Below are 218,639 nucleotides of genomic sequence, written 5' to 3' on the forward strand. Positions count from 1 at the left end.
TTAAAAATACAGGTATTTTGCTCCAATTTGGATTGTGACTAGGACTGCAGGGGAGGGAATGAAGAGTGTATTTTCCTTGTAACCTCCTTACAAATTATAGCTACAGAGAATCTTTTTTCAAGATAGCCTGTAGTCATTTTCCTAATTAACTGCTGCAGAAGACCAGTTATTCATATTACACTGAACCTCTGGTGTCTAAGCTCCTCATGCTTGAGGCATGGGCACCTTCCTATGCCTACATAATGTCACATTTGGAGAACAGCAACATGAAGAAAGTTGCAGCAAAGTATACTTGGGGGTGATAAGTAATCTAACTTCTCATTTTGGGCCATGCAGTGCCTTTCCCACGTATAAATAGTTAAAATTGTGCAGGCACATAAAGGCATTATGTAAATAATGTTACCTGGTTTTATTTATAAACAAAGTAACCACTTTCACTTCTATCACTTCACCTGTATCTCACTTATTGATGAAAACTAAATGCTAGTAGCAAACTGGTTATGCTTTGGGTAATGTTCTTTAAACATGAGGTAGCTGCTTGATTGAGGCGTAATCTGAGGACAACTGCTTTAATGTTATTCTCCCAGTTTGCCACGTGTATCTCACTGTTCACTATCAAAATTAACAAATGATTATACCATGTTAAGAGACCAGTGTCCTAGATGATGATGAAACCCCATGTGAGAAGGTACTAACACATTAAGTGACATGGCAATCTTATTTCTGCTCGGAACTCTTCAGGGACTCTTGAGAAAGTCTAATAACCCCTTTAGTAGTTAGCATTGCTTCAGAAAAGGGAAGATGTACAACAAAGTTGCATATAAAACTGCCAGCCATTGACATTTTTATGTACAGGGTAATTATTACAGAATTATTACAGTTAATTATTACAATTATTTTATTATAGATTTATGTATTACTACAGTTATTACAGAATTACCTTTTCCCTAAAGGTTGCTAGAAGCAATGGGAAAACCTTGTCCTTTACTATAAAGGAAAACAAAATGAGATCTGAAATGTGAAATGGAGAAGTTGGAGGGAAAATTGTGCAGATTCAGGGAGATGCATGATTCCTCTTTCTCCTCCTTTCGCATACATCTCGTTTTCAGCAAAAGTTTGCTAATCAGTGGCTCTGCTTTCACTTCTCTCTAATTTACTCTTCAAAAAAGGGTTGTTTTTTGGTTTTTTTTTTTGAAAGAACCCTAAATATATATCCACTGAGGAGGAGATATGCACCTGCAGTTTTGTTGTAGTGTATACAGCATTGGTACTGTAACTTGGTGAGGTTTGTTTTAGAAGGCTGACCTCTCCTCTTAAGCATGGTGGTTCTTAAAAGCAGTACCCCTGTCACCTTAGTTTTATTAGTTGCCTAGTGAAAATTAAATGTCCTGTGATTAATGCTCCACAAGGAAACGCCACCATCCGTGACCCGTCCAGTCAGCTTCACTTGTGAAGGCAGAAGCAAATTCCTGCAGGAGTTAGCAGTGACACGTATGGAAAACAGGACTTCTGAGGAGGCTTCAAAAATGGTTGCCGCGAGGAAGGAACATGGATGTGGTTTTGTGAGGCGCTTGCACACAACCAGCTCTGATGGATCAGAGTTGAGCGGTTTTGTCCTGCGTGTGGTACTCAAACATAAAACTTTTGTGGCCTTACAATTGTTAGTTGAATTAGTCTGTCTGCACTGTGAAATAATACAGGATGGTTTGTCCAAGAGTACTTGATTTCTGTACATAAGTAAAATTCTTGCCCTAAATATGCAGAAATAAATGAATGGGGATAAAATAACTGCATGCAGTCCAGCCTTATAAATAAGGGTCTGCAGTTTAAAGCTCTGCTCCAAATGATGACTTAAGCATGAGGTTTTGTTTAAATACATGAACTGCCCCACTGACTCCGCTTATGTTACTTTCATGCTTTCTGTGCATAGTTAAATCTTTCCACAGAGCAGAGACCTGGAGCAAAGCACAGATCTCCAAGAGCACAGCACAAATCTCCAAGATTTGGTGTAGTATTTTTCTTACATGCTTAAGCACAAATTTTGTGCCCTAGATTTCATGCAAGTTCCTGAGTACTGTCTGTTTACCTTCTTAAGACTTTTGTGATACCTAGCTAACAGAAAACATTCAGCAGGATGTTTTAAATAGGCTCTGCTCAGAAGCCCAGTGAAGTAGGCTGCAGCCAGATGCCCACCCAGATGCTCTCCCACTCCCCTCCTCAACAGCACAGTCTGAGAAAAGAGGATGAAAAAGCCCATGGATCAAAATAAAGATGGGGAGATCACTTAACAATTAACATCATGGGAAACAGACTTGATTTAGGGAATTAACTTACTGGAAATAAAAATAGATCTGGGTGTCGAGAAACAGTTAACACACCTTTCCTTCCCACCTCTTTATCCCAGGCTAAACTTCACTCCTTCATTCCCAATTTCTCTACCTCTTCCCTGCTCCCTGACCTCCAGTTACAGAAGTATGCCTCAGCATTTCCATATATTTAAGATTGGTGAGATTCTGAAATTCAGTTGGCAGTCATTTTTATTACACAAAATTGAAGAAAAAAATAAGCTTTGTTTGTAATATGCTGTTATGCAGTGTATTATATTGGCTATTTATTAGAATCAAATATTCTCATTTTCCATTACCTTCTAAACAGCAGCATTTTCTGAAGTTAATAATAGCTTTCTCAAAGCTCCCACTATTTGATAGCAATACATTTTTTACATTCTTAGCTGATGTAAACTGATACTGGTGAATGAAGACTTGGACATGAGCCTGCAATGCGTGCTTGCAGGCCAGATAGCCTGTTGTATCTGGGGCTGTGTAACAAGAACCGTGGCCAGGAGGTAGAGGGGGGTGATTCTCCCTGTCTGATGCACTCCATGACACCTCACCTGGAGTATGGTGTTCAGCTCTGGGGTCCCCACAGAGAAGACACAGTCCAGAGGAGGGCCTCTTATTTGGGAAGGCTGGATCACCTCTCCTGTGAAGAAAGGCTGAGAGAGTTGGACTTGTTCAGCCCGGAGAAGGCTCTAGGGAGACCTTATAGCAGTCTTCCAGTACCTTAAAGGGGCCTACATGGAAGCCGGAGAGGGACTTTTTAAAGGGCAGGTAGGGACAGGATAAGGGGGAATGGCTTTAAACTGAAAGAGGGTAGATTAGATATTGAGATTAGATATTAGGAAGAAATTCTTTATTGTGAGTGGTGGTAAGACACTGGCACAGGTTGCCCGGAGAAGCTGTTGCTGCCCCATCCCTGGCAATGTTCAAGGTCAGGTTGGATGTGGCTTTGAGCAACCTGGTCCAACCTCCATGGCAGGGGATTGGAACTAGATAAGCTTTCAGGTCCCTTCCAACCCAAACAATTCTGTGATTCCATTAGTATTTTCAATTGATGCACTTCACTGACATTTTGAAAGTCACTAACAAATAATGGAGTAGTCCATTTTCAACTGCATAATAATGATTAGCTACCAGGGAAAAAAAAAATTACCTGGAGGCAAAATATATTTCATAATAAAACAGTCACATATGTCACCTTAATGTATTTTATCTGCTGAAAAAAAAGTGAACAAACTTACACATCATTCGTTTTTCACTCCAAGTATGTATCATAATTTTAGCCTTGGGTGTGTCTTGTAAAACAACCTTTAAATTGTTGTCCCTGCTAGTGATCTTTAAGCATCGATAAAAGCAGGACACACTTGCTTTACTTCCACACCATCCATGTTGTCCTTCTTTTATTTTTACATTCTCAAGAGTAAAGTTTCATGAGTTTCTCTTTGATGCTGTGCTAAAGGTAGTTCATTTACATGTCAGCATCTACCATGAGCAAGTAAGAAATAGCATAAGCTGTAATAAACTGTTAGTAATTATCCATTCCAGTAATTTCAAACCCCATGAAACTTAGTGTTTTTAAATATCATACCTTTATTTATCTATAGAACATTTTCACAGGACTCATCATAATGCATACAGGAAATTGGCCAGTTAAAGTCTCTAAAGATCACTTACATTGTATTTTACCTCACAAAGATTTGCTCTGTGTTCTCTCCCATCAGTGTATTCCGCTCAGTTGGTACTTAGCCTATGGTAGATAGGTGGGATAAGACCATATTTAAATATCAAAAGATTATGTATACAATCTACTGTTTCTTTAGAATAGACCAGAGCTATTCAGGGAATATATATCAAACATAACTTTCTGTGCTTCAATATAAATTTTATAAGAAACAGAAAAGGTCTTTTTGTTTTTAATTTTTACCCTTTGCAATGGGTATTGATCTCAGAGGAGAACATAGTAGGAAGAAGTGCTACAACCTGAAATCAAAGGCAGCCCAGCTCTTGCCTCAGGAGGTAGCTATACTTGTCACACTTGCCCTCATGCATATTCTTTGTTCTAATTATAGTCTCAGTGAAGAGAGTATCTCCACAGTATTTCAGATTTTGTTTTTTTCTACTTCAGCTCTCCACTCCAGCTGCCATCCTGGCCCCAGCACTATCTGAAGTGAAGCAAGATCCACTTCTCCCTTGACTTTAATATGTAGCTCCCAAATCTGCCTTTCGTTGTCTCCTCAGCAGCCTGTAATGTATCACCAACACGACGCAGCAAAGCTCCTGTGAAGCGGTACTCCTCCTCCACTTGCAGCCTGCACAGGCTGAATGGAAATTTCCAAAGAGATGCTGACGGTCTGTCCCTAAAACTTTGGAAGCCCGTTAAGCAGAGGCAGGCGTTAGCCATGACTCCGTGCTCCCACCTGACCCGAGGCACTCGGTGAGCACCTGTACACATGGGTTCTATGCCCACTGCACATTCTGCACAGTGAGGGCTTCAGTTCGCATTACTCCTTGTGAGCCCAACCCCAAGTTTGCTGTCCCTGCTGCACCTGTAATAAATACACAACCGGGACTGTTCTAACAGAGCCTGACCGACCATCCGTAGCACATCTGCAAACTCTGAAGCTGTCAACCTAGCACTGCCATGAGACTGCGCAAAAGGACAGGTTCGTCCTGAGCTTTCTTTTCCTACCCTTCGTAAGAGGTCAGGGTTTCTCACGCGGAACTCCACCCTGACAGCACGGATTACCGAAGGCTCAATGCTCCGGTTCAATGTGCCCCTCACAGAACCTACACGAGGGAACCGGGGTCTGCCAAAGCCTGAGCTAGCCCGAAGCCGCCGCTCCCGCAGGCCAGCACCCCTTCCACAGCAACCGCTTAATAGCCGCCCTCACGCCCGACTCGCCCCCCCCCGCCTCAGGTCTCCCCACAGCCTCCGCCGGCGCCGCCGCCACCTCCGCACGCCCTCTACCGACTTCCGGTGGCGGGAGGCGCAATGCGGAAGGGACGGCGAGTCCGGAGCGGAAGTCAGTGCTCGCCGGCTCCCGCGGCAGGGAGCGGAGCGGGCTGCCGTCGGCGGCAGGTGGCGCGGCCGGTGAGGGAGGCGCTGGTACCGCTGCGGCTGAGAGGGGGTGAGGGGAGGCTGAGGAGCGGTGGGGTGGCGGACGTGCGGCGGCGCTTGTCAGTGTACGGCGGCGGCGGCCCGGCTGTCTGCGTTGCGGGGCTCGGGCCGCGGGGGCGCCGCTGGCGCCAGACAAGATGGAGGAGGCCGTGTTAGCGTCGTGGCGGGTGCTGGCGGCACCGGGCTGCTGCGGTCGGCGGTGCGCGCCGGCCCTGGGCGGCAGGTGGTAGTGGGGCGGGGGTCTGCTGGCCCGGTGCCGGCTGCGGCGCTGCCCCTCAGCAGGGCGGTGGGAGACTTGCGGCTGTGTGGTGGCCCCTTTCCTCCTGCCCAGCGAGGGAGGGGGATTTAGGGTGAAGAGCCGGCCCGGCGGTGCTACCTCCTCACGGCGGTGCTGCGTCTGCAAGGGGCTGTGCTGGAGGGCAGGGGGCAGCGTGTTTCGGACCGGCGGCGTAAAGTCCGCGGCCACCCTGGAGGTTACAGACTGAGCTGAAAGGAAGGGAGAGGGCAGAAACCCCTGCTCTGGCTTTTCAAGAAGAATCTTCTCTCGCTGTATGTTTCCTAAGCTTAAACCCTGAAAATTTGGTTACTCACGCGTTTGTTTATAGTTCCTTATTGCTTGTTTTTTTTTTTTTAATCGTTTTAAAGGAAGGTCTTATCTCTGGGGCTTACAGGCGGTTTCAGGAGCACAACACTGCAATGTTTCAGTCATCAGCCACTGCAGGGGAGGGTTTAAATCCAAACAAAAACCTGGTTTCATTTTTAAAAAGAAAGCCAAAATAGGTTAACGGTTTTGTATGATCTTAAAATGTCTTAACAGCTTTAGTGTCGAAGGTATACTGTCCTTTGCTACAAGGTCAGAATCAGTAAAATAGATATAAAAATTGAAGCCTCAGGCTTCTGGTCCTCTGCATTTGGCATTAGTTTATGATTAAGATATTTGCCGCTCTTACGTGTTTGTAGTGGCCAGCAAACATGATTTTCATTCTTTTTTCTTTTTTTTTTTTTTCCTAAGAAGAAATCCTGTTTAGTAAGTGTTGTGAAATAAGTTCTCATTGTCTCTGAAGCTTTTAAAATAAATCCTTGATTTTGAAAGATGTTTCTCTGGGTAATTGTGATTTCGAAACATTGATGTGTTGTCTTTAGATAGTCCCTATGTTTGTTTGAAATAAAGTAAGTCTTATGAGGTAGAAAGAGTGAGCAGGTTTTTTTTGTTTGTTTTTTTTTTTTTTTACAGTTGTAGTTGTTTGCTTATTTTTGTTAAACATACAAAATCTCTAGAAAAGGATGCAAGTCAGACCTGCTTTGCAGAAGGTATCTGGAAGTACAGGAAGGTTTCACTAACATCATCTTGTGTTGGACAGGACTGCCTCTGGTAAAGGCAAAATGGCTTTCAGTAAAGGATACCGCGTCTATCACAAGCTGGATCCACTTCCATTCAGTGTGATAGTGGAAGCCAGAAACAGAGAAGAATGTCTCATGTTTGAATCCGGAGCTGTGGCTGTCCTCTGTAAGTCGATATGTTTTGATAACTACCATGTAAGAAGTTGGCAGACGTGACATTGTGTAAGCTGTTTATTTATGGAATATAAAGAAGCAAGTATTCTATTTTCTTATTTGCTAATGAAGACGCTTCTGATTTAAATAAGAGGAAAAATAAAAAAGATGTTTTCATATCTCCATCTGTTACGAGAAAATTTTACACTTCTAATTTCATTTCATCATGCACGTCTATTTTCATGTATACTAAATTTTCTTCTAATTGCTTCCAACAGTATCTGCTTATTTCTTTGGTTCTGAGCAACCTTTTCTGTTTTAGTACCTGGTAACTCATTGAAAAGCTAATTCTCTGTGTTGTATTTCATAATAAAAAATTCTCTATTCTTAAATGGTATATCATCTTAATTTGTTGGGTTTTTTGTCTCATTTTGTCTCATGATTTTTGATGGGTTTTTAATTTTTAGTTTTATTTTGTCCCTGTATTTTTAACCTATCTGGAGACTCTGTATTGATTTGTCTTGTAATAAAATGAGTAATATTTGGAGCAAGGTGTCTTGCATTGCAAAATTATTTTTACATGTTTTCAGTTATAAATACATTAAATGTTTCCCTTGGATCCTTTTTGCCCCCTTCCTCCCCCCCCCCCTTTTTTTTTTTAGTCATAATTGAAGGACACTAAAATGGGAAGTGCAGAAGAGATCATGGAGCCTATAGATAGGATTTAAAAATGTAGTTTGATTTATATTCTTTAGAAAGTCTGAGCACCTGGTTGCACAGGGTTAATGAGCTTGGTTTTGACTCTTTTTATAGAAGGCTTTCATACTGTAGAAGTATTTCCTTTTTTTTTTCCTAAGGTCAGTAGCTTTTTGATTAATTCATTCTGGTGCCTGTTTGTGGTTTTCTGGCTTAGCTATTCTGAGCACCCAATCAGAAAATGAGATATTTGATTCACTGCATGGAGTCTGAGTGGACTCAAATCCCTACCTTTCAACAGGATGCTCTCTCTGGCTTTGAGACTGTAGAGTAGGCTGAATGGGGAGTGTGTTCTCTGACAAGACTCAGAGTTAGAAATGTAATTTCTAAAGAAAAGTGAGACTTGAGATATGTTTCCTTTCTTCAGCATTTGCAATTAACTCTCTTCTGTGTGAGTTTGCTCCTTGGCAGTGGCATGGTCTCTGGCACCTGGCTGTCCCTGTGTAGGGTACTTCATGTTGGGCCACAGAATCATCTGTACTGGACAGGCTAAACGAACAAGTGCTGTCTAGCATGCAGCTTAATCTGTATCTTTAATGTGTGATTAGAGCAAGCTGCCATTAACTGCTAGAGGCCTAGCAGTGGGGCATGCCAGCATGGTTGACATTATAGCTGCAATTCAGTGATGATCTGATTGAAAAACAATGAGTGCTTTCCTCCTGTTTTTTTAGATTATTTTCTTTTTCTGATACAGTTTCTTCTTTCTACGTATGTAAGTAATCTCATTGACTTTGCCATCAGTATTTAAAAGGCTACTTCAGGAGCAATGCATTAAAAACAATTCACTCCTGAAAGTTACACTCAGAAAAGACAGTAGGTCACTATTTCTGCTGTGATACACTGCAGGCACTTGATAAACTTCTCTGAAAATTAAAAAATGTATCAAAGTTCTTGCCCTCTTCTTTGCCTCATGTTGTTACCAAACAGAGTAAGTAGACCTGAAACAAAGTTTGAAAGCCTCTCTCCTCTTTGGTTCTGTACTTAGTAATAGCATGTTAGTCTGTAAAGAGTTCTCCTTGGTATTCTAATTAGTAGGTTACAATACAGTAAACATTCATAGTTAGCTAGAAGTAGGTCCCCTGAATATTGTTTTCAGTAAGCTTAACCAGTAAACTGCTAATTCCTGTCTGGTAAATGCGTGTATTTTCCCAATGCATACTTAGCTGTGGCATTTTGCTTTGATTCCCTCTTTTCACCTAAAGTCAGTAGATACTGAAACGTGATTTTTTTGTTAATGGTTGAAAGATCACAGTCATACCCTTGAACTGACAGCAGAAAAAAGCACTAGGGTCCCATAGCTCAGAATTATTTTTCCTCTTTTTTCTGCTTGCTGTTTGCTTCTCTTATTCTTTTTAAGACGCGGTTAAAGGACTGCAATTATAAGTGCTTGGGGAAGATTTGTAAAGTGCTCGTCCATCTCTGTAATCGTGCCACAGAAAACAATCAGAAGATTCCAGTCTGTAGTCTTAAAAAATTCTGGATATTGGTACAAATATAAGCTGAAGTTAATGCAAGTCTAACCCTAGGGGAAGATTTCCCAGATATTTGTAAAATCTGAGTGAATAGATAGAAAAATGGTCAGATCAAATATATATCAATTTAAATCCAGAATGACATCACTTTAAACTGTTAAAACCTCTTTTTTTTTGCTAATGCTTTGTAGACTACAAAAATTAACAATACTGATCTCAAACTGTTAGACATTTTTCAAAATATTTTCATGAAGATAAAAATATTTTCATGAAGATAAAATAAGGTGTTCAGCCTTATTACCCTATCAGAGTTCTTACCTTGTGTAATGTAGGCAGAACCTAGTGAAATATACTTTACTATTAAAAGTGATTCATGTGGCTCAGTTCTGAGCGCCATAGTGATCTGCATCTTCTGGAGTATCCATGTATAGAAATTTGGATTTGAAAGGGGCTAAAAGAAAGGAATGAAAGCTTACTGATCCTTTAAATGTCATCTTGGAGGAAGTACATATGTCGTTTTGCTGAGGGAAGGATGACGGTATTAACCTTCATCCCCTTTACATGCAATGAAGTATTGCAGGATGATTCAGAGGATTTAGTTAGGCCTCTGTATGAAATGCTATACAACTCAAATGTTGTGTGATTTTCAGCGCATGTTGTGCATGTACTGAAGCTGTTATTCAAGTTAACAGAATAAGATGGAAGAAAGGAAGAGGGTCAGAGGGATAGTTCACAGAGGTGGTTGTTGCATAATCACTCGGCCTTAATGTGGAAGCAGCCCAGCTCCTGCTAGAATTTTTCTATGTGCTGCTTGTAATGTGGATTAGCTAATGCTAGTGTGACCAAACCATCTGAGAAATACTTTGCTTGCTTGTATACATTTGATACCTCGTTTGTTGACTCAGTCCTAGTATTGGATTAGCCTAAGATACTGAAGTCTGAGAGGAACTTGCCAGCTTGTCTCTCAAGGCCTTTTGAGAGCACTTAGTTTTAAATGTCATCAGCTTTACTGCTGATTTGTATAGAATGTAGTGGGAGGATGGCATACATGTATTTTTTCTTATTTGACATACAAAATAGACAGTATATTTATTCTTTGAGATAGGACTCCTTAATGAGATACCTTACCTGTAAAGGTTTAGTTGACTGAGCAGGAGGTGATGTCTCTCCCTTTTCCTCTCTGGTGAGTCATAATGAAACAAGTGGGAAGCTGTCTTTACTCCTTTCGCATGCAATGAGTAAAGGATAATTCTGTCATCTGGGAAAATACTGAGCCCTGAGTGGAGAGAGCAGGAGCTTTGTGCACATCCTTTGACTTGAATCTTATGGTAACACTGAGAAGAGGGAAGGTGTGAACAAGAAGAGGCACTGTGCCCACCCTGAGCTTTCTGTAGATCTAGATAAATAGCTGTGATAAGAATCTGTGTGCAGCAGGCATCCTGGTATTTGTGTTCATTCTTAGCAGTGCTACTCCACTACCCATCCATGTTTTCTTTTTAAAAAGAAAATCCTTCCGCATTGCATTCTTGAAGGGGGGAAGCAGATATGCTAGTATCTATCTACAGGAGCAGATGGCATATAATAATTCTGCAGAACATTTTAAATTGATATGGTGCTTGATGAAACTTAGACACCTGAAGAAAAACATACTAACAGATACATTTGATGAGCACTTGCTTTATGTACATTATTAAGGAGATATATATATCTATATATACACACTATATTTTGTGTTCTTACAAACAGAGGGTTTTTTTCTTTGGTGTTTGCTGTCACCAGTAATAAGCTGTGACTGTCTGATTCTGCCCACACCCCTGATAATGTTTATACAGAGTTTTCAGTGGATCCACATCCACTTAACTAGGGAAGGAGAGTATTTCCAAATAATTCACTACATTCTGCTTTTTGTGATGGTATCCTATAACAGAAGCTTCATATAAATATTGTCCTGTTTTATATACATATATAAAGGTGCAATAACAAGAATTAAAATTCTTCAATCAATAATTTATCCTCTGGAAAGAGTGTCTCTATGTTAGACAAGAAAGATCGAATATGGGCTGAGGCAGAAGTAGTTTTTGAGTGTATTTTGATGTAGTACTGTATTAATCTGAAGCCAATTTGAAGGGACTACAGTGCAAAAGTAGACAGCAGTTTCACCTTCCTGTCTTTATTACTGTTTTTACTAAATGTCATCTTCTGGACTTTGCCTTCCTATTAAATAATATCTTAAAACACTTAAGCTGCAGGGAAGCAACAGCTATTGTGGGTGCCAGGGGCAGCTGTGCTGGTAAAGGAGGCTGTAATTGTCTTCCTGTCAGCAGGTGCTTTTCCTAGGATTCTGCTGGAATTCACTGTCCTTTCAAATCTACTGGAAAGACGTTCCACTCATTGCTTTCCAGGCATTTCCAACAAAATTGCAGTTTAACAGACCATGTATGCTAGCCTAGAACACAGTGAAACATACAAGAAGTACAGTAAGAATCTTTGTAGAAGGTTGGTGGAGGCAGTAACTCTTGCCTGGGAGGACTGTGACCTCTTTGAATGGCGTGATGGATCTGCAAGAATTTGATCCACAGTTCTGGAAATACTAGGAAGTTATGACAGAATCTGAAGCCTTTTTTCATATTAAAGTAGACTAGCTTTACAGAAAGAGTGAAGACTATTCTGTATGTTTACCACACCCCTTTGCATGATTTTAACATGGGATTTCACTGACAACAAATAATTCTTTTTATGGATGTTCCCTTTCCAATTCAGTAATTTTTCGTTTCTGTGGTAGCAGACGTGATTGTAAAACGCTTAGGTTTGCCCTACTTGACATCCAGTGAATGATGGGTCTTGCTAATTAAATGCCTGTTAAGATACTTAGTTTGCGTATTTTTGGAGTTTTCAGATGTAACTTAGGGAAAAATAAAGAAAACATTTCTACATTTAAGTAATTTGGTAGCATTTTTCATGCTAGCATATAGTTAAATTGAAAATGTTGTCATTTTGTATAGGCAAAAATTGCAGTAGTTGGCTTTCATGTGAAGTAAGTGTATTTTAATCAAAACATTCAATATTAGAAGAAAATCTTTGGAGATTATTTGTGCCATGAAGTTTTATTTTCAATGGAGAACATGTAATTGAGTCAGCCCAAATCAGATGGAAAGGAGTGCTTGTAGGCTGTTACATAGGTCAGCCTTGTTTTCACACTTTTATTTCTCAGTTTGGATTCTTCCCCCTTGTCAGTGGTGTTAGTTGAAACGACACATTTTGTGAAGTAAATTTACATAGTATTGAAGAATAGAGTTAAAGCAACCAAGCCTTTTATTTGCTCATGTTGCAATTTATTTTTTTTAACTTGCTGTTCCAAAAAATGGTGGTTTTGTTTGTTTTCTGGTGTATAGTAGTTAAATATAATTGCTAACATCTAGACATGTCTGGGGTTTTTTTCATTGCTGGGTAGAGATGATTTGTTATTTGGGGGTTCCTCCTTATAGTCTTAAGTATATGTGTTGATTATGGTAACATATGAATGTCTTTGTGAAGTGAGTAAGGGTGAAAAGTGAAAATGAGTTTCCAAAGGAACTGAACATAATTTCAGGAGTGTGTCTTTGTTCCCAGCTCAGTGTCCCCTGTTCTAGCTGGGAATTACAGCCACTAACTTCTAATGTCTTGTAACAGCTTGTGATCCCACCAAGAAGAGAACATAACTGTAGAAAGTCTAAATGATAACCTTTAATATGATCTTAACTTTGTAATATGGAATTAAGCAGAATACCCGTTGAACCAAGTTGTCCTGAAGACAAGATTTTCATGGGGGTTCCATTTGCGTAACAGTAAGAGGGCTGACATAATCACTTTAAAATCATTGAATCATTCATCTTTCTTAAATAAGTTAGTGATTGATAAGGGGTGATTATTGCAGATGCACACTTGTGATTTAACTTGGAGCACAAGAGATGTTAATGTTTAAAGATACTATGACCAATTAATTTTTAATGAATATTGACTTTAAAATATTTTATTCTTTCTCTCTTGACACTGCATATGAGGCCTGGTGGCCTTCTACAAGAATGTCTTACAACTGGACCTGAAAACTACATTAAAAGTTTTGTGATTTTTATTTTTTTTTAAATATGTGTATGCTAAATAGCAGTCACAAAATGACAAGAGTTCTCAGTTCTTGGAGAGGTAAGGAGGGCAGTCTGCAGAACTGCTACCTTGGACTTCCTGAGAGCAGACTTTGGCCTGTTTAGGAGGCTGGTTGAAGAGTCCCTTGGGAGGCAGTCCTGAAGGGCAAAGGAGTCCAGGAAAGCTGGACATTTTTCAAGGGGGAGATCTTAAAGATGCAGGAGCAGGCCATCCCCATGTGCAAAAAGGCAAGCTGGCAGGGAAGAAGGCTGGACTAGCTGAACGGAGAGCTTTGGCTGGAACTCAGGAAAAAAAGGAGAGTTTATGACCTTCAGAAGAAGGGGCAGGCAACTCAGGAGGAGTACAAGGATGTCATGACTTTATACAAGGAGAAAATTGGAAGAGCCAAAGCCCAACTAGAACTCGATCTGGCTAATGCTGTAAAAGACAATAAAAAATATTTCTATAAAGGTATCAGCAACAAAAGGAGGGTAGAGGAGAACCTCCATCCTTTATTGGATGTGGGAGTAAACAGTGGCAAAAGATGAGGGAAAGGCTGAGGTACTTAATGTTTTCTTTGCCTTAGTCTTTAATAGTAGGACCACTTGTTCTCCAGGTTCCCAGCCCCCTGAGCAGGAAGACAGGGATGGGAAGCAGAAGGAAGCCCCCATAATCCAAGGGGAAATACTCAGTGACCTGCTATACCAGTTAGACAGACACAAGTCTATGAGGCTGGATGTGATCCACCCAAGGTTACTAAGGGAGCTGGCAGAAGTGCTCACTGAGCCACTTTCCATCATTTATCAGCACTCCTGGCTAACTGAGGAGGTTCCAGTTGTTCCAGCAAATGTGATGCCCAGGGATGGGAGAACTACAGGCTTGTTAGTCTGACCTCAGTGCTGGGGAATGTTATGGAGCATATCATCCATGACAGCCAGGGGATCAGGCCTAGTCAGCATGGGTTAATGAAAAGCAGGTCCTGCTTGACTAACCTGATCTCCTTCTCAGACAAGGTGATCCACTTAGTGGATGAGGGAAAAGCTATGGATGTTTTCTACCTAGACTTTAGTATAGCGTTTGACACTGTTTCCCACAGCATTCTTCTGGAGAAACTGGCTGCTCATAGCTTGGACAGGCATACACTTCACTGGGTAAAAAACCAGCTGGATTGATGGGCAGTGGCCAGTGGTACGAGGTTCAACCAGGGCTCTGTGCTGGGTCCTGCACCTGGGTCACAGCAACCCCATGCAATGCTACAGGCTTTGGTAAGAGTGGCTGGAAAGCTGCTCGGTGGAAAAGGACATAGGGCTGGTGATTGACAGCTGCTTGAACACAAGCCAGCTTGTGTCTAGGCAGCCAAGAAGGCCAGCAGTAGCCTGGCCTGTATCAGAAATAGCATAGACAGAAGGGCTAGGGCAGTGATTGTCTGCCTGTATTCGGCACTGCTGAGGCTGCACGTTGAATCCTGTGTTCCGCTCTGAGCCCCTCATGGCAAGAAAGATGTGGAGGTCCTGGAGTGTGTCCAGAGAAGGGCAGTGAAGCTGGTGAAGGGTCTGGAGATTAAGTTTGATGAGGAGCTGCTGAGGGAACTGGGATTGTTTAGTCTGAGAGAAAGAGTCTTGGGGAGACCTTATAGTTCTCTACATCTACCTGAAAGGAGGTTGTAGTGAAATGGGTGTTGGTCTCTTCTCCCAGGTAACAATTGATAGGACAAGAGGTAACAGCCTCAAGTTATATCAGGGGAGGTTTACATTGGATATTAGGAAAAATGTGTTCACCAAAAGGGTTGTCAAACACTGGAACAGACTGCCCAGGGAAGTGGTTGAGTCACCATCCCTGGAGGTATTTAGAAGATATGTAGATGAGGTGCTTAGAGACATACAAAGCTATAGAAGAAATACTGCCTTGTAATGTTTTGTGTCCATCTTTATACACAGACATATGTATGCTAGCATTGTCTACTGTTTAGTGCTCCTTTACGGTATAATTTAAAATCTGTTAAGGCCAGTGTTATGGATGAAAGTCGTCATTCCAGTTGTTAATTTCTGTCTTTAGAAGTTGCATGTCTTAATTCGGTTTTAGTGAGTAACATCATTTTATATTTTTTTCAGACAACTTTAATTATGTTTGCTTACTTCCAGCTATTTAAAGATACAGTAAATAGAAAAGTCAGTTTCTCAAGGCGAAATAGGTCCATTAATTTTGCAGGACTTGGGTATTTTGATTTCTGAGTGTATATTTGTATTAGTTGCAGTTCTTTTCAAGACGTGGAGCTCATAAATCAAAGTCAAAAGGGTTCTCATGGCTGCAGACCAACCTGCCATTCTGGAAGAGGTGGTCTCGTTCATTAACAATGTTAGAGAGGAAATGCTTTCGGAAATGCTCTTGAAGATGCTCTCTCCTTCTGTTGGGATTACCTTAGCCTTCCTGTGGTTTAACTTCTAAGCTGCAGTTCACCCAGTTGGTAATTTCAGCTGTTCATAGAGGAAACTAAAAGCTGACTTTGCATTCACTGAATGTAAGATACTGTAGTGATGAGGTCCCTTCAGTGGTTCTTGCATATCCAGCTGTATCCAATGGCTTTGCATGCTGAATGAAGTGACAGAGCATAGATCTTCTTGAAACTTACTGCTTTGGTAAAGAAATGCTTTTGGTTGGTGCTTGGATACTTTGCTAAGAAAATAATAATTCACTAACCACAGTAAGTTTTTAAATTTCCATTTTTTTATGTTTGTTTTTTCAACCCTTTGCTGCTTTATTCGGAGTAGCCTTTTTTTGTTGATCTGAATTTACAAAGCCCATATTACTTCATTTACTTCAGGCATTTACTTATTAAGGGATTTACTTATAATGGGCGTTCTGTGCCATGGAAAAAGAGAATAAATCCATAGAAGACAGAAAAAACATTCTTCTGAAATGTCACTAAATGCTGGCAGGCATCTTTAAGAAAAATCCTGCAAAAGGTTTGAAACTAAACCTCAATCTTTCATTAATAATTTTAAATGAAAGAAGACTGTAACAGTACTCTGGTTACCAAAAGTTGAGTTTATAGGAATAGGCTGACATCATTAAATGCATGCTGGAAGAATGGATTCCAGGTTTTGAAGTTGGTTTTTCCAGCCTGATGGTGATCTGGTTAAGAAAAACATGGTTTGGTGATGCTAACAAAATCAGTGTCTGTAAACAATATGTTTAGAGTGCTGTGGATCTCAACACTTATTATGGGTGAGGACTTTAGAAATAATCATGCTGCTATAATTCTCTTATCTTTAGCATCTGGTTTAAGGGAATACAGTGTATCAGTGCAAATAGTTAAGCTTTTAAAATGCACTTAAAACATTGAATGAGCTTAGGTTTGGGGCTGAGGTTAGCTAGTTGTATTGGAGTTTCGTATCCACTTTAATAATGAAGCTGGTGGACAGTTGAACAGAAGGGATAGGCTTGTGCACAGGCAGAGCTATGCTAAGCTGAGGGAATACTCATTAGAAAAATTCACAGCAGCAGTTCTAAAGAAGATACAGCCAATGTGAAAGAGAGCACAATACAATGCCAGGGCAATAGGTATTTTGATTTATGCTTTTCTTTATGTGAAATTTTGAGTTTTTTATTGTCAAAGTGAAAATTAATTATCAGGTAATTTCTGAGGAGGGAGAGAGTGCTGATCCTCGGTGATTCAGAAATCTTGATCCCTGTGGATCCAGTGGCACAGCTGGAATTGTTGGTCTTTGCACTTAAATTGCAGTCTCCGTCATGAGCAAAAATCTCAGGACAGGTGGGATCCGTAGCATCTCCATCACCTGGCTGTACAGTCAAGCTCGTGGGTCTGTTTTTTCAAGTGCTGATTAAAGTTCTAAAGTGTACGCTAACTCCCAGGTGAATAATGGTAGATATACTTCAGTTTCTTCTAAAATATTACTTCCCCCCACCCCCCCCCAAAAAAGCCTATGGAAATTGTGTTTTCCTAATCTAAGACATGGCTTTTAAATACCATTATCTTGTGGGCCTATGAAAATTGTGTTTTCCTAATCTAAGACATGGCTTTTAAATACCGTTATCTTGTGGACCTACTAAAGATTTTATTTGCTTGGAATATATTTAGCACTAGTTAAAATGCGCTTGTGATAATCCTGTTTACTTATCTGGAAATAATACTGCCGCATCACAGTTTTATGCTTAGAGATCTATTCTTTTCATGGAGGGAAAAAAAAGCATTTTGCAATACTCTAATTTTAACTAATTAAGGGAGAGCATACCCATGGAACTCATTTGCCTGTGTTTTAGATGCTTTTTATATTAGTGATGATGATGTTAAAAATGCCAGTGTTCTCCTTTAATATCACTTGGAGTTTATGCAAGTCCTATTTTTGTTGCCTAAAAACATAGCATGATCATAATTTGTCATAAAATCAAATACTCATTTTCCATTATAAAATGTCATATGCTCATACATTTTGATTTCTTTCCAGAAGTTTCACATAAATGCTACTTTTGTAATCTCAGATTTTCAGTTTAGAGTGGACTCATTCTCCCTGTCTTAGTGTATGGTCTTCTGCATCATAAGATCTTACATTTTCTCTCCATAGCTTCTGCAGAAAAAGACACAATCAAGAATACCTATTCCAAAGTAATGGACGCATATGGTCTTTTGGGTGTATTAAGATTAAATCTTGGTGAGTAAAATGCGTAAAGCCTTATTTTTCATTTGGGAAAGAGAATTGTGCTGCTCCTGTAAAACTGCACAGCACAGGATGCTCGCAACAGGAACTGGGCTCTTTGTTGCTTTTTATTTTTTGTCTTCATCAAGTAACTTGCAACTTTGGAGCACTCCCAGATATGAGGGAGTGGACAAAAATAACTTCCGTTTTCACAATCCTTGTTGTTTGCAGCACAGTTTCTCCTGTTTGCATTTTCTTTTCTTCTGTAGAACTTGAAAATGAGTTCTTGATTCTTTTTGTACTTTTTTCAGGCAAACTGGGGGTCAGGATGTGTACATTTAAGCATTTGAATGCATTGAATATGTCACACTCCACCAAGATTTGTTCTGTTATATGTGCCTTTTCTTGTTTTAACAGGAGACACATTGTTACATTATCTGGTTCTAGTAACAGGATGCATGTCTGTGGGAAAGATTCAAGACTCGGAAGTTTTTCGAGTTACTTCCACCGAGTTTGTATCGTTACGGATTGATTCAACAGATGAGGATCGTATTTCAGAAGTGCGCAAAGTTTTGAACTCGGGCAACTTTTATTTTGCATGGTCTGCAACTGGGGTCAGTTTAGATCTTAGTCTCAATGCTCACCGCAGCATGCAGGAGCACACCACTGACAATAGGTTCTTCTGGTGAGTTCAAAGTGCATTTTATCAGCCACTGTGTAGAATATTTCATGCCTGTGCAGACTAATCTGTGGCAAGTTTTTAGTGTTCTCTTTATCAGCTCCTAAATGTACACCTTTGTCATGAAAATGTTGATGAGATAGAATAGCATTATTTTATCTCTAAGGACATAAATATACTATTAATGATATAACATTTCCATGGCTACTTGGAGTTTCTTAATTGGAAGACACTGTTTTACACTGCTTATGATATTATATTACTTTGATACGAACAGTTGTCATGATGTGTTTCCGCTTTGGTGTCTTAATTCTTCATTAAATGTGTCAATTTTTTAAAATCAGTAAGGTAATAGAGCTTTAAAGAAAATTTTCATCCTTTGAACATTCTGGATTCTAAAATGGTGCGGTGTTTATATATAGTTTTCAAGTAGGTTTCTAACAAACGAAAGGGCTTTTAAAGTGTTACTGTACACATAATTGTCCTATTGCTGTTTTTGTTTAAACAGAGTGGGTAGGCTATGCTACAGTGCACATTGTTTGGCTGCTGAATTCAGTGTCTATTTACAGAGTATTTTTTAATAAAGTATAGGTTTTCACACAGAGAATTCTTGGTAAAAGGAATTCTGCTGTTTCTGCCAATAAGCAGCTTAAATAATGCCAGTAATGCATACTGTTGTGTAAGAAATTCTGCTCCCGTATTTTCAGCTGTGGTTAAAAATGGTGTATGTGTCCATGAACCTTGAAAGGGTCCTGAAGGTTTGGCAGTGTGCTGTTAGAACAGGTGAAAAGCTACATCTTCCTGCCTCTCCTGTCCAATATACAGGATGCCAAACCAGCTCTGCCATATGTGCCAGTGCTACTCTACACTTTGCCATTGTTATGATCAGACTGCTCTATAAGACAAAATATATGTATTAAGACAGAAAATAAGCTCTTGTCTTCAGAAACACATCTACTTTTATGTAGGTTTACAGGAGTTACAGGAGCCTATCTGTAACCAGCTGTCTGTCTCTGCATCTGGAAAAAGACTGGGTTCTCCATTGATAAGTCAGTATTTGAAGGCTTGAGAAGTGATGGTGCCTGTTGACCCTGTCCAAATAAGCTTGTCTGATTTTGACCCCTGTCATAAGACTTCTGAAGTTACCTGACTCTTTTTTTCAGTAAGAATCAGTCCTCGCAGGAGGTAGATTGAATGCCACAGATTCCAAGAATAGGAATGTAAACATTAAAGTCAGTAACAGAAAGTATTCTGCTTATGCACTTGTAACCTTTCTTGGGCTTTTTCAATTCAAAAGTTCCAGTCCCAGGTTGCTTTCTCAGTTTCCTGTTGTAATACTTTTCTGTAGAGTGAATGCATACTTGGTTTACAGGATTTGAATCCTCATTCATAATTGAACTGAGGTGTTTTATAAGTTTGTTCTGTTTTTTGTACTGGAAGTTAGAATGAAAGGGCTAAAACTGAAGTGAATAGCTTCAACCTTTCAATCAAATATGTTGTTTTCTGGGTGGTTTCCAAAGAAGATCAAAAGCCAAGCCCCACTAGAGTGGAACTCTGTCTCTCAACAAACCCCAAACTTCAGGCTTATTTACGTACTACAGTGTTGATTGGTACTACTTAATGCACAGGTATATGCAAGTTGTGGATCTTTCTTTCATTTGAGTTGTAATTGGTATTAGTGAACAGTATATGTAATATATAATGTACCAATGACACAACACTTAACCCTGAAATTTGTATTTACAGAAATTTGAAAATCAGTTGGCTATCAGTGTATTCTGGGAAGTTTGTCTGGGCAAATAATGCCTTAGGGTAACTTGTAATAGTAATGATCAATGTATGTTGACAAAACTTTTTTTCTAGCTTAATTTTGTGATGATGTGAAATTGAATGGTGCTTTACCCATCACAAAACGTAACCTGTAAATGGAATTCTGGCTTGCTTTTTGCCAGAGTCTGTAATCTTTGACTTCTCAAAACGAGGCTGAGTGGAGAAGTATAAACAATTTTGGAGTGTTGTTTTTTGCTGGGTGAAGAGCAGAGGCTATAAGGGCTATTTTAAGGGCTGTTATTTTAATTAAAATTCATTGCTTCACCCCATATTCTTATTGTGTGAACATTTAAGCTGTTCTCTTGTGAAATTTGCTGTTTCAGGTATGCTTAAATATTTTTATTTTCTTATTTCTAGTAGTGGGTGTAAAATATAAGAAGTTAGTAGCTGGCTAAACAATTTGAGCTGTATTTTATTTCCTTCCAGTTATTTTTTTTTGTATTTTTCCTGATAGGAACCAGTCACTGCATTTACATCTGAAGCACTATGGTGTGAACTGTGATGACTGGTTGTTACGTCTCATGTGTGGAGGAGTGGAGATAAGGACAATTTATGCGGCTCACAAGCAGGCAAAGGCTTGTCTCATTTCACGACTGAGCTGTGAGCGGGCTGGCACCAGATTTAACGTTCGGGGAACAAATGATGATGGACACGTTGCTAACTTTGTTGAAACAGAGCAGGTATGTTACACTACAGTGCAAATTGCTTGGCTGATGAACTCAAGATAAGCATATCTGTGGATAGTTTTGTTGCCCTAAATCAATAGATCACAAGTCAAGTCTGTGATCAACAGATATTTGAATAGTTCCTTTGCTATTTAATATAATAGTTCCTTTGCTAAGATCATAATTTGATGATCTTGGTTTTCAGTGTAGCTTAGGGTAAGGGCATGCACGGGTCTGAATTTCAGTAGCTTAAGAAGCTGTTATCCATCAGCTGAACTGTTGCAGGTGGCTGTACTTCCTTTCAGCCTCCTGGGCTGTAGGTGAGCCTGTACTTCTTTGGGCCTGAGCTAGTAATAATGTAAAAAGCCTTAGAAACAAGCAAAAGAGATTTTTGGCAAATACATAGTACCCTGTGGTTCAGGAAAGATAAAAGCATTCCTAGGGTTACTTAACACAGCTCCTGTGAAAGGTAGTTCTTAAAGCCACTGTAATTCTGCTACATTGCATTGAATATCTTTGCCCTTATTATTCAAAAATGCAAGAAGCCATTAAATCATTCTTTCCTGGCCTTTCTTTGCTTACTTCTTATGGTAATCTAGTTGTGAAGATGTTCCTGCAACTCCATGCGAGTAGGTATCTTTGGTTGACTCACTGACACTTTGCTAAGTTTTGGTGACTTCAGTAGGATTTTATCCAGGAAAGGCTCTGCTTGTACACAGCCAATTTCAGTAGTTAGGACAGAGTGGTGTACAGTTCTCCAAGTTTTTTTGTTAGGCTAATGACATTGAATGACTGGCATGTCATTCCACTTAAACATACAGGAAACTTTAGTAGACCATTGTATTTTGGATTCTGATGCACAAAATCTGTGCAGGTGCTCTTAGTAGGCGGTACTGTTACTTTCTGTGCATTGGGTGTACATTATAACCGTTCCTACAGGAAGGTCTTAACAAGGTTTTTTAAAACAAGTTACTCTTAGCATTGAAATCATTCAGGCCGCAAGAACAAAAGCATGTTGTGTTTTCTTAGATGTTGTGAATCATGATTCTGCAGGGGTGTATGAGACTGCCAGAGCTTCTTTTATGAATTGTTCAGAGTGTAGAGAGAGAGTCTAGGGAACATGATTAATATTTTAGCTTATAGTGTGCAATATGTAATATGTAAATGTATTTTATTTACCCTATGTTTAGCTAAGGCTAATAAACCTATTAACACTAATGTTTGGTGTTCTTTTTTCCTCAACAGGTGATATTTTTGGATGACTCTGTGTCATCTTTCATACAGATTCGAGGATCTGTTCCATTATTTTGGGAGCAGCCAGGTCTGCAGGTAAGCAGAAGATAAGTTTAGTCTTACAGATAATTCTTATTAATGTCTTTTTAAACACCTTACATTTAGGCTCTTCTGCACAGTTACCTGTCAGGATGAGGTCATCCTTCAGGAGCAAGTTGGTGTTATTGTTTAATTCACCATGCTTGCTGCTTTCAAGTCTCTGAATGCTGTTTTGCATAAGATTTGAATGACCACTGGTTTTTAGATGTTTTCTCTTTGAAATTCTGAGTTTTTCTGTTTAAATTGCTATTTTAAAATAGGTTATTTAAGGACACCCAACGAGACTGTCCTCTGAATTGCTCATGAGACTATGTCTTCTCAGATAGGCAATATGGATCAAGTTTTTGTAATATAATTTCATCCCAGTTTTTAGGAAAATAAAGAAGAGGAATTTAAGAAAAGCGTAAAAAGAGAGTGCACACCATAGCGTGAAGAATAAATTTTGAAGATTTCATTTAGAAAGTGAAATGAATTTTTAGGCCATATTTAGGATCAAAATAGGTCTTTGAAGAACGATTCATCAAATGTGTAAAGACAAATAATTTAATGCAATCTTCATGTCATAGGTGGGATCCCATCGTGTCAGAATGTCAAGGGGTTTTGAGGCGAATGCACCAGCTTTTGACAGGTGAAAGAATGTCTTAAATTTTTGTTAATGCACTACAAACCTCTGACAAGTGATGCATCAGAGGGATGGGAGGCTCTGTCTATACAAATGTGTGCCTTTGAGTGTTGAAAACTTTGAAGGAAATTTAAAATAGTGAAATACTTTGTTAAATTAAAAAAACAAAAACCAAAGCCAACCAAAATCAAACCAAAATTATAGCATGCTTACATTGAATAATCTGTATTTGTCAGCTGCTGTATGAAAGTAAAATCTATATTTTGATTTTATTCCTGCCATGACACTTCAGCTTCATAGCCTTATGGTTCTAACTAAATGTATGTTGTTAAATTGGTGCTATTTATCCTAATTGAATAGCAGTCAGTGGCTAGTGCTATTGCTGAGTTTTATTGATTTGTTTGGACATGACATAATAAAGGGCTTGCGGCAGTATGAGAGTACCCAGTACATTTCTACAACATCTCAGCCAGTATTGCAGGTGCTTGTGTTAATTTTGTGCATGCCAGAAGATGAGTGTGGAATTTTTCTTCTGTTAACAGGCATTTCCAAACTCTTAAAAATTTATATGGCAAGCAAATAATTGTAAATTTACTTGGGGCAAAAGAAGGGGAGCACATGCTCAGCAAAGCTTTTCAGGTGAGTATGTCAGTTCTCTCACTGTGCATATCCTTGGAATTTGCCTGTTTGTGATGAAGCTTTTATATAGCCCTCAAAAAATGAAGCAGGTATGCTGTGCTCTACCGCTTGTGATTAAAATTGTATTATCATAAAAACAGTACTTAAGATACAGAAAGTGTTTGATTATGTTCAGATTAGTTACTTTACTGAATAATTCTATCAGCAACAAAGTGTTGAGGGATTTTAAGTTATTTTCATATTTCATGCTTAATAGTGACTTATTTTAAAAACAAATCCTTTTTGCACTATAAAATTGGTAAATAAATAAATGCTACTGTGATGTTTATTTTTAAAATATTTTTCTTGGAATTCCTCCTGGATATATTCTGTAATATTTAAAAAAATTAAAATTAATTTAGTCAATTTAAACATAAAAGCTGGTTCATGATTAAACAGGAATGTTTGTTCAGAAGATGTTAACTCTAAGTGGCCATTTTCATGAATTCCCACTAGTTAGGTTAAAAATAACTGTCACGTTGTACTGACAATTTGAGAAGTTCTGTCTGAAGCCAGAGAACACTAGCCATCTGTTATTTCCCTTTCCCTTTTTCCCTCTCCTTTTGTATTATAATGGTTGAATGTCTTAATGTGATTCACTTGTATCCTCCCTGTATCCAGCAATCCTGGTAGGAGACATTAGTGCTCCCAGATACATATCAATGCAGATCACAGCTTTGCCAACAAAGATTATGTGAGCACTTCAGGATTGTTCAGGGAATACTAAGTAAAGTTTTGCTCTAGCAACCCTTCACAGCAGCCTAAATAATAGGACTGTTTTTTTTAAGTAGCAGTTTACAGGGAGTTTACTCAGTCCCTGTTGCCGATAGGTGTGTCTGAAATGGTGACTGTTCATGAAAGGATTTCCACTGAAACAACTCATTGCAAATCTAAGCATTTTAACAGTAGAAGAGGCTGTAGACTGTCTTGGTGATCCCTAGTATAGTAATGAAAAAATTGACTTTGTGACATAAAAGAGAAACACACAGGGAAATATTCATCAGTTCTGAGTGATTTGTTGAACAATAGTGATAAAAAATATTTCATTTTACCTAAGAGAAAGCATGTAATAAAGAAGATAGCTAAGAAAACAGCTTTAAAAATATTTGTAGCCTCTTACTTAGCTTATACTGCTATGTGTTCAGATATTGGTGTATTTATATCGTTTTCCTCTCTTTTTACAATGTCAGAGCCATTTGAAAGCATCTGAACATTCAACTGATATCAAAATGGTGAACTTCGACTATCATCAAATGGTTAAAGGTGGAAAAGCAGAAAAACTGCACAGTGTGCTTAAACCTCAAGTCCAGAAATTCTTAGAGTGTGGATTTTTTTATTTTGATGGAAAGGAAGTTAAAAGGTTTGTGTGTGTGACTTCTGTAAATTTCTTCAAATTGAATGATGTTTCTGAGATTTTTTTCACCCATTGGCAAGAAGAGAAAAAATGTTACTTGTTACTATATTTTTATTGTATCCAAGATGGTGCTTATCAACTGAAATATGAGTCACTTACTAAAATTTTATGTCATTCTGAATACGCTCTAAAAATTTTAATGGAAAATATCTCTGAGACATTGAGGGGGCATGACTTAATTTCAGGCCATTCACATGGTAATTTTGGTAAAAATGGGCACTCATCCTTTTTCTTGAGTGCACCCATATGGGCTTTAAGAATGCGTGGTTTTCCATGTTCCTGTATAATGTTATTCGTATTTTCCTCAGTGATGGAGCATACCGTTTTCTGTTTGTTGTAAATGCGGATGTTCAGTGCAGTCTTTGTGTGCAGCTAGGTCCCCCATTTGAGAGGTTAAGTTCTCCACAAAATGTGAATGGAATGCATGTTTTCTGCCCTGTTCCATGCTTCCCGCTCCTGCTGTACTTGTTCTTCTGTCCCCATTTCCACACCCCTCTTCCTAGAGCAAAGGCAGTGCTTGTGTTCTTTCTTCTGCAACAGCAGGGAAGCAGGGTTAGAAATAGGCAACATTCCTGCACTTCTCCCTTCCACATCCTTCCTCCTTTTAATTAATGCCAGAGCAAACTCTGGAGTGAGGTTCTCCATGGGAAAGAGAATTGTTGAATGAGGGGATTGTGCTATGAGCAGTGGGGTTTTATCATTTCTAGTGCGTTAGGAGAAGAGGGTTCCACTTCCACTCTGTGCTCTAACCTGGCTGTGGGATTAAATCACCCTTGGGTGGGTTGTACTAGTCCTGAGTAAAATTAGATTTAGCGGGAGGGTGCTTAGGTTCCCTTTCCACCTCAAAATGTCACATGCTTTAAAAGTGGTGTGATATTTTGTGTGGGGGGAACACCATGGGTCTTGATGGAGATGCAGACAATGTTGTCACCCATCAAAAAGACTGACAACAGAATGAAAGCAAAATAGGCTGTGGCTTGTGATAGCTTGAAGAATTGTGTCTTTTATTAGGTACAGTGACAAATTTTGTAAGCTCATGAACCATCTACTTTGGAGGATATTAGGGATTTTCTTCTAACACAGGTAGCAAGTTGCTTCACATTTCATATCACATACGAAGATAGTAATGAAAAAAATAATCTTGGAGAAAGTTTTTCAAAACTTTTTACAGTTTATAGTTAGATTTACAAGTAAATGTGGTGAAGCCTTTCTGACTTAATTGAGCAGTGTGTAGTGGGAATGATAAAGGTAAGGAATGAATGTCTGTGACAGGAAGAGCCATCAGAATTTTGTACTTATTGCTTGGCAAGGAGAATGTGGATGTTGCCTGATATGATCCTTCTGAGAGCTTTGTAGCACAAGTTAATGGGCTTCTCAAAGAAAGGGGAGCAGATCAGCATGTATGAGGACCTCAAGCATCTGTTAAGCTAAGGGGAAGGGGCTTATTTTTCATACTTGTTTAGGGACGAAAGAGAAAGTAATGAGGGGTTGAAATTGGCTTTAGTTTTATCACAACTTCTTGTTACTTTTAGTTCAGTTAAACAAATCCAAAACTGTCCTGACTTTTAAATCTTTTTTCCCCTTTTTGTTTCCTTTTTGTTTTAACTAAAAGTTACTATATCCCTGAGATTCCTGGGAAGTGTGTTTGTTAGGATTGTTTGAAAAGAAAACTTAATCCTGCATAACACTTTAACGAAGCAAGCAGGGAGAATAGAGAAAAAGTGAAGAAGAAAGACTCATGTTATTTGCAGAAAATAAATCAGATTTTTATAGTGAACACTGCTGCAAAATTTACTGTTGTTATTGGAACTAATCCTCTATTGCTGATGCATTTATAAACATACTTGTGATGACAGTAACCGTGCCTTGACAATACCCTGATTTACTGTTCTGGTTCAGATCTTGATGTCCCTGTCTTTGTTGACGGTATGTGTGTTAAATGAGTTATTTCAGTTGTTTTCTTTCTCTGTCTCTCATTGTCCTTGGCACAGATCTCAAAGCGGTACTGTCAGAACAAACTGCTTGGACTGTCTGGATAGAACAAACAGCGTACAAGCTTTCTTTGGCTTGGAGGTAGGAAAAACAGTTCCAGATACACACACAACTCCTGCGGATGCTTCTGTAGCAATTAGGCTGTAAAAGTAGTGTTACCTTCCCTGTGAAAGATGAATTGGAATAGGTGGCAGTTTGATTTATAGCATGATAGTTTTCTTGTTCTCGTCAACCAGATCTTAGTAGTTACAGAAGCAGTAGTAGTGTAGTAGTTGTAATTAAGTGATAGTCATACAGCAGTATGAAAAATTTTAATTCTTTTTTAGGTGTCAGTTTCTTCTGTCTGTTAAGGTTCGGGCTTGCCATTTTAGAAGAGGTGGTAGTATTGTAGTCCTTCACAAAAACACTTGCATTCACAGCTACTCTATCAGATTAAGTTCTTTCAGGATACAGGATTACTGTTCTTAGCATCTGCCAGTGCTATGTGTTCATATTTTCACAGCACTGGGCTCTGAATTCTTCATGTTATGGTACCATGGTTGAGGCTTTGGCCACACTCGAGTAGTTTGAAATTAACCGTGGGATTCAGTTCTGCAGGGTTGTGCTTCAGCATATTGGCTTGTTGTTGGAACAAAGATTCTAGCCTGAAGGCTTATACAGTAGAGCTTGAACCTGATAGGAATGGATGGAGTAAAATAGTACTGATTGGTCTAAAAGAGCAGCTCTGAAAAACTTCTGACAGCTCCACTCATCTTAATAAACTAAGATTGGCTCCTAAAGGTAAAATCCTTAACGTGTTTAAAAATGAAAACTTATGGGTGCTGTAACATGAAACTAAGTAAAATGATTATTCTTTTGTTTTCTGAGTTTTATTTCATTAAAATGCTCTTGTTCTATCATCTCTAGGAGGAATTTCTATGAGAACAGCAAAATTCATTAGCTGTAGAACAAACATTTCTGGTTCTGGAATATGTAATGCTTTGCTGCTGTGTTTACAAAGTTAACAGTGATGCCAGTTCATTGGTGTTTTAATCAAACATAATGCTGAACTGTTGACTCTCATGCAAGTACTCTGGAAATTTTTCTCTTAACATTTGACATCAGTACATACTGTAGCGGTTACAGTACAGTTTGAGAGATCTGCTGCTTTTTTCTCCATTGTTTCAACTTTGCATGCATCATAGGGGGCCACACCTTTTAGTTACAAAAATTAAGGAAAATAATTCTTCTTACTTAGTTCACTGTGAAAAGAGTAGCAACATGCTTTGAAAATCTCACAGCATTGTATTGTGTTACGTAGTTTGTACCTCTGTCCATCTTCTGTTAATTTGCCATGGGAGAAACAAATGATTACCTAAAGTCTCGTATTTTGCTGATAATACAGTAGTTTTGTATGACATAAGAATGAACCTTTATACAGTTTTAATACATACAGTACTAATTAAGCAAACAGCTTTGCAGCGCTATTTTTTCCTTTCTCATCCTTTCTCATCCTTTTAAGAACTGGATTAAGTATTATCTTTTCTTTTTTTTTTTTAGACCAGGTGAGAGCTGAAATTATGATTTCAGCTAATATATGAGAGCTAAAAGTATAAAACTAATTAAGAAGAAGAAAACAGTAAATCCTCATGAGCTGCTTAATTTTAAAATTATTTAAATGAGATATTTGAATTCTTGCTTTTTTAACATGATCGATATTTAATATAACAAGTACTGAGCTCTGGATAACCACTTAAAATTACAGTATCAGGCACCTAATTTCTGAAGCTTATGTTTATTTATACTTAATTTCATTTGCAAGTTCCCTGTTGTAACTTCTGTTAATTTCTGACCAACCTTCAGAATTTTGCCTTTGTGTCATTATATATTCATCATTTTAGACTCCTCCTTGCTGTTGGACATCTCAAGGTTTTAAAGATTTCTAAAGCTCTTGAAAATAGCATTTTATTTAGTTTTAAATTTTTGTATTTATTTTTAGTATTGTGGTGGTAGCCACAAACATGAGAAATTTGCTTGAGTTTTTTTAAATAATCATGATTCCATAAACCAGGATTTCAAACAAGGTACAATGTCCCATTGTACATCCATGAGCATAGTGTGACATTTAAATAATGTATTTAAATGTAAAATAATCATAGAATCATGCATTTTCTGTGTACTGTATGTATACAATTTAAATGCATTTTATATAGACTGTGCATTGTGGAAAATTAATTCAAGTATATTGACTGGTAAGGATAAAGGGTTGCAGCGTGTTATGCATGAAAACAGAGTGAATGAGAAGCCATTCCTGTTACACTGATCACATGCTCTTTTGCTGCTGCAGAGGTAATAGAGGTCAGTGTGTTTGGTATTACACTTTTTTGGGAAAAACGTGAATTGCTCTAACTCTAAATTATGTAAGTAGAAAGACTTGGGAACCAAAAAGCGATTACCTTGTAACTACTGAATTTTTAAATTAAAATATTTACAAATCAACTACATAATTATTTTCCTACATTGCTGCCTATATTTAAAAGAAAATTAAATGCTGGAGGCTAAAGTTACATGTGTGGTGTACCCTTTCAAACATGACATGGTGTCAGTTTATTCAGAATGATACATATAAACCAAAGATATTTTTGTGCACACATGCTGAAAAAATGATGAATCTTTTAATAAATGCATTTAAACATTTTTCTTTTGCAAATGTTGTCTTCAACTGTTGCAGATGCTAACAAAACAACTGGAGGTGTTAGGATTAGCTGAGAAGCCTCAGTTGGTTACTCGCTTTCAGGAAGTTTTCCGATCCATGTGGTCTGTGAATGGTGATTCTGTCAGTAAAATTTATGCTGGAACTGGAGCCCTTGAAGGGAAAGCTAAGGTAAAGTACATTTAATAGAAACTTCAGCAGTATTAGTTATGGGTTCTTACAGATTTTGTAATTAATATAGCAATTATGAGGTTTTCTTTTTTTAAATGTGCCTTTGTTGTAATCCTAAAAAGCCCCAACCAACTAAACAACAGCAAAAGAATAACATAAGAGGTCGGTTATGTTGATAACCGGATCTTATTTCAGTACATCCTTTCTCAACCATGCCCATGCCTCCCAGATAACAGCGTTCTGCAGGAAAGGATGAGGCTCAAAGCTTTCATTTCTTTAGCTCATAGTTCAGTAAAATGTATATTCCAATCAGCTTTAGTTTCTTTGAATACTTTCATTTTTCTCTCTGTACCTCTGCCTTGTATTGTTTCAGTTTCTTTCACTGTGTCACTGTATTTGCTGGACATTGTTTTTCATACTTTTTAGTGTTTATTAATGGTGTTAAAATTACTCAGTTGCAGCCGGGTGTTTTTTGTTTGCATGCTCCTCCAGCTGTTTCTTTTTAGTTTTGCAATCAGTGAAAAAAAACCCCTAAATTCTGTTTGTGCGTTGCTTTCTAATGTTGTGATAACAATTCCATACTACATGACAGTGTAGTGCTCTGTTTCTCTTCAACTTATTTTGTCTTTTTTGATGCCTGAGTTGTTCACATTTTCTAATTATTTTATTTTTCTTCTAACAATGTTGCTTTTTTTGTTTCCATAAATCTCTCTCTTATTAGGTGATACATGTCAAGACAAACAAATGTTGAACCATAGTAATTATTGCCCTTAGTTCCTTCAAGAATTTCTTTTCATACTGTTCCTTTATTCAAGAATGGGCTGCTTCTTGTTCTGTATTGTATACTGTGTACTCATAGTTGACTGTTTTGTTTTTTCATCACTTGTTCATTCAAACCATATCCGAGTCCTTCTTTGCACATGTACAAGGCATTGCAGTAAGCTACACAAAAAGAAGTAAAATAGAATTGTTGTTTATTCTACCCTTAGTGGATGCATACAAGACTTTTTCATTTGGGAATTGCTTTTATTTTAGTGTGGAGTGGAATTTGATTAAAGGTGTTTAGTTTTATTTTCTTACAAAAATGTCACCCAGACCGTCAAGAAAACTACAGTGAGTATTCTGTGGGGTATCTCCCCTTCTCCTGACTTTCTCATTCAACTTTACTTGTTTCTTTTCCTAAATTAATAATTTTCTGCCATTCATTTGGCCATTTAAATTTTTTACGTTGTAAAATGCATTTACTGTATTTATGCCTCTATTTTAATGTCTGAAACACAGAGTGCATTTACTCTGCTGTCTTTGTAATAACACAGGATCCCTGCTCTGGTACAACTGTTAATGAGTACCACATCTTACAAATAAGACAACAGTGTCCCTGATGGAAGTCCGTCTATTCAAAGAGGATCTTTAATACTTGCAAAACCATACAATACTTGCCATTATTTCAGTAAAACCTGACCAGGTCACTACTGAGTATCTTCTTGAGTACTCTGATAATATATAACAAAAGGTAGTTTCTCTAAGTTGTTAGTTGTATTCTCATTTCTCAAATGAAAAGTTTGATGGTTGAAGTTCTTTTCTTGCTCTTCAGTCTGATTCTTTGAAGTCCAAGAGTACTTAGAAGTAAATAAACCCAGAAATTTAGGATAGGAGAAAAAAAAAATTAACCTTAAATGTGTTGATATGCATTTCTATACTGAAAAACGGTCCTTTTAAAAGTATTATAATACTTGTAACATCTAACTCCTTACCTACTCTTTTTTTTTTTTTTTGCTTTCTCTGGGTTCATTTCAATTAATTGCCTGATATGTGAATGGTGAGTGTGGTTTTTTTGATTGTGCCATAAGTTATACGTTGTCTGACAGAAAGGGAACAGCATCCTATTAAAATTCTATTGCAACAGTATGCTCCCTAACACCTCATCCACATTGTCTTCCAAAAATCACGGTGTAAATTCACTACTACTTACCCCTGACAAAAGAGTAGTTTCTTTCTTGTTGTCTAGTGCTGTTAATAGAACTAAACGATGGGTTCGTTTTGTAGTTTTCTTAAGCTTTTGTCTTTTTTTTTTAATGCATTTAAGAGACTTTCATGAACAATGCAAGCTGTAAACTTGAAGGTTTTTTTTTTAATACCATGCAGCATCCCTGATGGATTATGGTTTATGTTTCATATACGTGCAATAGCATGTGTTTAAATACACCTCACAGGCAAAATACACTTACATACATAAAACACAATAAGCCGTGTAATCAAGAATATGTCTTTGTGCCTGTTATTCTCAGTGCTGTGTACACAGGTTAGTGCTGCTGGTTTTTGAATCAAGTATGAGACTGCTTGACATGTAGATTACATTATCCTCCAGGTGTCTGACCCACAGGGAATATCTGTAGTAGTAGTACATCTGTTGGAAATTCTTGTTTAGCTTAGGTAGTTGGGCACTTCCTTTGGAGCACTCACTGTTCATGGCACTTGTGTGCAGTCTGTGCAACAACAGTGTCTTCATATATATGTAGCTGTACATTAGTGTATATGTTCCTTCTGGGATACTGCATGAGACTTGCATGATTTTTAAAAAGTGAAGGGGTCTTAATAAGTTGAAGGCAGCTCTTTTTTTTTTTTTTAACATGGATATTTCAGAATGTGAGTTCTGAACTAATATGTTCATACGTATATACATCCATACATATATATTCATGTATCATGACATTTAGACTCAAGTGCTTGCTCATCTGTCACTATTTGGGGAAAAGCCCAAAATCCCGTATCATGGTCTAAACATGGCACTATATCAATTTCATTTTTGAAGACCAAGGGTTTAGGGGGGAAAATGTTTTTCCCCTCCCTGCAGTGTTTTGTTTACTTCAAATAATTCAAACTGGAATAATCTGGTTGTTAGATATGCCTTGAAGGTATGACTGTGTGGTTTAGCACGTAGGTGGGGAAAGAAAAAGCACAACATGGTACAATAGGCTCAGAAGACTTTAACACTTAAAGAAGGAACTTGCCTTAGATTTTAAAATCATTAATGCAGTTTACAAATATGTTACTGAATATTGCCAATGTTATTGTGAGCAGTGTCCAATATAAAATATCTTATACGTGTTCCTCCCTAACAGGCTGGAAAGCTGAAGGATGGTGCTCGTTCTGTGACCAGAACGATTCAAAATAACTTTTTTGATAGCTCCAAGCAGGAGGCCATTGATGTTTTGTTATTGGGAAATACCCTAAATAGTGATTTAGCAGATAAAGCACGGGCTCTCTTAACCACCAGCAGTTTATGCGGTATGTGTCTTTCAGGATTTTAATCTGTCTGATAACTATTTGGTGTAAGAAAGCTATATGGAGTCTGTTTTCAAAGCAATATTGAGAAGTGTAAATGCTATTTTATGTTCTGATGGCTTATTAAAAAGATGAAAGTTACTTCTGCTTTACTAATATTACCAAACTAACATGTTGCAGTAATTTCTTTACTGTTTATATTTTGTTGATGTCTGGTGGTGTTGTGGGTAAATGTTTGTGGAGTGTATTTGTCAGAACTTTACTGTAGATGCACCATAAATATGTTCTGTTCAGTTCTTCGAATCCATATATAGCAAGTGTTAATCGTTACAGTTACGTGCTGAATTTGGGAAAGAAAATCCTGATTTATTAAAATATTAGGGGGGATTTATTGTTTGCTAAATGTCTTCCTTATTTTGATCTGTCATGTCAGTGAAGAAATTCTCACCATGGTATTAAACTAGGTAGAAAGCATTTTTTTTTTTTTTTCAAGCTTATCTTCATTGTAGTTTCTAAGATACTGAGGAACAAAAGGGGGTTTTGGGAATGAAAGAAAACTTAAGATAACAGGAGCTATCAGAAGAATCCCGATGAATGATTTTCCATCACAAAATGGGGCTTTTGTGTGAGAACAGTTGCACCATAAAAGCTTGTCAGTCTGTGTGTGAATTTCCACATCAAAATCAGAACGATTTCAATAAGAAAATCTGCTCAATCAGAGTAGCCATGTGGCACTTGGGACTCTGGTGTCAGGATGATGGGTCACCTCATCAGAACAGGGAGCTGAACCACAGCATCCTGCATCCTCAGAGGTGTAGTCTGCACAGTCCTCAGGACTACATTCATGTCCCATCCTTCTGCAGATCTAATGGGCAGGGAAATAGAGGGCCAGGTGTAGGGCTGTGTTTAAAATAACTCTTTTGGGATAGTAAAAAATAGAGGAGCTAGTTCTTGGGAAAAGAGGGAACTTAAATTTGAGCCGTCTTTTTAAGATCCCAGGTAAGAGTGTCCTAAATGGTGGGTTATTGCCAATTTTAGGGATTAATAACATTCTTATTTTTTCCTTTTTTTTTTTCTTCACTTTATTCTGGACATTTCTCAATTTAGAATGAGAAAAATGTGTCAAAGCTTCAGTGTAAATCGGTGGCACAAGAAAAAAATTCTTGCCCAATTTAACTCTTCAGATTGTGGGTATTTTTATATTTTCAAGATTCCTTTCCTCTCATTCCTTTACCACAAGGTTTTGTGTTATTGTAATTTTTCCTGTATCTGAATGTGCTAAATTAGCCTTACCTCAAAGTTAGTTGAAAGTCATTTGCATTTCTTCTCACTTTCTCTGTGAATGCAATTTATCTTTTCATTGTTTGCAGCTTCTGTCAGCTGAGGAACATTAATCCCTCTTCACTGAACATAATGTCTTTGCATTGCCTGCTGGGTGGTGAATTAACTAGAGAACTACTTTATAATATGTAAATCCATTATTAATAAAGCAAGCAAAGACAAGTTGTTGATACTGTTGTACAGCTTTTTAGATTTTGCAGCATAAAAGATGTGCTTTAACTGATGCAAATGGTTATGTGTAATAAATTGTATATTACAGCATGTTCTGTCACGTTACTGGAAAAATTTAAAAAACAATTACTTATTTGACTAATGTTTTTCTTGTTTCCTTCTTACTGCATCCGTAGTTTCAGAGCAATCATTACAATCAGGTATAGTAAACTAAGCTGTAAATATCTGAGCAGCTATTGTTCTTCTTGTGCCTATTTACGTAACATTTGGTTGTGGGCTCAATTTTCCTAGTAGTGTTTGGATCTGGCACTCTGTGCCCTCAAATCCCTTACTCTTAGAAAAGCTTTTTAATACAAAGAAAGTGAAAATGTATGAATATGCGGGATGAAAAATATTAGAAAAAAGAGGCAGCCAATTCTTTGAGGTTTATTTTTAAAAATGGTTTATTCTAGCTGTAGAGGAATTTGCCTTTTTATCTGATTTGGGAGCTCCTGTATTCTTGTTTTGTCTACATGTTTTGTTTAGGGTAAGAGCTAAAAATTCTTCAGTGCAATTTCTAACATCTTATTTGCCATTAAAAGGCTCTACCAGCTTGTGTTCTTGCATGAGACAGACTGGTTTTGTAGTATCTCCCAGCCAAGGATAGCATTGTACTGGAATGATCTGAAATAATATGCTGACACTTGTGTTCTGTGGAGCAAAAGTACCATCAAAACCATTGAGATAACAGTTATCTCTGCACGTAACACTAAATGAGAGTATAAGAGCATCTATTTAGGTAAAACTCTTGGTGAAGAGAAGGCCTGAAGTGGCAACTTTATAGTTAACTTCTGATTTTCTACTTTGAGAACGTACGGATGAGCCAGATAGAGGAAAATTACATGAAATATCTCTTCAGTTTAAGAAGCTGCTGAAAGCTCTTAGTTATTGTCATTGTAAGTTAGCAACATAAGCAACATAATGCATTCAGACGTAATTTTGGGGAGATACGATATATGCGTATTCCATATTTTTAAGGGAGAGCTGCAAGTACGTGTCAGCTGTGCAACACGTCATTGTCTCTTTGTTCTGAGAAATTATTATTTAAAATATTATATTCCTAATGCTCATATGTTCAGAGTTTACTTTATGTTAAGAAAATTTAAACATCCATGTCTGAGCTATTACCTTAATAGGGTTCAGTGTGCTGCCTCTTGGAAGTAGGTTCATTGAAACCAGATCAGATGCTTAGTTTATGGGTGGCAGGGAAGAAAAGTCTGTTCTTAATATGTGGGAAGATAAAGGGAGAGAAGGAGGAAAATAAACAAGGAAGCTCTTAATAATTGTTCAGACAAGTCTCCCATTTTAAGAGAATAGCAAAGTTTTGCTCAGTATCCACTGAACCTGTGTGCTTGGGTAGTAGCTGCTGGCCCTGGGTACTGAAGAGGATCCTTGGAAGAAACCATGAGGATTTGTCATTGGCTAGATTGTTCAAATACATCTCAAGTGTTTAAAGCTTCTCCCCCTCACATACCTCCCCTTAGAAAAGCACTTCAAACATAATCTGTAGTTTTGAGCTTTAAATGTTTTTTTTTTCCCTTTACAGCTTTGCTTTTTTTATTAGTGTTTTACTGTATCTACTTAACTCTTACTGGGTACTTAAATAATGAAATCTGAGCCACAGGTAATACGCACCTGAAATTAACTGATTCGCTGGCATTTTGTCAGTTTTAAAAACTGTTTGTTGGAATAAACAGTCACATTGTCATTTATGGTGTTACCATCTAGACTGTATCAGCCTAGCTTATAACTCACAAAGAGTCATACATGTCAATGTTTTTTTCAGTTCCTGATCTAACATTTCACTGTGAGTTTCATCTGGATACAAATTGCATATCTTGAAATATACCTACAGTAATTTGGATGATGTAGTAAAATTGCATAGAATATCCCACCAAGAATTTAAAATCAATATTCCCTTTGCAGAACTGATTTCCAAATGTCTGCCTTTCTAATATGAGCAGTAGAATTTTTTCTGCAAAATAACAGAAAATGTAATTGATTGGATTTTAAACATTGTAGAGTGAGATACAGTTTTGTTGAAAATATAAATAGCTAGGAATGTGTGGGAAAATAATGTATGTGGGAGGCTCAGGAGCTCTGAAGAACAGTGGGCTCACTCAGTATTTTGGAAAACATGAAAATTTTGTTTTTTTTTAATTCTGATTTGGAAAAAGAGTCATTCTACAATTTAGAAAGCTTGCTAGTTTAAAGGTATGAATTTCATGCTTGTAATAAGCATATTGTCAGTTTGCTTCTAAAGTCAGATACTATCTTGGAAAGACTTTTCACATTAGGAGTTCATGGTAATGTCACGGGTAGACAATTATTCTATTTTGCAGCTTTTCTTAAAAGCTGTTTGGTAGCAGATAGGAATTATTTGGAGTAACTGTTTAAAGTTAAGCTGAAAATTGCTAAATTTGCAAAAGAGAAAGAATTTGGAGAGAATAAAAGACCAAACTCTGCTTTTCAACTTGGTCAGAGTACTATGAAGGCTAATCTGTGCAGATCCTCACAGTGTCTGTGATGCTGTTTTGGTTCCTCAGGTTCAGGTAATCCTTTGGATGGTTTAGGTACTTGTGCATATTGTGGGTACATTTCTTGAACTGGTTTCTCTTCAGTGGTCAGCTTCTGTCCTTGATCCTTAGAGGTTTTTCTGGCATTTGGTGGACTTCCGGAGTGTCACCTACTGTGTGACAGGAGTAGACTCAGTATTTGGCTTTCCCCTGAAGTGTTTAAGTATTGTGAGATCCTTGCTGATTTGTTGACTTACCTGGGTTTTACCTGGGTTACAATAAGGAAAGCATGATCCCAAGTATGATTTGCTTCTAGTACGCCAAGGAGACACCAGTCGGTTCATTGGCTTTTATACGTGATTAGCTCATATATGGGTGTATGGTTTGTTCATAGATTCATAGAATGGTTTGGGTTGGAAGGGACCTTAATATCATCTAGTTCCATCCGCCCTGGAAGGGAGACATCTTCCACTAGACCAGCCTGAGCTCTGAAACATGCTAAGTGAGGAAGGCATGGGTCCCTCATGGAACCTTGTTCAGCAATGAAAGAGTTCACAAACAACAAATATATAATTTTCTTTTCTCATTTTCCGTTTGTTTCAAAACCATGAGAGCTGGAGAATCCCTGATTTTTATTTTAATTGGGTAGCCAAGATTCTGTAGCAAATTTAAAAGTGATAAGCTTAGAAGAATAACCAAAAAGACAACAACAGCTCGCTAATCATCCTGTGGTGGTGATTTGGGTGAAAATACTGTGCCCAGTAGCTGATCACTTTGCAAGACAGCACACAGTGAATGGAAGAATTCCATCTACTATTGTTTATATGATTCTCACAGGGTCTCATAACTGTGAGATTATTCAAAATAGGTAAATTAATATCACTTAGATAAAGTACAATGCAAACAACACTGTTTACACCTGATGCAATTTCTATTCCACTGAGATTAAAGAAAAAAATGAGCATAATTAAAAAATATTCAGATCTGTTTGTTTGCATTAGAAAATATAGCTGTATGACTGTATTATTCAGCTAATTCATGAAGGGACTTTTAAAATCTCTGTAACTCTAGTGTCTGACCATGGAATAATCTTATTTGTTTCTCACAATGCCCTTTACAGATGGGTCATTACACTCTCTCCCATCTGGCAGATAGAAACAAGGCACAGAGAAAGGCTGGTGTAACAGGGAAATGAGTTTAATTGTTTTGAATACTAGCCTACTTTCCTCACTAAAGCAGAATTCTAGGAATTCAACTAACCTAAAAAGAATTCAGATTTGTGGCTTGTATGATAAAATAACGTACCTTACCTATTTAAGTAAATGTAGTATATCAGTAATTTTTACACTTCTAGAAGTGAGCATATCTGTCAGTTGTTTTTTCAATGGAGATTGAATTTCACAAATGTACTCTGTGAAAATGAGGTAGATACCTGTGTTGGCATGTACGAAAAATAGTGGTTTCCATAGAGAATCATACTTAGGGTGAAAGAATGACAGATATTTATAAAACATAGAAATTATGTTTCGTTTATGTATCATTTTTATATATATATGTTACTTTGAACAAACTTTCAGTCAGTAGCCTACCCAGACAAGTAGTAGGTTTGCAAATGTACTTCCTCTTGTGAAAAGTTGCATTCATCTTTCTTTCACAATTTAACTTTCTGTATGTCTGTGCATGGATTTGTTGCCATTTTTTAAAGGGAAAGATCTCATTGCCAAGTTTCCTGGAGAAACATTCTATATAAAAATAATGTCTTTTCAAATGTTTTTGCAGCATCTGTAAAAGTGTTAAAGAGTATGTGTGAAAACTTTTATAAGTATGCAAAACCGAAAAAAATTAGAGTCTGTGTCGGGACATGGAATGTCAACGGGGGGAAGCAGTTTCGAAGTATTGCCTTTAGAAATCAGACCCTCACTGACTGGCTTCTAGATGCACCAAAGTTAGCTGGAATTCATGAATTCCAAGGTAAGATTTGTGTTCTGACAATTTTTTCTTGAAAATTCTGATTTTTGTAATTAGATCATAAACATTAAAACAGATATGTATATGTCTTGGTTCTTAATTATAAATTACAATTAGATTTTTTAATATTTAAATGCAGATCGCAAAAGCAAGCCTGTAGACATATTTGCCATTGGATTTGAAGAAATGGTGGAGTTAAATGCAGGAAACATTGTGAATGCCAGGTCGGTATACAATCTGTACAGTGCTGTTTAGTTGATAATCACATTTTTGAGTAAAATGTTATTTATTTTGTTGTTCTGTTTTGTAATGGTTTGGGTTAGTCTGGGTTAATTTTTGACTGTGTTCCAGTTCTCTCTGCCAGTTTCTGTGCCAGGATTGCAGACTTCATCTCAGCTTCCCTAGCAAAGCTGTGATCACTTAGATCATGTCTAATGTAATCTCAAGGATCCAAATAGTCACTACTTGGCCATATTTTGGATTAACCTTCAGCAGCCCCTTAACTTTTTCCTTCATTTAATACTTTGAAGGAATTTACCTCTGATACTTGTAGCATTCTGCGTTGTCTGTGCCTTCCTATTGCTTGGAACAGCAAGTCCTGTGAAATTCCTTCCAAGAGCATGTATTGTTGTTGTGCCTTTATATAGTGTATTGCATCAAATTTTGATCTGTATAAAGCAAGGCTTCCTTCTGCACTGTCAGGTTTTGTTGTCATTCCATGAATTACATGTATATCAATGAGTTTGGATTTCGCAAATCTAGTAGAGGGCATTATGAAAAAATATTTTTACCAGTGGTGAAGTCTTGATGTGTAGTCCTATTCCCTTTGTCTGTTGTTTTGTCTGCCCATTTTTCATGCTTTCTAGTGTTTAGCTATAACACGTTGGAAGAAGCATCTAAAGCCTGTAATACTGTCAGCCTTTGCACAGTCTTTTGTCTTGAGGAGTGGAAGTTTTGTCATCCCCTAATTTCACACTGTGTCTAGTTAACGCTGTCTCCAGGTCTGATATTTTTCATTTATTTCCGATACTAGCTTTGAAAACCATAGTCAGTTAGGTCTCTAAGGAAGTTTCTTCTTGATCAAAGACGTGGACATCTTGTTTTCCAATATTAACTTAGCTCTAGGCCAGAAAGTAGCTCCCTATAAAAATTCTTTGGTTTTGCTCCTCTAGTCTAGCCTCAGAAATAGAGGAAAGATAGCCCTGGCTCCTAACATTGTCTGTGGTGTTGAGAAAGTGAGGCAGCATTTTATGAGGCTGAATTTGAAATGATGATGTCATGACAGCTTGTGTCTCTGCTAGGAGGCATTTGAGCACCATTCACAACTTGGCTTTGCCTTGCTACCTCAGGGTTTAGTTTAGGTTGTTGTATGAAGGTTATCCAATTAGCTCAACAGTTTAGATACCTGCTCACTTGTTTTATTTTAAAATTGGCATTTTTCATCTCACTTCTAGCACAACCAATCAGAAGCTCTGGGCTGCTGAGCTGCAGAAGACTATATCAAGAGATTACAAGTATGTGCTGCTGGCTTCTGAGCAGTTGGTGGGCGTCTGCCTTTTTGTGTTCATCAGGCCCCAGCATGCGCCTTTTATCAGGTCAGTGAACACACAGCTGTGCGCAAGTTGGGTCACCTTCAGTTTGCTCTGGATTGCAAGCTAATGTACAAGTGTACTAAAAAGTGTATGAGTTGTTCCATCTTCTGGGAAACTAGTAGCTTAAATTCTTTTATCATGCTTAAATTATTTTATTCTTTTAGTTTTTAAATGCCTCATCAGTTGCCAAGAGAGCTTGAAAAGCTGAAGAGTTAAATTGTTACCTCCTCGGTAGCTGTTGGCATTGTGTTGAAAAAGCCCAGTGGCCTTACTGCTGAAAGAACAATGTGAAAATGTTCTCTTACCAGCATAATGTCTTACTCAGACATACTTAAAGCTGTTAACTTCTGTGCCATTGCATTTGAAGGTTTAATAGTTGTTTAACTCTTTCAGGGATGTTGCTGTTGACACTGTAAAGACTGGCATGGGAGGAGCCACTGGTAATAAAGGTGCAGTAGCAATTCGGATGTTGTTCCATACATCCAGTCTTTGCTTTGTCTGCAGTCATTTTGCTGCAGGGCAATCACAAGTTAAGGAGAGAAATGAAGACTTCGTAGAAATAGCTCGGAAGCTCAGTTTTCCAATGGTAAGCAACAGTGTTCAAATTCCATAGTGAATAATAAGTTAAACCCTTTGAGCTCCAGCAGTTTCATCCAAAAGCTCTATTTATTTTTTGCACCTCCTCAGATTCCTGTGGAAATCAAATTTCCTTGGGTTAGAGGCCTCAGAGATAACTACGTTCCCACAAGTTTTATTGAAATAGATGACTGCAGAAAAAATATACCTTTCCAGTGTAATGACCGATAGAGATGGTGATGCATGAATTCAGTGGCTAGCATTAGGCATCAAGGATTTAGCATAGGAGAAAGACCTGATAGATTCCTGACATGCAGTGTAACTTTTGTAGGCACTGGAGTTAATCAACTATGAGAAAAAAATACATGGAAAACAGCACTATTTTCAGTACACATTTCAGTATACTCATTTTAACTTCTTTTTCACTCATTTTTGTCAAGTTGGATTGTGCAGTTCTGCACCATATTCTCATAAAGGATTATCAAACACCAAGTAAAAGTAAATTGATGCTTTCATCAATGCAGCAAGATTCTTTCTTGAGACTTAAAGCTGTCTTAAATGTTGTAGTTAAACTGTCCTTTGTTACTTTTTATGGCACTGTGCAGGATTCTCAGATCTTATTTTATAGGTTTTTTTTTTAATTTCTGTATTTGTCCCCATGGTCATGTTTCAGTTTTTCTTGACAGTACTGTATTATTATGGTCCCCAGAAACAGTTTCCTAAATGCTGCCGTTTTAATCTGCCAGTTTATCTGCTTTGATTTATTTAAGAGCAATGCAGAAATCAAAACAAAGAAGTAAAATTTCTCACTTTAAGCCTTCAGCTTTGTCTGAACTAACAGAGCCCTTCTGTCTCTCCCTAGCCGTAAAATTATATGTAATTGAAAAGTCTTCAAATAATCTCAAGGTTCCAAACAGTCGATACTGTTTTGCCATTTGTCGGGATATTATGCCACAATATCCCAGGGTAGTATTTTGTTCTCCTTTGTAACCTATTTGTGACATATATATCAGTTGCCATCTCAGAGCAGACTTCTAAAACAGGAGTAGAAAGATGAAGAGTTTTGGAATCCAATTTACATGATTCATGTTTCTTTAGAAACTACATAAGGGATGTTGCTGCTTCTTTCATATTCTGTGTGTGTGAATACTGTACACTTGGCTATGTTGTTCTACCATATGAACAGTAAATACTATTGTGTGTTTCAGTTGTCCTCATCAGCTTGAAATGATGCATTATGTTTTAAAGTCAGAAATTGAATTTCTGAATCTCTTGGATGTTTTTAACTTCATTGCGTGCCTCTGTTTGACAGGGAAGGATGCTCTTTTCCCATGATTATATCTTTTGGTGTGGTGACTTTAATTATCGAATTGATATTCCAAATGAGGAGGTTAAGGACCTAATACGACAACAGAACTGGGACTCCCTTATTGCAGGAGACCAGCTTATGAATCAGAAAAATTCTGGACAGGTATCTTAAACATATTACTTAAAAATGCTTTATTTTTAGTTTTGGCTTTAGCAGTTTTCTGTGGTGCTTCTGTAAACCTATATCCTGAGTATGTTTTGCTTATCACTTTTTTCCAGGTAGTGGTATGGAAGGGTGCGACAGCAGCATTTAATAACTTAGTCATAGTAACTGACCTGAAGAGCCAGTGACGCCAAAAAAGGAAACGCTATCATCTATTACAACTTTATGTTGGAATTTACTACTTACATATATATATATTTTAAGCAGGTGCAACTGTTAAAATATATATCTATAGAAGTTATTTTGGTAATGTTACCAGTTGCTTTAAATTGCTGCAATAATAGGTCTAATGCTGCTACTGTGTCATTTTCTTGGACAAAGTCATAGTCCAAACTGTAGACCTTTCTACTTACTTTGTTACTACAAAAAACAGAGTAAAGTCTGAAGAAACCTTCAGATTTTTAATTTTTAGGGTTTCTTTCAGGTAGCTTCCATAGATCTTTCCAGCTTTATAACTGCTCTAAGTGTCCCCAAATCCTCTATACATCTCTTGTTTTGGTCACATTACCAAACAATCATGCTGTCTGCCCACTTGAATGTACATCTCAATTTATGTAGGAACTGGGCTTTAAAAAAAATAAATTGAAACTTATCAAGTGTTTTCCCTCCAGCACGTAGCAACTAACAGAATATTTGTAATTAATTAAATTTTGTGTGCAACTGTATGTCATTTCTTTCCAGCTTTATGTGGGAATGCTGTAGATGGTAAAATGACAGATAATCCCCTGTTGCCTCTGTTAGTTTTGTCTACTTGCCAACACTTTGATCATAAGTAGTGTTTTTTCTGAATTAGAGTTCTCTTCCATTTGTGCTGGTGTCTTGTGCACCAGAACAGGAGGGAAAACAGTTGAAAAGTTTCAGTTTATTTTTTTGAAAGCCCAGTTCCTACATAAAATGAGATATACATTCAAGTGGGCAGACAGCGTGATTGTGTGGTAATGTGACCAAAACGAGAGATGTATAGAGGATTTGGGGACACTTAGAGCAGTTATAAAGCTGGAAAGATCTATGGAAACTACCTGAATATGAAAAAGACTCAAAATAATCTCCTGACTGGGGAGAAAAAAGGGGGTAGTATTGCATTATTGGGTAATACTCCATTATTTGAAAGTGACTGACTGGGCAGCAGCAGGTATCAGTTGGCTATCCAGGGTAGCTCTGTGATTGCATGTGGTTGTTATCTGGTGTATCTGCTGTTCAGGAAAGGCATTTATATAGCTATTTTAAGTAGGTTAAGAAACAATTATCGGAGGCAGAGAAATTGTCTAAGAAGTTGTGGATCTTCTGACATTGATCTTCCGACACAGATTTTTAAATTGGCTGGATTTCAATTTATATTTCCAATAAGAAAAGCAGGCTAACCTGTCATCTGATGCAGACCTAAGTTCGTTTTCTATTTTTCAGATCTCTGATGTTAAATAAAACTCACTATAAAAGTTTAAACTTAAGACTGGAGCTGGTTAAGATAACTAAAGGGTATTAGATTAGTTCTAGTTTAGACACTTAAGGAGGGAACAAATCTCCTGGCCTTCTAGGGTCTTGTGTCAGCTGACTCTGTCTGTTTATGTTGCAAAGTACCTAATGGATTTTTTGATTCATTTCAGTTGACACTGTATCTCTAAATACCATACGTCCTCTTGGCAGATAATACCTCCTTTTATTCTGTTTTCTTATTCGCTTGAGAAAAAATGGTGATACCCCCTCTCTCTGTAATATTTCAGTTCATATCAAATATATTAAGGACTCTTTCTGTCTCCCACCCCGACCTCCTATTTATAGCTGTCTTGTGTCAATTTGGGGGAATGTTTAGCATGTTTAGATAGATACATGGAATATAAACCTTAATTCCCAACTTTTGCTGACACATGAGCAGCTAACCAGCTAATTAAAGTGCTGTGGACAGCATCTTTGTTCTGGGTGACCACAAGTTCTGAATGACGTTAGAGGAACTGTAGGTTGCTCATGAGCCTGGGTTTAAAGATATAAATGTTGGCATACTTCTGTTTGATGATGATCTATCTGGGTCAGGGTCACTATTTAGTCTTAGTGGCAAATGTAGGGTGTTTTCAGCAGATAAAATTTGGAGAAGGATTCATATTATCAAATTACTATTTTTTTTTATATGTTTACAGATTTTCACTGTTAGAAAAGAGAATTCTCATTAGTTTCAAGCAGTTTCCCATCTGTTTCTGTCTTCTGGCATGACGCATAACTGCCTTGTTTCTTACAGATTTTTAGGGGATTTTTGGAAGGCAAAATAAATTTTGCTCCCACATACAAATATGATCTGTTTTCTGATGACTATGACACCAGTGAAAAATGTCGCACACCAGCATGGACGGATCGTATTCTCTGGAGAAGAAGAAAATGGCCTTTTGACCGATCAGGTTTGAGTGCTTCCTTAAGTTGTTTAAAGTATTCTTTTCACTGGCTTATAGAATCCGATTAGTGACATTCACAGTGCTAGTGATTCTGAACTTCTGTCCCTGACTTTGTATGAAACAAAGCTGATAATAGCATCTACAGTAAACACAGTGATGCTGAACAAGAGGATCAAGAATCAGGTGCCAGTTACTGATATTTCAGTACTTCAAAAGTACTGGTTTTATCTGTAGAACACTTGGTTTTGGTTTACTTTCTTTTTTCTCTATTTACAAATAATTTATTTTTTAAAGCATGTTCTTGCAATCATGGTGGTTTTCCCCTTTTGTTTTCGTTAATACTGGCTGTAGCTGAAGACCTGGATCTTCTGAATGCTAGTTTTCACAGTGACAGTAACGTCCCTTATACATGGAATCCTGGTACTTTGTTGCACTACGGAAGAGCAGAGCTGAAAACATCTGATCATAGGTTTCAGTTTTATTTTATACATTACTTCCTAATAATTGAAAATTTGATACTCATATTGCGTACTTTGTTGTTCAGATACTCTGCTTACAGCTCTTTCTTGTATATTTCAAAGGCCTGTGGTTGCATTGATTGACATTGACATATTTGAAATTGAAGCAGAAGAGAGACAAAAGGTTTATAAGGAGGTGATTGCAATGCAAGGACCACCTGATGGTACTGTAATGGTCTCCATCAAAAGTTCTTCAGCAGAAGAAAACTATTTTGATGACAACTTAATTGATGAACTTCTTCAAAAATTTGCAGGCTATGGTGAAGTTATACTTATAAGGTTAGAAAGACTTTTTACGTTTCATCTTCATTTCTCTTCATTGTTCCCACCTATTTCTTGAATAAAGTTACTTTCATAGTGGGCATTTCAGTTACAATCTGCTCTGCTTAATTTTTAACATTTAGATTTCAACTTCCATGTCTTTACAGATAAAAGTAAGTTGTACATACCTGTATGTGTCTTAGTTTTCAGACTTAGTTTTTCCTGTTGCTCTTTATTTTTGAGATAGAGTATCCTACTGACTTTGTATTGTAAAATTAAGTTAGTAATTTTAAAAGACTAAACTGTTAATTGAACTGTAAGTGTTGTGGTATTTTGTTGGGGCTTGGGGGTTGTTTTGGTTAGAATTGGGTTTTGTGGGTTGGGTTTTTTTGGTTGATTGGGTGGGGGTTTTTTTTCAGAAGACTAGGAGCATAGTTCCAAGTCCGTATTGTGATGACACGTGGAACAACTAATACAAATATCTAACCTGTAAGCCACACAACTATTGTTGAATGTGTAACTGTAGTCATATAATTTTTAAGAGGACAGTGCTTTCACTCTGTGTTATTTACCTGGTTCTCTCTTTTGCTTGTTGTTGTAAGGATGCATTCAGTTAAAGCTTATTAACCAGTTATATTTTAACGAACTTAATAAATAATTCTTCTCTGTGAAATGAACCACTGAAAAACCTTTAAGAGGCTTAAAAAGTCAGTTGATAGGATAAAATATTTTAATTATTGTTTCCAATGGGCTTTGCAGGTTTGTAGAAGACAAGATGTGGGTAACATTTTTGGAAGGAAGCTCTGCTTTGAATGTTATGAATTTGAATGGTACTGAGGTAATGCAAAAATTACTAAACTTTCCTATAGGAAGAGAAAATCCAAATTTCTTAAGACTACTTGACTGGGGCCAGGGTTTTTAATTTGTCCATTTTTTTAAGAATAAAGTTTTTCATGTTCCATACTAGGCTGTTGCATCCAATTTTATTTTGCGGGGTTTTTTTATTTGGTTGGTTTACTTTTAGTAGTCACGTAGCTTTATTAATGTAGTGTATAAGCAAGTCTTGTTTTTCTTTTCAAAGAGTAGTGTTTCTGTTGGAATAAAGAAACCTGAAGTTTTCCTGTTAACTAAAAAGGAAAATTTTATGAGACAAGTTGTTAGTTTTTCTTTAGGGAAATATTAAATAGCTATAATTAACAGTTTAAACTGCGTAAATGTCCTTAATTACCAAAATGAAGTGAAAAGCATAATTACTTCCGTGATGTGTCAGTATTACTTTTTAGTGCCAGAAATTCTGATAACCTTACTTGTGACATTTTCAGTATTTTTTGTTTGTTTGTTTTTAAATCTAGAATGCTGAATTTTAACAGTTTCTGGTTTGTGCATACCTTTTTTGTCAATTCAGCTACTAGGAAGGATTATAAACATAAGTTTGAAAAATCCAGATTGGATCAGAACTTTGGAAGATGAAATGAATCTAGAGAAGATTAATATTGCGCTACCTTCATCAACAAGCTCCACTTTGCTTTGTGAAGATGCTGAGGTTACTGCTGACTATGATATGGAAGGTGTGTTGAAATAAAGCACTTATCATTTTGAAATGTTTACAGTCCTAAATAATGTGGTTAATTTAATGCATATATAAATACTTTAACAAGTTTATACCAGTCTTAAATAGATAAATTAGAAATCCTATTATTTCCAGTAATATCTTGACAACTTGTTGAGGAGTGTTAGTTTGCACTTGTATCTCAAGGTTTTACTAATTTGCTGACAGTCTTCATTCTTCTCAATTTATCCTGTGACCTACCCTCTCAGGGTCACTTCTTTCAGGCAACTTTTACTGTTGATGAAGACACCCTATAAGCAGGATATACAAAACTTCAGAGTGCAAAGCAATTATTTTTTTTGCCAATGTGCATAATACATTAATAGGACACTGAATATTTACCACCCCCAAGAAGACAACAGGTAAGCCTTTGACAGGCAGGCAGATATGAGTGGGGCAAGGAAACCTTCAATCTCTGTTGCTCTTGAAATGGGCTGATCTTTGGAATTGATGAGTTTCATTTCACTGGTTTTTATCAGTTTTGTTTTTTCACCGGAGGGTTTTTATATCTTTTCATGTCATACTTCTTTAGCATAATCCTCAAGTTGCTGAATATCGCTATTGCAGCAATAGTGCCTCTGCATTTTTGCCTTTCTTTACTTGCATGTTTCTTATCTATGGACTTTGTCACATCTTATTTTTTAATCTGTTAATTAATTTTTAGGAAAGATCTGATTCACTCTCTTCTCTACATTGAAAAATATTCCTCTTATATCGTTCGCAAATAAAACAGCTGTTTTTTGAACAGCAGCAAAGCCACACACGCACACCCCTTACCTGCTGACACTTCCTGTGTGTATTGCGTTTCCATATGTATTTTACAAGGTTGTTTTTTGTAACTACTTGAACAGATGTAGTTTCTAGATGTAGTCACTGTGTCTATATTGATTTATTCTGAGTAGTTCATTTGCTTTGAATTTCTATCCAAGCTCCTTAAGGGTAAACATCATGTTGCAAAAGTTTCAAGAAAACAGATGGCGGTTATGTATACTGAAAAGAGTAGACTAAAAGGGTTTTTTACAAAGGTGTTTCAGAAAGGGATATATGTTTTGGTAAGGGTACATGTATGGGAAACCTGCATGAAAAGTTGGAATTGGTGATAGTCTCAATGTCATAAGGTGCTTCATCTGTTTTCCAATGCAGGTAGAAAACAGGACTTTCACAGTTTAGACGCTTCTATGGTTGGTTGTTTTTATTAATAGTCCTCTGTGAAATGGCATGATTCCCTTCAAATGTGACATCTCGAATCCCACAAGACTCTTGGATCAAGAGCTATTATCTAATTGGCAGCCTGATTACTCTGTTACTGCTGAGCAGTGCAAAGTTGAAGATGGAACTTCTGTAGAACAGTGTTGTTCATGAACCTTGGAAGAGAGGATTACTATGGTCCTGTTGGACTGCGATGGGATAATTGTCTATTTTAGGCATTTTGAATATCAACATGAAAATATTCTAAATTGACAGTTTATTTTTCACAGGCAGGTCCATGTTGAACCTTTTTTTTTAAACATCATTCCACCTTTTCAAACAGAAGGTATTACAAATAGAAGATATCTTAAAATCCCCTGCCCAGCCTTCTGAAGTATAAGTGAAGCTTGCCATCTATTGCAAACCAGGGAAATAATTTTTGCAGAGATCTTCTTTGTAAAGCTGATTGTTTGGTTAAGCAATGTTATGGTTGCCACTCTATTATAATTACCAATAATATATTTCCATAATACATATTGTGCATTTGGAGTATTTTCAACCAGTTTGAATATATATGCATTCTTCATATATAATTTTACGATGCAAGAATCATGCTTTGGTTGCTGAGCTAATTCCTTGGAACTTGAAGGTTTTTTGTAGAAAATCTCATGCCTAGAATAAGTTTATAATTTCTCCACTTTTTAAAACAAAAACCTATTGTTTCCTTTATTTTACATGATTTTTCTTCTTTGTGGTGTTATTTAGGAGACATTGATGACTACAGTGCAGAAGTAGAAGAAATCCTTCCTCAGCATCTGCAGCCTACTTCAAGCTCTGGTCTTGGAACCTCCCCAAGCTCTTCGCCACGTTCCAGTCCCTGTCAGTCCCCTACGCTGTCAGATGGACCTGCCCTCCCAGTGAGACCGAGCAGAGCACCAGCAAAAACTCCTGGACCACCTGTTTCCCCACACAGTGTGTATTACATTGCTCAACTGCCTCTATTACTACTATACAATCTGGCAGCCCTCTGTCCCAGTGGTAGATTATTTTTATGGATTATGGATTATTTTTAATAGAGCTTTTAGATTAATATAAAAGGCTATTCTTATCATTATCTAGTGTTTTCTGCATAAGTGGCAATGGGCAAATCGCCTCATTCTTTGTCTTGGTTCTAATGAGCAGTAGAAGAGCTTTGTTTCCTGTGTCCATGGATCTGCACTGCTGCAAGCTACCTAACTTGCTCTAGCTCTTTAGCATTTCATCACGAAAGAGACAGCTCAAAAAGTTATGTGGTTAATAGGCTTTCTAATATGATTAGTTTTAAACCTCTGCTGAAAAATTCCTTTGTAGTGTGTCAGTATCATCTTAATTCGCTTCAGTCATACTCTTCAAATACAGCCCATTTCAGTTAATGCTCCTATCAGCCATAATATGTAAATTGTAATATGTAGGTTTGTAAATAGCCTGTGTAATATGAAAGCTACTATTTAAACACAACTTTATTTCAGTGACAAAGGTGATATTTAAAATTAAAGTGTTTGGAATGGCTTCTAGAGCAGTTTATTTCAATGTAATTTGGAGTACCTTCACAAAAACTGCTAAAATTCCTTCAGAATTCCCCTTGTAACAATTTTTTCTAGAGCACTTAGTTCAAAATTTGGAACTCTTTAATTTCTAAGAATGTTCAGGATTCTATGAAAAGCATGTACTGATTAAAGCATATGAGACAATAATCTTGGCTTAGGGAATCTGCTGCTTTTCTCCATTGGCTTATTCCTTTTGTTTTCCCTCTCTCAAAAACTTTGTTTCCAGGGCTGATGACTGACTGTCCTCTGCAAAAATAACTTGCTATTAGAACAGCTTTACTGTGATTAGAATGTACAAGTAATTAATGTTTGCATTGTTTTCTGTCATCTTGTTCAGCTGAATTTCAGGTTGGCACCCAGCAGAAAGAGTCTTCTCAGAGCCTGGAGCCTAAGCGTCCTCCTCCACCTCGCCCAGTTGCTCCTCCTGCGCGACCCGCTCCACCACAGAGGCCACCTCCACCATCAGGTAATGCAGTAATGTGCATCAGGTGGTCAGGAGTATTTTGTGTCAGGTTTGTGAGGTGACCTTTGAAGTCCACACCCAAACTATATATTACATTTTGGCTTGGGACTCAATGGAACATACCATTTTTTCACCAAAATGTTGAGTTGGTACATTTAATAGTAATAACTCTATGGGAAATAACAGCATTTTCCAGTACCATTTAAATACTGTTGTCTTTGCTTAGTGAATAAGTTTAAAAAAAATTATAAACTTTCACAATTTAAAAGTGCGGGCTTCCTACAGCAGTGTTTACTCAACATTTTTATTTCTATAGCATCTTCATTTTTAAAAGACAAATAGTCTTGTGCATTCATTGATTACATTCCTTTAATTTGGGCATCAGTATGTGTGCATTTTATCATGTCGAAGTTCTTAATGTAGAGTTCATCTGGATCATCTGAAAATGTAAACAATTGAGCACTAAGAGAAACTGGATGTTCAGAAGCATATGGGCAACATAATTAATAACTAACTGACCCTTGTCATTTTAACTTTCTCATTCTTTTTCTTCCCTCTTACTGTACTGATACTTTTCATTATTGCTGCATTCATTTCTTAAATACTGTAAGGCGGTAGGAGTCCTGCACCTGCTAGAAAAGAATATGGAGGTAATGATTTTAATTGTTTTCAAATATGACTATGTAGCAAAACTACTATGATGGTCTGTTATGCCAGTACTTAATATGATGATGTCCAAAGGTATAAAAATGGGTAATACTTGAATGTCAATGTAATCACTTTCTCAGGGTTTATATCCCCTTCTGAATTACATTTGACTTTTTAGTGAGATAGTATTTCTCCAGAAGTTGCTATATTATAGTCAGAGAGATTAAAATTGTCACAGGTATTTATTACTTGGTCCTGGTCAAAATACACCATGCTAACTTTTCTGTCGAAGCAGAAACCTGTGTTTATTTGTGAAAGGCCAGCTTTTTTCCTCACAGTCTACAACAAGGAGCATTGCAAAACTGATTGCGATTGTGGCTACTTGCAGTGGTTGGCCATTAATTAGTTGTTCAAGTTGAAACTACTGCTGATGGGTAGTTTATTTTTTGTTTCCAAGTCCGATATGTGCTCCTAAGTCCTTCCTAGAGACATGAAACATCCTCTGTGGTTCTTGGAACTAGCCTATACTTCAGAAACACAAATTTAGCAAAGGAATTTATTTGGTTACTTTGAAGTCATTTGAGAGCTACATGTCTGTACTCTTGTAATTCCTTCCCTCTTGATAATGCTGGTGATCTTATAAACCCTTCTGACTAGTTTTGGTTTTTCCCAGCTTGGTCTGGTTTTGCATGTAATACCAACTTACACATTCTCAGAAGTGCTTCTTCTGGAAACTAATCTTTGTCCTTCTTTGTCCACACGTCGTAACTGAGCTGTTCTGCTTGGACCTAAATCAGCTCATTAATACATGGGATAGAGTGAGAATAGTGAGTGGCTCTGAAATACTTTCTTAATGGCTCTTCAGATACTACCACTTAGTTGGTAGGAAAGAGGAGTTTTTGAGAAAATAATTCATAAGCTTTGAGCAGTCTCAGAAAATAAGCAAAACTATTTTACATAGTATTTAAATATCCACTAACTTAGTCTGATCTCTGGCAGAGATGTGCATGGCTCTTAGATGCACTTGAGTGGAGGAGATCATTATGCCAAAGGCATAATATCTCAAATTAGTTAAAATGCTTAAGTTTTAAAATATGGCCAATTTATACATAATGTGTTACCTATGTGAGATTTATTTCTTTATTCTGCTTCAGCCTTATATAGTTTTATCTGCACTGATACAATCCTGTTTGCCTGATTTGTTCCAGTTGTGCAAAAACTAGCTTTTTTTACCCTTTTTCCCCACATAGCTTCCCATAAAGAACTGTAACTTGCATAAAACTTGCTTTTTATGCAGTCTTTTAAAAGAGATTGTGATGACCTGAAGTTCATCCCACTTTTTCTGTCCTCCTGATTTTCCACTCATGATGTACATTTATAAGTCATAATGCTTTGCTGTTCTGCAGTACCCGAGCTCAGCTCAGAGCAAGTTAGCGCAGGACTGGAAGCAGCATAAATGTCATAGTGTGATACCACGCTTGGGGAAATGACATCTGTTTGTTTTACCTAGAAGGCTTCTAAAGCACTGTGAAAATGTCCCTGTGTACTGTATATCAAACTTTTAGACTTCTGTAGCACATGCAAAGCAACACTGATCATGTCTTTAAAATGTCATACATCTTAAATGTTACGGGTTTTTTTTTGCTCATGTGTTCTAACCTTTTTTTTCTGAGTGCTGCACTGCCTTCAATGCCCATAACATTTCTTCTGATGGCTCAGTATGCTTTGGAGACAGGAGCAGGATTTGGGCATCTAAGGTTTAGGGGGTTTTGTAGAGTTTGGTCATATTTTACATCAGAAGTAACTCAGAATTCAAGGGAACAAGTCTATATGCTTATTGCAGGGGGTTGCAAAGTGTAGACTTATTGCCTGCTAATGCCAAAGATGTCCACTGAGGATTTTATAAGCTCTCATTGTTCATAGTTAAAAAATAAAATGTTGCACTCTGTTTACGCAAGATTTTTTTTTTAATACATTACAGAGTAAATGTTTACAGAACATAAAAAATTATAAAGGCTGCTGGTTATCAATTACTTAAAGTTAAAAAGAATATTTCTTTTGTTGTGTTTTTTCCTATAATAATATTAGTCAGACTTTTCCTGATTAATGCAGGAAAGGCTTATAGTTGTCTCTTATCATTGGTTTAAACTGTTAAAATGGGGTGAAGATTGGGTTAAGACTGAGGGAATGCCTAGTATTTTCAGTATATGCAACAACATGGGTAAAATGCACTACATTTTCAATGGGATTATCCTCCAAATAAATAAACTTAGAAAAAAACAGTACTCAAGTTGACATTAAAAGAAATGCAAGTATGTTAAGCTATGAAAGTGCGTGCACCCAAACAGCAAGTACTTAGTAGTGTACACTGATAATTATAGTCACTCATTAAACTTAGTCTTCCAGGAACCATTCAACATCATTATTTTTCTCCTGTAGCTTTTTTTTTTTTTCAGAGCATTGTTCAGGTGCATTGGGTATGTCAGTCATTTTGAAAAAGCTCTTTCTTCCTTCTTTCTATTTTTTTAAATATGGAGAACTACCTTCTTTTCTTGGTGAAGAAGAAATGTTCAGTAATGGCGGAAACAAGTAGCCTTACACAGTAAATGCATTGTTCAAATATAGGCAAATAGCCGAGATTTCATATATAGAATCATAGAATAGTTAGGGTTGGAAAGGACCTTAAGATCATCTAGTTCCAACCCCCCTGCCATGGACAGGGACACCTCACGCTAAACCATATCACCCAAGGCCTCGTCCAACCTGGTCTTGAGCACTGCCAGGGATGGAGCATTCACAGCCTCCCTGGGCAACCCATTCCAGTGCCTCATCACCCTAACAGGAAAGAATTTCCTCCTTATATCCAGTCTAAACTTCCCCTGTTTAAGTTTTAACCCATTCCTCCTTGTCCTATCACTACAGTCCCTAATGAAGAGTCCCTCCCTAGCATCTCTATAGGCCCCCTTCAGATACTGGAAGGCTGCTATGAGGTCTCCACGCAGCCTTCTCTTCTCCAGGCTGAACAGCCCCAACTTCCTCAGCCTGCCTTCATATGGGAGGTGCTCCAGTCCCCTGATCATCCTCGTGGCCCTTCTCTGAACTTGTTCCAACAGTTCCATGTCCTTTTTCTGTTGAGGACACCAGAACTGCACACAATACTCCAGGTGAGGTCTCACAAGAGCAGAGTAGAGGGGCAGGATCACCTCCTTGGACCTGCTGGTCACGCTCCTTTTGATGCAGGCCAGGATACGGTTGGCTTTCTGGGCTGCAAGCGCACACTGAAGCCGGCTCATGTTCATTTTCTCATCAAGCAACACCCCAAGTTCTTCTCCGCAGGGCTGCTCTGAATCTCTTCTCTGCCCAACCTGTAGCTGTGCCTGGGATTGCTCCCACCCAGGTGTAGGACCTTGCACGTGGCATGGTTAAACTTCATGAGGATGGCATCAGCCCACCTCACAAGCGTGTCAAGGTCCCTCTGGATGGCATTCCTTCCCTCCAGCGTATCAACCGAACCATACAGCTTGGTGTCATCGGCAAACTTGCTGAGGGCGCACTCAATCCCACTGTCCATGTCAGCGACAAAGATGTTGAACAAGACCGGTTCCAGCACCGATCCCTGAGGGACACCGCTCGTTACTGGTCTCCAGCTGGACACTGAGCCATTGACGACAACTCTTTGTGTGTGGCCATCCAGCCAGTTCTTTATCCACCGAGTGGTCCATCCATCAAATTGATGTCTCTCCAATTTAAAGACAAGGATGTCGTGTGGGACAGTGTCAAACGCTTTGCACAAGTCCAGGTAGATGACATCAACTGCTCTACCCCTGTCCATCAGTTCTGTAGCCCCATCATAGAAGGCCACCAAATTGGTCAGGCAGGATTTCCCCTTAGTGAAGCCATGCTGGCTGTCACCAAGCACCTTGTTGATTTTCATGTGCCTTAGCATGCCTTCCAGGAGAATCTGCTCCAAGATTTTGCCAGGCACAGAGGTGAGACTGACTGGTCTGTAATTCCCCGGGTCATCCATTTTCCCCTTCTTGAAAATGGGGGTTATATTTCCCTTTTTCCAGTCATCGGGAACTTCTCCTGACTGCCAGGATTTCTCAAATATGATGGCCAGCGGCTTCGCAACTTCATTCTCCAGCTCCTTCAGGACCCAAGGATGGATTTCATCAGGACCCATGGACTTGTGCACGTTCAGATTTTTAAGATGTTCTCGAACCAGATCCTCTCCTACAATGGGCGCAAGGTCTTCATTCTCACAGTCCCTGCATCTGCCTTCCAAGACTTGGGTGGTTTGGTCAGAGCATTTGCCAGTGAAGACCGAGGCAAGGAATTCATTCAGAACCTCAGCCTTCTCCAAATCCTGTGTAGCCAGTTCTCCTGAGGGCTTCCTGAGGGGGCCTACATTCTCCCTAGTCTGGCTTTTATTTGCTATGTACCTGTAGAATCCCTTCCTGTTATCCTTAACATCCCTAGCCAAGTTTAATTCTAACTGGGCCTTAGCTTTCCTAACCTGGTCCCTAGCTTCCCGGACAGCATCCCTGTACTCTTCCCAGGCTGCCTGTCCTTGCTTGCACTTATTATAAGCCTCTTTTGTCAATCAAATTTTCCTCAGGAGCTCCTTATCCATCCAAGGAGGTCTCCTGGCCCTCCTGCTGCACTTCCTTCTAGTTGGGATGCAACACTCCTGAGCTTGTAGCAGGTGATCCTTGAATATCAACCAAGAGTCTTGGGCCCCTCTGCCCTCTAGGGCTGTATCCCATGGAACCTTCCGAAGCAGGTTCCTGAAGAGGCCAAAGTCTGCTCTTTTGAAGTCTAGGGCAGTGAGCTTGCTGCACGCTCTTCTCACTGTCCTGAGGATCTCAAATTCGAGCATCTTGTGATCGCTGCATCCAAGGCTGCCCTGGAGCGTCACATTTCCAATGAGCCCTTTCCTGTTATATAAGCACACACAGATATACACACGTACACTTGTGTACATATATGCACATTTTACTTTAAGAGAAGTTGGGGTTTCTTTATTTTCAATAAAGCTAATGTGTATATGTAACCTTTGCAAAGCATGGAGTTCTGTCTAAAGATGTCAAGGCAGGAGTTACAATTTGTTTCTATGTAAATCCAGTCACTTTCCTTAAATACTGTTTAAAGCAAGTATGTGATATCTTTACTTGCAAAATACTGTTTCAAACTGCAATAGAGATTTTAAGCCATATACAGACTAGAGTAACAGTTTAACATGCTACCCAAAAATGTGTTTCACGATCAGATACAGATTTTTTCACTGTCCTTAAGATTAAAATCCTCCTATAGTGCCAATTATGATAGCATTATCACAGCACCACAATTTTACTTTCTCACCATTAAAGAATACTATTAGCAAGTAAAATTTGAGGTATTTGACCTTTATGCCCTTTCTCTCCCATATAATGAATATTTTTAAAATTGCAAAACCTTTCAAAATCCTCATGCATGAAAGTCTTCCTATGTATGGTGTGCCAGCGTAGAGACATGTCTGTGGTCAAAGAGGTTCCCTACTGCCTTTTGCCTGAAAGGAGTTTACTTTATAAATCATCTTGCGTAAACCGAGATTTGCTTAACAAGAGCATCCTGAAAATACCTATTATAAGTATGGGTTGAGTTGAGCTTTGGAAGGGGAATGTGCAGATCCGTGAAATGAACAGGCTCATTCCTTGCTCTTGGAGAGGTTTTATTGTGCCCCTTTCCATTAATACTCTGAGATGAAGTTAGCTGTTCAGAGGGTTCAGTGGAGTTTCCTGTATTCTGTTGGGCTGCTCTCCACCTTCCTTTATTTTCCTCCAGGTAGCAGGTAGGCTTCTCATAGCTTATGGGTTACCACTTACTTTCGTCTCCTGGGGTTCCTCTGGGTTGCATGGGAGCTAGAACCTGAAAGCAATTATGTGTTCTCAGGCAGCATTCTCCTCATGTGCCCCCTCCTTGCAAATGCTCTCTGTTCATCCCTCCTCAGTGCTGCTTCTCTTGCAGAGAAGTTCACTATCAGAAACTTTTGCAATGTATATCTAATGTTAATTGGCAGAGCCTGAAACTCACCCGGAATATATAACATATGCTAGTATTTAACATCTTTGAACCAGATGTTCAGCAAAACCAGAGATCTGACATATCCGGAGATAATCACATACCAGCCTCATGCAGCCTTCACTCTTCCTACTCTGAGTGACACCTCCACCCATATCTGACAAAATTCACAGCACTCTTTCCAGATCATAGAGAGCTCCTGAGCAGATACCACACACTGGCACATGATGAGAAAGCATGAGGCTGTGTCATCGCTAAGGCAAAAGTTGTTTTTAAGGTAGGCTTCTTGAACACTGGCTCCCTTTCCTTCCTCTGTACTTGAGCCACTCCAGAGTTGCCAGATATTACTGGTACTTTTTCCTATGTGCATGCCTTAAGGATTTCTCCTTGCATACGGTCTAGTGTTATGTATGTCCTGCCATGTTTTTACCATACAATTTTAAGGATCCAGTATGTGCTTGATCATACTGCAAAAACAAAACAATTCAGCATGGTTATGCATGATTAAAAATCTTCTTTCAGTCTGAACTGTAACATCTACTGTCCACCATTTGACACAGCTTTCCTAACTGCAGAATGCTACTTGAACATAACTTCGTCATACAGTTCTGTAGGATACTTTTATATAGAGTGGGAAACATTTCTTCCATAATATTGCTTATACACATGTAGTCTTGGCAGAAACATACTACACAGTATTTCTTCTAAAATTCAGGAAGCAGACTTAATGTTACAGGTTATAACTGATGTACCTGTTTATTTTCACACGTCTGAATATAGGCATGTGCTCTGCTTTCACAGAGTTTCAAGACTGACGTTTAAGACCATTCTGAATTTATAAAAGTTTGTGGAGAGTGAATACTGAAGAAATGAAATTACCTTCCACTGTAATGTAAAATTGAAATAATAGCATGTTTCTAAACATGATTGTTGTTCATATCAGTCTGGTTTCCCCATGCTGCTACAAACAGTTATCTCCTACAAGTAACATAATTCAGCTAGGCATTTTTTTAATTGTGTAAAGCTGTCTTGTGGCAGTGTCTTTCTGGTTTTACTTTCTCAATCTACTGCTTTTCTTATGCAATATACAGCTTCTCTTCTTTCTCTGAAAAGGTCTTGGAGCTCCTCCCAGTCCTGGGGTAGCTAGGAGAGAAGTAGAAGGTAACATAACAATTTTTGTATTCTAGAAATGGATTTCTAATTTAATACTTGAGTAATATTATTGCCCTTGTGCTACTAAAGGTGGTTTCATGAAGATATTTATTGTGTAGGATCTTTCTTCTTTTATTTAACATGGTTTTCAGACAGCCTGGTTGCTTTCTGGTTTTCAGTGATGGTATGAATTGTTATAGAAGGCAGTCTTAATTTATGAGAAAATGAGGTGAAAATTTAGACTGAGCTGATCAAGAAGAATGCTTTCAAGGCTGGCTCTCAGATTAAGCTGTAGCTGACTGCTAGAGTACATACTGTACTTGTAACAAAATCAGGAGTCTAGGAAGCCTGATTTATATGTTCACATATTCTGGGGAAAGGAACTTCCATGTAAGTAATTTAGCCTATAATTTAACATTTTGTCTCTTCCTAAAGAGCATAGTGTAGGTATTCTGATTCTGATACCTAAACTATGTGACATACATCTATGAGAAGCACTTCTCTTGCATTATTCTAGTTAGAGTTTGTGTGTAGAGTGCTAAATAGGGTCCTGTTTAAGCTGTGCCAGCAGAGTCATGTTTTGGAGTTTCAGGAATGTATCCCTTTAGCAAGTACAGGTATAGCAATAAAGTCCTAATACGGTCACAGTCAAGATGTTCTCCTATATAATACAATTACTTTTGGCTATATTGCTGGTTCATTTTTCTAAATTGGCAGAATTGCTAATGCATAGACTAGTTCAGGTTGGAAAGGACTTCTGGTGGTTACCTACTCCAGTCTCCTGCTCAGAGTAGGATAAACTGGTGCCAGATTGCTCAGGGTACAAGTTGCTTTACTGAGAACTGTACCCAGAAACCTGTTCTAACCAGCTCTAAGAAAGCAGGGTTGTCTGAAAACTGGAAGCCGATTTCATAAATTAAGAATCTTACGTACCACAGAGTATTCCTTCCAGTTATTGTAACTGACATGGTGATTTTACCTTCCTGGGAAATAGGCAACAGAAACACAAGCCAGAACCTTAAACCTCTTTGCCTGTTAGAAACTGTGCACTTGTCTGAAGTAAAGGTAATTTTTTCATATCTTGCACTTCACAACTTGAGTGTTGCATACAAGGTCGTTATTAGCATCAGCATGTAAATGGTGAGGTTGGTGCTGTAATATATTTATCCCATATACAAAGAGAGGAGGTTCAGGAACTTTGGTATAGACCATGTAGGTAGCTGACCCAGGTATAATTACTGATGTACTCTTCTGATCGCATGATTTTTTGAATCAGCATGTTACATAAGTTCTTTTTGTTTTAAAGACTGCTGTCAGAATTTTGCCAGAATATACTGCAAAAGGAGACATCTTCTAGCACGATTGACAACACAGGGTACCTGTGCAAGTGGGCATCTTTAGCTTGAAACACATAGGAGGTGACTTAACTTAATTTGTGATTAGAAGAGTCAAATTACTTCACATGTGCAATGGGAGAAGAGTGTGCTAGAGTAACAGCTTAGCTGATGGAGAGACTTAAATATGTGACAACTTTCAAAAACATTAATAACATCTTTTTGCTTCCATCTCCATTAGTGATAATGTACCATTGTTGTTTAATACCCATTTCTCACTTATCTAACAAAGATAATCTATTTTTTTTCCATGCTTCAAAGCACAAAAAAGTCCTGGAACACAAAGAAAAGATAACTTAGGTAATACAGACACATGCTTTGTACTAATTATTATATAGAAATAAGTTGATTTTGAAATATGTTCTAAGTCGGCAATCTCTAATACCTGTTCCAGTTCGTAATCAGCCTCCACCTTCACCTGGAATTTCAAGCACAGGAGCTGCTGGATATGGTACAACCAGACCGGTAGGTATTCTGTCTTACAAAAATTTTCCCTCTAAGTTTCTACAGTTTATTATGCTGGCAGTGGGGTTTTGTAAGTCGTAACAGATGTAAGAAAACTGCAAAATTGACTAGTCATTTTACAGCTTATAGGAGTTAATTCCCTCAGCAATTCTTCTCTGCTAACTAAAAATGCCCTGGAATATATATATAATGGACGTGACTTTATTGTTCTGCACTCTATGCGGTCACATCATAGGCTTCCAAATAATACCACATTTTACGTCCACTTTCAAATAACAGTAAAGTGAAAAGTTATTCTTTGTATTATATGTTCCTGTTGTCTAAGTTGCTGATTTCGTGTGATATTTTATTGTCTGTGCTGAAATGTATATCCTGATGGCAGTTAATTGCTTGCAGGCAGTTAATGTATTATATAGGCTGTTAAGGTATTATATTGCTGATTAGTTGATGTGTAATGGAATTTTGTACCTTGTTTTAAAAATTATTTTTTATAAAGACCTTAATATAAAAAGTAGCAAAAGTTGCTCTTTCTTAATTAGGGGAGGAGAGACAGAAGCGAAGTTTAAGAGTTTAAGTTATTATAAGCCATGTTGTGATCGCTGCATCCAAGGCTGCCCTGGCGTGTCACATTTCCAATGAGCCCTTCCCTGTTGGTGAGCACGAGGTCAAGCATGGCACCTCTCCTTGTCGGTTCCTCTATTACTTGCAGAAGGAAGTTGTCTTCCACACAATGCCCTCTTCTTGCCTTTTTCCCCAGTGTTTTTTTGTGCGGTAGTTCAAGGATTTCAGGACCAGGGACAGTAGCCACGGGCACTGCATGGTCCTGAGTATTCTTTGGGCTTCCTTTCTGCTTCTTTTCTGTTCCTTTCTGATGTCTTTTTCTTTTTAAAATATATATATACATTTTAGTATTTAATCCTGTGATCCTTCTGCCTACTTTCAGAATGTTCAAAGAAATCACAGTATCACAGTATCACAGTATGTTAGAGATTGGAAGGGACCTCGAAAGATCATCTAGTCCAATCCCCCTGCCAGAGCAGGAACACCTAGATAATGTTACACAGGAATGCGTCCAGGCGGGTTTTGAATGTCTCCAGGGAAGGAGACTCCACAACCTCCCTGGGCAGCCTGTTCCAGTGTTCCGTCACCCTCACTGAGAAGAAGTTTCTTCTCAAGTTTAAGTGGAACCTCTTGTGTTCCAGTTTGTACCCATTACCCCTTGTCCTATCATTGTTTGCCACTGAGTAGAGCCTGGCTGCATCCTCGTGACACTCCCCCTTTATATATTTATAGACACTGATAAGGTCACCCCTCAGTCTCCTCTTCTCCAAACTATAGAGACCCAGCTCCCTCAGTCTTTCCTCATAAGGGAGATGTTCCACTCCCTTAATCATCTTAGTTGCCCTGCGCTGGACTCTCTCCAGCAGCTCCCTGTCCTTCTTGAACTGAGGGGCCCAGAACTGGACACAATACTCCAGATGCGGTCTCACCAGGGCAGAGTAGAGGGGAAGGAGGACCTCTCTCGACCTACTAACCACCCCCTTCTAATACACCCCAGGATGCCATTGGCCTTCTTAGCCACAAGGGCACAGTGTTGGCTCATGGTCATCCTGTTGTCCACTAGGACCCCCAGGTCCCTCTCCCCTACACTGCTTTCTAACAGGTCGTTCCCCAACCTATACTGGAACCTGGGGTTGTTCCTGCCCAGATGCAGGACTCTACACTTTCCCTTGTTATATTTCATCAAGTTACTCCCTGCCCAACTCTCCAGCCTATCCAGGTCTCGCTGGATGGCAGCACAGCCTTCTGGCGTATCAGCCACTCCTCCCAGCTTAGTGTCATCAGCAAACTTGCTGATAGTACACTCAATTCCCTCATCTAAATCATTGATGAATATATTAAATAATACCGGTCCCAGTACTGACCCTTGAGGCACTCCACTAGTCACAGGCCTCCAACTAGACTCAGCCCCATAGACTACAACTCTCTGGCTTCTCTCCTTCAGCCAGTTCGCAGTCCACCTCACTACCTGATCATCCAGTCCACACTTCCTCATTTTAGCCGTGAGGATGCTGTGGGAGACTGTGTCAAATGCTTTGCTGAGGTCAAGGTAGACCACATCCACCGCTCTGCCATCATCCATCCACTGTGTTATTTCCTCATAAAAGGCTAAGAGATTGGTCAAACATGATTTCCCCCTGGTGAAGCCATGTTGACTGCCCCTCATAACCTTCTTATCCTTGATATGCCTTAAGATGGTACCAAGGATAAGGTGTTCCATCACTTTCCCAGGGATGGAGGTGAGGCTGACCGGTCTGTAGTTACCCGGGTCCTCCTTCTTGCCCTTTTTGAAGACTGGAGTGACATTTGCTTTCCTCCAGTCCTCAGGCACCTCTCCCGTTTCCCAAGACTTGGTAAAGATGATGGAGAGTGGTCTAGCAATGACTTCCGCCAGTTCCCTCAGCACCCGTGGGTGCATCCCATCTGGACCCATGGATTTATGGATGTCCAGATTGCTCAACTGGTCTCTAACCCATTCCTCATCGACTAAGGCAAACCGCTCCATCGACCTGACTTCATCTAAGGTCTCAGGGGTACAGGGCTCTTCAGGACTGCCCGCAGCAGAGTAGACAGAGACAAAGAAGGCATTCAGTAACTCTGCCATCTCTTTATCTTCTGTCACCAGGGCACCCATCTCGTTCATCAGTGGGCCTACATTGCCTCTGGTGTTAGTTTTGTCTGCCATGTATTTAAAAAAGCTCTTTTTGCTGTCCTTGACCCTTCTTGCCAGGTTTAATTCTAAGGATGCCTTAGTCCTCCTAGCTGCCTTCCTACATCTTCTAGCAGCAGCCTTATATTCCTCCCAAGTGGCCAGCCCCTCCTTCCATGACCTGTAAACTCTCCTCTTCCACTTGAGCATACCCAGCAATTCCCTATTTAGCCACGCAGGTCTCTTGGCCCTCTTCCTTGACTTCCTACGTGTCGGGATGCTCCGATCTTGAGCACGGAAAAAGCAGTCCTTGAATGTCAACCAACTATCTTGGGCCCCTTTACCTTCAAGCAGCCCTGCCCATGGGATTTCCCCTAGCAATTGCTTGAAAAGGCCAAAGTTTGCCCTGCTAAAGTCCAGGGTTGCAATTCTACTTGGTATTCTACTAGTCCTGCCACACAAGATCCTGAACTCCACCATCTCGTGGTCGCTGCAACCAAGGCAGCCCTCAACCCTTACTGCTTCGACCAGATCCTCCTTGTTAGTGAGGATGAGATCCAGCAGCGCTCCTCTCCTGGTCGGCTCATCCACCATTTGCAGGAGGAAGTTATCATCCATACACTGGAGGAACCTCCTGGACTGTGGCTGGGTTGCCGAGTGGTCCTTCCAGCAAACATCAGGGAAGTTAAAATCCCCCACGACGACCACGGCCTGTGACTGTGAGGCCGCTCTTGTCAACAAATTGTCAACAAAAGGGAAGACAGGAATTTCAGAGGTTAGGTGGTTTAAAGCATTTAGAAAGTTGTTACATGGACTGAGGCAAGCATAATGAATCAGATGCTATACAGTGTCTTCGAAGAAGAGTACATACAGTAGTATAAGTAAGATCAAGGATGACACTTTTTTTAGTGGAGAAGTTTCATTGCTTGATTTTTAAATCATGTTTGTGTAGAGAGTTGTGCAGTAGGGTTTGCTGTGAGAAATATTTCTAGAACTTCCACTGTTGCTTGGATTTTGTTAGAATATATCAAGTACACAAAACTTGTGAGGAAACAAATCTTACAAACTATCTTTTCTCATGTTTTTGATTTTTTTTCCTGTATTCTAGCATTTTTATTAATGCTTTACATTCAGCTTTCAAGTGTGGTGTTTGTAATCCAGGTGGCTTCAGATGTAATCTGGAAGAGGTTCCTATTTCTCTTTAAATACTGATGTAGACTTTTTAATTCTGTTTTATGGGAGCAGTTCTGTTCCCAGCCTATTAGCTTCTATTCCAACAAGTTTGGGAAGACTCCGCCTTCAGATGAGGCAGAATGTATGTTTCATTAATGTTTGCTGGGAAAAAGAAGTAACTGCCTTGCAGTTTCAGAGGAAAGAACTAACCATGGTCTTTTATACTTATCTTGGACTTTCACTGCATAAAATTGACAAAGCTGCTCTTTACTAATAGCAGGCTGTAACGACAGCCTAAAAGGTAGATGGTGTCTGCAGTCTGCATTGACAGTGGGTTATCAATGTGTCCTTAGGCGATCTCCAAATAAAGTAGTTGCTGCTGTTGTTTTTATTGCTTACAACAATTCATAGACTTAGGTAAAACTAACTAATACTATCAAAATAATAAGTGTCTCTATTGTTGTATAATAAGAAGTGTCTCTGTATTGTTGCACAGGTAAATATTTATATAAAGTTGAAGACTGTTGTAAAAATCCTCTGCTTTGAATTAACCCTTATAGTGTTTTGAGAATACATTCTTTGCTTTTTTATGTGCTTAAAAAATTAATTCAGCAACTGTTATCAAAAAATCTGTTTTTCACAGAATTCTGATTGTCCTGAATCATTTAGCAGTAGATGAATACAGATTCAAAGTAGAACTAAAATACTTTCTTTTTACCAATTATTATGTCAGACTATTCCACCTCGAGCTGGAGTTATTAGTGCACCACAAAGCCATGCACGTCCCTCTGGGGGAAGACCAGCACCTGAAACTCAGACGAAACCAGCTGAACCACCAAGGGGTAAGTTTACCTTAGAAGTTAAATATGAAGGTCACTATTCAGTTAAGAGGTACTGTCTCTGGTTTGAATGCTTTGTTTGCAACAGATGTCTTCTTCCTTCACGATAAATTAAGATTCCCAAATATAGTGAGAAGTTTGACAGTTTCTGTTAATCATCCACAAGTATTGTAAGCCCTCATTAGATAACAGGCAGCAGTCAGGTGAGATCTAGACCCATAGATTTCATGCCATCACGAGAAACTTTGATCACATTGCTGTGTTTTGGTCTAAGCACACTAATGTGTCCTGTCATGTGTGTTGATTACTGAACCATTCTCTGCACTTGATCTGTGATCATTTATGTTTGTTATTATGTTTATGTTTGACTCTCAAAGTGAGTTCCAAAAATTTAATGTTTTTTTTTTTAAATTGTATTAATATCAAAATACACCTAATAATGACTTCCAAAATACTTTTAAATACAACTGAAGTACATTTAAGGATGACATGGCTTCTGGTTCTCTATTTTGTATCTATAGTAATAATTCTGAATAGTATGGTAATAATTTTCAGTGCTGAGCTTTTGATGACTTCTAATCTAGTTGCCATGAATACCTGCTGTTCTTGCAGCCCCTTCTGCAGTTCTGTCCGGTTCCCCTTCTGCTATTCTAAAGATTGCTATTACAATTCTTTACAATAAAAACCACTGCAAATATACCTGCAGGCTCACCGTCGCTTCCTGAACCACTAAAGCCTCAGGCTGCTGGACCTGCTCAGCCCACGACCACTCAGACACCTCCTGTGCTAAAAATGCAGGAGCCTCTGATACCTGTGTCATCACATCCACCTCAGACAAGTGCCCCACAAAGTCTGGAACCCCCACAACCACCTCCTCGGAGCCGATCATCTCAGAGTTTGCCTTCTGAATCTGTTCCTTCACAGCAGCAAGTATGTAAACAAACCCTTGTATATATGTTTTGTCATTATGTAAATTAACATAGCTTGCACGGAATGCCGTAGATTTGTGAGAAACTCCTAAAGCAAGCAAACAAACAAAAATAAAGGTCAAAAGATTGGATTCAAAGATCATCAGGCTCAAGTAGCATATTACTTAATTGCTTGTTGTCCATGAATAACTATAATCTTAAATACTGAACATCTAACTTAAGATTTCTTACAACTCATGGACATCTTGTTCTTAAAATTATGTTGTCATTTGACAGCTTTGTATGTGAAAAAATTCAGTATGAGAAATGTAATTTTATAATGACACATGCATGACAAATGACATAGTAACTAGCTAATACAGGTTTTTATTATAAAGTAAGCTTTATCGATTGCATGATGTGGTGCTTTATGTTGATAATTCACTGCAAGAAGATGATACTGATAGGTACTTAATAGAAATACATTTCTCCGCATTTCCCAGTGTCAGTTAAAATACAGAAACATATCAAAATAATATGAAAATTGAATACAGCAACATGAATATTCTGTGAGACCATTTAGAGTGTTATTTAAAAAAAATACAACAAAAGAAAACAAGAAACTACTGCTTAAAAATGCAGAAGTAGGTTTTCAGTGTTGTTTATATATACGTAAGGCTACGCTTCTTCACTAAAGACTAGCGCTGTTAGCTTTCACAGTGTCAGGTGCTAGGTCAGATAACATGCTACTCGAATAAAAGCACAGATTTATTGAAGCTGATTAATTTATGCCCACTTCTGACCATAAGTAGATTTGTGGCTTTGTTTTCAGGCGTTCAGGGGTTTGTTTTATTTATTTTAAAAAGCTGCTCAACTGTGGATATTTATAACTGCATAGGCTTGAACCAGTATTTTAGATTTTACTTGACATCTGAAGCCCACTTTCACTGAAGAAGTTAGCTAATGCCTATTTTGTACAGCCGAATTCATTTCTCAGTGAGTTGATTTTGAATTCTAGTTGAAAAATCTTTAAAATCTCTTCCTTTATACTGAACCTTTCTCTGCTGTTAACTTTTTTTCATTTTGGAAACCTAGGCTAAAAACCAGAGGATATTTTTTAATATACAGGTAGAATATTAGGACTTTCTGTAGTTTGTTGGAAAGTATGAAGTGTTGCCAGTAGAGAATATACGTGGATGCATACGGTATTTGAGACCATGACAATTTTGTGAATAGAAACAGATTGTATTGTGTCACTTTTGAAAGCCTCACACCTTCTAAATATAATTTTACCATTAATCATTTTGTGAAAGGGGTGCAAGCAGTTGTTTCAAAACTACTATGAAAATTAAATTTGTGTCTACACACAGCAATCAAAAGTAGGCTTAAGAACACTGTAAACGGGTGTTCGAGCTGTGTAATGCTGTAGCTATATTGTTAACAATATCCAAAGCAGATAGTTTAAGACTAGCGCAGGCAGCTGTAATTTTCTCCACAAAATTTGATTAATACCAGCTGTGCAATCACAAGGAAAGCCCACTTGTCTTTGGTGTGCGTTTTGGGTTTTTTTTCCTTCTCTTTTCCTTTTCTTTTTCTGATAGATTTTACTTATTGTAAATTAAGGAGATTTTGGGGTTTTATTCAATTAGAAGTATTACTTTTTTTAGCTTCAATTGAAAAACTATTACTATAGAAGAATGATTATACCAACACGGTTTCCAGAATGAGGGCTACAATGCTTTTCATGTTAATAGATGGTTAGAATTAGAAAATCAATAGTCAGAAAATAGCACAATCAGCTGCACAATTAATGTCTGTATGGGAATAATATCAGATTTGGCTTGATCTAGGTTTTTTTGATTCTTAATGATAGAGCTTGTAAGTCTTATAGTAGAATACAACAGAGATTTAAAATCTAGTATAGTGTGTAACACGTATTTTTGGTTTGAATTCATATCTCAAAAAAATGGCTTTGTGAAAACTTAAAGTATTTTTAACATGAGGTTGCTTTGTTACTTGGATTTTCTTCCTAATATTCTTTCCTTTAATGTCTGTTTCTCTTTCACAAGCAGGAGCAACCATCAGGGTAACAGGTATCTGACTATTTACCAATCTTGTATGTGGTCTCTCCATCTATTCAAGCAGAAAAGATGTATGAATCTTGTTTTCATACATCTGTGGTCTCATCCATGTAAAAAATCACCTGTCCACATTAATGAATTGACTATCATACCATAGTTTGCTTTTTCCTTTCATAATGCAATTCAAATTGATACTGTTAACTGTATTTATTAGTACCATAGCAAATATTTTGCTTCATCTTTTATGAAACAACTGGAACCTCAAGTATGTTGCTTAGCCACTGCCAAATCTCCTGGTCTCGGTCTGTTTGGAAAAAAATGAGTAGGTGTTGGAGTTAATGTTTCTCTTTAATATAAATAAATCCTGATGCAATTGCACTGCCAAAGTATTTTCAAAATAAAACCCATATTTTACGTATCTCAACGAATAGAGAGCTTACTATTATCCAAAGTAAAATATACTGTCTACTACAGTTTTAAAAGTATTTGGTTTCAGAATTATTCAGAATTCTGCAATTTTTTTACTTACAATAAAGAACAATTGGGATTCATAGTTTCTTTGGGATCTTGTACTTTTTGATCACATGGTTAATGAACACAGGATTTAACCAGCTGATGTCAAGCTGCATGTGATTTATATTGTTTCTACAGTTCAATTTTTCACACTTCCCCCCTCAGTTACTTGATGCCTTTGTTTTGACATTACTTTCTGAAATGCTTCCTATATACGTATGAAAATCCCAATATTGAACCACTGTATTTAGGGTTTGGTAACATTAGGCCTCATCTATTTTAGAAACTCTCATGCAGTAGTACCAAGGATGCACGTAACCAATGTTGTTGTTTCAAAAGAACCACCACCAGAGTAAATGCATTTTTGCCAGCATACTTCTTTTCTCTTGCCAGCCAATTCAAGCTGCAATTGCAATTTTTTAAAGGAAATTGCTATGCTGGATATACTGGGGAAAACATACAATATTGTTATTATTCCTGAGAGTCTCTAAAGCCTGTAGACTGATTTTGCATAGCTGCCTAGGCAGAGGATAGGTGGAGACATGCTTCAAACTGTTCACAATAAATGCAGTCAAAACAAGATGTTTAAAGATTGACGTTAGGCTATAATAATATTGTATTTTAGTGATAATTTTAGCTAGCATCCTAGTTCAACAAAATACCAGTTAACAGAATTTTTATGCTAAATATCCAAACTGTTTAGGTATATTAAGATGATGTGTTAAAATGACAAGTTTGTGAAATTTGACTTCTCAGAAGCTGTGTTAACTTAAGCTTAATTCTTTGCATTCATTAAATAAGGGGGAGCTCCAAACTCTGTTCTGTCAGTGTGATGACTTGAGCAAGATAGTGCAGGTAGTGTACCATTTTGGACAGTTGCTACAAGGTACTAAAGTTGCATTGTTGTTTGAATAAATTTATAAAAATGGGAATATTTTGTTTTAAAATATGAACAGTTTTGTGATGAAAACTGTCTTCTCCATTTGATATTATTCTAAACAATGATAACTTGCCATTTTAAAGTAATACAAACTGATGATTGTACCTTCACATTTCAAGAAGCGCTGGAGATGCCTACAGAGGCATATGTCTACACAGAAATGTTTGAAGTGCATACACTAATAACACTAATTTTTCCTTTCATTGTGATGCTTAAATATTGCTTGTAACATCAGTGTTATAAACTCACAAACAATGAAACCTAGAGCTTTTTATTTCATATTTGTGCTGGGTTATCACTTGTTTAGAATACAATATAATTTTCTAAGTTTCTTAAGCATTTTATTATACAATGTCCACTGCTGCTTTTGGCTAGGATTCTGACCTGCATGAAGTAGATTCAAACTGCATCAACCAACAACAGGGAAAAATGTGTTTAACAACTAGTAGGCTTTTCTTCAGAGAAGGAGTTAAGTGTTATTGTTCTCCAGAAAAGAAGCAATTATACTACAAGTGCATTGTGCAAGTTACAACCAGATTGTACTGAAGTTTCAGTTAAAGCCCAGGAGCTTCTTTTCTTCTCATAGAAGAGTGAGAAATGGGGAGTTAGTAATAATCTCAAGACAGCCAGCCACATGATTACTAAGCACCCTGTTTTTTTTCCAGATGAAAACAAATGGAGCATACGGCACTAAACTTGAAACGCAGTTAAACAGTGACCCTTTTGAAGATTTGTCGTTTAAGCTGCTTGTGTCAAAGATGCAGACATCTGTCCGAAAATCACCTGTTCCAACTTTGAACCAGAAGGAGTCGATACAGTTGCCTTCAGCAACACAAAGAAATGATGATATTTTGAATACTTTAAATTGCATGCCAGCAATGCCTCCTGTTCTGACCTTTAACACATCACAGGAACATAAGCGCAGCTCTCCAAATCCATTTATTACTGGACTGAACTGCACAAACCCATTCACTGAAAGAACTCCTAATGCTGGAAACCCATTTAGAACAGATACACAAGAGTCTGAAATAACTTCACATTTACTAGAAGGACGTGCCTCTTGCAATCCTTTCCCTTCTCTAAATCCTCTCAGTTGTAATACAGGCAAGCCTGTATTTTCTGTGGATGCATCTGAAAATACTTTTTGCTTGCCAGGTAAATCTGTCATGGTAAAAAATGTACAGCCAAAAGGATGGGTAACATTTGATGATGATGATAATTTCAATGTAAAGCTAAAGCCATCTAAAAGTGTCCCAGATATTAAGCAAATCAGCTCCAGGAAGTCAGATGGATCTCCAGATTTGCTGGGCACTGAACAAAATACTTTTCTTGGTTCAGACTTTAACTTTGACAATGACTGGAATAGAAGTTTGACTGATTGCTTCTATACAATGCCAGCAAGAAGACCACCGGCACCTCCCATACCATCAAGAGTAACCAGCAACAGATCCCCCACAGATCCTTTCACTTCCTTGGCACCTAAGGTGTCACCAACACAGGATTTTACAGAAAGATAGCTGTTCAAATATATAAGAGGTTATATTTGTTGCTACATTTATCCAGTAGAATAATTGGGCATTTGAGATTATTCTGTGTGCAATAATTATGTCAAATGCACTGAAACGTAACTCTGCTCGTAAACGGCCACTCTTGTTTGTGTATAAATTTTGAATATGTATATACGGTAGAGCACAAAAAATTGTCTGAAATGTATTAAAATCCCAATGTAATAGTGTTTGGATAGACAGAGAAAAGAGGGATGAGCTACTAATCTCATTAAAATATAGCAATCTTGAAAATGGTTTCTGCTTAGGGAGCCCTCCCATTTATGTTCCTCTTTGTGGAATTTCTAGGAAAGAGGCTCCTTGCTGGTAGCCTCCCCATTCCCTTTTTACTGTTTTGTTAATTGATATTTATAAATTGATATTTACCAAAGAGCTGCCAAAGTTTATTGAGATTTGAATGTTGACAACTATTGTTTAGAAGTTGTTTAATTTATAACAGAGGCTGTGGATATTTGTAAGGCATATATTTGAATGTGAGGCACAACAAAAATAGTTTAATTTCAAACAAATCTTTGCTTATTAATATATTCAGTATTTTAATTTTCTGTGTCAGTATATTTCAGCTATTAAATCTTACTGTGACATATACTCACTAGCATTACTTCAGAATAACTGTTCCATATCATCCACTTATTTTGAAGATGCTTCCCTTCCCCCCGCCAGATCAGAAACAACTGATACAAGTTTTCCCTTAACCTCTGGGAAGAAAATTCCCCTTGGGTTTTGAGAAACAAAGCGGTCTTCATCAGTTGCAGACAACATACTGGAGTTGGCTTGTCCCACTCTGCTCTTCTGCACATTAGAAGGGTCCTATAGAAAGCCCTGAGCAAAGGAATTAGCAGCCATGTTGTAACAGCAGAGGAGATGGTCTCTTGTGTGATGGAGTTCTCCACTCAGCATCCTCCCCATCCACAAGACTGACTGCTGTATTTGTAAAATTGTACTTTCAAAGAAAACAAGGAGAACAGTAGTTCTCTGAACAATATCATTCCATCACTTCTGCAGTTAAAACTGAATGAGTGACTTCCTCACTCAGTGACAGGGACCATTGTCAATGTGGTGCTGCTTTGAGGCTAGTGAAGGCTTAGTCACCATTCTACATGCTGTGCTATAAAAACATAACTCTTTGTGCTTTCATGATTTTCTAAAGCTCAAATGAGATTACATATAATATGGCATGTTGTTATCCAGAGGCAATTTAAAATAACCAGTTTCCTTAGCTCCATTTATGTGTGCTATAACAACCTTGCAGTTCTCCTTGCAGTTCATAGTGTCTTCGGACATTTACTTAGGACTATTACACAGCTGCCTACTTTTATCCAAAGCTGAACGTGTCGTGCTGTTGTCATCTCTTGGGGGACTGCAAATATATCCCTACACACCTTGGCTTAATTGCGAACAAGCTACTGGTTCTGCAAAACCAGGGACTGAAACACAACATACTAGCATTATATTTACAGTAGCAAAACGCACAGTGTAAGTACTTTTTTTTAAATGCTGTCAAGAGGTTATTTATAAAATAATCCACTCTTCCTTTAAACAGTGTACGGTTGGCCATAAGCTGCAGTTGGGTAAAGGATAGTGAGTTTTCTATTGCGCTTTGTATCTGTTCAGGCCATTAAACAGCACTTGTACATTTTACACAGCAGTGGTATTATACTCCTTGTGTGCTTCAGTGCGTGAATTTCCTTGTTTTAAACTGTTGCTATAAACATCTGTGTGATTGGTGTTTTGGTATAGTCTTACATTATTTCAAAACAATTTTGGGGGAAACTTTTGCTAGTGGATAAATATGTTCTTCGTTGAGTATTTAATTACAGTGATTGCAAACTACTGGCTAAACTGTACCTGGTATACAGCACCTCTACGGGATTACGGAGACTGACAGCGACATACTGCAAACATCACCAGACCTCTCCAGAAATATAGTGTGTGTGTATATATCTAGCTAACCACTGTAACGTGTATTAACGACAATAATTACTAGCAGGAGTTCTGAAGATAATGAGAATTAAAATTAGAGACGCTCCACACGTTTCCATGGGTTCTGTGTTCCCTGGGGTGAATCACTGCTGCACGCAGCAACCACGGCCGGCGCTGTTGCGCTGCAGCACAGCACCGACCCCCTATACCTGTCCCTGTGCGATGAACTTCCGCTCTGTCTCTGCCGGAGGCGGTCCTCGACCGCGCTCCCAGGTGGCGCTGGGACGGTGGCGCGGGCCCTTTAAGCTACTCTCGTGACGGCAGCGGGAGGGCCGGAAGCGGAAGAGCCGAGGGGCAGGCCTGGCGCACGGTGGGCGTTACGGTTGCTCCGGTGGGCGATTGGGCGGGTGCGTGGAGAGAGGGAGGAAGGAAGGGAGAGAGAGGGAGAGAAAAAAAGAAAAAAAGACAGAAAGAAAGGAAGAGAGGGAGGGGAAAGAGGGAGAACAGAAGGACGGGAAGGAGGGAGGCGGCTGGGGATCGCCGGGAGCGGCCTTTCCCACTACGCTGCCAGCCCGCCGCTGGTATCCAGGGACGCGGATCCGTTGCTGTGGTGGGCGTGGCTGTGACTGCTTCTAACGGTGCCCTCCTCCTCTGCCCTTGCAGGCGCAGAGCGGTTCAGTTCCGGCATGGTGCGGTTGCACGTGAAGCGCGGCGACGAGAGCCAGTTCCTGCTCCATGTGTCCGGTAGCGCTCGCCTCGCCGACCTGGCGCCCCTCGTCGCCCGCATCTACAATGGCAGGTTGAAGGTGCAGCGGCTCTGCTCAGGTACCGGCACGCAGGCCTCCGCCCACCGGCAGCCGATCTCCTTCCTCTCCCGACCCCCACCCCTCACACGCAGAGGTGGGGGCGCTGCTCTCGGCTGGGGCGCTGCTCGGTCTGCGGGTGTGGGTGCCCCGCTGGCTGCCGGGCAGGGGGCTGAAGGGCCACCTTGCGTGCGGCCTCGCAGAAGTTAAGTGCTTTGCGAAGTTAAGAAATGCCTATCAAATCCCAGTTTAGCGCAGATAAACCATCCTGCCCTGAATTTATGAGAATGCAAACAATCCACCAGAAACGCTAAGCCATGTGTAGATTGCCACCTTCTCCTAGCTTCGTGGTTTAGACCTAGCCAGCAGCTAAGTACCGTGCAGCTGCTCGCTCGCCTCCCTTTCACACTTACCCCCTCCAAAGGGGATGGGAAGGATAATCGAAAGAATGTAAATTCCACGGGTTGAGATAAGAACGGTCCAGTAACTAAGGTACAGTATAATAATGATAAGGGAAGAGAATGTAAAACTACAAGGGAAAAGGGGAAAAAAAAAAATCAACTCAAGTGATGCACAATACAATTGCTCACCACCTGCCAACCGATACCCTACCCAACCCAAGCAGCAATTTGGGCCTTCCGGGTAACTCCCCCCAATTTATATACTGGGCATGATGTGCTGTGGTATGGAATACCCCTTTGGCTAGTTTGGGTCAGGTGTCCTGTCTGCTTCCTCCTCATTTCCTGTGCCTCTCCTCACTGGCAGAGCATGAGAGACTGAAAGGTCCTCATGAACTGAGCATTACCTAGCAACAGCTAAAACCTCAGCGTGTTATCAGCACTGTTCTCAGACTAATTTCCAAAACACAGCACTGCACCAGCTACTACGAAGAAAATTAATGTTATCCCAGCTGAAACCGAGACACCTGTTTTAGTAGTCCTCATGGACAAACCTATAGGTAACCCACTCACATATTTTCTCAACTGAAAAGAAATTACTTTATAAGAATAAAATGTTTTTCCCATTTTGAAAAAATTTGCTTTCCCAAAAGTACTTAGAAAAAGCTGTCAGCTAAAGCTGATTAAGGAAATACCAAAGATAAAAAGTTTATGGCCAGCAAATATCACATGGGTTTGTATACCTGCACTGTCATTTGTTATGTTGTTTCATATATGCATGAATGTGAATGTAATTGCAGCATATATGTTTATGTATATGTATTTATATACCTTACTTTTATTCCATATACTTAGCTCTTTAAAAACTGAAGGCTAGGAGTAAGGTTTGCCTGCAAGTGCATAATGTGAAAAGCTTTTGTAACTGGTATGTCTCAATAACACAGATTTTTTTTAAATCTTGTTCTCTGAATGCTTTAAAGAGATGGAGGAGCTGGCGGAGCATGGTGTTTACTTACCTTATAATATGCAAGGACTGACAGATGAGCAAATTGAAGAACTGAAGTTAAAGGATGAGTGGGCAGAAAAGTGTGTACCGAGCGGTGGAAGTGTCTTTAAGAAGGATGAAATCGGGCGAAGAAATGGGCACGGTAAATCAAATGTAAATGTTTCTTTTCCTGTAGACACAGATAACCTATAACATAGTGAGGAACATAAAAACTGCAATTTGGGATCTTTCTCATTTACCTCACTGTCCTGGAAGAATTAAAAACTGAGTAGGTACTACTAAGTATAGATTTGATTTCAGGCCAGCATGTTAGCCAGCTCATGTTCATTTGCTAATTACAAAAATCATCCTATAAGTAAACTACGTTAAAGGCAGTTGTAGATTTGTTAAGTGGCAGCTATTTCAGGAGCCTGTTTCCACAATAGATTAGCTAAACTATCAGTTACTTACATAAGTCTTCTGTCTTGGGTTAGGACCTGGTGTAATGTTGATTTAAAAGCCTAAATAGTAGGGTATCTCTTTAGCACATACGCTGTCTAATTTTGTGACTAGTACTTGGAAGCAAACTTCAAAGAGTAAACAGTTATCAGAAGCAACTTTGACTGTTTAATTTATTAATTGTAAATGTAGAGGTTCTGAGATACATTGACAGGTTGTTTTTCTGATTTTGTGGTGTCTGTCCCTATATTCCAGACACCACAGCGGCCCTTGTCAGGTCAGCAGCCCTTTAGCTTACTCTGAATGTCTTATTTGGAGGGCAGTAGTTCTTCTATCGCAACACGCTGCCCAACCATATTTAATCCTTTGCTGAGCTTAAGAGTTTATTTTATAGCTAGACATTTTCCCTCTCAGAAATAGCTGAGTACCTTATACATAGGCATGCAGACAAAGCATGGTTGTTAGCGTTGTGCCTTACAGTGAAAGTTTGCATCAACTTTAGTGTAAGGACAGTAGCACTTTTACTTGTAGTTGTACTCTCTCATTTATTTGTTAGTGGAAGGACAATTTTATAATATTAACAAAGTTATAATATTGAACAGTGCATAAATGTGGACCAAACTAAATACCATCAAATGATGCATTTAAGTGTTCAGCTGTGAATGGGTATGATTTAACTGGACTTTTTTGTATTTGAGGAGAGGCTTTTAATAATTAAAATAGGTAACTATGATATGAAATGCACATTTGCAAAACTGCATTTTACATTAGGTTGAAATTTTAATTAGAAAAAATTGAAAAAAAGCCGAAAACTCCAAGCTGTAGTCCTCAGTTAAAGCATATTTGCCAGTACAGCCCACAATATTTGTAAGTACAGCATGGAAAAGAGTTTCTTGGTTTTGGTTGTGCAGAGTATGAGGTTATAGCTGTGGCTTTCTACTCGGTACTTTTGTCCCAAATGAAGTTCCAAATACCAGCCAGATTTCTTTGTGGAAAAGTAAGTTTGGCTCTCCCATGAGAAATAGTGTTTTAAATTAGTAAGAAATACAGTGATGAACTATCAAAGTATTAAGTAGACTGCAACTTAGTAGCATCTCTCTTGCTTTGAAATTTAACGATGGTTCATTTGCTTAGAGTAGAGCAAACCCGGACAGGCCATTTACTTGGTTTCTTTATACTAAGTGTGGTCTAGTAAATAACTGTCTCTTATTTTTAGCTCCAAATGAAAAAATGCAGCAAGTTATAAAGAAGACGATAGAGGAAGCCAAGGCATTAATCTCTAGGGTAAGTTTCCTGAAGTAACGTGGTATGTGGGACTTTCTTAATGGGTGCTATATAGTTGGGCAATTTAAGAAAAAACAGACTTTCTTCAGTGCAAGGGCTGATAATTTTTGAGTAATAATATGTAGTGATGTGAATAGTGTAATAAAATCTGACATTTCTGTTAATGATTTTCTTAATGGCTTTTGGCAAGCTGGTTCAACGAGTTAAGGAATCCTATATTAAACTCCAAGTGATTGCTGGCAGCCAAGACCACATTGGATGATTAAATTGCATTTAATTTTATCCACATGCTCTTAATTTGCTATTGATGCATTCTTTAGGCGAATGCTTGTCGTGTTTTCTGGTCAAAAATTAACTTCATTCTGTGATGTTCCTGGAATAAAATACCTTTTGCTTGTTAACATAGTCTTTTGAGTTTTTTATATAATTAATTGAAAAATGTATTCTAATCTCTTAGATTAGGCCTTGGTTTTGCAAGCACTTGGAATCCTGTTCAGTCCCAACGAGTTTGTGTATTTAAAGATAAGCATGAGGGTATGCCCTAATGGGACTGTGGTCTCGATTATTCAGCTTCACTTTACTAAATCTGTAGGTGCTTCGTATTGTGTCTCAGCTTTTGGAAGACTTTGAAACACAACTGAATAATATTTATTATCAGACTTCTTTTTTTGTTAAAATCTTCAGGTAATTTTCTCCTCTCTGCCCTTACAGTTCTGGGAGTTGATATGTGTAGAACTTTAAAACAGCTTTAAAGCAGTTATGCAAATAGATAATGTCACTGATTTTTTTAGTGTTGCCTGTGTACTTAAATTGGTCTTCTTGACTGTTTTGTTAGCAGTGTCAGGTCAGTCATTTAGAGTGAGCAGCTCAGCGTTTCAAAAGGCCTTGTGGAGGCAAGCAGAGGAGTGCCTGGCAGCACTTCCAGTGAGCTGAGTTGCAGCAGACCTTTTCTGAATTAAGGCAGGATTTCAGCCAAGTTGTTCTGAGTCTCAGCAAAAATACAAAACACACAAAATGAGAGATGTTTTAGATTAAGGCTTCTGGACTATAAGGATTTTCTCCAGATGGATTTTTTTTTTTTTTTCTGTTGCACTGCATCTCATCTCACTGGGGGGAAATGAATACGTAGTTTTACTGCTTGAGTCAAAAATATCTGCAGGTCTGGTCTCCAGTTTGCAAATCTACCTGAGTTTAAATTCCAACTATATACCATGTTGTCATTTACAGTAAAAAGTTGCAAAATTCCCACGCTGCATGTTGACTTACTCCTGAAACTATTACTTCTACCATTCACTGGTGAATGAAGCTGAGGATCATTGGAGAAGTGGTTTGCTAGGTTCATCACTTTTTAATAATGTAAAAGAAGTACTTGCCAGTTACCTAGTTTAAGAATGTCCACAAGGAGGCAATGTTCTCTTTCATAAAACTCGTTACTTAAAATATTGAAACTGTTAAATCCAGAAGTAAAACCTTTATTTCTTCTCTTCCAGCTGCATCTTGTTTTTCCCCTGTCTGTTGCAGAATGATCTCAAGTACTTGATCTTGCAGATCTCTGCATAAGCTGTGCAACATTCCAAGCTTTACTCTTCTGCTCACATGTGCTCTATTTTTATTCCTCAAGTTTTAGGCCCCCTTTGTAGCCCTCACTTGAATTCTAGTGTTTTGAATCATATTCATGAATGACAAGTACTTGAAACAAAGGACTCCCCATCCAGTTTCTGTGGTCAATATGCATACTTGTTTGAATGCCTGCATCCCACAGGCATTACTAAGTACTTCCTGCACAATTTAGTGAAGATCTCTTTTCTTTTTGGTTTTTTCTTCCCCCATCCCCGTCAGTGTAAACAAGCTGTATAGAGGGGGCAAAAGTGAAGTGATGTATTCAGAAGTCAATATTCAAAGGAGGAAATTAGCACTCCTACTGTCCTTGTGCAGCAGTTAGCTCTGATCAAATATCCCACTGTTGAACCTTTGAACTGACTACAAAGCAAAATCTTTCTGCATGTTTTCTTAAATTTAATTTTCTTTTATTTTTAAATTAAATTTTTTTAAATTACCAATGATCCTTGCCTGTATTTCAGAAACAAGTTCAGGCTAACGTGTGTGTTAATATGGAGATGGTGAAAGATGCATTGGACCAGCTCCGAGGGGCTGTGATGATTGTGTATCCAATGGGATTGCCTCCACATGATCCAATTAGGATGGAGTTGGAAGATAAAGAAGACTTGTCAGGAACTCATGTATGCAGTAATGTATTTGTATTATATGTAGTGACTGGTTTAAATATGCTGTTCTCCATTTTAATCAATGAAGGTTATTTACGCTTGCATGACAAATTTTGTTTTATATTTTTGTCTGATAACTTTATGTAAAAGCACAGCAATAGCTTAACTAGAAATAAGATGAATTAAGTTTATTTCAAATGTTACACACAAAGTTCAAGTAAGTCTAAGACTTATTTTAATTAACTTGTCATTTCTTTCTAATGGCAGTATTGAGGATTTATTGCCCAAAGTGCTTATGTTAAATCAAGATCTGTTGGAATATGAAGGATAATGCTGTAGATTAGTATGAGGAGAAGGATGTAGCAGAAGTATAGGGTAAAATTACAGTGGCCTTTCTGTTAGGAATTCCAAAAAGATTTTTCCAGAAAATTTTTATAGTTTTGAAAACAAAACAAACAAACAGCCCCCCCCCAAAAAAAACAAACGAAAAACCAAAAAACACACGAACACACAAAAAAAAGCAACACCCCAACACTTCACCTTGTTTATTTGTCACAGGCTGGACTTGAGGTTATAGAAGAATCGGAAGCACAATTATGGTGGGCAGGAAAGGAGTTGAATGAAACAAAGTTGCTCTCTGATTATATAGGCAAAAATGAGAAAACAACCATCATTGTCAAGATACAGAAAGTAAGTATCGCTGGGAGATTTCTTTACAGGTTACTCACCTTTGGCTGTCATTCTCTATAAAGAGAATTGTCCGTAGGTGTATAAAATGGATTGTTAGTTTCAACTTGAGTATCTTAAAACTGTACATCTATTTTAAGGCTTTAATTTACTATATTCCAAATTTTTCTTTAGTAGTTGCTTTGCCTGTCAGTTAAATACTGTAGTTGCTATTAATTGCTCCATAGCACAATTCTGAAGTACAGCAAAGAGGTATTTAAAAATAGATGGAATACAATGGAAATGTTTAAAAAAACCTCAGCTGGCTCTCAGTTATGTCAGTGCAGAACACTGAACAGATGTAGTCATTTGGTCTGCCCAGTTTTTCTAATTATACTTGTGATTTTTTTTCTTGCTACATTCCGGCCTTTAAAAAAGTTTAAATGCTTTGTGCATATGTGGTGTGGATAGGTCTTATCTCTGTTTCAGTCTGTCCTGTGTCTGAAAGACAGTGTCTGTAACTCAGTAATTTCCTGCCTGTGATGTCCTGAGTTTCTTGATGGCAGGTCCTCAAACTGTCTCAGGTGCCTTGGAAATGTGGACATGATCTTCCAAAGTGCTTAGCGAGAACTCACTGGGTGCTAGAAGGAAGAAAGTGCTGCTGCGCCTGTAGCGCCCAGTTGTGCTATTCAAGCTCCCAGCTGACCTTTTTTAAAAAGAAATTAGACTTCCCAGTTGTCGGATGTGGTGACATAGATGAGGACTTCTGCATTAATTATGAGCTGGTCTGAGTCATAGAATGGTTTGGGTTGGAAGGGACCTTAAGGCTCATCTAGTTCCAGCCCCCCTGCCATGGGCAGGGACAGCTTCCAGTAGATCATATTGCTCAAAGCCCCATTCAGCCTGGCCCTGAACACTTCCAGGGGTGGAGCAGCCGCGACTTCTGTGGGCAACCTGTGCCAGTGTCTCACCATCCTCATAGTAAAGAATTTCTTCCTAATATCTAATCTAAATCTACCCTTTGTCAGTTTAAAACCATTTCCTCTTGTCCTATGCCTACATGCCTTTGTAAAAATCCCTCTCCAGTTTCTTGTAGGCATCCTTTAGGTACTGGAAGGCTGCTGTAAGGTCTCCCCAGTGGCTTCCCTTCATCCTCTGGAATAATGACCAAAAAGGAGGCAAAGTTCTGCTGCTGCTCCTCTGTTTATATGCCTGATGCTTCAGAAAAAACTAGTCATTAGGTCTATACTGGTGTCTCATGCAGTGGTCATGTTCTTGCAATATCGAAATTAGTACCAAGCTACTGGGACTGTACATTGGTTTTTTGGACAAAATTATTTTATACCAACTGCGAAGTTGTTTTCATCACTGGTGAGAATACCATACTCGAAGAGTGTTTGGTGTTTCAGTTTATTTTCAGAGCTTTGTCAGAAGGTGCTCACTGTGTTTGTGTGTATGTATCTTTGTATACATAAAATCACATTCGGAAGGTGCTTTTGCAGATGTCGGATGTCTGGGAGAACTTACTCATAGCCAAGAATTATTCTGGAGCTGCATTTCACTTCCATGTTAGCGAGAGCTTCTCTGCCCAGAGAAGGCATTAATGTTTATGACAGATCTTACTATCTGCAGGTGTCTGTAATAGAATTCCTCAAAGATAAGTCAACTGATTTAAGTGTTTATCACTTAGAAGACCAGAATTGCTTTCTCTTTCCCATCAGGAACACTGAAAACAGTGTGACTTAAAGCCATTGAAGTGTAGGCTCCCAGGAAAGTTGTCTTACTGTTTAATTAGATGATTTTAGTACCTCTTTGGAGAATGCAGAGTAGCACGGGGGTTTCCTGTCTAACAAGGCATGGGTTGGAGAGCTAAATTAAACCACCTCAGACCCCTTTTTTTTTGTTCCAGAGAGGATTCATCATCTCAATTCAAACAGTTCTGTTTGCTGTTGTTGACAGTAGCTGTCATCAGCTATTTTCTGCTGTGCGTGTCATTTCTTCCATGAGGACACTTAGCTGGGAAAAAAAAAAATCTTTTATTTGTAGTAACAAATGAAATGTCTTTTACTTGTCATGTTTTGTAACTGCTTCCTTCCCTGCTTTAATAAGTCATATGCCATCTTGAATCTGTCTTAGCAGGGGAGCTAAAGAAGGATGAGCCCATCCTGAGCCATCTAGAATAACCTTAAACCAAAGAGATTTATTACTTCTTTTAGAGCGGAAGTTTAAGTCAAATAGACTCAATCTTGTTTGCAGGCTCCAATGATGTCCACAAAATGATTCAGATGCTGAGATGAAAAAATGATTCTAAATGATTCTCACTTGAATGCAGCAGAAGTTTCTCAACATTTCTTTTCCTGTCCTGAGGGACCTTACTAGATTTGAGAAATCCTTTTGTCTGAAGAAATGTCTTGCTGTCTTTCCATGGCAGTTTCTCTTTTGTATTGCAACTGCCATCATAAATAAAATTTACGATTTCCCTTTCAGAAAGGACAAGGAGCTCCAGGGCGTGAACCTCTGATTAGTCACGAAGAGCAAAAACAGATGATGCTGTACTACTACAGAAAGCAGGAGGAGCTGAAGGTAACAGTGTCTTTTTAGTGCATGGGAGCTGTGCTGTTGTGGGCGCTAACCACAGTTATGTTTGTTACTGCTGGTTCTGTTTACAGAAACTAGAAGAGGACGATGACGATTCATTTCTAAATGCAGAGTGGGCAGACAACCAGGCTTTGAAAAGGCAATTTCATGGTGTAAAAGACATCAAGTGGGGTCCGAGATGAAGCTCTGCAGAAACCTTTTTGCCTCTTCAAGCTGTTTGGTTGATACACTTGTTTGAAATTAGGAGTTATGTTGTGTGTGGTGGATTCTTCTGGCAAAAGCTGAAAGTGTCACTTCCGGCGCAGGTGCCTGTTTCACCTGTAGGTTTTCAATAGACATTTACATTTCTGTGTAACTGTAGCAGTCCTTGTCTCTGCAAAGAATGGAATCAATCCTGTTGAAGTTTGCTATTTTGTTAGAAACTTGGAATTCGAATACTGAAATGTTAAACTATTTCATAGATAGTATATCTAATAAATATGCAATAGAATGTTTGGCATCATTTTGAGTGGTCTTTATACTTTCTTCCTGATTCTTGTATTTCTTTTAGGTGGTGTGGTCTGTAGAAGATAACTTATAAGAAATCAGTTTACCAGGCTAGTCCAGGGAAAGCCAGTGACTTTATGTGCTTGTTTGCATTTCAGTAGCTAATTCCAAACTGTCTCTTTTAAATGAGTTGACCGTTTAACAATTGCTTAAAGAAAGTATTTTTATATAAACAGAAATAACACAAAAATCCTTGGAGAATGCTTCATTTTCATTTTTTCTGTTCAGTTTCCATTGACATTGGGAGCCAGCCGGTTGATCTCATTCAGTGTAACAAGCTGTTAGCCCTGGTGCTTCAGACAGAAGATTGACAGAAATTTGTTTATAAAAGTGTCATTTGCAAGTAGATTAAATACAATTGGATACAATAAAAGCCAAATTTAATAGGGCTTAATCTCTACTATTGAAGTACTTGTAAGATTATGACTGGATTAGAAGTGTTCAGTTTCTAACAAATCAGCATTTTAAAACTGAAAAATCATGAAATTTATTGGAGAGTGTTTCTGCGGTTTGCTTGATGTTTACTATCAAGGCCAGGCTGGATGGGGCTTTGAGCAACCTCTTTAGTGGAAGGTGTCCCTGCCCATGGCAGGGGCATTGGAACTGGATGAGCTTTAAGGTCCCTTCCAGCACAGACCATTCTATGATGATTCTGTGATCCTCTTACCACTTCTAAAATGTATCATCAGTCAGTTCTGGGTTCAAGACTAATGCTAGTAAACTTGAAGCAAATGTGCGTGGTTTTGAAGGGAGGGTTCTGATTTGGAATACCATATGACTAGTAGATAATGAAATCTGTAGAATTATCTATGTAGATAATTACTGTATAGAAACAAGTTGCTCAAGTTTTACATGTTTAGACTTCTGTGTCCTCAAATGAGATGGTTTTCTGTGAAGACAGATGCTCACCCTCATCAGGTCACTGAGCAGTGGAAAGCCAGGGCACCCTGAAAATTCTGAGTGTTTTAAAATGAGGTGAACTGATGTGGGCACTCATGGCCAACAACTAAAATTATGTGTTCCTTCACACCCCAGAGCAATTGTCCCCAGGGCAGAGGGGAGCTGAGAACATCCACCTTTTCTCTTCTGCAGCATGAAAAGGCAAACCAGCTAAGGATGTTGGTTTTGCAGTTTGCTATAGACTTCAGGATACCAAGTTACCCCTGCATGCATCTGCTTCTTTTCTACCTGAACCAAACCTAGATCATGTTCACAAACTACATCAGTCTTGAACAGGCAGTTGCTCACCAGCATGTTAAGTCAAAGTGCAACAAGATGGAAGTAAGTTCTGTGCTTGTTGACTGTTCCATAAAAACACCTGGCTGTGACTCTCCAGATTCACAAACCTCAGTACTTGCACCTTAAATCTTTCTGCTTGTTTGAGTCATTGTAAAATAGCAAAGTGTTCTGCTAGTTGGTTTTTGGTGAGGAAAAAAATACGATTTGAAGTATTAGTGTGGTTGAAGAAACACTGATTAAGTTGAACTAAAGCGTTTCTTGAACTCACAGCTGGAAGATTGAACAGAGAAAAGAGAATTAATGCTGTTCAGAACTATTAATGATGTTTTTAATTCAGCCACTGATCCTTTCAGAGAAGTTTGGTGTCTGACAGTCTTTCTTGAATATCAACTTTACAGTAACACTTTTTTTTTTTACAAAAAAACCCAACAAAAAACCAAAATCAAGATATGGATTTTTCTAAGTTGCAAGACTTGACATATTTTATATTTAAAATCTACTTGGAATTATTTCTATGTGGCAAGAAAACAGGGTGTGTTTTACCAGAACACTTTGTTCTAGCACTTCATCAGATGAAAGTCAGTGTCCTGTACAGCTCTTTGGAGATTCTGAACCACACCGATAGTTCCTCCCTGCAATCTCTTCCTATGTGTTTAACAAGCTGCTGAGGACCGCCAGCCCTGCCTGTGGGTTTTGTCCTGCCAACCTGGGAGGGAGATTTGCAGACGACAGACTGTCCACAAGCTACCTGAGGTGGAGATCTGCTCCAGGATCAGGGATTGCAACGTGACCTTTGCCAGCAGTGCTCAGTTACTGGCATTTTTGCACCTTGGAACAGTTTCTTAGCTGGAGTGCTTATGTGCCTGCTCCTTGTCATTTGAAAGTAGCTTTTTTTAGTTACTTTTCGTAACTGCATTGAGCTCAGTGGCCTTGGCAGGAAGCTTTCCAGATGTTTTGGATCAGTTATAATGACTGCTTGAAAATACCCAACTGCATCCTTCTCACAAATAGAGCTTTCATCTTAGATTAGTATTATTCTGAGGAGTTTGTTCTGTGGGATCCCAGTCCTGTAAATAACTGATGTCATCATTGGCTTTTGGCCATTTGATTTAATGTCCTCGACACCAGGAAAATATTCAACAGCAGAGGAGGCAAAATGAAAATAACATAAGCAGTGAAGTACCTGTACTCCCCAGATCTCCTTCGTTAAACCCCACTGCACATCCACGACTACAAGTCACTGGTTTTCCATGACAAAACACTAAAGCATTGCTAGCACCTTCCTCCCAGCAGAATTCTCTCTGAAACAGGCAAGTGTGTCAAAGGAACACAAGAGGTTTTATTGTCTTTCCAAGGCTTGTGAGAGTTACTGTTTCAGTGAGAGACTTCTAAATTACCACTATACAGGGGATTCTGAGGAGGGTATTTGAACGTGACCTTTGATTACGGTGCTTATAATATTGTCATTTCCTCTCTAAAAGTGATGGAAAAGCAGGCCTAGGAAATAATTCAGGCAGAAGGAGCTCCATTTTATTTTGCATACCTTTGACTGCTGTAGTTGGCCCTGTTTTCTTTTTCAGCTGAGAAAACTGCCCGTAGGATCAATGCTCTTCTGAGTTCTGACAGCATCTGTGGAGGCTGGATTCATTTACTATGGTTGAAATTGAATGAACTTACTGGAAAAAGATGAAAGAGTTCAGGAACAAAGCAAAGCCTGTAGATATTTAAACATCTAAAGAATCTGAGAATTATGAGATAGGAACACCACACATAGGTTTAAGAATTCTTGAAAGTGGTTTATCTTTCTTCTAAACTGTTTATTTCTGGAAGTTTGATAGTAGATGGGCCCTTCCAGAGGGAAAATCCATTTTCTATCAGAGGATACACACAGCAGAACATTGCTGAGATGTTTGTTCTGTGGCTGTATCACCGTTATGATTAATGGAGGTTTGTATTATGTGTTGTGAGAGTTGCTAATGCCATTACAGTCATTAATGTGCTGTTGAGGTTTCCTTGGACAGGAGTGTGAGAGGAAGCAAAGCATAGGCACTTGGCTGTGTGTAGTGGCTCAAGCACTGCTTCTCCCCAGGAGGTTGGCTATGCTTCCCTGGGGGTGTGGGGTGGGTGCTGCTCTGCCCTGGGACGCTGCTGCCACTTCAGGACTGTCCTGTGCCCATCAGTGGGTTCTTCTGACTTCACAAATGTATTGTTCTGTATTATTTCACTGCATGAGTGTCATGCGCAAAAGCCACTGGGAACTGGAATTTGGCTGTTGTACTGGAAAGTCTTAGAGCAGGGTGAGTCTAACATACACAGTGTGTTTTAAGATACTCCAGTGACATTTCCCTCTCTGTTCCCAGCTCCTCTGCCTGCAAACCATTGTGCCCTATTGTGGGTTTTATGAATGACATGAGGGCATGGCTGGCTGCATGCTGCAGGATGGGGTGTCTGTAGTGGGCTGCTGTTATGCAGAGGTGACCCTCACAGAGCAGTGAGTACCTTGTCCCCCACGCATTTTTCGAGGTGGGGGCCCAGTGAGCACAGGGAGCTGGAACTGCTGCTTTCAGCAGCGCTGACCCACTGGGATGTAGCTCTTGTTCCTGCTGAGCACTGACAACCGTGGGAGCCTGCAAAGGTATGGTATGTGTCTGGGGAGTTCTACACAGCTGGGCCAGCACTCACCCCACAGCTGGATGCCTGTGATCCTCTACTCTGCAACAGGGATTGCTAATGGACAGTCACTAATGCACAGCCACTAATGCACAGCCCCCCCACTGGAAGTGTATTTCTTGGGTGCCCTGTGCATTTGAAGGCACGTTTCCAGCATCTGATGCCTGCCAAGGATGTCACCAGAGTCGTTTGTAACATCAGGCTGGGATTTGCATCTTCCTCTACAAGAAGCTACAAGCCCTACCAGAAAGTGGCAAACAATGATAGGACAAGGGGTAATGGGTACAAACTGGAACACAAGAGGTTCCACTTAAACTTGAGAAGAAACTTCTTCTCAGTGAGGGTGACGGAACACTGGAACAGGCTGCCCAGGGAGGTTGTGGAGTCTCCTTCCCTGGAGACATTCAAAACCCGCCTGGACGCATTCCTGTGTAACATTATCTAGGTGTTCCTGCTCCGGCAGGGGGATTGGACTAGATGATCTTTCGAGGTCCCTTCCAATCTCTAACATACTGTGATACTGTGATACTGTGAAAGCAGAGGACACCCACCACCACTGACAGCAAGACCTCCCTGCCAGCAGGTGGTGTTGGAGTAAGATGCAACAAAGCGCATCCACCTGCCTGGCTGTCATCAGTGTGCACATCAGGAGTCACAAGGAGCATGAGCTCGCACCTTTCCTCTGGCTGTTCCTGTCCTCACCTGCCATCTCCCTGTACTGGCTGATGGGGTAGCAGTGGCCGAGGGCACCCATGGGCTGCACGCTTCATGTGTGCTGGGGGCACTTCCGTGCCTCACCCAGACCCACCCGCCCACCTGTGTCAATGGCTGTGTGTGTCCCCATCCTGTGCTCCGGTGAGTACGGGCTGTACAGTATCCGGTGAGTACAGGCTGTACAGTAGCTACAGTGGGGTTCTGTTGGGAATGAGGAAGTTTATAGCAAACATAGGAAATCTGGCACTTCCTCAAGGAAAAATAAATTGTAATTGTTGTTTACCCCAAGGGTTGTGTTTGTGAGAATAGTTCTCAGCAAAGGCTGAGTGATAACAGCCAAGTACTTATAATGCTGCAGTTAAGAATTGGCGTGTGGGGATTTTTTTGTCCTCATAATCAGCACCCAGCCACCACCCATGGTACAATGTGAAGGTCTGGGGGCACCGCTGCCAAAATGGTGAGATAGCCCCTCTGCTTTGCTTCTCACCCAAGCGGCAGCTCCTGCAGTTTAAGAATTCAACCTGTAGTAGTCCCCAGCGCTGTTGTGAGTTTTAAGCTCTCTTTCTTCTTGCCTCTCCTTCCCCCAGCAATGCCCTGCCCCCTCATTCAGAAAGGACCTCTTGCCTGATGAGGAATTTTTCTGGAAACCCTGTTTTAAGTTTATCCTGCAAATAGATCAGCAGAGTGGTGGAGCTGCGATGCAACCAAAGCCTGGAGAGCGGAGCTGTTGCAGTTCCAAAGGCGGGCTTCCAGGTGTGGTTAGAGCTGGTCACAGGCTCATAAAACATTTTGGGTTGGGAGGGCCCCTTGAGGGCTGCTGGTCCCGCCACACACTTGGAGCAGGGCCTGGTTTGGACCTAGATGTAGCCTCAGGAGCCTAATATTTCAAAAGAAAAACAACAGGCAGCTCCGTCGGGACTGGTCTTGCCAAGGTTTTTTATCTCCCAGCTGACTGACTATTGCATGAAGAAGGTGTGAGCTCTGGCTGATGCTTTCAAGCCCTTGTATCCCAGGAGAAGAGCATCTGCACAACATCATCATGTCTTCAGATCTTAAAAATACATGGTCTTGAAAACGCAATAGTCTGAAAAAAGAGCCTGAGCAGTGGTATCGGGCTGGGTCAGCACTCTCCCTGTGGCTGGCACTCTGGTGATCCTCTACAGCTGTAATTACTCTGTATTAGGGATTGTTAATGGACAGTCACTAATTCGCAGCCTCAGGCTGGATGTGTATTTCTCAGGGACCCTGTGCATCTGAAGGCACATTTCCAGCACCTGATGCCTGCCCAGGCTGTAACCAGGATGTCACCAGAGCCGTTTGTTAACATCAAGCTGGGATTTGTCTTTCTCCATGAGAAGCCTCAAGTCCTGCCATTTTCCACAGTGCTGGAAAAGGATTATTTTTTTACTACAGCACTGGGCCAACTACATGTTGGGGCTGTTTTCCTTCCGTAAGTAAGAGCATGAGAAAACAGATAGGTCCCTAATGCTGCAGGAAGACTTGGTTTGCCAGGGGTATCTCAGAGCTCCCAGATCATTGGTGACTCCTGTGGGGCAGTTGCCCAGGGGTCTGTTGAGGTAGCAGAGGAGGATCTCCACTTTCTCTTCATGTCTGGAAGTGACAGCAGCAGAGCAGGGAGCACCCTCAGCACCACTGGAACTGAGGGGTGAGGCGCACCAGCAGTTGGGTGTTTTGGGCACAGGCCCAGGCAATATGATGTGCTGGTGTAGCTGGTGCTGGGCTCTGCAGGCTGCATCATGGTGCGGCTGAGCCATGCTCCCTGCAGGGTTTTTGTGTTGCTTTCATGCTCCTGAGCTGGAATTCAGATTCCAAACCCACACCGCCTCTGAGGACAACAGTACTACAGCCTCAGTGGTGCTTTGCAGGGCTCGTCCCAAAGCTGACTGGAGTCAGTGAAGCAATTCCCATTGCTTCACACTGTCTGGGTGGGCTTTGGGAGCCCAAGAAAGCCTACCACAGACAGGGTCACGGGGAACATGAAATCCTGTGCCTTGGACCATGCCTGAGTACTCCATTCCTCAGTCATGCACCTTGCAGAAGAGGCCGTTTGTGGTCATTTAAACTTCAGCTTTCCAAGCGTGCAGATGAAGGCAGCGGGATGGTTTCCACACCTGGTTTCACTCCTGGCTCACACACATGCTTTCACTTTCCCGGGTTTTGCTTCCCCAGGTTGCTCCAGGCTCTGCCCTTGCCCCCAGCCCTACCTGCACCTTCCTTCCCCACCACCCTGGGCACCAACGTGCCACTGGGCAGATCACATGCACCTCCTCTGAAATCAGGAGGATGACGCTGGGGAATTTTGGCCATGGTGTCACACAAGTGTTAGGGCCACACCTCGGTGGCTGCTGATAAAAGCTGGGGGTTTTGGAAGCGTTTAGTTACTGCTTCCTGACTCCTGGTGGTAAACTCTGGGTTATTTTGAAAGCAGGACCGGGGAGTTAAAACAGCAACACCAGCACTGCACGTTGCCTTCCAGCAAGTTTAGGTGCTAATGCTTGGTCGTATCATCTTCAAGCACATCATTCCCCCCATGCTACGTGCATGGACCTAATAATTATGGGAAAACAACCTGCAAGCTCTCCTCTGCAATGGTTTCTTCTTAGGCTGCTTTTCGGGGCAGCTGCAGGGATTTTACTGCTGAAACTCCATCCTGCTGCCCTTCCATAGCATTGCTGCTGCCCTGTGGCACCTTCCTCTATCATATTTCTGCCCTTAGCCTGAAATGAAGTAAATACTGGCTATGGCATTTCTGCTGCTTGTTTTTTTCGGTTTACACATCCCACTAATAACCAGCCAAATCCAGCTGCTTCTTACCATTGCTCCTGTTCCTGTAAAGCAGATGTGCCATTGAAAGGAGCCTGGCTCACTGTACCCACTGTTTCTCTTTAACAGCCATGTGCTGTGTTTTCCCATAAACTCCTAATCTGTGGGGGTTGGGTCAGGTAAATACGATCCCCATCAGTTTTCTGGTTTCTGTGCTGGATGCTGTTTCTGCAGAGGTTGTCATTCCAGACAGACCAAAATAATTTAGTGTCTGATTCTTGGGGTTTTCCTTCCTTGTTTTCACTCTACCCTTCAGAGTGCTGTGAACACTTGGGAATGAAGTGAGACACTAATTGATGGCTTTCCCCAGTTACATTTGGCAATTCTATGCAGAAAGAAAAAGCAGCAACCCAGGTTCAGACTAAACACAACTCAGTCAAGGGAACAGTTCCTGAGTGAAGCTTGACCTCCTGGTCTGGAGCAAAAGCCACTTTTCCTGCGCTGCCAAGCCACTGCTGGTGCTGAGCTGTGAGGGCTTTGTCGCCATGTTTGAGGGTACATTTAAGCAGAAGTGCATTATGGAGCCTTCATTCTTTTCTCAAGACACGTTCCCAGAGGCTGTGAAATGCTCCATGTTGGGAAGCCAGCTCTGCTCCGGCATCCGCAGAAATCTTACTGCCCACTTGCAGCCTGTGGCAGCAGGCGGGGAGGAAAAATCAGGAGGGAATCAGGTCTGTGAAGTCACTTACAGGCACCTACCAAAGGTAACAGAGAAACGAGTTGTTCAGCACTTTAAGTCAAAGGATTTGGGTTTTTTTCCCTCCAGGATTGTAAAAGTAGATGAGAGAATGAGGGCTCGGGAAAAGCTGAGTATTTTGCAGTTTTGCCCCAAGGAAGGGACTAACATCCAAGTTGCAGACTGGCGTGTGCTGATCTGCTGCCACTTTGATTGCTTCATCACCAGGAATGAATGAACACCCCTGTTTTCTGCTTGGAACCCCAAAGTGGAGCTATCGGATGAAATACATGCATGGATGAAGAGAACAAAACAACAGGGAAAAGACTGGTGGGGCCCAGTGGGAGGACCAGAGGCAATGGGCACAAACCGAAACACAGGAAATTCCCTGTGAGTATCAGGAAATGCTTTTTCACTGTCAGGGTGACCGAGCACTGGCACATGTCGTACAGAGAGGTTGTGGAATCTCCATCCTTGGAGATACTCAGAAGCTGTTTGGACACGGTCCTGGACAACCTGCCTTAGGTAGTGGCCCTGTTTGACAGGGATGGTGGACAAAATGCCCTCCAGAGCTGCCTTCCGACCTCCCCCCTTCTGTGATACTGTGGCCACCCCGAGCACATGCTCATTTTACCTAGGCTTGTGCAAAGTGAAGTCTGGTAGATTGACTAAATCCCAGCTTCTGTTACGATGTCAGCTTCAGGATGAAACCCCCACAGAAGCATGCAGATACAGAATGAAGAAAGAAAATAACACAGATTTTAGTGAGTATAAACATTAACTGCTGAACAGATGACTTCCAAAGATAGATCAGTTGGCCTGTGGGCCCTGGGCTCTTCAGGAGGGAGTTTCACTGGGGTTCAGTGTTTTGGGGAGACAGCCAAAGCAGGGCCCTGTGCTGGGGTAGGGGCAGCCCCAGGAGCCCCCACCCTCAGCCTGGCTCACTATGTGTTGGAGCCCAGCCTGATCTCTGCAATCACTGACAGCCTCTTCTGAGGGCCAGCAGGAGGAAGAAGACAGTTTTTGAATCATATGGTCTGTCAGCAGGGGGAATCGTTGGGATGCAGATCAGTCCCCTTGCCTTGTGACTGGGAAATGGGTGGCACATGCCGCCATGAGTGAGGAGGAAGGAGCCAGCTCCTGACCAGAGCTGTCCCACACCTACTCGCAAGGGCAGCAAAAGGAAAACCTGCCTTCTTCCAGCCTCAGGACAAAGGCATGGAGCCTTTCCAGATCCAGACCTATTCATCAATACTGTGCAGTAGCAGAGGCTATGATGACCTTCCATCGGAACAGAGAAGAGTCCCAGCAGGCATGCAGCCAGAGTCCCGGGCTGTGCCGTGTGTTCCATGCAGTTCCCAGTGCCACAGGTGACCTTGGCTCTCTGTCCATCTCCTCAGCCGCTCTTCCTTCCGCTGATAGGATGCTAATTGCTGCTAAGATTTTTCCAGTTGAGCACAGGACTGTGCCTTAGTCATCCGAGCAAGCCCCTTCCTCCCTTTAAAGTTTTCCCATGCTTAATTTGACTTTGTATCAGGAGGAAATGACAAGTCATGTCACATTTTTCATTCCAAGTGTTTCATACTACTTCACTCTACCTAAAAGCACAGCGTCTGAGCGGGAAAGCACAATGAACTCATGAAGTATTAGCAATAGGAAGTGACATTTTTCCTCCTTTTGTTCAGTCAGTTCCCTGTGGACTGCAGCTAAAATATTGGAGACATTTTATTTAAAGACAGGAAGGTTGTGTTTTCAGCTTCAGTACATTTCTGGTTTAATTTTCTATCTGACTGAAACCAAACCTGGCTTGGCTGAACAGTTTCAAAGTGAAGATTATGATCTTATAAAAAACCACCTGAGGATAGAACCTTCAACCAAGTGCTGGCTCTAAACCATGCTTTAGTATCAGAAAAACTAACACAGCATTTCACTTAGGAAGTGATGTTCTTAGTATGTGTCAGCTCCAAGAGTCTTTTATGAAAACAGCCATTTTCAAGCTCGTGCTTCACAAATTTGCCAGCACAGGAAACAGCAGAATCACATCTTGGGCAGTATCTATCTCCTGATGTTTGAATGGTGCCTTTTTCTTAACAGGAGAGCACTGAACGTCTTGAATGCAGATGGATTTTTGCCCTTATGGCCATTCTTCAGAGGAGTTTTCTTCCTAGGGCTAGTCCTATCTGCTGGCCATGTGCTTTAAGAAAGGAGACTTGGAGAGTATTGTGAAATCTCTCTATGTCAAAGTGTGCCTGACTCCAGGTGCTGTTGTATTACAGTCAAGAACGCTGCTACAAAGGAAACTAATTCTCAAACCATGACAATTTTCACTGAAATACTGTGAACTTCTTTTTAGTTTCCACCCCAGAGAGCCTGAGAGGCTTCTTTCACATCTCTCTTCTAAGTAACTGCACCAACTGGGCTCAAGTGACCTGAACTTAAACCTCCTGTAACAATGCTCACTGTTAGCAGTGGAATGGGTCTTACTAGGGAAAGGCTGGGTTAAGGAAACAGCAGAAAAGCTTCAAGAACCTGCGTTTAATCTTACTTTGTCTCGTTCATGCTATTAATAATACTTGCATTTCTCATCAACAGAGCACGTTCTCATTTAATTTATGAGCTGCAGCACACTAACTAGTTACAAGTGCCATATCCTAAGGCAGAAGGCAGAAGGTGTTTCTCCATCTTATGCTGCTTAAATGTTTTTTCTCCTTTTTTAATATTCCTTAACCTGCATATGGCAGTTGATCCCAAATTACAGTGAAAAGTGATTCATAACATGACAAAACTGAAAGCCTGTAAAAGGGTTTCTCACAGAATGATTTATAGACAGTCAAGGGTTTGAAACTCTTTTATTGCATATATTTCTTCTTACTTTACAAATAATTATGTGATTGATACAAATGTTCCTTCACAGAAGGTACATTTCTTTTTTTAAAAAAAAAGGGCTAGGGCATCATCCAAAATAAGCCATTTATTGTTCATGAATATAAAACGTATCCATATTTCTAGGAGGTGTCATATCCAAACCACTGTTCATCCAGATTTCTTGTATGATCTGTTCCCTGCGCTCTATCCTTTCGGCCAGTTCTGCTGCCTCTGTTGAATTGTAACCTGAGTAAGAAGGTCTGTAAAGTTCCACTATCCCATCCTGGATGTCCGAATCAGAGGAACCCTCCTCCTCCTCTTCCTCTTCCTCATTTTCACTGTTACCGTGCACTCTAGTACTTTCTGGCATTAAGGGATCCTTCTTTCGGTGCAGTTTCTGGAAGTCTCTTGAGCACGACGTGCGGATCACCAAAGCACACAGCGTGAAGATTAATCCCACGCAAACACTGGACAAAAACAGGAGCGCGGCTCTTTCAAGGTGATCTGAAATCAGGAAGCCAGTGCTTAGACACTTTATAAATCCCTGACAAATCCCAGCTGCAAAAGAAGTCAGCTGTCATTTCCAAAGTGCCCCACATTACATAGCCATATTGGTGCAGTGTGCTTGGGAAGATGGGGAGTTGGAGGAGGCCTTTTCCAGCATGCACCGAAACCACCGTGCACTTGCCGTCTGAAGGCTGCCATCTCTGACACTTCAAATTACTGTGCAGAACAACCCAGCCTCTTAATAACGTTATAAATTAACATTACCCTATCTTGTTATTAGCAGCTTACTAACATTCTCAACCAGCTACCAGAAGCATACCCTCTTTTTTCCAGCCATCCTGCCAAAACAGGCCTTACCCTCATGAAGAAGGGGCAGGGGAAGAGAAACTCTGGGCTCCACAGAGCCACGGAAGCATCTCCAGACCAGGCTGAGTAGGGAGCATTTTTCTTCCTTGACATAGCCTGAGATCACTTCTCGGTATAGTAACAAGTGAGACAGATGTGGCAACGGCCTTTCTCAATGGGTTGTAAAACCCAGCCCTGGCTGCTCGGGGTGTTGCCCGGGGGGTCTCAAGGGTGGTGTGGTCTGGGGGTTTGGGAAGAGCTACCGAGGGCAGGCAGGTGACACAGCAGGGACAGTGTCTCGCTGTGCTGTCAGGCTGTGGCCACCCTTGGGGCTGCCCGGGGAGGCCCTTGCAAAGGCTGTGGGATGATGCTCGACAGCTGCCTGGTTCTTGGTGTTTTCTAGAAGAGCAGCGACTTTAGCTCCAGAATCGCTCTCAACAACAGCCTTTGCTCACTTCCACAGTCTGTGAGTTCTCCCGTGTTGCTGGAGATCTGGTAATTGCAAATTTATTTGCCTTAGTGTTGCTAAGTCACAAAACCTGCCACGTCCCACACCAGGGATGGCTGGGTGTGGGTTGGTTTGGTTTTATTTTTACTGTTCCTTGATGATCCTTTTATGTGTGCAAACCAACATTCCCAAAAATGGATGGCTCCAGCACTGCTCCCAGGTCAGGTTTTCAAAAATACTGAACAATCAACAGTCCCCATTGAAAATATTTATTAAAAAAAATCTTGGCTGCAGTCTCTTAAAGAGTTTGGATCCTTCAAGATGGAAAATATTCTATAAATATCAGTTATGCTGCAATTGTCCCATCCACAAGGCTGTGACTATACTGTAATAATATCATTACTATAAACATGGGATTACCAGTTGTGACCTTCTGAGATAATCCTCCTTTTCCCAAAATGCCATGATCTAATGAGCCAAACAATCTCAGCCTCAGTTTCCTACCTCTAATGTATGCAAATGTAGCCAAGTAGTTGCTAAAAATAATTCCATCTTTCTTTGGAAGTCTGGATTCCTTTGGATCAAGGTCGACACCTGTGACACAAGGAGGCAAAGCAAATTCAATCATATCACAGATGAGGAAGCTACTAAACTGATACTCACGCAATATTCACCCAGTAACTTTTAAACTAACAAGTCTACCTAAAATACAGGCAGGCCAGTGCTGTGCCATAGAAACCTTGCAGGACATTATAGCAAACAATAGTAGGTAAATAAAATACTTTAAATATTGAACTAAAGTATAAAAATCAAAGTATTGAAAATGCTGAATGAAGATGGCAAGTTTATTTAAAAGAATGTATTACCAAGGGAAACCCCTTCCCTATTCCCATTGAGGTTTCTGAAATTATTTTCCTTCTTTAAGCTTCAGCTCTCAAATGGATTTCCCAGCCCAATCACTGCAGTACACTCCCATTACTGATGACAGCGACTGTGCATCAGCCACATAATTCATTTAGTTGCGTTTAAGAAGAGCAGGTGTTGACATAACTCTTGAAAGACATCACCCTGAAACCACTGCAGTTTCACTCTTCCTTTTCCCAGTGTTCAACTAAAGTTGGAAGCAGCGCACTGGTTATGGGTAGGTCTGAACAGCCCACTCCTTTCGCAGCATTGCTATGACAGCAGGACCATGCTCCCGTGGGTCCCATCCTGCTCCCAGCCTGTCATGTTGCCCTCTGAAGGGAAGAGCAGCTGTTTGAGCAGGGTTTCTGTCACCTTGTCCCACCTCCCTCAGACCAAAACCAAAGGAAAGCAGCAAACCCTGTATTTTGATGGCACATACCATCATTCTGCTTGACGGAAGACCTGTTATTGGTGACCAGGGGGTTGAAAGCTGTCAGGATAAACTTAGGAACTAAAAAGACAAAAGACAAATTATGTACTGTTAGTTTTAAGAACCAGATCCCCAGTTAGTTACCCACCCCACTGCTAGCCTCGGGTTTATATTAATAAATTGGCTTTCTGATGGTGGTATTGAAGCGATTGGAGCAGGCAGCTGCATCTGGACACAAGTGCCAGCCCTGCCAGTGTGCAAGCCTGGCTCTGGCACTGCAGCCAGCCTGAGCTTCCTCAGTGGCCCAGAGATGCTCGCACCCAAACGCTGTGAGTGTTTGCAGAGGCAGTGTAGCCCCGGGCAGAGCTGTGCTGCTTATCCCCACCATAACTGCCCCAGGTGGGGCTGCTGCCACCGTCTGCTGCATTGCCTTGACTTCTGCTATGCTAGTTATGGCCTAGGTTATACTCCATACATCTAACCCTGATGGCTGGCAAGTGCCCAGGAGAGATGCTGTGACTGGTGACGCCCTCCTCCCTCCACCACCACCCAACAGATCTGGTGCATCAGGAGGCACGGCACTGGGATGCTGCACCATGGGAGGGTGGTAAAGCACAAGCTGCACACAGGGTTAGCACTGCCAGGGAGGAAAAGGAGGTGGGAAAGGCAATAAAGTATCTGGGAAGGAGATTGAAAGGAAAGCAGAAGGGCAAGGACAGGAGACAAAGGGAAGCACAACAAGCCTGAGGGGTGGGACACAAGGGTAGCAAGTCAACTGGGCTACAGTCAGATGCTAAACTGCATCTAGATACTGGTTTTACATGAGGATAATTCACTGCAATTCAAGGAGAAATGGATAAACTCTTGTGTGATGTCCTCTGCAAAGCCTCCGAGATGAATGGCCACCAAGGAGGAAGGTGCGCAGGATGGGAAGAGATGCACTGGGTGAGATGAGCTGCATTCTTCTCATTTCTTTAATTTTTTCCCCTGATAAGTTTTCATATTCTTCTTCAAATAATTGAAAGAGTTAAAAGCAGGTGCATCACGCAGGCATTGAGTGTTCACATATTCTGTGTCGAATGAATGGGCCCTTCAGATACCCAGATCTTGGCGCCTGTCCCCTGTACTATCTGAAGGCAGATTGATTGATTTTCAGACTTATGTGAAGGGAAGAAAAAGGAAGAAATTTCAGGTATAACACTCACCTTTATCCCACACAGAAACATTTACCAAGAAATAGTGTTAAGGAAAGTTAAATGGAAAACAGGAGACTGAGGTTTGCAGCTTAACATAGTTTTCATTTGAAAAACAACTAAAAATAGCACTTCTTTCTGAGCAGAACTTTTCTTTGTGTGTGGGCTCAAAGTCGTAGCTGTTTCTTTTCCTGATGAAGGGATTTTTTGGGATATTTTAGCTCCTGTTTGCAATAGAAGCCAACAGAGATAGGGGAAAATGAGCTCATTCCTATTTTGGCTTGTACATCATCGTAATTCTTAACTGTTTTCCAGCAGCAGGGTACTTCTGCTGGTGCAGGAGGCAGACAGTGAGCAGCCTGGTTTGTTTCCAGACTGCACTCTGGATCTGCAGGCCTGGCTGCTATGAACAATGTGTGTGTGTTATGAAGAATGTCCGGGAAGGACGCACCGTCCCCAGTGCCTTTGTGAGACCTGAAGCTCCTGTCGCATGGCCTGGTGCCCAGGCAGGGGCTCCTCCACCTGTGCTGATGTTCCTCCTGCTCCCCTCCCAGGGGAAGCTTCCCAGGGCTTTGCTTGCTACTGGGCAGAGTACTTTCCCCATGGGTGCCCATTGGGTTTGAACAGTTATTTAAGATGCCATTGAAATATCTGTTGTAAGGAGATGTTTAATTCAAAATGGCATGGACAAAATAAGCTCCTGGCTGCTTGCATTGTTAATTTTCATGGCTTAATTTCAGACACAAGGACTTTAACTATGATAGGCTGCATCAGGTCGCTGAACAGAGTAACTGGTACTAGCGTGAGGAATTTTTATCAAGATAATCACATCCATACTACAACTTGTGCCAGCACTACTTTGTAAAGTAGGGTAGGAGTCAGTCACCTACTGAAGCTGCCAAAGGCAGCCCACAGATGGACTTTGGCATCCAGGGAGCACAGATAAAACATGGTGCATCAGAAGCTGTGTCTCCTGAGAGAGGCTCCTGAAGTCCAGCCTCAGCAAGAGCCAGATTTCACTTTGTGCAGACACGAGATGATGCTGAGCAGGTCACTGGGGGCACTGAGACTGTGAGAAACCAGCACCTCCTGGCTCCTGAGGAGTTTTTACTGGCAGGAATTCACTGCAAATGTAAAACTGCAGCCGGACACACCAGCCCTAAATGGTCCCTGACCACTGAGGTGGGAGTATGGCTTTTTTTCCTCACATTCCTGATCGTAATGGAAATACTTCCAAATGTGGCACAGCCCTCAGAGAATATGGGCTGCTCTGTCACTACACGGGGAGGCCTATTTACCTTATCTTGGGAAGCATCAGGTTAGTGGGGATCTTATAGCGAGGGGAAAGAATGTAAAATGTCATTCTGAAATATGCCCAAACTCCTCCCATGTTCACTAGATGATCTGTAAAATAATTAGACCTGCAAATCATTGGCTAATGCTTCAGATTGCACAGCTCAGTGGGATTTGGCAGAAGAAGTCTTCAAAATGTGCCAGCAACACATAACATTGTTTATTACCCAGGTGTTCTTGCAAAATCACTTCACTAAACAACAGAATGCATAACCTCGCTGCAGACAAACTTACCCTGGTTTTCTAGTACACAGGTATGTAAGAAAGTGATCTATTACCATTACTCTTATTCTACTTAAAGAGAATTCCATTAACTCATTCATAAAGTTACTACAGTATGAAGGCAACTGCACAATAATATAAGGTATAAGTGCAAAGGCAGATCTCCAGCTCTCTTCAACAACATCAAGCTGAAATACTGTAATGCCTGTCACCTAACAACTAACTCACGGGGACACTTTTGGAAAAGAAAATCTCCCATGCCAGCAAGGAAGAAGCCAGGGATCATTTTCCTCTGATCTCCAGGTACACAGTGATCTGGTAATCAATCCTACGTTCCTGTTTCCAAAACCATGTCCCAGATAATCACTTCTCACTAGAGGTGCACCAAAAGGATTCTGGTATGTCCCCATGTCACTGTTGTGATGCCCTAAGACAAGAAAGGGCCATAAAGGAGCACAGCTGGCACCTTTCTGACCTGTGCATAGTATGCAGAGTGGTAACTTGGTGAAAAAGCCTTTACGCATCCTCTGTTTGAAGCAGAGGTGCATGAGAGACAATCACCTCTGACCCTCACACTTCCACCCCATAGCTAGCCAGAGGAAAGCAGAGCCTTAGAAAATCTGTTTGAGGCTTAAGAAATGTACAGCCATTCCTAAAAATGTGCAATACCAAAACAAGGCACTACAGGGAAGTTCTGAGACCCCTTTAATCACTTTTCTCTCACCTTTATTGATACTACACTTTGCTCTCCCATGGCCTCTGCTTTTGAGAAAAGGAAATGTGGGGAATTCTGCTTTCCCTTTATGTAAATACATTAGTCTATGGTAAAGGATATGGAAAACTGTTCTCTCTTGTGTGAGGAAGGAGCGGAAGTAAGCTTCAGTCCTGCAAGGAATGTATAACCTCAAACCTTTACTTTTCATGAGACTTTACCCATGAGAAAGGAAATCCCTCTGCAAGACTGAAGGCTGTAGGTGTGCTCATGTGAATCAGATTTCAGGACTGGCCTTGTACACAGTGCTTCAATTATGCTGGACTGCTTTACCTGCACTGATGGCAGGCAATGCCAGCTTAATTTTCCTAGCTCTGTTGTAGGTGAATCCTGTAGAACAGACTCTTATTTTGATAGTATTTCTCAAAATCTCAGACATGCCATATATTGTATTGTCAACTTCATTTTACAGGAAAAAAAACCCTTGTGATGCCCGAGTTTACATTAAGTGCAGCTCTGCCCACGGGACTGTTCACATAGAATCATGGAATAGTCATATTTTGGTTGTTCTGCTATGGCTTTGTCACAGACTTCCTATATTAAAAGGAAGGGGAGATTTAAGAAGCTCCAGTGTGAATGTGTGTGTGTCTCCATATGTGTGCACTATCTGGCACTGTTTTGCTTTGCAAGCAGAATGAGGGCTTTAGAATGATCATGCATTTGCTCTTACCACATGCATAGCTGACGTTAAGGTATTTTGTCACTCCAGGCAAGCACGGACTTCCAAAATCCTGGCTAGTGACAACGATTTTGCATCTCTGTTTCCCATAACACCTTTTTGATAAAACTTCCAGCGCCGTGTAAGACAAACAGTCTGAAAGAAAAATGCACACAATAAATACACAACACTGGCATTACCAAAAATGATGGCTGCTATGTGCACAACTAGAGACACAAATCTGCTATTGATTTCAGGACTATGTTTGCCTAAGCAGGATTTCAGAATTAAATATTAAGATTTGTCAATGCAAGGAAGTGAGCTGCAATGCAAATGTGAACTTGCAGCAAGCTAAGTACCTCATGCTGCCTTCCAGGTGCCTCCTAAGGTTGCAGTAAAATTCATATCAAGCTCCAAATGGGTGCCAAATGTAAGACCTCTATGTTCTCTTCACGATGACTTTGACAAAATAAGCACATCCCAATAGCTCTCCACCTATTCCATCTCAAGATGAGTGTGTAAATAAAGGGAGATGGAATGCTGTTTGCAGGTCTTTCTCTTGGTTCCCGGGTTACTGAGATGATTTGGCTGGATGCCTATTTTCAGTTCAAGTCAGGTGAGATCAATTTCTGTGTGTCACAGCAGCCAGGGCTACTGTGAAGGCTGGTGCATTAAAGGTAGCTTTTGATTTGTAATCCCTACCTGTTGCTGGTAGGAGTCCTTCTACTGTGGCGAAAAGGTCAAAGTGGGCTCAATATTTAACCAGGGAAGTATTTGGCTTTTTCCTCCCACACCAAATTCCAGGCTGTTCTAGTAAGGCTGCCACCACAAGCCAAGTTGGCATGCCTAAAGCAACCTCAATGGCCTCTACACTGCACTGCCTTCATGCCCTAATTACGGGAGGTAACCCACATCATTTTCAAAGCAGTTTAAACTACCCTTGACTTTGTGCAGATGAAGAAAGTCCAGACTGCTGAACCTCTCCCTGGGTACCGAAAAGTGTGAGCTGTGTGTAAAAACCTGCCTTGCTAACATCTGTACCCAGAACTGGTATTTTTTTATTCATTTCTTTATTATTTATTATGAAGACTGACACCTTCTACCACAATTTAGAAAAGAAGAAGACTCGATTAGCAGCATTTTGCACCAAAGCTGAAATTATGTGAATGGGAAAGTGTGTATCAGACAAACTTTAAAAGAATTGCTTTAAAAAAAAGAAAGAATGTCTCCAGATGTGATTAAGCTGCCAGTACCCCCATGTGCTAAACCACAAGCCACAAAGGAAAACCTTAGTTTTGGTTTCTAAATAGAAAATATGTAGGAATTACAAGTCTGGAGTAAGTAATATTTTGCTGAAGCTGTCTGCTTTCCAGTCAGCTTTACCTCATGCATTTTGTGACTTTCTATGGATGACAGGTATTTCTCACTCTAGTCTTCCAAGGCAAAGACATTCTAGAGGTCTGAAAACAGATTTCTCTGGGCATTTAAAGTCCTTCTTCCTATAGTAAAACTCAGACAAGAATGGCATCTTGTCATCTTTCAACTCCTGAAGCTTATCTGTGCCTGTTTTGAGGAAGAAGAAGCAATGCCTACAAACACTCCAAAGGTTCCCCAAATCAATCTTGTTTGAAAAGAAAGAGGAGGCTTGAGACTGGAGTTCCTGACAAAGAAGACTGACATTTAACCTGTGAAAATAGGGCAGATTTGTGATTTTTAAAGTTAATCATAGAATCATAGAATAGTTAGGGTTGGAAAGGACCTTAAGATCATCCAGTTCCAACCCCCCCTGCCATGGGCAGGGACACCTCGCACTAAACCATGTCATCCAAGGCTCTGTCCAACCTGGCCTTGAACACTGCCGGGGATGGAGCTGACACCAGCCCTAAGTAAGTCATATCACTTGAGGGGAGCCATTGGGAGATACTGGGCTGATTTGCTTGTTTGGCAAAGGGCTCACGGGTTACCTTTGGACATGGATTTCTGGGAGAGCAACTCTTCCTTTGTGTTTTCAGAGACCTGAAATCCTAATGCCTGTGTGTCCCTGGATGCTGCTGGGCAGCCAGGGAAAGCTGACCCAAAACACTGGATAGTTCTGATTAACTCAGCCATTCTAGTTTTCCTCCAGTTTAGTTTTTTAGATGAGTTGTGATATATTTGGGTGGACATTTTAGGCAGCCAAGTAGCTTATTTTGGGAAGTACAAAAACAACTCAGGAGTATCAGAAGGAATTATCAGATGATTCATAATTTAATGGATTTGGAGCACAACAGCAATCTGGCAAACTGAATTATGTTTTCTACAAATTTCCTGGGAGCTACTCACAGTGTCTTAAAAAACAGGAGGCTGGTTTTCCATAAATTCAGTGATACAGTGAGTACATGTTTCATTCTGCCTTGGGCAGACGTTTTCTCGTGTTTTCTGTGGACGTTAATGGTTCCTTATCATCTATTTTCATGTTGGATTTGGCTCTTCTACATGAGGAGCTGGTTGTCATGTGCCTGCAGGCTCTTGGCAGACCAGTTTCTGGAGAGCTTCCCAAGGCTTGCCTGGTGTCACAGGTGAGTAAATGCAAATCAAGGCAGGCTTACTTTTGCAGGACAGCACAGTTGCTAACTGGAAAGACCTATAATAAACACCCTCCCCCATTCAACAGCTTCCTGTGTTCTAACAAGATCTTGGTTTTTGGTGATTCAGTCAAAAAATGTTCAGTTTTTTTCTCTCTGGTTCACGTGTGTCCTTGCTATCTCCCCACCAGCTCTCCCTGCAGCTATGATGCCAGCTGAGCAATGATTTCAGCTCCAAGGAATTCTGTGTACTTGGTACCAAAGGCCACTTTCTCAACACCTGCAGGTTCATCTGTACAATCTCACATGAGCAGACATTACAGAAGCGTGTCTGCACCAAAGTCAGAGGAATCAGTGTGTGCTGAAGAGATGTTCAAGCTATTATCATCAGCCAAAAATGCTTGATTCTAATAGCAATCCATCTCCAGCAACGCAGAGCTCGTGCTAGGAACAACTTACCCTCCTTCTGGTCAAACACCTTACTGAAGTGTCTGAATGTGGACAGGATTCAGTCAGTGCTGCATTTTAAGTAAATGAGTGAATGGTCCCATTGAACAGTCCCAAAGATCACCAATCAGGAGATGAACATAAATATGCAATGTGCTTTCTTTCTGAATAAGTAACGTTTGAGCTACACATAGAATCATAGAGTATTTTGAGCTGAAAGGGACCATAAGGATCATCGAGTGCAACTCCCTGCTCCTCGCAGGACTGCCTAAAACTAAATAATTCATGTTTATGGAGCTTGCTAAATTGGTACCATACATTTAAAATAAACTGCCTCTTAAAAGGCAGTTTATTGTGTTCCCAATGTGCTAGAAGGCTGGTGGCATCCACCAGCAGTGGTGGAAGAGGCAGTGGTGTGTGGCTGGGAAAACACTCCATTCTTCCTGCCTTTCTCCCAGAGTTTCCAGTTACACACCAAGACTGTTGGTGGATCTTTTGAAACAGACACTTATATGGATAGCATGGAGATACGGGTGTCAAGAAGAGGTTCTTAATGCAGTAATAAACTATCAGATCTGACTGCAGCCATTTCACAGTTAGAGTAAAAAGCATTGTTTGTGGAGGAAAGGCTCTTTCAGCTCCCTAATTAGTTTTGTTTAGGAACGTTTTGGCATGCAAATGGCATGCTATAAATCATGCAAGCTTTAATGAGAAGCAATTTGTCTTCTGGTTTCTTAAAGCTTTTCTCAATTCAGACAGGAGGAGCTTTCCCTCCCTTTCTTTCCGCTCTGCCACACAAGACCTCCAGGTGATGGAGCAGCCAGAGCTGGCCTGAGCATCTTGTGCCAAGCTCTGGCTACAGCATCCTGTCTCACTCTCCAAACACTACTAATCGATATCTTCTCCCACATCACTATGCACAAGGCAAGCCTCAAGACATGGTGGGTAGGGAATGTGTCTCAAACATAGACCTGCATGACATAAAAAGTAATGTGCTCATGAAGGACCAGGGCACCCAAGAAAGAAACCCGTCCACAATTTGTCACTCCAGTACTGGAGCCCAGCTGCTTCTTGCTTTTCATTCCAAACTGCTGGCTTCACACTGCTTTATGCATTCTGGACTGTGTCTACCCGCAAAAGAATAAGGAGCTTGCTTTTAAAATCAACTGAAAGCAAAGATTTCACACTACCAAATTGGGATGGCTTGTGCTTTGTGGAGCCCAAATATCAGCTGTGGGGATAAGAATTGACAAAGGGAAACTATGGAGTTTGGAGCAAGCTAAGGGTGCAGACTCCTAAAGAAAGTTACCATAATAATATGGTAATTTATGCAAGAGCATGGCACACTGGGTCCTGACTATGCATCAGAAAAGGGCCATTTGAACCGCTGATTCTAGCAAAAACACACAATATGACCAGCAGCACTTACAAAAAGTGGGGCCAATACCTTTATATTCCAGGTCCAAATATTGCCAGTAAACACGGCAGTGTTATATGCTAAAAATACTGCTTACTGCCAGCACAGGCCATTCCTCACAAGTGAACAGAGCACCAGGGCTTTCTGTAAAGCTGCACCCTCTCTCTCCCTCTCACTTCAGTGCCTGTTGTGAGGCCCTTGTAAGCCTGCACAAGATTAGCCCATTGCTTGGCTTTATTTACAAACAACTCTGAGTTCAGAATCCAGTCTGTATTTTGCACCAAAAAAAACCCAACCCAAACTTGGTCCTTCCCTCCTATATATGCATGGAGTGGGGGAACCACCTGCCAGCATTAACACAAGGACAAGAGACAAGTGGAGCTCTGTGCTTGGTGGCAGCAGCAGGGATAAGACTCCCTCTGCTGAAATGCTTGCTGCTTTCTTGTGCACCATTTGGGCCTGCACGTACACAGGCAGGAGTTCCTTCCCTTGTTTTAGACTTGCATGCCCAAACAGTTAAAAAATCTAAGCTAGAAAGAACTATACACAACAAAACCCCTGAACTGCTGGCAAATGAAATATTAATGGATGAAGTGATGTGCGTCTGAGTGTGCTTCAAGCAACTCCAAACAGCTGCTCAGCCAAATGTCACCTTCCCTGTTCATCTATCTCAGCAGAAAGCTAACTGGACTCTAAGAATAGTGGCTTCTCTCTTCTTCCCTTCAAACAATCGCTTCTCATCCTGCCACAGCTGTGAACGCTTTTTTATTTTTGGGGAGCTTTGTCTTGATAAGATTTGCTTGATAAGATTTGGGGCCAAGGTGTGCAATGGCTCCTACCGGCACCTTTTGGGGCCCAAAACACCTATTAAGCTTCTCAGTTTGCTCAGGCTGACACAGACAAGGAACTTTTCACATGTCTGCACACAGACAGCTGACTTTAGGATTTTTGTGGTGGAGGCAAAATTGAACAATTGAGCACGATGATGCTCAGGAACAGAAGGGCAAACCCAGGTGCCGAAACAGTGATACTTGTAGTCTAGAAAAGACTTGGCCACCTCCTCTGTAGCAGCTCTGAGTTACAAGCTTTCTTCTTCGCCCAGCAGAGGACTGGGCTTAGTGTTTCTGTCAATTGACTAAGTGCTCCTTGAAGTGTCTGTACTTCAATATCCAGCATTTTAGATACATGATTTGTATTTTATGGCACCTAGAAGTCTATAGCTAACAGGAACCTAATAATTTCAGTGTGTAAGCATTTCCAGATCTGCCTATAGCTGCTTGTACCTTTACCTCATTTACATCTGCTCTCAAGACACTTAAACAGAGAATGGCTCACACAAGGAGAATAATACATCTCTTAGTAAAAGAAACCATATGCTTTTCAATTGCTGTTAGTGAATAAGGGAGGTAGGCCCTTTGAATTGTCCACAGTAATGATACACACACACAAAAAAAAAGGTATCACAGTATCACAAGATACTGTTATATATCAAAATTATGATGCCTTGTTGGGCTGGAATGAACCTACATGGTTTGGGTTTTTTAAATCTCTCTTTCTTGCCTTGCTAACATCTCTTCCTCTTAGCTGTATGTCATTTCACTGGAAATAGGGGATTAGGACAGAACCCAGCCCCAGCGTATGTTATGCAAGATGTGATGATACTGCCTGAATTCTCCACCTCCCCTCTCAACCTCCCAAAAGTTGGAACAGGTGAAAGAGAGGGCTGTGTTGGAAAGGACCCTATCTTCCAGAAATGAAGATAAGTAATTCAGGGCTTTGCTAGTCATTAGTGCTTGAGGGAATGCACATCTGACCAGCCAATGCACATCCAGGTGAAATTTCTGGGAAGGATATTTTTGCATTCTAGCTTGCAAGTTGCAGCTAGAGGAGACCCACTACCAAGCCTTTGTTCAAGTACTTTCATGTATTAACAAGAGTAATTTATGATTTGAGAAGTGTTTGTTGACCTGAATCTTCCTTATACTCCCTATGGTAACCTGTTCTGGCACAACTCTTTAACTTCTTTTGGCTAATACTTTTTCTCTTTCCTCATGCACATGTTAGTACAAATACAAAGGAGATAATGTTTACAAAAGGCAACCACTCACACAGGAACAAACTGCTACGGTCTCCTGTTTTGATGCTGGGCACAATAGATTCCTCTAAGCAGAACCATCTGTTACAAAACTGCACCCATAAAAGTGTTAGTTTTGTTGTGAAGCTTTTTATAATCTTATAAAACAAGGAAGTTACTTTCTGTAAATACTGTACAGTCTTAACAGTTCCAGTCATTTGAACAGCTGCTGAAGCAGGACACTGCTTGGAGTTTTCTATTTTTCTGCAATGATCCATTGATATTATAATGGAAATCATTCCCTGTGCTTCAATGAGCTCTGTTACTTGGGCTAGGAGCTTGCTTTGCAGAAGAAACTTTTCCTGAAGGCAAAATATCCTAAAAAATGCCTGGAGGCAAGATTTTACCCACTGTTCTTTGAAGCAGGCAACTCACTAGAATGAGTGGCCCTGATGACAAGCTGGAGAGCAAGACCAGAGACATGAAAATACCACATTTAAATTCAACTGTGAAAGTGATAAAAAAGCAGGGAAGTTTTCTAGTGATCTTGTGTGGAAATTTCACATTCTTTGACAAACCCTCCCTCTCCCAACTGCATTGAGCAAGAGGAGTTGTCCTAAGCACAGCCTTTTGTTTCTGGCTGTTTTTAACAAGCAAGAGACATTTTGAACTGAAAGGTGCAAGTTACACATATAATTAGGTGTAAGCCTTGGGACCGTCTTATCAGTTAAAGTACAGGTTAGAAATGTTCTTGTGCTCAGCAGCTCAGATCTTTACCCAGATTCAAATCTTCTCTTTATCTGAATCAGAACAGGGACTTGAATGTATGTTTCCTGCAACCAGATCATAGGACAACTTTACTGTAAAGGCTTTACCTAGCAGGGGTGACACCTCAGTGCCACTGCTCTTCTTTCTCTGTATTGAAAATGGCACCTACTTTACATTATTAAACTGCCTCAGAGAACTACTTCTAAGGGGAGGCAGTCATGCTAGATGTTGAGCTAAGGCTCAGGATCCTACAAGGCCACACAGGTATCATCAATACCAGAGGTGGATTTATATACTCTATTTCCAATATGGAGAAGAGCCTTTATACTAAAGAAATTTTACATTTTCCTGTCTTGCCGTTGAAGGAGGTCAAATGCGGTCACCAAGCTCTGGAGGCACAATTAACTGAATACTCAGTACTCCCAGCAAGACCATATCAATTATGGATTGTAGCAAAACCCCTGAGCTCAACAGAGACTTCCTATACTTTTCATTATGACCTACAGATGACTTCTCTTAGTACTAAAAACACCCCAATTTCTCTGTGATGCAGTGAAAGAAATGGAAATGCTCAAGCACTGCCATTAGGCTGAGATGCACAAACATGGATAGAAACAACAATGGATGTGTGTTGGAGAAGATTTAGGTTTTGGTGCAAACATATGCGAGTACATGGGCTCTGATTCAGGAATTAAGAGCAGCTTCAGTAAGCTTTCTAAATTGTCTCAAATCATGAAAATCACATTGACATTCATTGCTTTCCTGAGAGGAAGGTACCCAGGCATTTTAAAAGTCCAGTCACGCACCTGCTCACATCTGTATGTGCTTAAATAACCACATAACTAAGATTTAAGCTTGAGATGACAGATCTGGTGTCAACTGGATTTGGCTCCTATGTGCTAAGTCTTCTGTGATAACTGAATGTGTACTCCCAAGCCACATAGGTGCTATCCACCTTCTGCAGATCTATCTTGTGTTTGCCTCAGGTTTTATACTCTCTCCAATTACCACAGTTTTATGTTACTTTATGGAACACAAAACCAGCAACAGCCAGGGTGTTGCTCAAGCTCGTATGCAGGGGGACACAGCAGAGAGTTTTTTACTATTGCAAATTCTTTCTCTGTTTATACTGGGAAACTTTATCCAGTATGAAGGGTTTCCAGCATTCTGATCTGTGAACTCTAAGTGCTGACATTAGAGGCAAGTGAGTGATTTCCAGAGACGAATGAAGCCCAAGAAATAAGCATGACAGCAGCCTTTCATAGAATAGCTACGTATAAAAAGGACCTTAAGATCATCTAGTTTCAACCCCCCTGCCATGGGCAGGGACACCTCACACTAAACCATATAGCCCAAGGTTCTGTTCAACCTGGCCTTGAACACTGCCAGGGATGGAGCATTCACAACTTCCCTGGGCAACCCATTCCAGTGCCTCACCACCCTCACAATAAAGAACTTCTTCCTTATATCCAATCTAAACTTCCCCTGTTCAACTGAGCTATCTCTGCTCTGTCTTACATTATATATACACTAATACCACCATTACGAAAGATGTATGGGTCTGTCAGAAACCTGCTAAAATGCTTCCTCCACAGAACAGCAGCTAGGCAGAGCTAAAGTCTGTGTGAAGGACCATGCAATATAGCTAACGTGAAACATAGTTTTGGCAATTTTAAATGGATTCTTATCTAAGAGCAGATTAAGAACTTTCAGCCAATACAGTTTTAATAGTATCTGTATCACAGAATCCCAAGGGTTGGAAGGGACCTCAAAAGATCATCTAGTCCAACCCCCCTGCAAGAGCAGGGTAACCTAGAGTACATCACTCAGGAACTTGTCCAGGCGGGCCTTGAATATCTCCAATGTAGGAGACTCCACAACCCCCCGAGGCAACCTGTTCCAGTGCTCTGTCACTCTCACAATAAAGAAATTTTTCCTGATGTTCACATGGAACCTCCTGTGCTCCAGTTTACACCCATTGCCCCTTGTCCTGTCACTGGACATCACTGAAAAAAACCTAGCTCCATCATCCTGACACTCACCCTTTACATATTTGTAAACACTGATGAGGTCACCCCTCAGTCTCCTCTTCTCCAAGCTAAAGAGACCCAGCTCCCTCAGCCTCTGCTCATAAGGGAGATGCTCCACTCCCTTAATCATCTTTGTGGCTCTGCGTTGGACTCTTTCAAGCAATTCCCTGTCCTTCTTGAACTGAGGGGCCCAGAACTGGACACAATATTCCAGATGCGGCCTGACCAAGGCAGAGTAAAGGGGGAGGAGAACCTCTCTTGACCGACTAACCACACCCTTTCTAATGCACCCTAGGATGCCATTGGCCTTCTTGGCCACAAGGGCACAGTGGTGGCTCATGGTCATCCTCCTATCCACCAGGACCCTCAGGTCCCTTTCCCCTTCACTACTATAACTAAATATAACTAAATAGAAAGACTGGTTTGCAGACAAATGGCTTTTAAGACTACTGATCATTATAGATCTCTTCTTGATGTTCAGAGATGCTTCTTACAGATTTCACTTTTAACATGTTTTCTAGGACTAACATTCAGAAAGGGGCTGGCATCAGTAATATAAGCCCTTCCCTCTGTCGTATTGAGGGATTTAAACAGCATACATATCTTGTGCTGTTCTTCTTCATGGCATGAAAACGTACACCTCCAGTGTCAGCCACTGAACATATTCATACAAGCATCAAGCACCCTCACAACAACATACTACTATGAATTTAGATATTTAGTGGCAAAAAGTCATAAGTCGTTAATCATACACTACTGAGACTATACAGTGAAGTCAGTGACTGGTTACTGATGTAGACCAAACAACTACCTATGATGGTTTGGGTTCTTCTACCTATTCAAAAGGGAACAGTCTGTTCTTGGATGTGTTCACAGTCTGACCTAAGTAATATTAATATTATAGCAACGTTAATAGACTCTTGTTATATTAATTACTAATATAGTGGCATTGATATTAATATATAAAGGGATGCATCTCTACTAGTAATCAGCAGTGAGAGGGCATGTTTCTGGCACTGCAACACAGGGCTCCACTCTCGTAAGTCTGGTCCCTGTCTGGTCCGGGCCAACAGCATCCTCTCAGCAACTCCCCATCACAGCTGAGGAGCTAGCACAGGCCAAGGAGCAGCTCCAAGAAGCAGTTTGCATGCAGTCATCCTGCTTTGGAGGGTACAAGTTCAGCACTACATACATACGACATTGCTGCTGCTGCCAGAGAGAAGTCCCAGGCACATTTAATTTTCTAGTATATTGCCATAGTCTTAAGAGTCTGGACATACAATAGCATCTAAAGCAATAGACCCTGGTCTACGCACCCTATCCTTACAGTCTGCATTTAAGGCAAGGAAGAGCTGGCAGAAACAGAGGTCAGAGAAGAAGGTAAAGACAAGGTGTCATGACACTCAGGTTGCCTAATCATTGTCAGAAGCTGGAGGAAGAAGAGAGGCAAACAGCTGATATTTAGTGTACACAAACTCAGTTCAAGATAACCAACAGCACTAGAGTTTTTTAATTATACTAAGTACTGATTAACTACATGAAAGTTTATTAGTTTGCTATATTTCTTACTCTATGTTTCTCCCTCATACTGGGTAATTGGTTTGACTTTCAGAAATAATCTCTCATATTTCAATGATTGATGCTTTTAAATGCCATTGCTCTTGCACCTGAATTTTTCTCTCACCCTTCTCTCTGCACCTGCTTGGAGAAGGTCTATCAACAATGTAAAAACATACCAAAGGGGGGTACACGCTCCACTTCTGTTGAACAGATGTTCTCCTCATGTGCCCATCTGCCATAGGTGGCAGAGTAGATGATAAGGAACTTGGACTCTTGACAGTGGAGTTTCAGTTCCTGGTTTTCACATGCTGATTTGGTTTTGTATTCAGCTAAAATAGAAGCAAATAACAATATGGTAGCGTGAGGCAATTTACTTGGCTGGACTGTTAGCAGCAAATAGCAGCATGACAGAAAACAGCTTTTCTGCAAGTTTTGTTGTGAATGCTATGGCGGTACTATCACAACCAGAGACAAAGCCTATAGCAAAGCGAGTGTTTCCTCTGGCTGAATTGCTCCCATATGACTATCTAAAGCCTCCAGCTCCTCTTTGAATGGAATTAAAAAGTTAACTTTTGCCAATCTCTCCCAGTAGAACAGCCTCCCCCCCTTCCTGCCCAATGTCCTGGCTTGCTTTCCACCACTGCTCAGAAGAGGAAGCCTCATCCTTCCCTTTTGTCTCCCCCCAGGACAATGTTGCATTCTATGCCTACTTCAGATGCCCGCCTGAGTGCTGAGAGCCTCCAATCACTCATCAATCATGGGGATGGCCAGCATCACTCAGTGCCACTGCATACAGCACTGAGCAAGTGCTGAAGAATGGGAGGCACAAAGGCATGGGGACGGGCTAAGCATCCTGAGCCAGACGGTTCTCTCAGCTATATTTGCTTGACTCCACCAAGGTCAGTGGGTTTCCCTGGGTGTGACTATCCAGCACGGGCTCATTTTGCTGACAAAGCAATGTGAATCAGGAGCCTGAGAAAAATACACCCCCTCCCTTTCTCAGCTGGCACAGGCACACTGGCAGCACTCTCGGCACAGAGGTGGGAAGCCAGTGAGATCAACTTCCAGACAGCACTGCTTATCCGTCCTAGGGAACTGGTTAAAACTGGACATCTGGCCAAGGAGGTCTATTGCTGGTCTATCAGCTGCTCTGGTTGCAGCTTTTTACTGCTCAGTTCTTCCCTGGTCTAGGTATGGTGTCAAACATTTTAGTGCAGATAAGACCACCGAGAAGAATTTATTCTGCTCCGGTTTTTTGTCCTTCAAAATGTGAAAACAGGAAAAGGAGGCTCCTGAGCTGAGCAGGAGAAAAGGGAAACCTTATTGTTACTGAGTGGTATCCCTGTGAGTGGAGTGTGTGTGTTGGTGCTGGGGGAACTGGAGAGAGAAAACCCTCTTATCTATTCAGTAAAGAAAACATCATTGTTTCATTTATAATAGAACAGATAAAAACAATGGGTTAATGTTCTTGGTAATATTCCAGTTTCTTCCATTTGAGCTCATCAGCAGTCACCAGTATAGGTCTAAAAAAAGCAACTTTAAAAACCATTTGACCTGCTGCAGATTGTTACTTCTGCAGAAGCACCTGCCATACCGTACACCCATGAGGATCATGCCCAGAAAACCAGTCAGAGGCCCTGACCCAAAGGCTGACAGCCTAAAAGTGGGCTCTGTGTCTGTATGGCTGTGCTCTGTGGCTGCTGCAGAGGCTATGGAAGTACCAAGCAACAGAAACAAAACCACAAGTAGTATAAGGTAAGGGTAAGAATATAACAGAGACCTCTGCAGAAAGGTAATGATATTTCTAAATAGATGAAAAACTAAGAGATTCAGAGATTCAACTGCTTAAGTGACCACTTGAAGGCAAGAAGACTGAAAATAAAGTTATACTCGAATAATTTCCTGAGTAAGGATATTTCCCACAGCCAAACCTAACAATACTGGTATCTCACCTACAAATATAAATTTCCTGTCACATGAAATCATGTAATTTGCAGTGGAACTGGACTATTCCTCAAGTCTTAAGGCAGCACTTGGTGTTAAATACACTTTTGACTTACTTTTGTAAAACTCCAAATCACAAAGAATATTATGTATTCGATGTATCTCATTTCCAGTGGGAAAAGCAGCTAATAGAAGTAACAAACAGGATCCCAATCGACTTTTGATTAGTAAAAAGAGATTTCTAATAACACAGATACAACTATGAAATTAAAATCCACCTACTGTTAATAATGCAGTAATTTTAATATGAAAAAAAAATAAACCATTAAGATAATCCACCAGATCATTAAAATTTTACATTTCAGACTTCTTTTTCCCCTGATGATTGGCCCAATAAATCTTCCTGGGAGTTCCTGTGTCAGTGCTTTGCCAAAGGTAACATTTGCCTACTCCATTCCTGTATCTCTGCTCTGACTTCAATACTCCGCATAAATTGGTGGAATTGTTCCTATTCCACCTATGATAACTATCTTAATGCTTTGATTAAAGAAAATACCTTTTGTGCTTTCTCCTTTAGATGTGGGATGGTATTTCTGAGTTGGCTGGTAGAGCTACCCATAAATCATCATTCAACTATTTTCTTTGGGACCCATTTCAGCCACACTGGAGGTTAGCTGCCAAAAAAGCTGAGCCCCTGGGCTATTGTTCTTATATAGAATAGCAATAAAAAAAATAGTTTAAAAACACTGATAAATGAAACCTCATGATGATTGTCTTAATCTTTCTTACACTTCCCCCATGCTCACAAAGTGCATTCTCTTTGAGGCAGGATTTGTCCCTGTAAATATTAATATCAACTACCTGCACAGAATACAGGCTATTCTATAATGAAATTCTGTAATAAAGCTAGCCATACATTTGCAACCTCCAGCCATTATTCTATACATGGGAGGTCGTAACAGAGAATCTTTGATAGCTTTGGTCCTATCTCCTTCAGCATTTTTGCATATTTCTTATTATGGTATCTTCTTCATCATTTGGATCCTTCACCCAAGCATCTGTTTTTGTGTTTAGCTCTGTCTTTCTAATACAACATTATCATTGGAGCGCTGTAAAAATCATTTCCAAAATACGTTTTCTTTCTAGCCTGATGTCTGACATCTGACTCTGTCAAACTACGCTGCTCATTAAGCTGGCAACAAGCGCACTGAAGCTGCAAACACAATGGAGAGCTAAGGTGAAGTAGAAAAAAAACAATCTGCTATTAATCTAAGAGTCTCAAAACTTCACACAGATTTATGCAAAGCCTTGTGCAGTGGCATTTTAACCAAAACAAACGTCAAAACACACACAAAGACACATTTGCCTGATGTGGATTACTTACTAGGTTTGCATTTAAAGGAGACAAGGAGGAATTTAGTGGTCCCTGGACATAGATCAGGTCCAAAAACCCGACTATTGACAAGGAGTTGGCAGGATCTCAGGTTTTGGCATTCATCCAGTACTTTCTAGAACAATGGGCAAAAAGGATAGGCTTGAAAACAAGGTATGAAGCTACACAGCAATGAGAAAACTTAGTTGTACTTTGTTCTATAAAGGAAAGAAATCACTCCTTCACAACTTTTTCACTACTAACATGTAAGAAACATCTGTACCATTGGATTTAGGTCACAGCTCTACTGGACTTTGAGTCATGGCCAAGTTTCTGGGAACACAGTCATCACAGTGACGGTCAGGGCAACTCAGGATGTTACCAGTCTGCTGTTGTTTGTCACTTTTCCTCTGCCCCTGCCAGGTCAGTCAGATCTTGCCTTGTGCCACGACAGCCTCAGTGGTGTTTGGGACTCAGTGCAGAGCCCTGAGCAAGTGGGAAGATGCTCAGTCCCCAGCCTCTGATTTGCCTGAGGCACTCACTCCTGATAGCATTTATGGGAGTGCCCTGTCCAGGTAACTCAAAAAGATGCCTTTTTAATCATTCTGTCTCCATCTACTGAAGTTTACCTGATCACACTCATTCCGTAGTATCTTCACTTGAAAGAGTTCAAAGTTCTAACACTAACTAAGACGTAGTGTGCTTATTGACACTTAAGCACAACCCTTACATATAGCTATATTTAGGACCTCCTGTTTAAGGGGCACTCCTCTCTTGCAGTTACACACATTATCACATATTTACTTGATTTCCCACTTCAACAAATTTCAGAATTGGTTCAATCAGCTAGCACAGATGTGCCTCTCTATCCTAACCCTGCTCGTCTGTTTTCCTTTGGGCTTTTTTAATTTCTTAAATGCTGTTCTAAGGCCATATCTACCCCAGATAACTTTTTTTGCCCAACAATTTACCATGGCTCTTACTCTGCTGCCTCACTGGGAGTGGCAACACAGGAGGACAATAAAATGGTCAGCAGTGTTAAAAACAAAGGGTCACCTCTCCAAGTCCGTTAAAAGGACTGAGTATTCCTAGTGCTCACATTAGTGATACCACTTCATCAGTGGGTTTGGAACTGAAGCTATAGAAAATATGAAGACATCACCCAAGATGAGTCTGCATCCAGTTTTTAATACAGTCACAAGCCAAAGCGCCTAAAAAACCCCAGTTTGAATGTAGCAGTGTACTTACAAAGTTCTTATTCGCCTTCAAAACTCAGTTTAGAGAGAGCTCTCTATACACTCTTTTTGCATAGTCTGTGTCATTGTGCCCATGATTCTTGATGTTTAAAATCCCAGCAGGATGTGATAAGAAGGGTGTTGTCTCTGGGTCACCCCACTCTTAACACAAGCAGCTATAAGAACCGTTCTCTGATAGTTTTAGGTACTCCTGTAAAATCCATGGGAATTTTTGTTCATCGGAAGAGTTCTCAGTCATACCAGGAGGCCGAATCACAAATTCACCACTGTGATAGCACAAGCTGCATTCATGTTTCCAGGCTGAGAGAGTTGGCAGTGGCTGAATCTCTCCTGTCATCCCTGGAAGCCATCCCTCCCTAGCAGAAATGATACACACTGGCAGCACATTGCAGCAATCTTACAACCCTCTTGCCTTTTTGTTCCCATTAGTAAAAGAAGAGGACTCACATCCAACACTTTTTGAGCATTAAGTGCACTCTAAAGAGTTTAAAAGGAAAGGAAAAGTACAGCAGACTCAATCTTATCAGTTAATTCTTCTTTTACAGAGTTGCAAGTCCAAGAAATAACCCCTCCTTAATTGGGATGCTTCTGGCACAGGCCGGAGAAATTGAGTTACATCTTTAGCAAGTGGAAATATCTGTCCCCTACTGAGTCACCTTCTGTTTGCACCTGAGCTGAATCATGTCCTGTGCATCTGTTTGTATTTTCTCCTACTTAATGCAAACAGCAGTCACATTTTCTATCATGTTGCTGTGCACAAAAGCAAACAATGATACTCATAATGAGATAGCACTGGGCTGTTAATATCTTGAAACAGATCTAACTTTGCAGTGATTCTTCTAATAGGAGGTCACTGTAAAACATGCCTGTTATGCTTCCTCCTGGCTGCAGGGTAGCATCATGGCCAATTATGCAGACTGCAGATGCAGTTCCAAAGGGAAGGGGAGGAGGGATGAGATCACTGGTGCTCTTTTCTAAGAAATCAGTTTACAGGATGCATCCCTTCTCCTTGACAGAACAGGAGATGCATCCCTAAGACGCAGAGCATTTGTATCTCTCACGTTCGTGGCCTTGTCAAAATGCTTTCATGCCTTTGATCAGTGACAGTGCCTGAATGATCACGATAGTTTATACAGAAGTTATTCCATGCTGTGTTTATTATATTCAAGGGAAAAAACTGCCCATGGAGACCTCACAAAGGCACTCAAAAGCCTAAAATAATCATTGGCGTCACTTCACTGTAGTCAGTAAAATGACATCAAAGATGCATCTGGCCTACTGTTTTTGGTGGAGAGATGTACTTTCACATGGCCTGTAGGTCATGTCTGGAATGTCTTTAGAAGTTGCAGTACAGCATGGGCAAGCCACACATATAAAACTGCTCTAATGCTGTTGCTGCAGAGAGGATATTACTGCCAAACCACGCTGTATAACTCTTCAGCTCACTAGTGGTGGGAACAGACATTCCCTATTGTCAAGAAGCAATGTGTTGGCTGCAAGCACAAAAGTTGCAAGCTTCATCAAAGCTTCTGTAGAGCACTTAAAACAGCTTCACCAGCAGAACATGTTCAGATTCCTCTGACTACTCATTTTTGTAATGTTTTACTGAATATGGCTTAACACTGGATATTTTCAGTATGATGAAACAAGCTTTTGACAGCAATGTAAGTTAGACCTTCTAAGCCTTGTTACAAAAGTCTCCAAAGCAGAAAGTAATAATTTATGAAGTATAAATCATTTTAAGCTATACTTAAGTGGGCCCAGCAAACAAACCATAGGATATTACTGATCAAATAATGGATTCACAGAAATGCAGGTATCTGCAAAAGTGCTCAGGATATGCTGTTTAGCTGTATGGTGCCTTTTCAGCAAGTGAAAAGGCACGGAACAAGCCAAACACCAAGAATGCCATCTTATTCGTCAGTTTGTAACCCAGCTCCTTCCAATGTTTGTATCCTCTCCTGGCAATAAGGAGGGCCTGTGTGATGGATTAAGACTAGTCTGCTCAGTCATGACCAGCCCTTGATTAGAAGGGAATTGATTCTTTTAGGAAACTCTGAGGATGGGGTTTCCAAAGCAAGGCTCATCAAAATAGAAGGCAATCTACAAAGCTTTCACAATCCTATGGTAAAATCCTGCTGGCCAGACAAACCCTTTCAGTTGTAATACTTCTGATGGTAAACTGACATAGACACGATGTCATTTCATACAATATTGTGAACACCTGCCATTTTCACCCAGCATAGCTCACCGCAGGGACATTGTCAAAAGCATTCTGAGCATTAAGAACCTTTACAACATGCAATACCTGCAATGAAGTGGGTGCCACACAGTTTATGGGTTCTGTTATCCTGGTTTCAGTCTCCTGAGTACTACACATGTGGTAGTCTTGCCCGTAAAATGCTGACTGAACACTTATTGTTGAATGCCGAGGACAGTGCAGACTCAAATGTTCCCCATCGCAGGCATAGGCAGTATGATTTTGCAGAAGTTTGGTTAGGTAACCTAGAAAATATGTAGCTCTGTTACAACCAGTACAGGAAATGACAAGCTTGTTAGATAACAAGAAACCCACAATCAGTCTCTGGAAAGAGCACTGTAGTCAAGGCTATACATATGGCCCACTGCCACACCACATGGTTCTTCTGTGAATGGGTCAACCTTTACATGCTAGTAACACTCAGGTCTGGGAAACAAGAGGTGGCATGGCAGTGAGTCAGAGCCTTACCAGTACTCCAGCAGTGGCACTGTCGGAGATGTCATGACACAGACAATAAATGGGCTCAAGCCCCTGCCAGTTGTGATTGCTAACAATCCCAGGGCGTGTTTGCAGAAGTCAGACTATCACTTGGCTTTGTGGGCTAGACTCCTGCATTCCAGCTGGCTAAGGTATTCCTTAGACCTTGTCTTAAACTGATGCTGTGCACTTCTGCAACACTCCTAGGCAGTTGTGTTTCACACAAGTAGTGATAAAAGCGATCGATTCCCTCTGTATCACTAAATCAGATGCTAGGATAACAGAGGTAAGGTGGTTCGTAAGTGCTGGACACCACAGGCGCTGGACAGAAACCAAGAAGTAAGACACAGAATGATGTATTTGCTGGAGCGTTTGTTGATGTTACCAGGAGAGGGAGAGGTAGGATCTGTATGCAGCTGTACCATCCATTTGCATCTTCTAGTAAGTCCATGAGTAGCAGAACTAATGACAGCTGTTTTCCTGATTTGTATCTAATTTGTATTGTCTCTAGCCAAGATTTTTGTTACCAGCACAAATATTTATAAATTTAACCTTCTACTGCCCTTCTCTCTGTTCTGCAGAATACTTCAATGGGAACATGCAGGCTGCTGCCTTTGACCATTACAAATTGGCACTGTGATGGAAAACTATTGGGGGTAATTTAATTCAAAGAATTTCCTCACCTATACTTACGAAGCTTTGATATTGCTACCATTCTGTCATGCTTGATTGAAATCTGTCTTTAAGTAGAAATGTTTGTGCGTGAAGGGGAAGAAGAGGCGTGAGGGACAGGAGAGTGAAAGGATACAAAACACCCTTCTACAAATGAAGCAATATCCTTTCTCATCCATAAACACAAGGAAATCATAGTCAAATCCACTTTTTTTCCCCATGAGTTTTATGACAACTTAATATACTACTATCAAAGCAAATCTGTTTTGTAATTCCTCTGCTGTTAGCCAAACTTTTTATTAATGTGCATACAATAACCATATTTGAATAGTTTCCTTATACACATATTAAATTCTGTGTAATCCTCCTTAAAATCAGTCCCCTACTTCTAGAACACCAAGTGGATCCACACTCACATCAAAAACCCCAAAGTTCTCTAAATGAAACACATTAATAAGGAGAAAGCACTAAGAGCTTCCACAGATTGTTTGATACAAGATTTGGAGAAGTTTTAACACTGACACCATCATTACATACATAGCTTTTAAGAATTATAATTTTCCTATCTTTGCCTCCTTTCCAAGCATATGATTGGTCTAATTAAAGGCAAAAGCTAGTATCTTCTCCTCAGAAACCTTCCTTACCCCACTGTGGTGACAGCAAAATTATTACTGTTTAGTATAACAGAGAAAAAAAAACAAGTTGTATTTTCTTGTTGTGGTGGCTGAATCAGAACCAGAATGACAAGCTTTTTGTATCACTAAAACAAAAACTAGTTTTCTCAAAGAAAATACTGAAAAAGTTTGCTCATGCCATTTATTTTTCACATTTTTTTCCCTTCTTAAAACTTTCACCAAAGCTGAGCAATTTCAAAAAAGGTTTCTAAGTGGACATTTGAATATTCACATGAATGATATGAAAATAAAGTATTCCAGTTGTCTGGCATCATTTCAAGCTTCAGCTATGCAGGTGGAAGGGGAATTCAGCTCCTCTATCAGTTACTGGGTCTGCAGAAAGGGAAAACCTGCTCTGCTATTGTTGTTACTGTTCCTCATCTAGAGCTCAAGAGAGGACAGGAGTCAGCCAGATGCACCTTCTAGTGTATCAGAGATGAAGGTGAGTCCCTCAGCTCACTGAACTCAGTCTGAGCACTGGCACTAAAATCAGGTTATGGAGTGAATTTCATGCCCTGTATTTGCAGTCTAGATCTCAAGGCACCAGACCAGCAGGAATCCCTACCGCTTCTCATAGGTTAGATAATAATAGGAGAAGAAGACAAACCACCACCACCAAAAAAACCCCAAACCAAATCCATCCCCTAGATTGTCTGTGTAACTGAGATCACAAATAACAGAGCTTTCGTGCCAGAGCCACTCCTTTGTCAGCCTGCACCTCAAAGGTGCTGAGTGTTGTCAGGAAAATGGGCCGAATGCCCAATTGCACCCAAGTGACTTTGCTACAGGCCGATACTGTAAAGGGGCCTTCAGTGGCACTTACTGCCACTGTATGCCTTTGACATTGCCTTCACAGCATAAAGGGCCACAGTGTAAAAGAGTATTCAGCCCAACATGAGTTGAGGGCACTCAACACCTTGGAAGATTTAGCCCGATATTTGTAATCATTTCAATTCTTCAGGTTTTAAGTTACTTGGAGCCAAGAGTGCTGTATACAAAACAGCCCAGTATTCCCTAAAGAATATCAGCTATGTTGTGATTTGGATGAGTTCCCTGGCATCTTAACTGCTACTTTGATCCTGCAAATTCCTAATCCAGTATCTAAGCACCTTTCTTCAACAATTGCAACTATTCAATCCTTTAAAAAATGCCTTTATAAAAATTCTGTTCTGATTCTGTACAAGCGATTATGGTTCACTTGTAAAAATAGCATTGGGTGGACTGGTGAAAATAAGACATCATGCTCTCTGACCTTCTAAGCAGCATTTAAAGTTACTGCTATTATTAAAATCCCTGTGTATTTGCACACAATAAAGGATAAAAATAGTAATGGAAATCGTCTGAAACCTAATGTTCTCTGATAAGAAAGTGGTGACGTACTAGCGTCTAAACTGCTTGTCTCACATGGCAGGCCACATAAACCTGCATTTTTTATTACTGTACACACAGGCTACATAGACACAGGGGAGTGGTCAGCCCTTTGCGAAGAGTGGTGCTGAATGGGCCGCTCACAAAAGAATGCTGACAAAGAATTCCCACTCAAAAAGACACATTTTCCTCTTGCTCTTCTCTGAAAAACTCCAGGTTCTTTCCTCTCCTCATGTTGGCCTCCTTCACGTGCTGGGGTGCTGTCTGCCCTGGCTCAGCAAGCAAATAAAGTTTTCTTAGGAGTTACTGCCTCTCACCTTGGTCCCGGCGTGGTGCTTGCACAGGAGGGAGCAGTTTACAGTTGCTTTCCCTCCTTTCCTGGGCACTTGTAGTCACCCTAGTTGAAAGCTTCATCTTCTTCAGACCTTAAGTATCCCTATATTGTTTACCAGATTCTGTACAGAAACACACTTCCTCTGAGGCAGCAAATTCAGCTGAACAACAATGTAAGGTTAAGGGAAAAATACGTTCTTACCTGTACAATTAATAGCAGCCATGATTATCAGAAGAGAGGGCATTGTAACAGTTGAATGGGTCTGTCACTCTTTCTGAGGCATGCTTCCTTTTCTGCATTTCTCTCAATTAAATCAGGTCATCCAAAATAGACAGCAGGATTGTGTCACCATCCAAACCAGACAGCAGGATTGTGTCACTTTTAGGCACTGGCCCAGCACATTGCTTGGGCTACCCACACCTCAGGGCACTATTTGTTGCGCAGATTCTCTTAGGTTTTATTTGTTTAATTAATCAATATCTGTTAGGCTTGAATTCTGAAAAAATCGTTCCTTTTTTTGTTTGTTTGCTTGGGTATTCTTAAATATCTGAGAGCTAAAGGCTGTGCCAGGGCTACAGCACACCTCTAAATCCTGGTCTCCTGTGTGCTAGGGAAACAATTGCTAATTCATCTCTGGCCAGCACATGAGGAGTTTTCCTTCTCCTGGAAATTAGAGCATGGGGAAGGCTGCAGTACAATGATGGTTCACCCAAGCTTGGATGGAGTGAGGCCATGGCTGTGTGTACACCTGGACAGGGAAACCAGAAGACCTGTTAGTTATGGGGTTTCTTACCCTGAGCAAACAGAATCTTAAAAGGACCCTTATACAATTCCTTAGATGATTTAATGTTTTGAAACTAATGTTGGGGGGTTTTTTCTTTGTTTTCTGCATTGTTGGGTGATGGAGGGGGAGGTGGTGTTTAGCTATGGCAGTCGCTTTTTCAAGCATTATTCTGCAGTGAGGACTACAGATTTCCTCTTTCTTCAAAAATCATAAATGTCACTCTTCTTTAAAACAATATGAAATTTTATTTAAAAAAGAAGTCAGCTACTGTGAGAATTGCCTAAATTAGAAAAACTTGGCAATACTGCAGTGTCCCAGTAACATCTCTATGTCTCTGTGTGAAAGCCCCACTTGGAGCTTTCCCATTTATCCAAGACACCCATTCATAAGCAATGTATGGGGTGCTCTGCATACAAAATGATGTACAAGACGTTAGGGACTGGCTCAGAAGTTAAGCCTGAATCATACAGCAACAAACAGATCCCACTGATTTGAAGGCCAGAAGGTACCATCCCACCCAACTGTCTGCATAACCCAGACTACTCACTCATTGTAACTTTTTACTGAGACTCAAAACAGTAATGCAGAATCCAAGCGTAATCCTTTCTTCCAGAATTAGCCAAATTAGTCACAGCATCCACTGAGTTGACAAAGAAGTTTAAATAAAGAAACATAGCACCAGAAAAACACGCAAAACACTGAGGCTGAGCAGCTGAACAAAGCTTTAATCCTTACTGATCACTTCTTGTTGCAAAGGAGGACTGATAAACTGTAATAACAATGACAGGCAAAAGTAACTGGCCTAAGAGAGTAAAGGTTGTAAATAGAGAACTCTTTGTGTGAAACAGAGCTTTTAAAATGTTCTAGTTTTTATACTCAACGTTTGCTCCTGGTGCTATTGCTTTGAATAGCAACAATAATACAATGAACCTGTAGGCATGAAAATCCAGAAAGATATTTCTTTCTTTTAAAAATATTGAAGAACTGGGAACTTAGAAAGTATAAAAAAAAAATGACTACAAAAAGCCTGGAAGTGGTCAGCCAAGAGATGTGTTACATCTCTCACGTATGGCACAAGACCGTACAGGGTACTTAGATTTACTGCATTTTTTCCTTATGGTGGAGGACACTAACACAAGGCCTTTTTCAGTTGTCAGCATTAGAGTAAAAAAGAAATGTGTACATTCTGCCCAGCCTCACTGCTCTGGCATGAATGTCACCATACGGAAGCATCAAGGAGAACAGAATTGCAAGCTGTGAGTCTAATGCCTAGCACATATTAAATGCAATCTCAGTGTTGACTGATGTAATGTCTTTTTGGCAAGACAGCAGCTTTGCAATGTAATATTTTTAGAACCTGAAGCTGAGTAGCACACAGACTATGAGGATTCTCAGAATAGGGCCTTCATATACAGATTAAGTAATATTAGTTCCTGTGCATCGTTTAATCTAGTTTAATTAGCACAGCAATTTGCTGGCTCATTTTAAGGACATACAATTCCATTTTAGATCAAAATAGATTGAAATAGCACACATATTGCTGTGGGAGTCCCAGAAGGCTAATCCATTCGGTAAAACTACATCAGCTCCCATAGTTTCGTGAAGAATTGTGCCAACAGTCATTAAAAATACACAAGCAAGATTGGCAAGTTTGAAGGAAGAGATCTCATGTGGTGATAACAGAATTGTTTATAAACTCTACTACGAGCACCATTAGAAGCATCAATCTATTTACTGTTATTTGGGATCCAGCTGCAGTACTTCTCCAGCAATTTTTTCTCTGTTGGTTTGTGAAGGAAGCATTGAAGAGAAATTAAGCCCTAAGTTTCCTCCCTATCCCCTCTGCCATACCCCCCTCTGGTCTTCAGAGGTAGCTACGGCACAGACCACGCTGTTCAGGGTTTCTGCATAATCACTGCTTGGCTCCATGCGTAGATACGACAGTACCTATTTGGCTGCATCCACAGAAGCAACGATCTGCCTCTTGTAATTGTGTTTATTCTCTTACCTTGGCTGTCTGCAAGCTGTTTCTGTGGTAGCTCTTTTTGAGAATTAGTAATCCTGACACAGGACCCAGGGAAGACATTGTTTCTGAAATTCACACCACTATTTCTTGCCCCATCATTTTATTCTTTTTCATTCAAGCGCCTTGTAAGCATACTGAGTCATTCCAGCCAGACTTGGTCTCACAGTCTTTTAACAGTAAGAAATATCCTTAGGCAGAACCATTGCTTATTCTGCTCACTGTTCAGAAATGAGTGTAACAGCTTCACCCAGCAGATACACATGAAAATCCATACTTGCTTAACATATGCTTTCTTGCATAGTCACTAATATGACTTAATTTCCTTTTATTGCTTGAGGGGTTTTTTAGTGTGCTTTTTCCCATTATTCCTCTTGACACTCATACTCTTTACAAGTATCTACCATCCTACTAACATCATCCGTTTGCTTCGACTGCAGGAGATGGCATGAAAAGATGGTTTGCTATGCAAGGAAAAGAATTTTTGTATAATCACTGTGGTTTTTAGATTATCTAAACCTTTTCGATTTGGCGATAGGTGTTATCTCAGAAAAACTAGAGGTAATCTAGTTTCATTGATAAGCCAGTGACCATAAAACCACCCAACTTTCCAATTCCAAATATGTAGTTTGGTTTCAGAGCATCCAAGCTATTGCTTTTCTTAGAATCAGTCCTCGAGAGTTTTGAGTTGACCATTTTTGAAGGAGATGAAGCTTATGAGATCATGATCTCTGTCCATCTGGCATTTTCTTACTCAACTAATAATTCTTACTATCAGTGGCCAGTTTCAAACCTGAGGGGCACAGGGCTCAAAGAAATAAAGTTCCTACAATTTTCATGAAAGCTAAAGCCTGAGTTGACAGGTCAAAGTAAGAACTATCACTTCATACTCAATCTAATTGACTAATGCTGAAAGTCAACTGGCTACTGAAGAAACATTATTCTTATACCGGACAACTAATCAGCCTGCTGCTAATGAAGCAATTTGTTTTCACTGGCGTTAGTGACAGATGAAGTCTTCAACAACAAAATGTTTGAATTAAACATGACAATGCTTTTGGGATAGTATAGTAATCAAAGCAGGCATCATTGATGAAGACATCAGTTAGGTTTTCTAAGAACTGATTTATCAACATGTGTGCTTTCCTAAGGAAATTGTCTTAATTGTTCCCTCATAGCCATGCCTTCTGGATCATAGTGTGGATCACGACCATCTTATTGAATCCACTTCTCATTGTCTACTACATCCAAGCAAGATTTAATCGGAGCAATTAAGAAGGAGCTTGGTTGCACTTAAGCCAGAGGAAGGACCCAGGTAAAGAGCAGATAATTGAGCGTAAAAACACATTCAAACTCTAGTATGTGAATAAGGTCTATTCAGTGAGCTGCAGCATATGTAAGAAGCCAAGCCATGAGCTCTTCTTAGAAAAACAAAACCAATACATCAAGAACTAGAAATCCCCTGAAACTTTCTGGTTATACCAAATGGGCGTTGTTTCTCCAGGACCACAAAACCTCTTCATATCCATGCCACTTGGTTCGGACTTGCAGTTATGTGAATTGAATTTTGGCAGAGCAGGAAAATCCATGAGTCCTGCATTTGCAGACCAGATGCCTATTCTGTCTTTCACATCCTCCCACAGCTCTTCTCTGTTTCCTTCAGATCTACAGTTTCATATTTCTCTGTATTGTCTCCTAGAAGTGATGCTTATTTTCATTGTATCTCAATGGCTTTCTTCAGAAATCAGACAGATCCCCATGCACTTCCTTTCTCTCACTTTCTCTTTTTATTTCTTTCTTCTCCTCTTGTGCTAGGAAGAGGCAAACTATTACTAATCCCCAAGGATTCTGGTCTGTAGTGAACTCCATGCTATAGTCAGTTATACTTCTCTCATAAAGCCATGGGGACAAACACTTGTCCTGGGACTTAATATGGATCTATTACAGTAGAAAAGGAAGACTTTCTCCCTCGTATCCTAAGATGCTCACAAGAGGTACAACACTGTTAAGGGAGACTGCAAGGCTTTCTTTTGCCCTTGGCAAAAAATGCTGCTTTTGATTGGAGACAGAGTAGCCTCTTCTAGTGCCATTAACAAGAAGTAACAAGAGAAAGGCTCAGCGGGCAGAAACTGCTTCTGGAGACAGAATGTGTGAATCATTATGCCCAAGAGAAAGCAAAGTTACAATCTTCCCAAACACTGTGAGGAGAAGAAGCTCAGGCACTACAGGAAAATATTTCTTTGAAAACCTGGATTTATGAACTTGAATGCCTATGCAAACCTGAGAGGGTTCACTGCCATAAGATCTGCTCATTGCCAGCTCCTCAGAAAACAAAATACAGGTTTTGTTTTGCAAACAGAACTCTAACTAAAATTCTGCAATTTTTGTACACCCGTTTATATGTGACACTCAAAATATCAGATAGAGATCAGGGAATTTGCTTACTGAATCACTAAGTCCATCCTCTGGCAGCTCACAGACCTACACTGTTGTGATGTCTTATAGTACAGCAAGTCCAAGCCAGAAAAGCAAAAAATGCCCTCCTAGCCTGATGGGTTTCTTTACAACATTTCATTGTCTCCAACTCAGTTTTAGCCTGAAGAAATGAAAAGTCAAAAAGGCAAAATTATTCTGAAAAATTAATGCTTGTCTTCCCATCCAAGAACAAACACAATGAAGAAAAATAAACAGTACTTGTGGGTTGAGACCCTTATCCAAAGCCCAGTGAAGTCCTAGGGAATCTCTCCAGCGACCACAGGCTTTCAATCAGGTCTTATGAGTGATGTTTTAAAATTAATTCTAAATTAAGAGCCAAATATCACTGGTATTTAATTTGTTGCCAGAAGCCACACAATAGACCTTTGAAACAAAACTCCTAAAATGCATAGAAATTCAGATGAAATGACTCACCAATGCTGAACAAATAAGGCGCAACCTCGCCTCCTTCTGCTCTTCAGTTCCCTTTAAGACACTATTTTCTCTTTGTTTGGTAATATTGCAAAATATTTCCACTTTAATTGTAGATTATGGTTGGCAGATGACAGAATTCTGATAACTGGTGACTGGTCAGACAGTGCTTTCTCTGTCTGGGGACACTTCCATCAAAATCTGAGTATTTATTTGAAACAGGTCTGTAACCCTTTCTTTAATAAAGCTGAGACTGTCTGAAAGCTCTTTCTTACTAACAAGGGGATCAGCAGCAGATGGAATAGGAAGGCAGGCAGAAGCTAATCCCTGGCATTTATTTTGAATAAAAATAACATATGATGTGTCAGGTACCAGCAATTTGCACAGTGAGAGCAAAGAGAGTTCCTGCCCCAAAGGTGTAAGAATCTGAAAGACAGACTCAAACATGTTGGTCTCTAAGCAGTGGAGCTTAGGAAGGTAGATTTCCTACAGGGTTTTGTCTCATGTCTGAATTTCATAACATCTGTTGTTGTAGGAGCATCACACTATGCTTTAACTCACTTTGGGAGAGCTTTAGGAACAGTATCCTTTCTGGGGGATGCTAGTAGGGCCTAGCTGCTTATGCTCACAAAATGTGTAGGAACTTAACAGGACCAGAACTTTTACTTCTCTAACAAGGATGATTAAATCTCATTAGTGGATTTAAGAATATTAGGCAAAATCCACATCTAAAAGGGGATTTCATAAACTATGTGCCCTCAGAAAACAGAAAGAAGTGCAGAGACAGGCCTGAAACAAAATCTTGGATCTCAGCATCATGATCTAAACTGTCATTTCTGACACACACCTCTTTGCTCCACAGAACAAATCCCAGATCCAAACTCACTCCACTTTGAGAAACTTTAAACCAGACTTTGAGATTTAATTCACATACTACTAAAATGAAACATGTTTCTAAAATGAAATGGTTTTCTTTAAACAAAGCAACCAAAATTTTCATTTGAGTTCTACAAGGCAGTATCAAGATGATGCATCATTGACATCACTCCTTTTAACACCTCTTTAAATATCCTGGTCAAGCTCCACTTCCCACGGTGAGTCAACAGAACTGACTCAAGAAAATTATACAGGATTTTATCTGGCCAACACAAAACCAATAAAAAAAACCTCTGCATCACTGCGGTTGGTCATGATTGATCCTGCCACATTATTACAAACAAAGCATTTGCTTAAAGCATTTGTTTGCTTTCCTTTTGCCTGGGGGAATCTGGGATGGGTGAATGCCACAGAACTTAATGGAAACTTTTAATGCAGAAAGGCCACAGGATCAGATTATGTTTCTTGGGTGAACTGGTTTGCTTTTTTATTAGATCCATTTGTTTTCTGATGCTGGGTTAGAAGAGCAAGTCTATGGAGTTAAAGCAGTGTTTAGTTCTGTCTGAACTGTTCTGAGAAAAGAAAGAAAAGTTGACACCAGCAGACAAAGATTAAAAAGTTCTACCTAAGCAGCGACTGCTTTCTCTGTTCACATCCACAAAGTCGTTCTTCAGCCAGTTATGCAATCACACAGCTACTTCATTTTTGATCTTCGGTTACAGCCACGTTTCTTAAAAGCTGCCCAGAAAACCTGGCTGGGACTAAGGCAAAGAAAGGGAGATATTGACTGATGAAGTGAGCAAAGGAGGTCAGTTCAAGCAGAAAGCCTAAACTCCAAGTAGCATGGAGAAAAGGAGGAAGAAAGTGGCATAAAAAAAAAAAAAAAAGGTGATTGGGTGTTCTTCAGTGTTGCCAGAGAGAAGGAATTTGTTCCTCGATGGATAAGAGGTCAGTTCACTTTCACAGCAGATGGGGAAAAAGTGGGAGAAGGATCAGAGCTAGGACAGAGAGGGACGAGGGGAGAGCTGAGCACTTTTCCCATTGCTAGCAAGGAGGGCAGGGGGGTGAGACACAGGAGCAGTGACTCCTGCTGTTGGGAAGGTATACACTCCCCAGCAAATGCCACCATCCCCAGCAAAACCAACTTTCCCTCAGCAGCAGTGGAGCAGACAGATGAGCTTTCTATAGCACCAGCACAGGTATATAGGTATAGTATATATGTGTAGTATATAAATTAAGTATAGTATATAAGTTCGGTGGTTTTGCCAGCTCCTTATTTTGCCCATTTTGGGAACCAGCTCTTGAACACAGAGGAGCTGTGAGGAAACAGCTGTCATGTGGCCTGATTTGGCACAAAAAAGTGTCCCTCTTCACTTCTGACAGTCCCTTGGGAGCCCAGAGTATTTAGGATTTTAGCGCCCAGAGATGAGAGAATTAACAAAATTCACAGCAGGCTTCAGTCACCTGGACTGGGACCTGATCTGAAATGGGAAAGCTGCAAGTGATCACTGAGAAAAACAGTGTGAGGACAAGTGCTAAGTAGGGATGAAACTGTGGACATGAATAAATATTTTGGTGAAAAGTTATTTTAGATGTGTCTTGAAGAGTTGGCATCAGGGGAAGAAAACTTCCTAGCTACAGGGTCAACCAATATGCATGAAGATCTAAGGAAAGGACTGCGGATCAAATGTCTCTTTTCTTCCAAACCTTCACCTTTCAGTTTCAAATTTGGGAATAAAAGCTTGGATGCCACTTTTAAAAACGAATCACAGAGGACGGCAGATCTCAGAGCAAACCTCCACCTCCAATAACCAATGCAATTAATAAATATGCTCTTTGTTGCCACCAAACTGTTAAGACAATAATAGATTATGCAGCTCTTTAAGTATTATGCGTATCAACATTACTTTACTTCCAAGATCTCCTGTTATTTAAAGGAGAAACTAATTTTGCTTACTGCCCCTGAGTGCTTCTCATAGTTCAATTTAGAACTGGTGCTGGAGTCTTGTTTCTGAAATTTTTTCTCCCTAGAAAATACCAATTCCCACATCAAGTCATAAAATGTTATTGCACAGTGAAGAAATGTCTCCAAAAAAAAGGGGGGGGGGGGGGGGAAACGGGACCAAAAAGAAATTAAGAAATGCCATACCAACATTTTTTTAATCATAGTTAAAAGCCAGACTGAGAAACATATGAGAACAAGAATCTGCAGCTCTATATCCTGTAAGAGCAAGAGTAATAACAAAACCACAATAGCAACTGACCTGCAATAACCAAATTAAGAGATTCTACTCACAGCCAGAGCTGCCAACCTCTCTTTTATGAAAAGGGAGGATAAACACTGTACTGCTTCTGCGAAGTGATCCATAAAAAATTACCACAGTTTTATAAATGGGGAAATAAATACAAGTCAAACATTAAAAAAGAAAACAAAACAACAAAAAAAGAAAACCCCACACCAAACCCCAAACCTTCATTATCAATATATACTGTTCCCTGCTCCCCTTGCCAAAAACATGACACCCCAAGAGGGGTCACCTTTGTGTTGTTACAGGCAAGCAGCTAGGTCTTGTGATTAACAAATGGACTCTGAGAAGGTTAGAATAGCTAGCACAATTTAATATCCACCTGAAGAGAACAATAAAGATTACATGCGCCCTTGTTGCAATCTGACAGTCTGGGAAGTGATTATAGAAAGTTGTCAGAGTGGGGAGAGTGGGGGGAGAAGGAGAGAACAGAGCTTGGGCTGCTGAGGTAGAGATCTGATGCTGGAAACACAGAGAGCAGAAAAGACAATGACCCAAAAAAGTATGCACCTAATAATCTGAGCCTAAAATCTGTGAAAAGCAGAGAAAATTTAAGCAACTATCCTTCCAATTGTCTGTGCATTCCCAAATTCCCAGAACCTGATCAAATCATGCCAAACACATTCAAGGTGCAGATCTGTTTCATTTGCTATGGTACGGACTGCACGTGGAAACCTATAACCTGCCCCCTGGAAGCTTCACCCTCAGAAGGGCAGGGTTAGACCTGATCCCTTCCAGAAGACACAAAATGCAGGTGGTGGGTAAAGCAGGGGGAGCCAGCTCCCCGCTCCTCATCCATCAGGATAATCCCCGAGGAGCTGCTTGCACCTTGTAAACTGCTCGGTGCCGCCCCTTTAAACAGGGCAGATTTGTTTTCACGTAAATTCAACAGAGCTTATGAAAATCAAGTCGCTGTTCCTGCTAAGGAGGGGAGCAAATAAGGGAATTCAGCAACTCTAGAAGTTCAGCTTGAAGCTGCTCTTACAGAGCTTGTAATTCTCTAACAGGTATTAATCAGACTGGGAACGGAACTGCAGGGTGTCATCTTCTGACAGCCCTGGCCCACAGCACCTACTTCAGAAGTAGTCAAAAACTTCTCTGTGTAGTCTTTCCTGTTATTCTGGATTAGATCCCCATGTTAAAAGTAAAAAGAAAAAGGGAGCAGAATTTGTTCAGGCTGGAAACTTCCCAATCTGGCAATAATTTTGGAATTTGATTTTATTTTCTACATCTTATTGATGGAATTCTCTGCATGGCACTTTTAATACTGATCTCTGGGGTGAGACAAACATTTTGCCTTGGTCATTCTACCTATTTGGAAAGTTCAGAGCACAATGAATACTGAATACAGCTGCACTTCTGAAACATACCTTGGATAACCTTATCTAAATAACTTCGTTTGAAAAGTGAATAGACTTTTGTGAGAGGAACTTTCTTAGATAAACTAGAGGGATATTTTTTAACTCAGCGGCTGTTTGAAAGGGAAAATTTGAACTTTTTATTTTCTTGTGGAGAACTGCCATATGATTCCAAAACTAACACGTACAAGCCAGTAGTTAAGCCAAAAAGTCACCAAAGAATGAGACAGCAAACATTTAAAAGCCCTATGCATGTAAAAGGAATCTAGTAAGAGAAACTTAGTTTATTCAAGTATATAATCCTGGTCTTTATGTTTGGTGTTTGCTTGCTTGGAAATGTTCAGGCTTATAGACTCGGGACACAATAATAAAATCACAAACAGTATTTTCTTATGGCTGAGAAAAGGGTTTTCACAGAACCCCCACCAACAGTTTGAACTGTGTTAACATGAACTGTATGAATATGGGTAACAACACATTTGGACTATTATATGCTAACTTTGTTCCGGTGCACTCAACTGGCTTTTGGAAAGTTCTGCCCTGCTCGTTAAGGGTAACGTTTGCTTTCTGCCCTAGGGGCAACTCCTTAAGCTTGCAACTGCCAGGTATATGCTGTGCTTACTGTGAGATACAGAAAGGAGTGAAACCACTCTTATAAGCAACTTCCTAACAGCAGTGAGATGCCCTCGCACACAAGACAAGTCACAAAAGCTCAGATTTCTCAAACAGAAAATAAAACCTGCTTCTTTGTTCTAGTGAAAACAAGGACATTTTTCCAGTTTCGACAGCCACGTCATTTTGCACCGACACAGCACCCTTGCAGGGATCACCTCCTTGATTTCCAAATGACAGCTCCTGCCTCTGCTCACTTTGAAGTGACTCTCACCATCACAGCGCTACTAAGGCGAAACGCTCTCCCAGCGGAGAGAAGCGCAGCATTATTTGTTCGCTACCGGAGTTAAGGACTGCTCGCTCAGGGCTCGACTCCAAGTCTCCAGGAGAAAGTGGGAATCTTTCCAGGGACTTCCACGCCACGCACTTTTGGTCAGGCCCTGGCCTGTTCACGCACCGCTTTCCACCGCGCAGCTGACAAGAACCTGGCAGTCCAACTCTTCGAGTCCCTTCCCACCGGACCTCTCTGAAATACCTCACCCCCACTCTTCCTTCCTCCCCTCCTTCACACGGAGCCACGGCCGCGGCACATCTGAATCATGCGCCCGTGCTCCCATGGGTGCAGGCCCGTGTCCCGGCCCTGGGACAAGACGTGCCTGCAGCTCGCCGGTCAATACGCAGCTTTCCGAGCAGTGTCGGGCGGGGTCCGAGCGCAGGCGGCAGGCAGCCTCCCGCCGCGGACACTGTCGGCGCTAGTCCGGGGTACGAGGGGCTGCTGGGGGTGCCGTTCGAGGGTGCTGGGGGTGCCGTTCGAGGGTACGGGGTGCGCCTCACGCCGGGGGGTGCCGGGATACGAGGGCTCCCTTCCCGAGGTGATACGGGGGGTCGGCGGTGGGGACGCAGGTGCCCTCCTCCTGCCCACCCCGCCGCGCCCCTCCCGTCTCCCGCGCCGGCCACCGCGTCCCGGGTGACCGTTAGTCGGTCCCGGCCCTCCCGCTGCCCGCCCCGTACCTGAGAAGTCGGCGAGCGCCGCCACCTCGGCGCTGCACACGAGGATCACACAGGAGAGGAGGGGGAGGAGCCGCCCGGGCTCTACCTGTCTCCGTCGTGGGTGCTGCCCCGCATCCCCGTCCCTCATGGTGCGGCTGAGGGCAGCTCGGGGCGGGGGGGGCAGGCCCGCCGCCTCACATGATGGAGCCGGTCCCGGCTGGCGGGACCGCCACCGCCGGCCCGCAGGGCGCCCTCCGCCGAGGGGCAGCACCGGCGGCGGGGCGCGGGAGGAGGAGGAGGAGGGCGGAGCGGCCTTGCCCGAGGCCGCGGCTGGAAGGGGTCCCGGCCGGCGTGGGTCCGCGGGAGGCGCGTCGCCGCCGCAGGGGAGCCCGCGAGGGCGGTGGGGAAGGGGAAGGGAAGAGGCTTCTCGGCGGCGCCGTGCCTGGCACTGCCCTCAGCGCACATCGTGCGGGCCGGGCTGAGTCAGACCCGGCTGCACCTCTCCCGCCCTCCCCCGGCTCTCTCCACCCCTCTCCGGGCAGTTCGAGGTCCCGGCACCTCCCTCTTGGCGAAGGGGCACGATCTCGTCTTCACGCGCCGTGAGAAGGGCTTTATTTTTAACTTATTTCCCCCACCCTTATTCCTACTTGGCAATGGTTGAAGGACTGTCACCGACTTGTGACAGCATTTCCCTGCTTGCATTTTTTCCAAGCCAGGTGTAAGATTCTCCCCATCGCTCCCCGTCCCCGCAGCGCAACTCCTTCGCTGCTTTCCCTTCTTCAGTCCTCCTTGTCGCGTCTGCCGGACCCTGCCAGCTCTGCCGCTCCAGCCCGGCTCCTGTCCTTAGGCACTGGCTCACAGGTCTTCGGGAGAAACCCAACTGACAGCCATGCCTGGAAGGAGCTCTGGATGAGGGATTTCGGTGGGCAACAGCTGTGGTAAGAAATGGCACTGTCTCTTCCACGTTGCAAAAGAAACTTTCCCTTTCTGTGCTTCCTCTCCTCATGTTGTTCCCTGACAACGTCTTATCGCAGCCCTTAGCTTTAAGACTCATGTAGTTCATCATAGCTGAGTTTAAAGTGTGTAGGCTTGCTTAAAGCTTTGATTGCAAAGTGACAGAACATAGTGAAGTTACTTCACAGGAGTTCAGGTTGTTCCCTGAAATCTTTCGTAAGACTGAAAAGTAAACCACTGAGAAGTTCAAACAGATTGTCATTGCAACCTGCTTTACAGCCACCTTCAAATGCAGTTTGGAGCTCCTTTTAAGGTACTGGAGGAACTAAAGAGAATAAATCAGGACACTCATTTCCTAGTGCCTTTAAGAGCTGCCATCAGGACAGAGCGTAGAAGCAACACTGGAAATGGGGCATGAAAACATCTTCTGCCCCAGTGTTGTGCTTGGGTATAAAGAGGGTAGGCAAGAACATCTAGCTGTTTACACCCTGGCATGCATGTTCACACTGATCCTCCTCCTGAAAAAAAAAAAAAAACCAGAAGTAGGTGAGAGATGATGGAACCAAACTAATTCTGTTAAATCTCTTCCTGCTCCAACTGAAGCTGGATCACATCCACATTTGAATTTCCAAACTTTGGCACCTCTTTCTGGAGGTTACACTGAACTTTGGCCAGCTTGAATTTCATGTTTGAGTCTGAATCCACTTTTCTTTCCTCTCCCTCCTCACACACAGAACAACAACTGGATAACACAAACGTTATAGTCATGCTTCCTCAGTCTTGGGCAGATAAAAGTAAACCAGCTTTCACATGAACCTGCTTGAGGTCAGGGACATTCCATTAAGTTTTCCTGAACTCAGATAAATGGGATCAAAGATGCCGAAATAACACAATAAAATGGATTAGCTCAAGCAAGCATCTACGACTGCAAACACGGATGAGTAGAGCAAACAGTAACTTTGCCAGGTGTGTGAAGCTTTTCCTTCTGGCTGCTGACAAGGACAGTGTTTGCCCTGAACTGAATCGGTTACACCATGCCTTCTGGCTGTAGCACTGGAAGGAGACTTGTAGGAGTCTTCTGCCTACTTCTCCAATTTTTTCCCTTGATCTTGGCATACCTGGTCATTTAATCTGACACTTGCTGTCATAGGTCAGTTCCACTGAAAGTAGAAATGAATGCCAGGGGAATGTTACAAGTAGCACAGATTTTTTTACCCCTTATGGAGTAAAAGAAAGCATTTGGGGGACATGCATGTATCTTCTAGAAAGGTGTTTTGATGAGTACAGTGAACTCACTTGTCTACGCTAATTTCATACCTGCCATGTTCATAACTACGTATCTACGATGTCAGAGGGGCTTTGAGCAACCTGATCTAGTGGAGGGTGTCTCTGCCTATGGCAGGGTGCCTGGAACTATATGACCTTCAGGGTTCCTTCCAACCCAAGCCATTCTGTGATTCTATACCATAACTTCAAGTGAGTGCAGTCAGATGTATGACTTCAGGATGCCAGACCCTCATTCCCTATACAGTCAATGGAGAAATATCTCATATCCAGGCTACCTGCTATAGCTCTAACAGGATGTGTTCCACCTCCTCCTCTCTGTACTGCTCATTAATCCCTGGAAGATAGATGTCAATGATGGCGACTCAGTCTATATGTGACTATGAGTAGATAGTGCATCTGTGACAAGCACACATTCAATGCAAAAGAATGTATAAGATGTCAAAACCACTGAGAAATATCCTGTTCTCATGCTTGAAAGCCTTTGAATCAGAAAATTCTGCAGGGCTGTTTGCCTACTGAAGAACTTGTGAATCTTTTCTTTCCAATGAGATAACGTTGCTTTTTCTAGCCCTGTGGTGCTGCAAGAAAAAGACCATCCAGTGGTGCAGGAATGAACCTGGAATGCTTTTGGCACTGTGCACGTATAACCCAAAGGCAAAGCCAGTTTTCAAGTAGAATGACTGAACTGGGAGAGGTTGAAAATGTTGTCGGTAACCTCCAGAGAGGTGAAGCAGTGAGGGTTGAGTAACAACATGAGAGGCAGCTGAGTGCTCCTATGTGTAGGTAGCCTTTTAGGGAAACCTTCCTATGGAGGAGAACAACTTACGAATGCTGCAGCCAACAGATACTGAAGACATGCTTTTGTTAAAATGGCATTGACCGTTTTTTCTCTTTTTCTCTCATTTTTTCTTTTTTTCCTTTTTTTCCAGTGGGGATTACTTTGCTATTCAACATTAACCTAAACTCTGTAACAGTTCTGGCAATCCCTGTTATTCCTTGCTATTGATAGTGCTTAAATAGTAAACTTAGAGACAGTGGTGTAAAATACAAAGGTAGGAAGGGAGACAGTACTATTTATCCTGATACGCAGAATGTGTTTCTTTGCCATAGCCTTGAAAGCAGCTTCTATAAGCTGGCAATGTTCAGTAGCTGGAAGACAATATAACTAATCCAGACATGTTCAGCATGTAGAATTACAGAATCTCTCGGTCTTTCCTTATAAGCAACACAAGGAATGAGATTAATTTTTTTTTCCCCAAAGAAAGAATGAAAGCCTATAAATTAGAATCCAGGTAGATACCATGCCTCTTTAGAACTTGGGGAGAAAAATATTTATTCTCTCTTGAATCTGCAGAGAAAAATCATTTCACAGTGTCAAAAATGCAGGAACTGCGTTGTTGCATGGAAGCTTTGCAAGAGCAAAGACGTAATCTGAGTTCTTAATTTCCTTTTTCTCTGCATTATTCATTTTTCTCTGAACTTCAGCCAAACTGCAATTTGAAACTCATATCATGGCTTACTGTATGGGAATTCAAATGAAATTAATGCTATCAGTTAGTAAATAAACGAGCTGTGTGAAATAAAACAGTTGAGTTAGATGGCCTAACATTTTCAGTTTTAGTAAAAAAACCCCACAAGATCTATAGCAGAGTAACAAAAATTATCAGAAATATATAACTTGGAAATACTTATTCACACACACATATATATATACACACACACACATCACCCCATTATACCTGCTACTGCTGTTCTCCTCTTTTCACCCCAATAAATGTACTGGAAGTTGATATATGTCATTTTTGTTCTCTTCTCCCAGAATAAAGTTTGCAAGAAGTTCACTAATGTTCTCTTTGGCTTTGGGGAATAAAAAAAGGATAAAATCTAAGTACAAACCACCAGGCTTTTCCCACATTTTAAAATGCTTTATATTCCTGCATTCTGACATAGATGAAATCCACAAGACAGTTCAAACAAGTGAGCTGCTATCCTCTCTCTGTTTCTATGGAAATGGTGTCAGACCAGTTCAAACAAAGCACACGCTTTACAGCAATCACTATATGGTGATTATTTAAAATAACAGCACGTTTTTTCCCAACTCAACCTCTATTTCTATGGATACAAGAATGAAGATAGTGGTAAAGAAGCCTCTCTTGTGTTTTTTCAACTCTAAGTGTGTTTTGGATGTTTTGAGTTCTCACGGGGCACTACAGATTTTAAGTTCTAACAAGATCTTCAAGTGCGCAGTAATTTGAACTTGAGAGGACAAATTCTGCAAGCTGTAGTTAGGAAACATTCTCATGCATGTAAGCAGAAGTCTGAATGAATACAGAGTACAGTACTTCACCCAGAAGTAGGGCTAATATTAGAAGGAGGGCTAACATTTTCTATTTTGTGCCTTTTTTGACTCACTTCAGAGAGAATGTTAGCTATCAATTTATGTGTTCATATGCTGTTTCCCGCATAGTCAGTTCTAACGTCATAGAGACCCTGACCACAAAAAAAGAAATAAAATGTAACTAACATATGAAATTTGTAAAACCAATCTCCTCACATTTCTTTCCCTCTGAATGAAATCTCATTCCAGCTTCCTCACCACACACAGCAGAAAGGTCAGCACTACGCATCCTCCTGAATGCTGCCTGTCTTACTGGCACCTCTTCTGTATACGGATTATTTATTCTAGCAGTACACCTGGGCACTTGTATAGACATGAAGTGAGAGGCATGTCCCATTTTACAGAGATTACTGCTGGAAACAAGAGAAAAAAATGTAGAGGAAGAACAAATGCACCAAGAAAAAGGTTCTGGCTTTGTTATTTGTGCCCTCTTAAAACACATAAAGTCATCCCTGCTCACTTCCTGACATGAATCTTCAAAGATAGACTGGAAAAGATGATGTGTCTTGCCTCTCAGTTTAGGAAGGACATTAGGACAGAGCTGCTGGGTGGACCACAGTCTTGGAATTCAGCCTGTTTACTTGTGAAAGTGCCTTATTATGGGTTTATGAGCATGCCTTTTGGCTCATTGTTGTCACTTTCTCTTTTAATATGTATTTAAGCTAAGATTTTCCAAAATGACTAATGATTTTGTGTACTGGAAATTGAAGAGAGCAGCTTTTTAAAGCCACAGAATCGATGTCAAAGCACTCAGAAAGTGGTGGCTTTTCCAAAAGCCTTGGAAAATCAGGTCTCAAGGTCTCTGAAGTTAGGTATGCAATGCCATGCAAAACTGGAAGTGTTTCAGGTAAGAGTAGCCTGTATCAGTATCTAGTCAGTGACAGTTAATAGTTTTGAAATCCAGACCTCACACTAATTCAAACTGAGGACTCTGAAATTCAAAGCAAATTACAAAATTTGAAAATAATATTGCATTGTTTCTAAGTGCTTGCTCTTCCTCTCAGAACTGTAAGTGTTACATGGCAAATTCTGAAGAGATGCTCAATGACTATGTTAAACTAACTCAGGCTTGATGATGGTTGAAGATTTTTCTATGTATACAAGGTGGGAAGGATTTCAGTACACACGGAAGATACCCTTTTTCCACCTCTGGATGTAACTATCCATAGTGCCAAAGGTCCTGTTCTGTACATTGAACTAAAGGGTTTATTCAGTTTATCACAAGTAGATACCCATAGCTACTTTCAGCTTATACCTCCTCTAGCTCTTCCCAGCCTGATCACTACTTTCCTGCTCTTCTGTCCTCTTCCCTTTTACAATCTTTCCATCCATCTTCAGCATCTGGGCAAGCAGCCTGATTCCCGACTCATGCTGTGCTCTGGCTCAAAACCCTTGTGCTAATGCATGTTCATACTGCTGATGCTGCAGGCAAGTTAGGTCCTTTGATATTGATAGGGCTCTAGTGTAATGGTAGGGAAGATAAACTATCCGTAGCCAGGTTTTAAAATGTACTCCTTTAGCTACTCAGAGAAGGGCTTCTCCAGCTGAAATAATTAAGGGACTGGAGGGGGACGACAAAGAAGGATGGTTTTGTTTTTCAGCATCAAGAGCAAAAAAAGTTGTGGTTTTACTAAATTGCTGTAACTGTTTATGCCAAACCAGCACTGGCATTGCAGGGCAGTTTCATCAGGGTTATTGCCTCAGCACAGCCTCCCCTACTCTCAGCTCCCGAGTCCATGCACCATTCTTGTGCATCACCCAGATGCCTTGTTCTTAAACTTATGGAGTTCAGTGTTTCTGTCTCCAAATGTGTGAGCTGGCACTAGGCTGATCAGGGCAAGGATGGTGGGAGGATGGGCACAAGGCATCTCTGGACATGTCATGGCAAAGAAGTGATAACTGGGCTGTGGTGGCAATATTCCTGACTTGTGAAGCTGTGTTGAGGAAGCAGTCCTGACACTTACCCTGTCTCTTGGTAGCATCCATCCTCTCTGCCTCTGTGATCCCATGCTTCAGGTGTCAAAGGCTGGAAACCGTAAAGGTTTGATAAACAGCTGTATCTCACACAGGAACTTGAAATATTGAAAAAAACTGAAGGAAACTTTTCTGTGAAATAATTCTGTAAACCATGAAAGAAGAACACTGAGAACAGCAGTTTTAAAGATGTGGGTTTTGATGGAAGTTCAGTCCCTCTGAATACTTTGTATAATTATAATAAAATTAATTACCACCAAATGAAAAAAGTATTATAAGAAACAAGTGCATTTCCTGCATGCTCTGGAGCAAAATTCATGTGGAGTAGGGCGTCACAGGTCATGTGTGGCCACTAAGTGATACCACCAAATGAAAGCAATAGTAGTACAATGGTACTGTAACTGGCAGGAGCTCCACTAAACCAATCAGTGGTTTTAAAGGTCAAGTCTAGACTGGTCTGGTCTGGGATTAGCATGGCCTGCTGATAGACCTGTACCTGAACAGAGGTGTACAGCTATCCTTCCATAGGGATAGTTGCTTATCCGTAGCGTGAGGTTGCAGGCCAGGAGATCAGGCTGTTTGGAAAGGGTCACCAAAGCATGGCTGGGGAACAAGGTTGTTCTGTTGTATCAACAGACTTAAGCTTGAGGGCTGGCATATCAAGTATCATTGAGGTAGCCAAAGGCTAGAGATACGGGCTGGGTGAGTAGGATAAAAGTGTTTATGGCTGAAATCAAGAGACAGACCTTAATAAAGCTATTGGGTAAGAAGTGGCCTAATCTGCCAAAAGAGATTTTGTCTTCAGGATTGCATGAGTGAGGATCCTAGAGAGAGAAGAATGAGGTTCAAGTCAGAGATGTAAAGGCAAATTAGGCAGGACTGCAGGGCTGGGGATTGTTACTTCAGATACTGTTCAAGCCAGTAAAGACTTCAGAGGTCAGATTATGGCTGATGTAGGAAAGGGTCACTTAGCTCAATTAGTTTTATATCTGGAACTGTACACTGAACAAGGCAAGAGCTAAGGTTCATGCAAGGGACTGGGAATTGTTTTTCAGACCTGCAAATGCCGAAGGGCATTGTGTATCTTGGATATGATTATATGTTCACCTGGCAAGAATCACAGAAGTATATTTCAATCTACTGAAAACTGGGCAGCTCAGAAATTAATACTTGACTCATTCACTGCTTACATCTGTCAAACATGTAGGCACAACAGAGCACATAGACTTTGTCTGAGCTTGATGTCTCTTTTTTTGATTGGGTCTCCATGAATAAAGCTTGCCAAAAAACAGACTTGGGGGAGGAAAAGTTTCATAGATATAATAAAGAAAGGAAAGAACATAGGCATCAAAGTAAATTATGGCAAGAACATGGAAGTAATCTAACTTGAAGTGGAATGGTCTTCCTCACCATCCTCATTAAAGCCTATGACAGACAGCTACTCAGACAGCAAGGGGAGAGAATAATTGAATTTAAAGTTGAAATAAAAATAATTTTCACCAGAATTTTACAGTAATATTTTTATACCAGATATTCTATAAAATATGGTGTGATGATAGTGATCAGGCTTGAGAACCTAAGGTGGCCCTGCTTGAACAGGGAGGTCGGACTAGGTGTCCTCTAGTGGTCCCTTCCAACCTCAACCATTCTGTGATTTTGTGATACTGACAACTATGACTTTTACATGGAAGATATCAGTATGAGTGCTTTAAGCCTTTTAAAATCTGTGTAAAATCTTTTTTTTTTTTGCTTTTCATTTTCATTCCCTCAAAACCACAACAACTTCCTTTTGAGAATGTTATTTACTTTCTATATTATATGCCCCCCAATTTCTGGAATTGCAAATGTATTGGTATATCTGCTACCTTCAATTAATTTTTAAGAAAACTGTAAGATTGAAACAAAGGATTCCCATCATCCAGAACAAGCCATCAATAACGTCTTATGGAAGAAATGCACAGTCCATGCCTTTGCATAGAATTTACTATAATACGGTGAATTCCAAAATGAAGCTGCCATCAAAACAAGCAGAAAACTAATTGAAATCTACTGAGTTAAAATTTAAGTATTTCTGGAAATATCATGAATGGTTAGCACAGATTTAAATATGATGTAACTAGCAGCAATGAGATGCTTTTTAGCCTTGTTCTTGTAAGTTACTTTAAAAAAGCCCTTGTACATAGTATCTAACAATTTATATTTTCATGTTTCCCTTTCTCCCCAGTCTCAACTATTCCTTTTATTTTACCCTTTTGTGCCTTCCAACTTTACCTTCTTTTATTTTACTCCGCCATCTGTTCTCACAATATCACAGCATCTTCCATGAACATTAAAGCATGTATCTACCCTAAATCTTAGAATGACTGTTAATGTTGCCCTCTTCTGGATCACTTTTTTAAACAGGATTTTGTTAAAAAAAAAAAAAAAAAAGTATTAATGTTGCTTTATTTGTAAATAAGAAAAAGAGTCCATTTTAGGTAGACCTCTAACTTGATTTTAATTTTTTCTTAACTGACTTAATGTAACAATCTCCTTTATCTTCTACTACTGTTTCAGCTGTTGGTGTTTCATATCTAACAGTTTATTGGAACAAGACTTTTTCCATTCCTCCTTATCACTGTGCTTCTCCTGGAATAACTCTTGCTGAAAGCAAAATGTCTGGTTTCAATTTAAGTCTAGAGAACGGTATGCTTGTCCACCTTGAGCAATGTGTTTCACAGGCTGACAGGCAACCAGTACGCTTGTATAATGTCTCATTATTTGTTTGTAATTGTTAGTGTTTATTTAAGACATTTTAACAAGACAGATTTAAAAATGCGATGGAAACACAGCTTGTTAATTGGAAAGCAATTTGTGACTATTGCTTTTGCAAACGACAGTCATTGCCCTTTCCCTAGTATGTGAAGAAGGTCTCTCCGTGCTTCTTGGCACGCTGTTTTCCCCTTCCACACCGGAGTTTGGGTCTCCTTGCTTCAGGACTGCATACATCTGCAGTTCTGTGAAACTGTGATGCCAAGGGACACAAAAAACTGCTTGGCCTTGTGAGCATTCATGGATAGGAGACTACCACAAGGTGCTGGAGGTTCACCTTCCAAGCCCCCATACTCTACCCATCTTTCACCCCTCAGCAGTACCAGTAGGGACCGTGTGGCTGCACTTCAGATCAGGTGACGGATGCGTCCTGATAGAGAAGTGGAAAGAAACAACAGGTGTAACTATTTTTGACTCTTTTTATTGTCAGCTCGGGCACTGATTGCTCTGACAACCAAATACATCCCCGAGCATGCAGATAGGGTAGCTCATGCTTTTATGCACGCAGATGTACTATGTGCCTTTGCTTTTCACCCCAGGGGACTGAATGCCCCATAGAGGCCACCGAAGGGCCAAATGCCATGTACGACAGGGTCGGGTCCATCGGCAGACATCAGAGGCCAAGCGCCCACGGCCGCCTCACAAACCTACTGCCCCGCCAGTGGAGAGGAATTCCAAAGGGGAGCCTAGAAAGCAGCGCTACTAGGCAGCTGCCGCCCTAAGAGCCGCAAGGCCGCTGAGGCTGAGGCGGTAAATCTCATAGCGACAGATGGGCCCTGGGCCGGCAGGGGCTGGGAAGGCTGCCCTTGACACACTGCAGCCGGACTTCGGCTGCTGACCGCGGGACAAGCGTAGCTCTCCCTCCTCCGAGCCGGCGGCCAGAGGCAGCGGCAGGGCCACAGCCTGGGGAAGCGCTGAGGCGGCCGCTCCCACCGCCGCTTCCTGCCGGGGCGCGGCTCCGCAGCCACGGCCGCTTCCGGGGCGGCCCTCGCGGCGGGGTGGCTGTGCTATGGCGGTGAAGCGCAGTGGCGTGCGCGCGGCCGACCCGCCGGCGGCCAAGCGGGCCTGTCGCCAGGAGGAAGAGTTCAACGGCACCCGCTTCAAGGCGCTGCTGCGCGACCCCACCACCGCCGTGAAGGGTGAGGGGCTGGTGGGGGCGGCCGGCGGGCCGGGCGGTGCGATCGTGAGGTGAAGGCGTGCGCCGCCGGCGCAGCAGGGGCTGGAGCGGCTACCCGGGGAGCCCGGAGACTTATCCTGGCCCTAGAGCGACGTCGTGGGGACGACCACGATGATGGGGATGGCGATGATGGGGATGACGGCTGCTGTTGCTATACCCTGGGCACGTGTTGGTCCGGGGCAGTAGAGCCCTGGTGTCCGGGCCCTGAGGGTTGGCATGCAGCGTGCCACACGCTGGCTCCCCCAATGAAACTTTCCCATTGCAGGTTTGGAGACCTTCATCTCCGTGGCTAAGACGCTCCCATCTCCTGATATATATGATGTTGTGGAGGGATACATCAAAATTTCCATGGAGTGTGCTGAAATATTCAAACTTATGGATGGAGAAAGAAAGCCTGAAAGTGAAGTAAGTTGGCCATGGTCATAGTGGCAGGAGCATTGATCAAGTGGGAAATATCATTTTCAGTGCAGAGATGTCCTGGGTTTAATGATATGCATACCTGGTAAGTCTAGCCAAAATTAAGCTGCTATGGTTCTTCATGTCAAAAGACCATTTATGAAGTAAGGGGGTCAACAGAGCAGTCAAGCAAACAAAAGAAGAAAATAGTTCAGTGAAAGTAATTGTTTTTAGGTAACTAGACATCTCCCTGATACATCGGTATTTCTAGAAAGCTGCCAGTGGAGTTGGCCTAATTTTTCTCATCTGCGCTGGAGACAGTTTTCCTCATGAGAATATGATGAAGGAAGTAGAAAATTAACACTTTTCACTGTGAATACTGGTGCAGCATTATTAACTTAAATCTGCTTACAACATAAAATTGGATAGTGTTTTGTTTTGACCTCCACGTGTGGATCTTTGCTTTAGATTATCACTTTCATGTAATGAAGAAAGCATATAATGTTCAATGACATGCTCTCTTAAAGATCCTTTTAACTAATAGGGGCTAATAGTTGTAATGAGTACAGTTCCAGTGCTGTGTGCACTCTGGATTCACCTAGATGGAGTTACTTGCAAAACTGGAGGAGCTTGGATGGCTCTCTCAAACACATTTCATTGCTTCACTGTGAACTTACCAGCAGTTGTTTCTTAAAACATCAGTTCATTAGGCCTTGGCCTGTAGCTTGAGAAGAGCCTTCAAGATCCATTAGTGTGTGCTAAGATTTGCACTGCAGTCCATATTTGCGTCTCCAAAAGTGATACATTGTGCATATGCAGATAAATCATGCATATAGGTCTTGATTCGTGGTGAGGAGGGACCCTTTTTTACACTGAGTTTATTTGTCCAGGGTTGTACAGGCCTTCAGTCAGGAGGTTATCCCTCCCTACTGCTGCATTTCATGATGGTTTCCAGCTGGAAAAAAGGAGTCATCTGACCTTCTGTAGTTCTCTGGTCGTTTGTAGAGTATCTGTATAGGGGCTTCCTAGAAGATTCATACTCTTGGAACTAATCCTTTAGAAGAGGAAGCATTAATTTGGGAGAGAATTCAGAAGTTAACTTTGCCTTCATATGAAGAAGCTCTCCTCTTACGGTGGAGTTATTCTTGTTTTAATGGTGTTCGTTATGGTTTACTCAGCTAATGATTTCAGACTGTACCTGATATTGGCAGACATTAAGATATTTCTGTATCTTACAGATGCTGTTAATCTTTCAAGCTCTAGAAGCCATTTTACTGAGGACAGCCAGTGACCTCTCCCATTTTTCTGCTGTGGGAATGAACATAGTGAAAAAGTTAATTCATTCCTACATGAGATTGGTCTATGCTGCTCTGTATTCTGAAAATCACAGGTAAGTCTTCTCCATACTGTTGCAGAGAATCTCTGTCAGTTGATCATGAGGGGCTGTCTGGATCTTGTTGATTTACTGCTAATAATCCACCTTTATTTAATGATACTATTCCACATTTCATAAATAATTACATGGGGAAGTCTTTGCAAGGTAGAAGCTCTGATACAATACGCAATCTAATGCTATATAATACTTTTTCTGAGGCTGTATATTTTGGGATTTAGTTTATTACAAAGACCCATGCTGCATATGTAAACTGAAGAAAATCTCTTGTCATTCAGCTATAACCAAAAAAATGCAGCCTTACTTCAGCTTACACTGAGTGTATCCTTAACTTTTGCATCAGCTGTAGGCCAGGTGGACCTGCTTGTGGCAGTGGAGTGTATGTGTTTGCAGTATGGCGGCTCAGTCCAAGAAATAACGTTTGTAGAAATAGACTGTTCACAAAGAGGACTGAAGTTCTTTGTGAATAGTGGAATAATATTTGTGTTTGGCCTAAATCTGTACTGTGATTGTTATTAAAATGGTGGGATACATATTTCCCTATAGGTCCACATCAACTGCAGCAAGAGCTTTCCATCACCAGGAATACTTTCCAAATGGTTATCTTGGTTGCTTGTGTTGGGATTAACTCAGCACTGCTTTATGCCTGAAACTCCTGAAGGCTTGGGTGGATGTTGGAGGTGGAGCAGGATATTTTCTTTTACAGGAAAAATGTCTTTTTTGTTTTAATTTAAATGTCTTGATTTGATTGTTTTTATAACTGTCATCCTGGAAATAACCTTCACGTTTTCCTCTGCCTTTTGTTTTAGGATGAGCCGAGTGTGCCTTACCCTGTTGTCAGCAATGGTTGCTCAGGGGCCAGATTCAGCAAGGGATGTGTATAGCCATTTTGATTTCAATAACAAGTTTCTGCCTGGATTACTGAAAAAAAGATGTAAGAAGGTAAATTAAGCTGCTGTATGCCATTAAATGCTATGCCATGGCTGCATCAGGTGTTTTTTTTCTGCGAAGTATTTAAGTCAGTTGTTGCCGACTTCTCTTTGCTGTGTTTTTGTCTGCAAGACTTTTCCTCTTCTTTTGTATTCTGTGTCAGGCTGAAATGCTTCTTGATTGTTTCTCATTGGCAGCAGAACTGATCTGTGGGGCAAGAGCTTCCCATCTACTTACATAGGAAATCCCCAGGGGATGTTTCTGAGTATCTGCAATAGTGTGAGAGCTGGGCCATTTCCTTAAATACAGCAGGCTTCGTTTTCCACCCTGTGCTGATCTTTCTCATCTTGTCAGGATAACCTTGTTTCTATACTGCTTTGTAGAATTTGCCACAAAACTTTGAAATGCCTTGTTTGTTTCTAATAAGATGTGATGAAATGTAAGTGTATAGTTTCTATGGGCTAACCTTTTAATGGAGTAGTAGTCTAAAATGGAGTGAAAGTAATGGTAAACTTCTGAAAACTATTCAGTGATATGTTTGGGAAGAGCTCAGTTTTTTTTCCAATGCAAAGATTGCAGTTTGGTCCCACTGAAATAAATGGATGTTGGAGGTTCTGCAGTTGTTTTAGTGGAAGGAGGATTTTGGCTAGTACTAGTACAATCAGAGTAATTGCATTTGAAAATATAACCGTGAGTTTTAAACAATCTCCTGGAGGAAATCCTTAAAGAGGATGTGCAAATGAGTAGAAAAAGTCACTCCTCTTTTTCCAAAATGAACTTTAATTCTTGTTTCCTCTCCATTTGTTAAAAATAATCGGGGGTGGCTTGAACCAGTGTTTCAGAACAACAGTATTTACATTTCATTTCAAATATAAAAGTTTAATAAATCCAATATTATTTCAATGGTGATACATTGTTTCTAAAGATGACTTGAAGATGAATGTATGCATTTGTGTTAGGTTTGTGCCATCTGTGGTGATAAATGAAACTGTTTATATGTAGAGCAATCAAGTAGAATACAAAAACCCAAATGCACACCTTTTTCCTTGAAACCATGTTTTACAGTTTCAGGAATGTCAGATTCCATGCGCCTTGACCTTACTGCTGAAGTTGTCATTAGGAGTACATCCACTCCAAATTAAAATGCTTGGATATAGTCTTTTGAGCACAAGCTTATTAGATACACAAGTAACGTACAAGGAAAAGTTTCAAAAAATGGATTAAATATCTTGCTCTTGATCAGCTTTCAGTGAAATCATTATGTTAGAACTGCCTATCAGAGGTGAATTTTTAATACAAAAAATATCTGACCTAACTATTTTTTCTTTCAACCTTTTTATGACTTGCTTAGCCTAGTCAGTAACTTCTTTCAGCCATTTTTACATGCAACTTAATTTTGCAGAGTAAGTTTTAAAAAATTGTAAATCATGGAGGGACTCTTTAGGAGGGAATGTGGTGATAGACTCAATAGAATGGTTTGGGTTTGAAGGGACCGTAAGGATCATCTAGCCCCAAACCCCTGCCATGGGCTGGGACACCTTCCACTAGACCAGGTTGCTCAAAGCCCCATCCAACTTGTCCTTAAACACTGCCAGGGATGGGGCATCCACAGCCTTTCTGGGTAACCTATTGCAGTGTCTCACCACCCTCATAGTAAAGAATTTTTTCCTAATGTAATCTAAATCTCTCTGTGAGCTTAAAGCCATTCTGCCCTGTCCTGTCACTATATGAGGTCCCAGAATAAGGGGTAACTGTATAAACTGAAATAATATGAGTCTGTGTTCATATCCTATGATCCTTTTCCAGGCAAAGCTTTCACTACTTCTTCCATTGTGCCTGAATTTGTAGTTTTATAAGGAATTTATTTTTTTTTTAGCTGGTCTAAGTTGCGAGACCTAGGTAGCTCTATAGGCAGCTGTGATAGCTGAGATGTGTGTAAGGCGCCGTAGCTCAAGGATGGCAATGAACAGTAAAAGTCCCCAAGACTGGCACTGCCCCTGGAAGCCTGTATAGTAAGAAGGTGCAGCAGTATTACTGCCATTACTGTTACTGAGTGTTTTTGTGAATTGACCAGTGTACCAAGTGGTGCAGAAGTGAGGATGATCAGTGATGTTTGCACAGTTTGGCATGAAACTGCTGCTGTTTGTTGTTTGTTTTTTTTTTTCTTTTAATTTATGGCCTATCTCCTATATTGAAAATTTTAAAAGTATGTGAATTAGGACCCCTTCCTTTTTGATGTTAACTTTTAACAGACTGATCCGCTTCACACAGGAAATGTTTCAGATGCATATACTGTGAGTGTATTGCATATAAATGTATGTGTATTGCTATGTGCAACATGTTTGTAGAAGTTGTTTAATTTGCCTATTTATAGTACGTATAAGGATGATAAATTTTTGCAGTGTTAATTTTGCCGTTGTGTACATTCTGATTGCTAACAGTGCCTTTATCTTTTTTAGGGGAGAACTGATGTTCGTATGGCCTATATTCAGTTTGCTCTTTCCTTTTTAATTGCTGGTGACAATGCGATCTTGACACAGGTGCTAGAGTTAAAAGGTACTTCACAATTGCTTGTGTATTTCTTTTTTTTTTTTAAGGCAGAACTTTATACAGGTAATAATAAATACGAATTAATTCAAAATGTGAACAAGCTAAACAGTATTAGTAAGATACAAAATACATGTTTTTAATCTTACTATTTGAAAAACTTTAAACTTCTTCAGTATTTTAGTGAGTTCCTCTTCTGCTTGCGAATAATGTTTGCTATCTGCAAAAACTTTAAAAAGCCTTTGGTGACACAGATGTAAAATGGTAAATGTAATATAACTTTGAGGCCATAAAATTAGTAAGCAGAAAAAACTCCCTTCATGGCCTCCAGCCTTGCTCATAGCATAGTAACAGTGGATACATTAAAAGGTGGGTTTTTTTAAGTGTTAAAGACTGTGTGTACTTTAGTTTTCCTTTCTGTCCTCATGCAGGACAACTCTTATGTGCTCCATTAGACCGCTTTTTATCAATGAATTGGAAGACCAGTGTAATGTCCTTTGCATCCCTTATTAAGGAATTACAAGGGTGTGTAGTCAGGAGTATGTTACAGCCATATTTCGTAGAGAATATGCTCAAACTGAACTGAGAAAGAAGAGGATGCAGAAAGCTGAATCTTACATACACTTGGTTAATACTCAATCCCTTATGGGCTGAAGAGAGCGTAAAACTTCTGTTGACTTTAGTAATTTGAAATCTACCGCTGATGGTTCACAAGTTGTGAATTGTGACCCTTGGTAAGGTTGTGAAAGAATTCAGGAGGGATCTTGAAATACTCTTAAGAGAAAAGTAATTAGCTGGCATCAGTTCATTTCTTCTAAAGTGAGGGAATGAGAGCAGACCATAGTTACTTAATTCTGCTGTTTGCACTACCCTGGGGGCTGCTGATTTCATTTAATTGCTCACAGTTGTTCAGCTCTTTCAAAAACGGAAAATGGCAGTGCACACCTAGATGCAGTTAGCACAGCTGGCTTTCATTCCCCTCTAAGATACTGCAGGTCTCTATACCCTGAAGTTCTCTAACTTTGGGATGCACAAGTGAACCAAAAGATGATGTATGTGGTTGGAGATGTAACCTCTAAACATTTGAGAATCGCTTGGTGAAACAGTTGTGAGTCCTTCAATGGAATGGATAGGCATTTACTCAGATTTAACTACTCTGTAGCACACTGGGGCCCAAAGTACATTTGAAGTTGACAGATGCTGTCGCAATTAAGTGTTAATAACCAAGTTGGCATATTAGCTAGTTATGATGAGAATAGGTTTGGCAGCATTACTTGTTCATCACTGTAGTTGCAGACACATCATCCTTAACTCTGATTGCAGCCTTTTGGTTCATCCTTAAATATAACAGCAAGGTAAATAATATGACATTGAAGAGAAATGGGTATGAATTCCCTGAAGTATTTTAGGATGAAAATAGCTTTCACTTTTTCACTTTAACGTTTGAAATGTCTTCTTAGATTTCATACCAGATATTCTTCGCTCTGAAATAAAAGAGGACAGAGTTTCTACTATCAATCTTCTACTTTCTACGCTAAGAACTAAGGTATGATATACCCTTGAAATTGTATTATCTCTTGTTTTCCATTTTCTTAGCTGCTGGAAACAGTTTTGCAGTAATTTCTCATAAATTGCCCAGCTCTTTAAGATGCTGGCACTGTGCTGCTGCTGCTGCAAGTTTGTGTCCATTACTGATGGTTTGTTGGAGGTTGATATTATGGCTGTATTACTGTTTCAGGACTGAAGCCTATTTTGCTTTTCCAGTGCCATCTTTTAAGGGAAATAATTGCAATAGCTTGTACTTGGATGGTAATTTCAGCTCATCTTTAGTGTGTGGTGTCCAACAGAGTCTGATTGTTTCATGGGTTGCAATTGCATCAGTGCCAAGCCTGAAGGTCAAAAGAACTGGAATCCTTTTTGATTCTTCCAGCCGAAGTAAGATTTGTCCTTCAATTAATATGTCTCAGGAGATCAGCTAGTGAGTAGATTTGTTAGCTCAGATCTAAGAAATGATAAAACAATCTTCTTTCCAGGAGAAAAAGGATTTTGTATGGTTTTAGTATGGGGACTGTGACATGAAGAGGGTTTCTAGGAGCTGCCCGGTTGCAGTTGAAGAGTGTATTTTTCCACTGTGTTTTTCTTTTCATTTGAACTTCATTTGTAGCAGGTTCTACCATTTCTCCCAGCAGCTTTCCATGCTCCTAGCCTGTGGCTGTGCTGCTCTAAATAGATTCTGTGCTCTTTAGTCTGTCCTGTCCAGCATGTGCAGAAGTTGGTGTAGAGTCCTATGGCTTCAACCACATCAAGACGGGAGGAGGAGCATGTGAGAGAAGTGTTAAAAGGACAGGCAGAACCTTTGTCTGCTGTAATGAGTGAGCTATGTATGTAGTAGAAGAATGAAGTGTGTTGCTAGTTTGCCAATATTTTGTGATAACTTGCAAGAATTGTTTGTTTTTTTTTTTTGTTTTTCCCCATTGTTTTCAGGTGGTTCAAAATAAAACTATCACCAAAACACAGAAGGTGCGCTTTTTTACTGCAGAAGTGTTGATTCACATTGCTTCACTTTACCGGTGGAATGGGATTACTGATGTCAGCCCTGGGGATTTAAAGGTCTGGTAACTTAATTCTTTGTAATTTCTGGTCATTGTCCTGCCTTTTTTTGGTTTTCCCCCTTCTTGCAGCCCACAGTTAGAAATAGTTCCCTGTTATTCTAACCTTGATAAGCTCAAGAAGAGGGATCTGATGAGGCTAATTAAAAAGAACCACTGACTTTCTGCTGCTTCTCACTGCTTGCGTATGAGGGTTTGTTTCCCCACCCTGATTGCCAGAACTGCAGTGCAGATCTGTTAACCAGGGACCAAGGGGTCTTAGGTGTGAATACTGTACTCCATTTCCTGGGCACATTTGTATCTATAGGAGAGTATATCAGGAGCAATGGTCTTATCACATATCTTATTCCCATCCTGCACAGTGATCTGCTCCCAAGATGGTTGCCAGACTTTTCAGCTTACACTGTTTGAGAGGTTGTCAGGGTTTCTGAGGGTTGAGCTCTTCCTGATTCTGCTAGTCTGTGAAATCATACTCCTAAAGTCATAGAAGAGGGAAGGATCAGGGTTGCTGCTGGTGGGGGTGTGCTAATAGTGCAGATGTTTTGTCATCTTCTTATAAATAGTTTACAGTTTCACTTTATTTTTCTTAATCCTGTATCTCTTTCCTCCCCTTTACTGGGGGAATACCTAAGGCATGGGATAAGCACAGTGCAAAGCAGTAGACAGACTTGAATGTGTTTAATACAGAAACTGAAACGTCTGTTGTTAATGAGAACAAAAGCTAAACTCTTTTAGTGTTTCTTGAAAAGGAGCCTTATAAAATTTAGGGTGAAATTGTTGTAAGATTTTTTCTCTGCTATCAAAAATAGTATGCCTTTTTTACTCCTTTTTGATTTTTCTAGGTGACTCAAGGTTCTGACGAGGCGGGAAAGATGATGGTACGGGAGCTTGTTCATAATTTTTTGATGGACCTTTGCTGCTCTCTGAAACATGGCATAACTTTCTATGATCCAGGTCTTGGAACTTCTGGCAAGTAAGTCACTGGACAGCTGAGATTGTATGTGAACATTGTGCTAGAAACAAGATGGACCTCACTAGTTATCTTGTTTGCCTATCCAGGCCTTTGCAAGTAACTTTATTGAATTCTACTTCTATCTCTTTTCTGTGACAGACAAAAGAAATACATTGTTTTTTTTGTTGTTGTTTTTTTTTTTAAACTTCCTAAGGTGAAACTATTGTATCTCCTTGTACCTCAGTGTACTAGAGATTGGGCTGCCCTATTTTAGGGGCTTAGGATATGATTTAGCGTAAGGTGTCCCTGCCCACTGCAGGGGGGTTGGAACTAGATGATCTTAAGGTCCTTTCCAACCCTAACGATTCTATGATTCTCTCAGCCGTCTCCCTGTATAACTAGATACAAAGTCTCGTGAGGTGTGATTTTGGACCATAATTTTTTTTGATGTGACAGTAAAGCATCAAAGCTGCAGTGTTCACCAGATGGTGGTTAAAAAACTAGTCTAATTTACATCTTGCAGAATCAGATGTGTCTTATCCCAGATTTAAGTGAAATGCTGACGTGGATTTCAGTAGTACCAGAATTTGGCCTGCAATACCTAATCTGGAAGCATCTGTTTGCCCTACCATATCCATTTGATAACTAATTAAAATATGTGTGCACTAAGATTATGACTGATAGAGGAAATAATTGAGACTATGCTTCACGTTAGCTGTGCAAAGATGGGACTGATATCGAGTGGTGTGACAGCAGCTTGTTTCTTGCTTTGAGCAAAATTTTAATTGGTATTTATCAGGTGTTTATGAAATTCTCACTTTGTTTAGGGACATAGAGAAGAAACCTTTAAAAAAAAAGCCTGAAAAAACAGAGGAAAAACCTTCCAAGTTGAATATTGAATTTTAATTCTACATTTTTAGCTTTGTGAAGTTTGTTTAGAATATTTCTGTGGTTTTAATTCAAAGTAATTACTATTTGTCATGCAGGAAACCTGGTGGTAAATTCAGCTCTTATTTTCTGAGTATAAATGTAGAAATTTTGCCAGCAATGTGAGAGGTCTTGCCTTGAATTTACCTCAGCTACAGTTGGAGGAGTTGCAGGGTTATCACATGTAAAGTATCAGAATAAGGATTTGTTTTCTAAAGTACTTTTTTGTCTTCAACAGGGGAGGAAATGTGGTGCTTCTGCATTTCCTGCTTGGTTTAAAAACTGCAACAGAAGATGAACTGGTTGCGGATCTCATGGTGAATATTCTTAAAATATGCCCGGATTTATTGAATAGATACTTTAAGGAAACCCGATATTCTTTTGTTCCTAGACTGAAGTCTGCTTGGATGGACAATATGAAGTTACTCAGAAAGGTATGAGTATGAATGATTCACACCACCTCTTCACAGAAATAGCTGGTCCCAATACTGTTTTGTGTTTTTGTTATCCTTCCAAAACCTGAAGTAGTTTTTATTAAACAGTAGTGCAGAATTATACAAAATTGTAATAGGAAACATAGATAAAGTCAAACAATCCTGACCTACAGAAAAGTTACCAAGCCAAGGAACTTGGTAGTAGATTAGTAAGCTTGCCTTTGATTGCAGATAGATATTATAATGCCATTCTTACGTAAAATATGGTACAATTTAGTACAGAGCCTGGCCAGCCTGTGATGTGGCCATTTTAGGTATAAACTAACTCTGAATTCGTAAATTTAGCCAAGGTCTTCCTACTGACAAGGAACAAGATTTCACTGATTTCAGAGGAATTAATCTGAGGATCAGGAAGTCGATTTTTTTTGGTTATGTTTCAGAAGCAGCTGTTCTATATCAGAGGAAACTCGCATGTCTGAAGATGTCTTGGGTTCAATGAATGTAAAGGCACAGTGCTGCAGAGTTTATTAAAATCACTAGAAAGCAGACAGGCACAAGATTTCATAAATAATGATTTTAAAAACAAAACAGTCCAGCAGTGGGAAAGTTAGGTGGCTGAGGTTTAAGTGAGCTGCAGAAAGGACTTAATAGTTCTATGTAACACTGTCAATTACTGTACATATGTTAGGAAAGAAGCAGCAGGATGCTGTTAAATGTCAAAGATGGTAAATGGAGTGGGGGAAATGGCATCCTGTTTTCTGTGGGTGCTGAGGAAAATGAACCATGGCTCAGAGCCACAGCTGCTTTAACAAGTGTAGACATAACGTAAGTTGCACAGGCCAGGGGGCTGTATAAACATTTAACTAAACTGGGAAAGAAGGAATTGGTATAAGAAGCAGTGGGAAACATCACACTGATATATTTTTTGAAATGTAGCAGCACTGAAGCCCAGCTAGGAGAAACTTTTGTCCTTTCCGAGTGTTCCTCTTCCTCTTTGTTTAGCTTAAAATAGGCAAGTAGGATCTGTAGTCTGTTGAAAAGGGGTAGCCTTTAGCAGGGATGTAGGTCACATACAGCTGTTCCATTTATGAGCAGGAGTCTGGGGGATGCTCTGTAGCACTTCTGTGTAGAAGCTGGCATTTAGTGCTGTCATTACTATTGACAAGTCAAAACCCTTCTGTAAAATGCTTCCCAGAAGAAGCTGTTATCTCCAGGGCTATGTGGATGTTGATTAAATTGTTTTTATTTCAGATCTATGAGGCTCAACCAGAGATCTCCAGTTCTTTTAAGACTTCAGAGTTTATTCCTCTTCCCAGGTTGCTTTCTATGGTGATGGTAACAACAGTCCCTGCAGTGTGCAATAAAATAATGTTCACCCAAGGACTAAATGTAAGAGCAGTCTATAATAATTCAGTCTATAATATTTTTCTGTTTAATACTGATTGATTGGTGTCTGTTTCTATAAATATATTTCTGTTTAATACTGATTGATTGGTGTCTAATCATCCAAGAAGTTTCTTAAATTGGTTAATTACATATGTTTTATGTTTGTCCCAGCATAAATCTGGCTTGGGAAAGCACTGGAAAATGAGCTAAAGCCCATTGATACTGCTTCCAGGAGCCATCCACAAGTACCAATTCTGCCAGTGCTCACTAGGTGGTTTTAGCTTGGAATCTAAAAAACTACAGATTCTTTTCTGCAAGTTAAGATTCAGGAAATAATTAATTTGTTAACAAATTTTAACATATATATATATATAGTACAGATCATGTGCAAAGCATAAGAGGAAGCACTGAAAGGTTATTAATTCAACTTCTTTACTTTAGTTACCCAGCACAGTAGTGAAGCACAGCATACTGTCACTTGTATCAATGATTCTGAGAAGAGCCTTGAAGAATATTGAGTACTGTTTGAATGAGGAAATTTGGCAAAAGTCAGAAATCTACACACTCTCAGTGATGCAGGAATTTGTACAGCTGTACAGAGAAGCCATCAGCAAGGTACAAAGTAGAAAGAAAACTGCAGTCTAATATGAGTTGCTTTGCAGCAGATAACTAACTACTCCTCTGCACCTTCTGCCCAAATGGTTGTGGTCTGGCAGCCAGGAGATAGTTTCTTTGGCCAGGGGAGGGGAAGGCTGTGGGTTAAAGATGTTAATAACTGGTGTGGTAGTAGACTACATTTCCTAACACAGCTGGCTGACGGAAATGCAAATGGAAGTCTGCTGTGAGACAAATTTGTAACATTGACAGCTATTGTACTGCGAACAAATTCCAAAGCTGGCTGACAGCAAAATCTCCTGGCTGAAGTAAATTGTAGCCAGCAGAGCTCGCTTAGAAGTTACTAAACAAGATAGCATTTGAATTGAAAATACACCATGAGGATGAAGAACCAAACATAAATTTTTCACAGGAAACTTCTTCAATAAAATAATCTTTCTAGTACTCATGTTCTGCAGGAGTGAAAGTGATTTCGCGTCTATTTCTGATTGCATACAAGGTCTTGGTGAAGAGCAGCAAATCCTCATGTTGACTGGTTGTGAATATTTTTAATCACAGTAGCTTTGTCTCACACAGAGGAGCTGTCGCAATTTACTTCTTTTGCTTTTAGGTTTTACCAGACATGAATAATCTAGTGGCTGTCTGGCAGTCCTTTCTGAAGCAAGGGAAAGAGCACCACGGTGGCCAAGAGGACAAAAGGGAAGGTGATGCCCCCACTGTGAAGGCAGCAACTGAGACAGCAGAAGTTGCTGAACAGCATGGTAGGCAAAGCAGTTGGAGTTACTCCTTCTTACATGTATGTGAATGACAGTTGTGAAGTTCTTATTCCATATAAGGTTGTTATCTGCAGCAGAATGCAGATGTCACTTGTACACTTAATATTCATCTTTGCATTGTTCAGTTCTTTGGACAGTTTAATTCTGACCAGTGTCAGAATTGCCTGAGAACACAGTTTGACAGATAGGCTGCCATTGCTAATAGGAGGTTAAGCAGTTTGACTTTCTGATGTCACAGAATCACAGAAGGGTTGATGGTGGAAGGAACCTCTGAAGAGCACCGTCCAAACCTTCTGCCTAAACCTGGTTGCCCAGCAACGTGTCCAGACAGCTTTCGAGTATCTTCAAGGACAGATTCCACAACCTCTCTGTGCAACCTGTGCCAGTGCTTGTTTGCCCTTGCAGCAAAAAAGTGTTACCAGATGTTCAGAGTGAACCTCATGTGTTTCAGTTTGTGCCCATTGCCTGTGGTCCTGTCACTGGGCACCACTGAAGTGAGCCTGGCTGGGTCCTCATTGTACCCTCCCTTCAGGCGTTTACATACATTGATAAGATCCCCCTGAGCCTTCTCTTCTCCAGATGGAACAATCCCAGCTCTCCCTTCCCTTCCTTTTAGGAGAGGTGAGTGCCTTCATAATTTTTTGTGGCCCTTCACTGGGCTATCTTCAGCATGTCCATGTCTGTCTTGTACTGGGGAGCCCAGAACTGGATACAGCATTCCACATGTGACCTCATCAGCACTGAGGATCACCTCCCTCCACCTGCTGGCAATGCTTTGCCTAATGCAGCCCAGAGTACCATTCACCCTCGTTGCTACAAGGGTGCATTGCTGGCTCATGTTCAATCTGATGTCATCCAGGACCCCCGGGTCCTTTCCTGTCAAGCTGCTTTCTGGTTGGGTGGCTGCCAGCATGTACTGGCAAATGGGGTTGTTCCTTCTCAGATGCAGGGCTGTGTAATTCCCCATGTTGATTTTAACTCTCCTGTCTCAGACCTTCCTATTCTAGTAGTAGTATTTTACAGCCACACAATTCAACAGGCAGGGAAGCTGATACACCCAAAAAATAATTTTTTGAGGTGTTTTGTTTTTGAGGTTTTTTTTCAAGTAGTTACTGTGGCTGCACTAAGGTTTGTGTTGCTGTAGCACAGGAGTAGAAACATGCAAATGCTGGAAGAGAGAGAGTGGGCTGCAGTGAAGGCTTCAGTTTTCCTCTCAAAACCAGTGTACCTCCTGAAGGACTTGTTTTCATAGTCCCATTGCAGGGAACTGGAAGTTTTGGTGCTCTCTGTAGCTTGGCTAGCAGCCTGTAATGTTTTGCTTATAGACTGAAGAGAAATCTACAGCCAGTTTCATTTCCTTCACAGGGCATGTTCCACAGTGAGACTTCCTGGAGCAGACAGTTTTTCAGTGTATGTCCTTCTATGTGTAGCTTTGGGCAGCAAAAGAGTTGTCAACACTGACACTCCAGGGCTCTTCATTGGAGGACTGCCTGGTGAAACCAGTGGAGCAGCTAATCTCTAAAGTACTGTAGCTGTAGTTTCTCTGCATACTTGGGTGATAATACTGTACCATTTACTCTCAGCTCAGTTTTACAGCTTTATTTGCACTGAGGCCACAAGGTAGTTCTCTTTTTTTTAATGGGAGCTGAGACTCAGCAAACAAAGGCAAAGTTTATGCATGGCATCCATCCAGTTCTTCATAGTTCCCTGAAGGAGATCCAGGTAACAGGAAAAAAGTAGGTGTTAAAAAAGTTTTGGCTGCCCTTCATTTATTTTGCTTCCTTTCATTAGTGACTGGATAACAAGTAGCTTTTATGCATCCTCACGTTATAAACTAAAAGAATATTTAACTGCTGAGATAGCTTTTCCTAAGAAGTAAACAGCTGCCTTAACTGGAGTTGATGTTTCTCTCGTACTTGTTGCCATCCTCTTGCCAAGAGGTCACATTGACAAAGTATGATTTTGAAAGAGGGAAGGGAAAGAAAATAACCTTTAACTGAAGTAATAAATTACTAACAAATTAGTTTATTGTCTCCTGCACTTCTCCAGTCAAACCTACCTGGCATTAGGTAAGAATAGTGTCCCTGGCAACCAGCAGTGTGAACATATCCTTCCCTTCCCTTTTTTCCCTCTTGTTCAGCCTTAAAGAGCAGTGAGACTGACTGGATTCTTACAGTGAGTGTTAAAATGTTGAGATTGTCTTTAAAATCAGATTATAAATGACAACTGCCAACTTAAGCACTGAATAAGCTGATTTAGTTTTAAAATTATTCATGCAGAAAGCTAGGGAAGGAAACTGGGGATTCTCTGGTTGTTTTTTTTTTCCATTTCTTCTTGTTAGTGAGGAAGATAACTCATAATTTCATAGGAAGTCAACTGGAAATACATGAGTAATTCTTATGTAGGGTAATGTAGGTGCTACACTGCTTTTTTGGTATGAAGGAAGGAGAAACTAATTAGGTAAACACTTTGTTTAGGTTCAGATGACGCCGAGACACTGTTTCTGAAAGCTGCATTGCTTCAGGTCATATGCCTTTATCAGAAGGTTGTGCCCCACTTGGTAGCACGGAGCAACTTTGATTTTAGCAAGTTGCTAAAAGGTATGTGATGGGTATTTCTATTACCTTCATTGTTTTCTCTGGCTATTTACAAAGTCCACAGGAGAGAGGAATGTTTGCTTTTCTGTGTACATAGAGAAGGAACTGGTTTCTAGAAGTAACCAATTATAGTTTCTTCATTGTGTTGACATTTATTGCTGCTATTTCTGCAGTTCTCTGGCACTGTGCTCTCCTAAATTCCATAGCTGCTCTGCTACACTCAGTTGTTGTAAGTGGTAGGTTGCGCTACAATTTTCCTCTTTGTGTGTCATATTCTTGCAAATATTTGGTCTTTATGTGGTTTTGATTCTAGTGTTTCTGAGAAAGATGTATGTCCAACTCTTAATGAGATGTAGGTGTTTAATTCTCCTAGACTGATGTCAACAATCCCAGCATAAGAAAGCTATTTCCAAACTCTTATTTGCCACAATAATACAGATGTTTGGTTGTTGGTTTTTTTTAACAGGTCACAGAAGGTTTGGGGTGGGGGAGAAGCATGTACCAATTCACCAGTCTCCTCTGGAAGTCTTTTAACATTCAAGTATTTTTTCCATTTGCTGTGTTTTAAATTATTTTATCATGGTTTGATAGTTTATGGGAAGAAGAACGTTATTCTGTATGGTGTTACCTTCCATGGAAAATCTAAATGAGGAAGCACTTTAGCAAAATTGTTTTATTTTTGTTTCTGATGTAATGTCCACAGAGGGTATTCCTCTTCATGCACCAGAAGTAAACAGAGATGTTCTGTACCTTGATGTAGCAAGGATGATGAGCCACAAACTGTGGGCTGTGGGCAAGATCCTACAATGCTGCTTATGGTACAGTAAATACAGCTGTTTAAAATTGAGACTGGAGAAGACAGCAAGATGTTGTTTGGGCATCACTGCTGTCTGAGTGCCACCAGAGCCTGTACGCCACCCAACTAGAGCAACTATCTGTAGTTTAGGCACATCTGGGATGTGTAAGTATAGCAGTTATGTAAATGCCTCGATTAAAGTCTATCAGGGAAAAAGGGTCTTTAAACAACTCCCCTCCCTCTAAATCATCTGGTGTATGTGTATGGTTTTTCCTCCCTCTGTCAAAGCATATTTGATTGGTTTGTATGCTTGGTGACTTATCAAATCATTATTTCTTGCATTGTTCTGCTTTTCTCAAAATGGACAAAAAGCAGGACACCTTTTTATGAAGCACAAATCTCCTGGAGGGTATGTTTTGTGGCAGTATTAAATAATCAAGTTGAACAGGCTGGAAAATAAAGTGTCATTCTCAAACAAATGTAATGAAGTGAGCCTGGATATTAATTTTGATGAAAGAAGACATGGTAGAAAATGATGGTATAAATTAATCATGCAACTTTGTTCTCTCAGATGCCAGTTCGAGAGTTCTGTTGTTCCTTCCCCTCACCCTGATTAAAACATACACTCCAAAACCAGCATGTTTTCCACCTTGTAACAATATGTTTAAACAGCTGGTACAGTTTTATTTGGTTTTACTGTTAGCTAGACTTTATAGTGACTTTGAAAAATTTACTCTTCTCTCTAATGTGGACCACAAGATAGTACACACACTATGGAAAGCACACTGACAACAAAGCTTTATATAGCTGATCTCTGCATGTAACTGAACTGCAGCTAAAGTCTGGGCAAGTCAGTTTTTGGAGCACACTGTGAGGATCCCAGCACAGCTTTGTGACCTCTAAGGTGAATACTTCTGAGGTTATGCCATAGCAGTTGTTATGAGCATATGACATAAGTGATGAAGGGAGAGACACAAGGGTAAAGTTCCACTACCTGTAGCAAATATTCTAATACTATAAGCATTAAGATTTGTTATTGACATAAATTCTGTATTTTGGTTTCCAGTTTGTCCATCCTTTTTACATCCTGTAGGACACAGCTGGTAGATTTTGTATTCCATTGCACCAGTGATAGCTTGTGCAAGGGGCAGGTGTTACCACTCTGAGGGCTGGATTCCAGCCTTAGTTTGGCAGACAATCATAGTGTGTTTGGGGATCTCGTGTTGTGAAAATTTGTGGATTGCCAGCTTACCTCACAGTGATGGTTTGAAGCCCTAAATGACTAATGTTCCTAAGATCTCAGGAAGATATACCAAAATAAAGTTCATTGTACTAATTTCAAACCTTAGGTATCGTCACTGAAAAGGGCCTTCGAGAGGAGGTCCCTCCTGTGCTGCAGCACCATATACTGAAAGTGGCTTTGGAACTTCCTGCAAATAAATTTGCCTGGTTCAGAGTACAGGTAAGAGACTTCACAGCAGGTTTATGTTTCTTTGGCATGCTGTCCTCAAATCTTTACATCTGGCACTACCTGTTTGTAAACTAGTTGTAAACTAGTCCCAGGCTTTAGGAGGTGACCCTTTTGTAAAACCAGCAGGAATTATCGTCTTAGTACTAGTGAAGAATCCTTTCTGAGATTAAAAGTTTTTCTGCAAGGACAGAAATTTTTGCCTCCCTGATGAGGGCTGGACAAGGTTCCTTCAGCTCTTGTCTGGAGAGGAGCATGAGTGAGAATTTGCTGGTTTCCACTCATGTGGGAAGCCCGAAATTTCACTCCAAGGAAGTGAGCTGATGAGAGGAGCTGTCCCACCCTGGGATGGCTGGGTTTTGACATTTGTTAAGACTGTCTCTCCTCTCCATAATTACTGGAAACCTTCAGGGCCCCTCCTCTCTTCTTTCCTGCAGCCTTGTAAAAAAGAGCATGCTGTAGAGGGTCTGGTTTTTATATTTAGAGAAAGAAGTGGGCCTAGCTCTGGGGGGAAGCAGAAACCCCCATGGGTATTGTGACTGTGACCCTGCCTTTTAGGATATTTTCTGCCCCCTCCAGTTCACGATAAAGGAAAAGTGAGGAGTGATAAGAGCAAGCAAAGGAAAACCTGGAAATGGGCAAAGAAGCTACAGTATTGTCTTGTGGGTTTGCCCTTTGAGTACAGACAGGTTTTAACTGAAAAGAGAAAAGCCAAATCTGGCAATATTACAGAGGGTTATGGTTGTTATACATCAAATACAAGTCAGTGAGAAAAGCAGGAAAGATGGCAGAAGGATTTTCACTTGATGTTCAGGTAGTATTCAGCATCCCTGTGACTTGCATTGTTTTCCTTTTCTTTAGGGATCAGTCTTTTAAATTATTACATTTCTTGTTCAGACAGTACTTGTAGGAAATCTGAATTCCTGGAGATAACAGAAGTAGAAGAAGAATAGATGACTGGAGAGGAAGGTGGCTTTATCTTGGGCTCTTGTATTTTGGGCCCTTGTATGAGTTGATGTTTCTGTTACTCCTCTCTTCTCCCACTTTCCAAAAGCCGATTGTGCTGGTTTTTTCTGGCTCACTGAATGCAAAGTAGGGTAAATGATCCCATTCATTTCCAGCCTTGGTATATTTGGGCAGATCTATAAAATAATGTATTGCATACCTGCTTCAATGCAATGTAATCCTGTACAGTGTTGCTGTGCCAGGGAAATTTTAATTTATTTTTCTTTCAGGATGTCTCCGAGACAGAGAAAGTATCTGGTGAAAAATCAGTGTTCTATTTACTGATGAAAATGTTTGTTACAAGTAACCATTCTCATCTGAAAATTTCAACCAAAAAACTGATCGTCAAGGTAAGTGTTTGATCTGCAGTACCAGGATATTCACTATATCCCATTGGTCTGAAATTTCAGAGTTGTGCATTTTTTTTCTTAAAGCATATACCTTTACTGTGCATAGTTGTGTAGCCAACAGAGTCATATTTGGACGACTGTCCTTGGAATTTCCTGTCAAATAACTACCTGTTAAATAATAATTGTATGAAAGTAAATGCTGTCGACTGAATTTGCTGCAACAGTTGACAGAATAGTAAGGAAAATGTCTTTAATGTTTGCCCACCCCCCAGGCTGAATTAGTTGTGATACTGTAGTAAATCACTGCAGTTTGTGTCTGCAAAGGTCTTGACATGGATCAAGAAGAGATGATTTTTTTTTTTTTTTAATTTTTAGCTTCTAAGCCCTGAACAGGGCTCCTTCAGCAGTGTTCCATGCTAATAGTGCTATACAAGTTTGTATACAGCTTTATGCACTTAATTTCTGTGTTTAGCTTCAATAACAGGGTGCAGCTGTAATGTTCAAAGACACTGAAGTAAAGTTAGAGTTATTGAATTAGGTTTTAGTTGACCTTGATCCCTGCAAGGGGTTAAAGTCAGGCTAACTTTGTCTCACAGTAACTAATACTTCAATCAAAAGCTACCTGGTACAGTTTTCCTAGTGTGTTTAGATTCTTATGCTGAGCGGAGATGTGGGCTGCCTGACTCATTCTTGTTTCCTCTTTTAGATTCAGTCCATTTCATTTTCTCTGAAGAGAACACAGGAGCAGTGGAGTTAGGGCAGTTATGTCAGCAGAAAGGCTGTTAAGAATAGATGTTAATGAGTGTGTTTTGCTTATTTTTCAACACAGTGCCATATAAGTGGAAGGCATGTTTTTGGATTTCACATTCTGTTCCTGCCTGTTTTCATGAGAGCTGCCAGTGTATTTTTACTTTGAGACTGCCAAAAATAGTTAATTATTTAAAAATGAATCTTTTTTCTTTTTTGTTTCCCCTTTCTTTAAATGAATTATCCTGTCAGATTATTGTAAGCAGCAGTGTTATTTTTGTAGCTGCTGGTGGTTTACACAGAGTAAATATAGAGCAAATGAGCTGTGATAGCTTCCTTTTTGTGTGTGTGTATGTGTAGAAACAAAAGCATAGATTCATCCCACATAACTACAGTCATCTAGCATAGGTGCCAGAGTTAGGAAGCTGGTGAAGGTTTCTGCTCTTGTTGAGAGGGAGGGTCAAACAGTTCTACCGTCGTGCAGTTCAAATCTCCTGTCATCTGGGTTGTCCTTCAGACAGCTTCTCCTCCTTCTTTTCCTTCCTCCTCCTTTTTAATTTTACAGACAGAACACAGGGTCACCAAGTTCCTAATTTGGGCACCTGAGATAAGGGGCTGAATTTAGAGAGCATGGAAGTGGGCAAAAATTTCTAAATATGTTAATGACTGATACTTGAATGTGGTAAAATAGTGTCTTCCTCACCACCCACAGCATCTATGAGTATGCTTACGCTTTTCTCTGGACTTCACTGTTGTCATGACTCACTGTTCATGTATTTGACTGTTTACCCATCTGCTCAACTCTTCTAAGGGCAAATAGCCTGGTTTAGATTTAATTTAGCAATGGTTTTCCTTTATATTATATCAGAAGTTTTCAGAAGCCTCCCTACAGTCTCCTCTTAAGGGTATGTTCCCTTTTTTTAATTGCTGTAATGGCATAAAAATGTACAACCCTCTTAAAGCATTATAGCTTGCTCCCCTGATATTACAAGATTTACTAAGGTGAAGGGAATGGATGCTTTGTGTCCAGGCAGCTTTGACCTCAGTAGAGCTTTTTGCTGACTGACAACACAAGCACTTCATAGGATCACAGAAGGGTTTGGATTGGAAGGGGTCTTAAAGCTCATCTAATTCCAACCCTGCTGCCATGGGCAGGGACACCTTCCGATAGACAAGGTTGCTTCAAGCCCCATCCAACCTGGCCTTGAGCACTGCCAGGGATGGGGCAGCCACAGCTTCTCTGGACAGTGTGGTCTATGATTCTAAGACAGACTGGCTGTGGCTCTGTGATGTGGCTTCCCCTCTTCTGTGTCACTGCACCACAGGCCTTGAGGAGTGAAGCAGCAGAGGGGCTGCTGCAGTGAGCAGCATTACAGGTAGCACTATGGCTTCTAGGTCTGGTGCATATGGCCCCAGCATGTGCTTGATTCCTGTGTCTCAAGTGCTTATAGAAGTCTTGTATTCCAAATGCATGGAATGCACATTCATGTGAGATTGCCTTGTGCTCACTGCCTGATCCGGTGAATAGGTATTTGCAGCATACTTGAATGGAGTACACATGGGATCCATCCCATACACATGGTCAGTGTGAGGGCAAGAACCAAGTGGTGTTGTACTGAATTTGTGCCGCAGACAGCAGGTGAGAGGAAGAGAGGCTCTGAGAAGACAGGAGCAGAAGTTGCTCTCATCTGATTTTCCCAGTTGTGAAGAGAGTAAGCCATGTTTTGCCTCTTACTTTGGTCATTTGTAATGCCCTCTTGTCTCTGCCCCAGGACTGCTTCTTGGCGTGTTCCTACAGTGCCTGTGCATATCTGGCAGAGCTCTGGGTTTCATTTGTCACCTGTGAGAGAGTCATGCTTCAACTGTTGATTTTGCTGACAGGGCAGTAAGAAAACAGCCATAATGAAGATACTAGGCCTTGGTCCTTGTCACAGTGAGGCCAGTTGATACAGTCATTGGAGATTTTGTTTTAAAAAATGCATTTGTTTTTACCCTTTGTTATGCAGTTTCAGTGGTCCTAGTGAGTGGGAATAAGGCCTATTGCACTGAGGGGTGAGAAGAAAATGACAAATATTTTTCATCAACCTGTTCTTCTTTTCTTTTCAAGAAGAAAACATGCAGTTGCTATACTAAAAGGTCTGTGCTTTTGGGGGGTTTTGTGTTTTAGTAGTTTTGGTTTTTTTTATCCCGCCTTTGGCTTTCTGGACAGGTTTTACGTGACAGCGGAGTGTTTGAGTACACATGGAAGGAACTTTCAGTTTGGCTGGAACACTTGGATAATACAGAAGAAGACAAAAAGGAAGCAGTGATTCAGTTTTTGGAAAGGGTAACAACTGTTCAAATTAGCTGGATAAACAGTCCCAAGAATAGAAGTAATGGAAACTAATGATTTTGTTGCTATTGTTGAGAAACCTGTCAAAGATTGGTAAATGAATTCTGAGAAAAACAATGTTTGTAATTCTTTATACGGAGCTGACATCTTTCTTGTTTTGGGTGGGAGGACAGTGAAATGATTTGTAGAAAAATTAAATCCAGAAATACAATTTGTTATTGCAGCATTGTTGATAAAAGGGTAGAGTAGGTGCCTGGCAATAATCATCTGACCTGCCAAAATTACCAGACCTGCCAAAATTATCAGACATAAGTAAATTATAATCTTTTACAAGAAAACTTGACATTTCCTGTTTACTCTTAAGGATGTTGAATGCCCAGTGCTTCCTTTTCATTGCAGTTTCCTCAGGAACTCAGTATGTGGTAGCACTTTGGGTACAAAATTGCAGTGAACATTTCTCTATTCATTTGACCCAGTGTCCCATATACAGCAGCGGTAACCATAGGCAGATTCTTGTAGAGCTATATAGAAGCTGTCTTCCTAAAACTTTCCCAGCTTCCAACTGCTTTTAGCACATGGTCTTTCTTAGCAAGATGTGGTTCCTGTAGACCTAATAGCCTGTGTACTTACGTTTCTTTCTCAACCTTTATTAACAGATCCTGTTGAAACTGGTGACCAACCCCTATCCGTATACAGATAAAGCAGCAGACCTTGTTCAGGAAGCAAGTATGCTCCAAGTTAATATGCTCAAACAAGATTCTGATAATGTCAGCATCCCCATCTCTCACATTGATGGTATGTGTCAATTTTTTTAACAGCAGAAAATTCCAAGATTTTATGCTAAATTTTCTAGCCCTGATCTGCAAACTAAAGACTGATAACTGTAGAAATCCTGCTTAAGTAAGGACCTACAGGATTGATCCCTCCAGTTGTATTTAGTATCGGAAGCAGAAGTCTGAATTGCAAAGTTACCGTTTCACCTCCAGAAGTAATTGCTGATGCAGTTACACCATTTGAACAGTATTTTAAACCTCTTTGCAGACTCCTGGAGCAGCATTTTCTAACTAAAATGAAAGCAATTATAATTTTTTTCTCTGGGGCTGCTCGTATCTGTTCATCCAGGAGGAAAGGGCTGGGGTGCCCAGAGAGCTATTTTACTCCCAGCCACCCAGATAGACTTTTGCTGCTCCTGCTTTCTGGAGTCACAGCATTACTGCAGACAAATTCAAAATTGTGCAGATGTGGACACTTGGACAACTTACTATGAGCTAATTTACCATAGCTCTTCTGCTAAACAGTCAATGTGTAGAATTTTACAGTGCATAAATGTAAGATAATTGAGACACTTTAAGTACCAGATGGATCAGTTCCCTTGAGTTAACTGTGTTGCAGAGTTATAATGCCAGCCACAGAATAAATTGCATCTTCTTCTTATGTTAAAGATGCTTGACTCTGTAATGACCAAGATTTGGTTCCGTGGCCATGTAGAGCTGAGAAACTCTTCAAGGACTGCTCAGGATGTTCTTTTAATAGGAAAGAGGCTGCTTCCTTCATACTTTCCCCCCCTCATACACGTTTCCTGTCGCTGTTATGCTCTGATAGTCCTTACCTAATACAATCATGATAGCAGTAGGTGATGCACCTCTTCACTTCCTTACTTCTGTCAGCTGGACAGCAGTGTTGAAAGGCAAAAAGTAAAGTTAAGCACATAGTAAGAGACAGTGATTTTTACAATTGCATTTACCATTGCATTGCTAGACAAATGTGTCTCTTACCCTTTTTTCTGCTTTGGGAATTCAGAAGCTGCCTTGTATTCCTCTAGTGCTGGACTCTGCCTCTGTTGTTTTTTCGTTAGTCTGAATCTTCTGCTTACATTTTTTTTTCTTCACTTAATAGATGTTCTGGATATGGTGGATGTCCTTATTGAGGGCAGTGATGATTTAGATGAAGAAATTGGGTTCACTTTAAATGAAGACATGATTATCCAAACATTTCCATTCAGTGCTGTTGTCCCTGCTGCATTAGAAGCCAGGAATATATTGTTGCTTCAGACTGAAAATGGAACAGGTACAGACTTCTTTTTCTATGTATTGTCTATGATGGTGGAATGGAAGTGGAGTGTTTTTTGTTTTTTTTTTTTTCATTTTTACCCAGTGATTTCCTCAGGACATTTTATCTTCACTGCAAGCAGGAGGAGGTGCAAATAGATGGTGTTCCCTGCTCAAGAAAAGCATTAAAGCTTATGAGATGCTTCTGTCCTTTTTTTCCTGACCCTGGAGAAGCTCGCTTTTGGTTTCTTGAGTGAGGAAAATCAGTGGAAACGCAGGCATTCTATAAACTGTCATTTGACTCTAGGGAGTCCCTACTGTGGGAAAACAGACTTGCCCAGGTTAGAAAAAGGGAGCTCACCTTTCTCCCATGAGATGCAGGGAAGTGGAGGAGGGAAATGAGCCCCAGCTCTTGAGTGTAGTATAGAGGGAACTGAGGAGCAATGCAGGCACTGTTCCTGCATTGACAGTCTTGGCCTGGAAACAGCTGTGCTTTAATAACAGAGTATTTTAAGCACAGAGTATGGAGTTCACAAGAGAATGGTGGTTTCAATGGCTGTAGGCAGCTCTTCCACTGAGACCAGTCAGCAGGGGAGAGAGGACTGGATTGTTGAATGAAAGCATGCTTTTTTCCAAAGAAAATTTCATCTGAGATGGGGCTCCAGGGGTGAACGTTGAAGAGTTTTACCACCTCCTCGAGAAAAAGGATTCGTGGAGTGAGGAGTCACAGGGGCAGCAATTGGCCTCAGCAGGATTTGTCAACCCCACAGCACCTCCCTAAGTCCTCTGTATATTTGGCTGTTGTGTAGAACAACAGGGGTGGAACTGAAAGTCACAGTTCTGGAAGAATATTGTCCATATTTAACCAGTGTGTGCTAAACCTGGCTGTTCCCCCCCTCCCCCCAGTACAAATCGGTTCTCAGGTGGTGCTTGGCTGGGATCCTTATCCATCAAAATTCAGACAAGTTTAGCATAATACGGTGAAGGTGGAGTTAGTTTTATGCCTGTCTGGAAGGAAACAGGCCAACCTGAGGAATTTTGTTGAAGTGGGTTATTATTTACTTCAACAAGGAGTACTGTATGGGGAATTTTCCCAGATATCTCAAAGGGTCAGAAACGCTTGTCTAGTTTATCACGATCACCTTTTAATGCTATTCAGTACTTTTCTGAATGGTTCTATTTGGCCTGTTGCCCAGGCCTTAAGGAAGGAGGGTTGCCCTAGTGTCTGTGCTCATGCAGATTACTTCTGTCAACAGAAGTTTAATTTTTTATTTTGCTTTTCTAGGAGCACACATCATAGAGTATCTTGTTGCTGTTTTCACTGATCTCCTGCACTCTCAGAGAGAACCCCTTGCCCTCTGCTTGATGTTCCAGCTCTATGATAAAGATCTGCAGTCCCTGAAAGTTTCTAAGTATCCTCAGCTCTACCGATTTAACCAGTACTATAAACTCTGGATACCCCAGCAGTCTCAGGAACCTGTGGTATGGAGTACCTGAAGTAATCTGAATGCTTGAGCCAGTATTACCTCAGAGTGTATAAAGGCTACATTTCTATCAGAAAGCGCATTTACATTAAGCTAATTCTGTATTGATTCTTTATCACACCGAGACACAAATTTGCTCAAGGGCTTTTCTCTAACAATGCAAAAGGTCTTTGTTGTGGTTGGGAAGTGAAGCCAGGGCTTAAAGAATGTACCCAGTCACCCAGACTACAGCTCCTTGTCAGGCACAGTGTAGCATAATGTGTGATGCGGCCCAAGAAGCCAGTTTATGGTGGCTGGCGTTCACCCAGGTGTGGGTTGGAAATGTATCGACCAGCTGTACTAGGTGCTGTATTTATGTTAACCCAGCAATAACCATGTGCAGATTCCCCATGGGACACTTTTGCATAGCTCTGTGATAGCAGGACTGTACACATGTGCTCCTGAATCTTCAGTCTCAGTTTCAGCACTGGGACAGTTCAGAAACTTTTGATTAATTTTTATTTTTCTATTTTTTCCAATTTCAAACAGTTTAAAAAACCCAAAGGGGTATGCAAAGAACCCGCTGTGGCCCTGGATTCTGTATTTACAACTTTGCTAAGAGAAGCTTATGAAAGAGGAAGCAATACCTTACTGGAAGACGATATCCAAACAAAATTGAGAGACTTGGCTTCCCAGCTCCCACCTGAACAGCTTTTGTTAGGAGTAAAGCATGTGTTGCTATACCTGAAATCCACAGTGGAGAACTTTGGCAACGTAAGAGCAATATTGTGATGATACTGGGGTTCGTTTTATTTTAATGCAGAAAGTACAAATTTTACTTAGCTATTAAGACTTAAGGATCCAGTTCTGCAGCTTTTTTGTGTACTCAGCCCTCACTGAGGGTGTAGAGCACCAGACAAACTTGTATCTAATTTGTAAACAAATATCTGTCCTCTAATTGTTGAGGAGTTTTGGATTTGGTTTGCATGGGTTACCTTACTGATCTGTGCATAGTGCATATATACGCCATATTTAATCCAGTTCCTGGGCCTCCGTAAGAAGCCTTTCCAGAGGGTGAAATTAACTATTTTGTGTTACAGCAGAAGTCAAAGTATAGATGAAAGTCTATTAAATATTTATTTGACAACCTGAGACTTTTATTAGAATCATGTTTCTACAGGGGGAGTGATTCCTTCCCCACAGAAAGACTGTAATCTGGGAAGTTCTTAGTTGATTTCTGTCCATGTTGGATAATTATCCTTCTGTTCCCATCCTTCTCTTTTCTCAAGTTCTGAGGTGTCTGTATTTTCACAGCTTAGTAAAACTTTTGGTCCTCACCTTATTGACCTCTATGTGGACCTGCTGAACAGCTGCTTATGCCGGGGAAATCAGATAGAGTTAAATAATCAGCAGAAACGAGAAGAGCAACGGACTGAATCAGGTCTCTTTATGGATGAGGAATCTCTGATTACAGAGGAGTCTTCAAATGACAAGGTACCAAATCCCTTGATGCACAGGCCAGAATCTCACCTGTCAGTAAACTTTGATTTGATTTATTCTGTACAGAAATAGTCCTAAGTTTTGCTGAGCTATTAACTAAAGCAAATGATCTTAAACACAAGCAATTTTGAGCACAAATTAAGTTGCTATATTTTCACCAATCACCAAAACATGGAACTGACTAAACTTGATAGAGAACAGGGGATGTAACAGGAATCAGGCTTTGTGAGTGCTGTGACTGGATAACAGTCATGGGGATTTCTAGGATTTTAGTTAGGGTTAAAGTGTCTGCAAATGCTTGCTATATAATGTCTTGAATTGGATTTTACTGCTTTATAGAAGCATTACTACAGCTTTTGCCACATCTTTTGAAAGGCAGGGAGTGAAAAGAATATCATACACTGTGTATTTCACAGAGTTGCATTGAATGGAAACAGGTTGATGCAGAAATATGCTGTTAAGGTCTAGGAGGAGGACTTCAGAACTTTGAGCATGTGGTGCAGCAGTTACAACACTACTGTGTGTGGAGGTTTGACCAAGCTGCATCATCCGTAGACTTACCTCTGACCTGGAATACAGTCAGGATTGCTCCTGACAGAGATCACTCACCTTTGCAGAAGAATTCTATTCCCAAACCCCTGTGTAAGGCCTGGTTATGAAAATTACCTTGGAGTAGTGAATTTTGCCCCCTTTCATGTGTTCCGTGGATTTGATGGGATTAGAAGACAATTGTATTGACAAGCTCCAGAACATACAGTTTTCTACTGGAAATGTGCTTAGATATGTGGAGAATGTTCAATGGAGGCGTGACTCCCACATCATAAATGTTGAAAGAATGGTATTTCTGTGCTTGTAATTTGTTAGTATTTTTATCCTCTGACCAGTTGATAGACAATTTCATGTTCTGCAACTGTAATTAACAAGCTCTGGAAAATAGGCAGATGGATGATTTTTTAATTTATATTTTTCTCTGAACTACAATTATCCATTCAGTGATACTGTTACAACCATTTGTTACAGACACTAGAAGATGCACTCATGTTGATTTTCAGACATCCTACACTGGAGAGTTGGTTCCTGGCTTTAGAACAACGTTCTCTTCCTCAGTCTGGTTTAAACCCTGTTGCTGTGAAGCTCCTGTCAGCTCACCTCAATTCTGGTGTGCTCCAGCTGTTGAAAACAGGTGCCCCGATGCTGCAGAGCACGGATCACAAGCATGTGTTATCCAAGTATTTTGAAGCTGTCACAAAAAGTGTCCTGAAAGAGCTACAGGCAGAGGGGAAAGACAGAAGCCAGGTGTCTGCCAAGAAGTCTCACCAGTTGGAGGCTCTGGAGGAACTGCACATATACATGGCTGCAGCTCAGCTGAAGGAGATCACTTTAACCATGCTGCGACTTCCTGAGATGAGCTTGACTACTCGGGAATCTGAAAAATCCCCGAAAAAAGGGAAACAATTGAGCTTCTGTGGGCAGATTCTGGTGCAGCTCCTCACAGAGAGCTACCAAAGGCAGCCCCAACAAGGAGAACTACTGTTATCCACAGAGCACATTAAAGCTTTGGGAATATTGATGTCAGCATCAGCCAGCAAAGATCTGGAGAAAGTTTTTCTTCAGGCGCTCCATAGCGAGCCAGTCCTTGCACACGCAGTCAGTGTAGAGGTGCATGTTCACTGCCTTAACCAGAGGTCAGAAACTTCCCTTGCCATTGTGTGCATGCTGATAAAGCACTGTAGGACTCACCTGCTGCAGTTTGAGATGTGGTGTCTGAGCAGTGCCACTGTAAAGTACCTCAAGAAAAACATGGAAAGATTTCTTCCACTCATTGATGTGTATTTGCAATGCAGAGACCAGTATGATTTCAGTCGACCTTCTGCAGGTAAAGCCACAGCTGATCCCTGTTTGTGATTTGGGAGACCAAGGCCAGTGTAGGCTCTACTGGCCTCGAAGTCTTGGATCCTCTGCACAATAAGTAGAGGTGATAAAATTCATGTGTCTAACTTCTGATGGTTCTCTTATAGGTACCTCTGCAGCATAAAAGCTAAAGGAGTGTAGTGAAGGTTGGCTTTTAGACTGATGCAAACTACTTTTGTAGTTGCTTTGTCCAGTTTTCTCTTTTGAAGCACTTATTTAATACTTTGTGCATGTGAAAATCTGTCTTCATACTCATCTTGGTTTAGATGGGAGGTAGAAACTTTTTTTCTCAGGCATAGATAGAACACTGTCTGGTGAGTGGAATGCCATAGCCATATGGTTTTGTAGAATGTAAGCTTTCACTTTTACAAGTGTAAGAATCCAAAACTTTCTTCTAAAATAAATCCCCAAATATAGCTTCCTACAGTAATGCCTTCCCAAGCTGGCAGTCCAAAACTTTGCAAATCAGCAGCAGCATTAAATGAACAAGACTGTTAAATTTTCTAGCAGTGAAATGATGAGTTAGGATTCAACTCAACAGAACAGAGTCACTTCGATTTCATTTCTCTTATTGCATAGAAGTATAAATAGCAACAGAAACAAGCTGACTGTAGCTGTTGGTGGAGAAGGCTAGCTTTATCTAGGAGAAGTTAATGTAGGCAAAAGACCTTGTCAGCACACAGGGAAGTAGAAGATGGTTAAAGAGCTAAGCCTTTCTCTAGCACCTAATGCACACCAGTGATTTCATGCTTGAACACTAGAAGGGCAAACTGCTGCCTGGCTGATTTGATTTATAAGATCTCTCTCAGCTGTCTGTTGATGTGAGAGAAAATTTCATTTGAGGCCATGGTCAGAGAACTTGTAAAGTTTCATCCTTCCTGACATGCAAGGACATGGCTTCTTATCAGGAAGGTCTGCTGTTGTTGCCTATGTCCAGCTGTGTAGCAAGCGGTTGTCTAGTACGTAAGTTGAATACTTCCTAGTAGTGCTATGGAGTAGTAGAGAGTGCACTTTGCTGTAGCAGATTAAGAGCTATTGCAGTATCAATTCTGAGGAACTGAGTAATCTGGGCCTTGATTGGAAACACGATTTAGGGTTTTTGTAGTTTCAAGCCTGTTGATGCTTAACACACTTGGATGGTGGAACTTGTCCCCCTGTTCTCTCTCAACAGTTGTCTCGGCTGTTACACCTGTCTTGAGGAAAGCTCTGTGGAAGGAGCTCTGCACTGTACTTCAAGACACAGAAACATCACGTGAGACTACTGTGAAACTGCAAGTTCTGTCGAAATTGTTGCCGTCTTCAGGAAGCAAAGGGCTGAGAAGCCTTATTGACCAGCTTCCTGCTGCTCTTGAGAAAGCAGAAAATAATGAGAGGTAGGTAAATCCAGCTGCCCTGTTTCAAGACTCAGTTTGTCCCATAAAGCATTGTGATGGATATACATAAAGGCAAATACTGTGAGCAGTAACAGCATTCTCTCCTCAGAGAATCTGTCAGTTTACACTTAGGCAACAATGACGGTACATCTTTGACAATATATATATATTTCTAAAAATATATAGAAAGCATGTCACAACCTTAAAAAATAAGTATCTTTCTGCAGTTGGACAGTGGCAGATGCCATATCTAGAGTGCTTGAAAACTCTGAAGAGCTGCATTCCTGGAGGAGATGCCTGTTATCAGCCTGCATGAAAGGGTTAATTGTCATGTACAACAGCAGTAAAGATGAAAGCAAGCAAGAGATTGAGAGGCCCATGCTGCTGAGGCTGGAAGACTTATTGGTGAGACTTCTTTTTTAGCTTCAGTGGCAGAATGTGACTGCATACATGTGTTGTTGTGCTCTTGTATCTGTGATAAATATAGATTGAACTTTGTTTTCTATTTTATAAATTATGGCTTCTATGGGCTTTCAGTGGCTGTTGCAGAGTTAACTTAGCCCTATTAATCCTTGATAAGAAGCAGTTTTGAGTTGTTCTTGATGGCTTTCTACTAACAGTCCCCTTTGAAATTCAGAGTTTGGGGTATTCAGGTGTTAAAAATCAGAGGTTGCCAATGAATGTTTTTATTCAACCAAACAAAACCCTCCAAAGTGATAAAGGCACTTCTGACAAGATGCATCTCCCATGCCCTCTGAAGTCTATGACAGAAATCCAGTTGATCATAGACAGAAATCTGGCCTTTGATCATGAAGAACACTACTTGATCATTCCCTCTGTACTACTAATGTTTTTGTAGTTAAGTAAGGTAGGTGGATCTGTGTAAGATGTAAAAATGAAAGTCTCTGCAGGCAGCAAATGCCTTTGACCTCTTGCTGTCTTCTGGTGAGACTCCCTTTTAGGACATGACTGATTGTGCAGGACAGGTGTTGCAGGACCTGAGGAGCCACTTTTAGTGTTCACAGGTCTGCTGAGGTTAGCACCTACTGTTACTGGGCCTGTTGGCATGTGCAGCTATGAGCCTTAAAAATGATTATTTAATATGATGGTTTATAGCATTTCAGGGATGATCAGTTTTTGTAAAGAACATGTACAGCCAGCCAACCTTGTCTGCCACATGTAAAGGTTGATTAGCTTAAACACCTTGTAGGAACACAAAAACCTAATACCTGAGTCTCCTGCTGTGACTTGCTGATTCTTTTTATTCCTTTCACACTTCACGAGTATGAAGGGTTTTAAGATTCTGGGGTTTTGGTACCTACAGACTAGCTTGCTTTTTAATTGCATACAGTCCATATGCTCCCTTGCTTCCAGGACTGGCAAAACAAGACTTGCAGTTTCATTTGAACTGGGGGTAAGATTGTTGTATCTAAGAGCTTTCTTTCCTGTTATCCTTTGATTATTCCACCTGAGTGTTTGGCTTGCATGTTGTTAGTTTGTCTGTTGAACAAAAATTGCTGATCTTAATGATATGTAGAAGCTCTGTGTGCTAAATGTAAACATCTGGTTTTACTTCCTACACGCACAGCACTTAGTTGAAGAAGTGGACCCAGATGACTGGTACAACCTTGTGAAGACAGGACTCAAGTAAGTAATTTTGAGATGCACCAGAAGGGGTGTAGGAGGTACAGTTCTGTTCACTTGGCCTTGTCCTGCATTATACCAGAAACACCTTCTCTCCCTTGAATTCAGTCAGATTTGAAGACATTCTTTGTTTCATAGGATGCAGTTTGTGTTGAACCACTAGCTTCATTGGAGCCTGAACTTGCACGACTGCAGGCAGATTTGGATTTTGTGCTCCAATTAACTTTACCAGCATAGCCAACTGGATAGCAGGGCTAGCTTCTTTTCAAGTGGCATAAAGAAGCTTTATGCTCATATGAAGAAGAAACTTATTTTCTTTTTAGGTAATATACTTACTAAATACAATTCATACAAAAACAGAATCGTATCTTTCACCTTTAAATGTAAACCATTTAAATATAAGGAATAAAAAATACTAGAGGATGATCTGTGGAGCTAGGAGTATTAATATGAAGGGTTGCTGTCTGAAGGGTCAGTAGGCAAAGTTTAATCCTTGTTAAAATCAGTGCAGCCACAAGTGTGACTCTGTATCAACACAATCCTTTATGTTGTGTATCAGCAACTCCCTTTATTTTTTATGCTTGGATACCAGTATAGCTTAAGAAGAATTAAAATAGCTCAGCGAGATGTGGTGCATGTGTTTTCATTGTTTTAAATTTGTTTTTATTTTACTAAATTTGCTTTCTTTGCAAAGTTTTCATTTCTTAAACAGACTTCTTTTTCAGGCAGGTTTTTTACTTTTCTGTGATCCTTGCTTCTAAAGGTACCGCTACAGAGATGAAGCATTTTTGAAAGTCCTGAATATTGCTATTCAGTTATTATACAAGAAAGAATCCTCACTTAGTCAGAGCTTAGTCAAGCTCTCCAAACTTCACATGATGGTCATGCAGCACTCTCTATTTTTGTCAACCATACTGAGGTCAAGAGAAGAAGATGGCACAAACATCCAGACAAGAGGTATTTTTTGTCTTCTTCCCTTTAACTATATTTAGTAATCTTGTCTTTCTCACATTATATTCTATCCATCCACCTATCCACCTACATATACTTGCAGAGCTATTAAACAATTCCAGAATATTAGCATTTGGTTTTAAGTTTTACCTCTGCTTGGATCCAGATGTTGCATTCATTTTATCACTGCTGGTTTTAAATGCTTATGTTTCTAAAACTACTGGAAAGATGGGTTTGGGGTTGGTTTGGTCAGTTGGTTTTGGTTTTTTTTGTAACCGTGTTGAAATCTTGAATTGATTGTTTTGTTTTCTGTGAGGCTGTTAGTCTATGATCACTGAAGTATATATAGGTTCTATTAGAAATGTCACATTTAAACCTATTTTAAAATAGGTTGATGCAGAAGATTTTAAGTTGATTTTGCAAGTTGTATCAAAAATGTTGATTTAATTGATGTGTACTTTCTATTGCAACCTGTCGTGAAGAATATCTTTCAATTAATAATGTATATTGGGTGCTAATTAATGGGTAAGATTGGCTTTGTTTCTTTGTCTCTGCCAGCTGCAAAATAACCTAACCTTGAACCAGTCATTTAATCTTACACACACCTCAGCTTCTCCCCACTGTAGACAGTTTTGAGATTCAGTGATTGAAAGAGCCATACAATAAAAGGGGAGGATGGTAACAAATATTGTGTATGTTGAGGAGCAACATGTAATGTAAACAAACTTTAAAGTTTGTATCACCTGAAAAGAGCAAAAAGCTCTTGTAAGGTCACAAATTTTAGTGAAATTTCAAATAAGTAATAGATTTTGCTGTTTACTGTATGTGTTCTATCTTTTAAATGTATTCCTGTAGAGCAGCAAGATGGTTTTTTTTTTGAGGCTACTAACCTTGGTAATTCAGAAGGCTGGTGTCAGGAGTGCATTCAGTCAGGCTGTTGTCTTTACGATCTTTTTTTTGTTTTGACATACATTTTACATTCCTGTAGATACTAGGGGGAAATCCTGTGCCTTTTCAGATACGGGGAGTAAAGAAACATGGATTCAGGTCTTGAATCTGCCGCAGATGCCCTATTTGCCTTTGAGTAACCTGATCACTTACTTGATCTGTCTCTCATCTATTTAGAGAGTGTATATATATGAGGGGTATTTATAAATGCACTGTCTAACTGAGAAAGCAAAAAAGCAAATCTCTGTGTTTATTTCAGAGGCCTTGGTGGATATACTGCTGACAGTTGTGAAACTCAGCCCTTCTGTCTGTGAGAGCAGTCACCTTGCAGTGTTGCTGGGTTCCTATGGGGCTACTCTGAGCACTGTAGGTAAGTGTGTTAGCCTGGGAAATGTACTTCTTACTAGATCTGATTTTCATCTTCATAGAAGACTGACTTTGGGTTTCATATTGGGTTTCAGATCAGAAGGTACTTCTACTTCTTCAGTTATATGAGAAGAATGAACAAAGTCTCATAAATTCCAGGTAAGCTGACCACCTTCCTTAGTTCGACTGACTACATACAAATAAGCAGTCTCACAAGTGTCATTTTTCCAAGGTCTTATTTTTAACTGAGATAAACAGTGGGCAAGGTCAAACCTAGAGATGAATGTTGCTCTTGGAAACATTTTCCCTATGTATTTCCTATCCTTAATATAAGTCTCGTGTTGCCCAAAGTTTTGGATGTCTCTGGGTTGGGTGAGGGACTGTCTCATTTCAGTAGTCCCTCACTCTCCACTATAGGGATTTCTTCAGAGGTGAAGGCCACAGCTCAAGTTGCTAGCATAGGACTCCTTCCCATTCCCTCTCAGCACAGCCCTTGCCCTTTTCAATGATCTTACCCCCTGTATGCATGATATTCAGCTCTGGTGAATTTGTTGGAGAGTAGGGGGATATGCCAGCGGAGGAGGGATGTATAATCTCTTGCATTAACACATATATTATTAGTTTTGGGGTACTAACATTGTATCATAGAATCACTTAAGTTGGAAAAGACTTTTAAGATCATTTAGTCCAACCACAAACCAGGCACTGCCAAGTCCACCACTAAACCGTATCCTAAGCACTACATCTACATGGATTTTAAATGACTCCAGGGATGGTGATCAGTGCCTTCCTCGTCTTTCACCAGTTTGGACTGTAGCTGTCCTTATAATGCAACCTTGCAATACATCTACATGCTTCATAAGAGAGAACTATGTATTTTATAAAATAATCGGTTTGTTTTCAGGCCTGTGCCCAAGCAGTCCACAGTAAAGTCTGTTGCTAACAATTCTTACATACAGTGATGGTTCTGGCCTGCTTTGCTCAAATGCACTTTTTTGGTTTTGAGGTATGGGCATAAATATTAACAGCAGTGTAAGAGCACTGTCTCAGGCAGTTGGAGCAGGACTGGACATAGAGTTAAGAGCCTTTCTTAGCTTTTTCTGAGGATATAGATATCCTTGCAGCCTGTGAAAGGGGACAGTAAATAAAGGTTCTTGTTAGCAGGGAGCTGAAGTGGCTTCCAGAAGCCAGGGCTCTGGCACTAACCATATCTTGCATAAATCTTTACCAAAAGTGTTTGCAAGTGGGAGGGTGTTACATAAGGAGGAGACTGATTTCAGAGGTAGTTAGGTCCCGAAACTTTTGTAGCCTTTTTAAAGGAGAAACAATTTTATACTGTGCCCTGAAGTGACTTGGTAGCCAGACACTTGGTTAGAGTTGATCCCAGCACTGAGGTGTTGAGTGAATATAGAGGACATTCAAGATACATATTGTACAGGCAACCCAACAGAGCCCAACTTGTGTTATGAATGGGAGCCTTCAGGGGCTGGGTGATAAGAAGTCTTAAAAGCATGAGGCATGCTGCTGGCACTACCCACATAATAAATGACAATATCAATAGCACTTTAAGCCCAATGGCAAAGTAAGTTGGATCTAAGGAACAACTTGGAGGAGAAGAGTAGGGATTTATGGTTTACTCAACTGCTGTGATGATGGTTTGAAACACCAATTGCATTGGAGACAGCCTTGTCTGACCAGGTCTTGATCACTGTCTCTTCATGCAGCTGCTGTTATACTTACCTGCATTTACAGCTTAAGTAAGAAAAACATTTTTACTGAGAAAATAAGTTCTGACTTGGATTAACAGAGTAGGAAATAGTTAACAAGGCACTCTCAGATTGAATTTGAATGGATGAGAAAGTGTAACCAAGGAAACAAGTCCTAGTTTCAAATTCCTACAGGATAGTAAGTACAAGTGAAGGGAAAATTTAAATACTAATTTATATCCTCTGTAATTGCTTTTCGCTCAGTACTAGCAGTCTGTTGACTAATGCCTTTATTTTTAATGTTTAAGAATCCTGCTGTGGGGTCCAGCTGCTGTGGAGCATCACAAAACTTGCAAGAGTCTAGGAAAGTCACTGTGGCAGCAGCCAAGCATGGAGGAGATTCTGTGTCTGCTAGATCGAGAAAAGATGATGAAGACAATTCTGTCTTTCCCTCAGCATCGCCGCCTTCTGTCATCACAGGTGCTTTGGTTCAGACTGCTGAATATTATCCTCCTTTTGAAGGAGAAAGAAACGTAGAAAAAGAGCCTTTCACTTTAGTAATTTCTTTCTAGAATTTGTGTAATACATTGCAATTTGCTTACATGAGGAGAGTAATTTAAACTCACAGGAAGGCTGGAATTAATTATTTAGGTGGGCTTTTCAGATGAAAGGCAATATGTGAACCACATCTTGTTGGCAGGTGTGATTGTGCAGCATTGCCATGTATGTGAGACCAGAATTTGACTTTTAAACAGTTGTTAAATTTGACTGTCTGAGGATCCAGTGACAATGGGCTCTTCAGTCTTTTGTACAGTTTGCTAAGATGCTTCTGTAGTTGTTTGTGCTGCTCAGGGGGAGTAGTTTTGGAATGCTGATAGCGAAAGCCTGATTTAAACACAAGCACGTCTTATCCTGTGTTGCATTATACTTTGTAAGGTTTAGTATCTCCTGCTTCATAATGGAGTGGGGTTGGGGAAGCTTGAAACCAAGCTGCACGTTGGTAGTGTTCCTTACAAATACTGGTTTGGATTTGTTTTCAGGAGATTCAAGAGTCGCTGTATAGAGATGAAAGTGTCAAGAATCTTGGTGACTTCTATGATCCCTGTTTTCTACTTCAGCTGTTTAGTGAACTGACCAGACCAGGTAAAGTGAATGTTTCTCTTTGGTACTTAGCATCATTTTATTCTGCTGTGAGAGCTGCAGGACTCCATCTGTAGCTCTGTTAGTCTCAATCTAAGAGCTAATACTACAGAGAAATTTGTTCCTTTGGAGAGAAGAAACGTCATTTAACCATCTACTACATTGTATTGTAATTTTCAGAATGACTTAAAAGGGTGATAAGGTATAATTGGCATTAAAGTTTTAGTTGTTTTTTTTTTAATTACTTTTCAAAATAGTGCAGTATATTTAATGAGATTTGGCTACTCAGAAATAGAGCAACATAGCAGCAGACAGGCATTCCTGCTGAGCTGCTCATGTCCAGATGAAGAGGTCATCCCTTGCAGCTCTTTTAAATGTGGTGGATTAACCCTATGTAGAGGGACTGATCTGAAGATGAGGTTTTTCAACTGGAACTGGAAATAACTTGGAAGAGACAAAAAGTGGACAAAGGTTTATGTTCTCTATCAAGCAGCAGTCTCTATACCATGAAAATCCAGCACAATGTAACTATAAAATAGCATAAGAACAATCAGTAGAGAATATTCTCCATTGGAAGGTTGTATTTTTTTTTTTATGGTGTTACAGCAATAAAGTGATCAAAAGAGGTGTGGGAGGGATGGTACCTTCTGCTGTTCCATGCAGCACCCCACCTGTAGCTGACAGGAATGCTCTGATCTGGGGCTGCTTTGTGGCTGAGTTTTTGGGAGCAGTAATTGGACCTTTCAGCTATGTTCTCAGCAAGAGCTGAGCAGAGATAGTGCAGGTTGGAGAATGTGCCCTGCAGTGTTGGAGGAGTTCTCTGGGCATAAACAGGAAGCCACAGTGAATCTCTGCAGGGGTATTGCTTTCTGTGAGGGACACTGTGACTGAATTGCCTGGAGATCTGGCCTATTACAGGCTGTGGTTGTAGTACAGGGAAACTTCAGCCAACTCATTTTCCATCAGACGAAGATGCATGGGGCCATTGTACATCATGAATAGGCTTGTGCTCAGAATTGTTGGAAAGTTTGATGAAATCTACATAGTGCTTGAAAACTAGTTGCTTAGCCTCACTTTCCTTGTTTGACGTGACCCTGCTTTAAATATGCATATTGCTGCTGTACTTCAGAGGCACAGTCTATTTAGAGAGCCCTTAAAGATCAGTGGGAGGTAAATATCATAAGGAATTTCCTAACCAGTTCTCTCCCTGTGTTGATTATGGTTAACCACTGTGTGTTGCAGCTGGATTTGGCTTTCCACAACAATAATATCAGAAGCACTTGGCAGGCTGGTAACTGTCATTCAGTGAAATCATAGTTACAGTCCTTCTTTATTCACTTACACCTTCACAATATGGTACCTGTTTAGTGTGATCTTAGCCTAGACTTAGCTATAGTTATAAACAGCTCTGTATAATTTTGACAGCAGTAAAAAGAGCTGTCTTTTAGGCTACTGAGGAAAAAAGGTACCAGAACTATTTTGCCAATAGGAGGGATTTTAGACAAGTCAGTTCATGCTAGGAGATTGTTATTGATGAAGAGCATGGACAGACAGTGTCTTTTGAACCTGGGTATAATAGCTGGAAAATGCACTGTCATGCACCCATCATCATCAGCCACCACCTTAAATAATGGGAGGGATTTGGTAGCTGTTGGTCAGCCTCAGCAGCACTACAGTCAGCCAGTGAGGACAACCACTTACTTCTGTGGGAGCTCTTGTACATAATGTTCTTGCGGAGCTCTGGAGGCAGTGGCTTTCCCAACACAGGCTGACTCTAAACCTGGAGAGGAGAAAAATAGTTCCTTTAACTGCTCTGTGCTGAGTGAGTGTCTGTCTTAAGTGGGGCATTTTTAAAGGGCCCAAGTGATTCATGAGATCAAGTCCCATGGTGCTCCTAAACCATGTCAGCTGCTCTTGGAATTCCCAGTTCCTCTTTATTTATTTGCTCTTTGTACGGGCTGCACAGTGCCCTGTGCACAGATGTTATATAACTGCTGGATTTATAAACACAGACTTGTTGCACAGTATTTAATGCTTACTGAATAAAAAGTAAGTCTGGAGTTGGGCAGATAGCAAGTTCTGCCTAACTTTAGCTCTGATAACCATCATGTGGAAAGCTTTTCCATCATGGTTCTCAAGGTACTTTAAACAAACTGTATGTCAGACACATAGAATTAGCTGCTTTTTTTTATTATTATTTAATAGCTTGTTATTTTATGTTCATTGTTGAACATACGCTGCAAGGTCAGCTGAATGGAAAATATTTCCACTGCAAACATGCAGTGGAAGAAAGTTTTCCAAATAAATCTTTCCATGACCAGCGTGAACTTTACTGCTGAAGTGGAGACCTTGGATTTCACTCTGTGGTACCACCACATAAAATTATCCAGTTTGTCTGTCTAGTTGTGTATATTAGTAGCTCTCAAGAGGTGCAGTCTGAAGGAGAGCCAAGTGGTGGCTTTCAGTAAGGGGGCATACAACACATATTTGATCCTCTACTGAAGAGGGGTTGTTTTATAGGCCAGGGCTGCATGAGTTGTCTGTAAGTGATGGAGAATCCTATGCAGACTCACGAGTTTGCATGTTCACTTGGGATTCTATAGAAAGCGTCCATTTCCCAGTACTTACCTTGCACCCTTGCATCTTGCATGAAGACTGGGAAGTGTGGAGTTACTTTGCAGCAGACAGAAGCAGAAGACATAGATTAGGTGTTTCTCTGGGCTCTGTTTCTGCTGCCCTCTTGTTGCTACTCCTCTCGCCATTTTTACTTTGGCAGTCAGTAAGTAGCCTTGCCCAGTGCCTGGAAGTACACGAATGTAGAGTTCTATCTGCATGAGCTCTGGTGATACGGGAGGAGATTTGGTAGCATCTAGTGACATCAACAAATGAGGATCTTTTTGCTTATTAGGGGAATGACTGAGGTGTTCTGCATTGTGCCAGTGAAACTTGATGTGCTTTGGTGGAGTGGTGTAGGGAAGTGTATAGTAATTGGTAGTATTGAAATAACTTGTAAAACCACTCACTGAAAGATCTGTACTGCAGTTCAGTAATGCCTTTGCATTGGTCATGCAGCAGTGGGTTGACTGGGAGGCAGTGCTGGGAGGTGGAGACTCTGCTGTTGTCTGGCCCATACTTAGCAGGGCTGGGTATGAAACTGCCAGGCATGAAGTTGAAGTAGGAGTGCTGGCAGTTGAGGAAAAGATGGGAGAAACAGCCCACCTGCTTTTGCAGGGACATAAATAATCTGTGATTTTTACATAAATATATATTTTTGTATATATATATATTAGTTGTGTGAGGGTGGTGGGGGGGGGAGAAAGTCAGTGGACCAAATATAGGTGCTTGTCAGTAAGACTACAACCCTTTCTTAAATAGGAGTATTTGTTTCTCAGAAACTTCCTCTTGACCTTTCAGTGTGAATTACAAGAAAATACGTGAATATTTTTGCCAAGCTCAGACCTGCAGTACATCTGCACTTTAGCTGGTAAAATAGAACTGAGGTGCCATTGTATTCCATTACTGGTGAATGTAATAGAAATAGTGATGGAGGTAATCCTGGGCATTTTACATCAAGTCATCAGTGGGTAAAACATGCAGCCCTGAAATGAGGTCTAAGTCCTGATGGCAAAATGCTGTAGAAGATAAAGGTTAGATTCAAGGGTATGGTTTTGGGTTTTTTGCTGGATACTGTTCATTGCTGTATTTTGTTTGTCCAGAAGGGCATAGGGGTACAGTTTAGTACTTTGCTTGGAACATGCCTTACCCGCAGTATCTCTTATGTGTGCACAGTAACAACTGGTGTGGCTAATAGCTTATTTATATATTCTTCTCCTGTGTGTGCTATTACAGCTCTTTAGTGCAGATAGGCTTTTCATGGGCTGTGCTGATTATTCTTTCAGGCGCAGACTTACCAGGCACCCATAAAATGTTCTGAGGTGGAGAATTTTCCCTCTTGACCTTCTTTGCACTTAACTTTCATGAAACAGTGAGATATGTGATTCCTTTACAGACTTTTCTCCTAACTTTGCGTGGTCTGGCAGACAGAATCATCTTGTCTCATGTAAATAAGACTAAACACATTAATTTCAGCTCATGTAAAGAATTCCTGTTCAGAGTGATTTGCGAAATACCTTTGTTATTTAAAGGAGCCTTCACCTAGCAGTGAAGTAATAGTTTGTAGGGGTAAATCTAGAAATTGGTGTTTATGAATAGAAGTTTTTTAAGGATTACAGTGTTGTTATATACTCTGTGACATGTCAATATAATGCACTGGGTGTTTCTCTTTAATGTCCCCCTCTTTCCACACAGAGTGTGTAGTGGCATGTCACAAGTTTGTTGAAGTCAATGCTCTGGGTCTAACAGTAGCTGCCCTTAGCAGCTATGATTCCAACATGAGAGCAGCTGCATATTTTGTCCTGGCTTCCTTTCGTTCTCATCTGGAAGGAGCTCGCTTTCGAGAGCAGAGTCAGGTAAGACTGAGCGCAATTGGTAGTTTGCCAGGTTAGAAATTTTAGGTCATGGACATTTATGGGAGAGTTTCTGCTTTACTCATCCACCTACGTGCACATGGTGAGAGAGCTAAAAGAAGCTTTTTGTCCTCTAATTCCACTGTTTCTCACCTATTGCTTTGTGTTTCTTCCTTTACAATCAGTGGGCAGAAAAAGGGGGAAAAATGTGTTCTATAAATATGTAGAAATTTTATTTGTAGGAATGGAAATCTTGATGGGATTGGTATTTGATTTATGGCCTGTGAAATACCCTAAAAGCTCATTTATGTATTCACACTATCCCATTGTTGGATTATGGTTCAAACTTTTCTCCCTTGGGCTCTTGTGCTGCAGTTGCTGTATCTCTTGGATGCTGTGCAAAATGGAATCAGGCAGCCAAACCTCAGATTTACCTTCTCTTTGACCCTCTACATTGCTCGTGTGGCACAGCAGATTCTAAAGCCAGGTATGGTAACTTGCTGTGTGAGTTGAACTCCTGGAGTGAGTCACTGGAATAATGTCCTTAACCAATACTGGAAGACGAGATAGTGTGACGCTGATAGGAGCCATGAAGTATGCTTTCCTGTGTTCCAAAGAAAAGCTTTCAATTCTGGTGTAGTCTGCCTTACTGGAGAAGTGGGAAGTGCCATTTTGATTTGTGTACAAAACCAGTCTGATCTATCAGGGATGGTGCCACTACCTCCTCATTATTTTGGGGTGGAGGTGGGCAGAGGACGAGATGGGTGTGAGTACTGTTCAGCAGATTGGCCCAAGTTCAGTAGGCCTTAGACACTGAATCAGCATAAGTCATTGCTGCAAAGGTGAACCATGGTGCTGGGGAGTAGTTCAGTTTGGAAGGGACTTTGTGAGATTTCTAGCTAAGCCCTCTGCCCAAAGCAGGGCCAGCTATGAAGGCAGACCACTTTGCACAGGGCTTTATCCTATAAAAACTTTAGCCCATAGAAATAGTCCCTCTGGGCAATTTGTTCCACTGCTCGTAGGCAACATACATGGTCTGTGGGTTAAAAATTATGAAGGATTATCTTGAAATGTGGAGAGATTTGCCTCTTACTTTGCTGCAGATTTCTGTTTTGTGAATGAAGTAACGTTGTGTTTGCTGAATTCAGAGCCATATTGAACGTTTATCTTCTCACCTGCTTTGTGCACATTCTGAATGAGCTTTTCATTTTGGAGAAGAGGAAGGATGGCCCGCAGTATAATCAGCCTTAGAGCAGAAGGCCTCCTCACTATAATGTACTGTTCTGACTACTGCCTGAAATGCTGGAAAGCACGTGTTCCATTTATATTGCGTGGTTGTGTTTTGTGAACATTGTCCTCCTCCGCAATAACCATTGTTTCTCTTCACAGAGGAGCATATGTATATAAAGATAAATAGATTCCTTCTGTCACACCAGTATTTGGACCTGAGAAAAGTACCAGGGTTTTTCCAGCTTTTCTACAGTTTTGATTTCGAGGTAATGTAAGAATCCCATTTTGGGTATTCACTCATTCTTTAGAAAATAATAGAAAAAAGCCATAAAAACTCAATGAAATCTTACTCTTCCATAGGTACTTAACTAGAGGTGTCTTTGTTTTGTTTTATATTGCAGTGAGAAGTATTATTTCTGGGTTTCTTTGTTGTTTTCTTAATAGTAACACACAATAAACTCATGAATTGTGCTGTGCTCTTGTAAGCCCAACAGAGTGTTGTGCCCTAGCTAGCTTACATTTGTATTTGAGTTTAGAATATTGATGTTGAGTTCAACTGAGGTGTTCTAGAAACAGCAGCTTTTAAAGTTCCATTAACAGTGCCTGTTTTGGCTGCAAGAGTAACTGTTCCTGATGGATATTATTGATTAAATTTGATAGAGATGAAAACTGAGCAGTCCAGAAGTAGCTGTTATGCGTTGTGCTGGCACTCCTAGGGAGTGAGGAGTTTTCTGGTTCTATGAGCAGGCATTATTTTGAAATGCCTGATAGTATTTTTTCTATGGATTCTAGTACAAAACAGAACGTGAGTGGATTCTCAGATTTCTTGGAGAAGGGCTGCGTGATAAACATTGCTATGAGCTTTATGACTACCAGAGGATTTTCCAGGTCATTCTTTCCTTCTTCAACAGCCCTTTGTGTGATGAGGGCTCCCAGGTAAGAATTAAAAAACAAACCAAAACAACAAACCACCAACAAACAGACCCCCACAAACAAGCCATAAACCCCCATAAAATCACAAACATTTGCATGGCTTGCAGGTGTTAAACAAATACAAAGCAGAAAGGGGCAGCTGACTCAGCACTTGCTCTCTTGAAAATGTTTTTCTTGTTGATTTTGTGAATGTGTGAAAGGGGAAATAACTGCTTATTTCTGAAACAGAGTCACACCCTTGTCCCCTGAAATTGGATCATGTCCCTGCTCTTGTGGAACCTCAGTTTCCTCAACTGGCTGTAGTTGTACTTCTACGGCTTCTTGGAAAATATTGCAGATACTTCAGTTTTGCTTATATGGTCAGGGCCTTTGCTTTGTTAGGTGATTTTATTCCCTAACCAGCACTTTACTTGTACAGTGCTTTAGCATGTGAGAAAACTCACATGCCAGAAGCTCTCATTTTCATGAGCATCCACTCCAAGAAATCCAGTCTGCTAACATTATCTAGGTATCAAAATCTTGGACAAAAAAAGATGCCTTAAGACCTCTTTTTTGAGAGGGGCATCTGTGTGCATGCAGCATTGAACAGAGAATGTGCTTTCTTCCCTGGGGTTGCTAAGAACATATGATGTTTGGTAATACATTTTAAGTTGATCAGATACCGGAGAGATTGCTAATTGTAACCTTCTGAAAGATTGATAATAGTTATATTTTGACTATATTCTAATTCTGTAAAAGAACGAATCATGTTTTCTGTTTCAGAGTCGTATTTTGGAGATACTACAAAATGCTGCCTATGTCACAAGAGCTGCCTATGAGCTCATACAAGATCACAGCCTCCTAACCTGGATAGTGCACATCTTAGAAAAAAGGTAATTAGGGAAATAGTAGTGAAATGGGCATAATTTTACTATCCGGTAAGAATAATAATGCAGCTGAGTATGAAAACAAGAGTTACGCTTGTGAGGTGGGCTGATGCCAACCTTATGAAGTTTAACCATGCCAAGTGCAAGGTCCTACACCTGGGTCGGAGCAATCCCAGGCACAGCTACAGGTTGGGCAGAGAAGAGATTCAGAGCAGCCCTGCAGAGAAGGACTTGGGGGTGTTGGTTGATGAGAAAATTAACATGAGCCGGCTTCAGTGTGTGTTCGCAGCCCAGAAAGCCAACCGTATCCTGGGCTGCATCAAAAGGAGCGTGACCAGCAGGTCGAAGGAGGTGATCCTGCCCCTCTACTCTGCTCTTGTGAGACCTCACCTGGAGTATTGTGTGCAGTTCTGGTGTCCTCAACATAAAAAGGACATGGAACTGTTGGAACAAGTCCAGAGGAGGGCCACGAGGATGATCAGGGGACTGGAGCACCTCCTGTATGAAGATAGGCTGAGAAAGTTGGGGCTGTTCAGCCTGGAGAAGAGAAGGCTGCATGGAGACCTCATAGCAGCCTTCCAGTATCTGAAGGGGGCCTATAGGGATGCTGGGGAGGGACTCTTCATTAGGGACTGTAGTGACAGGACAAGGGGTAACGGGTTAAAACTTGAACAGGGGAAGTTTAGATTGGATATAAGGAGGAAATTCTTTCCTGTGAGGGTGGTGAGGCACTGGAATAGGTCGCCCAGGGAGGTTGTGAATGCTCCATCCCTGGCAGTGTTCAAGACCAGGTTGGACGAGGCCTTGGGTAATATGGTTTAGTGGGGTTGGAACTTGATGATTGTGAGGTCCTTTCCAACCCTAACTATTCTATGATTCTGTGTGATGGATACAGACATTGCCTGTCAGCAGTTGTGGCATTCGGCACCTAGGACCATACTGGCAGAACTTGCTGAACTCCGAAGTGTTCCCCTGTATTTCTAAAAACAAAATCAAGATGCTTTCACACTGTAGTAGGAGGACTTCATGTTTTTGATAGTGCTTCCTTGAAAAACATAGAAAACAAAATGGCACCTTGTTTTAGCATATGTGACTCTTCAGTTTCAGATATCCACAATTCACATCCTTTCATAGGACCTCTTACACAGTAACTAGCACAGTAATGAATTTGAGCTGTCTACAACATTTCTCCTCCCGCTCCTTCCTCTTCCCCTTGTCTCTCCCTCACATATATGCAGACATGTGGGCACAGACATAGATATGTGTGCACACGCACAAAAATCTCTTCTGCGTACATTGAACCCTGACAGGTTCAAGCAAGGTTTCAGGATCATCTGCAGTGTGATTTGTCTGGACAGGTTTCCAGTGTTTCTCCCCTGTTGTACACCTACCTCTCTTTGGTACAATTTGGTACATTTGTGTCGTGGTTTAAACCCAGTCAGGTATTCGTTCACTCACTTCCCCCCCTTTTCTTGCCCTCCCCCTGCTCCCGGAGGGACGGAGAGGAGAATTGAAAAGAATGCAACTCCCACGGGTTGAGATAAGAACAGTTTAGTAACTAAGGTATAACACAAATCACTACTGCTACCACCAATGATAATAATGATAAAGGAAATAACAAGGGAATACAACACCTCACCACCAGCCGACCGATAACTCGCCCCCCAAGCCCGACCAAGCTCCGACCGATACCTCCTCCAACCCTGCCGTCTCCCAGCCTTTCCGGCTCACTCCCAGTTACATCCTGGGCATGACGTGCTGTGGTATGGAATACCTCTTTGGTCAGTTTGGGTCAGGTGTCCTGTCTCTGCTTCCTCCTGGCTTCCCCTCCTCCCTGGCAGAGCATGAGGCTCACAAAGTCCTTGGCCAAACCAAAACATCTCTATCAGCTCTGTTCCCGAGCCGAAAGTCAAAACACTGCACTGCACCAGCTACCAAGGAGGAGAAACATGACTGCTACTGCTGAACCCAGGACAATTTGGAAGTGAAAAAGCCTGGATTTGGCTTCTGGTACCCAATACTTATTTTGTGATTGTACTTCTGAGAAGTAGTATTGCATCTTCCATATCAAATGAGATTTTTCCCTCCCCCCTTAGAAGCCATATTTACTTTGTTTTTTACTCTGATACTGTGCTGTAAGCAATACTGTTATTACTTAACTGTTATTAACTTAATAACTTAAGTTATTACTTAAGTAATAAGGAACATAAGGAACCATGCTGTCTTGAACAGTAACTGCTCTAGAGAAATGATGTCAATGGTTGCAATGTAATGGAATACTTGGCAGAGCTGTATAATGAAAGATGCAAGTCAGAAATCACCATTCTCATGCCAGGGCTGTGATACTACTGTGTTTCCCCAGCTGCAGCAAGGCAAGAAGAGGACAATAACCAGGGCCTCCCTGTGGCTGGGGCTTCAAAGGGATGCCATGTTTTCATGCCCTGATGGGGTCCTAGCTGACAGGCACCTATTGCCATTCATGGCTCCAAAAGTGCACTGGAATATGATCCCCTCTAGGTGATGGACTGGTTCCTGGTTAGGATTGGCCTTGCAAATGGGTGATTGCTTCCTTTTTTTTTTTTTCCAGGTTTCTGGAAAACAAGATATTAAATAAAATTATTTCCTTACTCCACACTCTATGGCTAACAAATTTAGGAGGCAAGAGAGAAATCAAGAATCAATCCCAGGAGAACAGGAAGTTTCTTCCCATTCAGCTTGTAAATGAATTTCTGTATGTTTTGATCACATTAATGAAACACATTCGGTAAGATCTTTTGGGTTTGAGGGGCTTTGGGGGTTTTTGTTTTGTTGGGGTTTTCTATTATTTATTTGTTTTGTTTTTTTATTATTGAACAATTTGCATCTCACCCTCTACCCAGTGTGACATTTACTAAGGCCAGAGGAATTTCTTGGTCACTGGTAGTGTAATGCTTTTTATCCCCTTCAGTTTGAATCTTGAGTGAATTTTGATGGGATTTCTTTGACCGGAAGATATAACTGTTTAAATATGTGGGAAGTAACAGCTGATGCAGTTACTGTCAAGTTCTATATCCTTACTTACTGGCCGTTTTTTAAGCTGCTGTGTTTCACATTTTTCCTGCTGGATTAGAGCCTGCAGTTAGCAATGCTATTTGGTACACGGATCTTTTGTACTCTGAAGTTTCAGACTTTCTGTGTCTGTACCACATGTGGAAATTGTAGAAGGAGAAACCGTGTAAAGTTTCTAGACCAGAGTATAGAGAAAGGGTCCGTCTCTTCTCTCTAGATCTAGAGCACCTAACCTGTCTAAGCACAGCAGTTGCAGCAAGAATAGCAGAAAATAGATGGGTAACCAGTTCTGTCTGGGTTCATAACAGCACCTGAAGCTCTTCATGCAAAGTATTGCCACAGCCTGGGGAAACTATCTTTATTTTTATTCCTCCAAATTTTTGAAAACTCATGGAAAATAAAGAAGTGCAGGTAAAGCTCCAGACCTCTGCCTTTTCCTTGCATGCCATCTGCCTTTGTTATTTACAGGCAGGAGAGCAAAGACTGTGTTTTATGGTCTGTTCTGCCAAACGCTAATGGAGCAAAGCACTAGGGATTCAGTGGGAATGAAAGTAATTACTACTGGCATCCTGAGAAACAGAGGTATATGTGCAGAGAACTGCAGGAGAAAACTGTAGGAAGAAACTGTAAGGAGAAAAACCCTGAATTTTGTTTTGTGTATTTTGTGTACATCATGTTTTGTTTTGTTTTATGGATTAGCATGCAGAAAAATACATGGCACTTTCATTTTCTTTCCATAGGACTAATTTGGATGCAGCCAAACTGACTCAGTTTTTCAGTACACTCAATTCTGTGCTGGAATATCGTGCTATAGTTGTTGAGACCTTCAAAGAAATGAGCCGGTTCACTGTGAACGACAGTGTTCTCTCAAACAAAGAGATCCTGCTGCTGCTGCATAAGTGGAGTGTCATCAAAAAAGACCTGCAACTGCAAGAGGATGTGCAGAGTCTTGCTCAGAAATACCAAATCAAAGAGTTGCTTAGTAAGTACTAAAATATTTCAGGAAATTAAGATTGTTGAGGTTGTTACGAGCGAACCAGGCAAGTGAGGGAAACTGTAGGAAGTTGAGTTAATTTCTTTTGTTGGACAGTCCGATACAGGTTGGGGGAGGAGGAACAGAAATGGAAAGTCAGTATTTCAGGTCTTTGTTGTAGTGATTTCTAACTTGAACTCAATTCTGGAAACTTTGGAGAAACACAGTTTTAAAAAAGGAAGGGGTTTAGTTGCAAATCTAGTGTCAGGCTTTCAAAGTTTGTATTCTTAAATGAAACCTTAAAAACCTTCCAGTGCCCGGAGGCTTTGTGCTCAAAGATCTGAATCATTCTCAGTGTGGATGAGGGACCTGAAAGTGAAATATGGGTAAAAACTATCCGTAAAGTAAGCAAATGTTAAATTTTCTTACTGCCATCAGAGCTGGAAGAAAGCAAAACTGCATTTGGACTTGTATGACTTCTCTTGTTATCTCTGTGAATAAAATGTACAAGGAACTTTGTAGTGAACAGCGTAAACAACGCTGCTTTCCTGCAAATACAACTGCTCTTGGTGCACATTAGAACTTCTCCATCTTTTTTTTACTGTTCTGTATCAGTTGAACTAATTATAAAGGTATTGCTATATTTAAGGGATGCTATTAGTTTTTCTAAACTAAATTTCAGTGTCTTTCTGAGGATTTTTCAGAGAATTATTACAGTGACATCTGTAACTCACTGATTTATTTACTTATTTTAATCTGTTGCTCCAAGCCTCGGGAGCTTATAAAGCAGTTACAAAAAGTGGACCCTTATCTGAAATCTTGTTTCCAAGGTAACATTTCAAGAGTTGTCCCCATCCCCTACAGCCCCCAGGAAGAATGCTGAAATGCATGTAGTTGGCATTTCTGATGATTTTCTCACTGACTCTAGAAAGCAGATAGCCATAAAACACTCTGTGTGGTACGGTGGTGGCAAAGGGCTGTTACTGTTTGGAAGCTTCGCTGCTCCCCATGGCATGGGCAGCGTCTAACAGAGGACATCACCACATCACAAAGTTTGGCTGCCTATCTCTTTCCTTAGAGTGGGAAATTCACCTGACTTGGCTGGCAGCACATCTCCAGACAGACACTCATCCCGGACGCGGCTGTGCTGGAGGAAGGCAGGCTTCACTGCTTTAGCCTGTGCCACTCCACAGTAGCAGCGTGGCTGTGTTGATACCTTCCACAGGCAGGCACGTGCTATGCTTTTGCTAGCCCACAGGATAGCAGCTTGAGCATTTCCCGTGAGGTGTTGTGAATCATAGAATCGATTAGGTTGGAAAAGGCCTTTAAGATCACGTAGCCTTTCTGGCAAAACTGTGTCTTGTGGACCTCTGAAATACTGCCTTGGTTTTGCTGGGCTGTGGGCCAGGGTCTGGGTGGCATTATCGCTCACCTCAAAGTTAGGCAATCCAGTTCAGACAACTGTTTCAGCCTGTGAACCACTGGGAGCTGCCTGTAGCCCATTTGCTCTGAATTGCACAGGCTCAATGAGGCTAGTGCTTATCCTTTTAGCAACTGAATCAACACATAATACTGTCTGTCTTGCATAATTTTGTACCAAGAAAATCCTGTGAAGTCTCTGATGTTTGTTTTGGTGGTGGTTTTCTTCTTACAGAAAATATTAAAGAAAAGAACAAATCTCAAGCCTCATCTCGTGCATATCATCACATTCGGAAAAAAGATGAGATAGAAAGAGAAGATGACACTGCTGCATACCTGAAAGCCTCCGAGCTGGAGAAATGCAGAGATCATCTGAATTCCATACTTGCCCACTGGGAGCCTGTTTTCCCAGCACCACCTGTCAAACATCAAGGGGAGCCTCTCAAATCTGCTGAGCTTGCAGATGAAGCAGTCGATCTTACCTGTGCATCCACTTATGTAGTAACTAAATGGCTAGTGAAGTCCATGGTTGAGCACAGCCTCAATATGCAAAATGTGTCCTTAATTCTGCGTTGGCTACAGAATTGCATCTTGCCACATCCAGTGGCAGTGCAGGAGATGCTCAGGGATGAGATGCTGAGAAACAACATCTTCAGGTTTTACACCCAGGTCTGTGAGGCCAGCAGTGGAACAGCTGGACACTTTAAAGAGCTCTATTTGTTCAGTTCAGTCATGCTTCACCTAATGGATGCTCAGGGCCTGACCAACAACAGCTATCATGAACTCGTGAAAATGTTGTGCTTGTCAGCAGAGACGGAAGAGGACATGAACAAGAAAGGTAACTTGTCTTTTCCTTTTCACTCATGTAACAAGGCAGTAATCACAGAATTATATAAGGGGTTGGGTTGGAAGGGGCCTTAAAACTCATCCAGTTCCATCCTCCTGCCATGGGCAGGGACACCTTCCACTAGATAGGTTGCTCAAAGCCCCATCCAGCCTGGCCTTGAACACTGCCAGGGATGGGGCAGCCACAAGTAAGTAGTTCCATGTCTTTTTTTAATTAATCAGAACAGTTTGAAGTTTGCCCATGTCCATTGGTGCTCATAGCTTCACAAAGTAAAAACTATGCCTTTGATGGGATGGGTGCAGGGATTGATAGCACAGAATAGGGTCATGCTGTAGGTAGGGGCTTCTACAGTTGCACTCCTTCAAAGAAACCTTCCTTTCTAGGACCAAAATGGAGTTCAGTGAGGTATAAAAAATGTAATTGCAAGGGGAAAATAGTCTGCAACAAATGAGTCCATGTGGGCATGGGCTGTAATCCATATGCTGTTCAATATTATCATTTGACAGCAAAAGCCACAGTTCAGTATTCAAACTGTTTTATTTAAAGAGGTCAGAAGGTTGTGCTAAAAAAAACCAAACCTGTTTTCTTCCCTTAATGTGAGGAGGAATCATTGGGTTTGCATGGGCAAACACCCCACAGATTTTACATCTAGGGAAAAGAGTTAGGAAACTGTTTTAAAACATAGGTCTGGAGGTAAAATGGTTTGGGTTTGTATTGAGGTAAAATGGTTTGGGTTTGTACTGCACTTGGAAATAGAAGAATGTCTGTGCTGATTGTTCTCTAATTTTTCTTCCACAGCTGTTTGTGTATTCCTGACTTCTGTGTACATTGGGGACATGTGGCTTGGAGCACAGGAGCCAGATATGTTAATAACCCATGTCAAATTGATCTGCAGTAGCACAGATGATAAATTAAATGATGATGACTTGGAAACTCATAAACAAGGAGAAGAAACTATTACGGCTCTTTGCAAAACCCTTTACTTGGCTACATTGAGGCATTAATTCAGTGAAGTGACACTTAATCTTGAATGTTATATGCTCTGTTGTCATTGCTGTGAGCTGGGAAATCCTCCTTAACTGTTCTCCCTACAAATCTAACTTGTCATAAAGATCAATATTTTATTACTATGTGCAGACTCGGAGGAGGAAAATTGTATTCATCATCTGTCAGTGGAACGTTACAGCTGTAATTTTCCTTTTCTTGAACAGTATGGGACACTGAATGTTATTTATATAATTTTTATTACAGGCATTTTTAACTTCATAAAGAACCAAAAAAGACTGCTTAGTGCATTGCCTCTGGACTGTATTTCAGTGCCCATGTAGTCAAAATCCGTCCTGTCTCCAGTATAATACGGGGAAAAAAGGCTGCAGAGCTTCACCACAGTGTGGTGTAACTGCAAAGAATGGGTTGTCAGAGGCTTAGGCATGATGATTCACTGTTCTTGAAGAACCTGGTTTCTTTCAGGATATATATATATATATATATATATATATATATATATATATATATATATATATATATATATATATATATATATATATATATATATATATATATATATATATATATCTAAGCCAGTATGAATAGAAGACTGAAACCTGGAATCATGATGGTCTGGGATTCTCCTTGTTTTTACATTAAATGGCTTTTGAAAGCATTTATATTGGAGCTGGTTGTTTTTATTCTTCTGTGTTTTCTTTTTTATTAGAAAAGTCCTGATCATAGAGTCACAGAATCATAGAATCAGCGAGGTTGGAAAAGACCTTAAAGATCAAGTCCAAGCACTGATGGGACTTGCAGTAAAGGCCTATCTTCTCTCCACTCTGAAAAGAAGAGAGATAGAACTAAAACCTAGGTGACTTGCCACTTATTGATTCTCTGTGAAATCTGATAAAGATTTCTTTAATGGGGCCTGGAGGGCAGTTTAATATCCCGTTCCAGATATGCAGACATGCATGGCCTGAGATGGAGCCTTTGAAATGTAAAACCATAATTTATTAAATTGACTCATGAATGCGTTGTGCCTACATACTTGGTACAGATTCTGTACAGGGAAAAAAGCAGAAATGCACACTCATTGTGATGGTTATTTGATTTTGGTTGGTTGGGGTTTGTTAATAAACAAGTGAGACTCAAATAATGAGGGTTGTTTCTGCACATAAATATTCTTGTCCTAAAGAAGCCATGGTATCTGTATGAAGACTTGATGAAAAAATAGCAAATATTTCTTGAAAATGCTGCAAGCCCATTAGAGGATAAATGCTGTGTCATGTAAAGTCCTCAGCCTCTGATATCAGGAAATCTTCTTTGCAATGAAAAATACCCCAAACCCCTTATTTAATTAAAAATACCAATCAGAATGAAACCAGAGGAGTTCCTCTGGCAAAAGGTGTGTTTCCATCTCACCTAACTGGAAAAAAATACTCATAACACATAGGGGAGGAGTTTTTCAGCTTTCTTGAGGGACTGAGCACATCTACCAGTGATTTATATCATGATTTGCTTGAGAGAATTAAACAAGGTAAGACCATTCAACCAGAGGACAGTAATGCAGAAACGTACTTTCTCTACCCAAATCTGGGGTAGACCACGACTACGTCCAGGGCCCATCTTGCATGTTGGTTTGCGTTCCTTAGAGTAGTGTATCTTAATCCTGCCCAAGTGCACATGAAGTGTTCAAACACAAATTACGATCTTATGGCATAAGTATCCAGAAACGCCCATCAGTGAGTACTTATCTCCCTAGCTTGTAATGTTTTGTTCATATTTCCAGTACTGCTGTTATCAAAATACTCAAGGTTGGAGGAGGGAATTGTTCATACACATTTCTTTCTTTTTAAATGGTAGTTTTGGAAACAAAGAGAAAATGAATTAAAATGAGCTGACAATTTAAAGCTACTAGCCTGTCACGTAAAATACATACAGCTCATATGTGCTTGCCGATAAAGAGACTGTAGCTGTGCATTTGGGAACTTTTAAAAACAAAGCTTGATCTCTCAGCACCTCTGAGCTTCAATATAGTTTAGCAATGTGGCAGTTAAAAGTTTATTATCAAGTCCTCCTAGAAACAATGGCCAAGTATCTTTAAAAGGCATAGATGGTTAGCATGTAAGGATTTGTGTGCCTGAATTACTGCCAACATATTCAAAATGCCTTTGAATAAATCATATATAGATGGAGAGTCATTATTTTAAGAAATTAAGCTTGATGAAAATAAATTGTGGAGAACATTTTGGAATGGAAAACTTGCTCCATATATGTGCCTGTGTTTTAAAACAAGGAGTTTCTACAGTTGAACACAAGTTACTCACTTTGTTGCTGTCGTGATGAGAACTGCGTGGATGAAGCTCCAGAGTGCTCTGCAGCTGGCCCAGCGGTGTGGGCTGCCCTCAGGCAGCATTGCCAGGACAGGCCTTTTAAGCCTTTTACTCAGAATTCACAACCACCCAGAAGGTCATACTGCTTCTGGCATGCCTGTTGTATAGACCCATGTACAGTCTGGGGCAGAGGCTGGGCTCCTCAGGATATGGAATGGATCTTGGTGCTGGGCTGCTGGTGCCGGTGCTCAGGTGAGGGCACTTGACACGTTAGCAGGAGAGGACTTCATGTAGCATGAGTGACTGGGCAAACTGGGGTTTGTGGGGGTAGTGGTTTGGGGTAAACCTCACAGAGGTCAGCTATGGCTTTGAATGAGCAGCATGAGTTGATTCGGGTCACAGTTTATTGGCTGGTGGGTGCAGCATTTCAGTCCTCCACGAATGCTGCAGACCACACAGGGAAGTCCACTTAACAGAGGACTCTGGGGGAAGGGGTAATAAAATGCTCGCTGTGGAGAGCAAAGCACTGGAAGAGCCTTGAGATGGGTACGTATGGAAATGCCACAGAAGAAAATGCATTTGTCTCTCCCCTACTTCCCTAGGTGCTTTAAGTTAGTCTTGCATTCTGCATATGATTTATTACTGTTTATATACTTCATAATATATGCCTTCCATTTGAAGGTAATTCAAAAGGGCGAAAACCCCCAAAGGTCTTTCCAGTTGTTACATACTTTGAATAATGTTCCAGTGCCACTAATGACAGAACACCTGCTGTTACGAATGGGAATATTCACATCTTTCAGAAAACCCTGTGGAATCCATTTTCAGGGAAGAGGTTCTTGAAAAACAGGGTGGTAGGAGGGAGTCTGTCATGAGTCAGGGAGAGGAGGCAGTGCAGAACTGGTGCAGGAGAGATGTTCTGGCTCAGGGCAGACAGACATGGTGGGAATGATTGATGTGCACTTGCTGCATCCTTGAGAAGGAAAATGAGTCTGGGTGGTTGGGTTCTCTTCGGACTGTCTTTGATGATAACGTGTGATTGCAGTGGGGTTAAAGGCAGACCTGACTTGCAGTGGGAGAACTGGTGCCAACAAGGGAGTTGATGCATGTCTCCAGTGAGGGCTAGCGAACGGTATGGGTATCTGAGGGGAGGGGAAGGCTGTTTGGGCCGCCTGAGTTGACCGATGGAAACGTTTGGTTCTCTGATACATCTTCATCCATGTGGTACCTTCAGTTCCTGGAGCCTTTCCTCATTTTCCCCATCCACCCATGACTCAGTCTGACTCAACAGACTTGACACCTTGACAGGTTTCCAAGCCCAACACACCAGTAGTAGTCAGTTTGCTCAAAGAGCAACCTATAGAAGCGTTTATCTCCAAGGTTAAAAATAAGGGAGATTAAAACCCCTCACAACACAGACATATGCCTGGTGGTTTGGTCTGTCTCTTGTATTTAAGTTTTTTTTAACACAGCCCAACTCACCCACTCTCTGGTAACATCACAGCCCACTGTACACAGCATGAGGCTGCTCTGGCAGTGCTTCGCTGTAGGAGTTCTCGCTGCTTGCATGGGGGTACGAAATTTCTAAGCTTCTCCTCAAGTTTCGAATGAATTTTGTGTTGTCCTCAGCCCAGCAGCTGGCTTGGCAGTCGTACACCCATTGCAGCCCTCACTGCCTTCCTCAGCCCGACTCTGCAGTCTCACCTTTGCGCTTACTGGAGCTCTAAGGTTTCCTCACACTCTTGTTGACCTTCTCTTGGTTCTGCCTGTGTTTGGTGGAGCTCCATGGGCAAGGAGAGGTGGAGAGAGCAGAACCCGTCCTCTCCACCTCACCCAAAAGCTGCTGTGACCCTCACAGAGGCCTGTAGCTTCTGTTAAATGATTTGCCAGCCCCAGCTCAAAGCAGGCAACTGGTGCAGAAACACAGTGTTGGTTCTGCGGCTTTGCCAGCTTTGATTTAAATGCTAAACATACATGTGGTACAGTATGTCATCAATCTCCACACACACATCTCTTTCTATAATGCCTGGGTAACTGCTACCATTTCAAGATTGATATTAAGTTTCTTTTCCATCTACCATCTAAAACTGGGAGCAAAAAGGAAATGGTTATTGGTAGCAAAACTGTATTTGCTGGCAGCAGGTAAAGATAATGACTTTATTCAGTAAGACTCAGTGCTGCCATTAGTTTTTTAAAGGCTGTTCTAGGTAAACTGTGTTTTAATAAATTTTAAGTAAGCTTTTTCTTTTTTTTTTAATGGAACACTAAATAAAGTAAATTCCATATCCATGAGGGAACTGCTGAGCTTTAAGACAGTGAAGCAAGTTGTAACCCTTCTAAAAGCAAGGTTTTATTTTGGCTGTTGCACATGACATTGTTGCTTGTTTTTCAGAGGATGAGCAACTGGAGGTGTCACAAAAATGCAGCTGATGAGTGTGACCTGAGGACAGAGCCAGAAACAGATGACTTGTGGTGCTCATGGCGAATACACAATATTGGTTACGCTGCCTGTTCAGTAAGACCAGCAGGATGCTTTCTTTCACAGCAAGGCAACCCAGTGAAAACTGAGGCTGCAGAGATACCCCTGAGGGTAACAGAACTCAGTGTGCATTCAGGTGAGCAAGGCAGAAGTCTTTTACAGGACTTGGGCCATAACTGGAATAGACTTCCTGCTGGAAGAGTAAAGCTGTTTGCAGTCAAATGGGTTTTAATGAGAACCACTCAACCGGCAGCACACCCTTTGCACCACGTCACTGGAGAGGGGTTTGAGTCTGAATCCTTACGCAGAAAAGAGGGAGAAATTTTACAGTTATCATCATGAGGATCTAAAATGTTGATCAGGCAACTCCAGCAGCGTTGCTCAAATATGGCTGTTAGCACTTCCTGTTATGCATCCAGGATTCTTCAGGTTTGTCCTTTGTTGACAGAAATTATTCTTCTCTTCCTGAACTGTTTGAGGTTTGTGGTATCAGTGTTCAATAGGCAGGCACAGCACTGATCCCTCTGCAGGCAGGAGAACTGTCCTGCTGGTTTTGTTTAACCTGTTCCAGTTTTAACTCAGGCTCAGGTCCTTCCATGAATGCCAGTTTCATCTGAAAAGGAGGTACATGTTTGAGAAGCAACCACTTCTGAGTATGGGCCACTGAGATCATCGCAGTGAGTATGTCCACCATTGGAACTGCTTTCTTCTATCTGGTTCCCTACAATCACTTGTCTGTAATGTGTGGAGAAGGGAAAAAAGAAAGTACTGTTATCAGGGACATCTGTTTGGAAGACAAATAGCAGCAGTTTCATAAGCAAGTACAATATCAAAGTCTGTAACAATACAGAAGATGGTTCAAAAACACTGAACCCAACAGGACAGATGCTTTTGGACTTCAGCTCTCTTTATCTACTACAAGAATCATGTTCTTATCTGGAAATAGAGTATGACCAAAAGTGTGTGCTGTGGCTGGTATGTGGTGACTCCCCCTTGCCCCTCAACATAGGACCTTGAGCTTGGTTCTTTAGACGTATTTTTAAAGAGGAAACTGGAAAGTTTGCCATAACTTTCTCTGTACAAGCATGAAGGGAACTGTCAGGGCTGCTCCTGGGAGAGAGAAGAGGGACAAGAGCTTTGTGTGACTGTGAATGGGTGTCACTGGGGGCAAGAATAAGAGGGATGTGTGATATTTGGGAGAGAATCCTTGACTCTGGGGTTGGGAAAAGGCAAGATACATCTCTAAGGGCTGGTGGGGATCTGAGCAAGAAAATGGGACAGACCTAAGAAAGAGTGGGTAGGACTAGGGTAGCAGGAAATTGCCAGTGTACATATAATGGCAATGTAAAGCTTTATAGTTCTGACAGAAGGCAGTGGAGGGGTCAATGAGAGGAGAACAGCAGAGTGCACACTGCCTCCTCCTCCTCCCTGAGCCTTCTTCCCAGCAGCTTCCCAAACCTCACCCTAAAAACATAAGGAGCAGATGCCTCCTGGCCTAGAAGCAGTAAGTTCCATCCAGCATGGCTGAACACAAGATCCCAATTACTACTATATCTGTAGGGCTTCAAAGGCAGGGAGGAAAATTACATTGGGAAGAAAAATGTAACCCAAAAGTGAGAATGAAAATGGAAAACTTTTGCCTGGAGCCATCGCTTCGGAGACAAGAAAGAAGACATCTTTACTAAAAGCCAATGGTTCAGTGGTTAGATAAACATTACAACCAAAATCTAAAACCAAAATAAGATAAAGTAAATGGGATGAAAAAGGAAATAATTATTTTTAATACTCTGGAGAAATATAAACTTTATAGCCTCCAATTTGTATTGATTAATTGCTAACGAAAGCTTAAAGTATCTGTGCCTGACAAGACTAATACAACAGGGATTTTGCTTAGTGGTAAATCGAAAAACCAAAACAAAACCCAAAAGTCTCAGCAACAGGCCCACTGCAGGCAGGCAGATTTGGGTTTTCTCTGCTATGATGCAAGCATGTTAAAGAGTTCTCTCTTCTCTTTGTTTGACAGAAACAAGACAAAAATACTCTTACCAAACAGGATGTTGTCTTTCCAGTCCATTACGCAGCTAAATATATCAGCTAGCTATCCATACTTTAAAATCAGCTAGAGAACTTGCATCCTTGAGGCCTGGAGACTGTCTGAGGAGAACTCTGTCCGGCTCTAGTTAATTGTTAACCATCCCTGGAACAGCAGGGAAGTTTGAGGAGGCTGGAAGAGCCCTGGTGTCCCAGTACTTGCAGACTGAACGGGTCAAACCAGGTCTCTAGAAAGCAGTGCAACTGACCTCAGCCCCAGGCAAAATCATGGAATTAAAGCTAAGATAAGATACAACTGAAAAAGTGTTTCAAAGGACAGAAAAACTCGTTCCAGACAGCGTGGTGTTACAGAAAACCACACTGGTGAAAAATGTCTGATGCCATTTTTTCAGGCGAAGACAATTTGGAGGCTATATGGAGCTATTTAAACTGCAGCAAGGCATTTGACTTAGTATTCCATACTGCCTTCTTTAAAAAGGACTATACACAAGCCCCATTAAACAGGTGTTACATGAATTTGGCTTCTCAAAGAGTAACTGTAGAATGATCTCTGACTGTAGCTGTTTCTAGCAGCACTCCATAAGCACCCACCCCATCCTGTTCAGCTTTTTTATCAGAGATCTGGAAGTAAATGTAAAGTCACTCTGAATTAAACATGCAGATAAAGATACAGTGATATAAGAAGGAGCAAATGGTCATATAGCACAGACTGGACAGCTAGCTATGATGGACCTATTCGAACAATATTAATATATTGAATTTAAAGCCTCAACCCTGGCAAAAATATTTTTCCCTGAGAACTGCAGATTTTTCATAAACTAATCTCCTAAAACCAGTGAATTTTTGGCACACAGAAAAACTTGAGCTATTCAGGAAAAATGTAGAGCTGATATTTTGCGTTTATGGATTCCTGGGGACGGATCTGATCTTTGAAAGCCTGGAGCAGGTGATGCTGTGATTCTAAATTTTCACAGTGTGATAGACAGTGTGGTAAATATCTGTCTCAAAATCACTGTCACTAAAAATCAGTGATCACATTTTGGCCTTCTTCACTAATGAACAACTATAGTATTTTTCTAATGCAAATACACATTTATCCCTAATTTTACTGAAGAAGTTTATCAGTTAAGGTAAGATGCAGTGCCAAGGCATTGTTATTAAACTAGGCAGAGAAATGAGAAACCCTGAACAACTTAAATACCAGAACTTGTTCTATGGAGAGAGCTCTGTGTGAGCTGTACCCAGGCAGAGACATGGGGAGCCTGCATCCCTGCCCGCAGCAGGCAGCACTCTCAAATCTCCAGTGCACGAGTTGTCTGTGGTTTGGTTTATGTCCCTTGAGAGTGAGCTGACATAATCTCAGGAGTGCCTGGACTGGGCATTCTGCACCCTTCGAGAGGAGATAATGTTGGATTTGATAATACAGTTGCTCACAGGACACTATTCAAATGCATGGCGGAAGAGTTCTTTCACTCAATTGACACTCAGTTGTCACTTGTCAGTGTCTGACTGGCCACTATTAGATGGAAGCTTTGTTGTGTCACTTCAAGCTGTGTAACAGTTTTAAAGCGAAAAGCCCCATCATTTCATTTTCCATGAAGAACTAGGGAGAACTTCAGAAAGCAACTGAGAACACCTTAATGCTAACACAGCCAGCCTGCTTCCTGGTACCTGAGCAGTGCAGCCCACTGCACAGTCCACCTGGATGGATGTTTACACCAGACTTGGAGAATGTCTGAGCCACAGAGGGTAAGTTCTGACCTCACATCCATCTCAACTGCAGTCTCACTGCGTGGGATTTCTGGAAGGACGCTGGCTACTGGCAAACAGCCTCTATTCCTGGCTCTGAGTTCATGCAGCGCCTGGTGCTATACAAACCCCAGCTCGTTGTTTTTCACTTGGAGAACAGTTATCTCTGAACAAGCTCAGCAGCACCACACCAAGCGTAATACCAGTCCCAGACCTCTCTCCAGTGGCATGATACCTGCTAAGAGGTGTGGAGTATGCTTCTTTAGATGACGGGAGTGAGAACACTTCCCTGTGAAGACACTGTAATTTGAGCTCTGGTGACCAAAGTCTAGTAACAGGCTTTGACAGCCCCTAGCCAACAGTTTTAACAGCCTCTGCCCCTGTGGGTCTGAAGCTGCTCACATCAAAGTGAGCTGGTTCTGGCAAGAGAAAAAGAGAAAGCTCTCTCATGATGGAGGTCTGAAAGACAGCTGTATCCCTTGAAACCAGAGCTTGGGAATAGCAAGATTTATTATCTGATGTTTGAGATTAAATTCAGAAACTACTGGGTAGAAATCGGGCTAGATCCCCAGGAACACCATATGTGGGAAGCCAGCTGAAAAGACCTGGCAGTCTTAGTTTCTTCTGACACAAGGAATGATGCTGTAATCTATGCAAGGAAGTTATGTAGACCTCAAATGCTGGTCTTGTGAGAGACATGACATTTAAGTACGACTGAGAAACTGGGTTCTTTCTGAGCTCTTACCCAATCTTGGTTATAAAGTTCAAGATACCTGGGTGTGAGAATATGTGATTACCACTAGTGAGAGACAGTAGGTCCAGATCACAGTTGAGTGTATCTTCAGTGAATTTATAGACAGACAGTTTACCTTGATTCCAGGGAACAGTCTACTATGCTAGGAAAGAGAAGGCTGACTAAAGTAAAGAACAGGAGAAGCTGCTTTACAAAAGTAGAAAACAGGATCGTGGTATGCTTAGCCAGAGAAGTACCTCTCATGAGGACCTTCTTACTATAATATGAAAAAGGATTTCCCCTCCCCGAAGACAAGGTAGCATGCCCAAGTAGAACTATGACACATCTTATGGTCATCCAAATATGGTGCCTGAGATTCAATGCCTTTGTGTGCAGGAATAGGTACTTTTTTGATTGTAGTATAGGGTGGTTACATTGAATTCACTAATGAATATTACAGTCTTGAAGGTAAGCTAAAGAAAGAAAAACCAGCCACAACCTCTAAGAACTACCTGCCCTCATGTGAGATCTAGGATATTGCTACAGATTTTTTTCTGTCCTAGGGACCAAAACCCCTGAGCTGTCAAATATCCAAAATAGTTCCCCAGTTCCAGGAATGAAGCAACTGTTGCAATTGACCTGGACAGGGAAAAAAAATTGGAAAGAGCACACAGACATTGTACATTCTGTCCACCACATCAGTGGTTATCTGTCTGTCCATGAAGGAAATGCTCACCTGCAAACTGAGAAAGAAGTTGGCTGTAGAGCAAGTGTTTTCAAGCCAAGTCTCACATCTCTGTTTGGCAAGCTGCATCTTCAGACGAAGAAATGTTGGGTAGAAGTTGGTGGTAGCCAAAGGAAAAAAATACATAAACGCTGAATGGTGTTTCTTATTGCCAGAAATCTGTCTGAAGCCAGCAAGGCTCATGTCAGAGTCCCTTGACTGAGCCTCTCTGAGGCTACTATGGCAGCAAGAAACGTGGACAAGGGATGAGACATGCAGATCTTCCAACTCTCTGGGTACCCTGTTTTTTTGCCCTGCATTACATGGTCTGGAAGGAAAGCGATAGCCAGAAGATTCTGGATGTCCACAGTGGCCTCAGTCACGGCTGTCAGGAATGCACAGCCGCCAGTGAAATGCATGGGAAACCGGTGTCCCCTCTTGAAAGGTCCAGGAAGGAACTTCCCCTGCCCCCTTCCACTGCATGAAGTTCCAGCCTTGGTTGGGAACTGTCTCAAGCCACTAACCCTTATTCTTCTGTATCGGTTTGGATGGTAGGAAACGTAGCTGAAACAAATGTTAATACTGGCTCTGACTATAGCAGTGTGGGAACCAACTGCCTTGGCATGCATTTGAAACAGTTGGTCCCATGCCCCAAACCTTTTTTCTTCATTTATTTCTGTAGGGATAGTGCAGTGTGACAAAAGGGACTGGGACATGTACTCTTTGCTACATACAGCTCTCTTGCAAGCATCAATCCTCTCCCCTTGCCTGAACTCACTCTGACTTGGCACCAAATTGCTTTCTATTGCAGAGAAGAATGTGGTGCAATCGGATCATGGATTCAGGTCTGGAATTTCTCAGTGTCTAAGGATTATGCTGTGGCATAAGCAGATCTAGTGTTGATATGCCTTTCAGAAGATCCTTTGGCACTGACTTCTGTGTGGAGATGCGGGTAAAAATCAGCAGACCATATTGTGGTATCTGGCATACCCTGGCCAGAATAGTAAGACTTTGGCATACAGAGTGGTGGAAGCAATACAACTACTGCTCATTATACAAGGCCAAAACATAACCTTCAGGGACCCACAGAGATCCAGCTGACAATAAAGACAGCTGACAGGCGGCAGTGGGGGTTTGCTCAACACCAAACTGAAGCAAGAAGGTACGCTCTTATGAACTGCCAGACTTGAAAGCAGGCTTGTTTCCCCAGGCAGTTGAGCAAGCTGGAAGAGTACACGCTGCCCCATATGTCCCTGGGCTTGACAGAGAGATGGATGAGCACAGGAACAGTGAAGGTAAAAGTTCTCCAGCCTTGACCAGTGACGTGAATGTGCATTTGTTGGGTGAATGTATCACAATTATCACAGGAGACAGATTTCAGTGCAGAAATTAGATGATTGTCATGCCAAGGGTAATGGATGGATTGCATAACAAAGATGACAACAGGGGAGGATGGTGGAAGTTAATGGGAAGAACTTCTTTCAGGCACCCCACTTCATTTCATTGCGGGAATCGGAAGAAGTGGAATTGGAGTGGGGGTTAAACACCACATGGAACTCCATCAAGGGCAAGTTTGGGGGTGTTTGAATATTCTCCCCAGTCCTAAAATTGTTTTCTTGAAGCATGTTTCAAGATTACAAAAAATGATAAGATGGGATTACTTCAAAGCCTCAGCAAATTCCATCCAACACTGCCTTCCAGTAATGATTCCTGAGCTCTCCACAAAATATCCCTAGACTTGCTTTGCTTATAACAGCTCTTTCGATGGGCAAAACTGAACATACATACTAGGGATAAATATGGATATTTTAAATCCAAGTATTTCACTCAGTAACATGATGCAGAAGTGAAATTAAAACCAAACCAAACCAAAAAACCCCCCAAACCTAACAACTTTTGTTTAAGTCTTCCAAGCACTCTGAGATTTCCATGTATACAGACTTCTGCCATTTTTTTTTTAGGAACAGTAAATTAATGGGAACATGCCTCTGTTACTCTGTAATTTTATGTCCATTTCCATCTATTTCTTGTATTGTTAGCTTGCCTCCTGCTTCGTGGTTTATTTGGCAAGTTGCCTTTTTATTGTTGTTGTTACCTTTTGTGAGCATGCCAGAGGCCTTAGGGTGCCAATAAATTCGAATATTAGTGCTCCTTTTTACTGCCATATTATACCCATTTCCCTCTGCTTGCTGGTGACCTAATCTTGAACCTCTGCCTAATCTGCTGAGCTGAATTTTCTGCTCAGCATCCTTGTTTGCAGTAAATGTGCTTGCCAGAAAAACCAGCAGCAAACAAAGTAAACCAAATGTAAAAAGCTGCAAACAGAAACCTGTCCTTGGCAAAGTTCAAAATCACAGGCAGTGCTAGAACTACATTCCCATTCAACAGGTGGGTGCTGCACATCAGTGGGCGCTGCATCTCCACCAGGCACATCTGCTGCTGCTACCTTCATAGGACAGGGTCTGCAATCTTTTAGGAGACTAGGGATGTGCCTGGCAACAGTGAGGTATTTATGCAGCCTCTGTTTTCACTAAGGGAGGTTTCAGATGGAAACTAGAACAGATTGGCTAGTCTGTCGATAAGAACTGAAAATGAGCTAGCAATAGGTGCTTGCAGCCCAGAAAGCCAACCATATATCCTGAGCTGCACCAAAAGAAGCGTGACCAGCAGGTCGAAGGAGGTGATCCTGCCCCTCTACTCTGCTCTCATGAGACCTCACTTGGAGTACTGTGTGCAGTTCTGGTGTCCCCAACATAAGAGGGACACGGACCTGCTCAAGTGAGTCCAGAGGACCATGAAGATGCTCTGAGGGCTGGAGCACCTCTCCTGTGAAGACAGGGTGAGAGAGCTTGTTCAGCCTGGAGAAGAGAAGGCTCCACAGAGACCTTATAGCAGCCTCCCAGTACATAAAGGGAGCCTACAGGGAGGCTGGAGAGGGACTTTTTAGAAGGGTATGTAGTGACAGGACAAAGGGTAACAGTTTCATACTGAAAGAGGGTAGATTTAGGTTAGACATTAGGAAGAAATTCTTCACTGTGGGGGTGGTGAGACAATGGAACAGGCTGCCCAGAGAATCTGTGGCTGCCCCATCCCTAGCAGTATTGAAGGCCAGGCTGGATGGGACTTTGAGCAACCTGGTTTAGTGGAAGACATTCCTGTGCATTAGCAGGGGGCTGGAACTAGATGATCTTTAATGTTCATTCCAATTCAAACTATTCTATGATTTTACCTGCCACTGGAGGATATTTCCCTGTTTCATCAAGCCCAGCTATTAAAACAGTCTGGATGATACAAACACGGGGCTCTGGGACCTCTGTCTGCAGAGCTAGATATGCTGCTCACATGCTGAGCCTGAAGATGCTTTTCTGGGCTACTTGCTAGCCCAGACCCAGTTCTGTCTCCCTGCTGCTGAACAGCCCTCTACGGAAATCCAAATGAAGGTACTCAGATGAGAGTGACAAAATCACACCTGCAAACTTTAATCACAAATGAACTGGACTGAGGGTAATTCCAGAAGATTCTCTCCCAACAGAAACCCCAGTATGACCGTGTTTTCTCACTCCTAAGCTGACTGGTACTGTGAATGCTACACATCCATGGCTGGCAGGTGTTTCAAGTCATTTCACAACTACACTTCCAAAGGGTTAATACTCTCTCTGTACTTGTAGTTTTACCATGGGCTTACTTTGCTGAAGGACAGACGTTCAGATACGGGGCATCTTTGGGAAGGAAGGTATTGTCATACTCCTGCCAGGATTTGCAAAACAAAACACCAAAAGGAAAATTCAGATCTTCAGATCTTCAGCCAATTATAAATCAGTAATTTTACTGAGTTATTTTATCCTACGAGAGCTAGAAAGTGTTTAAGGACTGAGTCACACACTTATTTTAGGCAAGAAAGAAGCGTGCCTAACCTTCTGCATAACAGACCAGAGAATGACAGACCATACAGTACATCCTTACAGTAATTTTTGGATGAATGCAAATACATGTTCTCCAGCTGTTCAGTCATCAAGTAAAAAGAAGAATTAATCACAACCCATTTAATATTCTACTCTAAGTTGTTCAAGTGAGTCATTACCCTCACATAAAATATGTGGTACATCAGAGTTTGTGCAGAGTCACCTTCCAGCCATGACAGTTATCAAGGGGCTCTTGAATTGGACACTAGTGTTCTGAAAATGAAGACAGTTCACAAGGAGCATCTTGGAGCCACTGCTCCTTAAGAAACTACTTGAGTTCATTTCTCTCACTGTAGGATGTGTTTCTGGAACTCTTCAGTTTTCTGATTCTTCCCAGCTTCTTTAAAACCTCTTTTAAAGAGCGCATTCTAACATAAGCACAGCATTCCTGGGACAATTTAAGTAACAGTGTGCATGCTATTATCTTCCTGATCACAGTAATAAATTTTCTCTTCATTTGCTCAAGGCTTAGAGAATTGCTTTGGGAGCTTGTGTTCACCCGCTTTACCAGTAGTACCAGATGTACCCCTCCATGGCAGGGAAGTTAGAACTAGATGATATTTAAGGTCCCTTCGAACCCAAACCATTCTGTCATTCTATTATTCCTTCTCAGGTGTGGTTTACAGGAGTTACTTTCCCATTCCATGTGTAAAACAGACACTTACTTACATAGTATGTGATCATGACAGCTGGCATAAGTAAAATGCATGTTGTTTGCCAGTGTACCAAACAGTTCAGACTGCTCTGCCTATCCTCGTGGTTTACTATTCCCCCATGTTTCTGTCACCTGCAAACCTCATCAGTTGTGTATTTATTTTTACCCAAGTGACTAATAACAAACACTGAATAGCTGTGGGTTGAGAGACACTTAAACAAGAACATGAAAAGTGCCATCTCTAGGTGCAATTATAAATGTGGTATGTGATTGCTGGATCACTTGAAGCACTGAATGAATGTTTCATGCAGCTTATCTTAGCACACTGATCTATACTTACTTTATCTCTGGTTGTACTTACTTTACTGAAGTTGATCCAGAGCGGGACATACACAGTAAAATAAGGAAAAGAAACGTCACAAACGCAGCAAGCCCAACCCAGAAGGCTATGACAATAGAATCTGTGGACACAACACAGTAATTCTGTCACTGGTACCATAGCAAATATAAAACACAGCAATATCATTTATGACCTCTAAGAAAGGTGTGTCATTTAATTAATTCCATTTCATGAAACCTTTTAGAGAGAGGAATCTGAGTGCCAAGTTGTTAGAAGTCTTGAGAGTCTCCTAGCAGTTTACTGTAACAGTGCATGGCCAGAGCTGGGGGAGAGGTTGGTGTGATGGTGACTAGAATAGTGAACATATTTAAACGGTAATACTGAGCACCTGGCATGGTTTTCAGTTTCATCTCTTTGCAAGTAATATGTACAGTTCCTTTTGCAAAATCACAGCGCAGTAAGCATTGTGGTACTCAAGACTGAGCCGTCACTGATCAGTGCATAGCCAAATCCTGCTCTTAGATGAAAAAGTACAACCCATGATCTTTAAGATGATGCTTTTAGGGAGGGAATTCTAACCCTGAAAACCAAGAGAAATACCAAGGAAAGCTTGTCGAAGAGTGTCCATGACCCTCATGGCACATCAGGCCAGTAGAAGAGAATAAACCTTCCCCTGTTCAGCTGCAATACTTCCGTAATGATCATAAAATAGTTAAAAATGCAGTCTGCTTTATCAGGACTAAGTGATTTCTTTAAGGAACAAGTATGTGGATTCCTAGCACCCAAGTATGTGTTCACTATACTTTAACCATAGTTTAACCCAGCCTAAGACCCTGCCACTGCTATTACCCCTAATTCAGATGAAGAGTTTTGTTATTTTTATTAATAAAAGCAAACACAGATTATCTGATCACTGATCTGGGTGACCAGTGCTAATGGGAGTATGAAATGGTTGAGGAAGAAAAGGGAGTTACTCTTTCATGAATGAAGGCTAGGGTGCTGTGCAAATTACTGCCTCGGTTACAGGCTTGCTGTTGGATGGGATGAATTGATTCCTGCCTCAGTAGCACATTTGGTCACTGTTTCAACAATTCTCCTTCCTGGGATCAGTGTGGTGGTGGCGACTGTCCAAGTTAAAGCCTTGAAAAGACTGGGTGTTCTGCAGGGCACAAGTCAAGAAATGCCCTGAATTCATAACCAGCTACTCACTTAGACTGAGGTGAAAAAGAAGGGTCACTGACTCCAGAGACAAATATTGACCAAGATAAAATAAATCTTCTAACTGAAAGGACAGAAAACACTGTGTTCTTTGAATCAGGTCCAATATGTTTGATTAGGTGTTTCTTTGTGAAGAAGTTCAGAACGTGTTGTCATCAGAACCACAAATAGATTAGGAGGAATTATTCCAGCTCCGTTTAAACCTAAAACTAGAGCTGGCCCAGCTGGAATCTTATTATAAAGTGAGTTTTGGTTGGGCTACTGAGAAATGAGAATGTGGAGGATTTGCTTATTTTATTCTTCCTCTGTTAAAAAAGTTTTACTGAGCTTTAACTCAGAGAATGGTAAATTAGGAGGTGAGAGAGCAAACGTGTCCCTGCCTGTAGAAGCTGTTTGGAACTAGATGATCTTTAAGTTCCCTTCCAACCAAAACCATTCTGTGATTCTATTGATTATATATATTCTGACCTGCTCTTCCCAAACACATTATGGGGAAAAGTGATGAGATGCTACTGGCCCACCCACACTGCTCAAGGGAAAATTAGGGGACAAGATCATGGTCCATGGGTATTTTGAAAAGCTCGAAGTTTTGAACTGTTCAAAGTCATCAGAACAGGAAAGAATACTCTGAATTTATAGAATTCCCTATCAATCAGAGCTATTTTGGTTGCATCTTTTAAAAGCAGCATTAATACGATCATGGAATTCACTAAAGCTAAACAAATTTGTTCCGGGTCTCAGGGGGAGTTTGGACTCTTGAGGGATAAACAGAAACTTCCTGTTTTCAAAGTCGTGCAATTTGATTTTTTTTTAAAACTGGAATAACCTATTTTAACAATCTATAAAAAGCTTTTCTATTGCTAAACTTTACAGTCACCTTTAGCGTGTGTGCATATGTTTTTAAATAGCCTATTAGTTCACGGGCCAATTTAGCATTTTATTATTTTTATACAAAATGGAGAGAGCTGCATAACACTATTAATAGGAAGCAAGACCATGACTTTATGGTTGGATTTAGATTCCTTTTCATGAGACATACAGAGTCTCACAATGCTTCAGGGTCAGCCCATTTTGGAGGAAAGAAAGTGCAGAGCTTCAGGTCTCCGGTTTTACATTAAATGAAAGAACCAAAACAGGCAAAACTGAATTAGGGAGCTATAATCCCATCCCAGGGGTCATGACGACAGTATAATTCATTTGGGCTGATTCAGCAATGCACCTAAACAAACATCCAGGTCCCACTGCAGTCAGTCAGCAGACGCCCTCTGGAACATCAACACAGCAGTTATTGTGATCCCAGAGGTTATCCTATATTTTGATAAACTTGGAACGTTTTTGTCTATCTGAGGGAAAATTATCACATTTCATCTTCAGCGCAAAGGGCAAAGACTTGCTGAACTTATTTCTTCTACACACTTCCAAGCACATGAAGACATTAATCCTAACAGTGGCTTTTGAAGTTATAAGAATGTAAATACTACTACAAAGACAGGAAAATCTACAAAGTATAGTCATTGCTTGGCTAGTGCTTTTACTCAAAACAGGGAAAGAACTATCCAACTATGGAATCGTTTCCCTTGGTGTTTTCTTTATAACTTGTAACTGTTCTTCCACTGGTGTTTGGAGAAGGAAGAATAAAAGCACCAAGGTGATGCTATCTCCATTCCTCTTAGACTGCTGACATGAAAAATATTTATAGGAAGAAAAAGAAATAAAAAGAAGTTTCACTTCCCTGGCTATCAGAAAAAAAAATCCCCAACATTTTTAGTTTAGTTTAGTAAGTGGTATAGGCAATGTGGGCTCTTTAAAAGGCACAAATAATGGAGGAGCACTCCATTTTGACAAGCTGCCTAGAAATAAACAGATTCCCCAGGGAACTAAAATTGCCTTAATATTAACCTGCTGAGGGGGAAAAAAAGTACATCCCAAACCCTACGCTTGTATCTTTCTTCTTTGTCTGGAAGCTGGGCACAGAAATCTGTTTTCCCTGCAGCGTTGTTTCCCAAAGCTGAGCTCAAAAGTGATTTTCTTTGGTGTCCAATAGGGCATGATCTCACCCGGCAGCCTTTTTGTCAGTAAAGGTCTTCACTCACAATGTTCTTCCTCTATCATCTACTCACCAGCTGTAGGAATTTGCATATATTTTCTATTTTTGAGATCTCCACTCCTAACTAGATTATGTTTGAGTTAGTTTAGGAGCAGATGAGACGCATAAACACAAAGTATGATTGCATAAATCATCTCCTTAGGATACAAAAGGACCTGAAAGGTGGCAGACTTCCTCACTTCTTTAGGGAAAGAGAACAAATTAAAAAATTATGAATCTATAAGATATAGGTTTACTCTGCTTTTTTAATTGAAATAAGGCTTACAAGGTCACTCATAAGCACTCACACAGTGTGTGGTAATTTCCATCATGAAACTATCAACAAGTTTAAATTTAATAGAGGGTGAGCATCTTCTCTCAGAAGCACAGCTTCTATGAGTTTCAAGACAACAGGCAGAAGGGTAAAAAGAAATATCCTACAAATTGCCAAAGAGGGAAATGCTGTAACACAAACTCCACCTCTTGTTATGTGTCAGGCAACCCAAATGTTAGAAAGAAATTATTAATGAGAAAAAGAGGTAAGATTCCTCATTTTTGTTGGTCTGGTTTGGTTTGTTTTTGCTAAGCCACCCACACGCTGGGGACTTACAGCTAACTTCACTCAGCAGTTTGGGTTTTCCCTGCTGGAATTCAGGGGTAATAATCTACCCTAACTTTAAAATTAAGCTAATTAGAAAAGCTGCTCATAACCTGCCTGATCCCAGCAGCACCAAATGTTGCTTTATGGTATGGTGGAGCAAGATTTGGAAGGATGTGGGTATTTACACCACGTTCTTTAAGGCATGGTGCTTTTAACCCCAGGCTTATCTGAGTGGACAGAAAAGCTTTTCTAGAGGCAGAGTACAGTAAGAGTTTCTACTCGCTTTTCTTATTCTTGCTTTCAAAAGGCAAACAAAGGACACAGAGCTCTGAGCATTGTCCAGTTGAATCTTTACTATTAGAAAGACAGTTACATGTACTGCTAATTAGAGACACAAAAATATTCTGAAACACTATCATGCTTTTTTCACAGACCAGACCTCTATAATAACCTTGGGGAAATTTTAGTGTCTGAAATTTTAGTGTCTGAAACCATATGTGAACAGTCATACTTGTCTTCAGTAAACTAAATAGCAACCAGTAAAGCTTTGTCACAAGGATACAATCACAGGTAGAGACATGGCAGAAATTGAGGGAGAATGCTGCCTATAGCCTAAGTGACTCAAACATGCCCACCCGCTCTCCCCTGATCTTCGTCAATCCATCCAGCTATACTCGGTTAAGTTAATCCCTCATGACTTAGGCTTTCACTTTATCTTATCAGAAATAAAAAATGCAGCTACATTAGGAAAAAAAAAATTAGTTGCCACTTTAAATAACCATAAAAAGACACTGCTATCTCATTGTGCAAAAACAAGGGTGAAACAAATTAACTGTTGCAGGGTGAATTCAGTGAATGCTATTTCATAATATATATACTTTGAAAATTAACTTCTAAACCAAGCAGAATCAGCTTCCACAGCAATAAAGTATTTTGACAAATATGTATATTACTTTATCTTACAGTTCAATATCACTAAATCACAGGAGGAAAGGTAACAGAATGTGTTTTCAGCTTGTTATTCCTGGCTAATGGAAACATATACTTCTTCTTTTATTAAGGTTTTGGACACTTATCAGTTGTAACGTAAGCTTCACGTCCCAAGATGAAAACTCGACAGTCTTCTAGAAAACTGCTCATTTAGCCAACCTGACAGCAGCATACAGGTAACTAGCACCCAAACCTACAGGTTTGAAAGTCATTCAGTTTCCACTTAGCAAACGGCTCAGAAAAAAATCTGTCCTTCTAAGTAAATCAGGAGTCCTATGGTTTTAAATACTGTAAGATAAAGCAAAGAGTTTCAGTATTAGTAATAACTACTATTAGAGCACAGTCAGTTTGGAAGGCAGGCACTCATCCACACAAACCACGCACATGTAACCCAGCATGGGCTCTACTGCAAGAAAAACAAAAAATAAAGTCAGTGAGACAAGCAGTGCAACATTCTTCCTGTCTAGATGAGCACCTACTGCTCTCCAATACTTACATTTATTAACCTTCAACTTGCTTCCATCTACTGGAATTGGATCGATATAATCCCAGTAATATTCATATGACCAGAAATACTCAGAGGAGTTTGTTCTGTTAGCCATTTCAGTAGTGCATTTTAAACCAGCTCAGAACTCCAACCAAATACTTTTTTTTCATTGTACTTCAGCGCCCTCAGAAAGGGATTGCATAACTGATGCCTATGTAAATCACTGTGGGGTCCCGCAGCTCAAGGACTGCCTTGGTACTGAAAACCATCTAGCAGCAATGAATACTGATGTCTGACGGACACAACACAGCAGTGACTCTCGCTTCCTGGCTGGCAATCACGTTATCCTCTACATATTTTAACCCGAGATGGCTGTCAAGTCACTTAAGAATGGGGTGGACAAGTGCCAGCTGGGTCACGTCTCCTCCCCTCTCAGAAACTTGTGGCCACGCAGCGCTCTGGAGCTGCTGCACTCAGACAGGCTAAAAAACATTTCTGGATCTCTCCTGATATAAAGGGGTAGGCAAAACCCGATGAAACGCTTCAAAAATGAATGATGTATTGGAACAACCACGTAGTTTGCTTTGCTACTTCTCCACTCCCTCCACCCCGCAGGCCATGGAGGGCACGGCAGGCTCCCTACCACCGCTAAGGCAGACCAGTGGGAGGTGTTCGGCCCACGGCAACTTTGTGCCTCGGCAACACCGCAAACGGGCTTCATCCATCCTCACAGAACCGCCTGTGCTAAACGCAAAACCGCCCCTCAGCCTGCTGCTGGCCGCACCACTAAGGCCCCTTTGGCTGTGCTGCAGCTGCGGAGGTCAGGGCTGCTCACGGGCCGGGCCTCTGGACGGGCAAGCAGCCCTCCCGGGGCGCCTCCAGGGCACGGTACGCAGCGGGACACCACTCCGAACCGGGAGCAAGGCATACGCACACCGCGCGGCAGGCGCCAGGCCGCTTAGAGGCAGCCTGGAAAGCGCCGATCCGCGTCCGTCCCGTGCGCCCAGCCGCGGCACATCCCAGCGTACACAGCCGAGGCCGACCCCCGGCTCCCTCCCCGCCCCACTCCGCCACCACCCCCGGGGCGCGCCCACAAGGGGCCTGGCCACAAGGTTTTTTCCCGCCCGGGCGCGCTCGCGGGAAAGCGTCACTGCCGCTTCCGGCGCGGGCTGTTTGAAGGCTATGGCGGGCAGGCCCTGCTCGCTGCCGGGCGTTGTGGCGGAGCTGGACTCCTCCCTGTCGTT

The 218,639-nt window shown here is 40.8% G+C and overlaps 5 protein-coding genes and 1 long non-coding RNA gene across 21 annotated transcripts; 4 read left to right on the forward strand and 2 right to left on the reverse strand.

The window, feature by feature from the left end:
- The first annotated feature begins 5,522 nt into the window (after positions 1–5,522).
- On the forward strand, positions 5,523–72,089 carry SYNJ1 (synaptojanin 1). 11 transcript variants are annotated; one of them, XM_057410147.1, is made up of 33 exons: positions 5,523–6,006; positions 6,819–6,964; positions 17,882–17,968; positions 18,371–18,638; positions 20,917–21,142; positions 22,373–22,456; positions 23,026–23,087; positions 23,624–23,720; positions 24,950–25,119; positions 27,165–27,246; positions 29,876–30,028; positions 33,151–33,316; positions 35,002–35,025; positions 39,160–39,351; positions 39,488–39,572; positions 40,803–40,943; positions 41,334–41,526; positions 42,829–42,987; positions 45,278–45,434; positions 45,780–45,897; positions 46,010–46,225; positions 46,967–47,045; positions 47,613–47,775; positions 49,770–49,976; positions 50,928–51,056; positions 51,665–51,703; positions 58,875–58,922; positions 60,569–60,607; positions 60,702–60,772; positions 65,389–65,497; positions 66,201–66,424; positions 68,475–68,495; positions 70,602–70,738. In XM_057410147.1, the coding sequence occupies exons 2-32, from the start codon at positions 6,841–6,843 to the stop codon at positions 68,490–68,492; spliced, it is 3,930 nt and encodes a 1,309-aa protein (XP_057266130.1). In that variant the 5' UTR covers positions 5,523–6,006; positions 6,819–6,840; the 3' UTR covers positions 68,493–68,495; positions 70,602–70,738. The 11 variants fall into 11 exon arrangements, with proteins under 11 accessions (XP_057266130.1, XP_057266128.1, XP_057266134.1 ...); XM_057410145.1 differs by having other exon boundaries at positions 5,524–6,006; positions 68,472–68,495; XM_057410151.1 differs by having other exon boundaries at positions 5,524–6,006; positions 33,160–33,316; positions 68,472–68,495.
- Positions 72,090–74,086: 1,997 nt separating this feature from the next.
- Positions 74,087–83,092, forward strand: CFAP298 (cilia and flagella associated protein 298). Its single transcript, XM_057410158.1, has 7 exons — positions 74,087–74,249; positions 75,606–75,773; positions 77,286–77,353; positions 79,435–79,593; positions 80,137–80,268; positions 82,732–82,827; positions 82,914–83,092. Exons 1-7 carry the CDS (start codon positions 74,111–74,113, stop codon positions 83,022–83,024), a joined length of 873 nt encoding a protein of 290 aa, XP_057266141.1. The 5' UTR covers positions 74,087–74,110; the 3' UTR covers positions 83,025–83,092.
- An 11,271-nt stretch (positions 83,093–94,363) lies between these two features.
- EVA1C (eva-1 homolog C) lies at positions 94,364–134,599 on the reverse strand. Of its 4 annotated transcripts, XM_057410153.1 has the most exons (8): positions 134,325–134,599; positions 118,971–119,167; positions 115,419–115,542; positions 112,267–112,419; positions 101,243–101,386; positions 97,042–97,113; positions 96,201–96,290; positions 94,364–94,900 (listed from the first exon to the last, which is right to left on the reverse strand). In XM_057410153.1, exons 1-8 carry the CDS (start codon positions 134,449–134,451, stop codon positions 94,503–94,505), a joined length of 1,305 nt encoding a protein of 434 aa, XP_057266136.1. In that variant the 5' UTR covers positions 134,452–134,599; the 3' UTR covers positions 94,364–94,502. The 4 variants fall into 4 exon arrangements, with proteins under 4 accessions (XP_057266136.1, XP_057266138.1, XP_057266137.1 ...); XM_057410155.1 differs by lacking the exon at positions 101,243–101,386; XM_057410154.1 differs by lacking the exon at positions 97,042–97,113.
- On the forward strand, positions 98,060–98,934 carry LOC130599586 (uncharacterized). The gene is made up of 2 exons (XR_008972268.1): positions 98,060–98,224; positions 98,541–98,934. It is a non-coding gene; the product is annotated as an uncharacterized LOC130599586 (long non-coding RNA).
- A 10,090-nt stretch (positions 134,600–144,689) lies between the features above and the next one.
- URB1 (URB1 ribosome biogenesis homolog) lies at positions 144,690–197,204 on the forward strand. Its single transcript, XM_057410159.1, has 39 exons — positions 144,690–144,866; positions 145,170–145,309; positions 146,539–146,690; positions 147,503–147,635; positions 150,083–150,179; positions 151,631–151,716; positions 152,655–152,780; positions 153,622–153,752; positions 154,897–155,092; positions 156,344–156,481; positions 156,920–157,093; positions 157,704–157,854; positions 160,347–160,469; positions 162,612–162,724; positions 163,966–164,085; positions 167,042–167,158; positions 167,821–167,959; positions 169,061–169,231; positions 170,498–170,694; positions 171,225–171,449; positions 171,990–172,169; positions 173,196–174,051; positions 175,258–175,459; positions 175,687–175,864; positions 177,048–177,106; positions 177,867–178,060; positions 179,262–179,372; positions 179,464–179,527; positions 181,383–181,554; positions 182,115–182,217; positions 186,523–186,683; positions 187,056–187,167; positions 188,070–188,176; positions 188,703–188,846; positions 189,606–189,715; positions 192,297–192,473; positions 193,498–193,739; positions 195,385–195,987; positions 196,795–197,204. The coding sequence occupies exons 1-39, from the start codon at positions 144,737–144,739 to the stop codon at positions 196,998–197,000; spliced, it is 6,840 nt and encodes a 2,279-aa protein (XP_057266142.1). The 5' UTR covers positions 144,690–144,736; the 3' UTR covers positions 197,001–197,204.
- A 4,440-nt stretch (positions 197,205–201,644) lies between these two features.
- On the reverse strand, positions 201,645–217,689 carry MRAP (melanocortin 2 receptor accessory protein). Of its 3 annotated transcripts, none has more exons than XM_057410160.1 (3): positions 217,405–217,682; positions 212,035–212,134; positions 201,645–202,533 (listed from the first exon to the last, which is right to left on the reverse strand). In XM_057410160.1, exons 1-3 carry the CDS (start codon positions 217,508–217,510, stop codon positions 202,383–202,385), a joined length of 357 nt encoding a protein of 118 aa, XP_057266143.1. In that variant the 5' UTR covers positions 217,511–217,682; the 3' UTR covers positions 201,645–202,382. The 3 variants fall into 3 exon arrangements, 2 of the variants coding, with proteins under 2 accessions (XP_057266143.1, XP_057266144.1); XM_057410161.1 differs by lacking the exon at positions 201,645–202,533 and adding an exon at positions 205,685–206,018 and having other exon boundaries at positions 217,405–217,689; XR_008972269.1 differs by lacking the exons at positions 212,035–212,134; positions 217,405–217,682 and adding an exon at positions 203,845–205,353 and having other exon boundaries at positions 202,401–202,533.
- Positions 217,690–218,639: the final 950 nt, after the last annotated feature.

The sequence above is a fragment of the Pezoporus wallicus genome, unplaced genomic scaffold (assembly GCF_028554395.1).
Source record: "Pezoporus wallicus isolate ANWC-B61680 ecotype Strahan unplaced genomic scaffold, APGP_CSIRO_Pwel_v1 contig_7011, whole genome shotgun sequence".
Taxonomy (NCBI): domain Eukaryota; kingdom Metazoa; phylum Chordata; class Aves; order Psittaciformes; family Psittacidae; genus Pezoporus; species Pezoporus wallicus.

Bases quoted from the DNA above. Each gene is read 5' to 3' on its own strand.
- SYNJ1 (XM_057410141.1), top strand. From the start codon at position 6,841: ATGGCTTTCAGTAAAGGATACCGCGTCTATCACAAGCTGGATCCACTT. The intron at 41,527-42,828 runs GTAAGCAACAGT...TCTGTTTGACAG, and splicing joins GGAAGCTCAGTTTTCCAATG to GGAAGGATGCTCTTTTCCCA. The intron at 60,773-65,388 runs GTAGGTATTCTG...TTATTATGTCAG, and splicing joins GATATGGTACAACCAGACCG to ACTATTCCACCTCGAGCTGG.
- CFAP298 (XM_057410158.1), top strand. From the start codon at position 74,111: ATGGTGCGGTTGCACGTGAAGCGCGGCGACGAGAGCCAGTTCCTGCTC. The intron at 79,594-80,136 runs GTATGCAGTAAT...TATTTGTCACAG, and splicing joins AAGACTTGTCAGGAACTCAT to GCTGGACTTGAGGTTATAGA. The intron at 80,269-82,731 runs GTAAGTATCGCT...TTTCCCTTTCAG, and splicing joins TCATTGTCAAGATACAGAAA to AAAGGACAAGGAGCTCCAGG.
- EVA1C (XM_057410153.1), bottom strand. From the start codon at position 134,451: ATGAGGGACGGGGATGCGGGGCAGCACCCACGACGGAGACAGGTAGAG. The intron at 119,168-134,324 runs GTACGGGGCGGG...CATATTTTCTAG, and splicing joins GGCGCTCGCCGACTTCTCAG to GTTACCTAACCAAACTTCTG. The intron at 97,114-101,242 runs GTAAGAGCAAAT...TTGTCTTTTTAG, and splicing joins TAACGTCAGCTATGCATGTG to TTCCTAAGTTTATCCTGACA.
- URB1 (XM_057410159.1), top strand. From the start codon at position 144,737: ATGGCGGTGAAGCGCAGTGGCGTGCGCGCGGCCGACCCGCCGGCGGCC. The intron at 160,470-162,611 runs GTATGTGATGGG...TTCAAACCTTAG, and splicing joins TTTTAGCAAGTTGCTAAAAG to GTATCGTCACTGAAAAGGGC. The intron at 195,988-196,794 runs GTAACTTGTCTT...TTTCTTCCACAG, and splicing joins AGAGGACATGAACAAGAAAG to CTGTTTGTGTATTCCTGACT.
- MRAP (XM_057410160.1), bottom strand. From the start codon at position 217,510: ATGGCTAACAGAACAAACTCCTCTGAGTATTTCTGGTCATATGAATAT. The intron at 212,135-217,404 runs GTAAGTATTGGA...TTGTGTCCACAG, and splicing joins CAAGTTGAAGGTTAATAAAT to ATTCTATTGTCATAGCCTTC. The intron at 202,534-212,034 runs GTAAGTACAACC...CACACATTACAG, and splicing joins TCTGGATCAACTTCAGTAAA to ACAAGTGATTGTAGGGAACC.